Here is a 265,056-nt window from a genome sequence, read left to right on the forward strand (position 1 = left end):
GCTGATCAAGAATATATATACTTTATAGGGTCGGAAACGTCTCCTTCACTGCGTTGCAAACTTCTGACTGAAATTATAATACCCTCTGCAAGGGTATAAAAAAACACACTAGCTTCTTCTAAAACGAAGAAAAACGAAGTTTGGATAAATTTTTACAAATATAGTAATCTACTTTTCTATAATCTACTGATTTTTAAAGACAAGTTAGACAAACCAATTTTATTGCAATTTTTTCTCTTTGAATTATTGTACGGGTTTTGTACAAAGTTAAATGTGATGCCAGTGTGGCGAATTGAAGGGTACTCGGATCAATCCAGGTTGAGCCATCTTGACCCGAAAAGAAGTAAGTTTGTAAGTAACCGAGTTTTTAGAGCTTAAAATAAAGCCATGAAATCGGTACCCCACCGATTAATTTAAAAGTCGATTGGCTTTCAAATTAGGGTGGCTGATCTAGTCAACTAACTAACAGCTGCAAGACGCTAAATTGAATATGAAACAAACTAATCATGTATGAGACACTGAGGAATCATAGAGGAATAAAGAAAAGAAGAATAGAATGAATCTGCATGGGAAAAATTCTAAGCACTAGTTTTCCGACAAACAAAGAAAAACAAGTCGAATTCGAGCCAAGTACAAGCCAAGACTAAGAGTAAACAGAAAGAGAACGAGCTTCTGATATAGAAGCAGATTGCTAGATGGTATAGTAACAAATGTACTTCCTATTGGTATTGACATGTTGCCCAAAGTGGATTGCCTCTTGATTAATTAAAAGCTCTTTTGATGTTCCTCCTTTTGTGCGTGTGTTCGCCTTTTCACTGCTATCCTATTCAACTATATCTTCTTCTATATCCCGCCAATGTCCTCCACTATTCTCCCCTTCAGGTCCTTTTTAGCCATGTAAGGGTTTGCTAATGACAAAAGGTCTTGGCGCCAATACTCGAGCATGAGTATAATTGAATATATGTAACTCGAAACATTTTCACTACTGATATAAGAGAAAACAAGAAAGGAAGCAAACTTCGGCAAGCCGAAATTCATATACCCTTGGAGGTATTGCAAAAATTAAATGTTCTTAAAAGCATTAATATTATGATTTACCTGCGTATATGTTTAAAAACATTGCAGCTATGATGATTTGCAGCTCAAGTATTCAATGGTTCCTATGGCAGCTATACTGTAAAATTATTAATAGGTCAAAAATAAATTAAAAAAAAAAAAATTACAAAATAAAAAAGTTAAATTAACAAAAAAACATTTAATATTTGTATTGTTTTCATGGAAGCTTTACGATATAGTCGCCCGATTTAATTATAGTAATAATAATAATAATAATAATAACTATTTTAATACATATGTGTGTGTGTCTTTTTTATATGTAATTGTTAAACTGCAGCAATATCTACGAATGGTGAACAACATCAACTTTTGAATTAGTTAAGGGTAACGAAGAGGAGAAAGAATAAACGCATAATGCGCTAAAAATTCGTCAGACATCCGTTCTACAATGTACGTTATATGTATGTATTGTAAATGCAAGGTCAAGCAACCAAAAACTGAAGGCCGCGTATTTGCTTACATTTTCATTATTTTCGCTTTTTTTTACACACACACACACAGACCGCCTTGCGTGTACGCAAAGCAGCAAATGCCAGCCGCGCGGAATCTTCTATCCGTTTTCGTACACCAGTGGTAACAAAATTATGTACAATTGTATGTTCTGTTATTAAAGTGTTATTATATGTCCAAAATAGTATAAAGCCAGCTTACTAAAATAAAAATGTCTTAAAAATTAAACCATTTTTACTAAATAAATAATAAGAAATTCGCATATTGTTTTATATAATATATATATATATATATATATATATATATATATAGCTGACATCAAACCTTTAAATAAAATCCCATTTTATATGCTATTTTTTTTAACCTCTACTGTAACATAACGGCACATGACAAAATTGAACCTCTACTGTAACATAACGGCACATGACAAAATTGGACAGAATTTGTCAATTTTTTCACACACTCATTCGCATGTGAATATTCCTAAACGTTCTGTCGCTAGGAATATCACTTGGAATTTTGCGCTTGGCCAACACGGACGCTGTTTGGTTAAAAACAAAGTGTGATAGTGAAAGTGAAAGTTAGAGTGAAACCATGTACTGATTAAAAAGGTGAGTAAAGCCTTCACCATCTTATTTAATTAATTTGCTCAAAGACAACGTCTTTATTTATAATTTGTTTTCGACAGTTTTCGATTTATAGATAAAAAAGAATTAGAAAACACACTAAATGAGAAAATAAACGAAAAAACTTGTGAAAAGCGATTTTAAGGACGCTAACTTCAAAAACGTATTATAATTAAAAAGGAAATAGAAAGATGCTCGGAAAAACAAGCTTGTGAAACGGGAATGTAAGGAACACGAGGTGGAAGCTAAATTCAGCAGGCTAATGACTTAATACCTTTGCAGATTTTTAGCTTCTTACGTTATCTTTAACCAAATTACAATACTGTCTGCTAAAGTATATGTATTTTAATACACCAAATAATAAAAAATCAAATACAATTTTTCGTTATTTAAAATTTGCCTAAAATGTATTAGAAATGGAGCCCAACGACGAAACCAAATTAAAAAATTTGCTCTTCACATTTGAAAAATCTTCTTCACTTAAAAAATTTATAAATTTACAATACAATACAATTTTGGTGAAAGAGAACAACGCTCCAATCGCTCAAGGAAGTTTTGTATGATACAAATTTTTACATATAGTTAAATATTTTAATTTATTACTAAACAACTATTATTTTTAGAATGTTGTAGCCGTTTTAAAGTCTTACCCGAGAGGCTGAATTGTACTCGACCTATACAGCTGAAGCCAAGACTTAACATCGTCGCAAAGGTACCAGCTGATAAGCATCATTGTAAAGGACTCTTCAGCAAGAGAAATTGTCTTAAAGCCATATGAATTCGCCGAGATCGTGGACCAAATAGTATCCCTATTTCCATCTGAGGAAAACAGCAGAGTAAGCTTAAATTTCATGGTTGCAATGGGTATAATTCGAAATTTAGATTATTTTGTATATTTGCACTAGCTTCAGGGGTTATAAACTTCGGCTTGCTTCCTTTCTTGTTTTTATTATTATATTACATTTAAAATTATATTAGAATAATAAGTAAAATAAATAATGTAGGAGTAGGAATTTTCTTCATGTTAATTAACGATTGCTATAAAATTGTAAGATAAATATATAATCAAAAGCGATAGTCACTAGGAAATAAATAAAAAACATTTTGAAGAAACTTTTTTATCTTTAAATATATTTCAACACGCTTTTTAGATCCTATACTATATATTCACGGTGTTACTAACATCCGTCCTATCAAATAATGCGTGGTGCCCTATTAAGGGGACCAAAACGAGAAGGAAGTTCACCCTACTGGACACGCAGGAGAGTTTTATTTTCAGAATCGTAGCCATTGCGGACTGTCAAGAGAGAATTCAGCAAGTTATAGATAGACATTACATAAGTTCCGAAACTGTGCAACCATTTCTAATAGTTGAAGGCAGCAGCCCTGAAAATGTAACAGGATACTTTGTTTGCTTTGACAAAGCACGTTATAAGTTTGAATCGTTAATAGAGTCCTTAGACGTATGCTTTAAAATTTTTAATAGATTGAACTTGAAATATCCCGTTGCATCAAAGTTTGCGTGGCTCTTTATACAGCTTTATATCTATGAAATACAAACGCCTTTTGAAAAAAAGTCACCTAACTTAACTTGGATTAATTAAACACTTAAAACTACATAATTTGTTTAAAAAAACCGACCTTTGACGACCCCATTGTATGTAATATTACTCTTGTAACCAACTTTTTTTTTTTTAAATATAGTGTTTTCAAAAAACACATAAGTTACTCACATAATATTCCTTCAGATGTAAAGTTGTAAGATTAATTCAAAAAATGATAACTTAGCTTCTACTTTTTCCGATAGCAAGTGTAGTTGAAAATGCATTGACAAATCCAACATTTTTATCAAATTTACTTAAACCTTTTTCATAAGGTCAGAATACAAGTTTCTTAAATCTCTGAAAAATCAAAATTTTTATGAGGATCCTATGGCATATAAAATTTTAAAAAAGCAACAATTAAAAAGGGAATAACACAACTAATGCCTCAACAAATGGAAATTCAAATTATGCCTGTAAAGTTCGAAATCACAATTTTTTTTGAGCTTCCAGACGTTTTAAACTTAACAGTCAAAAATCAAAAAGAGTTAATGAAAAGAAAGTCAATCTGCAACTTCGTCAATTCTGACACTTTTGCTAAAAAGCTTTTAAATAACGATTCCAGTGATATTGTTATACCGTTTAATTTATATGCCGATGAATTTCAAACCATTAATGCCATAGGTGCTCATGTTTCAATTTTATGTGGCTGCTATTACTCTTTTCCAACGTTGCCTCAATACTTGCAATCTAAGTTAGATTTTATTTTTCCGTTTGCGTATAAACCATTTAAAGTTTTTAAGGATGTCGATAATGATGTTATATTATTTTCAAATACATCGCATTGTGGAAGAACTTGAAAATGGTATTAAGTTAAATATAGGAACCGCTTACTGTTTACTTTGTAGTTTTTTTAGGCGACAATTTAGGCCTAAACTCAATTTTAGGATTTGTAAAATCATTTAGAGCAAAACAATTTTGCAGAGCTTGCAAGCGCACCAATATCGAAATGAAAAGAGACTTTTGTGAAAAAAATTATTTTCTAAAACATAAGGAATCATATGAATGCACAGCACTTTCTTGAGACAGGAGTAAGGAGTGATTGCATTTTAATGAAAAATTTTCAAGTTATAGACAATTTGTATTTTGACCTTGTGCATGATGTCCTAGAGGGAGTTTGCGGTAATAGAATATGTCAAACCCTCACTGCTTTGAAAGGAAAATTGCTAACTATAGATATAATCAATAATGGAAAAAAATGTTTTCCGTTTGGGGAACTAAACATAAAAAATGCTTCTCGTCCGCTAGATTTAAAAAAATTATACAAAAAATGAACTAGAATGATTGTCCTAAAGAATATTGTCCTAAAGTTGATCAGAGTGATAGTTTTGGAAATACAGTCTTAAAAAGATTATCTCTTGCTTACCACTTTTATTGTATCTTAAAACTTTAAATAATTTTTTCTCGAAACTGTATTTTTAAAGTCGGTTGTCCAGATTTCTCACGAACTACTTAACCGATCTTAATGAAATATTTCACAGGTCTTCGAGAGCTAACTTCAATTAATACAATTTTAAAAATAAAATCGTCGAAAAATTTTAACCGAAATTTGCATTTTATGTAAAAAATTCAAAAATACAATTTATTCCTTCGTCCAATACTTACACCCACAGAAAAATCATTGTAAATCCAAATATTTTCACTTTGAATTATATATTTTCAATACTGATTAAAACCAAAGTGTGTAACACATTCATTTTAATTTTTATGTATGAAAAAATGTTTTTTTAAATTAAAATATAATTAAACCTACAATTATTTTATTGGATAAACCAATTAAATGTGCAAATAATTACATAATTTTGTTTTAGCTTATGCTTGTATTTGGAAAATCAAATATTTTTATGTTTAATTTTACTATGAGGTTTTTCTCTGGGTAAATATATTAATTATGAATATTTTTTTTTAATTACACATCTTTAAATAAAAAACAATATTATAACATATTTCACTTTTTATATGAAAAAAAATATTGAAATTATTCCGTTTTTTCAGAAAATTCCAAAAAAATTTAGATAACGTTTATTTTACAATTAAGGGGGATTTTGCTCTTAAATTGAGAAAATTATTTTCTTTTTATGTTTGACCAACCGTTCTCAGTTTAAGGCCAATTTGCCCGTGGATTTAATTAAGTTTCACGAAAAAAACAATGGCTTTTTAAGTGCGAAATTTTGGAAACATTTTTTAGTTGTAGAAAAAATGTAAGTCGAGTTTTTCATAAAAATTGTTTGTCTTAGCCTTAAGGCGATATTATATAGAGAAAAAAGAGTTGTTCACTGACATGTTCACAATTATTTTTTTGTTCTTTTTTGCTTACTTGTTCAGTTGCTCACTTGTTCAGTTGCTCACTTGTTCAGATGCTCACTTGTTCAGTTGCTAACTTGTTAAGTTGCTCAATTGTTCAGATCAGTTGTTCAGTTCAGTTGTTCATCTATTCAGTTAAGCAGTTGCTTAAAGATCTTTATTCCCTCAATTGTTTTATTTGCTGATTGGGCATTCCTTATATAACTTAAATAAATATGTATATCAAATAATACGCCATTTATTTTATCAACTTTGATAAGAGGGATGTTAACAATAAGATAGGCCAAAAAAAGACAATATGAAAACCAAACAAATTGTCAGCAAGTTAAACATGTGCGCAAACTTCATCAACTGAAGAACTAAATAACTGTGCAAATAAAAAACTGAACAACTGAGCAGCTGAACAACTGAACAAGTGAGGAACTGAACAACTGAACAAGTGAGCAGCTAAACAAGTGAGCAACTAACCAAGTGTGCAAAAAAGGAAGAATTGTGACCTTGTTCAGTTCAACTCACAACAACAACAACTCTTTTTCGTTCACTCATTTTACTACACAGGTATATTTATTACATAGGTAAAAATGAATTTAAACTATATAAAATCACCAAATGCGAAAATACGGAATGTGCTTGCAGTGCGGACACCAAATAGTTGTGCATTCACAACGTTGAATATTGCGCGTTTTTCCATTGTGTTGTTTTAAAAAATCTGAGCTTGCTGTATAGTCACCTGATCTGTCGGCGTTTAATTTTTACTGTCTAAGAAATATTATCAATTTATTTCTCTGTATCACAGGGGCTCCTAGGAAATTGCCTACAGTGCCTAATAGATAAAACGGCCCCGCCAAAAGATACAGAAAACTGAAGGGATTCAGAAGTATTATAGCCTGATTCCATTGGCGCACCAAAATGCCTTTAGCCTAATGCGCATGTATTTACACAGGGCATCCCATAAGGCTAAATGCCGCATTAAAAATAAATGCCATTAAAAACCATTCGCCCCGAACGTTTTTAGAAAAAAATTTTGGAAATAATATTTTGTTCGTGCCACCACTACAACAGCTGTTTTCTATATGCAAGGTTGGCGCAAAATTTGATGTCTTTTGATTATTAAATCCATTTTTTATAAAAATGACTGAAAAATGAAAAAATGACAGTACAACAAGGCATTACTGCTGGATCTTTGGCATAAAATAACTCCCACATCTACAGGGATCCTTGCCCTTTCTAGAAACTGTGGTGGTCTCCATTGCAAACTCGTCAAGCAACGCAATCAGCTTTTCTTCCTTGTCGTCCAAACTGGCAAATGCCTCGGTCGCATTATGGATGTCCTACTGAGCATTAAAGAGTGGAGTAAACTCACTCATATTCATTATTTGCCAAAACTCAAAAGTAAACAAACCCAGATCAGCTGTTCGTGCCACTCACATGTCGGAGTAGCATTAGCTAAATGCTTATGCGCCAATGGAATCAGGCACATTTAAAAAGTCCACTAATGCGGCGATGGAATCAGGTTATAAGTTAATGGTCTACAGAAAAAAAGAAAGTTTCTTTGCTTAAATTCAACAAGGTGGTATGTAAAACAGAAATGGGTTAGCCTAGACAGAACTTATTTGTGCTCTTTTTTTAAATATCCTTAAAAAAAATGCCAAACTAGACTACTTTTATTAATTAGTGATAATTAATTAAATCTCCTTTCATTATATCTTGAACTTAAACATTGTATTCATATTAAACAACCATCACAACCTTATACAAAACTCACTTAGCCAATCCACCCTAAGTACTAGCCATATGTTTTAAATGACCAACTCATTTCAGCTCCTATCAGTTCAAGACATTCCACAACCAAAACAAAAGCATCCACACAAAGTCCTCGCCATTATTAACATGAGCAAAGTCTTCGACTAGATTTAAAGACCTGTTGTCTCCTCGAAATACACAACAATAAATTCAACTTAAATTGTGCAAATACTTATAACAACAGGAAAGAAAAAATAATTTGATTTTTAATAATATATCAATTTTCCGAAGCCAGATATAGGAATTGATTTACGTAACGAGATACAGTAAAAATAAATGTATTATTGTAATATCAGGAATTTCAGGAATTTTAAATGCACATTAACCTATTTTGCAAAAGTTCTTAAGAAATGCTTTCCACTTTTTATCACAGTGTTTTTTGCAGAATTGTTGAATTGCAAAACCGGTTAACAGAACTGGATGGGAAGACAAGCAGATATAAAGGCCTAATGGCGCCAACGACGATTACTGAAAACATAGACATTAAATGCGAAGGAAGTGACATTAATTGCATTGATTTAGCAGGCCCTACAGCCCGGCTAACTGATAAATGTACGCTATATCTGGCTTCATTATTGGGATACCCCTGAAGGCCAATCGACTAAAAATTTAATTGGATTGGGTTCAGAGTGGGCTAAAAGCGAACAGACTATCGGATGGCCATTTCGCACTCATTGCGTATGCACTTCCAATTATTTGAAATTGTTACTAATGAGAAAATAATTTGCAAAATGCTAATCAAGCGGTGGCAGTTGGTCGTCGGTCGGATCTCCGTTCTAATTACAGCACATTGCAAATGAAGCATTGTAAACGGATCGATGTGATTTAATTAAGACGACCAGCCCGTGGCACAAGTTTGAAAATTCAAATCAGATTTAATTGTTTCAATTTCACTGGGAAATTTAAAATTAAATTGTCAATTGGAATATATAAGACATATTTCTCTCATATTGGTTAACATACGTAAAAACTGAAAAAGAAAACAAATATATTAGTTTGGCAATTCCCTTTCACAGAACAATAAGTTAAGTTTTTTTTTTTAATGTATATTTTTTTATTTGAAGCGATTCTTACATTTGGAAATGTTTAAAAAAGAGAAGTGTAACTTTGCCCCGGCATTCGAGTTTGTATTTGTCACGCCTCCTGCGGTATTTGCATAATCATAATAAGTTTTTATTAAAATATTTAACTAGACATAAAAATGTTTTTTCCAAGGATCTTTCCATATAAAATTAGACGAAAAATGTAGAGACCGCTTTAAAAAAGTTTAAAAAATGGGAGAACGCTCTAGTCGAATCCCCGGCTATTAGATACTTCTTACATAGCTAACAAATTTCAAATAAGTTTTCCCTAGAAAACAATCGGGAAAAGAGCGAGGAGCACCCCACCCCCGAAACAGCAGAGCACACACGAACAGAATGAATCCGCTGTCGGCACACACACATTGACAAGTTTACCCGTGCAAATTACTCACATAAACTAAGTACAAGCATTTCATAGTACGAGTGTTCTCCGCTCCTCTTTATGGACGAAGTTCGATTTTCAAATATGCAGTGACGTCATGACAAAAAAAATAATTGCTAATACCTTGTGAAATAAAATAGATAGATAGATATGACCGAAACACACACACATAGTCTAACTGAGGCCTAGCTTGTTTAAGAGTGATTTCGCAATTTGTAGGCGTTAGACTAGGCGTGGCTTCGTTTTGTAATAAACTTAACTAATAAATATAACAATAATAATTTTTTAATGGACCTAAATGGTCCCTACACTACGTTGCAAACTGCTGAACGAAATTAGAATACTATCTGCTAGGGTATACAGATTTAAAATTGTTTACTTTAGTTTTATGTTGACACAAAATAAATATATATTTTAAAATTAAGCTTTGACATTGAAATTTTTAAAAACAAACGCAAGGACAAATTGATACACAGACTTTCAATACTGAAAATACTAAAATATTCGAAAAAAGGTGCCAGGCTACCAAACTCATATTTTAGGCTCTAACACAATAGAGGAATTGACTTGCGGCATGTTAATACAATTACTATTATTAGTATCGGTAGCCAAAAAAACAACAACGTAACCGATTCAGACAATTGGGGCTTTTGCAACATTTATCATAACGTCATGTATACGTATTAAATCTCACCTGTAGCTTCCTCTTTTCTTCCGCATTAGGAACTTCAATTTTTTCACTCCACACGGTACTCCACCGGTGCTCTATAATTTAAAGTCTATATATCAACAAGCGTGTAAGGTATGGCGTTGCTGGATTCATGAATTCTGATTGATTAATGGCATATAGTGCGTGCTGGCAATCCGCTTCTATTGACCCGAAGAAATGCAGAGGTGTGATTTTATAGAACGACGAAAATAGTTTACCGATCTACAGCTTGAATTACCTAAACTAGTAGTTAATAGAATAGGTCAAAAAATAAAATGCGCTGGGTGCATATATATTTTAAAATTGAATGACTGAGTACCGGGTATCTCACTGCCGGAACAAATATAAAAACAAGAAATGAAGCAAACTCCGGCAAGCCTAAGTTAATATGCTGCAAGGGTTGCAGCTACTCCTAAAAAATTATATTCTTTAAAACAACAATATTCCGATTCCCTGTTTAACAACAGGGAAGCTATGACGTTTTTCCGCTAAAATATTAATTAAATTAATTGTAAAACAGGGAAGTAATAATTTGTAATGGGTATATTGTAATTAAAGGATAATTGTAAAGCATGTAAACATAAGAAGGAAGCGTTTTCGACTATATAAAGTTCATTTGGTATATAGGTACACCCAAACACTGGTCTTAGGATGTTCAGGGTATTTGAATACTTGAAGATGAGTTGGTTTAAAAAAGGACCTCTTGAATTGTTTTCTTGAGTCAAATATTATCTTCGTAGCTTATTTGTAGTTAAGATGTTATAATACATACAAAAATGTTTTAAGCTCTAAGTTTTCCAGGTTCCACAAAAAAATCCCAAAAAAAACGATCCGTCACATGGAATAACCCCCGTAGTTGAAGAAGCTGAACGATGCTAACGATAAAATTGGTTTGTAATCTTTTTTAAATAATTTTAAAATTATATCTTATAATTCATTATTGTGGAAGCTACAATAAACATAAATTTTACACTTAATCTTTGTTTATGACAGCAGGACTTAAATACTTTTAGCGTAATAGCGTAATTATGCCCTGTTCTCCAATGTTTAGTATTATTGTTATTTGTTAAATAACGCCTGCTAAGTGATTCCAGTATTAATGTTCCCACAGAGCACCATCCACAATCCATATTCTCTTTGCCCAAGAGTCCGAAAGGCAATAGCAATGGCAAAACTTTCGTCTTTTTCATGCTTGGCAGTCAGATTTTGGTTATAGTGTTATAACAAACCCTAATCAATTGTTATTTGAATAAGGTAACAGCTCATTGAGAAAGCGAACTTGTGTTCTAAACAATTTGACTTCGCGCTATAATTTTCTGAAAGATTGCAAGTTAGACATGTTGAAAGGAAACAACGTTGCCCGTTAATATTACTAAAAAATAGGACTTTTGCTACTTTTGTAGAAACAACTCAAACACTGATCGTAACATATTATTATTTTCAACAAGGATAATTAGTTTAAAGAATTAACTTTTGCTTAACAAAGTTTTCCGAGCAGTTGAGGTGTACGAAGAGCACTGCCGCCGCCAAACGTGATTGTAGCTCCTGCTGGCTGAGATCGTGTGCCCACTCCACGCGACCCCAGAACTTGAGTTGGTACTCCTCCTCCAGGCGGGCCAGGGCCACCGCCTTCTCCACGGTCAGCATCTGCTCGATGACGGCGCAGGCCAGGATGATCGACTTCAGGGTGTCCACGGCGAAGATGAAGCCTGACGGGGGATGGAATATGAGTAAACGTTTTGCACTCAGCAAGGACTGCAACGTTACCATGCAGCGTTTCCAGGCTGTATGACTGCAAGTGCTTGGCGATCCTCATCTTGTCCTGCTCGCTGACCTGTGGCGGCGTGATGTCCATGGTCTTCTGCAGGTTCGTCTCGAAGCGCTGGTTGAACCACGCGATCACCGGGTCCCACTCGTTGACCTGCAGATCCTGCAGGTCCGTCTCGTCCTGCAACGGATACAAATCAGTGAAATCAGTGGAGCCCCAGACAGTGGCCTTAGCTGCAGTCACCCACATCGTACTGGAAGAGCACCGTGTCGGTGGCGATGAAGTTGAGCAGGTAGTTGACCATGTCCAGCTTGCTGAGCTGGTTCGGATTGTCGATGGCCGTGAAGCAGAGGGCGGACAGGTGCATGCGGGAGCGCTCGATGTGCTCCTTCTGGGCGTCGAACTCCGTGGCCACGGCAATGGCCAGTGGCTCGCTGCGCACGACGAAGGGCGACCCCTTGGGCGTCTTCAGCTTCCGGTGGTCCAGCACCACCTCGTAGCCGCCGTCGCCGCTCAGCACGGACGTCTTCTTGTAGAACCGCTTCGGTGGAGAGGCTGCCGTGGGTAAAAATAAAAACATCACGCCGTATGCCGGCTTGTTATGACATTTTTTGCGCGGGGTGGCCGGAGAAGCTGACGCCTCTTACCGTAGTGGCGCACTGTGATCCCGGCGGCAGGAGCTTGCCACTGGCGACAGTTGCCCACCCGAAGGGCCCGGATGACACCAAGCATCAGCTTTCCATTCATCTTTTAAACTTTTGTCGGTTTCGGCCCTTTGCAGGTGCTGTCTAGCGCAATCCAGTTCGCAGTGTGCCCGTCGCTCTTTTCCCTAAAATACCGTAGCCCTTTCACACTTGTGTTTGGCGTTTTTTTTAATTTTTCCGCGGGAAAATAGATGGCGCTGTAAGTAACTGGGCGATTGCAGTGGAGGAAAACGGTCTTCACACCGCCGCTTAATTGCGTATTTCCACAGAGATCCATCCACCTTCCAAAAACTTTCCACTTAGTCCGCCGCTTAAATTTGACGGATATTTGACGGACGATAGTTAGCCGGTGTTTCAGCGGTGCAGCCCTCTTTCCAAGCAGTCCATCCCTGCAAAACCGTTGGGATTTTCGAAAAAGTGACACTCCGATTTCCACAAAGGCATCCACCATACACCTTCCGATAACAGCTGATTTTGCCTATATATATCTCATTTTGATAACATCACGAAAACGATTATAATTCGAGAACTCTCACGAACGCGATAATGTATCGATAAGCCTAAAGCAAGTTCGCTCATCCCTATCTAGGTGATGTTGCCAGATCGTCCCAAATACTTCGGCGCTCTTTTAAAACGACTGTTAAAAACCTACCTATTTTGGTCGATACCTACCTAAATATTAACTTTAATCACAATACATAAAACGTGAATTTCAATTAGACCTTAAATGTTGTTTGTAGGTGTTTGCTGTTAAAGATCATATTTGCAAAAAATTGCCAGAAGACAAAAAGAAATACGTTTTTACCGTTAATTTTCAAGAAATCTTTCTTGTCGCAAACTTTTACTTTTTTATTCGTAATCGTGACCCCGAAACACATGAAACCTACAAAATTACAGCCGAAAAAATATATTTTTGGCTTCAGAGGCTTTTGTTATAAATAATTTCAGCAACACCTAAAATCGAGTGGTGCTTCTTGACTTGTTTGTGCGACAAATTCAAAATGTCCCTAACAAAACCAAGGACAATGCAATTTAAAAGACGGTTTTGAATTGTATTTATTTATTTCGTTTTTTAAATTTTTTTTTTGAATTTTAATCAACATAACTTCAAAAAACTTAAAGAAAAAATTAAATTTTTTTTATTGTGTCCATTTTGTATTTTGCAATGTGCTTGAGTGTTAAACAAATAACGTATGCGATAACATGAAGACCAATAAAAGCTTAGATGAAATGTGTAAATCAAATTTACTTCAAACATTGAGAACCATATTCAATAAAGATTGCCCGTCAAAGCAAAATCCCATGCATCTCCTTACAATTATCTAAATGCCAAGCACTAACCGATTTCCCCGGATGTCAAGCTACAACGTTTAAACATATTGCAGAACAACAATAACGATTATTTTGATTTATGCTAAGTAGTTAGAGTAATCTCAGATCAATTCTTGCTACAAATTATTAGCAGTTATAGTAATCTGAGATCAATTCATACTACAAAATATCAGCATACCGCATAATTCATAATCACAATCCCAGATTCAGTCTCCGTCCGATCTGCACACCGACTTTTGTTTCTGCTCTCAAATTTCTAACCATTTGCCTGCTTTAGTAGACGATTATTATTTGAAAACTGTTGAGGGAGATATACTCGAGGATTCGGAAGATTCTGATCAAAGTAATTGGGAAAGCTTAGAGTCTGAGGATCGGAGATCTGTAATGCCAGATCTTGCAAATCGACAGACATCTCGGGAAAGTTTGGACATCTCTCTTTGGATAGCAGTTTCATGGGATGGGACTCACCTAGCTTGCCACCATATGTCACTTGGTGTACGTCGCCTTCGTTGGAGCCAAGATGTTTCCCTCCTGATCCCGGCTGTGCTTATCCGCCGAATTTGTGTGTGGGCAACCAGTTCCACCTCTCTGTGCCTGTATTTGGCGAAGGGTGCTGTTGCCAGAATTTGCCTTATGGAGGCGAATTTGGAGTCGTCAATAACCCTCCTTCTAGCACATCCAATCCCTGCTGCTATCTCACACCACGTGCTATGATGGATGTGGTTGCTCCAACGGACCCTACACCCATGGAATCGATTGTAGGTCTTAGGTCTGTATAATAACCGACTTCTAGAAAATCCATTAGCTAAAGAACTGTCTTCTTTAGTCCCGGATTCCGCTGTCATTTTCCATGCGGTTTTCAAAGGAAAATCTGCTGCCTGTACCCACCAACATTAGGTCTTTGAGGTAAAGTCTGAAAATGCATTTTTTATCTTCATTAAGCAATACACAAAACAAACAATAAATTACACATTTTAAAGATTTTTTATTACAAAATATTGCATTGACAATTTTCTTTTAATTGTTCATCAATTTAAGGTTGAATTTGAATTACATTTATTTAAAAGCAAAATGAACATAAATATTTACTAGGGGTTGAATTGGTATGTGGCAAAATCGAACATCACAAACGAAGAAAACTTTAGAACCTTCAACTTTTGGACTCCTTGATTTTGAGCTAACTTTAACTATTTAAGCAATGTACTTAAGTAGACAAATTCCAGCCGTTTATATGCGTTAGAAAATGTTTGGAAAACGTGTTTTCTTTGAGTTTGTGAGCGTTTGAAATGCTTGGGAAATTATAATATAATTTTGATTTGATTGGTCTTAACTATTTGTGTGGAGGTTATCATTATTTAACTATGGTAAACTGTGTACTGATATTTAGTAGGGGCGTTTTATTCATTAAATTAACATTTAACTATTTTCAATTTTACTTAAAGTTTACATTGACGGACAGCAGCGGGATAGGGCAGAAGGCCACGATCGATATGAATTGAGATCCTCATGTAACAACGAACCGATAAAAGCAAGTAACTTATAAAAAAAAAATCAGTATACAAAATATTCGGATGAAGAAATTAAAGTATGAGCTCATTATCAGATTAAATATCATGTATTTTAAAAACCGAAATAGTTAATAAAGCAAAGCCCTAAATAACAAGATTTAGATAAAAGTGACAATCTCCACAAGATCTCTTGGCCTTCTGCCATCAACTTTAAGTGTGCATAAGTGGTTATCTTTGCGTTATACAAGTTTATTATGTTTGGAATCAAATGGTTTTTTGTCGCATGTGGATTTTCTGGTGGGGCAGGAAGTTTTACAATTAGCTTACTCACATATAGACACACACTTACGCAGGAAACAACTATCTAGATATAATAAAAAATTACTTTTGATGTATTGTTTTGTGTATTTACGTGTTTTGAATCCTGTTGCAGGATTTGCTTCAGCTATTTAAGTAAGATTTACACAATAAAAATAATTATAAAGAAGAAGTTAATACAAAACTTAACTCGAATTTAAAGTGATACATTTGATTTATGTATGTAGTTGTGTTTTTTTTATGCAACAAACAGCATAACTGGAATAGTCTTAGCCAACCAGGATGGCAATTTCGAGTGGTCTTTTGTTGTGTATAGGTTTGCGAACATACATATCTGGCTGAAGATATATATTAATATATGTAGACATGGGTGAAATTGCACTAAAACTAAATGCTACAACATTTAAAAATTGGACTTCATTATCCGTCTTCTAATAATGAATATATATATATATATAGATACATTATCGAAAATTTCAGCAGCTCTCCCCCAAACCAAATTGGTTTTGGCATTTCATTAAAAATACATTGAATATTTGCCCTTAGATTGGTAGGTATAAAAAGTCGCTAGCTGATGTAACTAAATTTAATTTTATGCCTTTGTGTTTTTATGCCTTTTCGTTTTTATGCTTTCGTAATAGTATAAGTAATCTTTAATAAATTTTTAGTCTTTTCATTTTCCATGTGTGCTTTAGTGTACACTATACATAAGTCAAATATGTATATATAGCAAAATCAATATATACTTTTCTTACTGAAACTCTAGCCAACAACAACAGCAATCTGGGGCCCTGCACATGGCTTATATCAAAATATATATTGGTGTATAAATTTGGCAATCTTGCGCTTAGATTCAATCTCGACCAGTGGGCCTGATGTGGCTGCTATCGTGGCTTTGGTTTTTAGGCACATGTTTCCAGAGCTTACAACTAAGAACTTATCTCTAAAATATATGTATCTAATACTAAATATGTAAAACTTGTTTTGCCATCGGCAGCAGATTTCTATCTCTGTAATCAATTGTCAATGCTCTCCGCGCAAGAGCTCCATTAGCAAATTGAAATCGGCCCCATCGCGAGTCTTGATCGTCAGCATCTCCTTGCCCAGCTTTAAGTAAACATGAATTATGCACAGAATACAGATTTACAAATTTACACATTTCTAGCTCCACACTCACTTGACACGTTCGCTGCAGGTCAGGAATACGCAGCAGTAGTTCCCCAAACTTCGACGGCGTGTCGGGATAGTGGGCCAGGGTGTAGGCCTGCAAGCTCTGCAGCGCCTTTTCCTGGCACTCCCGCACCTTGACCGCCTCCTGCAACTCCGTCGTATCTGGTGGAACACATTTACTTGGTTAGCCACTGTGTAAATTGTGCAGCTTATTACGTTTTATACCTGACTGCAGCAGCACAATCACCTTCATGGCGACATATTCGTAGCGATCAACGCGTAATCGCCTCAGGTGATCCGTCAGATTGAGCATCCGTTCAATGCAGGTCTACAATAAATAAGTTTTCGGAACGTTATTTCTGGCTGGGGTGAAGTTACCAAGTCTTAAGAACTTTTAATTATTTTAACTTATTTGCAGATAGGTATCTATGACTTTCAAATTGAGACCATCGATTTGTAACAAGCAAGTGTCATTACCCTATATATTTAATATGAACCAAGTTTTTTTGAACAATAAAAGCATTACTTCTTTAATTTCTTTTCGTCGTACGTTGCAAGAAGCCCATCTAGACATTGCTCCATCAATTGCAACGCGATAGTTTTGGTTATACGATTCAGAAATGGTTGAGATTGTTGAGATTTTGACAGAAGTTGCATCTGCAAGTTGCAAGTTTTTGCATCTGGTTGTTACAGGTGATAAAAAATAGATTAATTAGCAACTCGAGCGTAATAATTATATATGAAGGCCGGGCAACAAGCCAAGTCAACTGCATAGCCGAATATTTATGATGTGTATTTGCTGAATTTTTGGTGGGACCAGAAGGGTGCAAACTATTCGTTCTTCGGCTCATAAGCTACCAGAAATATTAAAAAAAATCATATAATAACGATATGGCTTATAAAGTTGGTAGACAAATAATAAACGCAAGTATAAAAGCTAGTTTTTATCTGAAGATTACTGATCCGAAGTTTCAAATATTTGACTTCTAGGTAATCTTAAAGGCTTTACAATGTCAACATTTTATGTGGGCCAGAGCTGTATTTTATCATAAACCATACTTTGATCATTTGATGACAATATATTATCAGAAAATTCAATTTGGAGCCTCTGCTTAAAATTAAAATTTGAATTTTACGAAGTTCATTTTTGGTTTTTTGTTTTTGATTTGTAGTAGTTTGGTGTGTGTCTCGTCTGCAGGTTCAATTGTGCAAGATTGGTTTAATACCTAGTAGGCCTACGTAAAGCCAAGACAATCCAGACATTATATTAATAAGACTTCTACAGATAAAAAAATTGGTTTAATATCTAGTAGGCCTTCGTAAAGCCAAGGCAATCCAGACATTATATAAATAAGACTTCTACAGGTAAAAAATGAATTCGTAAAATTAATTTTTTTCATTTTGTTATTGAAATATAGCTATATTTTTTCTGAAAATTCCTGTTAAGAAGGCAAAACAAGGCAAATGTTGATTAAACACTTTTAAGGCTTAACTTACCTGCAAGCCGTTTGACTTGGCCTGCGATAGGGTTATCTTCCTGCCCTGTGACATTTTAATCTCGCCGGGAGTGTCAATCGATCGGAAACAGCAGGAGAAGAGCAACAGTTCGCACCAGGAGTTGATGAGCAAGCAGATCTGGTCATCGATCTGGAATAATTTGAGATGGACATCAAAACTTGAGGAGTGCGCTATAGTGCCTTTACGAACCGAAATGTTCTTGAAGAGCGGCAAGCTCTTGCACCATTTGACAATCTTGTAGAGGCGGTGGTCGGCCACGTTGCACAGATGGGCGATTAGATCGGGGTTGGCGTTCTCGCCATTGGACGAGAGGCCGGCGCTGGCCAGTAGTGGATTGGTCAGTTGTGGCTGTGCGTGGGCGCCCGAGGATGCGGCGGACGAGGACGACGATGAGGAGCTGCCGGAGGCGAATGCCGACAGCGGTTGGTTGATGCGTGCCAGCTCGGCATCGGTGTACTGCCAGAGATGCTCAACATCCATGATTTCCTAGATGGGTCGATAAGGATTTTGGTTAGATGATAATCTCAAATCCTCTGATTCATTACAAAACCGTAGCTATTATTGAATGAGTTAACCTAAGCAAGCAAGATTTAAAAATAAAATTTGTTCTTGTAATAAAGTATTTATATTGGTTAGTTAGCTTTTGAAAATATAAAAAACCATTCCTTAGGATCTTCTAAAATTTAGATTGTTCCTTTAAAGAAATTCTGATTACTGATTTGAGGTTTTAATCTGGAATAGTCGCTTTGAGTATATCGTTTTTAGATTTTGCTGACTTGTTTATTAAGTTTTGTATTTAACCATCATAAGAGCAACTAAAAACAATGAATTATTATCTAACGCCAAACACTACTAACTTGTTTTATTGTTATTCTTGAAGCGCCCAAGAACTAGAGCGCAGAGTTTTGCAGACAACTCAAAAAGGAGTGAAAACTCTCCCATTAAGATTAATGTTACAAAGAACATTGTAAGAACTGAAACCTTTTATTCAAGAGAAATGAGTTAGTTGAGACAAAATCGTAGCGGAATTTCGCCACTCTCCACTTTGGGTTTTGAAATCACTCTGAAAGTATGCCACTGTATATTTTCTATGCGGTTGCCCGATGAATTTCTTTCCGAATAACCATGTTCTAATATGCATTGCATACTTTTAGACAGCTTTGTAAGTGGTTTCAAAACCTTGGCGATTTGTGTAGAATTTCGCTTATAAAATCGTTGTTTCTATTCCCTAGTAGAGCTGTAAGAACCTCGATATTTTCGATAGTGATTGTTCAAACCATCGATCTAAATCGATACAATCGACCTAAAAACTTGTTTTTTTTAATATTAAATTAATTATTATTATTTTCATAGTTCTTTGTACTACAGTTAAAATTTATCTAAATATATGATATTATGAAATCCAACAAATGTTAGTAACAAAATAAATATAAATTTAGTTCAGTAGACATTGAGCCAAACAAAAAATGAGATCCCTTCTTTGGAAAGTAAAGAAACATAACATATGGTAAAACAAAAAAATATTAGTCCAGTCCAGCAGCCATAGATTTTTGTTTAACATTAATAGCTTGTTTAAATGCTTTGGCTTTAAGGAGGCCCTTCTAACTGACATTATTTAGCCGGCTCTGCTCAGCATCCTCTTAGATTCCGTCCAGGATGCTGTAATGCAGAGGTAGCGCTTGGCCACTTCCACCAGACTTGGGTATTCCACTCGATTTATCGATGGTGGCAAAAACAATCGATGGTGACAATCGATAATTTCGATAATATCGTCGATTGTTGTGCAACCCTACTCCCTACTTGTGAGACTCACCTGCAGCAAAGGTGGCACACTTCCGGTCCGCAGGCCATGCTTGCCCGTCTCCGCTGCCTCCTCCGACTTGATGGAAGCTCCCCCCAGACTTGGGCTGGCCGGCAGGGAACTCGAGCAGGGGATGGGAACGCCTCCGAAGCCATTCAGCTGATGCAGTCGCTGCTGCTGCTGTTGCTGTTGCTGCTGCTGTTGCTGTTGAGTAGCCACCGCTGCTGCGGCGGCAGCGGCGGCCGCTTGGTCCGGACTGAGCAGCGGACTGAGCAGCGAGTTGGGCAGCGTGTAGGAGCACTGGTACGTGGAGCGGCCGCCGCGCGTCCGGTCCTCGCGAATCGCCTCCAGCTTCATGCCCTTCTGCAGGCACTTCTCAAAGCGGCAGGCCGGGCACTTCTTGCGCGTCGAGATGCTCACCTGGCAGGGGCCGCCGCGCACGCACACGTAGTTCTTACGGTTCTGCACGGTGCGCTTGAAGAAGCCCTTGCAGGACTCGCAGGAGAAGATGCCGTAGTGGAAGCCGCTGATCTTGTCGCCGCAGATGGGGCAGGGCGAGTTGATCAGCTGCTGGCGCGAAATGCCCGCCGGCGAGGGCGACGGGGCGTCCAGACCGCCGGAGACGCTGGAGTCCATGCTCAGGTTCTGTGCCTCCTGCCCGCTGGACGACGACGAGGACGAGGCCTCCACCTTCAGCGGGCGGTAGAGTGCGCTGTGCTGGTGCTGGTGCTGATGCTGATGCTGGTGCTGGTGGTGCACCCCTCCGTTGCCGTACAGGCTGCCGGCGGGCGGGGCGTGCCGCGCCTGGATGGGCGAGTGGGTGGGACTGAACTCGGAGCTGTAGCTGTAGCAGCTGCTGTGCGAGGCGTCGCTGTTGTTGCGGCTCAGCGACGGCGTGTAGGGGGCGTGGCGCGACGTCAGCGGCGACTGCGAGGGCGAGCTGTGCGTGTAGACGGAATGTATGGCGGAGTCGGGACTCGGGTTCGCCGGCAGCGGCAGGTGGCCGCCGCTGCTGGACTTGCTGCGGGCCGCCAGCAGCGGCGAGTTGTCCCCCAGCAGCGGCGGCTCGAACTTGAGATTGATCGGATCGCTCTGCGTCGGCGCCAGTTTGATTTTCGACCCAGAATGCGGATGCGAGTGGGAGTGCGGGTGGGAGTGGGAGTTGGCCATGGGGTAGGACTTGCCCTGCTGCTGCAGCTCGCCGGCAATGTTCTCCAGCTCCGTTTTGATCGGCTGCAGGGCGCAGGCCGGCTGCAGCAGGGGCGTGGGCGTGACCTCGCTCTTGATCGTCGGCTCCATTTCCATCAGTTCCTCGCCGCCGTTGGCCTCGGCCTCGGCATCGCTCAGCTCGCCCTCCCAAGACATGGGTCGCGGTCCGTTCTTGTCCGCCGCCGTTCTCCGGCGCACCTTCAGGCTCTCGATGTTCGCCAGCTCCGCCTCCGAGTCGGACTCCTCCTCCAGGCTCGGCTGTCCGCTCAGCGGAATCCGCAGGCTACCGTGTCCGTGCCCGTGTCCGTGTCCGTGACCGTGTCCATAGGTGGCGATCACCGGCACCAGGTTGCCGTTCGGCGTGGGCAGCTCGTCCAGCTCGCACTTGATGTTCGTCACGGACACGTTGTGCCGGGAGCCAGTGGCTCCTCCGCTAGAGTGGACCGCGCCCAAAGTGGTCGTGGTCGTCGCTGCCACGGCGGTGGTGCACATGTTGACTGGCAGCTGATAGCCGCTGGTTCCTCCCATGGGAGCACTCTGCTGCTCCGCTTTGATGCTGGACATGTTTGGCATGTTGCTCTGTAGCAATATGGAGTCGGTGGCGGCCGCGAACTTGACTGCCTTGTGGTTTACTAGGTTATCAAAGACTCTGGACTCTCAGTTGTGCAATTTGTAAAAATTGGAGAGGTGTCGTTGATGCAGTTCCATTGTGTTGTAAAACTTGAATGAAAAAACGGGAGAAATAACGTTAGTTACATGCGGTACTGAAAGAGATTGCAAATAAAATAAATTAAATTTGTACTTATTAAGGTACTAAAAACTTAAACCAAAAGTATAAGTATAGAAAGGATGACGTGTATAAGACCAAATTAGATTTCCTAATGGTAATGGTAATAGTTTTTTTGAAAACCGAACATTGCGCCATGGCTTTACAGATTCAATAAAGATTTTTCATTGGCTAACTTTTTATCAAAAATCTTAATTTGTCCATTTCTAACCTATTCAATTTTTTGAGACTTTAATATTACAATTTTGATTATTAGGCTGACAAAATGGTGCTTCTATAGCCTTGCAGAGGGTGTTTTATTTTCAGTTAGACCCTATAAAGTATATATATTCTTGATCAGCATCACCGGGAGCCATGTCTGTCTGCCCGTCCGTCTGTCTGCCCGTTTCTCCTGTCCGTCCGTCCGTTTCTACGCATACTAGTCACTCAGTTTTAAGCTATCGGAACGAGCCGGATCAGACGACTTTAGCATAAAGCTCCCATAGTAACAGTCGGGGAAAAAAATGTAAAATTTTGTTTTTATGTTCTTCAGAATTACAGTTTATATTTCATTAAAATCGGACGGCTATATCATATAGCTTCTATGGGAGCTATGTTTCCATTATTTTTTTTTTTTTTGATATAGTAGTGGTTTAACAAATCAGAATTACGCTCTCAATTTTATTCAAATCGGAAAACGATATCATAGGAACGATCAAATAATATATCTGAAAATCAACGAGGCTTCAATGTTTTTAAACAAATACTCATATAAATTGAAATTTTGATGTTTTAAAGAATATTTAATTTTTGAAAAAGCTGCTTCCTTTCGTGTTAAGTTTTTTAAATGAACTTTAAAAAACTATAGTCTATAATTATTGGAAAGGTTTAAATATATGCAAATAAAATATACACAAAAATCTTAAATTGCAGGCTATGAATCACGGTTAATTATATAACAAAAAGAATGTATAAACTTAAGTCCATACTCCAACTTATAAAATTTTTTTATATATACATATATACATATGCATAAACAGCAATAACCCAAAAATGGTTTTCAAAGGTAAATGTTTGGTTTTTCAAGCAAAGAACTTGTAACTGAGAAATTGGTTAATGTTTCTTTCCATCCACCGGGAGAGACAAATGTGTTAATTTTGAATTTAAAACTCCTAAGAGATTTGATTCAGATACTAAGGTATAACCTTTTATATGAGCCCCTCCCACGCTATAATCTCAAGCTTTCATCAAGTTGGACCAGTTCGATTGGGAATTTGTTTCTAGTAGCGCTTCTCCTATTCTATTTATATTTAAATCGTTTCACGTGAACTTTTTGGCAGTGACTCAGTCCGCTTCGTTAGCGGATTTCTCGGACTCTCGAGCGCCTAGCAACGCGAACAAAGGCCCATTATAGGATGGAGATGGTGGGAGAGCCGACCACAATGAGGTCGATGCCACCCTACAGCCACCCACCATGGCGACCTTGTCCGACCATCAGCCGCCACTTATGCTAATTGAGTTGACTTGCGCGCCGGCTCTCAAAGAACCGCTCACATTCGGCCGGTTGTTTTGTGTTCACTCACTTCTTATCAGCCGCCCTGCTCGCCCCTGTCCGCCCTCCCCTCCCTTGCTATCCATCTCGCTCTGGGCACAAACAATAGCTGGGGCAATATACAACTTTTAGGCAATGGCCAGCAACGGAAGATGTCATCGACCCGCGGCGGCTATGGAACGCGGCAAAAGAGGCGGAAAGTCGATGGGATGGAATTATAATAAATTTAAGGTACAACAACCCAGCGCCACGCAACAGTGCTCGACTCCCGGTTTTTGGTGGGCAAATGTGATGCGGGTTGGATTTCTTAATTCGTGAGCTGTATATGTATAGAATTATTAACAGTGGCTTCAAAAGCTAGTCTGCGGATTAGATCAGGCTTTCATTGAGAGTCAAACGAAAGAATGAAAAAATTCTTTTATATAATAAATTGTTTTATAAACCTCACGAAAGTTGAAAGTTTTTTGCAAAGTCTGCGGATTAAAATGAGTGAACTTACGTTAGGACCCTGCGAAAGTAACAAGTAAAAGTCCAAAATAAGCGGGTATTTATTAATTCAATGCTTTTATTTTATTTCGTTCAAAATAAAACTTATTTGTTCGTCACGGCGGATGTGTTTGAATTTACGCCAGTATTGTTTAGTAACTTTGTAAAAAGATCGAAAAAAGCACATGTTCTAGAAAGAAGCTATTGCTGACCGAAATCGGTTAGGTATAATGGAGACAAAAAAAAATCGAATGAAAACAGGTAAAAAACGTTATTACCACTTTAAAAAAAAAGATACCATACCAAAATTTTTGAGTGTCGTATTCTGAACCAGGGGTCCAAGGTTTGATCTTTGGAGAATTATTTCGATTTAAATTTGCAAGCCAGAGAAGTTATTACTTTTAAGTTTTTTTTTTTTTTGATCAAAAATAATAATTTGTACTATATTTTTGAATGAAAATAAATATTTTTGAATAATTTAGAACAACTTAAATGTACTAGTCATTGGCACTAAAAAAAAATCTAATATAATAATACACTGTTTGAATACCATTTTCAGTATAACGGCCAAATTCAAAATTTACTTAAAATATCTCAAAACATAGAATGGTCTTGAAGGTTCCGACCGACTATTAAAGTCAAAATGAAGTCGCTTTTACTTTACAGTTTTATATATAAAACTCATCAAACGATTTGTTTTTATTTAAATTAGTATATACAAATACATGCATATATAAAAACACTTACAACTTCGGACGTCTGTTTCCCTTTCTTTATATTATAAAAAAACTATATTAAAACTGACATAATTAATCCAATAAGTAAAATTATTACGTTTGTATTTATCGACTAAAGGATTGTCTAGAATTAAGTTAGCTTAGCTTCGTTTCATGTAATCCAAGAAATGCATTGACTATCCCTTAAAATGCGCCCACATTCGTCAATGATCCCATTCGACCCCAAATCGTTATGCTTAGCGGATACTACAACCAACGCACTGCGCCAAGACAAAACCGAGGCAGCCACAAAGAGGGATAATCGAAAAGAGCCAGCCGTAAAAGAGAGAGAGAGAGAGAACGACTAAGAAGCGACGCGCAGAACGCAGAACAAGCAAAGGACGACCTTCAAATAATGTTGAATTTTGTACGCAAACGACCTTGCATAAAACAACAACAACCACGACGGCGGCGAAGCAAACCACGAAGAAGAAGACGAAGCAACGAAGGCAGCTCCACACACACACACACACCCACACTTAACAAGAGAGAGACATACACCGACAGGGTAAGACGGACACATGCGCCGCCGGTGACAGAAGAGGGGGCAGAGAAAGGGAGAACGAGAGAGCGTTGTTATTGTCTTTACTTTTGGGGTTAGAGAAAGAACAGAAATATTCTTGGGGACGTGCTGCTTGTGTGTGTGAGTGAAAAATTAGCACAAAACAAAACAAACAAAATTGGTTGTACATCTATGTATGTAAGTTCAATGTACATACATATGTATGTATGTATGTATGAGAAAAGAACGCGCTAAGTTTACGTGGGTGCGCCACAAAAGCGAAAGAGAGAAAGAGGCGGAGATTGAGTGGTCAGCATTTGGATTTTGAGGATTTTTGCTTTCAGGGAAGTACTTATTCAATGGACTTGGTCTGAGGTTTAGAGAGCACTTAGAGCCCGACAAATGCATCCAAACGAGGTTCGATGCTGGCTTCCCTTTCGGCCCCTCGGCCATCCGGTCTCTCGGTTTCCGGTTTTCTGTTTTCGCCCTGTTCGGTATAGAACTGAACCCACACAGATGGACCTCTGTTGTTGTTGTTGAGAAATTAAGGGCTTCTCAGGCGGAAGTGTTCTTACACTTGGTGTTTGGTAATTAGAGGGAGGTATCGGTATCGATTGATGGATTGCAAACTGAATTGAATGAGACTTGGCGATTACATTCATCCTTTTACTCTATATCTTACTTGGTAAGTTATTTGTATCCACTTATGTCCTTGTTAATGCCGTTTAACCCCTTTATGATGGGAACAATACTCAGTGAGCAATTTAAAAAAATCATAAATGATGAAATCCCAGAGATCAAACCTTGATTTCCCGGTGCAGATCGACTACCTGATTAAAAAATTATTTGCATGGTAAATTTATTTATTTTTTTTTTTTTTGTACTTGTTTTTGTGCCAATTTTATTTTTTATCTTCAGTTCTGCTTAACCGATTTCTATCATCGATAGCTTATATTACTAAAAATATAAGGATAGGTTTTCTAATATAAATGATTGAGCTCGTCAAAGTTTAAACCAATTGCTAAAACTGAAGTTCCGACAACATAAATTAATTTTTAAAAAAATACACGTCTGAAAACCGAAATTAATTTTAACAATAAATTTAAGAAAGTTTTGAGAAGTCTTTTAAAAGTTAAAAAAGCGTTTCCAACCCTATAAATTTATATATTGTTGATTGGGATCAATAGCCTTGTCGATCCAGTTTGGTCAGCAATATTGGAAGTAATTCTCCAAGGACCCATTCAAAAGTATTAAATTGCAGTAAAATGAACTTTTACTGCAATTTGACAAGCCCCTGCAGAATATATATAAAACTTAAATACGGCGGCAAACCAGTCCCAGAAAGTCGAGTTCAGCTTGGTTTGGCCAGATATGTGGGGGTAAACTAAAGGCACGACAGTCCACTGACCGAGAACCCACCCATCAGAGCAGCAGGGTAAGGCTCCACGCCCACTCCGCGTTGGCTGGCTGTCGTCTATCGATTTTTATCGGGCTCTGACTTTGACAGCCCATCGAAGGCAACTTCAGCCCCACAGAAAACTCCCCTCGAAGCGATGGCAAAGGGGTTGACCTTCAGGTTTTTTCCCATTTTGTTCTATTCTGTTTTCGCGGAAATGTGCTCCCTTAAAAAGAATATGGCGTTCTCGTCGGTTCTGTTGCAGGTTCGGGATTTGTGTGGGTGGAAATTCATGTCAACAATATTCATGACATTGACATGCTTTGTGGGGCACAAGCTCCGGGGGTAGGACTAGGCCTCCTCGTTCATTTGGTCCCTTGGGCCACGGGCCGTCTGCGTGGGGGTGGATAACATCGTTGTTGACGTCGGAGTTTGCCCACTGAGTAGGAAGTTGGTTTCAATTATGCGTAACATGAAAGCGGCGAGGGCACACTTTTTATTGCAGATCTGTTTACAGTTAACGACAGCAAAAGCACCCCACAAATCCGTGGCATTTGGGGTTGGTAGGGTGCTATAATTGGGGACAACGGCATCCCACATTGGGAGGGGATATTATAGTGCTGGATGGCTTTTGTGAGTGGCAAGTACTTATAGTACTGCAGATATGAAAAAGTGTTATTTCATAAAATAAAAAAAGTAGCTTAAAAATTGTAGAAAACAACTTTAAAAGCGATGTGGTTTATTTTGTAAACTATAGAAGATATATTTTACAGCAATACAATTTTTAAAAAATTAATAATGTATTTCTGAAATTTAAAAATACTACAAATTTAGTGCCTTACTTTTTGGCGTATTTAAAGTTAATGAATTTAACCAAAAGTAAATAAAATGGATTAATGTAAATGACACGTAAACTATATATCTCGCAAAGAAATTATCTATCCAATTAAGTTTTGATTACTGTTTAATATAATCCGAACTAGTCAATTTCTTTAAGCGATTCTAGCATACGGTTCTAAAAGACTCATGTTTCTTTTCAAAGTTACTGTAATAAAAACACTTTTTTAATAAATCCACTAGTTATATAAAATATTGAAACTTTGAAGTACCTAACATAAGTTAATAGTAAAAGGTATGGCAGACAAAAATACATATTCAACACGCTGCAAAGAGTGACCAAAACTATAAGCTGCAAATGCAGATACACACACCTTTTAAAACCTTTCGCCAATTGACAACAAAGAGCTTGGTAACGTCTATGCAGGTCCAACGATTGCCAATTGCATTACCAAGCAATGGAGCAACAATTTTTCTATGTGCCTATGGTCTCTACGAGTGTTGCGAGCTTTTTGATTAATCACCTCGACCCGAAGAGTCGGGCGAGGGGTTGCGAAGGGGGAAAAGAGGAAGGTAACAGCGGCAGGTCATTAGCATAATGTGCAACAGAAGTTGCCTTATGGAAAATGGCAAACAAATTGCAACACTTGTGCTGCAAAAGCCAACAGGTTAGACATGATACACAGGGGTGCAGAGAAGGCTAGGTGCCTTCGCTTTTTAGTAGGGTACACCTACTATACAACCCGGTAAAAATACTTATGTTGAATATCTAAGGTGGATTGCGACTTTACTTTAGCAAAGAAATTACAAAACAAGTTCCGCCAAAAATGTAAATTATATATTTTTCAGATACCTTCATTAAAAAATCGGTTAAATCAGTGGCGAAAATCGCAAAATATTAACATAAAATAAAATTTAAATACTATTCAAAGGTACATCTACTCTAAGTGTTTGAAGAAGTGTTTGATTTCATCCCGGAAAAACCTCTATCCCTGTGCGGTCACCCCGTGGGAGATGACTTAACTTTCCACTGTATTACCAAAAGGTCCTGGCTCACGAAGCGTTTGTGTCAGTTGGGAATTATAAGCGCCCAAACGGAAGAAAATATAATTTTTTTTTATGGGAGCGTGATGTCTATCGAAAAAAAAAGTCTTTTGCAAATAAATACATATTCACCCATTTAAATAGAAGATTTTTCAATTGTTTTCTTTTCTGCTTTATTATTGTAACTTAAAATAAATACTAAAATTTCAAAAAAATTAAAAAGGAAGTCTTTAGCTTATCCCCATGAAATCAAACACCAATTTTGCTACATAGTTTTGTAGGAATACAAAAAAACACTATTTTTCTACGAGTAACGGGTATACAAATTCAGTGGTGCAAAGTATTAACTTCTATATACATATTTATGTAAGCATATGTATGCTGACAACTGAAAGAACTTGATTTTCAACAGGTGCGTCCAGTCGCCTCTCTTGTCTGGCATCGATATGACCACGGTTGCCTTGTAATAGCAGCAGCAAAGATAAAAATGGGGAAAAAATATAAAGAAAACCGGTACTAGTGCAATAGCTCCACTGGAAATTTTTGTATTATATTCGAACTTGAAAATTTACTTGTAATTTAGTGCATTATAATATAATAAAAAAAGTGTTTTTTTTTTTAAATAAGAATTAAGAACGAACAAGAAAATATGAGTGTCAACCAAAATAACCGGTCTTCAGTTCCTAAAAATTATTACATAATTATTGGCAAGCGGTTGTGGAGAAGAAGAAACTATTTACAACATTGAATGGGAAACATATAGTTTTTCGGCCTTGCGATTTTTTGATTAGGAAACAAGTCCAGCCAGATCCCATTTTCCAGTTTTATATGTTTTCCGATATAAAAATCACTTCTTTTGATTATTTGATTCTTTAGTTCTTTAGTTAGGTGAAACCTAATGGCACAACTTTATATTATATATTTATATTTCTTATTGAACTTTATTAATTTGTTCTGTGTACCGCGAATAGAAGCGAACACGTTTGGTCACCAGAAGACAACTTAGTCAACTTTGCAGCAGGCAGCGGAACGACCAATCTAACGACCCAGACACATTCCGAGAGCTATAAGCCCCATGCTCCACCATGCAACCGCCACCTCTCTGCGGAGGAGCCCAGACATTTTCGGGGAATTGCAATGTTGCGGGCAGGTATTCGTCGTCTGCATAGCAATTACAATTTACCGTTCGACAAACAGGAAATGTTACGCTTGCGCATTTTTATTTGTATTATTTTGTGCTGTATCATTCGTATTTATTTTCGCATTGTTGGGAATGGCGCACTGTTGAGCTCTCCATATGCAGAACATTAGTGCATTTCCATTTTACGTCATCTGCGGCTTTATCAGCGAGGCCTTCAGCCCATCGCCATAATCGAGCTCCGCCGCACTATCAATATCAACAAAAGATAACTGAATACGGGAGTGTGGGGGAATCGCACTGCTCACGACAGTTTATTTATAAATCTTGTTCTTATTTTGTTTTTTATGTTAACTTGTTTGCAGCTGTCGACGCTGCTTCGCCAGACTCAAGGTCGTCGAGAATGTTGCTGTTAAATACAGGTATGTTGTTAAAAAGCAGCAACCAATATTCTGAACAAATGTTCCCGGATTAGCAGCCAGTCAATTCGAACCCAGAAGATCAACTTATGTTTATAAATCACACGGTTGTCCTACTTTTGCTCAAAATCTTAATCGAAACTACTTTTAAAACTCATGCTGCATATTATTTATAACTGGTTTGTTAATTAAATAGCGTTGTTTAACTATTTTTATAAAAACACATCTGAAAATATATCTCACAAAATATGTCTTGTTTTCTCATGCAGAAAGATCTTTTTGGCTGATCAATTGGGTCCCCAGTTAAACCAAACAACATTTTGGTCCATTACGCCTTAGAATTGCAAGCAGGTCCCTTGAACAATGACATTAAATTATAAGAATTGGCGCACGGAAAGCAGTTGGCCAACTAGATCATCGGATGGGGAGAGGGTAAAAACAAGGCGTGCACGATCGATCCAGGGACAAAACACAAGCTTGTAATGCGGAAGCCAAACGAAAACTTCTTAGCTATAAAGAGATAATAGAAGATTATATCGTAGTTGCGACTTATTGAAAGCTAATAACTGACCAACAAAATAATAATACTTTGCTAAAGAAATAGATAAATAAAGTTGCAAAATTTTTAGTTTAATCAATAAATCAATGCACATTCATTGGTCGAAACGCAATTTTTTTAAGTCTTTAAAAAACCTGAATTGTTATGTTGCAGGAATTCCGATAGAGGGCGCTTCTGTTAAAATAACTTCTGTTCAATCAGTTGTTTGAGATACCTAGTGATTTTGAAATTTGACTTACTTCTTGGCGGCTTAAGAGTGAAAAAAAAAGATTAGAAACGTTCAAAAGTTAAGCTCTCAACAAAATTTTAATATAAATTTGGAAAATAAAACAAAACAAAAAAGAAGCAAACTTAAATATTCTTGAAACAACAATCTTCCGATGTTCATGCCTATATGTTTAACATCAGGGAAGCTATGATGATTTTCCGCTAAATTAATCGTTCGTTAATATGCCATATATTTGGGAACTCGACTAAACCGATCTTTTTTGTTTTAATTGTGTAGAAACTGGTTAAATTTAATATTAATAGAAAAGAAAAGTTTTTTGCGTTAATGGTAAAAAACAACGAAGTTAAATCAATCGATCATGTGCTATAGGATGTATCCGTTTGATTACATTATTTTTAATATTAATATTATAATATTAGTTGCCTAAGAATATAAATAAACGAATGGTAAAGTTTGTTTTGATGTCTTTTAAATTGAGCAAGTTCATAATTTTGGCCAACAATATTGGTCATTGGGTTATAGTGCAATGGCACAAAATCTCTACGAGATTCACTTTGGTTTTACATTTTCTATATTCTACTTTCGATGACCATTGTTCAAGGCCTGATATTATTGGAACCTAAATTTTCCCTTGTAGAGGATACTTTATTTGTAACGCAAAGGACGAGACGATACTATAATATAAAATATTTAGATTCTTGATCAGCAACGCGCGAAAATGAAATAAAAAAAATTGGGCTATTTGGAAACCAACTTTATTAGCACCCTTTTAAGTAAACCATTTCCATTTATTTATTTTATCCGTAAGACTTTTCTTTTAGCACACATTTTATAAGCATTAAACATTAAGCTTTATGCAAAGCCTATTGATAAGGAGGTATCGAAACCAATCCTCTTAGTCTTAAAAACTATATAAGCGTACAGAGGCAAACCTTCAGCAAATGCCACCGTATATTTTTCGAGTGTTCGTGCTTGTGTAAAGCTGCAGCGACCATTCGCGACCGCCCACCAGCAACGCGACGCACAGAAAATATGAAAGCCACCATCGACTTCTTTTTCTCCTCTTATTTTGTAGCTGGTGCTGCAGCGTTGTGGAACTCGTTTAAGCATGATGCTGCTGCTGCTGGGTGGGCAGATTGCAGGTCTTGAGGTGCAGTTGCCGGCGGCGGTGGCTCTGTATGCTGTATGCGACTCCGGCCTGGTTCTGCTGCGTGCGTTTAATTAATATCAAAAGCCAGCTCGGCGACGCGAACGACCAAGCTTCGAGCGTACATGGCTTACCGACAGCGAGGCAAAAATAAAATAAAAAATCAAAAATGGTGGATACAAATTTCAGAATTGCTGGCAAGTTGTTTTGGGACAAGGTGGTTACGATCGCATTCAACCAAATGCAGCTGAGCTATTCTTGTTTGAAGTGCAATTTACGCTGCATGCGTGCTGGCATTCGGCTGTTGACCAAGTTAGATGCATCCATTGAGTTTTGGCTAAGTTGATCGGGCTTTTTTGGCAGGTTGCACTTTATAGTGTTTGTTGTGTAATAGATAAATTGGAACGGTTGTTTGTCATCAATTCAGACCAATAGGAGGCAGCAAAGCTTTTAGTTCTTTTAAATTTAATCGTTTTATGCTTATTTGAAAAAAAATGCGTAAGCTGATTTAACTCATATTAAAATAACTTAACTTTAACAAGAAGGAAAGCAAACTTCGGCAAGCCGAAGTTCATATACCCTTGCAGCTATTGCATTAATTAAATACTTTTGAAAACATTTAAATTATGATTTACTTGAGTATGTGCTAAAAAAAAACATTGAAACTATGATTATTTGCAGCTCAATTATTAGATAGTTATTTTATATATTTTTATTATTTCTATGGGAGCTATATGCTATAGACGTCCGATTTTGATAAAATTTATACCATAATTCTGAAATAATTAAACAATGCTATATGTCGAAGAACTAAACAAAAAATTAAAAAACAGAAAAGTTATAATTTTTTTCATTTATTTTTCCGATTGTTCCTATGGGAGCTATATGCTATAGTCGTCCGATTTTGATGAAATTGAAACCGTAATTCTGAAATATTAAACCATTACTATATCTCGAAGAACTAAACAAAAAATTAAAAAACAGCAAAGTTATAATTTTTTTTCATTTATTTTTTCCGATTGTTCCTATGGGAGCTATATGCTATAGTCGTCCGATTTTGATGAAATTTAAACCGTAAATCGGAAATATTTTACCATTACTATATGTCGAAGAACTAAACAAAAAATTAAAAAACAGCAAAGTTATAATTTTTTTTCATTTATTTTTCCGATTGTTCCTATGGGAGCTATATGCTATAGTCGTCCGATCCGGCTCGTTCCGACTTATATACTACCTGCAATAGAAAGACAACTTTTGGGAAAGTTTCATGCAGATAGCTTTAAAACTGAGAGACTAGTTTGCATATAAACGGACGGACAGACGGACAGACGGACAGACGGACAGACGGACAGACGGACATGGCTAGATCGACTCTCCTAGTGATGCTGATCAAGAATATATATACTTTATAGGGTCGGAAACGTCTCCTTCACTGCGTTGCAAACTTCTGACTGAAATTATAATACCCTCTGCAAGGGTATAAAAATAGTGCGTTCATACACATACTAATTCATTGATCTAATTGCCAATAAGAAAGATACGATTAATAAACTTTGAAGTATTTACTCTTACGTACCTCGTCAAAGAGATTTTAAATCCTTTTCCCATGGATGCTGGTTAATTAAAGATTTAAATATTTAATTTCTTTGACAACGAAAACGGTAAACCCACAGTGAAAATATTAAACAATTACTATATCTCAATGAATATTGAACAAAAAATAGGAAAACAGCGAAGTTATTACTTTTTTCATTAGCTTTTCCAATTGTTCATATGGGGAGTTATATGATATAGTTATCCGTCCTGTTCAAAAGTGTCTGTAAACTTGTTATCCAGTTAACTAAAGTATGCAACAACAATATGTACACATTATGTAAATGTAACTATTTTATTGGTACTCCTTTATAAAACAGTAAGCACAAGAAAAAAAATACTATTTTTGTATATGTTATTTGTAGCTATGCGCTAGGTTTATTTAAGCAGAAAAATTTAAGTGTGTGTAAAATGTTGCACAATTCTATCAAAAAGAAAAAATTTACGATATAAAAGTTTTGACGGTTGGAAGTTTCATGTACGCGATATCTACTGTAATTAAATTTATTTTGTTTATACTCGTTAGTATCGGAAAGTACCGTTGCTCCATTCGCCTTGGCCCTGTGCCCAAAAATCCCCCTCTTCCTTATCTCGCCCCTTGTTCTCTTTCTCTTTTGTCAACAGCTGCATGCCCGTAGCTCCCAATCTTCTGCTTCTCCTTCGTCTGCAGCGGTGTGTGTGCATTTGCAGCTACCCTTCTTCGTGTTTTTTTCACATTACTTTTACATTTTTCGGGCAAGGTCACCAGCGAGACAAAGTCAACGGCCGCCAATGACCCTTCTCTCTCTCTCTCTCTCTCTCCCTCGCTCTCTCATTCCTCTTCAGTTCATTCGCTGGCTCTTCTTTCAGTTGCTTTTCTACCTCATTTACAACTTGTTCTTGGCTGTTCTTAGCACAGGCGGTGGAACTCAAGGGGGAGTGGTGTGGGAAGGAATACTTGTACATACATACATACATACATATGTATATATGTACATACATAGGTAAGCAAAGGCAGTCAGCATGACGTGTTTTTTTACTGTTCTGGCTCTCTCGCTTTTCTCCGTCGAGCCTTCCTCTTCTTAGTCCCATTTGCTTTTGTTTGATTTTTTATGTCTTGGCAACAAGTCGTCGTGCTACTTCTTCTTCTGCTGCCAATGTTTGAACGTTTTTGGCCTTTCTTTTGTCCACTTCTCCACGACGTGTTCGATGCTCTTTGCCCCATCTTCTCTTCTTCCTTCTGTGTCTCATGTCTGGCTCTTGATGTCTTGTTTGTGCCGCAAATGTGAGCAATGGATCTCTTTTTCTCTCTGTTCCTCGAGCTTATTTTTATTGTTTATTTGTCTTAGTCGTTGTTTTACGGAGTTCTTCCACCCCAAGGCTCACCTTCTTCCCCTCCAAATACATACATTCACCCCCATTTCTCTGCAGAGTGTTTATAGTTAGGGTATTCTGTTGAATTGATATGTTTGTGAACTTTCAACAAAGAGGTTCAGCTAAATTCATGGTTATATTTCCAACGGCTGCTTTGAGTAAGTTCTTCATTTGACAATTTTGTGGTTATAATCCTTTTCTAAGCCGATAACACAAAATGAAGTAGGCAATTTTTAAATTGGTCCAAAATTTAGGAAATTTGACCAGAAAAATCCACATATTAAAAAGTTACCTTAGTTTATAGGTACACCATTACAGCATAACTTTAGAATTCTATTACACGATTATATAGTCGAAATATATTGATTATTATGAGCAAATGTTTAAAAACAATGAAGTTATGGCAACTTTCCGATCAGTTTTTCTATCGTGGCTGTGATGTTATTTGCGATATGTTAAAAAACGATTAAATTTATTGCATATTTTATATGTTCGCTACATTTTCCTGAAATTGTAATAAATTACTTTATCGTGGTGTTTATGCATTTTGAGAGGGATTTCAACTTTGACGGCATATTTCAAAGGCAGCGGTCAGTGGTTTAATTCGGGGGCTTTTTATAAAGGGGCGGGTGTAATAAAAGTATTTCTCAGCAAATCATAGGATTTTCGTGTTTTAAGATATGCCGCGGAAGCTCTGGCTGTAAAATTTGTGCAGGACTATTACTCAGGAGCACGCAAATATCAAATATCGGCGAAATTTTAAAAAGTAGAGCTGAAATTAAAAAAAAGGAGCTGACAACTTAATTTTCACCTTCAAGCATATACGCTTAAAGACCGAAAGTAATGTTACTTCTGAGAGATGTAACTTTAAGAAAGCCAACAAGCTATTAGGAAATGGAACCGACATGTAACATGCTTAACGCCAATCGAGTAGATTTTGTTAAAAGTAACCATACATATATCTAATTATAAAATTATACCGCCTTTTTTACGGTTCAGGTACATACTCTTTCTCAATCACAATGATTACTCCATTCCAGCCATACAAAATGAAAACCGGTGCTTTCCTTCTTATATGTCATAAATATTTTGGGAAATACGGTATTTTTTAAATTTTGTCAATTTTTTTTAATTTTATCAAGACACTTGCGATCATCATGAAATAGTCAGCGATAATCACAACGATTCCGAGAGGAAGTTCAATTAAATCGGTCAAAACGCCTATAAAATTATAAACTTGCAGTAGAATCGTTAATTTTCGAAATAAATAAGAGTGATTTTTTGTTACTTTGCTTTGTACATACTCACAATAGTGTCGAAATTTTATTTCATAGACGACTTTCCAAGGTCGTTTCTTGACTTTCTCTAGAGGGTAAATATTCGCAGAGCCCACAATACAAGCGGTCTTCGCTTTCCGCGGTTCTCAATACTTAAGTGTGTGTTTCCTGTTTGAAATGTGATAATTTCTATATGTATATAATTGTAATTTTTTTTTGCTTCAGGCCCCAAATCGAGGTTGGTAGATGAATACAACTTATAACCGTGCGGTTTTAACCTGTTCGGCTGGCTGTCTAATGATTTGATTTGACTGTTTGTCTTGTTTTTGTTCAGTAGTTAGAAGTTAAGGGTTAAAAATAAGGAACAAAAATAACTTTATTCCAAAGCACTTAGGTCCCATGTCAAAGACAACGACCTGCCAATTGTGGAAGCCCGAAATCTATACTTTGATTTGTAGGCGTCATAGTTATTTGATCTTATTTTTAGTCGAAAAACTTGTTTTACATTATTATTATTTAAGTATCTCTACTCCAAAATGTAAATCTGTATAAATACAGTGATCAACAAATGAAAAATAAATATTTCATAACATTTTGAGGCGGGCAAACTTTTCGTATTCAGATGCACATAAAGCTTGAGATCCCCTAAAATACTGATATCAAATATTTTACACTTGATCAGTTGGTCAGATTCCTAGGAGGGATGCAGTATTGCAAGGGACTCTGTTGGCCGTGATTACCCAAAACTAGTATATGTATATTTTTGTTTTTGTGCACTTTGTGTACTGGCTCAAATCACCATATTTCTTTCCTTTTTTTTCGGTTACACCTTTTACAACCAACCAATCACTCAAAGTTGTTTTTGCAGATTTTAAGCGTCAACTGCAGCTAGGAGTCGTCATGCACGCGTCGTATGTTTTGAAAAACAACACTCCAAAAGCTCGGAGCTCTGGAAAGCTTAGAGGAAAACAGGCACTGTCAAAAAGAGAACCGAAAAGAAACCTGAAGCAGGAAGAAACAAGTTTTTCTGGCGGGGGAGCACTAGTGGAAAGAAAGGAATGAGTGGAACCAATCAAGCAAAGCAACTAAGAGGACCAAACGAAAGGCAAAGCAAACGAGGGCAGAGTAAAGAATCAGCAGAAGTATATGCGAAACGATTAATACCCTGCAAATTCGGGTACCATAAATATAATACAAAATAAAGTACGTATTATAAGATACATACGTTTAGGAGCAAAAATCACAACCGATCTAAATAAAAGTTGTGCAAGTTATTCAACCGATCATCTTAGATAAGTGTGAAACACCCTTTGTCAGGGCATACACATACATACATACATGCAAATCCAAAATCCACACAAATGGAGCCAGAACCTCCGGAGTTCGGTCGACTGATGGAGGCAATATTCAGGTGATTAGTCATCAGACGAAAGTAGTTGGCCAAGCAAACAAAGCAAACAAAGCGAAGCTACCCAGCTCGGTTCAATGTTTCTTTGGCCAGCCTCCACGTCGCATTAGAATAGTTTCGAAAAACATTTTATTGACTGGTTTGGTTTCTCACTGGGGCTCACTGCAGAAAGTTTCAAGTTTTCTCCCCAATCGAGACGCCTAGGTCGAAGCTGCAGATCGAGTTGGACCAAACCAAAGGCCGTGATACAGGCGTTAGTCTGGAGCCATGCGCCAATCAATTTTTATCGTTTTGCCTTAATTTGATGAGATTTTTATCGATTTCTCGTTTCCGAGCCCAAGTCTCAAGTCGAGCCTGATCCCAGCAGCCAAGTCGAGCCGAGCCGCCAGCTTCTTCTTTTTCATCGCCAAGTTATTCTTTATTCTTAGCATAAATTAAATTGGCTAATGGTCATAAATTTTTGGCTTGCCCGGGCCCTGATTTTTTAAGCTCCTTTGGGGATTTATTAGCTGACCTTCAGTGTTATAAATATATAAACAAGAACATTAATTTATCATCGCATTCTGCAGACTCCTTAATTGAATGACTGACAACACAAGGGCAGAATCTGTTGATAGCTCCAAAATGATTTTATTAATGGTAAAGGTGTTGGTTCGGTAAATTTTCACTTTATTTTTTTTTATTGAAAATTAATAAGCACTCTTAAAAAATATTTCAACTACGGCCAAAAGCCAAAGTAGCTATGGCTGCTGTTCTCGCTGCAGCTTTAGTTTGTAACTTTAAGCTTACAGTTTGTAAGTAAATATTTCATCTACTTACATTTTATTCCAAAACTCGTACGAAAAGCTGAAACTAAACTATTACTAACGCCATCTCGGTTTTAAGTCTATAGAGCCTATAAATTTTAGCACCCCATAGATCGGGTTAACTCTTGTCTTCATTTCGAACTATCAGCTACTTTGTATAAAAAGAGCATGGCAGTGAATATGTTACAGATATAGTCATCCAATTTATCAAACTGTTTTCTATATATATTAATATATACTTTATTAATACATACCTACTTTGTAGGATCGCAAATCCCATACAAACTTCTGAACCAAATTATATATTTTTTACAATGGTAAAAAATTAAAATATTTCCTTACTTTCTCCGTAATCTGAATAATACATAATATTAATAAGTCTAAGCAAGGCAACACATACATATACTTCAGTTCGCAACAAAAGTTCAAAAGCAGTCCAAAAATGCTTCCAATTGTTGCACAACCATCGACAACAACAACAGTGGGCTGCTTGTAAATGCAACTGCAGCAGCAACAACATTTAGGCAACATGTTTTTCGTCTTTTTCAATGGCCCCGCATCACCTTCTACCACCAACCGAAAAGTGCCAAGCCAGGCCAAGAAATCGGCCAAAGTGATCATGTTTATATAGACACGTATAGACGAAACAAAAACGACAAAACAGCGTACAACGGCAACCGAACCAACGGCTGCACAGTTATGGCAATCGGTAAAGTTACCAGTTGCAAAAATCAAACAAAATGGCACAAGAACAGCGAGAGGGCGACAGCAACGACAGCCAACTGCAAATGGCCAAAAAGTGCAGACCAAAATAAGAAAGAACACACTGTCCACAAAGCTTATTGTTATAAGCAAAACCAATTCTCTTGGGATGTAAATTTTCAATTTTAAAAATTAATTAACTAAATATTTTTATAGGCAAGTCAGGATTTTTATTAAATTATTACCAAGTATTTAGCGATCTTGGGGGTTTTGCATACTCGAATATAGCTTTCATATTTATGACTAGAAAATATGCAATTGTTTACAAATATTTTTCATTTTATTTTTGTTCTGTGACTTGTAATTTGTAATAGTATTAAAGCAACTTTATCAGAGCTACCTTTCATCTCATTTTCTCGTTCTTAGACAAAGTAAAACTTGGGTAAGGTTTGGTGCTTTTTTTTTCTGGCTTTTCACCTGGAGTTCTTGGCGAGGTTACAACAAGGTAAACCTGCTGCCATGTTTTTGTATCTTTCAGTTGGATCTTTCGCCATAGACAATGGAACAAAGCAAAAAGCATTCTCGCTGTTCTCGTAGCTTGCCAACCAGAATGAGAAAAAGAATTATGGTGAGGAGGTCAATGTTGCAATTGTTAACTGCTAATTAGTAGTCAGAGTCAAAGCCAGGGAGAGGAACAGGCGTACGTCGAAGAACATGTATAAATTTATATATTGCAAGGTATTGGGTAGGTGGGATGGCAACCGCGGCAATCGGAGGCGGTTGGAACTCCCGAAGGCATTTTCGAAAACCGGTTAACGCTGGCACCCAACTGACGAACGAAAAATAGTTAAGTTGTGGCTGTTCAAGATCGACATAAGATATGGCTAGACAACTTATGATCTCCAAGCGAAATATAGAGAAACTATGTATTTTAAGTAGCTGAAGAAGACGATTAATGTACAAGTTACCATTAACTTAATAGGCATAGTACAAAATACACTTAAGCTGAACTTAGCTGAGGTGTCTTTCGAAAACCAATACTTCGAGTGTACCAAACAAAACTTCGCCAGTAGTTACGATGCCACATTCGCAGGTCAAAAGATAAGTTGCACGCCTTTTTAACTACAACTCCACCTCATGACAATGGACCAGATTCGCGACTTCTTCAGACCCATCGCCTTTTGCAGGACAGCTGCCCTCGGCCAAAGTTACGACCACAAAAGTTGTAAATTAACATTTTAGGCCGCACACATTTAAAAAGAGTTCAAGAACATAAACCGGAGCCAATCAACTCACAAACTCGCGGTTAACCTTCAGACAGGTAGAGGAGAGATGGCGGAGAGTTCAAAAACCCGGCTTACAAAACAAAAAGAGTTGAGTTGAAACTGCAACTGCAGCTAAGTAAGAACAGCCAATAAACACGAAAACCGCAAGCCGACGCAGTCAAATAATAAGCCCTACATTTAAATAGTTTATGAGACAGTCCCTCTTGCAGCTCATCGAATCACCAAATTTGGCCAACCTCAACCTCATCAGCAGCACTGGCAACCACGGAGTCGTCGAGTGTTCGATTTTTCTGGGTCAAGCCTCACGCGAAAGCAGAAAGAGCAAAGACTCAGCCTCGGCTCAAGAAATGTGTGGTAGAGTGCAAAACGTGCCTGGACCATATTGTTCGGAGTCATGCATTGCTTTATCCAGCCAACTATCCTCCTCAGATACTCCCTGATCAAGCCCAATTCTGCTCTTATTTATTCAGAGTCGTTGTCGAAACAATTTCCGGTGCCTGCACTGGGAAAAATATGTAGACTGAAAACCAGAAGATTTTTAGCTTTTGGCAACTTTTGAAAAACTGTTTTACATTTCGGTAGGCTAATAATATAGTACATATAATATAAAGACGCAGCTATATACACCAATGGCACAGTTCGGACGTCTATATCCTATAGCACTCATCGAAACAACAATGTCAAACTTGTTTAATTTCGCTTATTTTTTTTATTACAAATGTCTCGTTTTTATACTTTATGCTGTTTTTACGGTATTAAAGTTAATCAGTCCTTGAGTTTTGATTTATTCTAAACAAAGCCAATATTAATCGACAAATATTATGTTGGGACAGGTACCAAATACTAAGATTACAAAAAAAGGACACAAAAAGTAAGCAATCTTGCTGATTAATAACAAGAAAGGAAGCAAGCCGAAGTTTATATACCCTTGCAGCTATTGCAAGAATTAAATATTTTTGAAAACATTAAAATTATGATTTACTTGCGTATATGTCTAAAAACATTGAAGCAATGATGATTTGCAGCTCATTATTAGGTAGTTATTTTATATAATTTTATTATTTCTATTGGAGCTATATGCTATAGTCGTCCTATTTTGATGAAATTTTAACCGTAATTCTGAAATATTTATCCATTACTATATCTCGAAGAACTAAAAAAAAAATTAAAAAACAGAAAAGCTAATTTTTTTTCATTTATTTTTATGATTGTTCCTATGGGAGCTATATGCTATAGTCGTCCGATTTTGATGAAATTTAAACCGTAATTCTGAAATATTTAACCATTACTATATCTCGAAGAACTAAAAAAAAAATTAAACAAGAAGGAAAGCAAACTTCGGCAAGCCGAAGTTCATATACCCTTGCAGCTATTGCATTAATTAAATACTTTTGAAAACATTTAAATTATGATTTACTTGAGTATGTGCTAAAAAAAAACATTGAAACTATGATTATTTGCAGCTCAATTATTAGATAGTTATTTTATATATTTTTATTATTTCTATGGGAGCTATATGCTATAGACGTCCGATTTTGATAAAATTTATACCATAATTCTGAAATAATTAAACATTGCTATATGTCGAAGAACTAAACAAAAAATTAAAAAACAGAAAAGTTATAATTTTTTTCATTTATTTTTCCGATTGTTCCTATGGGAGCTATATGCTATAGTCGTCCGATTTTGATGAAATTGAAACCGTAATTCTGAAATATTAAACCATTACTATATCTCGAAGAACTAAACAAAAAATTAAAAAACAGCAAAGTTATAATTTTTTTTCATTTATTTTTCCGATTGTTCCTATGGGAGCTATATGCTATAGTCGTCCGATTTTGATGAAATTTAAACCGTAAATCGGAAATATTTTACCATTACTATATGTCGAAGAACTAAACAAAAAATTAAAAAACAGCAAAGTTATAATTTTTTTTCATTTATTTTTCCGATTGTTCCTATGGGAGCTATATGCTATAGTCGTCCGATCCGGCTCGTTCCGACTTATATACTACCTGCAATAGAAAGACAACTTTTGGGAAAGTTTCATGCAGATAGCTTTAAAACTGAGAGACTAGTTTGCATATAAACGGACGGACAGACGGACAGACGGACAGACGGACATGGCTAGATCGACTCTCCTAGTGATGCTGATCAAGAATATATATACTTTATAGGGTCGGAAACGTCTCCTTCACTGCGTTGCAAACTTCTGACTGAAATTATAATACCCTCTGCAAGGGTATAAAAACAGCAAAGTTATAATTTTTTTTCATTTATTTTTCCGATTGTTCCTATGGGAGCTATATGCTATAGTCGTCCGATTTTGATGAAATTGAAACCGTAATTCTGAAATATTAAACCATTACTATATCTCGAAGAACTAAACAAAAAATTAAAAAACAGCAAAGTTATAATTTTTTTTCATTTATTTTTCCGATTGTTCCTATGGGAGCTATATGCTATAGTCGTCCGATTTTGATGAAATTTAAACCGTAAATCGGAAATATTTTACCATTACTATATGTCGAAGAACTAAACAAAAAATTAAAAAACAGCAAAGTTATAATTTTTTTTCATTTATTTTTCCGATTGTTCCTATGGGAGCTATATGCTATAGTCGTCCGATCCGGCTCGTTCCGACTTATATACTACCTGCAATAGAAAGACAACTTTTGGGAAAGTTTCATGCAGATAGCTTTAAAACTGAGAGACTAGTTTGCATATAAACGGACGGACAGACGGACAGACGGACGGACAGACGGACATGGCTAGATCGACTCTACTAGTGATGCTGATCAAGAATATATATACTTTATAGGGTCGGAAACGTCTCCTTCACTGCGTTGCAAACTTCTGACTGAAATTATAATACCCTCTGCAAGGGTATAAAAATCAAAAATAAATAGCTTTAATATATTATTTGTTGAATATTGCTTTTCTAACTCGTCGTTGCTGGAACTTGCTTGGGAAAGCCGAAATAACCAAGCTGGCAACATGAAATGCAAGCGAATTCTTTTAAGGTAAGTTCAGCCAGCGGTTTGAGCTTGTTTCATCTACTAATCACATTAAATGTTTGTAGTATAAGGGCAAACGTCTGGTTCAATAGTGCGATTGGTGCTTTTGAATGGAGTTGGAGCGAAACTGAAGCTGCGATGACTTCAGTGGCACCCCTGAAAAGTGTATGTCAAAGGAGTGAGTCAGCCAAGTTCGGGTCCGGGCCAGAGCCGCCACATGAAAGTAGTTCAAGTGGCCAACGGCGCCGTTACATTTCACTGCTTGTGAAGTGAAGTGGCCCAGCAGCCAGTCACTTCTCCAGTGCCCCATTCCGTTATATTTCCGCAGATTGGGGCGTTAATTAATTTGTTTTGATTTCGGGGGATCGAAACGACTTTTTTTTCGTTATGGGGGGGGGGGGGGTTTATGGAGCAAGGGGTGAAGTGTGTGTAATGGGAAAAATAGAATATTTGTTTTGCTGCTTTTTAGTGGAGCTAATTTCTTGGACACATACACATAAAAGTTTGGAGCGTTAAATCAGCCCAAGGATTTCCTAAACATTTTTTATTTTACCGAAAAAAAATGTGAAACTATTTTTGTATTTTATATACACGCTGCCTTAGTAGTTTAAAAGGAATAATCGATATATATCTTTGGAGTTAGGATTTTTTTCCAAGACACCATATCTGTTGAAAGATTTAATTACAAATTTGATTAACATTAATTGATAAGCTGGAAACAAATTACAAACAATTATTAATTTCAAAACTTTTATTTGATTTAACATAGGTTTTGCAACTACTGATCTGGTCTGATTTATACTCAGTTTTTCTAAAAAATAATTTCGTATTTTAGGTTTGACATTTTGCAAATGCTTTACTTACCATTTCAAAGTAAATGAAATATTCCAATTGTCCCTTTTTCAGTCTATCAGTCTATCTTTTGTATTTTCGTTGATGTGTAGATAAAATTGATTATCCCAAAGCCTGTTAGATTTCACGATTTCACAATCTAGTTTTTTTCATTTTATATTATTTAGTTTTAAATTAGTTTGGTTTGCATTTGATTTCTGGGTTTTTCTTCATCAAAATACGTTTCTTGTATATTATTTGCCCAATTGGAAGCGAAGAAATTATTGCACGACAAATATCGGCCGCCAATTGGATTTTTCACCTGTGAATTATTAACAGTAAATTACACTTGTAAGGGCTAACGAGCGGGGGCCAGGGGCAAAAAGTTGGCAATAAAGCAAACAAAAAATGCAGCGAAAAAACGACGAAACTTGTTGGAGTGGCGAACGCGGAAACTGTTGCAAGCGAATCGAAACCAGAAAGACTTTTCTGCACACAGTCCAATCAGATCCAACACACACCAGTGCTTACTCTCTCTAACACACACACGCACACCCAGCACTTGCCTCTCTCTTTAAACGGCTTTCTTCGCTTGTCCGCTTGGGTTTTTTTAACACGACCGCGGCGCTCTTGTTGCGTTTTTCCTCACCTTTCGCAGAGTTTATTGACATTTTCAGCGTTCGCTTTGTGCGCTGCTTTCTTCGTGCGAGCGAGCCTGCGCTCTCTCCTCCCCGCTCTCGCGCTCTCTTTGGATCCCCCGCTCAGCACTTGCTTTTTTGTTTACAATGGCTCTCACGCCTCCTCTCCTCTCTCACGCACAAAGAATAACCTTCAATTTTATCTTATTGCGCTCGGTCACTCGTTATTCTTCTACTTTGCGAATTAACAAAATCAGCCTTTTTCGCTTATGCTTATGCAGCTTTAAACTTAATCGACGCCTTTGTGCACTTTGTTTGGTTTCGCGAGTATTTTTCACTCCCCTCCTCGACACACACACACACACAGACTCACACTCCCACAACGAACGACCTTTACGGTGCGAGCGAGAAGAAGCGCCGCTCTTCCGTACGGTTCTGGCTGTCGACGAATATGTTCAGAATTTGGATTTTATTCACCGATTTAATTCACAGAAATTGTCGGCGGCGCAAAAATGCGACCAGGAAAACACTCACTCGCAGCGCAACACAACCGTCCCGCTCGCTCTCTTTCTGCCGATTGAATTCAACGGCTCTCTTGCTCTCCCATCGTTAATTTGCTAACAGAAATGTTAAGTCCCGCTCGCTCAAAATGTTTGTTTTGCTGACCAACGCTGCCACCATACGTTCGCAAGAACGTTGCCACCTTGCAGTGGAGCTGGAAAACTATCGGAAATAGTATCGATATCACTTTGTGGTGTACATCGCGTCTTTTAGGCCAAGAAAATTGAACATGCTCTTAATATTTAACAAAAATTATTCATTTTTGTATTTTTATGTTCTTTAACATCATCTCTCCAAAAAAAAAAAAAAAAATTCATTCGCCACGAACAATTTTAGTTAAAATACCGGAAAATACCGATGCTTAACGATATTTTTTTCGTTCCACCACTACAACAGCTGTTTTCTATATGCATGGTTGGCGCAATTTTGGATTGCTTTCGAATATAAAATCTATTTTCTATAAAAATGACTGAAAACAAGAGCGCACGCTGAAAATTCTGCTCGCAGTACCACAATGCATTACTGCTGGATCTCTGTCAGGAAATAACTCCCACATATCATTGCCTATTTTAAAAGGTGGTGTCCATAGCAAACCCGTCAAAAAGCACCATCAGCTTCCCTTTCTTGTCGCCCAAATTGCCGAATGCCTCGGTAGCATTATGGATGACCTGCTGAGCACTAAAGATATCCGTAAACTTGCTCATATTCATGATTTTTAGTTCATTTCGTTTTGATTTGCGACAATTTAAAAGTTAACAAACCCAGATCAGCTGTTTGTGCCAAGGAATGAGGCACATTTAAAAAGTCCACCAATGCGGCAATGGAATCAATCTTTCTATCCTCTCTCGGTAGGCGTTGCCAATACAAAAAAAATAAGTGAAACAAAATATAGGTAATAATTTTTTTAATTAATTTTAAATTGTAATATCATATTAATTAGATAAAAAATGCGATAATTTACATTTATAATCTTTAAGCTCTAATATTGGCATTCTTATTTTACAGATACATAAACAGAAAGTAAAGCAAAAGTTTTTTTTTTTGAGAAAATTAATAAATAAAGTATGGGGCCCTCTTTAAAATGCATTAAGCTAATTTATGCCAACATTTCAAAGAAGCAAAGATGCAAAGAGGAAACAAACAAAAAATATAAAATTTTGTTGAGACGATTATTTTTACTAATATGCACAGAGAGGGCCCCAAAAGATGACATTTTTAAAAGTTGATAAAACTTAATCCACTTAAAATCTTTAAATACAATTTAAAAAAAAAAAAAAATGCATCTTGCCCAATTGTGCGGTTCACATCGTGGCGTATCATTTTCCCAAATGGGAAAATAAAATTAAATGGTTAGATAACCTCAAAATTCAATCCGCACTCTATCGTGACCAGGTGTTACTAAATCTTAAATTTGTAGAAGAAGGATTGAGTTTTCCAAACAGATTGAGCTCTTCTGGTACATCTCCCAGCACTTCCTTGAAAAGACCTTTGAGACCCATCATAAGCGTCTTAAAGAGAAATATTAAAATCTATAAAGAACAAAACATCAAATTTTTACGAGAAAATAATGTTTTGAAGAGGCATAGATTTTTATCACAAAAGGAAAAAAAGGAAAGCAGTGAAAAACACAGTTTTGCTCAGAAAAAAACAGAATTAAAGCAATATATTTCCTCTTTGGAAACCCAAATTCATGCTCTGATAAAAAAAAATTATGCCTTTAGTAATAAAAACGATACAAGGGAAATCTTCCAAGCTACACGTCAAAGTGACAGATCTGGTGTCCAAAATCTTAGAGCTTGAAAAGACATGTAGCATGATGAATTTAAATTATTGAAGAAAACGGCTTTGGAATGCTCAGATCTGCTTACCAGCAAGAGCATACTGTAGCAATTAATGAAAGTGTGGCTACATTTCAAAACATTGTTTCTAGAAAAAAGGGAACTCATTACAGAATCAGAAAAAATTAGACTAATTTTAGGTTTTAATATGCCGTCTGAGACATCTTTAAGAAGGTAGTTGCCTTTATAAAAGTTCTAAACTGGCTTGTCAGGCGAACATTTTGAAATATTGGCAGGATTTGTAAACAAAATGAGTGAGTCCGAAAAAACTGCATAATTCTTTTTGATGAAATCGTTGGGTTTGCAGACTTGGGAGACGAGTTTTCAGACGATGACAGATATTCAGGCCAGGTTAAACCCTGGAAATATGTTCTGGGCGCTTTCTTTGTTAACAAGTTGATTCGAGGTCACCACTTTGCGCTTTTGTTTAAGAGTATTCGAAATAATTTCCTGAACAGAGTTGTTTAATTACCTTTGCACCCACTTAAATTTGATGAAATTTCAAATAAGTGTCTCGTATTGGAAGGTTTTCAAGAGATTATAGCATTGACTCATGCGATGTTTCTCGTATGGCTCCAGAGCTATCAGATAAGCACGTTGATCCAAATAATTTTTAAAAAAATGAGTGTAAAATTGGCGACTCAGGTATTTTCAAACACTGTAAGCCACGGAATCAATGTATTGAGAAATGCTGAAAATTTACAAAGTTCTGTCAATGCATTGGCAACTTCAGAATTCCTGAAACAAATGAATGGTGGGTTTGACCTTTTAAATGAAGGCACTTATCGTTCAGATAATATCATGAAATATAAGTTCAAAAATTTCATGCAGTTTTTTGATAAAATAAAGTTTCTAGAGTTCCGCAATACGGGAAAACCGTCAAGTGCAACTTGAGTAGCAAAGCTAAAAGAAAGCTGCCAAAGAATTATTAACGTATGTGATCGACTTTTTCAAAACGAAAACGTTGAATTTATACGTTTAAAAAGGTTTTGTCAAAATCCATTAGAATATTTTTTTGGGTTGTTAAGATCAAAATTTGGTAATTTCACAAATCCAACAGCACAGAAATTACTGTATGCACTAAAAAATTTGTGGGCGACAAAAATAAAAAATGAGAACAAATCAAAAAAACACAAATTGTATTCCTGATAGTGACATTTCCTTAGGCTGGTTTTATGAGCCAGGAATGATCGAGGAAATTGACAAAAGCAGAATACAATTGGAAAGTTGTTTTGAAAAGTCAGAATTTCCATCTCAAATTGTTTTAAAATCAAAAGGGACTGCATGCTACTCGATGCTCGTCGGAAAGCAAGTGACTGGTCTGGGGCTGTCTCCGCTTATATAGGCGCCGGTTAGTGTGACCAGATCGGCCGATGACGCTAATCCCGCTTTGGGTAATCGGGTTATTGGGCGATGATTATCGGCGATCGATAACTCCGTCGAATAAGTGTAACCGGGTGTTGTTGGCCTTGGTCTCGCGTTTTGAATAATTATTCAAAATTAAAGACCAATATTTGGAATGTTCTTATGTTTAATTTTAATGTAAATGTTTGAATATGGTTTGTATTTAGCGGTATATATCCTCATTACAAAATATAAGTTATAATCTTCTAAGATTTTCGGGCAGCTTTTGGATGCGTTACCGCTGACTGTTTAATGTTGGCTTTACATATGGCGCCCTAAAGATCAATTTCTTCTCCTTGGCTTTTAGCTCCTTCGGTATTCTGTCGCAGAAACGAGGCCAAGAAGTCCTTGTCACATCCGATAACATCATCTGGTGGAGGACCCTTCGGATCGTGTGGATAATCGTTCAAATTTGTGGTATCCACCGCGCTTTTCATGTCCGGCTTAATGGGCCCATCAGTACCATTTGTATGGGTAAACAAAAATCAACAAATTAGATTAAATTTTATATTCCTTTAAAGGAAATCTTACTTGTGGTTCTGTATCTCGCTTTCCCTACGCTGGTAGCCCAAACGCTCGGCGGGATTATCCCTACTCAGCTTCGTAATCAGATTGCTGTCATTAAGCGTGATATTCTTGGGGAATTCAATGGCATCGATGCCCTTAAGTATGATGCTGTAGGTGCGCATGGGATCCGAGCCCGTAACTGGAATTGTTCCTATAATTATGAATATACGAGATTGTTTAAACATATATCTTGCTCTTTTATAAAAACTGTAGTGCTCTTCTTTGCAAGCCAGTCGTCAATCAACACCATCAGCTTCCTTATCTTGTCGCATTATGTATGACCTGCTTAAGCACTAAAGATATCCGTAAACTTGCTCATATTCATGATTTTTAGTTCATTTCGTTTTGATTTGCGACAATTCAAAAGTGAACAAACCCAGATCAGCTGTTCGTGCCACTCACATGTCAAAGTAGCATTAGCTAAATTCTAAATGCGCCAATAGAATCAGGCACATTTAAAAAGTTCGCTCATGCTGCAATGGAATCAGGCTATAAAACGAATCAAATTAAATAAAATAAACTGTTATTAAATAGCCTGATTCCATTGACATTTATTTACACATCGACCAACATAAGGCTATATGCGAAATTTGAAAAAAATGTGATAAGCAAATGCGATTAATATCATTCGTTTTAAGAAATATTAGCTTAAAAGAGTTGTAGCGAAAAAGTTGAAACTGATGCAAAAACAGGTGAACGGCCTACAAGAAGAAAACGAACCCAAAAAGAAGAAGAGAAGGCAAAATTCAGTTTTCCCGCAAAGAAAATGGATGTAAACTCAACACTTAATACAATTTTGACATTCGCAAGTGGAAAGTTTTTCCTCTGCTAATGATTTTTCCACTAATGTTGGCCATGGTGACCACCCGAACCGTTAATTTTTGCTGGATTTCGTCCAGCTTTTTGGCCCGCAGCTCAAATGGAAGTGAATACCTTCGCACTCGCATTTGTTGATGTAATTATATTCAAAGGCATTTCTCTTAAATCCGCTGACGTGGACAAAATGCATCTCGCGTTACCTTTGACACTACTCTGAAAATTTAGCGATTTGTAATGAGGTCGAGATATACGTTAAAGACAATAAATTGTTTTCCTCATTGCGTTGCAAACTTGATGGAAATCTTAATACCCTCTGCAATTATGCAAGGGTATAAAAACCACTTTATTTGGTTAGCAATAGTTATTACTTTTATTTTTGCTTCTCAAAATTTGTATTATATTCCATGTTGTCGTCCATTTCGATTCGTTTTTCTCGTGGATTTGAGGAAAAGCCAACTTAGCGGAAACTGAATGTCCTAAATGTCATTGCACTTTGGGGAGTTTGACAGATATTTTTTTGGCATATATTAATATCTCTCAGACTGCGCAAGATATTTCGATGGACTTTTTTTCTAGTGACTATTATTTTGAAAAAGTGGGCGAGTCCTCAGTAATGGTTTAATAGTTTATATTAACGCATTTAATTTTATTTAAATCTGAAAACGATGTACGAACGATTGAATAGCTTAAATGTTTGTAAAAATACATGCATGTGTTTAAAATGTCTTAGATTTAGATGTTTTAAAAAATATTAATTTATGCAAAAGCTGCAAGGGTAACTTCGGCGTACTCTTTCCAACATTTCTGCCGTCTTAAATTTGTAGAAGAAGGATTGAGTTTTCCACATGGATTGAGCTCTCCCAGTCAAGCCCAGGTATCGAGTTTTCCAAACAGATTGAGCTCTTCTGGTACATCTCCCAGCACTTCCTTGAAAAGACCTTTGAGACCCATCATAAGCGTCTTAAAGAGAAATATTAAAATCTATAAAGAACAAAACATCAAATTTTTACGAGAAAATAATGTTTTGAAGAGGCATAGATTTTTATCACAAAAGGAAAAAAAGGAAAGCAGTGAAAAACACAGTTTTGCTCAGAAAAAAACAGAATTAAAGCAATATATTTCCTCTTTGGAAACCCAAATTCATGCTCTGATAAAAAAAAATTATGCCTTTAGTAATAAAAACGATACAAGGGAAATCTTCCAAGCTACACGTCAAAGTGACAGATCTGGTGTCCAAAATCTTAGAGCTTGAAAAGACATGTAGCATGATGAATTTAAATTATTGAAGAAAACGGCTTTGGAATGCTCAGATCTGCTTACCAGCAAGAGCATACTGTAGCAATTAATGAAAGTGTGGCTACATTTCAAAACATTGTTTCTAGAAAAAAGGGAACTCATTACAGAATCAGAAAAAATTAGAATAATTTTAGGTTTTAATATGCCGTCTGAGACATCTTTAAGAAGGTAGTTGCCTTTATAAAAGTTCTAAACTGGCTTGTCAGGCGAACATTTTGAAATATTGGCAGGATTTGTAAACAAAATGAGTGAGTCCGAAAATAACTGCATAATTCTTTTTGATGAAATCGTTGGGTTTGCAGACTTGGGAGACGAGTTTTCAGACGATGACAGATATTCAGGCCAGGTTAAACCCTGGAAATATGTTCTGGGCGCTTTCTTTGTTAACAAGTTGATTCGAGGTCACCACTTTGCGCTTTTGTTTAAGAGTATTCGAAATAATTTCCTGAACAGAGTTGTTTAATTACCTTTGCACCCACTTAAATTTGATGAAATTTCAAATAAGTGTCTCGTATTGGAAGGTTTTCAAGAGATTATAGCATTGACTCATGCGATGTTTCTCGTATGGCTCCAGAGCTATCAGATAAGCACGTTGATCCAAATAATTTTTAAAAAAATGAGTGTAAAATTGGCGACTCAGGTATTTTCAAACACTGTAAGCCACGGAATCAATGTATTGAGAAATGCTGAAAATTTACAAAGTTCTGTCAATGCATTGGCAACTTCAGAATTCCTGAAACAAATGAATGGTGGGTTTGACCTTTTAAATGAAGGCACTTATCGTTCAGATAATATCATGAAATATAAGTTCAAAAATTTCATGCAGTTTTTTGATAAAATAAAGTTTCTAGAGTTCCGCAATACGGGAAAACCGTCAAGTGCAACTTGAGTAGCAAAGCTAAAAGAAAGCTGCCAAAGAATTATTAACGTATGTGATCGACTTTTTCAAAACGAAAACGTTGAATTTATACGTTTAAAAAGGTTTTGTCAAAATCCATTAGAATATTTTTTGGGTTGTTAAGATCAAAATTTGGTAATTTCACAAATCCAACAGCACAGAAATTACTGTATGCACTAAAAAATTTGTGGGCGACAAAAATAAAAAATGAGAACAAATCAAAAAAACACAAATTGTATTCCTGATAGTGACATTTCCTTAGGCTGGTTTTATGAGCCAGGAATGATCGAGGAAATTGACAAAAGCAGAATACAATTGGAAAGTTGTTTTGAAAAGTCAGAATTTCCATCTCAAATTGTTTTAAAATCAAAAGGGACTGCATGCTACTCGATGCTCGTCGGAAAGCAAGTGACTGGTCTGGGGCTGTCTCCGCTTATATAGGCGCCGGTTAGTGTGACCAGATCGGCCGATGACGCTAATCCCGCTTTGGGTAATCGGGTTATTGGGCGATGATTATCGGCGATCGATAACTCCGTCGAATAAGTGTAACCGGGTGTTGTTGGCCTTGGTCTCGCGTTTTGAATAATTATTCAAAATTAAAGACCAATATTTGGAATGTTCTTATGTTTAATTTTAATGTAAATGTTTGAATATGGTTTGTATTTAGCGGTATATATCCTCATTACAAAATATAAGTTATAATCTTCTAAGATTTTCGGGCAGCTTTTGGATGCGTTACCGCTGACTGTTTAATGTTGGCTTTACATATGGCGCCCTAAAGATCAATTTCTTCTCCTTGGCTTTTAGCTCCTTCGGTATTCTGTCGCAGAAACGAGGCCAAGAAGTCCTTGTCACATCCGATAACATCATCTGGTGGAGGACCCTTCGGATCGTGTGGATAATCGTTCAAATTTGTGGTATCCACCGCGCTTTTCATGTCCGGCTTAATGGGCCCATCAGTACCATTTGTATGGGTAAACAAAAATCAACAAATTAGATTAAATTTTATATTCCTTTAAAGGAAATCTTACTTGTGGTTCTGTATCTCGCTTTCCCTACGCTGGTAGCCCAAACGCTCGGCGGGATTATCCCTACTCAGCTTCGTAATCAGATTGCTGTCATTAAGCGTGATATTCTTGGGGAATTCAATGGCATCGATGCCCTTAAGTATGATGCTGTAGGTGCGCATGGGATCCGAGCCCGTAACTGGAATTGTTCCTATAATTATGAATATACGAGATTGTTTAAACATATATCTTGCTCTTTTATAAAAACTGTAGTGCTCTTCTTTGCAAGCCAGTCGTCAATCAACACCATCAGCTTCCTTATCTTGTCGCATTATGTATGACCTGCTTAAGCACTAAAGATATCCGTAAACTTGCTCATATTCATGATTTTTAGTTCATTTCGTTTTGATTTGCGACAATTCAAAAGTGAACAAACCCAGATCAGCTGTTCGTGCCACTCACATGTCAAAGTAGCATTAGCTAAATTCTAAATGCGCCAATAGAATCAGGCACATTTAAAAAGTTCGCTAATGCTGCAGTGGAATCTGGCTATAAAAGGAGTCAAATTAAATAAAATAAACTGTTATTAAATAGCCTGATTCCATTGACATTTATTTACACATCGACCAACATAAGGCTATATGCGAAATTTGAAAAAAATGTGATAAGCAAATGCGATTAATATCATTCGTTTTAAGAAATATTAGCTTAAAAGAGTTGTAGCGAAAAAGTTGAAACTGATGCAAAAACAGGTGAACGGCCTACAAGAAGAAAACGAACCCAAAAAGAAGAAGAGAAGGCAAAATTCAGTTTTCCCGCAAAGAAAATGGATGTAAACTCAACACTTAATACAATTTTGACATTCGCAAGTGGAAAGTTTTTCCTCTGCTAATGATTTTTCCACTAATGTTGGCCATGGTGACCACCCGAACCGTTAATTTTTGCTGGATTTCGTCCAGCTTTTTGGCCCGCAGCTCAAATGGAAGTGAATACCTTCGCACTCGCATTTGTTGATGTAATTATATTCAAAGGCATTTCCCTTAAATCCGCTGACGTGGCCAAAATGCATCTCGCGTTACCTTTGACACTACTCTGAAAATTTAGCGATTTGTAATGAGGTCGAGATATACGTTAAAGACAATGAATTGTTTTCCTCATTGCGTTGCAAACTTGATGGAAATCTTAATACCCTCTGCAATTATGCAAGGGTATAAAAACCACTTTATTTGGTTAGCAATAGTTATTACTTTTATTTTTGCTTCTCAAAATTTGTATTATATTCCATGATGTCGTCCATTTCGATTCGTTTTTCTCGTGGATTTGAGGAAAAGCCAACTTAGCGGAAACTGAATGTCCTAAATGTCATTGCACTTTGGGGAGTTTGACAGATATTTTTTTGGCATATATTAATATCTCTCAGACTGCGCAAGATATTTCGATGGACTTTTTTTCTAGTGACTATTATTTTGAAAAAGTGGGCGAGTCCTCAGTAATGGTTTAATAGTTTATATTAACGCATTTAATTTTATTTAAATCTGAAAACGATGTACGAACGATTGAATAGCTTAAATGTTTGTAAAAATACATGCATGTGTTTAAAATGTCTTAGATTTAGATGTTTTAAAAAATATTAATTTATGCAAAAGCTGCAAGGGTAACTTCGGCGTACTCTTTCCAACATTTCTGCCGTCTTAAATTTGTAGAAGAAGGATTGAGTTTTCCACATGGATTGAGCTCTCCCAGTCAAGCCCAGGTATCGAGTTTTCCAAACAGATTGAGCTCTTCTGGTACATCTCCCAGCAATTCCTTGAAAAGACCTTTGAGACCCATCATAAGCGTCTTAAAGAGAAATATTAAAATCTATAAAGAACAAAACATCAAATTTTTACGAGAAAATAATGTTTTGAAGAGGCATAGATTTTTATCACAAAAGGAAAAAAAGGAAAGCAGTGAAAAACACAGTTTTGCTCAGAAAAAAACAGAATTAAAGCAATATATTTCCTCTTTGGAAACCCAAATTCATGCTCTGATAAAAAAAATTATGCCTTTAGTAATAAAAACGATACAAGGGAAATCTTCCAAGCTACACGTCAAAGTGACAGATCTGGTGTCCAAAATCTTAGAGCTTGAAAAGACATGTAGCATGATGAATTTAAATTATTGAAGAAAACGGCTTTGGAATGCTCAGATCTGCTTACCAGCAAGAGCATACTGTAGCAATTAATGAAAGTGTGGCTACATTTCAAAACATTGTTTCTAGAAAAAAGGGAACTCATTACAGAATCAGAAAAAATTAGAATAATTTTAGGTTTTAATATGCCGTCTGAGACATCTTTAAGAAGGTAGTTGCCTTTATAAAAGTTCTAAACTGGCTTGTCAGGCGAACATTTTGAAATATTGGCAGGATTTGTAAACAAAATGAGTGAGTCCGAAAATAACTGCATAATTCTTTTTGATGAAATCGTTGGGTTTGCAGACTTGGGAGACGAGTTTTCAGACGATGACAGATATTCAGGCCAGGTTAAACCCTGGAAATATGTTCTGGGCGCTTTCTTTGTAAACAAGTTGATTCGAGGTCACCACTTTGCGCTTTTGTTTAAGTCTATTCGAAATAATTTCCTGAACAGAGTTGTTAAATTACCTTTGCACCCACTTAAATTTGATCAAATTTCAAATAAGTGTCTCGTATTGGAAGGTTATTCAAGAGATTATAGCATTGACTCATGCGATGTTTCTCGTATGGCTCCAGAGCTATCAGATAAGCACGTTGATCCAAATAATTTTTAAAAAAATGAGTGTAAAATTGGCGACTCAGGTATTTTCAAACACTGTAAGCCACGGAATCAATGTATTGACAAATGCTGGAAATTTACAAAGTTGGGTTTGACCTTTTAAATGAAGGCACTTATCGTTCAGATAATATCATGAAATATAAGTTCAAAAATTTCATGCAGTTTTTTGATAAAATAAAGTTTCTAGAGTTCCGCAATACGGGAAAACCGTCAAGTGCAACTTGAGTAGCAAAGCTAAAAGAAAGCTGCCAAAGAATTATTAACGTATGTGATCGACTTTTTCAAAACGAAAACGTTGAATTTATACGTTTAAAAAGGTTTTGTCAAAATCCATTAGAATATTGTTTTGGGTTGTTAAGATCAAAATTTGGTAATTTCACAAATCCAACAGCACAGAAATTACTGTATGCACTAAAAAATTTGTGGGCGACAAAATAAAAAATGAGAACAAATCAAAAAAACATAAATTGTATTCCTGATAGTGACATTTCCTTAGACTGGTTTTATGAGCCAGGAATGATCGAGTAAATTGACAAAAGCAGAATACAATTGGAAAGTTGTTTTGAAAAGTCAGAATTTCCATCTCAAATTGTTTTAAAATCAAAAGGGACTGCATGCTACTCGATGCTCGTCGGAAAGCAAGTGACTGATCTGGGGCTGTCTCCGCTTATATAGGCGCCGGTTAGTGTGACCAGATCGGCCGATGACGCTAATCCCGCTTTGGGTAATCGGGTTATTGGGCGATGATTATCGGCGATCGATAACTCCGTCGAATAAGTGTAACCGGGTGTTGTTGGCCTTGGTCTCGCGTTTTGAATAATTATTCAAAATTAAAGACCAATATTTGGAATGTTCTTATGTTTAATTTTAATGTAAATGTTTGAATATGGTTTGTATTTAGCGGTATATATCCTCATTACAAAATATAAGTTATAATCTTCTAAGATTTTCGGGCAGCTTTTGGATGCGTTACCGCTGACTGTTTAATGTTGGCTTTACATATGGCGCCCTAAAGATCAATTTCTTCTCCTTGGCTTGTAGCTCCTTCGGTATTTTGTCGCAGAAACGAGGCCAAGAAGTCCTTGTCACATCCGATAACATCATCTGGTGGAGGACCCTTCGGATCGTGTGGATAATCGTTCAAATTTGTGGTATCCACCGCGCTTTTCATGTCCGGCTTAATGGGCCCATCAGTACCATTTGTATGGGTAAACAAAAATCAACAAATTAGATTAAATTTTATATTCTTTTAAAGGAAATCTTACTTGTGGTTCTGTATCTCGCTTTCCCTACGCTGGTAGCCCAAACGCTCGGCGGGATTATCCCTACTCAGCTTCGTAATCAGATTGCTGTCATTAAGCGTGATATTCTTGGGGAATTAAATGGCATCGATGCCCTTAAGTATGATGCTGTAGGTGCGCATGGGATCCGAGCCCGTAACTGGAATTGTTCCTATAATTATGAATATACGAGATTGTTTAAACATATATCTTGCTCTTTTATAAAAACTGTAGTGCTCTTCTTTGCAAGCCAGTCGTCAATCAACACCATCAGCTTCCTTATCTTGTCGCATTATGTATGACCTGCTTAAGCACTAAAGATATCCGTAAACTTGCTCATATTCATGATTTTTAGTTCATTTCGTTTTGATTTGCGACAATTCAAAAGTTAACAAACCCAGATCAGCTGTTCGTGCCACTCACATGTCAAAGTAGCATTAGCTAAATTCTAAATGCGCCAATAGAATCAGGCACATTTAAAAAGTTCGCTAATGCTGCAATGGAATCTGGCTATAAAAAGGAATCAAATTAAATAAAATAAACTGTTATTAAATAGCCTGATTCCATTGACATTTATTTACACATCGACCAACATAAGCTATATGCGAAATTTGAAAAAAATGTGATAAGCAAATGCGATTAATATCATTCGTTTAAGAAATATTAGCTTAAAAGAGTTGTAGCGAAAAAGTTGAAACTGATGCAAAAACAGGTGAACGGCCTACAAGAAGAAAACGAACCCAAAAAGAAGAAGAGAAGGCAAAATTCAGTTTTCCCGCAAAGAAAATGGATGTAAGCTCAACACTTAATACAATTTTGACATTCGCAAGTGGAAAGTTTTTCCTCTGCTAATGATTTTTCCACTAATGTTGGCCATGGTGACCACCCGAACCGTTAATTTTTGCTGGATTTCGTCCAGCTTTTTGGCCCGCAGCTCAAATGGAAGTGAATACCTTCGCACTCGCAGTTGTTGATGTAATTATATTCAAAGGCATTTCCCTTAAATCCGCTGACTTGGCCAAAATGCATCTCGCGTTACCTTTGACACTACTCTGAAAATTTAGCGATTTGTAATGAGGTCGAGATATACGTTAAAGACAATGAATTGTTTTCCTCATTGCGTTGAAAACTTGATGGAAATCTTAATACCCTCTGCAATTATGCAAGGGTATAAAAACCACTTTATTTGGTTAGCAATAGTTATCACTTTTATTTTTGCTTCTCAAAATTTGTATTATATTCCATGATGTCGTCCATTTCGATTCGTTTTTCTCGTGGATTTGAGGAAAAGCCAACTAAGCGGAAACTGAATGTCCTAAATGTCATTGCACTTTGGGGAATTTGACAGATATTTTTTTGGCATATATTAATATCTCTCAGACTGCGCAAGATATTTCGATGGACTTTTTTTCTAGTGACTATTATTTTGAAAAAGTGGGCGAGTCCTCAGTAATGGTTTAATAGTTTATATTAACGCATTTAATTTTATTTAAATCTGAAAACGATGTACGAACGATTGAATAGCTTAAATGTTTGTAAAAATATATGCATGTGTTTAAAATGTCTTAGATTTAGATGTTTTAAAAAATATTAATTTATGCAAAAGCTGCAAGGGTAACTTCGGCGTACTCTTTCCAACATTTCTGCCGTCTTAAATTTGTAGAAGAAGGATTGAGTTTTCCACATGGATTGAGCTCTCCCAGTCAAGCCCAGGTATCGAGTTTTCCAAACAGATTGAGCTCTTCTGGTACATCTTCCAGCACTTCCTTGAAAAGACCTTTGAGACCCATTATAAGCGTCTTAAAGAGAAATATTAAAATCTATAAAGAACAAAACATCAAATTTTTACGAGAAAATAATGTTTTGAAGAGGCATAGATTTTTATCACAAAAGGAAAAAAAGGAAAGCAGTGAAAAACACAGTTTTGCTCAGAAAAAATCAGAATTAAAGCAATATATTTCCTCTTTGGAAACCCAAATTCATGCTCTGATAAAAAAAAATTATGCCTTTAGTAATAAAAACGATACAAGGGAAATCTTCCAAGCTACACGTCAAAGTGACAGATCTGCTGTCCAAAATCTTAGAGCTTGAAAAGACATGTAGCATGATGAATTTAAATTATTGAAGAAAACGTTTTTGGAATGCTCAGATCTGCTTACCAGCAAGAGCATACTGTAGCAATTAATGAAAGTGTGGCTACATTTCAAAACATTGTTTCTAGAAAAAAGGGAACTCATTACAGAATCAGAAAAAATTAGACTAATTTTAGGTTTTAATATGCCGTCTAAGACATCTTTAAGAAGGTAGTTGCCTTTATAAAGTTCTAAACTGGCTTCTCAGGCGAACATTTTGAAATATTGGCAGGATTTGTAAACAAAATGAGTGAGTCCGAAAAAAACTGCATAATTCTTTTGATGAAATCGTTGGGTTTGCAGGACTTGGGAGACGAGTTTTCAGACGATGACAGATATTCAGGCCAGGTTAAACCCTGGAAATATGTTCTGGGCGCTTTCTTTGTAAACAAGTTGATTCGAGGTCACCACTTTGCGCTTTTGTTTAAGTGTATTCGAAATAATTTCCTGAACAGAGTTGTTAAATTACCTTGCACCCACTTAAATTTGATCAAATTTCAAAATAAGTGTCTCGTATTGGAAGGTTATTTAAGTGATTATAGCATTGACTCATGCGATGTTTCTCGTATGGCTCCAGAGCTATCAGATAAGCACGTTGATCCAAATAATTTTTAAAAAAATGAGTGTAAAATTGGCGACTCAGGTATTTTCAAACACTGTAAGCCACGGAATCAATGTATTGAGAAATGCTGGAAATTTACAAAGTTCTGTCAGTGGGTTTGACCTTTTAAATGAAGGCACTTATCGTTCAGATATATCATGAAATATAAGTTCAAAAATTTCATGCAGTTTTTTGATAAAATAAAGTTTCTAGAGTTCCGCAATACGGGAAAACCGTCAAGTGCAACTTGAGTAGCAAAGCTAAAAGAAAGCTGCCAAAGAATTATTAACGTATGTGATCGACTTTTTCAAAACGAAAACGTTGGAATTTATACGTTTAAAAAGGTTTTGTCAAAATCCATTAGAATATTGTTTTGGGTTGTTAAGATCAAAATTTGGTAATTTCACAAATCCAACAGCACAGAAATTACTGTATGCACTAAAAAATTTGTGGGCGACAAAAATAAAAAATGAGAACAAATCAAAAAAACATAAATTGTATCCTGATAGTGACATTTCCTTAGACTGGTCTTATGAGCCAGGAATGATCGAGTAAATTGACAAAATCAGAATACAATTGGAAAGTTGTTTTGAAAAGTCAGAATTTCCATCTCAAATTGTTTTAAAATCAAAAGGGACTGCATGCTACTCGATGCTCGTCGGAAAGCAAGTGACTGATCTGGGGCTGTCTCCGCTTATATAGGCGCCGGTTAGTGTGACCAGATCGGCCTATGACGCTAATCCCGCTTTGGGTAATCGGGTTATTGGGCGATGATTATCGGCGATCGATAACTCCGTCGAATAAGTGTAACCGGGTGTTGTTGGCCTTGGTCTCGCGTTTTGAATAATTATTCAAAATTAAAGACCAATATTTGGAATGTTCTTATGTTTAATTTTAATGTAAATGTTTGAATATGGTTTGTATTTAGCGGTATATATCCTCATTACAAAATATAAGTTATAATCTTCTAAGATTTTCGGGCAGCTTTTGGATGCGTTACCGCTGACTGTTTAATGTTGGCTTTACATATGGCGCCCTAAAGATCAATTTCTTCTCCTTGGCTTGTAGCTCCTTCGGTATTTTGTCGCAGAAAGGAGGCCAAGAAGTCCTTGTCACATCCGATAACATCATCTGGTGGAGGACCCCTTCGGATCGTGTGGATAATCGTTCAAATTTGTGGTATCCACCGCGCTTTTCATGTCCGGCTTAATGGGGCCCATCAGTACCATTTGTATGGGTAAACAAAAATCAACAAATTAGATTAAATTTTATATTCTTTTAAAGGAAATCTTACTTGTGGTTCTGTATCTCGCTTTCCCTACGCTGGTAGCCCAAACGCTCGGCGGGATTATCCCTACTCAGCTTCGTAATCAGATTGCTGTCATTAAGCGTGATATTCTTGGGGAATTAATGGCATCGATGCCCTTAAGTATGATGCTGTAGGTGCGCATGGGATCCGAGCCCGTAACTGGAATTGTTCCTATAATTATGAATATACGAGATTGTTTAAACATATATCTTGCTCTTTTATAAAAACTGTAGTGCTCTTCTTTGCAAGCCAGTCGTCAATCAGCACCATCAGCTTCCTTATCTTGTCGCATTATGTATGACCTGCTTAAGCACTAAAGATATCCGTAAACTTGCTCATATTCATGATTTTTAGTTCATTTCGTTTTGATTTGCGACAATTCAAAAGTTAACAAACCCAGATCAGCTGTTCGTGCCACTCACATGTCAAAGTAGCATTAGCTAAATTCTAAATGCGCCAATAGAATCAGGCACATTTAAAAAGTTCGCTAATGCTGCAATGGAATCTGGCTATAAAAGGAATCAAATTAAATAAAATAAACTGTTATTAAATAGACATTTATTTACACATCGACCAACATAAGGCTATTTGCGAAATTTGAAAAAAATGTGATAAGCAAATGCGATTAATATCATTCGTTTTAAGAAATATTAGCTTAAAGGAGTTGTAGCGAAAAGTTGAAACTGATGCAAAAACAGGTGAACGGCCTACAAGAAGAAAACGAACCCAAAAAGAAGAAGAGAAGGCAAAATTCAGTTTTCCCGCAAAGAAAATGGATGTAAGCTCAACACTTAATACAATTTTGACATTCGCAAGTGGAAAGTTTTTCCTCTGCTAATGATTTTTCCACTAATGTTGGCCATGGTGACCACCCGAACCGTTAATTTTTGCTGGATTTCGTCCAGCTTTTTGGCCCGCAGCTCAAATGGAAGTGAATACCTTCGCACTCGCAGTTGTTGATGTAATTATATTCAAAGGCATTTCCCTTAAATCCGCTGACTTGGCCAAAATGCATCTCGCGTTACCTTTGACACTACTCTGAAAATTTAGCGATTTGTAATGAGGTCGAGATATACGTTAAAGACAATGAATTGTTTTCCTCATTGCGTTGAAACTTGATGGAAATCTTAATACCCTCTGCAATTATGCAAGGGTATAAAAACCACTTTATTTGGTTAGCAATAGTTATCACTTTTATTTTTGCTTCTCAAAATTTGTATTATATTCCATGATGTCGTCCATTTCGATTCGTTTTTCTCGTGGATTTGAGGAAAAGCCAACTAAGCGGAAACTGAATGTCCTAAATGTCATTGCACTTTGGGGAATTTGACAGATATTTTTTGGCATATATTAATATCTCTCAGACTGCGCAAGATATTCGATGGACTTTTTTTCTAGTGACTATTATTTTGAAAAAAGTGGGCGAAGTCCTCAGTAATGGTTTAATAGTTTATATTAACGCATTTAATTTTATTTAAATCTGAAAACGATGTACGAAACGATTGAATAGCTTAAATGTTTGTAAAAATATATGCATGTGTTTAAAATGTCTTAGATTTAAAAAATATTAATTTATGCAAAAGCTGCAAGGGTAACTTCGGCGTACTCTTTTCAACATTTCTGCCGGTATCTCGCTCATGAAAGCTTCTATGTTGGCTTCCAATACTCCAATTGTTGCGGGCTCGTCCCTATAGACATGAGCCTTGAAATGGCCCCACAAATATTAAATCTGAGGGCGTTAGATCACACGATCTAGGCGGGTCAATTGATCGGACCGAGCACTCATTTTAAAAGTAAAATTCAATAATTTGGAACCTTTGTTGTTTGTTAAAACGATTCATGGTTAAGTTATAAGCCTAGCTGAAATATAACCAGGGTTTCAATACAAAAAACTAGCGTTAACTGTAAAAACTAGGGCCTGACAAAAAGGAAGTTGGCAAAAAATAACCCATTATTTTCTACATAAAGGATGCCTTTGAAATCTGAATCAAGCTAAAGTACTTTTTAACGCTGTTTTCTAAACATATCTAGGTTAGTTGAACATTGAAATTCGAACCCTTTGGACAGTCCACTAGACGACAAAAATTCAAATTTTAGTTTTATTTTTCCGTGCTAAGCAATCACCGTGAGTTGATCCTTTTTTTGTGTTTCTATTTTGTCCTAATATTTATTTTTGTAGGACAAAGCAAATCACCATGTGCAGCTTTCCCTGCTATCCTTGCGCCGCTTTGTGTCCCTGCGGAGGAAGTGGACCAAGTGGCTTCTATGATCCTTGTTTTGGCCCCTACAACGGTCCTTTTAAACTCTTGGTGTGGGGCAAGCGGTCCTGGTTTCTGGGGGGGTGGTGCTGCTAATTTTTGTCGTGGGTTGCAAGACCAAAAAGAAGCTTTAGCAGCTTTAGTTGCTTGCACAAAATCGGAACCGTCAACAAACTCTACTCCTAATATGAATTTCCAGTCGAATCTCTTGCAATGGCTTAAAACGGAAAAATAAAAATGTCCAAGGACGTAATCTTCTTTGTATACAAACAACTAATTGCATTTTTTTTTCATTCAGAGTCTTGGCTGGCATTTCGGTCAACATAATAAAACTACCATTGTGTAGCTGTGTTCTAACATGTGAAGACTTTCACGCTTTGATCTTCCTTTTAGCTGCTACAGTTTTCAAGGAATTTATTATCGCTTAAAACGAACTTCTAAAATAATAAATTTATTTTAAAAATAGTAATAGAGTCCAATAGCTAAGGTCTAACCATGTCTGAAAATTATGTGATAGACTTTCACGATTTGTGGGCGTGGCTCCGTTTTTAAACTTGCGCTGCGTAAGCGTCTGACTCTATAGACTAGACCTTTTGGCTTGAAAAAGCTTCGTCCAAGTTCCAAGCAATTGCGCTTCTCAATTATTAATTGTAATTATTGTGGATTATAATCCTAATTCTGAAAACGAAAGTTGCGATGGAAGCTCTGATAGCGATTGATCTGTATTCCTTTTCAATTCGTAATAAATGTTTCATATTCATTTTCGTAATCAGTGACCCAAATAAACTTATAATATGAATTTCAGCACAAACGTTATATTTTTGAGACAAATGGCCGCTATTTTTTGTCCGCCATTTTGAATTTTAAATTTTTCTTTTCATTTTCGTAACCAGCGACCAAAATAATTATAAATCCAAAACGTTTGATAATAATCTATTACCTTAAAATTTAAAAAGAGGTTTTAATCATTTTTAGTCACAAAATTTGATATCAGATATTTTGTATGTTGAAGGTGCGATCATCACGACTTTTATACTTCGTAAAAAGGTTTTTTTTTTTGTATCAGAACTTTTTGTTTGAAGTATAGTCGAAGTAATCCAATATTATTACCATGACTTTAAAACTTAACCAACAAGAATGGAAGCAAACTTTAACAAGCCTTACCCTTTCATATATTTCAATCAATAAATATTTTTTAGAACAACAATATTCCGATTTTAATGGTTTTATGTCTTAAAAAAGATTAGATTTTAATAAAATTAGAACCGTAATTCTGAAATTTTTCATAACATCGTTGCTTTTAAAATATTTGCTTCCATCATTTCATAATTTACTATACGTTTTATTATTTTAGGAATTTAATTTTAAAAAAATGTATATTTTACAAATATTAAGTAAAAATGTTTTTGTTTTAACCTGAAACCATTTTTTTTATAACATTTTCCTAACTCCTCCTTTAGGAAGATATTTTTGCAAGATCAGCGTTAACTGAGAAAAGTTTCGGTTTTTATTGCTTAATAACTTTCAAAACATTCTACGCAGAAAATATGTTTATATACTTAAAGTTAAGGAATTTCAAGGGGTATAAACGTGAAAAGTAAAACAAAAATAAGTTTTTAATAGCTTGCAAATAAATTAAAAAAAAACAAAATTAAATAACTTTTTAAGTATTTTAACAAGCATAATTTTGTTAAGGTAGCATGATTAGCATTTACAGTACCTTTTTAATGACATATTTAACTGTTAGCTTTACTTTAGCAGAAAAAAATCGTCTAGAACAAATTTTTTTTGAATCGACCTGCCCAACACATGAAAATTACTCCAGAACTCTAAAACAAGTCTTTAAAATTTTTTGAAACTGACAGACACTATAAAATTTTTCATTTTGAGATTTACCAAAAAAATGAATTTTGTAATTCCTTTTTTTAACGGAGCATCGGATCCAAACAATTGAGTGTAATTTGACACTCATTTTCAACAGAATTTTAACGGACTTAAAAAAGTGGGGCTCAAGAAAAATTTTATAAATAATTAATGTGTGAGTTAACTAAATCGTTATATGTTTCAAATCGAAAATGTTCAATACTGTGAAAATTTTGTTTACAAATGATTAACAAACAAAGCAAATTATTACTTAGTAATTAAAATTAGCCGTTATCTCTAATTGCTTAAAATACTTTGTTTCGTTTGTGAAACGAAAACTCGTTATATAGACTGTAATGTTATAGATGTAAACACATTATGAAACCCTTTTCTGGCGTTTGGTTCCAACTTATATACTACCTGCAACAAGAAGACAACTTTCTTACGCTTCTTTGCGTAGAAGCGGACGGACGGACATGTCTAGATCGACACTCCTGGTGATGCTGATCAAGAATATATATACTTTATCGAAAATGTCCCCTTCTGACTAAAATTAGAATACCCTTTGCAAGAGTGTAAAAATAATGTAATGTGGTGCATATTTAAAGTAACTAAAAAGCGCAAGGGATGAAAATCAAAGCGAAAAATATTTAAATTGAGAACAAAATATTTGGATTTTTTACAAGTGTACTACTTACCTCCATTAAGTATACAATAAATATACATGAAAATATTTAAAATAAAACACAGAAAATCTTTAACCCAAAAAAAATAATATAATATAATATAATAATTTTTTAAAAATTAAATATAACTGTTATTGAATCTTATTTTGGTTTGTCATTTTTTTATCTGTTTATTATTTTTATCTGTTTAAATTTAATTAGTTTAGCTGGCTGCTGTTTAGCGTCGCAAATAAGCCCATTAGCAGCTTTGGTTGCTTTACTCCACCAAAAGCTCACCATTAAGCTCAGATTAACTTTTTGGTGGACACAACTAATTAGAGGCGAAGATATCAAAGCTTTGCTCGGCCACTGAATTTAAACTATTTATTGGCAATATTCAAAATGATCAATTGCGCATATATGCTAATTCAAGAGCCTGCAGTCCATATGGTATTTTTACATTTTTAATCGTTTTTTGATCGGCAACCATTCTTGGTATACAGCAATCGAAATTGGCGTTCGTTTGGTGTGCATAAATTGGTTATTTTACTTTGGTTTTTGTTAAATGTGGTTCGCTAATTGGTTAATTAAGTTGGACCTGGGGCAAAAAGTATCAACGAAGATATATTTTTATGCAAGCCAAGCCATTTTTTGTCAAATTGGATATTTGTTGCTGTGCGAATTTATTTTTAAATGGCATAATTAAAACGGATAACGCCTCTTTTGTTGGCCATCTGGCTCCTCTTTTTTTCGTTCAAAATTTGTTTGAAGTAGGCTAAGCAAATTCGCTATACCTCATGAATAGATTTCTTTTAAGTGAAAGATGCTTTAAGAGGCTGCATTCATGCATTAAACATTAACCAATATGCAGCTTCGATTAGTTTATACAACAATAAACAAAGCGCAGACATGGGACGTCTGAAGGTCGTACACAAAAAAAAATGATAACCATATTTGTGACACATAAAGATGTCTAACAAATTCAACATTAACTTGAAACTTGATCTTATTTTATCGGAAAATGATTCCGAAATAATAATCAAGCTTAATAAATCTATTAATATTTATAAAAATCTCGCAAAAATTATTTTGATTTATCAAATTATGTTCATCAACTTTTTTTATCAGTTTCTGCGCTAGTTAATGGCTATGATACACGACCGATCAAAAATAGATGTCGAAGATTGGGTAAAGTGCCACCTCACGATTGGGCAAAAAACTGGCAAATAACCCGGCCAAAAAATGCGAAAAGTGCGAGAAAAAGTGACTTAATTGAATGTAATATGATCTTTCGAAAACACTTAAACTCCAGCCGGGCTGCTTCACAATCGAAGCAATCGAGTAAAGCCACTGCAAACGCCCAGCAGCGGCTAAGACTGCTCGGGTATTTCGATTTCATTAGTTACAAGTTCACTGGGGCTGAGGCTTAAGCCGAGCTTAAATCCTTGAGCCGCGCTTGGTCAAGCGTGTAGTTTGGCCATTAGCACTGGCTAATAGGCAAACAAACTAATTTCCGCTAGCTGCAGCAGCGAGCGTGGATCAGTTGACCTTTGACATTAACCGTCACCGGCGGAGGCCCTTTAATCGCTGCGTGGCCCGCTGTCGCGCATGCAAATGAGTGTTGGTGGTCGGACACTCAATCAGTTGTGCCTCGCGGCCGTCCTGCCCTATTGACATTGCCAAACCCATCCAAATCTCCCGATAACGATGAGCGCTTACCGGCGACCAGCCACGGCCTTAACCCTTTTCTGGGCAGTGAGAAGTCCACCTGTGCTTTCCCACAAAATCCCATTGGTTCGAATTTTTTTTTTTTTTTATAAAATAAATAAGACATTGGAACATAAGTATGTTTTGGTTGCCAAGCAATTAATAGCGAGCATCTAATTAAGATACATTTATTTAGTTTTTGAACATTTTTTTAATTTTACGACTGGCTTAGGTTAACTTTTTATTACCCATGGTATAATACATTATTAAACTCAAAACGAAAGAACATTTCATGTCAATTATCAAATTTATTTTATGTGCTGGTTCGAAGATCTGCTTAGTGTAATTTGGATCAATCAGTGGCAAACTTTTTAACCAATTCGTACATACCCTCGCAGATTTGACAGAGTTGCATTTTATAAGGAAAAACGTAGTTTTCTAGCAATTGTAGTCGTTAGATGTCAATTTTTATATTTTAAAGTTTTTGACAAATTTACAAAATGTATATTTAAAAAATAAATTAAGTGTACTTTAAACAAGTAAAAGCACAGTCGAATAGTGTGATGCACTAAGCAAGATCTGGAAATGGTCTGATAAAGCCATAAACTAACTTCTTAAATATGGGAAATTGTCCACATTGCCCAAGCCACATTGCATAAAACTAAATAAACAAAACAAATTCACAGTTTTATTACTTGTAAATATAAGATAGAAAAACAAAGGCCTTACAAAGCTTAATGAATTCCGCTCGCCCCAACACCCAGCGCAGGGTTAACGATCTACTGCTCTACTCTCTTCATAACTTCATAACCGGCTGGCTCTTCTCTGACAAGAAGAAGCCCAGCGAAGGCACGAAGACGGGCAAACAGCTGGCCCAATCTTCTTGGGCTTTCGGTATAAAAGTGCCGGCCCATCTGGAAGTGGTCATCATTCAGCTTCAGCGTCTCACGACCAGAGCTCACCAAAGCCAATCCAACGAACTTCAAGTGCCAGCCAACAAATCAACAACAATGGTGAGTACACTGCCCACTGGTCACTGGTCACTAGTCACTGGACACTAGCCGATCACGATACCCGCCGACCTTGGTCAACTTTGTCTTACCTTGACCATCAACTCCGCTCATTCCAGAAACTCTTCGTCTTCGCTGTGTGCGCCATTGCCGTGGTCTCCGCCGATGTGTCCCATCTCAACCTGGGCGGTGGCAATGGCTACAGCTACAACAAGCCCACGCCGACCTTCAACTTCCACTCGGCTCCTGCTCCTGCTCCGGCTCCGGCTTACCTGCCCCCCGCCCATGAGGTGATCTCTGCGCCTGCCCCAGCTCCAGTCTACTCCGCTCCTGCTCCCGCACCCGCTCCAGTCTACTCCGCTCCTGCTCCAGCTCCAGCTCCCGTCTACTCCGCTCCTGCCCCGGCACCGGTCTACTCTGCCCCTGTGTCTGAGTACCTGCCCCCTGTTCAGGACATCCCTGCCCCAGCTCCAGCTCCAGTCTACTCTGCTCCTGCTCCAGTTTACTCTGCTCCTGCTCCCGCTCCAGTCTACTCTGCTCCTGCTCCAGCTCCAGTCTACTCTGCTCCAGAGCCCGAGTACCTGCCCCCTGTTCAGGACATCCCTGCCCCAGCCCCAGCTCCAGCTCCAGTCTACTCGGCTCCGGCCCCAGCTCCAGTTTACTCTGCTCCAGCTCCCGCTCCAGTCTACTCTGCTCCTGCTCCCGCTCCAGTTCAGGACTACCTGCCGCCCGTCCAGGACATCCCAGCTCCAGCACCTGTGTACTCTGCTCCTGCCCCCGCTCCGGTGTACTCCGCTCCTGCCCCCGCTCCGGTGTACTCCGCTCCTGCCCCCGCTCCTGAGTACCTGCCCCCAGTGCAGGACATCCCGGCACCGGCCCCAGTCTACTCCGCCCCAGCTCCCGCTCCGGTTTACTCCGCCCCAGCTCCCGCTCCGGTTTACTCCGCCCCTGCCCCCGCTCCAGTCTACTCCGCCCCTGCTCCAGCTCCCGTGGAGTCGGGCTACCAGTACAACGTGCCCGCCAAGCGTTTCCGCTTCTAAGGGGCAGCAGGTGGACCCAGATGGAGCCACAGCCACAGCCATTCGAGCGGTGACAACTTGTTAAATTAACAAGCGCCGTCGCCCATTGTTGTTGAATATTTGTTGTTACGCAAAGTTCCCGTTGAGATTTTAGCTAATAAATAAACATAAAAATATTAAAATGTAAACACAAGCGCTGTTAATTGCAAATGGATCGATCGGGCGAAGGGGCTCAGCCCAGAGTTGCGCGATTTCAGCGACCGCATTAAACATTTCAATAATCAGCGCCATAAAAGCCTGGTGAAAGAAGCGAGATCAGCAAGTTCGCGTAAGAGTTGGACCCATCCACAACAACAAGGCCGATTATACAAAGATGACCTCAGGTGTAGGCCATCGTTAAGACCACTCAGCACACTTAAAGCATGATTATATATGTGAGAGAAATCTCTTTAGAGTTGCAAATTTGATCGCTGATGGCCCTTGTATACGTTTAAGTCCTCGAGTGAGAAAAAGTGACGATTTTATGTTCAATTGTTTACCAACAATGCGCAAAATATCGTTTCTGTCGACAGTTCAAAGTTTTTATTAGCTAAAGTTTTTGAAGGAATTAGGGACTGTATTGCTTAAATGTTTAACGTTTATTTTAAAAGTTTTTATAACTCTTACTTTTCAATGTCTGAATAAGTCTTAAACAAGAAAGGAAGCAAACTTCGGCATGCCGAAGTTCATATTCCCCTGCAGCAATTGCAAAAATTAAATATTCTTGAAATTCTTGCGAATATGTTTAAAAACATTGAAGCTATGATGTTTTGCAGCTCAATTATTCGATATTTCCTATGGCGGCTATATAATATCGTTGTCCGATTTTAAAACAATTAAAACCCTAATTCTGAACTGTCAAATTATTAATAAGTCAATAAGAATTTAAAACAAGAAAGGAAGCAAACTTCGGCAAGCCGAATTTCATATACCCTTGCAGCTATTGCTAGAATTAAATTTTTGAAAACATTAAAATTATGATTTACTTGCGTATATGTCTAAAAACATTGAAGCTATGATGATTTTCAGCTCAATTATTAGATAGTTATTTTATATATTTTTATTATTTCTATGGGAGCTATATGATATAGTCGTCCGATTTTGATGAAATTTAAACCGTAATTCTGAAATATTTAACCATTACTATATGTCGAAGAACTAAAAAAAAATTAAAAAACAGCAAAGTTATAATTTTTTTTGTATTTTTTTTCCGATTATTCCTATGGGAGCTATATGATATAGTCGTCCGATTTTGATGAAATTTAAACCATAATTCTGAAATATTTAACCATTCTTATATGACGAAGAACAGAAAAAAATTTAAAAACAGCAAAGTTTTAATTTTGTTTAATTTATTTTTCCGATTGTTCCTATGGGAGCTATATGCTATAGTCGTCCGACCTGCAACAGAAGACAACTTTTGAGAAAGTTTTATGCAGATAGCTTTGAAACTGAGAGACTAGTTTGTGTAGAAACGGACGGACGGACAGATGGACATGGCTAGATCGACTCTCCTAGTGATGCTGATCAAGAATATATATACTGACTGAAATTATAATACCCTCTGCAAGGGTATAAAAAATTATAACTTTGGTGTTTTTTAATTTTTTTTTAGTTCTTCGACATATAGTAATGGTTGAATATTTCAGAATTTCGGTTTAAATTTGATCAAAATCGGAATACTATATCATATAGCTCCCATTAGAACAATCGGAAAAATAAATAAAAAAATGTTATAACTTAATTTTTTTATTAGTTCTTCGAGATATAGTAATGGTTAAATATTTCAGAATTATGGTTTAAATTTCATCAAAATCAGACGACTATAACCTAAAGCTCCCATGTAAACAATAAAAATATTAAAAAAAAAATTTTTAATTTACCTTTTTATTTTGTATTTTTTTTAGAAATTTTTTATGATTAATTAATAATTTGACAGTTCAGAATTACGCTTTTAATTTTATTTAAATCGGAAAACGATATCATATAGCTGCCATAGGAACTATCAAATAAGCTTTAAAAAGCTTCAATGTAAACATACGCAAGTCAATCATAATTTTAATGTTTTCGAGAATATTTAATTTTTGCAATAGCTGCAAGGGTATATGAACTTCGGCTTGCCGAAATTTGCTTCCTTTCTTGTTTTTCATTAATTTATGTATTTTTCCTTTCGTTTCTTCAAAAAATTAGTTAATTAAATTTGAACAACAGCAATGTTATAATTTGTTGTCTTCTTCCGATTGTTCGTATGGGAGCTGTATACTGTCGTCCGATCCGACTCCTTCCGATTTATATATTATCTTTTGGGAAATTTTGGTTGCTTTAAAACTTAAAACTAGGCTATCTACAAACAGACATACAGACGGACATGGCTAGATCGACTGTCCTAGCGATGTTGATCAAGAATATATATACTTTACAGGTTCAGAAATTCTAATATAAGGGTATACAAATAATGATTTATTTCGGCAACTGGTAGGAATACTAATTTGTTAAGGTTTTTTTCTGAACTGACTTAGTGAGCCAAAACTTCAGAAACTAGATCGAAAACGATCTTTATTCTCACATTAAACGGACAGAACTTGCAAAGCTGCATCGTAAAACGATAAAAAACGAATCATCTGTCGTTCATATCTTTACCGAGTGTTTAATATTTGTTTTGCTAGACTTTGTATTGGTTGAGTGACCGCAAAACAGAATTCTAATCATGGTATGTTTTGCTATTTTTTTAGAAATAGTTCTTACCATTTACGGCTCAAGACTATTTTCGATTTTCACAATAGTACAAACTTTAATTTGTGGTTTTGTTTTAATCCTTTGGCAAACATGTTGCAAACTATCGTTTGATTCCCCTTTTTGGGCTACTGGGAACTAAAAGGCTTTAAAAAAATATTTTAAGTATTTTTACCTCATGCAGCACCCCCAACTTTCTAATTTCACCTACTTAAACCAATAAATTTTCGAATTTGGATGTAGAAGGATAAGACAGTTGGTTTTTTATATTTTCAACTAATGATAAATAGTTTTATTGCGAACATTCAGTTTTTGTCCATCTTTGATTTTAATATACCATTTGCTTTATGTTATAATGGTTACGTAGGTTTAATTTATAAAGTATGCACTGCATCATCGTTTCAATTGCTTAGTTATGTATTAACTCAAACTACAATTTGTGTACATGTCAATGCAAACAAGCATTCGCAATGAACTAAATTTATATTTATTGACTATGTTTATCTATAATCATTAGTTTCTTTTATATTCGTATAGTATTAATGGTATGTATCATATATAACTCACGATTATTTTGTTAGAGCTCGAAAAATATACAGCTAAAATTAAAATACTTAGCGTAGTTTATGTTTGTTTTAGCTAAACTGAAAGAGCACAAAAAGGGAACTAAATTTAACGTTAAAAAGGCATTGGGAGTGTTTAAATGGGAGTTGTAATCAAACGAACATACAAATTCAAATTTTGTAATTAATTTATGTAATGGGAGCGCCATCGCAAAAAAAGTAACTTTGGACAACTTTTTACAGAATTTGGATCAGGTTTGAAACATCGTTTGTGGTTTTGTATTAAAGGTCCAGATTGTTTAAACACAAAGTCTTTAATAATAAATTAATGCCAAGATTGCTGCCTACTCTAAAATGTACCTTCTTTTCTAACTCTACAAATGGATTGTGGTCATCTTACACACGACAATCCCACTATATATACAAATTTTTCTTATGCGCCCGGCGGCGCTTGTTATGTGTCATAATCGTCCTGTTGCGAGCTAAAGTAGCTTACCAAGCCACTGAACTCGCCCACGGCAGCTGCTCCCGTGGATGGTGGAGCTCTGGTTTCATGAGCCGATCCCGAGTCGTCCTCGGCAATGGCAGCCGGTGAATTCGTCGATTCGGCCGGTCCTGGAACCTCGCCCACTACAAGGGGCGACTTTCGTGTGGGGTACGCCTCCAAGGTGGTCAGCTTTTTGCTGGTTATCACAGAGGCTACCGATGGCTTGTGGCTGAGCGCTTCGCTGGGGATTGCCGGTGGAGGGGCTGCGGCGGGTGGAGGACCTGAAGACTGCGTCGGTGGAATTGGAACCAGATTCTTCCCATGCGTCAGAGAAGAGACCGAGTGATTCGTTGGCGTCCCTGCTGGCGGAGCACTTACGATAACCGAACTTGGGGCAGCATGGGCAGACGGTGTGGTCAACGGCGGAGGAGGGGGATAGTAGCCATATGGGGGATAACCACCTGAAAGTTTGAAGAACATTTTTTTAATAATATGCGGTATTGCAAGCTGTATAGGCTTTCAAAATTTAATCATACGCATGGTTGAACGGATAACTAAGCCTTACAAAATTGTGGAGAACATCGAAAAATGTTTTTACTATTTTTTCGGTGATGATTAGAATTATTTAATTATTTCTTTACTGGTATTCTGGGTACACGCATGTTTAGTAACTTTCCTAAAAATGCTCAGAAGTGAGAGAAGTATTTGATATTTTTTAAGAATAAAACTTCAAAAAACTGGGTGGAACAGAATTTTAAATTTGTGGACGGCGCTAATTTTTAAACCAAACTTATATTGCGTGCGCATTAAAAGACTCTTTTTTTTTAGGGGAGCAGGATTAAATTGGAGATTTTTTTTTCTCATTTCTGAGTGAATGCCTTTATTTTTTTTTATATTTATTATTTATCACATGGCGGCGGTCTGTCGGCGACTCTTCAAATGGCGTCTTGCGGTGCGTTAATCCTGGACTCACAGTGATATTTAACGGTTTTAAAGTTGAAAATAACATTTTTACATACAAAATCAACCTTTTGTTTATTGTAAAGTTATTAAAAGAACTAATAATTATTTATAAAAACTTTCGTTCATCTGCAAGTATTTACTGTGTAAAGAATGAGTGCAAAATTTCATTCAGATCAGACCATTTCCTTTTGAGTAAGTAAGTACTTTACATACCTCATATCTGCCTTGGGCACCATTACGAGATAATTTTTATATTTTTATATACAAAATTATCAATTTTTTTTTTATTTGCAAACCTTTGTAGCTCTTGTAGACAGAAAGATATGACTAGTTCGACTCTTTGATGTTGAAATAAAATAGGCTTTGTAGGGTCGGAAACTCTTCCCTACACATGCTACATATAGTTCGTATACAAGATTTACAATTAATAGCAAATTTTAAAGTCTAAGAGTTCATAATCGAGCTTTATGTAGATACGAAATTCAATTAAAAAAAATTGTTAGATTTTGTCATTAGCTGTATTTCACTACGATGCTTACGTGGTCCGGCGGCAAAGTCAACGGCTCCCGGTCGCATACTTCCAGGTCCTGGAGGTCCTCCGACGCGAGGCGAGTAATTGGGATTGCCATACATGGGCGGAGCTCTGAAGAAAAGCCGCGGATTAAAGGCATGCAAATATAGAGTGGTGTGTGGCTCACCTGTAGGGGTTCAAATGAGGCGAGGCGTGTCTCGCTGGTGGCGGTCCGGAGCCAAAGACTCCGCCCATGGGCGGGCCAGGCGGTCCGCCGTGGTGCTCTGCTCCGTGGAGGTAGGGCGGCCTGGAGCTGGTCGCACCCCCGCTTGCCGCTGTTGTTGGTGGGCCAGATCCTCGCAGTGGCGGCGGCGGTCCATAGGTGGGTCGCAGCGATGCGTGTGGCGGTGGCAGTCCGGGCGGCAGCTGCGGTCGCAAAAGGTGTCTAGGAGGTCCTGACGACGATGACGATGACGACGACGACGACGAAGGGGAGCGGGTGCCAGGGACGGCGGGTCCAGACTGCTGGCCGGCTACTTGGCCGTAGAACCGGGCCAACTCCGCACTGCTAGGATACATGCCGCCGGGCGGCGGTCCATGACCTCGTCCGTGGGGCAGCGGCAGGTGCGCCGGGATCCGCGTGATCACAGAGGCCTGCGGAGCGGGGACGGGAGCGCTGGCGGGAGCTTCCTCGTGCGGCTTAAACAGCGGCTGCCCCTTGGCCTTCTCTGTTGGCACTGGCCCCGGAGTCGATGAGGAAGTGGCCGCCGTAACGGCCGCCGCCGTCTGCTGCTTCTGCAACTGATCTCTGAGGGGTGTTACCTTTTTCCGCCTGCCCCTTGGTTTGGAGTCGGCCGCAGGACTGCCCGCCGCTGCGTCGGGTGGGCGGGCTGCAGCCGAGGCTGCCGCGGATTGCATGAGATGCGCAGCGGCCGCCGCTGCCGAGGGCATTGGCATGACCAGCGGCAGGTGTTGGGCCGATCCGTGACCGGTCGCATAGTTTCCACAGCCCAGGGGCTGGCCAAGAGGGGCGGAGAGGGCGTTTTGCAGCAGGTGCATGGCCTGTGGCGGGGCGACCGCCTGCGACAGATGACGCTGCAGCATGGGATGCATGCCGTGAGGTGGGTGAGGAGGCAGCAGCGATGCGGGCGGGTGTGCCGAGCCAGAGGCGAGGGGAAACTGGTGGCGCAGAAGCGGCGGATGCATGGTGGGCATGGGAAGACGCTTGCGATGTGGCTCCTGCAAGCCAGACGCACTGGGACCGGCAGTCGGAGCCGGAGCTGGAGCTGAAGCTGGCGTCTCGGGCGTCACCTTGCTGGATTGCCGCGACTTAGAGGGCGTCGTGCGCAGCACCTCCTCTGCGCCAGGCAACTCACGGGCTGCCACCGCCGCGCTGAACTGCTCTTCCTCCTCCACCATACGGGCGATCGCGTCCTCCATGTCCTCGGGCAGGTCGTCGGGCAGCTCGGCGTCGTCCAGCTCCGACTCGTCCACGTCGTCCAGGTCGCCAATAGTCTCCCCCTTGCGCTGCAGGTAATCGATGTCCAGCACCTTGGCCTGCCGAATCACCGAGAGCGGCACCGTCGACAGCGAGTCGCCGCTGGCGGCCTTGCCAGGTGTGCGCTTCTCCGGCACAGTGGCCCCGGACTTGATCGGTGTAAGACGGGGCGTGGCCGCCAGCTTGGCGCCTTCGGCATTCTTCTCTGCCAGCATACGCTTGATCTCCTCCTGCCGCTGGATAAACTTCTGACGCTCCTCAGGCGGCGTGTCGGGTCGATGGACGCCTGGCTTGATGCCGCCATCAGAGCTGTCGTCATCTACAAACAAAGAAATTACAATCAGGACAATGCTGAAAGACCCAGTAACCAGGGGGCCTAGGAACCAAAAAAAAACCTTTAATCCAAGTGACCTTCTTTAATTTTCCTTCAGATTTCTAAAATAAAACGGAATATTCTTTAAATCACTTTGGGGTAGGAGTTATTTAGGAGGAATATTTGTATCAACTCGCCTCGTAAAACTAATAATCAAGAAATTGTAATACCCACTGCAAGGTATTAAATAGAATTTATAAAAATTTAAAAATTAGATTAAGTTAAAAAACTTATAAATTTTGACATTTTCTTCAAGAATGAATTTACGCGTTTTGTTGCCCTATAAATTAGCGTAAACAAGAATCATCGTTATACATTTTAGGTGGCGCCATCTGCCGAACTGCAGAGCAAACACTACAAGCTAAGAGCGAGCAGCTCCCCCGCCCCCGCTAACTGATCTTTCTCTCTCTTCCGCTCTCTCAACTTTATGAACTCAGTTTAAGAAGTATGCAGTGACGTCATAATGTAACTTAAAGCCAATAACTTCTAAAACTATTGTTTAATTTGGATAATTTGTTGTGTTTCGATAGATATTGTCAGAATAAACATATAACGCCCAACAACTGGCCTCTACCAAGTCACAGAGTGACTTGACAGAGACTCGCGATTTTAGTAAACTAAGTAAAAACTACATGTTAATTCCTAAATCTCGCTAGAGATCCTATATCGACTTGGCCCGGTCTTGATCCTGATAAAGAAAATATATCATATTTAGGGTAGGAAACGCTTCCTTCTTCCTGTTACATGCTTTTCAACGAATAACAAAAAGAATTCGCTCTTTTATAAATGATTTATGATTTACTTACCGTCCTCGATGTAGGCGTACCGCCGTCCACGGGTGCGAGTGCGATCGTCGGAAGCGGCGCCGTCCTCCTCCTCGGAGGACGCTGGCTTCTTCTTCTTGGCCTTGCCCTTTCCCTTTCCCTTGCCAGCCTGTGACACGGATCCGCTCGGTTTGAGGGGCTGAGAGCGGGGCTGCTTGCCGGAGCCCTTTCCCGACAAGGGCGCACCCTCCTGACCCTCCTCATCCTCGTCCTCCTCCTCCTCCGGATCGCTCTCGCTAATGTCGTCGTCGGAGTACTCCAGGCGCTTGACCTTCTTCGCGGGCTGGGGGGCTGGCTTCTTCAGCTTCGGGGACTTCCTGGCGATGCCACCCGCCGAGCCCGACTTCTTGGCGGCTGCAGCCTTCTTCTTCTTGGAGGAGGGATTCCAGGCGCCGTCTTCGCTCTCGGAAGTGGTGTCGTCGCACAGGTCGGCACTGTCCACGTTCTCGGACAACTCATTGTCGTCGTCTTCCGTTTCAGTTTCCGTGTAGTCAGAGTCCTCCTTCTTCTTTTTCTTGGTCTTTGCCGCTCGTCGCTTCTGGTCCTCCTCCTCACTTTCGTCGCTCTCTTCCACCACAAACTTGCGATCCTTTCGCCTTTCGCGCGCCGCCCTTCTGGCAGCCTTCCGCTGCTTCTTGCCTCGACCTGGTCGTCTGTACACCTCCAAGCTCGAGTCGGAGTCTCCGGAGCCAGACTGTGAGCTGTCCTCATCCGAGTAGCTGGACGTTTTGAAGTCCTCATCGCTGCCATGATCCTCCTCGCTGCTCACGTCCAAGGTGGTCAGTTTGCGAGGCTTCTTCTTGGCAGGCGGTTGCTTGAACTTGTTGCTGCGCTTGAGTGGTATCTCATCCTCGGACGACGACGAACTGCTGCCGCTGGACTTGACCTTTTGTTTCTCTTTCTCGACGTCCGCCTTTTCGTGCACCTCCTCCTCCGCAGGCGGATCTTCGGATCGCGTCTTCTCCTTGTCCGCCTCAATAATGGTGGATATGTCCTTGCCGCGGCCTAGGTTCCCTGCACCGGCGACCTCGTCCATCTCTTTTTTTAAGGCCGAATTGATGAGGTCGTCGTACTCGTTGAGCCGGTAGCTCACATTGATCTGGCGTCGCTTGCGCAACTTGTATATGGGCTCGTCGTCCGAGTCCGAGAAGCTGCTGCTGTTGCTGCTGCTTGAGCCGGAACTTGATCCAGAGCCGGATCTGGAGCCACTGCCCCCGGATTTGCCGTTACTGGAGTCGGACTCGTTTCCACGGCGGCGTCTGGTGCCCCGCTTGGCGGCGCGCCGGTTACTGCGTCCATCTCCGCGACGCCGCTTCACCTTGTCCGCCTTGCTGACCGTCTCATCGTCCTTCTCGTCCTCGTCATCGTCCTCCTCCTTCTCCTCCTTGAATCCATCGTTCTTCGCCGCCAAAGTGGCGGCCTCCCGCTCCTGACGCTCTCGCTCCGCCTGCTCCTCGGCCAGGATCCGTTCGTGGTGCTTCTGGGCCACCAAGGTGTCGAACTGCTGCAGCTGGAGGTCCAGGGCTGTGATCAGCTGCTCCTGCTGACAGGGAGGACAGTGCCAGTCGCCCTCGGGGATGTAGAAGAGCACTGGTGAGAGGCAGGAGCAGTGGTAGCCCTTGTTGCAGGCGGGAGTATCGCAGAGTAGGATCCACTCGGGGTGGTCAGACTTGCCGCACTTCTGACACGCCTCCTCCGCGTCCTCCTGATAAAATATAAATAATCAAGTTAGCATATCATATTATCATATAAATCTGCTCTAATCGTTGATAGATATATATTTCCTTTAATATTTTCATTAGTTTCAGAATCAACATAGAAAAGAGAAACCCTAATTATGACCTAGAATTGGTACATGCCTATACAGCTTGTATAATGAGTTTCTTAGTCATGTCCGTCTGTCTGTCTCAGCAACCATATTTAACCGAAACCTATTTTTTAATAATAATAACTACTTAAATATTAAAAAAATACTTACATATTAAAACTAAAACTTAATTGCTAGCTAAACTCAGGGCCTAGTTGTGCAAAATATTATACCACTAGTTTACAGATGTATCTTTTCTGTTGAGTTGAGCTCTAAAACGCAATTTTTTTTAATCTTATATAGAATCCAGGATCACTAGACCAGCTAATCTTACTGCTAACTTCTGACTTAAATTACAAAATGAGATTTAAATTTGATCCTTTTCCCTTGTAAGTTTTTTGTGATCCAAGTTTAAAAACCATCTAGATGAAAGCTTCTCCTTTTTAAAGTTAAATATACTCCGTACCTTCTCCTGGTCTTCGGCGTTTTCCTTGCGCACGGTGCGCGCCCGCTTCATGGGCACCACCTGGGACTCGTCCTCCAGCTCGGACTCCGGCGAGAACTCGTGGTCGGAGCGGAAGAGCGGCGAGCCGGGGTCCGTTTCATAGTGCGGTGGCTCCTCCTCCTCCTCCTCGCTCTCTGGCTGCTCTTCTGAGTCCGATGACCAGGCGCCATCCTTGCCAGGACACTTCTTTTTCTTTTTACTACGAGCCTCCTCCTCCGCCTCGCTGGCCTCCGACTCTGACTCCTCCCCCGAAGGCTCTAGCACTGTTGGGTCTGCCTCCTTCTCGGCCTTCTTCTTTTTCTTGAGCTCCTGTTTCATGGAGCGCAGGGCCACCTCCTCTTGCTTTCGGCGCTCCGCCTCCTCTTTGATCTTCTGCTGGGCGATGCGACGAGATTGGCGGACCGGAGTCTCCGAGTCGTTGGTCTCGATGATATTGGTGGTGTCCACCTCACGCTTTTTTCGCGGCCCACGTCCCCGGCCCACCTTTGCCTTCGTCTCCTCTTTTGGCTCCTCTTTTTGCTCCTCCTTGATTGCTTCCTCCTCTGGTGTTTCCTCTTTTACTGGAATACCCTCGACTGAATCCTCTTTGACCTCAGATTTAGGTTTGGCTGAAAGTTTAGGAGTCTCCTCATGGTCATCTTCGGATTCCTGTTTACCCTCCGCTTTCACTTCCGTCACGGACTTATCCCTGGCCCCACCTCGCGTCCTTTTGGGCTGAGGAAGCTCGGAGTAAACGACAGCAGCACCGCCTCGCCGACCAGAACGACGGGCAGATCCCTCCGGTGGGGAGGATTCTTTCACAGGAGGCGACGCATCCTGGGCTGGCAGGGCAAGTGGATCCTCCACCTCCTCTTCGATGTCCTGCTCGTTGTTGCGCTTTAGCTTCTCGCTGACGGCGGAGGGAGGCGGCTCACTGGGCGAGGATTCCTTGGAGAAGGACTCTTTGGCATCTTCGCTGCTGCGTCGCTTGCGATGACGTTCCTCCGGTTGGACGAGAGAAGCATTGGGAACTGGCACGGCAGGTACGATGGTCTCACTGTTCGTTCGTTTTCTGGGGATAGCTTCCTCTTCGCTCTCCTCCTGCCGTAGTTGAGTTAGAAGATTCTTCTTAAGCGGCTTCGTTACCGGCGACTTCTTTGGTGGACTGAAGGAGCTGGTGGGAGGAGTAGCTTCTCTAGCTGGCTGTGGCGGTTGCAGATCTTTTTCCGGGACCTTTTCAGAAGATTGCTCCTGCGAAGTCTTCTCGGGCAAGTCCCTGTCCATTGTTTTCTTCTTCTTTTCGATAATTTCCTCCAGAGTGGGCTTCTGCTTACTGACTGGAGCTATAATCTTGCGCCGGCTGCGCGGATCCTCCTCCCCGCTGGAGGATGTAGTTTCCTCGATCTGCGTCTTTTGAGCCTCCACCTTTCGTCTGGCCTCCACGTTGGTGGTCTTCGGTCGCATCTTGATGCGCTTGCCCCCCACATCCAGATCATCCAGGGTGGGGTCGTCATCCTGGGGCTCCTCCTCCTGCACTTCGCTTTCGGAGGTCGAGTTTCTGAGAGCGGGCTGAGATTCGTTAAGACGTCTCTTGCGGTTTAGTAGCATAGAAGGCTTAGGTACTGAAATTGTCTGGTCGACTGAAGGTGGCTCGGCATCCGCCTTGGCTTTGATATCACCCTCCTTCGACTTATCTTCCGAAATCAGGCTTTTGGAAGTACTTGCCACTTGGTTTTGTACTTTTTCCGGTATCGTGTCTTCTGCGGGGGAAGATTCATCATTTTTAATGGTCTCGTGACAGATTGTGACCGCGTCGCTACTAGATCTAATCCATTTCTTCTTCAGATCGGAGGGTTTATTGTCATTCGCAAGCGTTTCTGGCACAATTTCAAAGCTTTTTCTAACATTTTCTGGCTTAACTTTTGTTTCGTATACAGGACTTAGATCATCGATTTGGCTTACAGGATGATTAATAAAAGATTTGGATTTATTGACGTTTTTAGGCGTTTCAATTTCCACTTCCCTTGCGGATATGCGTGATACTGTTTCTTTTGCGCTCGTTTCCGTATCCGGCTCAGTTTCTGTTCTCTTATCGTTTTGGTTAGATTTAGGTGTTTTTTCTTCACTGGAAATCTTGTCATTGCATATGCTAGCCGTATCAGTATCTCTGGTAGAATTCTGCAGATCAGTTAACGACGTTTTTTCCTCTGAGGACAGTTTTTTAACTGGACCATTTTCCTCGACGCTTTCTTCTTCCAAACAGTCCTCGACTTTTTCTTTAGTATCTGCATCTAGACGCACGTCCTTATCCTCAGATGGGAAAGGTTCGCCCTTATCTAAGTGATTGTTTGCGTCTGAACTCGTCACTCTTTTATTGCTTCGTGTACTTTCGAGATTTTGTCATTCGTTTCGATCACCTTGATTTTAAATTCCAGCAAATCCGTTTCACCCACTTGCTCGGACTTTCTCCCTTTCATTTGTTCTTCTGAGATTTTGTTTTCGTTAGCTTCTTGGCTTTTGATAGTCTCTTCGCTAGGAGCAGCAGATGCTGTAGCTTCAGCGTCTGCTGGAGTCTCTCTGAGTTCGCTTCCATTTCGGGGCGGATTGTCCTCCCCGCACTTTTCACTCTCTCCATTTGTTTTCTCCTCGCCCAAGCTGTCGAAAATGCTGCGCCTCGCCTCCGGCTTTGGTGTTTGCTTCATGGGACTCAGCTTGAGGCACCCCGGCTCTCCAAAGAAGAAGGTGGCCTTCGGCTCCGATGTCTCCACGGTCGCCTCGTCCACGGCAGCTTCATTTTTGCCATTACCGACGAGGCAATCGGTTCCCCATCCTTGACCGATCACCAGGAGCACCGGGTCGGCGATAGCCTCGCTGAGCTCCAGCTCATCCCCGCAGTCAAAGTTGCCCAGAAAGGTAAGGGGAACGGCCTCACAGTCGCGGCCAGATCCTTGGCCCCGCACCTCTATCGTTGGATCCTCAATCGCCTCGCCAACTTCTTCCTCGTCGTCATCTTCTTCAATATCTGCCGCCGCGCTGTCGATGTCCTCTTCTTCCTCCCCCTCGTCCAGTTCAGAGTCCTCCTCATCCTCGTCCGCTTCTTCCTCCTCCTCGTCCTCCTCCTCCTCGCCGGACTCTCCTTCGTTCTCGTCCTTGGTGCTCTCGTAGCGACTTGGCTTCTTGATGCGCTTGGTGTCGAGCAGTGTGGGCCGGTGCTTCTTCTGCTGCTCCTCCTGGGAGGCCGTAGGGCTACTGTCCACGTCGTCGATGGAACGCTTTTTGGCTGGCGACGGTGAAGCGCTGCCCCCGAGCTTGGCCTGGCTGATGAACAGTGGCTGAAAGAGCGATAGTTGAAACCTTTCTGGAATGCCTGATGGATGCCACTGCATACGTACCTTGACCCTCTTCGACTTTTTCTCCTCCTGCTCGGGAGAGCGCAGTTTAATCTTTAGATTGGGCACCGTTTTCACGGGCTCCTCCTCATCTCCATCTCCATCGCCAACTCCATCTTCTTCCTCATCCTCTTCCTCTTTTTCCTCTGGAGGCGGTGGTTTGGCCGGACAGCTGTTGCTGCTGCTGGTGTCCTCGTCGGCCTCGCCAATGTCCTTCGAAGGCAGCACCACCTCGTTTCCGCGCAGCCTGGCAATGAGGTTGACGAACTCTTCCCGGTTCGTGGCCACCACCTGCCAGATCTCCTCGTCCAGATGCTCCTGGTAGATGCGCAGGTTGCAGTCGGCGTCCTGGGTCAGCCAGTAGGCGTGGCCCAGCCGATCCCGCCCAATCGGCTCCGAACGCAAGGTGTCCGCATTCAAGGTGAGTATGTGGGCCCGAAACTTGGCATTGCGCTCGAACTGACTTTCGAGTAGTTCCTGGACACGGGTAAACAAAACGTTAGCTCTGCCTCAGTCAATGGTGTGCATTTCGCCTCTTACCCGGAATATTCGCAGTTTGACCTTCAGGCTGGAGTTCCTGTAACCAAACCGTTCGATTTCCCAGGCGTCTTGGACCGAATAACCGAAGCAGAACTTGCTGAGGGCTGACTCCCAGCTCTTCTCGTGAACCGTCTTACGGGTCTTCCGCAGCAGCTTTATATGCAAGTCCCTGAGCTCGGGAACTGCAAAAATAGGTAATTATTAATTGTTGGGACTGAAAATATTTTAACTAATATTTTGGTTTGCTTTTATCAACATGAAATGCAGAACTAATGAGGCTATGTCGATAATTAATGACAGTGTTCATGAACTGCAAACATAACTTATTTTGTTGTATCGAAATACATTCAACCTTTTTTTATTCTAAACTTAAAATCTTATGTGATTTGATTTTTTATCGTTTTGACAGAAATAAAACCGTTGCGAAAAATAAATAATATTTAAATAATTTCACAAAATTTTCAGTCAAAAAATGATTTTCTTTTAAAAGCTAAAATAAATGTCATAATTGGTTCAGTACTTAAATGGAATTTAACTAATTAGGTGATGACAATAATTAATGCTAATTACTATTAACTAAAAAACCAGACTTGTTCCTGTGGTACATTTTCTTTCTGATGTGAAATTGTTATTAATAACAAGTTCACTCTTTGCGTGTGCAATAATTGTGAATTGTATAAATAGGTGTCAACAAATCAAAATGATACAATAAGTAAACGAAGATGGGCAAATGAAAAATTCTTCGACAACAACAAATGGCCTATGGGAAATATTTACATCTTTCACGGAATTGTTGTTGCTTGCGCTTGTGTTGGAAAGAAAACAAAAAGTTGTGCTCTTTTCGATTACTCTCTCTTACAAGCACAAATACGAACGCTCTCTCTCCCGAGTCAAACGCAGACCAATTTAAAAACGGCATTTCCGTGGTATTACCCCCAATAATTCCACCTGACATAACTCAATTTGGCAAAGCCCCGCCCCCACAAGCAGCTCACCTTCGTTGTTGCTGGTGAACCACTCCTGCAATTGCCTGAAGCTCGGCAGGCTCAGGCCCAAATCCTTGGCGAATTTCTGCAGGAAGGCGCAGATCACCGCGAAGTCCGGGTCGTTGGCGCACGTGTGGAGAGTGGAGGTCAGGGCGTCGTCGTCCTTGCACTCCTCCGATATCGCCTCCGCCGGAATGGGAATCGAACTCGGAACCGCGGCTGAGGACGCCGCCATTTTTCATGCGTCCCCGAGAACGGGTGAAAATTTTCGTGGGCTGTATCGTATACTACACTGGCAAAACCGCACAATGCGCACTAATTTCGCGAGGCATTTGTCCGAATCTCAAGCACTCTGGTCGCACGGCACTCCGAGTCGTCGAGTTTGCATATTTTTGGCCGCGAGACTGCGCTTTTACATGCGAAATTTCCTTTTTAAACCAAAAGAAAACGCTTTATTTTCTATTGCGAGATGCAGTGTGGCCGTACCGACGTTTTCTGACAATCCTGCCCCCTGCACTTGTATTTCAAGCGGGTTGGCAGTCTGAGGCGAACTAGTTTTTAGTGTACTTTAGGTGTGTGGGAACTGGAATGCAGTATGTGTTTGCGTAGGTTCAATAAATTATGTGAGATTCCACTACAACACATTTTATATGGAAGTGATGATTTCCGCCAGGACATACAGCTATGTGCAAAATAATAAGGACACCTGTATTAACGCTTTTTCGTAATAAGGTCGCTTGTTTATATGTCCAATAAAAAAATAAATATATATGCCAACACTTCGTAGGAATACTGGAAGTAAAGGACTAGCAGAAACGCCCTCCGAATTTGTACAATCGCCATCCAGGCTCGCACTTTTGTGTTTTTCTTAAGTTTTTTAAATTTCTGTCCTAAATTTATAGTTTTTTTATTTTGAAGAACTGGATTAAGAAAGCTAAATTAATTACGATTAGTAGCAATCCAAAACAAAAACAATTTTTTTATGTTAAAGTTGTTATTGTGTCGCATATCGGACGTCTTTATGCTATGGCACATGTACCAATGATTTTTATACCCTTGCAGAGGGTATTATAATTTCAGTCAGAAGTTTGCAACGCAGTGAAGGAGACATCTCCGACCCTATAAAGTATATATATTCTTTATCAGCATCACTAGGCGAGTCGATCTAGCCATGCCCGTCTGTCCGTCCGTCTGTCCGTCCGTTTCTACGCAAACTAGTCTCTCAGTTTTAAAGCTATCTGCGTGAAAGTTTCCCAAAATTTGTCTTTCTATTGCAGGTAGTATATAAGTCGGAACGAGCCGGATCGGACGACTATAGCATATAGCTCCCATAGGAACAATCGGAAAAATAAATAAAAACAAACTATAACTTTGCTGTTTTTTAATTTTTTTTTAGTTCTTCGACATATAGTAATGGTTAACTATTTCAGAATTACGGTTTAAATTTCATTAAAATCGGACGACTATATCATATAGCTCCCATAGGAACAATCAGAAAAAAATACAAAAAAAAATTATAACTTTGCTGTTTTTAAATTTTTCTATTAGTTCTTCGACATATAGTAATGGTTAAATTTTTCAGAATTATGGTTTAAATTTCATAAAAATCGGACGACTATATCATATAGCTCCCATAAAAATAATAAAAATATATAAAATAACTATCTAATAATTGAGCTGCAAATCAACATTGCTTCAATGCTTTTAGACATATACGCAAGTAAATCATAATTTTAATGTTTTCAAAAATATTTAATTCTTGCAATAGCTGCAAGGGTATATGAACTTCGACTTGCCGAAATTTGCTTCCTTTCTTGTTTTATTCTACATTAAGTAGCATCAGGATAATAAAATAAAATAAATAAATTATTTTCTTACCATGAGTAGTGATGACTCGTATACATGCAAAACCAAAATTATAAAAAGTCAAACTTCTTCATACTTGTTTTTTAATATTAATGTTGTCATCATATGGCCCATATTTATACAATTTCAGTCAATATATTTTTGATCACACTTTGATCTCTAGAGGAGTCGATCTAGCCATTTCTCTCCTTCCGATTTAATATATCAGAATTAGTTTTAGTTTTATTTAAATCGGACGACAATAACATAAAACTACATAAAAGTGGGGAAAATTAAGTTTTTATTAAAATCGGATGTCTATACGATACAGCTATCAGAGGAATGATTGTTTTTTTTTCCTTTTCCGTCAAGTTGATAGCCGGATTCCACATGCAAATTAATACCCATTTAGCCTAATGCGCATTTATTTACACAGGGAATCCCATGAGGCTAAATGCCGCATTTAAAATAAATGCGATAAGTAAATGCGATTAAAAAACACAGATTTTTAACGGTATTTTTTTCGTGCCACCACTATAACAGCTGTTTTCTATATGCAAGATTGGCGCAATTTTGATTTCATTCGAAATTAACATCTATTGAAACCTATGAAAACGAGAGTTCATGCAGCAAATCCAGGTCGCAGTACCAGAATACATTACTGTTGGATCTCTGGCTGGAAATAACTCCCACATATACGGGGACCCTTGCTCTTTTTTCGAAACTTTGGTGGTCTCCTTTGCAATCCCATCAAACAACAGCTCCCCTTTCTTGTCATCCAAGTTAGAGGTGGAAGAACATCGATGTTTGCGAGCATCGATGTTACCGATGTTTTGAAAGCATCGATGAAATCGATGTTAACATCGATGTTTCTCCACCTCTACTGTGTGTGTGTGTGTGTTGGGGGAATTTGTTGATAGATAGAACGAAAACAAAACGAATTTAATTTTTCAAATCAAACCAAATCAATTCGCATTGTTCATCTGCCTGCAAAGCTTTGTATTTTTTGTGTGCTCCAACTGTGGAACACTGCAATAAGATACAGATACAGCAAAAAAAGCCCAATAATATCTAGTGGCCAGTGAAAGTGTAAAGAGATAAATAGATACAATCAGCAGAAACGACCAGCAACAATGGCCACATATCAGATGAACTTCAACCAGGACTTTACGTAAGTAACACTAGCCATGCCAAAATCCTTGGTTTTGGTTCCAGGCCAGGAAGGTCACCAAAGCGAAAAAAGTGGCAAAACCACGGCAAAAAATTGAGATACAAAAATCGACAAATTAGACGAGTAAACAAGGCAAAAACAGCTGCTGTGGGGGAGTGTGTTTATGGGTGAGCGTGAATTGGCGTCGTTTATTCGTGTGTATGTAGTTTATTAGAACATGCAAACAAGCAGTTCCAATTACAACGACATGCACTCATCTGTTTTGAAATGCCGTTCCCGGAGTGAGCGTTACGGGGGAGGAAAGTAACCGACTACACTGTCCAACAAGACAGGGGAGGAAGGGTTGGCGGGTTTCTAAAGCGACTCAATCCAGTTCTCTCAATTTGATGGCCACTGTGCAGTTCACCCACACTCGCACGAATCGCACACAATGGGCTTTTTTATGCGCAACAGCTGATGTGCAATATTCTATGCATGTAAAGCTGCGGTCAGAGTAAGCGTATGAAAGAAAAAAAAAAATACAGTTATCACTCGAAGCAATAACAACTAAAAGTCTTCACGATAAAAAAAAAACATATTAATAAAGGAAAAAAAACATTTTTTTTTTAAACAGATGATGTGTGGGATACAGTTAAGTTGGGGTAAACCATTCAAAACGAGTAGTGTTCATAAATATCATAAGAAATAATTTCCGAAAAAAAAAACACAATTTTTTATAAACATTCGTTAGAGAGCTCTGTATCTGCAAGCACAGCCTTAATTCTAAAGCTTAATTAACCAGTTTCGCGATTGCATAGGTGCGTTTATTTTCAGTCAGCTGATGTCATTTGGCACAAAATAAGGTGAAGGGAAAAGTGCAAATCTGCAGATCTTCTACTTTTTATTTCGTTTTTTCTCGCAAAGACGGCTGGAAAAAAGCAACAAAAAAATCAATAATACTACTTATGGTGAAAATCGAAAAATAAAAACAACAAGCCAAGCGCAAATGCAATAAAAATCGGCAGCTGATAGATGCGCGTCATAGGCCAAAAGAGAACAAAGAAACTCAATTGGAGAGGCAAGTGTTCGGTGAGGGGAGAAGGGGGGCAGCGAATTTTCTAATCAGAAACAAATAAATAAGCCCGTGCGGGTGAATGGACGGAAAGACCAAAATCAATAAGTTTTAACATTATCATTTGATAATGTAATAAAAATAATATATAATTTATACATTTTTTAAAACAATAATATTTTTTTCTTATAAATCTGTTTTGTATTTGATAATTAGAGCGTAATTACAAAATAGTTAAAACAATCTAACAAATAAAGATTTTTTTAAAAATTTCGTCCGTTCGATTCTTTGTAATTCTTGTCTCTTTTAATTCTTTTAATTTATTTGGTTTAGCTTAGTTTTTATTTTGACAATAATTAAGATTTATAAATTCCTCAAAACAATTACTATAATCTAGAGAATAGAGAGGTTTAAAATTATATAACTGTTGTTTTTTAGTTTTTGTAAAAAAATTGATGTTGTTTTCTTGATAACTTGCAATTGCTCGTTAAGCTTAATTTTTGATGCCAACGACCTGAAATGCACTTTTAAAATGCTGCGAAAATGAATGATTAATTTTCGATGCGCCGTTCTTCGTAAAATTGCTGTCCTCTACGTTTATTTTTGTTAGTCACTGCGTTTGTTTACTAACAACGCGAAAACAAAAACAAAAACAAAAACAAACTCAAGTAGCAACATCAACAACAAGTGACCTCAACGCGCTATCGCATAAGCATAACAAGGGGCATAGTAACCTTGGGCCCCATTTTTTAGCGACGGTTACGCCTTTGGCGGGAACTAGTTTTGGTTTCAAGAGAGGAAAAAAGCAAAATCTCATAAAGCAACAACACGTGTTGCGCTCACAGATCAAGCTGTTGTGGAAAGCGTATCGCCAAGAGCGTGTCTTCAAGCCAATTATGTGCCAAAACTCAAATGTAATTACTCGCTGAGCCCAACCGGTTTTAAATTTGGCGCTCAAAAAATACGGTCCACCAAAATACCAATTAGCAAATGGAATTTCAAACATGTGGCATCTCTGTAAAATGCCCGATATGGCCACACTTGAAAAACGCAGCAGCAGCAACAACAACAACAAAGTTGAGAATTTAACAATAATTGATTTGCAGTTTGCAATTAAAGCGAGAGTGAGAGCGTGAGCGGGAAGAGAAAGTGCATGGGCAAAAATCGATTTGAGAAGCATCGCCGAGATGGAGCAGCGGGCCAACTTCCTGGCCCTGACCCTTTTGGACGCTTTGGAGGACGAGAACGAGTCGGACATAATGTCGATGCTGGAGCGGAATAGCATAAATGCGGGCATCGTGCCCTGCGATCGCGGCCTGGCGCCCCTGCACTACGTGTGCGGCATGCGGAACGCGGAGCTGGCCCAGCGCATCCTGGAGCGGTTCCTCGAGAGCCCCGACCTCGACGTGGACGCCCTGTGCGATGGCCAGACCACCGCGCTGCACATCGCCAGCATCTACGGGCGGGCCGAGCTGGTGAGGATGCTGCTGGAGCGCGGCGCTCGAGCGGACCTGGCCGACGAGGAGAACAAGCTGCCCGTGCACTACGCCATCGAGGAGTGCCACTTCGAGGTGCTGCAGCTGCTCCGGGACCACATCTTCCGCACGAGACAGCGCCAGAAGATGCAGATGCAGAAGCAGAAGCAGCGGGTGGACGCACTCACCCCCAATCAGCAGAGGTACAACCACGACGTGACCTCGCCCTACTACATCAACATCACCCACAGGCGGCATCGGCCGCAGCCAAAGTTCCCGGAGACTGCGGAGCCCACGGAGACCGTAGATGATCCACCTCCCCCCCTGCCCGATGAGGAGTCGGTGAACCTGTTCGCCCTGACCGAGGCCCATCTCACCCAGCTCATCCAGAGCCAGCGCGAGCAGCAGCCGGAGGATCCCTACCAGCCAAAGCGGCGCACTCTCATCGAGAGCTGGCGCGAGAAGGTGGCACGCTCGCGGGCCCGCCAGTCCCTGTTCCACCAGTACGACGAGCATGTGGAGGCCTTGGTGGACGAGGCCATGGGGCAGGAGGACTTCCGCTACGAGCAGCACCTGCAGCAGCAGCTGCGCGGCGAGTCCGATGCGAAGGATCAGCAGGCGGAGGGTGCTCCCTGCTCGGGTCGCCAGGTGTTCGAGTTGCTGGTGGAGCAGGTTGCCCAGGCGGTGGTCGTGGAGCCGGAACCGGAACCGGAGCCAGAGCACAGTTTTTTCACAGCTCAGGGTGAGGAGGAGCCCTCTGCTCGCCAGGATGAGTACTTCCTGCAGATAAAGGAGGCCTACGTCCACACGGACGACGAGAATGGCTTGGTTTTCTACGAGGCAAAGTTCCTGCAGAACAGCGAGGAGCGGCAGCCTGCCGAGCCAGCTCCCAGGGAGAAGAAACTCGATCTGGACAGCACCGTGAGCACGAATCATACCCTGCCGCTGGACTACGAAACGGACGCCCTGCGACGGGAGCTGACCCAGTTGGGAGCCCCGGTCGGCCCCATTACCAAGACAACAAAGCGGCTGTACATCAAGCAGCTGATCAAGTACAAGAGGAACACGGAGGCGCTGCTTGCCGCCCAGAAGCATGCCCAGGAGGCGCAGATCCGGTACTCGGTGGAGCTGCATCGCACGCTCCGATCGCCGGAGGACTTCGCCAGGATCAGCGACTACCTGCCCCACGAGGCAGCCTCAGCCGCGCATTTTGCCAAGTCCGGCGTGCCCAAGAAGAGTATGCGCGAGGGCCACCTCAAACAGAGCTTCATCTACATGCTCATCGATCCGCGCATCTCGCGGAATCTGCCAGGAGAGAGCGCCTTCCTGGAGAAGTTCGGGGTGTGGCAGCGGTTCCTCGACTCCATTTTCTACGTGGGCAAGGGCAAGTCCTCGCGGCCGTACGCCCACCTCTACGATGCCATGCGCCAGCACACTCGCCTCCACCAGAAGCGGGACAAGGAGAAGTCGAAGCCGAAGGCGAAGGCGGAACGCGGCGGTGGATTTCGCGCTTTGCAGCCGGAGGTTTTCCGATCGCCGCCACCCGGGGATGGCAGGATGGGGAGCCGGAAGCTCGAGCGCATCCTGGACATCTGGCAGCATGGCAGTGGAGTCGTCTGCCTGCACGTCTTCCACAACATCTTGCCCATTGATGCGTACACCCGCGAGGCGTCCATCATAGACGCGTTGGGTTTGGCGCACCTTACCAACATGAAGCGCGGCGACTACTACGGGCCCGCCCAGTCGTGGACGATGAAACAGAAGAAGCAGCTGGGCATCGCGCTGCTTCTCAAGGCCATGCACATCTACCTGGCGGAGGGAGAGTCCCAGCTGTCGCCCAGCGACCTCCTCTGAGAAGGGAACCGATGTAGGGTGGAGCAGGACCTGGCAATACGCACCAAGTACAAAGTGCAGCGGCGCAATTCGAAAATGTTCAAAGCTTGATCTCAAGATTAACTATTGTAGAAAATGGAAAAGGGGATAGTGGATAGTGGACCATCCAAAATGGGAGACAAAAATGCAGTTATAACTTTTCATTTTAAATCTCCCACTGTAAATGGTCAACTATGCCCTTTGCATAAAAATATATATTTTAAAATGTCATTTTAACACGGTAATTTTAAGCAATAAAAAGTTATCTACTAAAAAACAAAAAATTGGTTTTAATAAATATTAGTTTTACTTTTTGCTTTAAAGCTAAAATGATTTTTTTTGTATCTCTACTCGACTATGAATTATGATACATCATCAACAAAAGCATAGAGTTCTTGTGATTGTGATTGTGAAAGTGACAATAAGGTATAAAAATCTATCTCAGTTCAACAAGTGGTTGCTTTCTTGTATTCTTTTTTTGCTTTTTTAAAAAGCCAACCATTCGACCCAAAATATTAAATAGTTTTACCAATCAGTAAAGCAATTTTATTTTAAATGGGTTACCTAAAAGTAAAAATCATTGACCAAACGCCCGCAATTCGGTGGTGCAATGTCGATGTGCCCTTTTCCGAAGGTCAACCGGGGGTAGAACCACCCCTTTGAATCACAACTGCAAACAATTTTCGTGCACACATATGTACATAGCTCGATGCTGCATTAGCAGTTGAATCACAACTACAACAGCAACGGGGCCTAAAAGCATGCTGCACTTTTTGACCGGTTGCAAAATCGTTGCTTGAGACACTTTTGCGTGCGTGTGCGCATACAATTCCCAACTGGTTCTGGCAGTGCCAGCATGGAGTAGAGCTGGCATGCCCCCGAAATGTTATCTTTGCGCAGTGGCAATACCGTAACCGATGAAGTTCTACTGAGGTGCGGTTATTGCTAGTTGAAAACTTTAACCAATACCCCGCCATGGGGACGTGAAATACCGTCCACTACGGCAATTTTTGGAAGCCCGAGAGGGCTAATTCGATAATTAATATGATATCTTAGATGGTTTTAACCATTTGTGAGTGCTTCATGGAGTGATTGTTAGCCAAATTAGAAGTGTGCTTCGTGAAAACAAGCGATTTATTGAATCTGAAACAAAGTATCTCCGGTTAGCCGAAGATTAAATTATTTTAAAAGTATTGATTATTTATGTGCAGTGAAATGTTAAACTCAAAATTGATTCTAACCAAATTTTAACAATCGCTTAAACTAGAAATTCCGCTCTACTATTTTTGCCAAATTGGTTCGAGCTTGGAGCTTATGCTATTATGCATTTTTAACCTTAAACTGAATTTTGAAAACTTTTTCGTTTTTTTTTGTACTACTATATCTTGTAAACCGAGAAAATTATTTTTTTGTATCTTTAAAAAAGTTGTAAGTATCGAATGGGGAAAAAAACTTACCCGACAAATTTAATCGCAAAAATTACCATGCTTTAAACATTTTTAAAAACGTGTTAGCAATTCAAATAGACCGAAGTGATATGATAATATTAAAATATATAATACTACGCACCAGCTATATCATTGCTGAGTTTTGGAAGGATGGTTTTCAAACATTCTATTACTCAAATATCTCAAATATCTAGATTAAACATATCGCAATTCCTTGGTAAAATTAATTTGTGTTTAATTGTGTTTTGTGCTTTGAGTAGATCGAGTTCTGTAATCGGCTTATTAATTTTTGAGGTTTTTTCTAGGCTTGGGATTAATTAATGTTATTTTAAATTTGCGTTGGATGGTATTTAATATTGTTTGTTATCAACGAAAGAGGTTTTTCGGATACGAGATTGGACTTTCGGTTTGTTAGAAAGTCAATTTGGGACAACCAAAATCTACATAAAGCTTGTTATTAACGTTTTATTTTTCTCGATAGATCCCTGTCCGTGCTGAGTCCCACGGGCCTGCGCCTGTACTCGATAGCCAGCCAGGACAAGGTGGAGGAGATCTTCGCCAAGGACAACACGGAGCAGATCCGAATAGTGGAGCGCCTGTTCAACAGCTCGCTGGTGGTGCTGGTCACCGCCCAGAAGCCCAACTGCCTCAAGATGCTGCACTTCAAGAAGAAGCAGGACATCTGCAACTGCTTCTACCCGTCGGAGATCCTGTGCGTCCGCATGAACCGCCAGCGGCTGATCGTCTGCCTGGCGGAGAGCATACACATCCATGACATCCGCGACATGAAGATCCTGCACTCCATCGAGAACATCGCGCCCAACGAGCAGGGCCTGTGCGCCCTGTCCCTCAACTCGCACCTGGCCTTCCCGGTCTGCCAGAACAGCGGCGAGCTGCGCATCTTCAACGCCAGCAAGCTGCGCACGGGCATGACCATCAGGGCCCACGACACTCCCCTCTCGGCCCTGGCCTTCTCGCCCAGCGGCGCCCTGCTGGCAACCGCCTCCGAGCGCGGCACCGTCATCCGGGTCTTCTGCGTCAAGAATGGCCAGCGGGTGCAGGAGTTCCGGCGGGGCGTCAGCTGCGTGCGCATCGCCTCACTGGTCTTCTCGGCCAGCGGGGACTTCCTCTGCGCCTCCTCCAACACGGAGACCGTCCACGTCTTCAAGATCGATGCGCGGGCAGTGGAGAGCGTCGAGCTGAAGGCGATAGGTGAGTTGCTTGCCCAAGGGCGTTTTGGGATCTGTTTAACACTCGGCACAGGATGAATAATATGCGGTATTTTACAAAACTCGGGTGGGTTGTCTAAAACAATTAAAAATAAGAAGAAACGCTACAGTCGAGTGATCCGACTGATACTTACCCTTCACCTAGCTTACCAATGTCCGAAGATAATGCCCCGTTAGCGAGCTTAGTTTAAAAGCTAGAGATTTGATACTCTTGCAATCGTTTTAAATTTGAAATTTAATTTGATAAAATTTAAAGTTGCCCTGAGTAATGGTTTTTATGGTGTTTAGAACCTATACATAATATTTTATCAAAATGGGTTGACTTTATTCTATAGCCGTTCGTATATTCTTGAATCCTTCCAACCCGTATTTTTGTATATGTACTCCAGGTTGGTCCAAATTAGTATAGAAATTTAAAGGCATTCGTCTAACTAGCTTATGTGTGCGCTTTGAATAATATAAAAAAGAAATTCGTTAAAAAAATGCATTGGTCTGCTCATATCATCCAAGTGGCGTAGACTAAATTCAGATTTCCTACCAAAAAATTGATTATGTTGTTCTCTTTATTTGGACTCCTATTTTACTGATATAAAAATGTTGTCAAGATAGAAATGGTGAGAAAAATCCTATGCACAAATCAGTAAATTAGTTAAATGTAAACTTAAAAACTATTGCGCAACGCTTACAACTTAAAACAAAATTCTTGGTTTTTCGAATAAATTTGTGGTGCCCCGAACACTACTACCACCCTAATTTAAACTGACAAAATCCCGGGCGATCAGAAAATTATGTCCTATAGCTGCCATAGGAACAATCTGGCAAAATTAAATAAATTTCGTTATGTTCGATGAATTTTTCTTTCTTCTAGCTATTTTTGTCTAAGGTCGTTTTCTATCATATTCTGTTTATCATTTTGAATTCATTACTTGACTGCAAAGTGTATTAAAACATTAACTTGCCGAAGTTAGCTTCCATTTCGCTTATATATATTTATAATTATAATTATTATAAATTAAAATTTAAATAATAGCAGATACATTCTTTCAATAAGAATAAGAGTACGTGTAACTAAAGTTGAATTTTGAATTAATTTTACAGCGGATGTGGCGGCGAAGTCAGAAAATTCTGCGAACGAGTCAGGAGCGGCCACAACAGCGGAGGAAGCCAATAAAACCGCCGCGCCAGTGGCCAGCTGGGGCGGAATGTTCTCCAAGGCGGTGTCCTCGTTGCTGCTGCCCACACAAGTCAGCGAAGTGCTGGCCCAAGACCGATCCTTCGCCACGGTGCAGCTGGCCCAGGGCGGCCTGAGGCACATCTGCGCCCTGACCCGCGTCCAGAAGGAGCTGCGCCTGCTGATTGCGTGCGAGGACGGCTTCCTCTACGTGCACGAGTTCCTGGCGGATCGGGGCGGAGCCTGCAAACTGCTGTCGGTCCACGACCTGCGTGGAGCCCTGGAGGACGTCATCGAGCTGCAGCTGAGCGAAAGCGTGCTGAGGTCGCAGATCAAGTCGGCGAGTCCTGCGTCTATGACGTCTATGACGCAACCTTCGCTCACACTGCTGAAGAGCTGTGCGGCCAGTGTTCTCATCGAGAATCCGGACCCGACGCAGGATAACAGCTATGCGAGCATCCTGAAAGGTGACCAGGCGGATGCGATGTCAGGTGGGCAGAGTTAGATGGTCGTTTCCGAACAGTGATTTTACCAATTTTACCAATACCCCTTCCCCAGATTCCGCCAAGTTTCGCAAGCTCTGCGACGCCATTGACACTCCAACGAAGCTCTACGATGAGCGACAATTTCCGCCCGTGGCCATTGCCGCCAAGGATTGACCACGGCGCCACTGCCCCAAGGATATGGTCATGGTTGATAAACAGCAGATGGTTTAGCAATTTTAGAGAATTCTGCAAGGTGATTACCTTAGATAAATCTCCCCAAACGAAAGTTATGACAAATATACCCCAAGATCTACCTAAAAGCAAAAATACTCTTAAAAAAGTATTTTAATTAACATAATATAAGAAAAAATCTGTTAGTTTCTGTCTAATTCTGTATATAAGAGACAATGGCACTTCTACCAAGTAAAGCTTGATTTTCTCGTTCTGTTTATTTATTTCTGTCCTAGTATTTAAGCAGATAATTTCTTATGCACCTATTAAAAATCTGTATTTTTGTATGATATCAATTCCGTAATTTAATAAGTCTATAGGAATAGGTAACTAAAATCGATGGTTAAAAAAAATTGTGCGACAGAAGCTCTAAAAAATAAATAAAAAATAAAAAAGTAAAAAAAACGAAAGCAAGAAAGAAAAGCAACAAATAATGTACCTTAAAAGAGAAGAAAAGAAAAAACAAACGTATTTAACTAGCTTTGCAAGAAAAAGTTTACCCAAATAATGTATAACAATATCGTAAATATTATAAATATTAAAAAAAATATATTTAAAAATAAAATTTTAGTCAAAATTGTAAGTATTCGTATGAAATATTTTAAATTACTTAAGGAATTTCGAATTCAAAAACTTTACGAAAACACTTAGCAGTGTAAACAAAAAATATAATTTAAAACTAGTTTAATAAAGCAAAAAATACAAAAAAAATTAAAATAGAAAATGCAATAAAAACTGAACAACCCCAATACTTTGGTTTTAGTATTTCTAAATAGATTGAATTATGAAAGAAAACAAAGCGTGCAGTGGCTTGATTTGTGTTTCTATACTTGTAACTTGTAGAGTAAAGGGTATATTGTAGGGATGGTCGATTCGATGGCTCAATTATCGTATGGGCGGAACCTTATCTATAGTCATTTCCTATCAATATTACAAAGGTTACGGATAAACTCCCAAAAAGCCCCAAAGCTCGATCAGTTTCAAGTCTTCAGGATTCATGTATTTTGGGGTACTGTTCAAAAATACTGTTCATTAATTTTTTTGTTTTTCTCAATAAATCCTATATTATAAACTTAATCAAAAAAGTTGGAGTTCTAGTTGAAATACACATTTCATGCTTTGTGACTTTTTTGCGTAAAGCTGATAGTCATTTTAAAATGAGCTATTAAATAATTTGACCGTGTGGCATCACTAAACTCTTATCGATGTTGCTGTATGGTTAGTGGTTATATCGACTTTTTCCGCCCATTTCTAGCACATTTACCTCTTACTGCAGTTTTTTAAACACTGATCTTAATTAAAATAGAAACATTTTTTAAATAGACGAACCAAAAAGTGAAAGTTTTTCTTTCTTGTTAGCAAGCAATTTTTAAAGGACAGCAACCAAAAGGAATGCGATCTCATAATTTCTGGTGAGCTGAAAGAGATACAACAGAGATTGGGAAACATGGGAGCCAGGAATTGATCTAAACTGCGACGACTTATTTGCACAGTTCCTGTTTAAGAGCATCACGACGGAGGCAAAACCAAAAGGAAAGCCTCGAAAGGTCATCAAGAATGCTAAATCTTGAGCCAGCCGACGTGGACGACCGAAGAAGGCCGCAACCCTAGCAGATCCTGAAAAGGAGTGGGTTGTTGAGCGGATCATTGACTTTGAGGGGGGGCTTGTACCGGATCAGGTGGAAGGGATGCGGTTCCAAGGGCGACACCTGGAAGCCGGAGTCGAATCTTTCCTGCGAGGGGCTGATTGAGTAATTAAAGCGCGACCTGGTCACGCTGAAAAACGTGGACACCAAGGAACTGCGCTAATCGCCCAAGAAGACCAAGTGACTTGTCAACGAATACTACAAATACTACAAATCCACAGAATGGACTTGAAATTGGAGGCCATTTCAAATAATGGAAGACCCTGGTCTTACAACTCTCAGCGATTTTTTCATTGAATTGTGAGCCAAATTTGGATTTGGGTTAAAGGTCAAAAACGATCTTCCACACCCTGCTACTATTTCTCGAAATGTTAAAGAAATTTACATTACTGAATCGAAAAGAAGTGAAATAAGAAATTGAAACTAATCGGAAAAGAAACATGGGTTACAGCGTTACAACGGGTGCCTGGACTATTCCGAAGGAAGTTTTGTGAACAGGTTTCGCGAAATTGAGTCGATGACTGCAGACCCGTCAACTGGTATGTAACCTAGTAGCCCCTTTCCACAGAGATGCATCCATCTTGCACTATCCATAAAACCAAAAGTCTTGCGTTCAAAAACTTCCCAGTTAGTCCGCCGTTAAAATTTGACGGATTAATTTATGCGATATTTAGCCGATGTTTCTGCGGTGCAACCCTTGTTCCACGCAGTCCATCCCTGAAAAATCATTGGCATTTTTAAAATAAGTGACCTTTGACCCCATTTCAACGGTTTATACGGTTATAATGTGTAAACCTAAAACCCATTTTACTTACCTTACCTGAGTCGTTTAAGCTCAGTTCAACTTTTACCCAAGCCCAAACACCTAAATATATTTTGGTCAGTTGGGTACGCATGTTGAATATAAACACCTCACTTATTTGAACTGCTTTTTTTACAGACCTACACTTAAATTTTGATTGAGAATATCAATATTCGACATTTCGGCCTAAAAATAGAGCGACGAAAAAAAAATTCGATGTTTTGGTATTTTTTCGCCATCCCAGCTTGCTCTACTGAGTTAGAGCACATCTCTAGTAAGGTGCATTATTTCGGACAAACGCGCCCCTATATATTCTCGATCAGCATCACAATGAGAGTCGATCTAGCCATGTCCGTCCGTCCGTCCTTCTGTCCGTCTGTCCGTCCGTTTCTACGCAAACTAGTCTCACGGTTTTAAAGCTATCTGCATGAAACTTTCCCAAACGCTGTCTTTCTATTGCAGGTGGTACATAACGAGCCATATCGGACATTCGCAAAAATATATGAAAAAAAAATATAAGTTTGCTGTTATTAATTTTTGTTTTAGTTCTTCGACGTATATTAATGTTAAATTTCATCAAAATCGGATGGCTATAACTTAAATCTTCCATAGGAACAATAAAAAAAATTTTTTTAAATGTAACTTTTCTATTTTGTAATTTTTTTAAACTTTTTTTTTTACTTATTAATAATTTGACAGTTCAGAATTACGCTTTTAATTTTATTTAAATCGGAAAACGATATCGAATAATTGAGCTGCAAATCATCATAGCTTCAATGTTTTTAAACATATACGCAAGTAAATAGCTGCTATAGCTGCTATGGTTATATGAATTTCGAATTGTCGAAGTTTCCTATCGTTCTTGTTTATTTTTGTTTTGTTTACATTCTGATTTTTCTGTTTATTCTTATCGATATTTACACCATCGAAATAGGCTATTAAATATATATCATGTATCAAGAACAATATGAATTATCAGTAATGTATCAGTATCAGCAGAACTATCGTAAGAAATCCATCAGTGATCAGTGATCATGTTGTTTAGCTGAATTCGACCAATGTTTTGACAATTTTTTAATGCCGAGATTTTGTTATTTGTGCGATGCCTTCAGCTCTATCAGGCCCAACGTTTTAACGCAAATTTCATCTTGGTCAATGAATTGGAAATTTACACCGAGAATTCCGAGATTGCACCTTTTGGCCGAGTCATTTTTTAAGCAGATGATTCAGTTTTTTTAGGTGGCTACCATTTCCCGTTTGATTGAGCTATTTTTTTCCTCGACCCATTACCACCGAACACTTTTTTTAAACTTTTTTCACTTTACTTTAGTTCTTTCGCTTTTAATGCCGCTTTAAATTGCTCGTATAGTTGCCACTGAAATTTTCTTGCCAATAAAAACTGATAAGAGTACAATAACGCTTGTGGCCCAATTCGTAAGAACAAAATAATTAGTAATATTTCGTGCGGCTTAAGATAAACGATTTTAAAAGTGATAAGATAAATACATGAGCGTTTAGCGTACTCGAATCCCGGATACTCGCAACCCAGTTTCGGCTCCGATTAGGTTTCCTTATCTTTTAAATGTTATTGATGAATAAGACTAATTGCAAGTCGAAATCTTTTTGTTCATTGTGCAAATAAAAATTAAAACGCAAAAGTATTTACATATTTATTCAGTAAATACCGCAATTAGTTTTATTTTGAGAGGAATTAAATAAAAATCCTCAAGTACTCTAATTAATTGTTCAGTGGAGAAAAAAGAAAAGGTACCTTGGGGCAGATTTGTGATCCATATCCAAGGATATGAGCACCAAAGGCAGCATGAGGTTTTATTGTTAATTTTAACGCAGAAAAAAAACCAAAAAGTACTGAGCGGTAGTTTCGTGTAGTGTATAAAACGATTTTACCAAAAAATCTAACGCAAGGACTTACAATTGAGTTTTATTTTGAGAAAAAACTTTAATCTTAAAAATCTTTGATAATTTATTTTTTTGATCAAAAATAATAGTTTTTTAAATACTCGAAAATAATAATTTTTGTTGAAGAAATTTTTACAAAATCGACACTTTAAAAACCATGGCAGAAATGCAGTATTTGGATGAAAAGAATGATATTTGCGTAAACCATTATTTTTTAAGGTCAAAACATATAATTTTTTTGTTTGAGAAAACAATCATTATTTATAGTCCCTGGTGAATTAGACAAATGGTTTTTTTTTTTGTGTATGAAAAGTTCTTAAATTGGTCTTTGGGGTGGAGGTCGATAAGATGTTGTTTCATTGTTACATTTGGTACCCAAATTACATCAATCAAGTGGCGATGGATCTTTTTCATGCTCCTGATCTTGTTCATGATGGTGGTGATGATGGCGATGGTGATGGTGATGATGATGATGTCGATGTTGAGGATGTTCTATCTCTGGCTCTGGCTCAGGCTCTACCTCTGGGATCAACTCGGACTCGCGTTCTGGAGTTGGGACTTCATCCATTTGCGTTGACTTGTCCAATTTCCAGCCTATTTCTGGAGGCGGAGTGGTTGTCTTCTGTGATTTTAGTGAGAACATGGATCCGATTTTCTTCAGTTTGCTGTGTACCGATGCCTCTACGTCATGATCCCCTGAGCTCTTGAGACTTTTCATAGATACGCCCTGCGACTTTGAAGAATGCTTTGAGCGGCTTGAAGAGGAACTGGCCGAAGATGAGCTGCCAGAGCCAGAGCTTGTGTGCACAGGTTTGGTGGTTATCCAAATTTTGGCCGCAAACAAAGCCTCAGATTTAAAAGCATCTTTAAGTGATATCTGCCAAGAGAAGCAATTGGTTAAACAGGACTTATTCAAGACTTTTTGATAGGTTTGGTAAAACAATCGATAGCACTATCGATACTATCGATGGTCAAAAAATTTTAAAAGCATCGAAAGTTTGGGCTCACAATCGATACTATCGTTCTATAAAAATAGATTTTTATTATGGTATAATTAAAGAATATTTGGAGTGTAATCCGGTATATTTCTGAAAATTTTCAACTTTCAGGTCACACTGCATTTCCAAAAAGTTTGAGAAGGACCAAGTTATGCTGAGCATTTACAAAAAACGTAGTGAGAAAGTGAGCCTGCACTTGAAAATTTATGAAGTTGGTGTAAAAGTCAGCGTCAAAAAAAATAAACTAAGAACTTGGATTTGTTTTTATTTATATTTTGTACCTCTTTTTCTGAGTATGAAAAATTTTCTGTACGATCGATAGTATCTGTAGTATAGTATTGATAGTGCATCTTATCGATGTTTTACCAAAACCTTTCTTTAAAACCCGAATTTTCTAAATAATAATCATTAAAAATAATTTGTTTGTTTTCGCTTTTTCTACCTGTTGCATACAATGAAGCCTTTTACTCTTCGAGTAACGAGCATAATAAAATAGGCACAAAAACAGGTGAAAAGTTTAACTTACACTTTTTAAAATATGGTAACACTAAAAAAATGTGTTCTTTTTTAAATATGATTCTTTTCAGGATAAAATTTTCAATATAACTTTTAATACTATTGTTAAAGTTCGAAAAAATCCTAGATTTGTGTAGTGTTCAACAGGCTTTACCTTACGTTAAATTCTTATTAAGCGCAAATAAATATTACCTTTTCTTCAATAGCTACTGACTTGACGTTCCAGAGGAACTCCGTGCATCCGAGTACCATGGCCGAAAACAATCCGAGTCCCAGTACCAGAAAGACACCGCCCACGTTCTCCAAGCCCAGTTCCGGAGTGTCTCCGCCTTCCTCGTCGCTTTTCTCGCAGTTGCCTCCGCCGTGCATCTCCTTCCACCACTTTCGCTTTAGTTCCGCCAGCTGTCCAAGCTCGCCCAGCTTTAAGACTGCCCCGCTGATCTGTTTGCGGTATGGGGAATCTAAAAGAATATTTAAAATCATAACCAACTTTTATATCAAAATATTGTTTGGTTTGTTATTTTTTTTGTAGTTAAAAACACAATTTTCAGGGTAACCCTTACCTAGACATAAGTTGAGAAATTGTAACTTTTTGATTGCTAAATTTTACTAATATAATCTTATATATGTATAAAACTGAAGCTTGTCGAAGTAAACTTTATTTCTTATTTTTTAATGCATTTTATAAACCGTTTTTACACCAGTTAATAGTAGAGTAATATAGACAGTCTTGATCAGGATCCGATCTAGCCATGTCCGTCTGTCTGTCTGTCTGTATGAGCTTCGAGATCTCGGAAACTATAGAAGCTCGAGATTTGGGTCTTGGGTCTCCATAATCTAGTAGTTCCTCGGCAGCGCAAGTTTAGTTCAAAACGGAGCCACGCCCACTCTAATGCCCACAAATCGTGAAAATATGTACTGGCACTTTGAGACATGCTTGGAAGTAGGTGTTTCTATGTGTGGGTTTTGGTCATATCTATCGGTAGACACAATTTTTTTTTTAAATCGAGCTAATGTATTAGAAGCTATGAAGATTATGAAATCCTCTGCCGCCGATCTGCTTAGACAGAACCATATTTTGTCGGTTTAATTAATAAATTAATAATAAGAAAATTTACTGCAAAAATGTGTTCTTTCTATTTTGTTCTTACATTTTGTACTGTAGTGCCGGTTAAGTTAATTCCAACAAAAAAGAAGTAGCTTGAAAATATTAGATATTTCATAAAACGACTGTAATGTTAAACAAACTAAAACTTTCCGATTTTCCGATGACTTTTTCGATCGTTCCTATGACAACTTTATGATATTGTTGTACGATTTTAACAAAATTAAAACCGCAAATAAAACATTACTATGTAATTCTCGAAGTTTATTCAAATAAATTAATAAACAACGAAGTTATAATTTTAATTTCTCGTTCACTGCGTTTAAAACTTTTAATAGAAATTATTATATTTTTTTTATTTTGTTGTTGGTTAATTTTTATAGCATCATGTATGTGTTTACAGGTTGATTTGTTTACTGAAAGTTGTTACTAATTCTGTCAAGTTAAGTACTAAGTGTTAAGTCTACTTTAAATCATTCCTTTATTCACTTTTAACTTTACTGGTAAACTTCTTTAGTCGGTTAAAGTATTTTAACTGTAAATTTTGGATGAATCTACTCTAAAAATATAAACATTACGAAATGTAATACGTATCATTTGCAGTAGACTTCAAACACTTCTGATAAATTCAATGCATATTAAAAGTAGAATTGGTTTATTTTACTAAATAGCAAATAAAAATTGTCTACGCAGAGCGATTGTTGAAAAAAGGGATAAAGGGGTGAAATGATGGCAGTAAAGTCAATTTGTTTTGAAAAAATGTAAGGGCTAAATTAAACTATAATCAAACGCTTTTTCCCCTAAATCAATTGAGTTTCTAAGACCCAAAGCACTCTTTTCGATGCGGTATTATTCCTGGTAAATATTAATTACTAAATAAGGCTCTAGTCAACACTCACTGAAGGGCATGGCGATGCCATAGCTCTTATAGTCCAGCCAGCCGCCGATTTGCACCAGATCGCACTTGCGCTCCACATTGTACTCCAAAGTGGTAGACTCCATCATGAAAGCGTATAGGTTCTTGCCCTTTTGCACCCTCTCGACGCCCTCGTCATTGGTTTTTGTAAAAACTGAGGGACTGGCGCTTTCCATGGCGGTCCACATCTTCTGGTAGGTACTGAAGTTGGAGTCCCGAAAGAAAGCCATTGTGGAACCACCGGCCATCGCACCGTACTTAATCTTGTTCTGGGCCGCCAGGTCCTCTGCGTTGTTGATCGAGTTTGCCTGGCGGGAGTTGGTTAGAAAGGCGGCCAAGTTGGCCGTGTACGAATTCAGCATCATCAGAGCGAAGAACCACCACATCCCAGTTACCAATCTGGTGGACGCTGCCCTAAAAAATTCATCATAATTAAATCCAAGGATTGTGCGCTTTGGCAATCTGCTCTTACTTGGGCAGGATGTCACAGCCCTGACCCATCAAGGAGCCAATCGAGAGCCAGGTGGTGTTCATAATAGACCATATGTTCTCCACCTCTTCGGGCTCCTTGCAGGGATGCGGGTTTTCCCAGTCGTCGGGCGCCATACGAGCCAGTGCGAACAGGAGCAGTGAAATGAAGAGGTACGCTGATCCCATGTAAATCCACACGTCCAACGAGAATGGAGACAGAAAGGAGAACAGATCAGTGGGTGGGGTGGGAGGCTTTGAAAACAGGATACTGATTCCCAAGGTCATGAAAGGAGGTGTAAAGTCCACGGCCTGGCGTCGGGAAGAAGTCATCGTCAAATCACAGATGCCGAGATCGGCGTTCTAAAAGTACAAGCCAGCATTTAAAGTTTTTAATTTCGTATAATAGAAAAGCTTTCAAAATAAAAATGTTAACTTTTAGAAAGTGTGCAACTGTTGAAAAGCGTTTTGTACAGACATATTTTTCTAAATTTTCAAATCAAACAACGTCATATCTTCAAGATAAAGCAATTAAATTAATTTCGGTTTTTAGGTGTGAGATTTTGTCGGGTTTTATCATTATTAGAAATCCAATCCTAATGACATGTACAAAATCTACATAAAAATAGGTGCCGTACATTTAATTCTTTAATTTCAGTTGCTGAATCACTCAAACGAGGATTTTGTTGATTTAAATTTGTTATTGGTATTTCATTGTTATTTAACTTACCCCATCGATCAGTTGTCTCACGATGCCATCCCATGTCTGGGTCATCTTGTTAAGAGCCCCGTACTTGCCATCGGGAGACATTCGGAATTCGTACTTGAAATTCAGCATTTTTGCTATTTCGTCGATGAGGTCAATGGAGTAGCCCTCGTAGCGGGAGTTTCCCCTCAGGACTTCTCCTTCCTCCGGCTCTCGCAGCGTGAGAAACGGGGCTCCCAGGCGGGACGAGACAATGAATGTCTTATTCGACAGCTTCTGGCCAACCCTCTTCTCGCTCTCTTCGTCGTCGTTTAGGACATCCAAGCCGTTCACCGGATCCCAAGTGGCCAGATCCAAGAAGCCGCCAGCATTAAGTTCCATGAAGCGTAAGGTGAAGAAGCTTCTTTGGCCATTCTCATTGAAGTCAATCCGTCCCGTGGAAGTCTCTTCAGACCGCTACAAAGCGTGAATGGTTATAAGCAGGGATTGTAACAATTCCAATTTTAATAATAATAAGAAAAGAAGCAAACTTTGGCAAGCCGAAGTCTATAAGCCCCTGCAGCTATTGTAAAACATAAATATTCTTTAAAACATATAAATTTCGAATTATGTGCGTTTATGGCTAAAAACATTGAAGCTATGATGATTTCAACCTCAATTATTCGATCGTTTCAATGGCTCCTATATGAAATCGTTTTTCGATTTAAAAAAACGTAACTCTGATTTATTTGACAATTACTATGTCCTAAAGAATTTGAAAAAAATGCAAATTAGAGAAGTTAAAATTATTTTTTTATTTATATATTTAATATTCTGTTTGATCCCATGGGATCTATATGATATAGTCGTTCGATATTAATCAAGTTAAAACCTTACTTTTTAAATAATAAACCATTACTATAGTATATATATACATATCGAAGAACTAAAAAAGCAGTTATATATTTTTTTTGTCTTCCTTCATGATATAGTCAATCATGCAGATAGGTATGTAACTGAAAGAATAGTTTACGAAGAAACGGACAGACGGGCGGACGGCTAGATCGACTCTCTTAGAGATGCTGGTCAAGAATATATCTACTTTATAGAGTTGGAAATGTCTCCTGTACTGCAATGCTTAGACTGAAAGTATAACACCTTCTGCAAGGATACAAAAATCAAAATAATAATTGTTTGAAATTCTTAAGTCGACCTTTTTAAACAAAGGCAATTAGTGTAATTAAAAACCATCGTCTTTAATACTCGATGATGGCTCTTAAAAAAATTGAATTTAATGGCAAGCAATTGTCAAATAAATTTGAAAGCTTACAAGACACATTTTGACACGCTATTTTATTGTACTATTATACAACACACAAATTACACACTAATTTCGTCCATTAAAGGAAGAACAGAAAAAAATTTTAATTACAGCTCATATGAAAAAACCAAACTGTGAAAAAGTAATCGAAACAAAAAGCTAAATTAAATGTACAATTGGCACGAAATTATAAACAACTGTTGTGGTTTGTTCAAAAGTTAATACAGTCCAAAATTCAATAACAAAATATACGGAGCCATATGTTTACAGTGAATTTGCTGTATAAGCTTAATGCTTAATCAAAAATTTTTTAGATATATTACTATTTAAGAATCTGAAACGGAAATTTGGTTTCCAAAAAAATTGATAAAGACATGTATTTTGACTTTATCAGCTTTTTTTAAGAAAAACCGTTGGCTTCAGCTTTTTAAATTTAATATAAAACAAGAAGTTTATTTTCATTGAAGTCGGCTAGAAATTTAACAAGAAGAAGCGCTATAGACGAGTGCCTCGACTCTAAGATACGCGTCACCATCATCCGTCACTTCATCAATCTAAGAGCGAACAGCACCTCAAATTTTAATCTGCAAAAAATATCTTATATTCGAAAAGCTTTTAACAGAATTGTTAGATTTGAAAAATTTTATGATTCCATAAATATTGACCGAACTATCAGGCCACAGAGCGGTATGATAGACTCGCAATTTGTGGGCGTATGATGAACTTGCGCTGCAAACAGAGCTAATATTAACTCAACAAATAGTTGTTCTTTTTTTTAAACGTTCAAGTAAAATAAGTAAAATCACTTTTCAAACTTTAGGAGTTTTTCAAGCATTAATCTTTTGTTTATAAAAACTATTAATTTCTATATTTGGTACCTAGCTAGTTTCTGAATAACTTACAGCTTTCATGAACTCAATGATTCGTTTGCCAAATGGCCATGGTTTCTTTCGCCTGCATTCCAGTTCGGGCGCAGAAAGCTCCTCGAAAATTCCGAGCTCAGTAAGTCCCTTGGAAAATAGCCAAACGGCATCATTGAGCAGTATCATCTGGGTTTTCACTCGCTCAGGCTCGACCTTGAAGTAGCGCCCCTCTCGTTTTTCGCGCTCCTCCCAGTCGTGGACTACGTTTTTGACGTGGAAATCGGTTGGATCCATTAGGCGCACCGTTGTTATGTTGGCATCGACCCCAGAAAGGTCTCCAAACTCGATGGAATGAGTATCCAGAAGAGGTATAAACACGCTCTAAGGTTATGGAAATTAATAAACTAAATTACAGGGACATCTTTTGAATATGCACCTGATATTCGCCTAACATTTTTAGCTCATTTGCTTGTTCCAATATTTTCAACAGGTTATCTGGAGCACAGTGCAGGATCAAGCAGTTGTCAGTGGAGAGTTTAATCTCCTTTAAGAAGGGTCTGTGGTCGTCATCCGGACCCAGTTGTTTCACTGTAGTTGGGTTGCTGCTGGGCTCACCGACTTGCAAAATATCCTGAAGTTGCTGCAGCTCTAGAATGTCAAAAAAATTAAATTCTTTCTCGCGTGGTTTAAGTTGAGATTACCTCTGTCGGTCTCATAGACTACAGTAAAGCTTCGCCAGCCAAAACTCTGCACAATCTCAGCCAGTCCCTGGGATAGCAAAAGGTTATCTGGATGAACATTCAGGGTCATTGTAGAGTGCTCTCGATCTGGTATAGATTCATTTGGGATCCAGTCGTATACGATGTGCGGTATATCTAGTGTGTCACATATTGAGGCAATTGTGTCTGCGATGGAGCATCAGAATAACATTTCGTTCCATAGATTGAACAATTTTAAAAACTTGCCAGAACTGCTTCCTGTACTGGGTCCGAAGATGGCAATTACTCCTTGGGAAATCAAATTGCAAACTAAAGTAGAAATGGATCAGAATGTATTTTTAGGAAATATTTGTATTTGTAAATATTATGTCAATGCTTAGTTATTTTATGTTATTTTAAAGGAGATATTAAGTCACAAATATAAATATGTTTATCTTTTATCCAATACTTACCCATTTTTTCCATGATAAAACTATCATCCGTGTTGGCATACATCACAATTGGAACAAGTTCTATATTCCGCTCTAAAATGTTTGCTCGGTCCACAGCAGTTCGGAATGCGATTTCCGATTCATCTTTGTCCGATGTAAAGATGCTACCTAGAGAATATGCGACAATTTTACTCGAATAGCCGCCAGTCGAGACTGTGACCTAATTTGAAAGAAACTCACCCACCATAAACTGATTTCTATCTGCCAGAACCGGCAGTACAATCAGTAGGATATGCGTGAAGAATACCGAATACATTTTGCATGCTATTACCTAGAGATATCCATCAAATGAAACTTATTAAGTTGACTGGCTTTGAGGATGATGTAAAGCTGGCCAAATAACTGCTCGCACGTTCTCAACTGCAATGTTCGGAGGTCTGCACAGCAATGAGCATTGCTCGCCATAAGAAATTAGAACAGAATCAGAGCTATGCTAATTTTAAAAGACCGCGAGCGAAAAAGATCCCGAGAGAGGATCCCATGCAGTTTGTTTTGCTCTGCCCATTCTAAACAATATAAAACATTCTGAGAGCAATAAATAATTAAATGCAAAATTTGGCAGCACAGTTTTGTTTCCACTTGAAACGGTGCCAATAAAATTGTTTTTTTTCGTTATGACTTATGGCAGAGCCTTATATCGCATACCATAAACTTCTTTTAAGTCGTTCATAAAATAAAAACAATTTTTCTATTTCGTTAGTGTGCAATGCATGGGCAAGGGGGAGGGGCAAAACAATCGATTCCGATATTTAGTGCATGCAGAACTGTTAAAAATTAATGTGTTGTCAAATTGCCACAACTGATAAATTTCGGGGACCTCAAAGGAGATTAATTTTATTTTTAGTTGTTAATTAATGCTGTAAATTTTTTGTAACCTATATTTTTCTTAGAGTTAATCAGGAAAGATCGACCTGCAACATATAAAATTTCTGAAATCAAATTTTGTGACGTAAAATTAATAAACATTCGTCTAAACAATTACACTTTTAAAGTATTACCAAATTTAAAATTTTTGCCAAAACAGGCATTTTTATAGAAACGTGCCATAAATGAACTATTTTCTAAAACTAGAATATTTCGATTTTTATGTTTAATATAATGTTTAACAACATTGAATCTATAATGATTTTTCGCTAAATCTTTCGATCGTTCCAATTCCAGGTATATGATATCGTTGTCCAGTTTAAATAAAATTAAAGTCGTAATTCTACATTAATAAGCCATTACTTTGTAATGAATTGATTAAAAACAGCTAGGATATAATTTTGTCATATGTTTTTCCTATTGTTCCCATAGAAGCTATGTAATATAGTCGTCCGATTTTAATGAAACTAAAACCATAGCTCTGAAATATTTAACCATTACCACATTTTGAAGAATATTAAAAGAAAATTTAAAAACGACGATGTTTTAATGTGTGTTATTTAATTTTTTATGATTTTTTCATCTTTATCGTATATTTTAATCCGAGTCTTCATGGTGAGGCACAAATTATACTTAACCAAAAAGTTTTTCATCGTGGCAGGCGTACCACAAGGCAGCTTCCCAGTCTTTACCACGGTAAATATACCCAGGAACCAGCGAACCAGGCGTCTTACTTTGAGGAAGTAAAATAAGCAAAGCGTCAAGAAATAAAACATAAGCCTCGACAAATTACCGCTCTCCACTACGGTTAGTTTACAACACTACAAGCCAAATACATATTCAAAGTTGCAAAAACCTTGTTAAAATCAAACCAACAATCTTTGAATTATTTCGGGCAACACAGCTGATTTCTAAATAAGTAGAATTTGTTATTATTGGCTACCAATGATTTTTTGACTGATTTTAGACATTAAATGTGTGCACCAAAAATACACAAAGATTAGGAACAGCAGCGGGCCAAATGTTGATAAGAGATTTGATTGGAAAACTGCGTCAAATCATAGGCTTTTGTTAAGAGCAGCAGCGGTAGTCCGCTGTTTTATTTCCCCCCAAATAGTAATTTCCCTAGGAAATTTGCTAGCAAGCGAGGGAACTTTGATTATGTTAAGGGGTTTCCCCCGCCAATGTTAACGAATTCACTTCCGACTGAAAACTTGAAAAGGCCTGAAAATTCTGCATTAAGCCTAGTACTCAGATCGACGAACAGTTTCGCTATCGAAAAAACTTTATTCTTTCTAGTCAGACCGAAGTTTCCAGAGTTCACCCGAGTTCGTGTGCTTCGGTCACACTGTCAATCAGCTGGGCTTGTTGACAAGCAATTGAATTTGAGAAAGCAAAATCGAAGATGTTGAATAAGTTTGGTATTGGAATGTTGGTAGATACGCGACTTTTTTGTTTTTGTCGCGAAAACAATAGCAAGCGGAGCAAATCCTGCTCGCAGGTCCACAATGCATTACTGATGGATCTCTAACAGGAAATAACTCCCATATATCCTTGGATCCCTGTCCTTTTTAGAACCTGTTGTGGTCTCCATTGCAAAACCCGTCAAGCAACACCATCAGCTTCTCTTACTTTTCGTCCAAGTTGGCAAATGCCTCGATAGCATTATTGATGACCTGCACTGAGCTTGTTCATAAAGAATTCAGACCTGGCCGAACGAAGGACTTTTTTAAGTTATGATACAGCATCCTTCTTCCAGCTTTCCATGTCGATGGCATGCCTTGTCCTCATCCAGACGAGGCGGAGTGTATGACCTTTTCTGGCCAAGGCAGCAATTTCTGGCTTCGAAGCAGGGAAGGACTGTGTGGGAAGAAGGTTGCACAGAAAAAACATCGGCGGACTAACGGCGGACTAACCCGGAAATTTTTGTAACGGCGAGTCCTTATAGATCATTTGTTAAACGGATTGTGGATGAATCTCTGTGGAAAGGGGCTATTACGCGCTGCGCCACTAACAGCTTGCATTCTTAAGGCCCTATTACTTTTGATTCTTTTTGTCAACATGATTCATAAATCAAGTTAAGTAAAATTAAAATTGAGAAGGCAATTTACGTTTGACCAAAAATGCAAGGACATCTTTATGAATTTCTAAAAATATAACTCTGTGTGTAAAGCGCACATACGTGTGAAGTTTGTATTGATGTGCCTTCACAAAAAAGCAGCTGCATAGAGACAAATTTTTGTTCCTCGTTACTCATCTTAGTGTTATAGAGTCTTTGATTATACCCAAATTTTATTTTCTGTTTGTAAAAGGGTCAAATTTAGGTATTTGTAGGTTTGTAGGTTTGATACTGCTTAGGTCATCTTGGCTTTTGAGTGTTTTTTTGAAACAAGTAGTTTGCAAATATTAAATTGACCTATGAATATTGAAATGAACTGACACTATTTTTGTTCTTTATTACTTTATTGTTATTATTATTACTTTATTATTAATATTATTATTATTATTATTATTATTATTATTATTATTATTATTATTATTATTATTATTATTATTATTATTATTATTATTATTATTATTATTATTATTATTATTATTATTATTATTATTATTATTATTATTATTATTATTATTATTATTATTATTATTATTATTATTATTATTATTATTATTATTATTATTATTATTACTCATGCAAAATACATAATTTTGGTGTTGACTTTATCGACCCCGTTTCTAGACCTTCTTGCGCACAATGTGATCGTAAAAGACGACATATCCAAACTTGGGGGAGTAGACCATCGAGCGCTTTGCGTTCCGAGAGTACATGTTGGTCTGGCCGCCCACCGAGATCATTTTGTGGTCGCCTCGGTGCATGAACATCAGTCCGTAGTCGTGGTCGTGCATCACGTGGTAGTTGTCACTGTCGGTGTACTTGACAATGTTGTAGCGAGGATTCGAGTAGCTGAGATGGTGGGGCATGGGCTTCAGCCGCGAGCGACCACCGAAGACTCCCCGCCAGTCGGTGTGTTTCATGGTCTCGCGGAAGCAGTTGCGCCAACTCATCTCCAGGTCAATGTAGCCGGAGATTTCTGAACCGTCGATGTTGATGTATGAGGTAAAGACGATTGTCTGTTTGGAAAAAAGATTTTAGGTTAATTATATCTGCAGTCAACTAGTGGTGTAATCGAGTTGAGGGATAAACTCCGCTTTTTATACCCTTGCAGAGGGTATTATAATTTCAGTCATATGTTTGCAACGCAGTGACGGAGACATCTCCGACACTATAAAGTGTATATATTCTTGATCAGCATCTCTAGGAGAGTCGATCTAGCCATGTCCGTCTGTCCGTAAGTCCGTCTGTCTGTCTGTCAGTCTGTCAGTTTTAAACTATCTGCTTGAAACTTTCCCAAAAGATATATTTCTATTACAGAAGGAATATAAGTCGGATCGGACGACTATAACATATAACTCCCATAGGAACTATCGGAAAAATAAATTAAGAAAATATTAACTGTTTTTTAATTTTATTTCTAAATCGAGATCATTAACCATTACTAGTTAATGATTTCAGAATTACGATTTAAATTTCATCAATATGAGACGACTATATCAAAAAACTCCCATGGAAATAATCAAAATTTTAAAAACAAATAAATAAAAAAAAAAATGTAATTTCTTTATTTTTTAATTTTTTTTAATTCGTTTTGACATTGTTATAAATTGATAGTTTAGAATTACGCTTTACGATATCATATAGCTGCCAAAGGAACGATTAAAACGCCTTTAACGAGTTCTTTTTTCTCAAGTTCTTATAGCTTTTGAGATTGTGCAAGTTTTGATATATAACACATTTCGGTCTTGGTAATTTTTCTGCGTTTAAAAATTCAACACATTTCAGATCTTTATAATTACATGTGCAAGTAATGGAGGTCGATGAAAAATACATTGGTGCGACTATATAGGTGAAATAAATCTCGGTGTGCTGAACACGACCTCATCATTGAAATTTCTCCACCCTCTCCACTTTGACTCTATATATCGGCCGAACTGAATTTTACTGCCTTGACCTATGATCCAGGTAGTGAAACTTTTTGGCTAAATATCTTTAAACCCAAAAAATTCAACATTTTTTTTTAATTTTATGTTTGAAAAAGAATGCCAACACATTAAAAGATCTAAAAGCACTTTTTTTGGTGGTCCTAAGAGTATGCTATACCATTTTTATGGAAACACCCACAATATTGAAGTTAAATTGTAGTTATTTTTAATATTTACACTATCAACAGCTTGTTTTGATACTGCTTGCTGACAATAACAATTTTATCATTGACAAAACTGTGTGTTATGGTTTTTTCAATAGCCAAGTCATAAAGGGATGTCTCGTGGTCGTGGTTTTGAGGTTTTATTTTATTGTAACTAGGTCTTGGAGCTCTGCAGTCATAAGACTAGTTTCTAACAAAAACTTTTAATATCAAACACAAACACCTTTTGATGAGGTCAAAATAAAATGACAATCGCATCTTCAACTCCAAAAATGTTTGGCTTGTGACATAAAAATTCCAAATTAGAGTGCCAAATACAAAACTAATTACATAAAAATAAAGTTTAAGCAAACTACGTTGGTGAAAGACTTTAAAGATTAACAAACAAACTTCGATAAGCAAGTTAACTTAAATTAAGAATAGATTTAAAATTTAATTTCTAAAAATTAGTTAAAAATTTATAAATATTAAGTAAATACGTTTCTTCCTTTGACTTAAAACCATTTTTTTTAAAACAATTTTTCACACTAAATTGGCGATGCATACTTTTCAAAAGAATTAATGCCTAGCCAGCGCTAGCTGCTCTCAACTAAGAAAAGTTGCCTTTTTTTTGCTTAATATCAAAAAAGTAAAAAGAAACCGAAACCGAAAAGAAAAAAACTTTTTTTAAAATATTGTAACTATATTAAGGCAACGTAATTAGCAAATTAAGATAATATACTTGTATGTAGCTTTACTAATTTTAGTTGATTTCCCGCCAAACTAGCTAAAAAAAACGAAGAACAAATCAGTTTCTTAAAACCAGCCCAATAAATCAATTGATTTGAGGGTCCAAAAAAAAGCTTTCAAATTTTTAAACCGACAAAAAGAGGCTTAAAAAATATCATTTTGAAACATACAAAAAAAAGTATATTATAATAACTTTCCAGGCCAGCTTGGTGTCATTCGACGCTTAATTTAAACTAAAGATTTTCCAAAACCAGGCTCAGAAGCTCCATTAAAAAAAAATGTAGTAAATATGTTATTTTCACCGGTCTATCCTGAACCAATTAATTTTAGAAAAGTATTGGTATGCACACTTTATTCTATAAGCGATACCTTTCGAATGGTGTATTACATGTTACGATCGGACAATCACAGCAAGCTTTCAATTCTGCTCTTGGTGCCCATCGTCACTACATTTACCGCCGTCCAAGAAATCTTTTATAGATTGCGATTGTCTTACCGACAGAATTTTGTTCAAGTTGAGCAACTCGCGGGACTTAAACTCCAGAAGCACGGGGTCCTTGTTTGTGGGCGCCATGAGGTCGCAGAACAGGCCAATGTGGGTTGTCTTTGGCCTAATGGCCTCCAAGGCTATGTCAACCCTCTTCACATATTCATCCGAAGTATAGGGAATCTTGGTGGTGCGGTAACCCAACTGGACGATGGTCTTGATCGTGTTCTGGTTGTTCAGATATCGGTAGTCCTTAACGGTGGCAAACGAGGTGATGTAGTCATTGTAGGTGTCGAACTCCAAAACGCTGAAATCGATACTCTTGCCCTGTGCGCTCATTTTAGTGTGATTGTTGGCGTGAATGTGAACGGACTTCAGCCGAGAGCTGATTCGTGGGCTAAGAAAAAGTCCACAAAATGTTGTTTGTGATGTGAGTTTATTGTGTGTTAGTGTTCCTTATCAGAGCTATTTTTCCATTTTATGTACATTTTGTTAGGCTGTCATTTTTCGTTTCTGGCTCACACCTTACACATGACAATGTTTATTGATACAGCTACGTCTATAAAGAAGGCACTGTTTTAGTACTAGAGCGGCCGTTTCATTCGTGTTATCTTGGTGCAGTAGCAAAACTGGTTGTAATGTATGAAAAGGAACCAGATTTAAAAATATTTGGAGCCGAAAAGCAACGAAAGCAGACTAGCGATATGGAAAGAAAACACGGCACCGCCTACACCAACTATCTCAATTCGTTCATCAAGGTGGAGGACAGACGGTATCTAACCAATGATAGTGCCATGCACCGTCTAGTTCCCTTGAGAGCCACAGTGGGCACGATGGTGATGACACCTTCCCAGTTCAACGAGGTGCACCTTCCTGCCCTGGGAAAGTTCTTCTCTTTCAGCGAGAAAAGCGTCGCTAACGACCCGCTGACCATGGCTCTTGCTGAGCGCGAGAAGCTAAATGCATCTAAAACGCTGTCGGTAAGAAACTTTTCTTTCAAAATTCACTGTTCGCCAATTAAATTTTGCTAGACGAAAAATTAAATGCTCAGTCCAATTTCGGTAATTCATTTACGCACTTTTGTATACATTTTTAATATACCAAATTTTTTTCAAGTGCATGGTTTTATTTTATTTTAGTATTAGAATCAAAGTTTTTCGAGATTTATTACTCAACTATAATTTCAGATCGATTTTTGAAGATTAAGCTAAACAAAGAGATTTTCAAATTAATTTGCCTGCCGAAATAATTGTTCGTAAACTGAAAGGATGAGAAACGATTCGAAATGAACAAGTTTTTTCTCATGCACACAAGCGGAAAAAGAGGAGGAAAAGAAAAAATTTAGTAATCTCCATGATCATCTTAATATTTTACATAAAACAAGAAAGAAAGCAAACTTCGGCAAGCCGAAGTTCTTATACCCTTGCAGCTATTGCAAGAATTAAACATTTTTGAAAATATTAAAATTATGATTTACTTGCGAACATGTTTAAAAAGATTGAGGCTTTGATGATTTGCAGCTCAATTATTAGATAGTTATTTTATATATTTTTATTATTAATATGGGTGCTATATGATATAGTCGTCCGATTTTGATGATATTTAAACCGTAATTCAGAAATATTTAACCATTACTATATGTCGAAGAACTACAATAAACATTAAAAAACAGCAAAGTTTTAATTTTTTTAAATTTATTTTTCCGATTGTTCCTATGGGAGCTATATGCTATAGGCGTCCGATCCGGCTCGATCCGACTTGTATACTACCTGCAATAGAAGGACAACTTTTGGGAAAGTTTCAGGCAGATAGCTTTAAAACTGAGAGACTAGTTTGCGTAGAAACGGACGGACAGACGGACATGGCTAGATCGACTCTCCTAGTGATGCTGATCAAGAATATATATACTTTATAGGGTCGGAAATGTCTCCTTCACTGCGTTGCAAACTTCTGACTGAAATTATTATACCCTCTGCACGGGTATAAAAAGTAAACTAGTTCAATTTATTTAAGATTTAAAATTTCATAATAAAATTGTTCAAAACATTTTTTTAGTCGATGGTTAGCTAATAGTTTATCCATTACTTTTAGACCGTCATCTTTGTGAGCACACGTGACTCCAAGGGTTTTAGTGTGTCGGGCTACATTGACTTGGAGCAAAGCTTACGTAGCTTCAAGGCCGCTGGGGTCAAGGGTCACCCTTGGGCAGATATTTTTGCAGGCCGCCGCCGCCTAGAACCCAATCAACAGGATCTGAGCTTCATCACTTGGAACAATGGCAAGGTCTTTTACAACGAATCCGATAACTACAAGATCATTCCGGATGCCGTCAAGGGCCTGTGTTTCTTGTACAAGGGCGATGGCTCTCTGCTCACTATTGAAAAATATATCACCGATGAGCATCCACGATGCAAATTTATAGAGTCTCCGAAACATGGGTCGACTGTCATTTACGATCATCGAATACGACGGAAGATGTGATTGAAATGTTTAACAAACAAAGTGGACCAACAAATCGGATTTTTATTTGCCGCCATAGCACATTAAAAGTGAAATTTGAAAGACTTCTTCAATAATGTAAGTATCAACTGGCATTCTATCTCTTGATGATTTCGTTTTCGAATACATCCTAAGTAAACTGCAGTTCCGCTAGATATGGTTCAAAAAAGCACTTCAAAAGGCCAAAAAAAGTCAAAGCAATATACCGATCGTCAAAATATTTGGCACGCAATCGAGAAAAGGAAAAACAATCGAGCGGAGGATGTGGCGAACGGCCGGCCAGACTGTCTGATGCCTTCGACGTCATGGACAAGCGCCGCGAAGCATCCGGAGAGCACGTTGCGTATACGAGATGTGGGATTGGCTCGCTCCCGACGACTGGAGAGAGTTCCCCGGCTGAGATCCCATTCTTGGCCGTGCCACTCGGTCCGGCAGTCAATTCAGTAGGCGTGCGGAGCGCTCCAAGACTGGCTGCTTCCGTTGCGTGAAAATAAATTCCTAAGAATATCCCACTATGTGTTTTACTTAGTTTTCTGTGCCAGTCTGTGTGCGTCCGTAGATATTATATATACTTGTACATATGCAGCTAAGAAGTGAAAACGAAATGGCTGGTGCATTTACAAAATTCAATTAGTTTCGAGTGTCTTGGGGTAAACAATAATTTGGAGGAAAGAAAGAAAAATGCGTTTGCGTCCAGTACACATTTATGCCCTCATAATCGCCTACTTCAAAGCCAGTCTCGCCCTTGGCGGTGACGGTCGCAATGAAATCACCGTGGGTAGGTCCTCAACAATTGGTAATGGCTTTTGGCTCAAAATTTTGGTGTACATTCAGGTGCGATCTTCTATGAAAATGAAAAAGACATCGAACTCAGCTTCGATCAGGCGTTTCGCGAGGTCAACAACTTAAAGTTTGCCGAATTGCGGTTCGTTACCATCAAGCGGTTTATGCCCACCAACGACAGTTTTCTTCTGCAGCAGATTAGTAAGTAGATAATCACAGATCTCGTAGAACTAAGTTATGAGGAATTCATCTTCCGTGTACAGCGTGTGAACTGATTTCCAATGGCGTTGCGGCTATTTTCGGACCAAGTTCAAAGGCAGCCAGTGGTACGTCGAGTGTAAGGCTAGCATATGTTCGCGTTGTGACGGTCCCCTTTCTATCGCAGACATTGTTGCGCAAATCGCAAACACGACCGGCATTCCTCACATTGAGTACGATTTGAAGCTGGAGGCCACGCGCCAGGAGCACCTGAACCACCAGATGTCCGTCAGTGTGGCCCCCTCCCTGTCCGTATTGTCGCGCGCCTACTTTGAGATCATCAAGACCAACTACGAGTGGCGCACCTTCACTTTGATCTATGAGACGCCTGAGGGTGAGTGGTGGCTCAAGCTCTAAGCTTGGATGACGAACAATTAAAGCAATTAATAATCCACTTTCTTAGCAAAATAATTATTACATTAGTAACACGTTTTAAACGGGGCAAACATGGCAGTTTTAACCTTGTATGTACCTTAAACATAGTGTTTCGTAAAAAATAGTGGTTTTGAATTTCAATTTCAATATGCCTTACCGACAGATGGCGCTAAACCTTTATTATTTTCCCTACCATTAGAATTGCACATGGCGCCATCTGCTGGTAACTTTCATTTTATTAACAGTGAAACGAGGTTCTGGATTAAAGGGTTCTTCCTTGTTTTTATTTACTTATTTAGGTACCAAAATTCAACAATCGAACTTTTGGGTTTATATCTCTCTAAAACTAAGATTTAATAACATAAGTATGACATTTATTTTTCACTCATCTTAGGGCTGGCACGCCTACAGGATCTAATGAACATTCAAGCTCTCAACAGTGACTACGTGAAGCTTCGTAATTTGGCGGACTACTCAGATGACTATCGGGTACTGTGGAAGGAAGCAGATGAGACCCTACATGAACAGCGCATAATTTTGGACTGTGAGCCGAAAACTTTAAAGGAGCTGTTAAGGATTTCCATGGACTTCAAGCTGCAAGGACCATTCAGGGTATGTAGCTAGCTATGAAATTCCCGAAACACCTTAAAAACTAAAGATTATTTTAAGAACTGGTTTCTCACGCATCTGGACACGCATAGTTCTGGACTGAAGGATATCTATAATGAAGACTTTAAGGCTAACATTACCTCAGTGCGAATGAAAATAGTAGACCCTAATCCCTTTGAACGAAAGAAGACGCGTATTTCCAAGGTGGATGTAAGTTGAATCTGGAGTGCTGACAGGATTGGGTCTAATTTGGAATACTCCTCAGCAAATATTGGGAAACCAAACCATGCTGCCCATTCTTATCTTCGACGCTGTGGTCCTGTTTGCCAGCTCAGCCCGCAATGTTATTGCTGCCATGCAGCCCTTTCACCCACCCAATCGTCACTGCGGCAGCCCTTCTCCCTGGATGCTCGGACCATTTATAGTCAACGAAATGAAGACGATATCCGAGGATGATGTGGAGCCACACTTTAAGACTGAGAACATGAAGCTGGACGAAAACGGCCAGCGCACCCACTTCAATCTCGAGATCTACAAGCCCACCGTGAACGAGCCCATGATGATCTGGACGCCCGATAGTGGAATTAAGACGCGTCGCCTCAATCTGGAACTGGATAGTGCCGGCAGCCCTCAGGATTTCTCGGAACAGCGGAGGGTCTACACAGTGGTAACGCACTACGAAGAGCCCTACTTTATGATGAAGTCAGTTTTCAGCATTCAAGTGGTTTTTGGCAGATCATAGAATTTGTTTGCTTTCCTTAGAGAGGATCACGAGAACTTTAGGGGTCGCGAGAAATACGAGGGGTATGCCGTAGACCTCATCAGAAAAATTTCCGAGCTGATGGAGTTCGATTATGAGTTCGTGATAGTCAGCGGCAATGGCAAATACAACCCAGAGACAAAGCAATGGGATGGAATTATACGCAAACTGATAGACCACGTAGGTCACATCGGAAACGACTCTCTAAAGCCACATAAATATATTTAATTTTCTTATATCTTAGCATGCTCAAATAGGCGTTTGCGACCTGACAATCACCCAACTGCGACGATCTGTTGTGGACTTCACGGTGCCCTTCATGCAGTTGGGCATCAGCATTCTGCACTACAAGAGCCCCCCGGAACCGAAGAATCAGTTTGCCTTCTTAAAGCCTTTTGCTGTTGAGGTCTGGATCTATATGATCTTTGCCCAGTTGGTGATGACTTTGGCTTTTGTTTTCATCGCCAGGTGGGTATTTGTTTGATTTACCTATCCTGAACGCCTTTCCAGGCTCATAAGACTTTTCCAGGCTTTCCTATCGCGAATGGCTGCCACCTAATCCAGCTATTCAGGATCCAGATGAGCTGGAGAATATATGGAATGTGAACAACTCGACTTGGCTGATGGTGGGCTCGATAATGCAACAGGGTTGTGACATACTACCTAGGTCAGATATTGTTTGTAAAATAAACTAATTGCTTACTAGTCATTATTTATGGCACTTTCGGTTTGGCATTAGGTCTTACAAATAATAAGCCAATTCCAAAATATTCATGAAACAAATCAGTATTACAAAAATACAAAAGTGCAATGAAAATGCATACGTATCAGAAGTTTTGCGAAATAGATATTCAATTATATAATTATTTCTATACAGTATGTAATCGAGCTCATGTTTTTTAAAATATTAGAGGTCCCCACATGCGTATTCTGACTGGAATGTGGTGGTTCTTCGCCCTGATGATGCTCAGTACGTACACGGCCAACTTGGCGGCCTTTTTGACCAGCAACAAGTGGCAGAGCAGCATTAAGAGCCTCCAAGACCTAATCGAACAGGACGAGGTGCACTTCGGCAGCATGCGGGGCGGCAGCACCTCGCTGTTCTTCTCCGAGTCGAACGACACTGACTACCAGCGGGCCTGGAACCAGATGAAGGACTTCAATCCGTCCGCCTTCACCAGCACGAACAAGGAGGGCGTGGCCCGGGTGCGCAAGGAGAAGGGCGATTACGCCTTCCTGATGGAGACCACCAGCCTGACCTACAACATCGAGCGCAACTGCGACCTGACCCAGATCGGCGAGCAGATCGGGGAGAAGCACTACGGCCTGGCCGTGCCCCTGGGTGAGTCACCATGTCGCGTGCAGTGAATTATCGCGGATTATCGATAGCAGTGCTTTTCATCTCGATCAGGGGCCGACTACCGAACCAACCTCAGCGTGTCCATACTGCAGCTGAGCGAAAAGGGCGAACTGTACAAGATGAAGAACAAGTGGTGGAAGAACCACAATGTCACCTGCGACTCCTTCCACGAGGTGGACGGCGACGAGCTGTCCATCATTGAGTTGGGCGGCGTCTTCCTTGTGCTGGCCGGAGGCGTCCTCACCGGCGTGATTCTGGGCATCTTCGAGTTCCTCTGGAATGTGCAGCACGTGGCAGTGGAGGAGCGCGTGACCCCGTGGCAGGCTCTGAAGGCGGAACTCGCCTTCGCCCTCAAGTTCTGGGTCCGCAAGAAACCGATGAGGATCTCGGGCAGCAGCGACAAGTCTTCCTCCAGGCGGTCATCCGGCTCCAGGAGAAGCTCCAAGGAGAAGACCCGCAGCAAGACCGTCAGTTAGGAGCTCTCTTGAGTTGGTTGCTTATTTTACTTTGCCATTTCAAAGAAATGGTACGCTTGTCCTAATACATGCATACATATAGGAGTATATGTATGGAGCTAAATTTATAACAATATTTTAGAACACAGATGAAGCATTTGGTATATATGGTAAGGCCGTCTGGAGAACTTCGGAGGGAAAATAGATACATTTTCTGCTAAAATAACTTATATAATATTATTTTTCTTTAGACTCTAATGGTTTAAAAGTTGACAATAAACACAAATCTTTCATAAAATTTTTGTTTGTTTTTTTTTACTTTTGCTCTTGCTGATATTAAAATTGGTCAATTAGCAAAGAAAGTCCCAAAACCTATAGAGCTTAGAGTATATACCCTTTTATGTCTGTAAGCATGTCCGTTTTGCTGGTCTCTACACCTAGAAAAAAAACGATAGAGGTCAAAAACATTTTTCATGATTTATGAACAATATGTTCGCCTGTTTTTCTTTTCAATTTTTACAGGTTTGTTAACAAAAATCGAACGCCGTTCCTTAACACAAAATTTTGTTGGAATATCAAAAATTGGGTAAGCTCCCGTGCTGAAATGCCAGACTAAGGTTTTCCATTTAATATTTCTTTGTTAATATTCTGTACTTATTTTATGCAGAAGGAGAACGAAAGACATTTGATTGCAAACCTTTATCTTTGAATTCTTAAACGGGCTTAGTACAAAGTAAAATGTGATGCCAGTGTTGCACAACGTGATACAAATCCAAAGGTTCTTGGTTTAAGTCAAGGTTACATCGACTTGGTGGGGAAAAAAAAGTTTTTATATTTTTTTCCTGCACCTATCAGTTTATCGCATTTTTAAATTTTAAAGAGTCAAATGAAATCAAAAAGAAAAGTAAAAAGAAAGTAAATGAGAAAAATTTTACTTAATTAATTAATTTAATACCAAAATAGAATCCGACCCCAAAATGTTGCTCAAATTTTATAAATTGTCAACAAACGACCTTACGAACTTTTTGAGCGCATTTTGACCGGAATTTATTCTGGGTATAGGCAGTTTTTTCAGTTTTAAATTTAAATATATATTCTAGGTTGTTAAATATTATCTAATCATTTTGTTATAATATTACTAAACAACAGGCAAATATTCTTTAATTCATAACTTTGTATATTTCAAAACTAATGTGCTAGTATCTGTTCCGAAATTGTATGTAACATTCTTTAGTTGATCATCCTATCATAAAAATGAAGCTCTCTAAAAAGTTTTTAGTTCGGATCTTACAAATTTTTTTTTGGCTTTTACCCCACTTTCGCTTTAAATTGATATACTCTGCTTAGCTAGTTACGGGGCGTCCGGCTTGTCTAATTTTAGAGAACATTTAGTTTTCATTTGCTGGTCCATTTCCAGCTAATGCTCGTGCTCGTATCTGCATGGCTAGAGTCTAGAGACTAGACATGTGCTGGCTGCTCTTCTTGGCGTGTGAGGAATCCGTAGAGCGAATCAGACTCCGCTATGCTCCTTTCACCCACAATGGTTGTTGTTCTCAATGACGTAGTAAGTCCCACATAGATCGGCCAATGGAGAGGTTAAAAAATTAAATTTTTTGTGAGGCTTTCTCAGTGCTCTTCGAGCAGTGCCCCGGTCTGGATCTGACCGAGTTCTTTTGTCCGAAATATTGCGTTGCGTTTTTTGTTCACTTTAATTTGAGGTTTTTTAAGTGCTTTCGGCGGAAGGAAAATCGAGATTGTGCATATACGATCAAAATTATGCACAGCATAGATGACAATGCCGACTCTAAAGTTTTTAGTTCTTGTGACACTTATTTTGTGCAGCGGCGCCAATGAAGACCCTCTGGTAGTAAAAATTGGTTGGTTAAAAATACAAGGGTTCGATTGAAATTTGCAAAATATTCGCACTGCAATTTCGTTTAGGAGCCATTTTCTTCGACACGGAAATGAAGTTGGCCGAAGCCTTTACTGTGGCAGTGGAGGAAGTGAATGCCATAAATTCTGATCTGAGATTGGAACCAATCAAGCGCTATCTGAGTGTTGACGATAGCATTGTGCTGCAAGACCTGTGTGAGTCAACCATAATAATGGGATAAGTGTACAAGTAGACATTTCAATATCACTCCCTTTAGCTTGTGACTTGATTGGAAATGGGGTTGCCGCTATTTTCGGACCAAGTTCAAAGACGAACAGCGGTAAGTTTCTTTTTCCTTTGTATTCCCCCTAGTTAAATTATTTTTAAATCGAATCATATGCTTCAGTGTCATAAAATAATGTGTGGCTGCATATACGTACGTATACAAATTCATAAAAAAAGCAGAGAATTAGCGAGGAAGATGCAGAGTCAAACACATTTTGTCTGCGTTTCTTGAGAGAATTTCTAAAGGCTCGTCAGCCTCGTTAATGATTCTTCAAAATAGCTAAACACACTCACATATGTTGGCCGTAAAATTGGATCCAAATATTTTTGCAGTAAATAAAGGGTACGGTGGTCGGGGACACTTTGAACTGCTGCCAAGAAAAATCCCCAACACATTTGCTTCTGTTGTGCTCTTTGTGTTTTGATCGCCACTTTCGTTGTGTGATTTCGTAGTTCCCCGGATCATTCTAAACAAAAATATACAAGTCTTAATAATTCTGGCTCACTTCCCACATTGTTTCTCTTTCTCTCTCCCTCTCTCTCTCTCTTTAACCTATAGATATAGTCCAAGTTCTGTGTAATATGACGGGTATACCGCATCTGCAGTTCGATTGGCAACCCCAACTGTCGGCCAGAGAACGTGTCAACCACCAGCTTACTGTGAATGTCGCGCCAATGGAACTATTACTTTCCTCAGCCTTTTCTGATATTTTGGGTAGCAAGAGCTTCGACTGGAAGTCCTTTACCATTGCCTACGAGAAAAATGCTCGTATGTACTGAATTAAACATTTATTTTTTAATAGTCTCAATATTAATACAGGCAAAAAATGTTCGTTTGGTAAATTTGAATGCTTTTTTTTAAAGAACCTTTTTAATTAACGAACTAAATGAAAGTATTTTCTAACCTAAGCAACTCTTTTTTGATTCCAGTGTGGTTTTTTTTTAAAAAGGATTTTAAAATTAAAATTATTGATAAATTTTAAAAACTGAGAACCTTTAACAAAATTTGTTTTTTAATTTTCAAAGTAAGTTTCACAATATGTGAAACGTTACCATTAGCGCGAATATCGCGGAGGCTTACATTTTTCCATCGCAAAGCCAATATGTCACCTTTTTGTGCTTCAGTCATTTTCGATATGTTTCATTTTAAAAAAATTTTTGTTGCACCAAAAGCTTAGGTAAATCTACCAAACTAGATTTTAAAACTTCAAACTTAAGGGAGGCTTCTACCTTGTTGTATTTACAAGAACATGACATATCGGATTACATTTTAAGGATTTTCTGGAAGTCTTTATATTTACACTTGTGTAACTCAATTCTTTCAATTTCGAAGAACTTAAGCCAATAATTACTTTAAGAGTTTATGTGAAGGTTTTCGGAAGTTAACTGTGCATTTACAGAAGGAAACCATTTTGAAGGGCTCTTTGTGAAGATGATATAAGATTGAATCTGAGAGGATTTAAATTAGTCAAATTAAAACCAAATTTTTTAAGTCCTCACACTATTTTCTTAACACATTTTTAGACGAGGCAGATGTATTTCAAGGAAAATGCAAGTCTAAATATGGTGAAAATATATTCCGAAATTTTAATAAATGATAAATACAATTAATGTTAATTTTTGTAAAGAGAACAGAACATCTTTTAATTCAGCTGGAAATGAACTCTGAACAGTAGATCTCTGACCACGAACTTAAGTACATACGTTATAAAATGGTAGCATTTTAAGAGTTTTTGTTCGAATTTGTAATTGATTTGAGTTGTAATTGACCTGATAATCCGGAAAAACATTATTTTTTTATATTTTCTGTACCTTACACATCCAGGTCTTGAATCCGTAGTAGTCTGTTGCGAACCTATTTGATCACTCCCATTTTATCCTAACCCTAACCTTGCCTTTCCCAAAAGACCTCAATCGTCTGCAGCACATCCTAGCATGGAAACAACTCCATAAAACAGGAATCAAGATGCAGGAATTTGAGCGGGGAGGGGACTATCGAGTTCTCTGGAAGCGCATAAACAACGCTCGTGAGAAATTTGTTCTGCTTGACTGTCCGTCCGACATTTTAGTGGACGTAATCAACGCCTCGATTGGATTTAATATGACTGGGTCATTTAATGTGAGTATTAAAACCGTTCTCTCTAAGGCTTTTGCAATTATTCGACATTTAACCTTTTGAAAAGAGTGTTATAGCCTTTAGTCAATTGTTTGTAACTCAATGAAACATGCATCTCAGACTTAACATTTTATTTTTTATTTCGCATCCCAATTAATAATAATCCTTAAAGTTATAAAACATTCAAAAGCTAGAAAAATTAGTCCTATATAAAAATAGGTAAGCTAGAACCAAGAAAACTCTTAACAAAACTCTAAATCTAGGGAAATCTTTTTGAAAATGGTGATTGACCCATGATTTTAGGCCAATTTTTCATGAGTTTTTTTAAATTTAGTGAGCTTATCCTTAATTTAGGACGATGTTTCTAAAAATTGTTTCTTAATGAAGTGCAATGTTTATTAAATTATGGGACATTTTTTTGTTTTTTTCAAGAAAATATATAATTTATATTTTTCACTGCGTTGCAACCATCTGACTGAAATTATAATACCCTCTCCAAGGGTATAAAGACAATAGACTATTAATCTAATTAAAGAAAATATATTCATTAAAAACTATAAAATAACTGATTTTTGTTTATTAAGTTTGAATTTAAAAACAACTCGTTATTTACATTTACATTGACTGGGCTAGGGCTAAAGTTTAAGTTTATTATTTGCAATGCGCTAATAAATCGTTACTAGATGAGTATAACTAGTAATTATATAACTCTTAAAAACCACTTAAAACAAAAGAAACAAGAGAGAACGCTGTAGTCGAGTTTTCCGACTATTAGATATCCGTTACTTAGCCAACAAACTTCAAACTAAGTATTCCTCCTACAAAACGATAGAAGTTTAGGTGGCGTCATTTTTCGAACTGCATTGATAACACTAGAAGCAAAGTCCGTGCAGCAGCCCACCTCCCGCTTACAGTTCTTTCGTTTTGACTCTCTACTGAAGTGATTACCGGCAAGCAGCGGCCGAGCAGCGGCCGAGCAGCGGATGAGGGGCGGCACAGGGGCGGAGGAGGCGCGGGAGAGCGGCGGCAGGGGACTCCAAAACCTTCTAAAATATTAGCTCCATTTTGAAAATTGATTTACCGATAGGTATGACCGTAACACACACACAAAGTCCAACACATAAAAGCTAACCGCGAAGTATATGTATGTTATGTATGTATGCTTTGCGGCGGTCCCGCGGGTACGAAACTCTTCTACCTCTTCGCCTTCTACCATTTGTATTGCTCCTGTATATATTCAAGCTTTTCTTAATAATAAAAAAAAAAAACACTAAAGCTAACGTGTCCAAGAGCGACGTGACAGACGTGTTAAGTGTTTTGCGATTTGTGAGCGTGGATCCGTTTTGATATAAAATTGAGCTGTGTAGGAAAAACCAGAATATGCATGCCAAATCTTAAATCTCTAGCTTTGGTAAAAAAAGTGTATTTTTCGTATTCTTTTGATTAATTACTAGATTTAACATTACTTTAAGGAAATCTGTTTGGTTTTTATAGTGGTCACAGCAAAACGATTTTTTTGAGAGTATCACCCGGAGATCAGCTGTAGCTCCTATCCAAATAAATATTTATAATAATAAGTCTTAAAATACATTTAAAAGATACAATAATATGAGAATTATTAGATGAATAAATTGTACATTTGTTCTCCGAAAAAATTCTGCAAAATTCGCTTTTATTCGTCCGATTTTTATTCTGAGGCTAGTTACTTGGGACTTCAACGTAGATTCGAGAAACCGCCCTGTAGATGGTAAATCCGCGTTACAAAGGCATACTTTTTGTTAGCCTAGATTTGTAACCTTTAATGCATAATTAATTAATACATAGTTAAACTACTACTAACATAAATTAAGTACAAAATAATTTTATTTTTTTACGCAGCATTTATTTTTAACTGATCTGGATACCCACGTGAGCGGCATCGATCGTTTCTATTCTAGGGAATTTACTGTGTCTGTGGCGGCCGTAAGGTTACGATCCTATATTCCCCCGCCAGTTCACGATGAAATTGATGTATTTGACAACGAGGTCGATACCAGGGTATGATCGAATGACATAATTCGCCTGATTTTGTGCTCATTTTAACAACTATCTTAAAGTTTGATTCACTTGGAACTCAGCTTGTCTATGACTCGGTTGTTCTGTACTATAATGCTCTTCTGGTAATAAGTCAGCGTCCAGGGTTCTACGTTCCCCAGTTTAGCTGTGGACGTGGTTTTTGGCAGCCAGGACCGCGTTTGGTAGACCAAATGAAAAAGGTAAGTTATAGATAGAAATATAAAAATTTAATATACAATAAGAACACCATTAAATGTAAAAAATTTATTTTAATATTAAAAATATTATATTTTTAATTATTGTTTAAGCTGTTATATACATTTAATTTGTTTTGGAATAGTAATTATAATTATATGATACCTAATATGGTTGCCATGAATAGGTAAGCAAATTTACTAAACTCTATAAAAATAAATATATTAAATATTATGTAAGTATTAAAGACTTTTAAAATGATAAAGCGCATATTTTAGTTATAAAGCCATTTGAAAGAAAAATTTGTTATACATCAACCAACACAAATTTCAAAACCTGCTCTATGGCATTGCGATAGTGTTTATACCCTTGCAGAGGGTATTATAATTTCAGTCAGAAGTTTGCAACGCAGTGAAGGAGACGTTTCCGACCCTATAAAGTATATATATTCTTGATCAGCATCACTAGGAGAGTCGATCTAGCCATGTCCGTCTGTCCGTCTGTCCGTCTGTCCGTCTGTCCGTCTGTCCGTCCGTTTATATGCAAACTAGTCTCTCAGTTTTAAAGCTATCTGCATGAAACTTTCCCAAAAGTTGTCTTTCTATTGCAGGTAGTATATAAGTCGGAACGAGCCGGATCGGACGACTATAGCATATAGCTCCCATAGGAACAATCGGAAAAATAAATGAAAAAAAATTATAACTTTGCTGTTTTTTAATTTTTTGTTTAGTTCTTCGACATATAGTAATGGTAAAATATTTCCGATTTACGGTTTAAATTTCATCAAAATCGGACGACTATAGCATATAGCTCCCATAGGAACAATCGGAAAAATAAATGAAAAAAAATTATAACTTTGCTGTTTTTTAATTTTTTGTTTAGTTCTTCGAGATATAGTAATGGTTTAATATTTCAGAATTACGGTTTCAATTTCATCAAAATCGGACGACTATAGCATATAGCTCCCATAGGAACAATCGGAAAAATAAATGAAAAAAATTATAACTTTTCTGTTTTTTAATTTTTTGTTTAGTTCTTCGACATATAGCAATGTTTAATTATTTCAGAATTATGGTATAAATTTTATCAAAATCGGACGTCTATAGCATATAGCTCCCATAGAAATAATAAAAATATATAAAATAACTATCTAATAATTGAGCTGCAAATAATCATAGTTTCAATGTTTTTTTTTAGCACATACTCAAGTAAATCATAATTTAAATGTTTTCAAAAGTATTTAATTAATGCAATAGCTGCAAGGGTATATGAACTTCGGCTTGCCGAAGTTTGCTTTCCTTCTTGTTTTAGTTTACCTTTCGTTTTCTTTTTTCTAGCACTGTTGACTTAAAAAAAATGGTTTTTAACTCGTCTTCCGTAAATTTTCGGGGAACATGACATTATTTTGTTATTTTGTTTTATAATTCCATACTCAAATTTAGTAACACTTTTTTTAGATTTCTCCAAAGCAAGTCAGGCCTCCCTTCAAAACCCAAAGACTGCAAATAAATATTGATGGTCAGCGCGAAGATTTCAATCTTGAAGTTTTCAATCCCCTCATCGATCGCGTTACTCATATATGGAACAAGGAGTTTCAACTCGTGGACTATGAACAAATAAGGGAGAATTCGACTCAGGCCGTTAAACAGAGACGAATGGAAAACAAAGAAGACTTCTCCCAAAAACCAGTTCGGTATACAGTGGCAACTCGGGTGGGCAAACCCTACTTTAGTTGGCGGTTAGTTCATAATGTTACGCTGCTTTGAAAACATAAGCTCGAAATGTTTGTTCTAGTGAGGAACCCGAAGGAGTTCACTTCGAGGGAAATGAACGTTTTGAAGGCTATGCCGTGGATCTAATTTACAAGTTGGCCCAGGAATGCAAATTCGATTTTAACTTTGAACCTGTCAGGGACAATAAATATGGGAGCTACGATGCTGTCACAGATGAATGGGACGGCATTATTCGACAATTGATTGACAATGTAAGTATAACCACATAAATTACAAGCTAACTTAAAACGTGCCAAGAAATCAATACATTATATTGTTTTACTCTTCTCGATGATCGTAATAGTCGTTTTAATGCGCATTAAATGTATGGCTTTTAACACTAAATCAAGCAAGAAAGAAAGCAAAAACATCTATATCTATATTAATTTTCGGCAGAATGCACAAATTGGAATATGTGACTTGACCATTACCCAGGCGCGTCGGTCGGTGGTGGACTTCACTGTTCCCTTCATGCAGTTGGGGATAAGTATTTTGTCGTACAAGGAGCCACCGCCGAAGGCAGACATGTACGCCTTCCTTAATCCGTATGGAGTCGAAGTTTGGCTATACGTAATGATTGCCATGATGATCACCGCCCTGGCCCTGATTCTTACCGGTCGCATGGATCAATTCGAGTGGGAGCACCCGGTGGAGAATGTGGACCACGAAATGGAGCGGGAGAACATCTGGCATCTGAACAACACCATGTGGCTGGTGCTGGGCTCGATACTCAATCAAGGCTGCGATCTGTTACCAAGGCAAGTGGTTTATATTCAATTTGCTGCATTTAATTAAATGTCAATAGAGATAGAGAAGTATTTGTAAATGCACTACATGCATTTATGTGATAACATTAATCGATGTTTTGATTGAACTCGTGGTTGGCGTTGGTTATGCTATTTCTACCTATAGGACTAGCTAGTTTCGTCTGCATATCACCTCAGACTCATCAGATATAAACGGGTAGCGTCGCAAACTTCTCTATGCTAAGATGTGAAGCTTAACAATCGGTAGTTGTCACTTTACGAATTACATGACTACTAGTTTTTTAAATGTCTCCAGCTCTCTAGCTCTATTAAACGTAAACTGTTAAGATTGAACATGCAGACTTCTTTGAGTGACACTGCGAAAGTATACAAATTTTCCCGACCGTTGGGAGCTATGGTCTTGTTTTGCATGGGTTCGTTCTGTCAGTCGGGGAACTCGATTGTAGCTCAGAATCTGTGAAGTTGCCATTTGTAACTGTAGCCGCTATATGGATTTGGTCATAGGCGTAATTACAGTACGTATACCTAACTTGCTTATTCTTTTAGAGGTCTGCCCATGCGTTTGCTGACCGCCTTCTGGTGGATCTTTGCCCTGCTCATTTCCCAGACCTATATAGCCAAGTTGGCTGCATTTATCACCTCTTCGAAGATTGCTGGCAACATCGGGTCTCTTCATGATCTTGTTGACCAGAACAAGGTTCAGTTTGGCACCATCCGCGGAGGCGCCACGTCGGTGTACTTCTCCGAATCGAATGACACTGAAAACCGGATGGCGTGGAACAAGATGCTGTCCTTCAAGCCGGATGCCTTCACCAAGAACAACGAGGAGGGCGTGGACCGCGTAAAGCTAAGCAGGGGAGCTTACGCCTTTCTGATGGAGACAACCAATCTGCAATACTACGTTCAGCGAAACTGCGAGCTCACCCAGATTGGGGAGAGTTTCGGAGAGAAGCACTACGGAATAGCAGTTCCACTGAGTAAGTTATCCCGAGATATATTCATTTGAAACATATGCGATTTAATTTATATTATTTCTAAAAGAAGCTTAGGACTTTTCGAAAAGAGTGGTTGAATAAGTTTAAACGTTTAAACTCGGCTGCTGTTTTAGTTTGTTTTGGCTGCTTATGCAGCTTGAAAGAATTAAAAAACCATTTCTTTGGAATTGAAGAGTTTTCAAAATATACATTTTTACCTTAAGAAATACACAAAGGCAAAATCAAAAAATACACGATTTCAAATATAAACAAAAAACATATTTAAAACAAATTCATGGGCATTTTGAAAAATTTGGCCCTTGGTATTAGTCTTATAATGATATCTTAAAAGTAATGTTTTGTTTAAACACATTAAAAGCTAAGCGGCTTACCAATTCTGTGGTGTCAATATCACCTCTGACAAGATTGTGCATAAAAATAATTTTAAGCATGATTCTTCGATTTAAAAGAGTAGGTAAATTAAGCAATAGTTATCTACTAGATTAAGAAGGCAACCTTACCTTTTGATCCGAGTTCAAAACACGAAGGGCGAAAAGAAGAAATTTTTTTGTTGTACCGTCATAATTCGATCGATGTGTACTTGATATTGGGAACTCTAATCGGGAGCTCAATATTCTAAATTAAGACGGACAAGGGAAGTAAATAAGATATTAGTTGTATGACGATCATCAATTTCTTTCGACCATCGCTTAATAAGCCCAAGAACACTCATAGCCTTGTTAACAGTAGACTTTATGTGACAGTCGAATTTAATTTTGGGTCAAGTAGAACTCCTAAATAATTAACGGTCAGTGGCATATTATGAAGAGTATAGCTTATAAATGAAGGCGTACCTTTATAAAAAGTCATTACGATACATTTAAGGCAATTCAGGTTTATAAGGTTAGATTGACACCATCTCTAAAAACAATCAATATCATACTGAAAACCGAAACCCGGTTGGAAATTATTATAGGACCAACAAGGTTTAACATCATTGGCATATCGAGAATGTGTTATGACAGAAGGAAGATCATTGATGAATAAGGAAAATAGCAATGGGCCCAAATGAGTACCCTAAGGTACAACAAAGGTTACGTTAATCATATTGGAAACAGCGTTTTTAAAAATAACCCTCTGAGTTCTTCCATTCAAATAACTTGAAATCCAAGTTAATGATTATTCGAAAACCCGAGCTTATCTATTTTAAATAAAACAAGAGCATGATTAACAGAATCAAAAGTCTTACTAAAATCAGTATATATAACATCACTCTGAATTTTATTACTAAATCCTTTAAATACAAAAGATGTCAATTCCTGTAGGTTCTTGGCAGTTGACCCTCGCTTAACAAAACCATGTTGATAAGGTGATATTAGAGAAGAACACAAATGTTTCAGATGAGAAGTAATGCTTTAGGTATTGCAGACAATTTAAAAATACCTCTATAATTTAGAACATCCGACTTTCCTCCCTTTTAATGGAGTGGAATAATGAAAGAATCTTTCCAGATATTTGTAAAAACTGAAGTTGAGGTAGACAATTAATCACAGTTTAAAAATTGGTTAACAAATAGTTGAGGCACAAAACTTAAGCTCGCACCCAGAAAACCCGTCCGGCCCGAGAGAGAATGTTAGAGTTGTCGTCTCCGAATCCCTTTGAAGTGAACTTTCGTTTATTTTCGGGGGAAAAATACAATTTGACCTGTTTAAATTGTAAGAGTGAAGAAAATTTACATAAAAATCCCCACTTTTGGTAGTCTGGAAGAACTTGGCAAATAAATCGGAAATTTAGAGTCAGTAGACGCCTTAATTGAGTTTAATCGTATTGATGAAGGCAAGGCGGAGTTTTCTTGCTTTGCATTTACAAAGTTATAAAATTGCTTCGGATCTTTTGAAAATTCGGTTTTACACCTGTTCAAATATATAGAATATCATTGACTGTTAAGAACATTAAAATCCTATCGAACAACCACGTATATCGATTGATTGTTTTTAGGTTACAAGTCTTTGAAGCCTGAAAGGAGTTCTGTTATTTCTTGGAGGAAGACTGTCAGGAACGTTCATTAAAAAACGTGTTTAAAACGCTATAGAATAACTCAGTGGCAATTTCCATATCCAAGCAATTGTATTAGTTTGTCCAGTTGTATTCGCAAATCAAGCGGATTACTTATTAAAGTCACATTCACGTAAGCATTTCGTTTTAGTTTGAGAAACTAAATGGGAATTGGTATCAGTGCAGGGCAATAAAAATTTTCAATTCCATTGTGGGATGGCATCGGTACCAGATCTAATTGTCTATTTAAAGAGCTACGGAAAAAGCTAATTTATTTTAATGTTAGGTCTAAAAGTCCATGAACAAATCATGATTCGACAAAGGCGTGCAAGCAAGTGAGTCAGTAGGAAGATCAAAATCTCTCTAAACAATCAATTGATCCCTGTCAGAAAGAAGAGGTAAAACAATCTATGATATTCATATATCAAACTGTCAGATCCAGGGGGGATATAGCAACAGGTTACAAAAATAGATAAGGCATGTAAGAAAACTTTTACACTAACAAATTATATTCCATTGGGGTAAACAGGCTGAATTATCTCGGATGTAAGACTGGAGTAAACATCAATAAACACGCTATAACGCGATCGGTGCTATAGGTTTTTTGGAAATACTTCGAAGTTGGAATTCTCTGGTTTCAGTCAAGTTTCTGTGAAGACTAAAATAAGTTCATTAAATCAGAGGAGTGAGCGTAAAGCCTAGGTATCATCATATTAAGTCTCCTTAAGTCTCCTAGAAATATAGAAGTGTTCAGTTTTTAGAAAAAGACTATAGAATAGGAGTCCGATTATTATATATCTGTCTGTTAGGAAAAAATTCTTCTATTATTAGTTCATCATCAGGGCCAAAACATTAAAAGCTTCAGGAGAAACAAATATTTAAAATGAGGATATCTTGCAAGCGAATGAAAATGTAAGCTGTTCATTGAAAATTTAAACGGCTTTAATAGTATCGACAATATTTCTGTTATCAAATCAAAATGAACTCTGAATTAAAGTTAAGATATGTGCAAAGATTATTAATATTATAATTGCAACATTGAAAGCTTGTCCTAATGGCTTATATTTTCTGGCAGATGCTAACTTCCGTTCGAATCTCAGCGTGGGAATTCTCAAGCTCAGCGAGCAGGGTGTCCTTTACAATCTACGCAACAAATGGTTTAACAACAATGAGAGCACCTGTAATTTGGATGCCTCGGCAGTTGATAACGGCCAGTTTGATATGGAATCGGTGGGGGGACTATTTGTAGTGCTTATCGTGGGCGTGATCATTGCATTTATGATTGGCATTGCTGAGTTTTTATGGCATGTGCACCGCATCTCGGTGAAGGAGAAGGTATGTACTGTCCTGGAAAACGAAACGACTTAACAACTGCCATAATGACATTTTGGGTCATTTTCACTCGCAAATATGCAATTAAGATACAAATAAATTCAATTTCAGATTCCACCAATGCTTGCTTTGAAGGCAGAGTTTCACTTTCTCGTTAGATTCTGGTTGACCAAAAAGCCCCTTCACACCTACCGGCAGAGCCGTGATTCTACGTCGACTGGCTACTCATCGCTGGAGCGAATTTCGAGTGGCTCGAGTGCGAAGAAGAAAAAGAAGGTCAACAGGAGTGCTTACTAAAGTAGGGGCAAGGCTTACGTACATTCAGCAAATTATAATTTAACGTAGAATTAGGATAGTTTAAATCAGATGTGCAGTCCGATTCTTTATTGCCTTTTTAATTTTGTAAATTTTCTCAGTGTACGTTTGAAAAGACTACTGTGAACCAAGCTTTCCGCCGAATTCTTACGAACTTTTTGAGCACGCCGATTTTATATCTTAGCTTTAAAGAATTTTGATCATTGAATATATATATGTACATATAATATATAAACAAAAACTCCGTTTTTACTACACCAGTACCAAGAAAATAAACATCATCAGCGATAATGTGATTCATACTTAGATTTAAGAATTACTTTGAGTTTTGGTTTTATGCTTGAATTTTTGAGGTATACGTTATGTGATCGGCATGCTTTTTATACCCTTGCAGAGGGTATTATAATTTCAGTCAGAAGTTTGCAACGCAATGAAGGAGACATCTCCGACCCTATAAAGTATATATATTCTTGATCAGAATCACTAGGCGAGTCGATCTAGCCATGTCCGTCTGGCCGTCCGTTTCTACGCAAACTAGTCTCTCAGTTTTAAAGCTATCTGCATGAAACTTTCCCAAAAGTTGTCTTTCTATTGCAGGTAGTATATAAGTCGGAACGAGCCGGATCGGACGACTATAGCATATAGCTCCCATAGGAACAATCGGAAAAATAAATTTTAAAAAATTATAACTTTTCTATTTTTTAATTTCTTTTTAGTTCTTCGACATACAGTAATGGTTAATTTTTTTTAGAATTGCGGTTTAAATTTCATCAAAATCGGACGACTATATCATATAGCTCCCATGGAAATAATAAAATTATATAAAATAACTTTCTAATAATTGAACTGCAAATCATCATAGCTTCAATGTTTTTAAACATATTCGCAAGAAAATCATAATTTTAATGTTTTCAAAAATATATAATTCTTGCAATAGCTACAAGGGTATATGAATTTCGGCTTGCCAAATTTCGGTTTCTTTATTGTTTTTCCATCTTTTTTAAATTTTATAAGCTTTTCAAGTACACCCACAAAAATGTTTATATTGGCAAATACCGCCTTGCCCTCTATTTAAAAACAAATATACGCTTAAATAGCATACTGAGTTGTGATCATTTTTAGTGCGAATTTTCTTCTGATTAGAAAAATGTTCCTGATTTAAGAGTGGCTGGACCTAAATATAAGCTGCGCCTTTCCTTTTATTTCAAAACTCAGACCAAACTTTTCTCAAACTTAGGACTATTTTTCCGACTATTTTTTGTCCGATCAGGGAGCACTTCATAACCAGTTATTTCCAGTTTATGGCATAACTAATTTCACTTAATTTAAATTTATTGTTAAGTTAGCCCTCGAGGGCCTTAAAAAATTGCCTCAGCGTAGAAGATCGTTGATCCTGACGCTGGGCGAGATATTGGCATTAGTTTTCAACTAGCAATAATCGCAGCTCAGTTGGGACTTCATGGCTTGAGATATTGCCACTGCACAAGGTTGAAGATGCGTTCGGCTAAAATGTCGAATACCTCTATAAGGAGAATGCTATAACAATTTGGGAATTGTTTGGGCTCACATTATGCGAATGTTCAAGAACTTTCAACCGCCAGAAACCAGTTGACAGTCTGTCACCCCTTAAATTAAATGACCAACTTCAATCGCATCGCCTCTGGTCCTAGCTAATATCGAGAAACTCCACAAGGACTGAATCTTGTTTTCCTAGTTTTTGCATTTTTATGACCTTGGAAAGCTTCTTCCCCTATTTTCAGCCACTTCGATGACAAGCATTGCCCGCAACGAATCCGCAACTCAGTGAACCCCTCGGGACCGTAATAAAATCGAATCGAATGGAAATGGCAGTTGCAGTGAAAGGGTCAAGTGTTTGCTTGCGCCCTGGTCAGATACTAGGATTATGCGAGTAAAGCCGCTTGCCCGCGAACTGCCCAAGTTGTAAGCTGCTTTAAGGCAGACTTCTACCAATTTCGCCTTAAAGTTAAAAGCCACTCGACAGATCAACATTCCACCTCAGATAGTCCAGCATCGCTTTCGCCTGCTCTTTGGATTTTCTGGACCCAGCAACCAGGACGAAGTTAAAGGCCGCCGATTAACAAACGACTCCGTTGGCCCGCGAAATGGCCAGCCTTGCGCATTGTAATTTAAATGGCTCTTTTATGGTGGCGGCCATAAAATGTACAAATAAGGGTTAATTATGTCCCGGTAGTTGACGCCAAGCATGCCAACATAAGATGCCCAAATTTGTGGGGGGCAATTGGGTCACGGGAATGTAAATAAGTGTGAATAAAAATATGTGTTTGTCTGCCTCGTCTTAATATTAAAGAGAGGATTGTAAGAAATTTAAACAAAACTAGCGTCAAGTCTATCACCACGATTTTGTTTTTTAAATTCAGAATCACCAGAAGAGTCGATCTAGCCATGTCCGGCTTTCCCACCGTTTGTCCGTCCGTCCGACTATCCGTTTCCACGCAAATTAGTCTCTCAGTTGAAAAGATGTATGCATGATTTTTCCGAAAAAGATGTCTTCCTGTTGCAGGCATTTTATAAGTAGCACAAAAGGGAACAAAAAATGATAGCTTTGCTCTCTTTAATTTTTTTTAGTCCTTCGAGATCTAGTCGAAATTAATCGAAATTAACAACAAATTTTAACTTCTCTATTTTTTCTTATTTATATTTCTTATGGATACATTAGTGGCTTAACAATTTAGAATTACGCTTTTAATTTCATTTAATTTGGAAAACGATTTTATAAAGCTGCCATGGGAACGAACAAATAATTGAGCTGAAAATAATCATATATATTTTTAAACATATGCATATAAATCGAAACCTAGATATTTAAAATTATATTTAATTTTAGCAATAGCTGCAAGGGTATATAAACTTTCGACTTTCAATTAATTGTTCAAAAAAGTGTACTTAAGCTACACGTTTTTTCAAAACGTGGCCACATTAAAACGCTCACACTTACACTTAGTGTGTGTGTTTCGAATAATCTATCGGCAGACACAACACTTTTCAAAATTAAGCTATTATATTAAAAGTTATTGGCAATTATGTTTTATAAAGACAACATTTACTCGCACTTTCATTCCCAATTCTCCGGAACCAAATGACTTTCTAAAACTTTTAGTACGCGCAAACTCTTATAAAACCAATACCTTTCGATTGCTATATCATTTTTTAAGATCGGACTATTCTTTCCTGATTTCGAATATGGCGGCTATATAGTAGACTCCTTGCGCACGCTTTCCGGTGCTCATCGTCACTACGTGGACGGTGATTGTGACGCGTATTTGAATAACGGAGTTCGCCCATTAAAATCAGCGGAGAGCTACTCGCACTTTGTGAGTGATTTGCACGAAGAAACTTGTCAATGAGTGTGTGTCAACAGCAGTTTTATACTGTTTGTGTCGTGCTCTGCCGCTGCTCTGCATAAGATAGGGCCGCTGCTAGCGGTGTTTGCTTGTAGTGTTGTTAATGGAGCTCGACAGAGAGAAATATGAAGAAATATGCAGAGTCGCATAATTGAAAAGCTGATGTGATGTCTTTATCGAAACAAGTGATATAACGGTCGAAAAATAACTAAAGGGGATTGCATACCAAGACGTTAAGAAAATCAGTTGATTTAGGAGGTAAGTCAATTTTCCCGACAACTAGATATCCTTTACTCAGCCAACAAATTTAAAACTTCATATTTCTCCATAAAACAGTAGGGGCCTAGGTGGTGCCAACTGTCGAACTGCATTGCTAAGACCAGAAGCTAAAATCATTCAGCACCCTCACCTCTGCTACCAGTTTTTTTAATTTTGGCTCTCTACATCGGCGATCACCACGACGCAATCTAAAGAGCATAGATTCAACCCGTCATTTTAAAATGAGCGCTAAATGTATTGGTCCAGTCTGGCAATACCCAACTTTTATAAAAATTTAAAAAAAAATAATCGCTTAATTGTTCATCTTAAAGGTTTTCGGGTATCTAATGTCCTCTTTCCATATAGTCCATCCGTTGGAAACGGTTGAAATTCTCAAGAAATGTGAAACTCCGATTTCCACAGAGAACATCCACATTCCGGTTTCAGCAGGTTAACCATCTTAGTTTATGTTTTGATGAGCTACAGCTGTTAAGATCAGCTGAAATCGGAAGGTGGAAAGTGGATGTGCTCTGTGGAAACCGGAGTCTGTGGGACTAGGCCATTCATTTGATTTCACACCCCATTTGTCAGTTTTTGGTTCGAACTTGTAATTTGGTACCGCGATTAATTTGCAGCTGCTCTGCGAGATTAAATCAAAATTAAATTTTACCTCAACGGCAAATGACTCCTTTCTTGTTTAACTTTTAGTTCTTCAAAATATAGTAAGGGTTAAGTATTTCAGAAAAACGGTTTAAGTTTCATTAAAATTGGACGCCTATATCATACAGCTGCCATAGGAGCAATGGTAATATTAAAATAAATTAGTTAAAAAACAAATTAAACTTTTCTTCATTTGAAATTGTATCTAAAAATTTTTGTTGGATAACAATTTAATAGTTAAGACTAACGATTTTAATTTACTTCAAATATATATAAATTTCGGCTCGCCGAAGTTTGCTTCCTTTCTTGTTTGTTTATACTGTCGACATATTCATTACCACTGGATTCAAATCTTTTTTTTAGGTCGGTACGTACTTTTTCAGCCAAATGACTCTTCCAGAAATCCAGATATCAAAAATATCAATACGTGAAAATTCACATAAAATAATGAGCCTTTATAAATGTGAACAGGTGTAAAACAAATATGAAATTAATAATTTGTAATCAAAATCAAATTGACAACAAACATTTACAAAACAGTAAACGCAAAAACTTAATACACAATTACTTATTTACGCGTTCAATCATGCTAAAATAATGATAAACAAGACACCAATAAACACGAATAACACAGAGAGGGGCAAAAGGTGGCAGCTGAAATGTATAATATAAAGGAAGAAAACATTAATTAAAATTAAAAAAGAAAAACGCAAGCTTCGGCAAGCCGAAGTTTATAAAGCCTTGCAGCTATTGCAAACAATTTAAATTTTGAATTATATGAGTACCCGTTGAAACCCGTTGAACCTATGATGATTTTCAAGTCAATATTTTGAGCGTTCCGGTGGAAGCTATATGATTCCGTTTTCCGATTTTAATAAAATTAAAAGCGTTATTCTGAAGTATTAAACGTATAACAGAACTGCACAAAAATTGAAAATAAGAGAAGTTTTAATTTGTATTTCTTTTTTTTAATATTGTTCCCATGGGAGTTATATGCTATAGTCGTCCTACTTTGATAAAATGTCAACTTTAATTGCAAAATAATAAACCATTACTGAATATCGAATTACTATAAAAAAAATTTAAAACCGCAAAGTTGTAGTCCGGATCGTTCTGACAGGCCTGTTCCGGTTTCCCTCGGTAGTGAATTTAGTATCATTTTCGGATTTCCCTTTAACATAGGAAAATTTCCCTTCTTTTGGTCCCCTTTGTTCCTAAAGCAAATTAGCTCACTGGCAGCTGTCCCCTGTTGACAAAGGCGTTTGATTTGACAAAGTTTTGCTGTCTCAGGGCTAAATAAATTTTGGCCCTCTGATGACGCTCAGCTAATGAGATTAATGGTATACTAGTTTGGCGCATAAACTCGAAGGAACTGGAAATGACGGCCACAAACACAAATTTTCAAATTTTTGTATGCCGCATTAAGCCAGTGCTGGAAAACGCTGGCGACAGTGTTTTGAACTTTTCACCAGTAGTGTTAAGAACCAGAGTTGTCAAAGGCGTTCAAATAGAACAAAAACACTTTTAAATTTTTAAATGCCTATATAACCATATTTAAATGAACACAAAAAAGCGTGCTTAAAATAGGTCCCCAGAAATCCTTGTTTTTTTTTCGTTCGAAATCTAGCGCATAAAATCGCTCCAAGCTCCAAGCCACCTATTCGTTTCAACTCTCTCTGCAGTTGGAGGCTTTACAGCCGTCGTGCTCCGTGTCCAATGCCTCCACAAAGTATTCCACAGTGTCTGCAAAAAAAAAAATTTTATTAATTTATTATATATCATCGTTATCCACAGTGTTTTGCTGCATGTTGTGAGTGAGAAACGATCTCAGAAATAAGTTCAGCGACTGCCACACAGAAGAAGCCCTCCGCTTGGCCTCATTATATTTTTCTTTGCCTGTAAAGAATAATACCATGAAATAGATGGCTCACATATTATTGAACGCATATAATAGTTACCTGTACTTTTAGGTAAGGTTCTCAATTTTCTTCCGTACATCCATATAGGACACATCATGTCCAGCCTTAATCATGGACTGGGCCAAATCCAGTTTGAATTTTTATTGTGTCGTCGTGTGTCAGAATTAATATTAATACATAAAATCAGTTTTCCCCGAAATAAAATAATAATTATTTTTTATTTTAATGTACGTTGAAATTTTAGGAATTTCAATTTTGGTTTTATTTGTTTATGATTATTATTATTGTTTTTCATTTTGTTGTATATTATTATTATTGTTAAATTAGTTTTAATTTTATTATTACCTATTTTCAGGTTATGGTTTTTTTGCTAGCGCCGCGTTTATGTTTAAAGATCCACGAAAGCCATTCGCCGCCTATAAAAGAGAGCGAGAGGCAAATAACCCATACAGCCGCACCTAAAGAAAAAGGAATGATAGACAATTAAAAAATTTTCTGAAAAAATATAAACTACCTAAGACTTTAAATTTAGGATAAAAGAATGGTTATTGGCGACCTATAAATTTGACAAAACTCCCAGTCCGAACGTAAGTCACTTACGACCTAAAAAATAGATCAAAGACGACCATAAATTTAGGTAAAAATTTGCTAGTTACTTTAACCTCAGCCCGATTTTCAGGTCAAATATGTACTAAAACTTACTTTTGAATTTTTTTTATTTTTATTACTTTTTATTGTTTGTTTTTGTTTTAAAATAATAAAATAAAATATATTTTATTCATAAGTGTGAACTGGATCAATAATAAGGTGGACCCTAAAATTTAGAAACCAGCAGTGCACATTTGATTGCGTATAAACATATGTGTGTTTGCTTTTCACTTGCACTTGATCTGAAACGCTACGAAATGCGAGTTCTTTTTGTAAGTGATGGCATGTCACCGATTTTATAGCGATAACGATAGCTTAACATTTTCCGTAAATAGGTTTTCTCTATCGAATGTCATCCACTTCTAGCATACACCTTACAGTACAACATTTAAGCGAAATTAAACTTAAAATAGTTCCTTAATTAATTAAGTAGGAAAATAGTCCATATTTTGAGAGTTTTATGTAATGCGATACCTAAAGCTGAAACTTTAGTCCATACTGAATTTTTTAGGTCTGCATAGCCTAAAAATAAGCCTACTATTTCTCTGTTTTTTTTGTTTTGAACTTATTTTTTCATTTGTAAACTATCCCAAAATAAAAAAAATATTTCCAAAAAAATGCGCTCATAAATTTATCTGCTTTTTTGCATTCTTTCACGGACCACGGCAAATAATAATTTAATTAGCCCAAAACCCGACGGGAGGTTTTAGAAGGGAACGAAGAGCAACTCAGTCTTCTGAACAAAATGTTTTATGCATTTCAGAAATACCAATTAGTATATGGCATATTTATATTTTCTGTCCCCTGCTCCTAAAATACCTGCTCCATTTCAAATTTTCACTCCATCTTCATGCAGTGGCCATACAATTATGTGGGTCTGTGTTCTGGCGTTTTCAATGGTAGTCAGGGATTAACGTTCAAAAGTCAATTAGTGGTTTTTATAAATGTGATTAAATTAAGTGACAGTGTTGTTTACTGTTTTCCGCTTTTCGGATATAAGCCTAATTTTAATTGAGCTAACATTGCCCTGTAAATTGGCTACAAGGGTTTAGGGATAAAATGGACTTTAAATTATGCAAGGAATATTAGTGAACTTTTCTGTCACTTGATATTTTTACCTGCTTCACATTACAAATTTTTACAACAATTTTAAAGGGTAAGAGCACAAGCTTTTGTTTAGTGCAAGCTTAATTATGATGGATATAATGTAAAACAAAGTTTTATAAAACTTTGAGTCTGAAAATATATACCTTAATAAAATGGAACGCAACTGTGGAGTGTCCAGACTATTAGATATACGTTACACAGTTACACGTAGCAACCATAAGCACCGGAAAGTGTGCGCAAGGAGACTTCTATATATAGCCGCAATATTGAAAATCAGCAAAGAATATTCCGGTCTTAAAAAATGACCTAAGCCTTTTAGAAAGTCAATTGGTTCAGGAGAAATCGAAAAAATGTGTTATCTAATGTCGGCGCTGTTGGTGCCGAAGAGCAAATAGTCTAACTTCAATGGCATGGTTGTATTCTGGCTTTATTTTCATTTAATTAGTTTCGTATTCACACATTATTCTTACCTCGTCAAGAGGTGCTAGTACAGAAGCTTGCAACGCAGTTAAATAAACATTTCCGACCCTATAAAGCATACATATTCTTGATCAGTATCACTAGAAGAGGCGATCTTTCCGTGTCCGTATGTCCGTCTCTCTGTCTGTCTGCCCGTCTGTTAAAACGCAAGCAATTTTTTTTCAATAAAAAAAAATCTTTGTTGATGCGGGTCGGAGTAGAAAATTTAGTCGAAGGCTTAATCATTTTTAGTCACAATATTTAATACAGGTGCTTTCAACAACGTACTTCCGACAGCTATCACCGAATTTCTAACTGATCTCGGTGTTAAGGTCCCAACGGTGTAATTAATGCACAAATTGCTGTAAAGCAGAATGGTAACTTCCAGCTTAAAGATCTTAAGGCAGGTATACCTGATTTGAAAGTAGGGGCACTCCTCAAAGAGGAGAACTCTCCCCTCAAACATCCCGTGTAACTTAGAATGGACAGAGGCAAGGTTGTGGGTTGTGTGGACGATGAGCCATCGTCACTGCAAGTATTCCACAAACACTCTCATGACTGCGAAAATCACTGATTGTACAGCAGAGAAAGGATTAGATCTCGTACTGTTTACAAATCTATATAAGGTTCCGGAGTTTAACCTCCAATACAAAACAATTGCATTCACTCCTTTGGCGACAAAGTTAGATACTTAGGGTTAGGGTTAGGATACTTGGGGACTGAACAACCAAGAGAGAACGAGAAAACAACCATTGCTCTCTACTCCTGTTAAAAGGCCATAGAAACGAAATGGAGCATGTCCCAAAATTCGTCATCTAGATGAACGCAGCGATATTAAAGCCCATTTTACTCTACGAAGTATCTATCTGGTGGCCTGCGCTAAATAAGCGGATAGCCACAGCACGCCTAAACAAAGTTCAACGGATGGCATCCCCAAATGATGCGCTAAATGCCTTTCTAAACCTTCCTAGTCCCGACCTGGCCGGCTTGGAGCGGTCTAAAAGAGCGGCGGTTCGTTTAAGGGGCACAAGGCAACGGAAACCCCACTGGATTCTCTACCAAGACCTGTCGATCCTAGTCAAAACGGATCTCTGACCAACTTAACATCAGGAAATCAGGTCGGTCAGACTCTCCTATTGATGCTAATCAAGAATATATATACTTCATATGGCTGCAAATTCCTATTACACTGCGCTGAAAACTTCTGACTAAGAGTTAAAAGGGGGTTTTTAAATTAAATGACATAAAAACAGATGAAAAGCATGATTTACAAAGAAATTATAACAAATTTATTAAAAAAGCGATAATCGAATTTTTTTAATCAGGGAGCTCAATTGCACCAAAGTCTCGCTCGGTGAGTGGGATTTCTTTATTTTATGTATATGTATAAATTGATTAAACATTTGATTCGTTTTAATAGCTAAAAATATTTCTGGCTTTAGGACCATTAAACTTGTTCAGATTTCACGTCCAGTTTTGTTTTTAGGGAGTAGTAGGTAAATATGCAAATAAATAAATATGCCGGCCCATAAATACCAATTAATATTTTATCCATAGCACAATACATGCAGACGATAAAACAATTTGTGGTTTTTTAAAAACATTTTTTTAAAATCGTAAAAAGGTTGAATTGTGGCATAAATAACAATAACACAAATTGTACAATGCGGTTTAGACATTCGCAACACCGTTTAAAGCTCGACCAATGAATTCAAATTAAGGAGAAGGAGTCAAACGCATTTATTCAAATCAAAACACGCAGAAAAACCTGTCAAAAAAGTCCTTAGGGCGATGGGATAAAAATCTAGTGTAAAAGACTCCGGAAACTAAACAGAGCTCGACCACATTTAACCCGAGTCCCCGACCATTCCGACATCTATTCACACGCACTCTTTGCACTTTCCACAATGTTTTGTGTGGTTTTTTTTTGTGTTTTTCTGCCCTTTTTTGGTTTTATTGGTCTGTCATGTTTATGTTGGCAAGTTGTTTTTGTTTGCCGGGTAATCGAGTCAATTGTTTCCGGTTCGTCGATGAGGCAATCGAGTGAGTCTGCTTTTTATGGCGTATTTTTTTTGTTAAAAATAAGTTTTTCTTTGCCATGTTGTATGTGTTGCTTTTCCTTGTATACGTAGCCAACATCCGTTTAGTGAATTGTTGCCGGGGGCGTTGCTGACAAGGGTTAATAAGCTTGTGAGCCTGTCACTTGCGACAGAAGCTGAGAATGTTGTGTGTTAAATGATTTGTTGGCAGTCCATGTTATTAGCCCAAAATAATGAAGCTACACCTTTTGAAGGGTTGTTTCACCGAAGCTGCCTTTTTATTATTTTATTTTCAGTAGATTGTAACGGCTTTTTTTTAATGTTCTTGAAAACATTATAATTCTTACCTACTTGCGTATATGTTTAAAAACAGTCAACTTTGTACAAAACCTGTATAAGAATTCAAAGAAAAATGTAATTAGCTTTTAAAAGTCAGCCCAGGAAAAAATTAAAAGATAAACATAACATAGTAGGGTATTTGAACTCGGGTCCAAAATATCTCCTAGGCTAACAATTTTACAAAATTATTTTCAAATTATAAGGGCGTTTTTCTTCATTTTAGAAATAAATAAAACAACAAATAAATAAAATCAAATCAAAAGCCCTAGCTTAAATTATTATTAAGGCATGATTTTGACTTTTTTTAATGGGACTGCCTATGTCATAAACCGAGAACCAATTCCATATTGAAGACATTTTTAAAATGAGTAACACGGTTATGAGTGTTTTTAGTTTTTAGTTTTCTTAAGCTTCGATATTTTTTGTTTATTGAATACACAATAATTGAATGGTATCCTTTACCCTTTGCTTGACAATTCGTCAATTTATTTTAATTAGTGTCTATCCGGCTCATGGATAGCAAACAAATCGAACTTTGGTCTTTTTGCTAATTGCCACTAGTAAATTCGTATGACACAAAAAGCTTGGGTGAATGGAAATTTTGCCAAACCGTTGTTGACATATATTCGCTTTTAAAAGAGGTATTAAAGCGGCTTTCAGGATTATCTGAATATTTTTGTATTCTTTGATACTCTTCGATTTACTTTTAAGTAAATTAAAAATAAATTTTTCAACGCCATCAATAAAAAATATATATGTTTAAAGAAATATCCAAAGATATCATTTGGTTTATTTCTTGTTTGTGAAATAAATTAAAACCTTACATTTCTGAAAAACCAGGTTTTTAATGCAATTTTTAAACTAGTTAGTTTTTGACTTATTCCTGATATCTATACTCTTAAGAAGCGCATCTATCTCATGCGATATGTTCGACCAGTGACACTTAATATTTTTACCGCCTTCTCGTTTCGTTTATTTTTCACACGCTATCAGTTTTCAATGAATTTTCATTTATAAAACAAGTCCCTCTGCCTTCCAATTCACACTCCCAACTCTCCACTTCACCTTTCACCTCTTTTGTGTTTCCTTTCAGTTTTTTTTTTGCATTCAGCTGAAGACACACACTTGAAAAGCATGCGTCGCACAATGGGACGTTTCTAATTAATTTTATACCCGTTACTCATAGAGTATTTTTATTTGAAATTTTTTTGGTGTGTAACGGGCAACTAATATTTCAGAACCTCGAATTTCTTGTTTTGATTATAGGAAAACAATATTTAGTGTGTATAATCGGAATAAAGTGTTGAAAAAACTTCGTTAAACATATGCAATAAAATATATACAATCAAAATTTAAATTAATAAAATAGTTATACATTGTGCTTGTTTTTGTTTTGTTGTTGTTCCAACTGCATACACTCTTTCCATTTACTTTTTCTGCAAGCTAATTTCTTTGCAAAAAGCTGGAGCGGACATTTTGAATGTGTTGTAAATTCCATAGAATATCGATACATTATCGCGTTAGTGAATGTAATCGAAATATTATCGGAATGAATGTTATCGATTTGCCGCATATATATGCAGGCAAAATTAAAATTATTTAAAAACAAAAACCGCTTGATTTTTTATATTTGCGGAATAGGGCCAAAAACCAAAATAACAGTTCTTACCGTTATTTTCCTTTTGTCAGCACTGGAATGCAAAAATTTCTTTTGATCCCATTGTGCGTCAGCAGTTAATCATGACTCTATGGTTGAGTGTGGGCGGAATGGCTCTGTGGAAATTTACAAATATCTGGGTGTGTGTTAACATGCAGTATGCAGGAGTACCCCATCACCGCATCACCCATACACTCCTTCCCTAGCTCCTTTCACTGCGATTGCCAATCAATGTTTGCGCAAAAATATTTGCCTCTCCTTTTTTCCACACTCTTAGCTTTTATACCCACTGCATGTGTACTCTTTGTTTGTGTTTTCGATAAATCTGTCTAGGCTTGATATACATGCCATGACGCTCAATTGCAGTGGATTAAATTATTAAAAAATGGCCCGGCACGCAAACGGAAAATCGAAATACAAAAATATCTGGTGTGGCGCTCGAGAACGGAACAGGGCTTCAGGTTAATTGGAGCGGGTAGGTACCTTAATTTGATTAACATTTAAATTGGCTGCGAGTTGCTACTGCCGCTCAATGGCCACGAATAATTATATCATCACTTGCGGTGAAGTAAATAGGGTTCGCCTCAGTCGAACCGTCTGTCAATTTTCATCTCGAGTCCCATCAAACTTGCAAGTCTGAAACACAGCTGAAAGAGAACAGTAGAAACTAAATCGCTTGAGGCCAAGTAGCCCTGTGGCTAACAATAACAACAAAACTGTTCCTGCACGCCATTTTCATATTAAATAACTTTGAATTTATTTCCTGCCTGTCCAGCTCTTCCCCTATTCCTGCCTTGCGTTTTTATTGTTTTACCTAAGCGACAGGTGGAAAAGTTCTCAGAGCTTTAGCTGCTCTTAAAAATTACTAGAGGCACAGGACAACTTTGGCCATTTAATTAAACATAAATCAGATATAGGCGCCAAATCTTAGGCAACACTGATTGTTTCATAAGTTCTCCAAGAGGGGCAACAAAAAATCAATTTATAAAAATATAAATCCAATTAAACTACAAATTAAAAATAACTTGCAATTTTAAACCGTCAAAATACTCAAAAAATCAAACCTTGGTTTTCTGGTTTTCTCTGATTAAGAAAATGATGCTCACAATTTGTAGTATGGTCTTAGTTTAAATTGAAGTGTAGTTAACGTTCTTCACTTGTTTTCATGCTTAACGACGAATAATGATTAAGCAATGATCATATATTTATACACTTTTTAAAATTTTCTTATTTGAGACGCTTAAAATAAAAATGTCTGTGCTGACAAAAGTCTTAAATTCTTTGATGTAGCTAAAAAAAGCGTATTTGTTTGGGGGAATGCGGTTATATTTTTCGTTACAAAATTTAATATTAGCAGTTGTGTATGCTGAAGAGAGGTTGAGAGGTGTTTTTGTTTGATATTCTGCAAAACGACTATATTTCGATTTTTAGTCGTATATGTTTGTATTAAAAGCAGTGCCGGTTTTTGTCAATGAGCTACATAATCCTATCGTTCCTATGGCACCTTAATGATATCGTTCTACGATTTTATGATTTTGTCGTCTGATCCGTGCTGTTTCGACTTATATATTATCTAAAGCAAAAGGTTTGCAAAGAAAGTTTCATCTATATAGCTTTAAAACTAGTGGTTGCGTAGAACCGACAGACGGACATGCCTGAATCGACTCGCCTGGCAATGTTAAAACATAATATATATACTTTATAGGTTCGAAATTGTCTCATTCTCTGCGTTGCAGACGTTTAACTGAAATTATAGCATCCCATGCAAGGCTATAAAGCGATCTGCTAATAAAACGCTCTTCCTTCCAAAATTGCTTTTTTTTTAAATGTTGAAAATTTGAAATTAAATTTTGTAAGCAGTTTAATAAAAATGTTCACCATAAATATTGACGCACAGCGTAGTGAAAACAAGTCAACCGTGGTGGCTGGGGTATCTCAGAGTTATCACAGCGTTTGAAAGGAAGTCCCCAATTTCGAAACATTGTAGATTGTAAATAAAAAATTGTAAAAATCCTTTGTTATTGGTTTTAGTAAAGACTCACGATTTTTATATTATGCGTTGTCTGTGCTTGATGATTTTATTGTGTTAGTAATTTTTTTAATACGCTCCTGCAAATCGAAAATCGTGCGTTGTTTCGGGACACGGGAGTGCCGACGGTTACGGAGACAATTTGTAGCTTTTCAAATCGATACAGAGATCGCTGGCTGGATCACACGAACTGTCTGGTTAGACGGCTTGCTACACCATTGGGTCGACGACGTCTCCGCAGACGGCACCCAGCGGAACTGTGGATTATTGGCCGTGATAGACACGTTCGTTTCTTATTACAACACAAAAAAAACTGACAAGCTTTTACCTGCCCTGCGCTTAATACCCGAATATTTGGAATCTATGAACACTCTTACGCACACACGAAAACAAGGTCCATCCTTGTGTGTTTAAAGCTATCTGCATGAAACTTTCCCAAAAGTTGTCTTTCTATTGCAGGTAGTATATAAGTCGGAACGAGCCGGATCGGCCGACTATAGCACATAGCTCCCATAGGAACAATCGGAAAAAAAATTTTTGAAAAACTTTAACTTTGCTTTTTTTTTAATTTTTTTTTAACTTTTCGACATATAGTAATGGTTAAATATTTCAGCATTACGGTTAAAATTTCATCAAAATCGGACGACTATCTCATATAGCTCCCATGGAAAAAATACAAATATATTAACATTTTTTTCTTTTTAAATGTATCTTTTCTATTTTTATTTATTTATTAATTTTTTTTTGACTTATTAATAATTTGACAGTTTAGAATTACGCTTTTAATTTTATTAAAATCGGAAAACGGTATCATCAAGCTGCCATAGGAACTAGCGAATAATTGAGCTGCCAATCATCATAGCTGCAATGTTTTTTAACATAAACGCAAGTAAATCATATTTTAATGTGTTTAAGAATATTTTTGCAATAGCTGCAAGGGTATATAAATTTCGGCTTGCCGAAATTTGCTTCCTTTCTTGTTTGGTGTGGTTTCATTTTTGTTAAAAATACTCGTCAAATGACACCCAATTTGATATAAAATCGACGCTATGAGCAAAAGCTTTTGAATTAAAAAAACGTTTTTCATACAAGTATATGATAAAACCGCTATAGCTTTTCCTCAATATTTCCCGCTATAGGTAGGCGTTTTACTACAATTTCGACACAGATACGGGCTTTATATCGTTATAATTGTATATTTAATGGCAATTAACTTTTAAATTTAACCAATTTTTGATGTAAAACACATTTGTTTCTACAATTTCGCGTTCATAAGTTATTCAGCGTTAAAATTTTTAAAATCAAAAATTGAAATATTGGGTCCAAATTTTCTTTATTTTTGTAAGCATTATTTTACCAAATACGCGTCAAATGATACACAACTATAAATTCGATTTTCAGTTCAAAAGTTTTTTGAGAAAACATTGTTGTTTGTTTGTGATCATCATCAACCGTTCAGATATTTAAATTTAACATTTTACGCTTATTTTAGTGCGTAGAAAACTATGCTAAGCCAATTTGATGGTTCTTATTCAAATTTTGTAAAGTAAAAAGGAAACAGATGTCTGAACTGTATTCTTCGGCTTTTCGAATAACCAAGTCAAATGGCCACGACTGGTGGTCATGGTGTTGGTGTACTTTAACAGTATTTTAAACAATAACTTCGATATCAAACAAAAACACCTCTAAACGAGATACAAAATTCGTGACGATGTTAAATTTAACATAGAAAATTTCTAATATTAAATTTTACGACAAGCAAGAAAGGAAGCAAGCTTCGACAAGCCGAAGTTTATAAGTCGTTGCAGACATTACTAAAATTAAATATTTATTAGAACAACAATATTCTGATTTGTGATATATATTATTATCTAACAGTGAAGCTTTGATGTTTTCCGATGAAATATGGCAGCTATATGACATCGTTGCCCGGTTTTAATAAAAAAAAACGGTAGTTTTGAAATAATAAACCAGTACTGAAGTTTATTCAAATCAATTAAAAAACAGTGAAGTTTAATTTTTTTTGATTGTATTTATATATATTAGGGTTATATTTTAGGGTTAACTCTTATTGTTTAAAGTTGCCACCTGGTCTGATAACTATTTTTTTAATTTGGGTTCTTAAAAGGGAAAAACAAAATCGTTTCATCGTCAATTAATCCTTCTACATCTCATAAAAATTATACTTTGACTGACGAACATTCATTTTACATTAAATGGGTTGCTAAATTTATTTTAAATCAACTATATTTATTTTTTTTCTTGTCAAGCCAAATTCTAGTAGCACAACATTTTGTTGGGCTAAGTATTTTACATTGCATTTTCATTCTCCAAGCAGGCCTGCTTTTAAGCCTTAAAGCAAGCACAAAAAACATTTTCCACCGGCTATACATTCGTATGCCGACATACACTTACCCCCAAACAGACTAAGGCCCATGTGGGGCTTTTCAACTTGTTGTCTCTTAGCATTTTTAAAATCAAAAAGCGACACAACGTCAAAACAATTTGTCGTCATTTAGAAGTCGACATTTAAATAAGAAAATGCAAATGCGGGGACGACTGCGAAGGAAGCAGACGGTAGGAGCTGCCTAAATGTATGCAATAATATTTTTTATGCGCTCCGAGGAAGACGCATACGTTTCGTTTGTATAAAATTAAGTCTCGGCTGCGGCGGACACACCACTGACTGCGGCCTAGGCCCCCGTCCTGTTTCTGGTCGAGAGTGGCGAGCGCAGCTGTAAATATAAAGTGTCACGGAAACAGCCATCGCACCAATTCACACAAACACATACACAGCCGAAACGGCACTCACACTTGGCTTTTGCAAAAACGTGTCTATTACAATTCAATTTGACAATAGGTGCACACAAAAGCCAACCCAAGCCACCAGCCAACCATCCAACCATCCAACCGCACTAAGCCACCGTTCAGAGTCCCCATCACACAGTCACTCGCACCACAGACCCACACAGGGGCCCACAAAGGCGCGGAAAGCCGAAAAGTAAACTATAAAAAGCCAACTGACCGACTGGCTTAGTGCTCTTCTCAGGACGATTGGCCTACTAATCAACTAAAAAAATTTTGCTCCTTATTGTACATCTTAGAAAAATAATAATTGTCACATGCCACAGAAATCACAAAGATTTTTTAATAATTTAAAAATGTGCCTAAAGTAAGCAATGGAAACTGGGAAAGTCGTCTTTCCAGTGAGTCCTTCACACATTAGGGCTTAAAATATATAGTATATTGCATACTCTTAGTCATCTTATAAAGATATTCAAGACTTTTGATGGAATAACTCTCCTCAATATTTCAGAAGAATCACATATTAAAAATAATGTACTTTTTAACTAGACAAAACAGTATCCAGTCTTCGAATTAAAACCAGTTTTCGCTTCATTGCCATACATGTTTGTTTATTTGTATTTTGCCCATGTGTTTTTACTGCAACGGAAACGTCAAGTAATTTTTTTCAGCTCCACGTAGTTAGTTGATGAAAAAGCCTAGGAAAAAAACGGATGGGGTGGAAAACATAGCAGAACAAAAATCTGAGCGACGCAGGTGGCAGAGGCGGCGGCCACAACAATGCTGACAATATGGGCCACGTTGTGGAGCGTTGGGGAACTCGACTTCGCCTAGTCCCTGGGGCGATATTTGCACGTTTCCGGTATAAATACATAACGGTCGAGATTTGTTTATGCGAAATGAAGCGCGCAAAAGACAATTCGTATAAATGTTGCTGAAACGAGGCCCTCAAACTCCTCCTTTCTCCAGTGCTTGTAGTGAATGTGGGTCGGTGGGCTCAGTTCCCTGGTGCGTGACTTCAGCGGAAATAAAATTTGTCAGCTTTGTGGGAGTGCTCTGACTTTAAATCTAGTTACAAACACTGCAAATTTCGGGAGAGTTCTTCCTCGGTCCCAACAGGTTGTAAATTTGATCATTATATAATGGAATCCATTATTTAACAGTATTCCCCTGCCACTGGCCAACTGGAATCGGCCACACGACCCACCTGGCCATCAATCAATGCGTACTGATCAAATTAATAATCGCCAGGAAGCGATGGCCATCTTCATAATTTGCTGCGACCCAAGTAGGATGTTATCAAGTAAATAAATCATACGTAAAAACTTTTTTACTTAGACAATATTTTAGGGCAAAAATTTTGTGCGCTGCCATTCATGCAAGTATTATGATAGCCATAAGTCTGAGCCAACTTGCCATACTTGCCGGAACGGAAATGCACACTAGTTCAACATTGCTCTATAATTTGTAAAACAAACTATGTTCTCAGTAAGGTTGAGCAAATAGTTTTAGCCATAGATGTTATCGAAAGTACTTATGCAAAAATATAAAAAATACTAAACAAAAATTTAATTCTAAAAAAAAAAACAAATTCCTTATTTAAATTTAAACAATTCCAAGAATAACTGCAGACAAATAGATATAGATATACACTTACAAAATGGAATTGTCATGTACCGCTTTGCCATGGTCTGCAGTCCAACGGACTTAAAAAGTTTTTATACCCTTATAATTTCAGTCAGATGTTTGCAACGCTCTGTATTTTTCCATTTCTTTTAAAGTTATTTTTGACTTATTAATAATTAGATATGTAGTTTAGAATTACGCTTTTCATTTTAATCAAATCGGAAAACTATATTTTTATATATAGCTGCAATAGGGACGATCGAATCATTGAGCTGCAAATTAGCATAGCTTTAATATACGAAAATAAATCATAATTTTAATGTTTTCTAGAATATTTAATTTTTGCAAAAGTTTCAAGTTTGTTTGCTTCCTTTCTTGTTTAACTTCTTATCCTTTTGGAAATACAGTAAGAGATGAATTTTAAAAAATCCAAAGACCTTCAAGGATTTATTTAATGTTCTGATTTATTCTTTAAATGTACAGTAAATACCCAGAACGAAAGTTAAAGCGATAGTTTTGATGTTTGCCAAAATATACATTTGGCAAACGAACGAAAAAAACTTACGTTTTAATAAAAATACAAATAAAAATTAAATAATATTAAAAATATTCTCAAATTCATTTCGACCAATTTGAAAAACCTTTTGAGATACTGTGCTGCCTTTCATTTCCTTTTCACTAGCCAAAAAGTTTATCCTAGGCAAATAGCCGTAGGCTGCAACTTATAAACTTATTTTCACACAAGAACCCACACACTTATATGCATATCCACTCTCATAGATGAATGTATCTTTTATCCCATTTGCTTCTTAGCCGAAATGTGAGAGCCTTTTGGTGTGGGGCAGGGAAATCCACAAAAAAATAGAATATTCATCCCTGCCTCCGCTTCCATTGCTCCCGATGATGATGAATGGCTTGCGTGTGTTAGTTTCACGTGAACATGTGAAAAAATTCACATCAATTTGTAAGCAACACACACGGACTTACTCCCGCGATTCAGGTTTTCACTACTTTGGCTGGTTTTTTGTTTAACCAAATCGCTGACTTTAAGAAACCGAAACCAGTCAGAGCGAGAACCGAGCCAGAAACAGACAGGTCACGTATTATTATGGCCACAAAGCTTTGTCGCCTGCCAGAATTTGATTTCGCTTACTAACTTTAGGAAGTGATGGTATAGGTACTATTTTGGCTTGGCTTGCTACGAGGTACTAGATGAGGTTGGCGGTACTCAAAAGTTATAAGCAATAAGCCTGCTTTGGGAAGGTATATTTAAAGATTTTTCCAAGCACATCAGTTATATCTATCTACATTATTTGTAAAACATTTTATTAGAGAATCTATTTTAGTTGAATTCTAAAATATGTTCCAGAGTTGGCCATCCGCGAGAGTTAATTGATTTTGATTTAACTTTTACGGGTCATATATTATATTATTATTATTTTATGTTATTATTATTACTATATTCCAGTTTACGTGAGCTTTGAGTTACAATATTTACGGATACGGAATGGCAAAAAATATCGATATGATATATTTGTGGTACAGACAGACGGCCATGGCTAGTGATGCTGATCAAGTATATATGTGTATTCTTTACAGGGTCGAAAATGTCGTTGCAAACTTTTGACCTATAACAATATGAAAATAAGAATAGGCTATGCTTTTGTCATATAAATAAACCAAACATTTTAAATTTTCTGTTTTTAATTTATACAAAGATATAATGACTGCTATAGGAATTGGTTTTATGATTTTGTTTACTCATAAAAATCGAAAAAAACTTTATTTAATAAAGTCGTTATATAGGTTATTTATAAATAATAATATGTACCTGCAAGCATAACAGTTCAATATAACTTTCTCTCTTTGCTATCACAAAATTTAATGTGTTGATCACTTTGAAGGGATACAAATTAACAAATCTTTCTGGTATACAATTCTGGAACTTTGATTTAACACAATTCTGGAAATTCGATTTAACACAATTTGTTAAAAATAAACAATACGTTTTTAATTTACTGTTTTATTCTACGAGCTCTGGAAAAGAGCGCAGGATAAAAACAGTGCCAATAAGTACCGTGATCAAACTGCCGAGACACTTCGCTGCACTGCTCATAGGCGTAAGGGCATTTGACCCTTGGGCTGGCCCATTTGACTCATGGTCGGAGTCCTTGTTTGGGTGTTGACAACGTCCGTCAGGTCGGGTGATGATGGCGTCTTGTGATAACGTGAGTTCTCGCTCGCTTCCAGCCAGACCCACTAATTTTTTACGGCCCTTGCTGGGAGCTCCCTTTCTGATGGCCCTCTGCATTTGCTGGCCAAATGTCAAATTGTTTTTAGAGCTCTTGCCGAGTTCCTGTTTTTTGTGTCAACAAACAGCCAGCCACTTTTTATTGCTATCGTGTTTCCAGTTTTTCCACACAGTGCCCTGTAATCTGCCCAGGTCCCGGGCTGCCTGCTCTTGGACGCGCCTGGGATTACAACCGTGCTCCTGGAGGTCGGTGCGGCAGGAGCGCTTGTGTGTGGAGCCACAACATGCTCAAAGAAACTTGAATCGCTGCCCCTGTCTCGATTGTCATTGGGGTCGAAAGACAAGGCCCCACCGAGCTCCACTGCCGGCATTTGGCATCTCGATTGTCAGAGCTTGTGGTCGGTTCGAGCACTGGAATCTGATTGGAAGCATCTTGAGGCATTGATTAAGGGTTCGAAGAAAGGAAACTGTTGACTTGGCTGGCAATTAGAGCTCTGAGATTACTGCAGAGGTCTTAAAGCACAAGGGGAATGAAATATTTAAAGCAACTATTTCCGCCTTTGTTTTACCTTCAAATGCAAGCTCGTTATTAACTTTATGCAGTGAAAACGAATAGAAGATAATAAGTCTTATATTATTATAAGGTTTGTTGACTTGGCTGACAATTAAAGCTCTTAGCCTTAAAAAACAAAATCATAAATATTTATACCAACTGATTTTGCTTATGATTAAGCTATTCGTCAAATATTCCTTGATTTTAAACGTACTCCGATGTAATGTTATAAGTTAGTTTTTCAACATAGTTTATTGATATTACTCAATGATGTACATTGTACAATAACGTTAACAAACAATGTTTCATGGAAGCCAAACTATTGTTAAATTTTAAACTCTTTGGTTTGAAAAAATGTCTCAATAGGATGATTATTAATATAGTTTAATTTTAAGATGCGCTTATAAAAACTAGACTTTAATTTTTTTTGTGTTCAGGCAGTTTAAAAGTAAAACTTTTAAAACTTATTTATTCAATACTAAACAATATAACCTCCATGTTTTTTTTTTGGTTTAATACCGAAGAGTCTACCGTAGTCTAAGGCCTTTTTAAAACCACAAAAGTTTTTTTTGATACTTTCGTGGTATTTATTTAATAATCATCTCATTGAGAAATGTTTCATACCCAATAGTTAAAAATTCATGTAGGTTCTATGAACATTTTTTTGGTTGTAGCATAGTTTCAGTAAAATGTTTTGAATTTTATAAAAATCCAGGACGACTATATGGTCGTAAACGAAAACCGTCTTGTTTAAACACATAATAAAATATATAAAAAAATGATAAAAGTACTTTCTTGTTATATGTGTTTGTTAAACAAAACAAATAGTATTAAGTTAAACATCAGAATCTTACAAACAACTATTCTAAATGTGTTAAAGCAATAGTGCTGTGGTAGGCCACATATAAAATGCTTTTAAGCCGGTTGAAAAATATCAAAACAAATTCGAATTTGTTGAATAACTTTCAAGCATGGTGACTCACAAGTGGCAAATTTAAATTAATTTGGAAATCAATCAACTTTTTGCGACTACTGTTAAAGGATAATGATAGCCTAACCGCAAAAGGCTCAAAAGGCACAGCTCAAAAGGTTACACAAGCCAATCTGGCGACTTCAATTATGCAATAATTTGGCATTGCAACCGAAGGCCTTGACTATCAAATATTAATCAGGGCAATCGTCTTATGTCGCCACCTTATTCACCTCCCCCTTTCTTTGTTTTCAATTTTCCACCCATTCCTTTGGGTCGTAAGGTCATCAAAATATTTGCGTTTGCGCCTGATCAGCATTCAAAATGACAAATTACGAAATTGCTAATTAAGACTGCTGGTGGTTCAGTGCGGCATTCCATTCGGCCTGGAATTATGGCAAGACATTACGATATTAATAATTTCCATATCCCGGCACACAATAAATCTTACGGAGTTTGGGCTTTGAGTAAGCCGTCCCCTCCCCGTCCGTCCGAGTCAATCTCCCCGTCTCTGTCTCTGTCTCGGCCAGTAGCCGCTTAAGTTCATGTCATTTGTCATATTTGAATTTTACACTTCCTTCCGGTCGTCGTCTCTGTTGGAATTGCAATTTGCAGCATCCTCCGCCGCCCTCCCCCTGATCCAATCGGCCCTTAATCACTGCACTCCCCAAAAGCCGCACCCATTATAATTAACCAAGTTGCTAAGGCCGCCCGTCATCGTTCTCGTCCTCGGCCCGTCAGGGGCATGATAAATGTCTTCAATTGCAGATCCTGCCTATCTGCGGGATGCATCTCCTCTACAGTTGCAGTTGCAGTTGCATTGCAGCTGCAGATGCTCAGATACTCAAATGGCACGAATGTCCACCGAGTTTATGTAAATGCCGTCGTCGTTGCCTCAATGACGTCGTCCTGATTCCCGCCTGCTGCCTACTTTAGATAAATTCCTGTGATTATAGTTGCTCGATTGCACGTGTGTGGCCCCGTGCGTGTGTGTGTGCCAGTATCTGCATCTGTGTGTGGCTGGGTGTGCCTGGGTGTGCCTGGGATTTGGCAAATTGATTTGAGATTTACTATTAAGATGATTTCCATGCATTTTGCATGCTGTTGCTCCAATTATTTTCATATAAATTATAGATTTTGTAATGAATATGAAACTAATTAATGCCGCAAATTCAATGACAAGAATTCAAGCAATTTTGCGAGTGCGTTTTCTAATTTTGAGAATTAATAGGTAAAAGGCTATATATAATAGGGTAATTTAGGTTTCTTTCTCATCTAAATGCTCTTTAAGACAAACAAGGAAACTGCACTTTTGGAAAGTTTAAAAACGATGAGCGTTCCTATCTTATAACTTGTTTCTGAAATTGTATTCATTATAACGAAGTATAATTTGTTTCAAGTTGAGTTTTTTCGATTGTTCCAATAGTAGCTTTATGACACAGTCAATTCTTATGAAAAAAGTCTTTTGGGAAAGAATTATACAGATAGCTTTAAAACCGGTTTATACAGATAGCTTTAAAAACTACTCAAGAAATATGGCAATTTTCACCTTCCTGAGTTACAAACTTTTGACTAAATACCCTCTTCAAGGGAAAATTAATATGCCCTAATTTTTAAATGACTTTATAAAATTTAATTGGTTAAAACAACACAAATTTAAAAGGAACTTTATTTAAATTTGCAATGAAGGTATCCGCAACAATAAAAAATACACTGTGCAATGGAAACTTAGAATTCAATAGAAATGTTAAATTTGAATAGCAGCCGTAGACCGCCCTCGAGAATCTTTCGCTTTTATTTGCCAGTAGAAGAAACCCAATCAAGTGAAATGTGAGCCAAGTCGAGGTGAATGCAAACAATTGGCAAACACTTCTCGGCAATTCTCGAAGCTGTTTCCAGTTACAGATTGTTTAATTGCTGGGCAACTTTAATCAAAATAAATGGCAAAGTATATCTTTTGTCTCCCAGTTCAATCGAGGGTGGAGCAGATGCAAGGGTTCGAGCTTGAAAGTGTTCATGTGTGCTGCGTTAGGTTTGATTTCGAGCTCACTTTACACACTTTGATTTCAATTACAAAGTTGCTCGAGTGGAACTCTAATATGAAATTGCTCGGGGGAAATTCCAGCTGCAAGTTTTATGCAAGCTGCATGGGGAAATTGCGCTTACCCCTCGATGGCCCCTCAAAAGGCCGCGCAAGAAAACCTTGAGTCAAGGATCAAGCCACAAGTTGCATGTTAGCAGCGCGTAAATTTTTCCGTTTATTGCTCAGACAGACAACCGAATGGGAAAGTTTCATGTGCGGACAACAGTGGTTGGAATAAGGATTTTTTATTTATTTTCTGCCTTCATTGTGCGGCGGAAGTGTTTAAAATCGTAAGGCCCGGACACGCCCCACTCAATGGATATACTTAGATGCAAATGATAGGCCTGAATGGCTAGAAAGGTACACCAAAAACTCACTCTTAAAGGGTTATACATAGCTGGCAAATGGCTTTAAGCAGCAGCCACTCTGCAGAACGAAAACCAAATTAAGTCACTGGTTCATCAATATTGGCATGACCGAAGCATTCCAACTTATGCTCCTCCAGAAAGGAAGAAAACGAACTCTCAACTGCCATATCAAAGCTAAGCGCTCTCGGAGATTACGCCTTTGGTCTGAAAACTTGCCCCAGACAAGAGGCATAAAGCACATTACACAGACACCAAACAGGCAAGCTGGTTCCCTTGAATTTTGGAGGACTGGCAAGCTGGAAGCAGACCGGTAGATTCCCGCAGCTCCTAACCGCTTCAGTCTTGGCCACATAAAGTGTCATTAGCTCGAGTGCGAGTGCGGGGGGCTGCCTTGGACTTGGGGCCAACGTTCCGCTGGCACATTTAGCAGATTACAACCCAACAGCCAACCAGCAGTCTGTGAGCTAAGCAAATAAGTGCTTCAGCATAAAAATATGAAATTATTAACTCCGAAAAAACGGAGGCAACAAAAAAATTGAAGAATCAAATCTAAGCGAAAGTTTTAGACCCTTTCCAATTGGAAAAAACAATATTATCTTATAATGGCTTCCTTTAAAGTGACCTTTAAAAAAAAAAATGCCTTTCCTAGGTAAAGTTTTTTATTTGTTTTAAAAATTGCTATGTTAGGTATTAAGGTCCTAAAATGTATTTTTGTTTTGTTTTTAAACCAGCTTGATATCAATTTCATTTAATTTTGCATTTTTTTCGCCAATATGCTCATAAAAAATATATAATTTGACTGCGTGAAGAAAAGTTCATTCCACCGCATATGCAAGATGTAAGATGTTTCTTTTTAGTTGTTTCTACAACCAGACTTAATTGCCAGAGCGTATACACAATATTATAATTCATGTAAAACTTCTTTGATTGTAAAAATGTTCTTAAAAGTGAAATCCAATCAGTCGCTGGACCAAGGACGTTAGAAATTGCAATAACTGCGATCTTATGTTATTGATCAGAAAATCCTTTCAAACCGGAATGTATTTTATTTATGTGTATGGATATTTCAAAAAAAATTTGTCGATTAAAACGGCTCGTTCTTATCCAAATTTTAGAGCTACCCGTTCAGTTATTAAGTTTCGTAAGTGCAGCAATAGTTTGGGAAATCTTCCATAAACCCTGATTAACTTGCATTTTCGGCTACCGAAGCTTTTGATACTTCTCCCTGTTTTTATTTATGTTGTTGATGTTGTTTTCCCTTGCTGTTTATCTATTTGAACAGAAAGTTAGCATTGGCTTTCTGGTCGGATTTTAATATGGGCACTAAGTAGCTATCAGAACGTCGCCGGACCATTCAAAATGAAGTGGCAAACTTGTTTGTTATTGTTATTATGACTCGGCTTCTCTTTTTATCTTGGTCAGGTTTTTCCTTCGCCCAAGTTTCTGTGTTGCGAGTAGTTGAGTTTTTCGAGTGTCTGCTCTTCGACGATGTTGAGTGGTATTTTCTTTTAATTAAAAAGCAAATTTCGACAGTCTCTGTCATTAGGCTGATTGAAAACCGGAGATATAGTCTACTTTTTTGGGCAGTTGGCTTGATGGGCCAACTCCAAGTAAGCAATTTTCGCCAACAGTAAATAACAAATAACTGCATACCGTGTCGATTTTTAAGTGCTTCTTTTGAAACGGTCGAGGGTGCAAAAAAACGGAAAAGCGGAAAGCCAACTTAAACTCGAACTCGAACTGGAACTGTTACTTGAAGCTGCTCTCGGTCGTGGCTCCTGCCGGGGTTCAAATAGCCACTTGGGCCACGAGACGGGGAAAACAACCAGCCGCATAATGACCACGGTGCCGTCCGCAGGCCGGAGTCCACGTATGCATTGGGTTAGCGTCTGTTTTGCGAGTGAGCCGCCTAATGACTTTGAAACGTATGCAGCTAAGTCAAAAGCATGCACTTTGCGGGTATAACATCCAAGCTAATAATAGACGCCAGCATAATAGCGAGCTGCAACGCAATACAGCCACGGGAAGAAGTGATGGGGCATTGAATATTTTCACTTTACACCGTTTGATTTTAGTCATGTTTTTAGTTTATTGCAAGTATTAAATAGTTTAAAAAATAACAAACTATATTTCGATTTTTAAACGAATGTATATGTTTGAAAATAGTGAAGCAATTGCTTTTGTCGATTGTTTCTATTGAAGCTTTAATTTTGAATTAATGTTGAAATATTAATCCATATCTTAATCTGGAAAAATAAACTTTATAGGATTGGAAATCTATTCATCACTGCTTTGCAAACTTTTAACTGAAATTTAGCAATTATTTTTCAATTCAGATCTGTTAAGTCAAAAACAGTCTTGCAGTGTTGGCTATCAAATGAAATGGTTTTTGGAAAGCAAAAATTAATATATGCACTATTCAAACTGGCTTTTCTAAATTTATACCGGCCTGATCCAGTGTCCACTTCCATAAGATTCACACGGACTTAAATTTCCCAGACCTAGTTCAGTTTTCACTTCTGAAAAATCCTCTCGGAATAGAGTTTCCGTGTGCCAATTCTTTGTTGTTTTCTTTCTTTCAGACTTTTTAATTCGCAACGCAGTAAAAGAGAAATTTCAGACCCTATAAAGTTATTATATTCTCGATCAGCATCACTTTGATATTAGATCTAGCAATGTCCGCCCGTCTGTCCGATTCTACGCAAACTAGTCTCTCAGTTTTAAAGCTATCTGCAAAAAACTTTTCCCAAAAGTTGTCTTCCTGTGGCAGGTATATTGCATATAGCTCCCAAAGGAGCCAAGTGAAAAATAAATGACAAATTTGTTCATTTTGAATTTTTGTTTTAGTTTTTCGAGATAAAATTTTATAAAATCGGACGGCTCTATCATATAGCTCCCATGTGAACAATCGGAATAAATAAACAACAAATGTTAACTTCTCTATTTTTCCTTTTTTTCTTTTGGATTTATTAATCGAGATCGAGATCATAAAGCTGCCAAAGAACGAACAACTAATTAAGCTGAAAATCATTATAGCTTTAATGTAAATCAAAATTTTGATGTTTACAAAAATATTTAATTATTGCAATAGCCGCAAGGGTATATGACCTTCGGCTTGTAGAAGTTTGCTGTCTTGTGTATCATATTGTACTTAGTAAAGCAGCAACTGAGATAGCTTTGACTAATTCACCACACCATTTTAGTCCCCAACAAGGATATTTTTACAAAAGAAAAAGTCCCTTTTCACCAAGTTCCTAGATATGTGCACGCAAAAGGGTTTGTGCTGTTGCAATCAAATTTTGAGGATTTCTTTTTGTAGCTTTATTGTCCTAATTTACCTGTTTTAATTAGTCTCTATCATAGACCATATTCCGTGTTTGTGTCGGCAAAACATTATATTAATAAACTTTTTTATATTTTCTAGCTTGATTATACTATTTTAAAATTTAAGCATGGTGTATCTTTTAATTTGTTATGCAGAAATTTATTGGTGTTTGGCGCATTTGATGGAAATATTTACTAACTCGCTAATAACGAAATGTCTAGATTTAAATTGAAATTTACAACTCAAATGACAAAAATTACAGGTGGCACAGGACAAATGAATGTTAGTAAGGAAGTTCTAAGTAGCAGTGTCAGAAGTTCAAGAATCACAGTAAACTATTCGATAGTTCCTAAGGCAGCTATATGACATCGTTTTCCGGTTTTAATATAATTAAAACCGTAATTCTCAACTGTCAAATTATTAATACGTCAAAAAGAATTTAAAATTTAAAAACAAACAAAACAAGCAAAAATTAATTAATTAATGAGTAATGTATGATAAGCGTTTAGCAGAAAAATTTTATCACTGATTACAGATTCACCAGCGTATAGGACAGCTACAGGACATGATCATACGATTATAATTGAATATATGTACCCAAAATGTCATTAAGGCAAAATACTACGTTGGCTTAGATAAGAAATTTAAAAGCAGTTTAATTAACATCTTGAACATTAATTCCAAACTGAATTATTTATTTGATTTTCGAATATGCTACGCTTCCATCCAATTAGCGACTAATTTTTTTGCAGGTCCTATAACCATCAATTCACTCACAATGCATTCCAAACAACGTGTTGCCAGGGCACCTGCAACGATAATTATTGCTCGGAGGGGGCGGAGAAGGAGGCGACCGTCGATGGGCGGGGGGGGAGCCAATATGTTTGCTTGTATTTTTGTTTGGAACACGCGCGACGATGACGTCGAACCAGAGGCGGCCTGGGAGCTGGGAATTCGGGGAAATTCAACCAGCTATCCAGCAGAAAGCAAGCCGGCAAATAAAAACAGCACCAAAGCTCGGAGTCGAACAGCACGAGGAGCAGCGCCAAAGAGCCCGAAGCGGGGCCCCAAATCCATTGCATGATTTCCAGCGGATGTGGGCAGTTGGGGAAGATGGAGCCGAGGAGCCTGCGGAGCAGTGCTGACAGGCGTAGAGCACCCGAAAAGGCTAGATCGTTTATAAAATAGGCTAAAGTAAGTTATAAATAAAAAATAAATGCTGGAAACTGTTAAGTTTTTAAATTATCATAATCATTTTAAGAAAAACATATTTATAGCGACGCAGGGGGTATTATATTTACTGTCACAAGCTTGTCCGTCTTTCCGTTTGTACGCAATCTAGTCTCTTAGTTTTAAAGCTCTTAAGGCATACAACTTTTCAAAAGTTCTTTTTCTGTGGAGTAGTACGACTAATTTTAAAAAATGATAAAGTGGCAGTTTTTCCAATTTTTGTTATTATTTCAGAAAAATGTTTTTAATTTTATTTAAAATCGGACGACTATATCATATAATTGCTAGCTTACGGCAAATTAAATTAAACACTATTTTTTGATGTATTTAAAGAATGTATGCGAAAAAAGCAAGTTAACAAAACGCTTAGATGTGTATGCACTATGTAAATGAAACACTACCGAAACTATCGATAGTGTCGAAAATTGTTCAGGCTCGGAAAAAACGAAGTATCAATAAACACAAATCCATGATATATTTTATTTGACGCTGATCAACAAAGCAAATTATCACGAGCTCAAATTTACATCATCTTTGAAAATTGAATTGCCATAAAACGCTTCCACATAGTGTGCACACCCAGAATGAAGTAGTACGTATAATTTTAGAACTGACGTACTTGAAAATCGGCCGAATATTACTTGAAATTTTTAGGCCGAACGTGTACATAATAAGAACGGATCCTACTTGATAATAATATATTAAAATGTTTTTTTTTTACACAGAGAAAACAATATTTTTCGCTTTAACCCTGCTTATTGTGTTTGTAAATAATACCATAACTATTAAAAACAGTAAACTCTTTCAGAAACTATTTTTTTAAGAAAATAAAACAAGAACATTTCGTTCTTAAAATAAGGTAAGTGTCTTGGAACATCAAGCATTGGGTAAGCTATCAAGATCCCGGGTTAAAATCCAAGACAAAGTAATCAATTTATTATTATTTTTTTTTTAATTTTTATTTTTTTGCAAACGTTTTTCTTGTATTTGAATTTTGTTCTAATTGATCTCAAAAGTATAGCTAATAAAAGCTTTTTGTTTGCAAACAAATTGCTTTGAATACGTGTTTAGTACATAGTAAAATGTGATGCCAGTGGTGCGTCTACAAATCCAAAGTCCTCGGTTCGAATCCTGGTTGGGTCGACTTGCAGTGAAAAAAATCGTTTGCTTTTCTGTTTCCTTTACTTATCAATTTAATAATCAAAGAGAAAAGAAAAAAAGAGAAAGAGACAAAAAACAATATTTTGCACAACTTAAACTAAGTAACTGTTATACTTGCATAAAGAATTTTTTATAGTCAAACCAATATCTTTCGCACTTTTTTCAAGCACTTTTGAGTATTTAGACTGATGACGTTCATTCTCAAATGTAAAACTTCGGGATTGAATAATTCGTACTTCAATATTGCCTTTCGTACTTGAATCAAAAAAATTCGAATTGACACCGAAATTCTGGATTTTTTCTATGAGTGCCGGACCACTGTCTCACGATGTTTTTTGTAAATTCTTAGCCTGACTCGATCCCGCTCGAACTATTTGAAAATGCAGTGTGACCTGAAAGATGAAAATTTCAGAAAGTTTCCAGAAATATACCTCAATATACTGCAAATACTATTCAAATATTGTAAACGATTAAATTAAGCTGCCTCTTGGGTAGCTGTGTGCTAATCTCCAATAAAAATTTACATTTAAAATAAAAAACCAATCCGAAGTTTATATACTCTTGCAGCTCAAATTAAATATTCTTGAAATAAAATTTCAATTTATAAGCGTATATGTTTGAAAATTTTAAAGCTATGAAGATTTTCAGAACAATTATTAGATCATTTCTATAACAGTTGTGGGATATAGTTTCCCGGTTTGAATAAAATTAAAAGCGTAAGTCTGAACTTTCAAATAACAATAAAAATTTCCAATTTTTATTAATTTTTTTTAATATTCCGATTGTTTCCATGGGAGCTGAATGATATAGTTGTCCGACTTTAATGAAATTTAAACCGTAATTCTGAATTATTAAGTCATTACTATATCACGAAGATTTGAAAGAAAAACAAAAAAAGCAATGTTATAATTTTATTCCATATATTTTTCCGATTGTTCCTATGGGAGCTATATGCTATAGTCGTCTGATCCGGTCCGTTCCGACTTATGTACTATCTGCAATAGGAAGACAACATTAGGGAAAGTTTCATGCAGATAGTTTTAAAACTGAGAGACTAGTTTGCATAGAAACGGAGGGACGGACAGACGGACATGGCTAGATCGACTCGCCTAGTGATGCTGATCAAGAATATATATACTTTATACTTTATGTCTCCTTCAATGCGTTGCAAACTTCTGACTGAAATTATATAATCCTCTGCAAGGGTATAAAAAACAGTATAAGAAACATGGTATCAATGGTGAGCCCCATCGATGTTTGCAAAATTGTTCGACCATGGATAGAATCGATAGTGCTAACGATTGTTTTATTATTTCTGTGGCAAATTTTATGGACTTACAAATTTATATGTTGGTAACATTTTATATTAACTATTCCATTTTTAAAAAGGCTAGATCTAGTCTGAATAGGTAAACTGGCAACACTGCTGCAGAGGTTCAAATTCAACAGGGCGCGGCAGAGGAAGTGCCGCAGACGCAGATGGGCGCTCGGGCATGTGCATCTGTGCGTGCGAGTGGCTCGCATTGAACCAACAGCTTGTGGCGTCAATTTGCGGACATTATTGTGTCACGACTGCCAACTGCGTAACGACCAGCGAGGCCGAGCAAAGCCGCCTGAAAACTGACCGCAATCATGGGATAACAGATTCCCGGCCAACTCTGCCTATTGTTTTTCGATGCAGTTGCATTTAAAACAATAGCTGCATTAGAAGCAGGTCAGCATGTGCTATCTAATTTTTAATTATTCGCGTGATTTGTGCGATCAAATTAATTGAGGCCGCAGGTTTTGTTTTCTTTGCTCACATTTTTCAATTCACTTTCTACAAATTCCAAAAATTCAACCGAATGTGCATTCGATTTGGAGCCGAAAAATAACTTTGGCATAATGAATGTTTAGTTCGAGGCATTTTCATTATACTGAAGCGAATTGGTATTGATTTAAATTTAGCTCTTTCTCGAAACTTTATTATGAATTTAAATTACTCATTGTTCTGATAAGAAATGCAGGGATTTCCATCTAATATCCACTATGCCTAAAAAGTTGCCACGTTGAGTTAAATAGTCCCTTTAACTGTTTTACTCAAACTTACAATAATTATATGAATATTTTAATAAGAATATAATGAAGAAATTTTAAAGAAATTATGACAAAATACCAGGCCGACTTTGGTATCTAAAAATCTTTCGATAATATACACCGAGGCTTACATCCAAAGCTTAAACAGCCTATAAAATCTAAACTGAACCAAGTAGATCTCTACAACGTCTGTTTTTCAAAGAATTTTGGTTGAAAAATAATTTTCAAACGTTATTTCATGGTTCAGTGATTTCTTTTGGTATATTTGAAGTTTATATACTGTACATTTCTGGGAGCTTATGGAATTTTCAACTTTCAGGCCAAACTGCACTTCCAAAAGTTTGAAAAAGAATATTGATGTCACGGTGCAGTTGGAATCCCTGATTCAAAAAATGCACTTTTTTGTATGGTGCCATTTTTTTTAAAACGTAAAAAACTTTTTTCACCTGTTTTCATGCCAATTTTATTTTTTAGTTCTTGTACTGTTTAAACGCTCGATGGTTCAGCGTTAGAAGAAATAGAATGAAATATGAATATATATATATATATATATATATATATATATATATATAGTGCAGAGATGCACTTTAAACTGTACAAACAAGGCAACTATCGAGTTCGCGAGAAAAACACAAATAACATAATATAGAGACTTTTATAAAAAAACTTTGTACGGTGCAGATATGTTAAAATTTTAGTTTTTTGGACAGGGATAGATGTTGACATACAACATACAACATACAGATTTGAGGATGGTAGTCGCGGGTTGGTATGAAAGGCACATTAAAAGTTAAGCGACTTACCAATTCTGTGAGTCAATATCACCTCTTACAATATTATGCATTAAAATAGTTCCAAGCATGATTCTACGATCCTCAAGAGTAGATAAATTAAGCAGTACTCATCTACTAGAGTAAGAAAGCAACCTTTCGTTTTGATCCCAGTTCAAACCACGAAGGGCATTGTTTGAATGTTTCCAATGTTTTGACCAAAAAAACATCAAACATTAAGAGGATAATAATACAGACGATATACCACTTTGAATGTATGAAAATGTTTTGATTTCAAGACTTTGTTGGTGTGTAATGAAGACTGTTCTTGTGACGTAATACCTTGTAGTCCGTTACAAGTCCTTTGTGGGTTTTAGCTTATGGCGGCTTATTGATGGTTGTGCGTGCCGGAGTGCATTTGTGTGTCGTGAAGGGGCACAGTCTAAATACACTTGACCCATGTTGAGCTTTGATTGACCACTAATGAGCATGGGACTGTCAGTTGAAAGGGTGGCCTACAAGGGCCCTTAGCGGACTTCAGTGATATTCTTTTTTTAATTACTGGGCAATGAATCTTGTTTTTCCTTCCATAATGCTTTTTAAGAACATTTTTATGTAAGACGTTGAAATAAATTGAAGTCCACGGAATTTAACGTACTAAAATTCAATATGTTTGTGGACTTATTGGCTTATTTTTTCCGTATACGTTCTCACGGCTGTCATAGAAAACCGAATAGTTGTTGAAATATTTTAGTCCTTACATAATAAACTTCCTGTTTAATGTGGACATCGATCATATGCCACAGCTCCGTTGGAAGGGTCTGCCACGACTAATTAAATATCCCTATAACGGCATGAGTATATAAACTTCTTTGGATAATGTTAATTAAAGTGGATCAGTGCTTTTCTGAGACTTACGTCATCGGTATGAATAAGTTAGTTGTTCTGTATTCAAACACACAAACTCAAACACTCCATAGACTGCAAAGTTGACTGGTTTTTAAGCAGCAAGGTGTTCCATAAATCGTCTTCCTCAGACGACGTATTGAAGTTACAGTTGGGTGCACAAGAAGGTAGGTGCTGTCCAGCAAATGTAATCGTAATCAGCAGGGCTAACGGGGAGACCCATAGAAACCGGAAGCTCTGCGAAATGGCGTTTCTGGGACGAGTCAACAGTGAAGGAGCCCTAACCGACTGCGAGGTGTTCTGCTCCCGTCTGGTCAAGCTCCAGCCCCAGACCCAGCGCCAGGAGATCCCAGCCATCCAAAGCAGAGGGGCCGAGGCGAACGGGCTGCTCCCACAGGCCAAGGGCTCCAGGACCTACATCAAGACCTACGACAAGGACAGCATGCTGCGCTCCATGGGAAGCCCCAGCACGGTGCGCTACGTGGGCAGCTCCGTGTCGTCCAGCGAAGTCCACTCCTTGGACGAGACGGAGACCTCCACTCTGCGCTGCTGCTCGCTCGTGTCCTCGGGCACCCTGGCCACGATGGTGGGCGAGGATCTCGACGTGGACCTGGACAATCCCAGCAGCAGTCCCAGCAGCCCCGAAAGCAGCAGATCCACCTCCTCGCGAGGCGGCAGTTCCAGCGACAAGGACTCGACCGCCTCGATGTGCAGCTGGGAGGAGGCCATGTCCCTGCCCTCGCTGCGCCTGGGAGTGGGATCCGATGGAGCCGGCGGATCGCCGCCGCTCACCTACACCTGCCGCCTCGATCCGCTGCGCGTGGAGCGGTCCGCCGGCGAGGCCTACGAGAACTGGCTGTCCGGCAAGCGGCGCCAGTGCCAGTACAAGCTGCGGGCGGAGCAGGCCGAGCGGGAGGCGCAGCGGGAACGGATGGCGCTTCGCCAGCGAATGGCCAAGGAGAAGTACGAGCAGTGGTGCCGTCAGAAAGCCGCCAAGACCGCTCAGACCGCTCAGACCGCCCAGACCGCCCGGCCTACCCAAGTCCCGCCCCGAACGGCGTCCGCCTCTGCGGAGAGCCACCTGCAGGCATGGGAGCTGCAGAAGCTGAGGCTGGCCGAGCAGCGCAGGATGGAGCTGCGGAGCGCCGAGCGGCGGCGCCAGCAGGAGAAGCTGCTCCGCCGGCAGCAGGCCGAACAGGCCTTCCAGCGGTGGATGAGCAACGTGGCCCAGAGACCCAAGCCCGTCCCCACCAGCCAGGGAATGCAGTCCCTGCGCGGCACCGTTTCCGACATCTTCATCAACCCCAATCAGTGGGTGGATTGAGCGATGTGAGCTAGCTAGAAAGCATTGCCGATGAGCCGGAAAAGTGTATTGCCCAGACGGGTACGTCGAAAGTTCCCCAAGAATTAGCCCGCACTTTAAAGCCAGCGTTTTACCCAAGTGAATCCATATTTACCCATTTGCAACGATTAAATACCAAAAAAAGGCCCTGATGTTTGATTTAGCTAGGTCTCGAGCTGGCCACTAAACTTCAAGTCAGCGGAATAATTTGGAACGGCATTTTAATTTTTCTGAACATTCGAAAATGACCAAAGTTCTTTCTCGAAACATTTTTTATATCCGTTACTCGTAGAACAAAGGGGTAAATTGTACTCGTTTAATAGTATGCAACGGATAGAAGGAAGCGTTTCCGACCATACAAAGTATATACATATATTCTTGATTAGAATCAATAGCCGAGTCGATCTAGTCTGTCTGTCTGTCCGTCTGTATGAACGTCGAGATCTCGGAAACTATAAAAGTTAAAGATTTAGTACTTGGCATGCAGATCCTTGAAGTTCCTAAGCAGCGGACGTTTATTTTAAAACGGAGCCGCACCCACTCTAACGCCCACAAATCGTGGAAGTATGTGCTGACACTCTGAAATCTGTTAGTCCGAAAGTCTATTTTAAAAGTTATGGGGTTTTGATGTCCTCTACCAACGCTCTGCCGCTGCTCTGCCGGTAGTCGCCAAAGTAGAGAGACAAAACGAAAAAAATCTTAGCACGCAGTTCGACAGATGACGCCACCAAAACTTGTATTGTTTTGTAGGAGAAATACTTAGTTTGAAGTTTGTTGGATGAGTAACGGGTAACTTATAGTCGGGAAAATCGACTATAGCGTTCTCTCTTGTATAAATCGAAAAACCTGTTATTTAAAAGAAGAAGGATACACCGTACTCTTTTTATCGTCCGCATCATAAAGAAATTCAAAGTCGGCAACGGCAGACATATTGCCATGTTCATCTGTCCATATGTTTGTCTAATTCTTCAAAATAAGCCGTAAGATGCATACATTTAGGCATTTCCAAATAAAAGTCGAAGTCCATTTCTTACTGTTCCAATAAGTTACACGACCTTAAAACAGAAGCAATACTTATTATTTTTCTGAGCAACATTTTATTAAATTCTTCGTTTAATTGTTATGGCTTCTGTGGATGCTTTTGGATCAAACAAAATATCACGTATCTAAATTTTAGCCAAAGTCTTGCATAAATAAATAATTTAATAATAAAATTAAATAACTTAAATAATAATGTTTTTATTGCCCGTTTTCAGCTGAATTTTTTTATTTTCGTCCGATATCAAAAAACCTTTGTAAGGATATTAAAGGTTATTTAAAAATTGTTTACAAAAAATTGAATAAATGTTTTTTTTTGTTTTTATTTTTAAAGTCTGTCGCGTCCGAAATCAGTATTTTTTTAAAATAAAAATCGATGAACCTTACCATGTTCTTAGCGCCATTTGTTGTTTAAATATTGGGTTCATTAGAAAAAGCGAAGGCTTTGATTTTCATTGCCATTAAATTCATTTCTCTGATATTCACTGTGTATTTTTACCGGCGAGCTAATATTATTTCTTGTTGTTCTTGTGTTAATCTTTTTAAAATAAAAAATAACTATGATAATTGTTGTTTCGCTTAAAAAAGTGTTTCGTTTACAAAATAAATCCAATAATTAATCGAAACCGCTATTAAGTATATTTATTTATATCAATCTGTACCTTTGGAAACGTCTCATTTCGTTGTCTGCATGAGTTCTATTCCATGGATAAACAAAAACCCCTAGGTTGAATGAACATGTTCTTATAAAATTTGCAAGTCCTTTCGACTGCAGTTCAAGCACTGTATGTATTATTATGATTGGCTCACAGATTTCGGCCCCCGCACATTTGCGCTGCATAACATTTTAGATTTCATTTTCTATTAATATGCAATTTAGCTATTTTTTCCCATTATAATTTCACGTCTCTGCCACAGCCCCTCCGAGCACCGATCGGTGGGCCTCGCACAACTTGATTGCCGTTACCAATGCAGCTGAAGTTGCCGCGGACGGTTGTTGCTCCTACATTCTAATCGAAATTTTTATTGTTTATAGTCACGAAAGTGCGACGCTGGAGCGTTGACGACAACACGGCGTCGTCTGCGGTGGTGCAGCGGTTCAGGTTTCAGGGGTCAGGGGTCAGGGGTCAGGGGGCAGAGGTAATGTCAGTTATTTGACAGCGCCGACAGTCGAGTACGATGGCGGGGCGGACATGCAAACGGGCCGAACTGCCTTACTGCCACACTGCTGCAGCCCCACTCGTCTGCCACATTGGCTGTTGAGCCCAGTGGCGCAGCAGGGGGTTTTTGGATGCTCAAGCCTCCGAAACTGTTCATTTTATTACGAACGATAATTCTAAGCTCTTTGCTTTTTCACATACCTGACTCGGCCTACAGTCGTTCGTTAAAAAAAGTTGTCACAGTCCCAATATGCAGCTAGCTATTATACTGTTGTATCTGTTGTATCCTAGCGTTGTACCTTTACATAAAAGCTCTTACACAATAACATATCAGAGCACTCGTCAGTAAACAATATTGCCTCAATAATAATCGTTGTAGGTAGTCGAATCACAAAGTGGCTTGAACCCGTTGGAAATTATAGCGTCCTTGCGACCTTTCAGCAGACAAAGCTCTTTAAAGCTAACCCTAACTCTTATGAAAAAGGAAGACTATCTTAGTATTTTCGAGGACAGTCTTCCAAATTTTTTAAAAAATGTGCCTACCCCATTAAAAAAACAACATTTCAACAAGATGGAGACCCCAAGCACACGGCTAAAATCGTGAGGAATTGGCTAGGTAACCAAAATTTTAAGCTTATGCAGTGGCCAGCTCCGAGTCCGGATCTTAACCCCATTGAAAATTTATGGGCTTTGCTAAAAAAAACGACTGGCAAAGTATGATAGTGCACCAAAAGGATTTTATGAACTTTTAAATTTTGCAGAACTCAGTCGAAAATATGCCCAAATGCATTAAATTGGTTATAAAAGCTAAGGATCTGTGGACCAAATATTAACATTTTAATGAAACACATAAAAAAGCCAAAACGTGCAAAGGTTGATACATTGACTTTTTATTAAATATTAAAAAAAAAATTTAAGCAACATATTATTTAAACTTAAGTTCCTTTTATATATTGAGGATATTATTAAGAATGTTGGAAAAAAAAATTGAAGCGATAAATACATTTTTACGATTTTTGCAGCAGAAGTGGCAAACATGTATCCACATGTGCTCGCCACTATACGTCGGTGGTAGCCCTTTATAAATGTTAAATTTGAAGAAGCCCCCTTAAAACAATGTTTACCTTTGCCCATGCTAGGACTCAACGTTTTCTAGTCGCGATGTTTAAAAGCTAAGCCAAAACTATGCAACTTAGGCGAGCGGCATAAAAATTTCCGAGCAGTGCCCCACGCCTCCAAAAAAAGGCGAAAAAGTAGAAAGCGGCATCAATAGAACAAGACCAGAAGCAGTAGACGTCGTCGGCAATGCAACCGGCAATATTTTATAATTTACAAACAAGTCGCACGACTACGTCGATGTCGGCAACAAGATTTGCAAACGCAGATGGCTGTCGCCAGTCCCTACGTCCTCAAAACACGATATTCCATTTGCTGTGGCTTAATGTACGCCACAAAACTTTCATTGATAGAAATCGAAATTATTGCCCCGAGGTGAAACTGTTCCAAACGCATAATTTTACATGCATTTTTTTAGAATTGTAATGGAAAGGCTGAACAATGTCCGTGATTATATGCTACATATGGGATATGATAAAACACAAAAGCATTGAGTGTTTGCACAATGCACTATTTTGTAGTTCACATTTTAAGAGCACAAAAAAACAACTAGTGAACGAGACGCAATGATGGAAACTATCTATTTGGCTACAAAAAAAAAAAACAAACACCAATACAAAACCCTACTTGACTATGCTTCCTTTGACCGATTTTAAGACAAGACATTACCGACCCCATAAAGAATATGTATTTTTGATCGATATCAATTAAACTAAACTTTCTTATTCTTATTGCAGTTAGCAACAAGGCGAAGCGGGTCGGATCGGACGCCTGTATCGTATAGCTCCTATAGAAAAATTTTGTGTAAGTAAATGAATAACGGGAACAGAAGCTAGCTTTGGCAAGACGAAGTTTAAATACCCTTGCAGTGAAGGATGGATCGGAAATGATACAAAACCAATTATCGTAAAGCTATTAAATTTATAAATTTTGTATCCAATAGTTTCTATGATAGCTATAGAAGACAGTCGTCGGATCGGTAAGGGTTTTCAAAGGCCATAATTTTGTTAAAAACCACTTCACTCAATAGGCTTCCCTTTGGGTAACGGCTAACAATAAAATTGCAATAAATTGGACATAACAATTTAGGCCGATTTATTTTGTCAAATTCTCATTCTTAAAACAAAATGCTTGATAAAAATCAATTTGTACACCATGTGAGTTGTTTCGTTTGTAAAAACCCAAACTGAGAACATTAAACTCAAGCCGAGAATTTTTGAATTAGACTATGTGCAATATACATGAGTAATTCTCTCTGTGATGCTCTTAAATTGACCTCGCAAATAAAGAGGCTATTTCAACTCATTTAGTCATGCTGATCAAGAGTATAGATGTATTAATGTCTTGTCTTGCCGGAAAGAGTCTTCTTAGATTTTTTATGTGGGTTTCCAACTGTTCAGAATGGGATATGCTGTTAGGCCGTGAAAGTGCTTTAAATTAAGCCTTTTGCACAAAGATTGTGGAGCAGTCTTCGAGCTAACTTTTTCGCAGGGCTTTCACTTTCAGGCCAGTCGAGCAATTAATGGGAAAACCCCATTAATATCCTCACCCCTTCGCAGGCCGAGACAAGAAGTCAGTCAACGAAGTGAGCTCGAAAGGCGGCTAGAATACGACTTATTTAAGTCGGAGCCCCGTGCTAATAACTTTGCAAGCCTCGCCAGGCGTGCAAACTTCGCTCATGTGAGTGTCCTTCTTATGATTTTGCTTTCTTTGCGGCATTGCTGCGTGTGGCAGGCAGATTAAAGTGACAGACAGGGCTACGCAGGCAAAATAACAAAAGGTGGTTAAGACCTTGTAAGTGTTCAAGTCGACAAGGGGTCGACCGAGCAAGGACGAGGCTCGCTGCGTGTTTATAGCGCTGTGAAATGAACATTTTGCAAGGTGATTTAACAGTTATTAGATTTTTCAACCCAAAGTGGCTAGCCTGCTTACGGCTTTCCTACCTTCTGCCTACGATTTCCTCTGGGAATTCTTAAGTTCCTTTCCCTTTTACAATCCTGCAAAGTTTTTATTTGATTGCGACAAATATTCGCATCTCATGTCCCAACGAGCACAGAGCTAAACAGAACGTCAAAGGCATTTGAGGAAAACAATTGCAGGGCCAAAAGTTTTTGCTCACAACTTTTAAACTATGGCTGATTAAATAAAGGCCTGACAACAAGTTGAGCTTAGTTGAGCAGGCGAAGAAATGCATATTGCTTAAGTAAATATGCAAAATAGTTATATAAGAAGTATTTATTCCATCTCAGAAATTTACTTTTCTTACACTCTACGGTAAGAGCTTAGAACTACTTGGTAACTTCGTATTTATACCCTTACAGAGGGTATAGTTTTTACCCGACAATTGTAAAGTGAAATGGTATTTTGTACCCGTAAAAGTGTGTTTTACAGAAAAAAGATGCGTTTCTAATCCAATAAAGTATGTTCTTGTCCGTCTGTGTGTCAGCATCTTGGCAGCTAATGGAGCTGGATAGTTGGAAGTTTGAATGCGGATTTTAGTTATGCCTCGTAACGCAGTTGTACGTATTCAAATTTTTATTTTAATATAAACAGGGTTTTGAATACGCATTGTTGAATTTCAAACAATATAGTCCTCTTGGACCATATTTAATTTTGGGAACAGCTATACATATTTACATATAAATTGTTCCGAACAACAGTGATTTCGGCGCAAAAAACGTTTTATGTAGAGAATTCCAAGCACAATACGTTTGTGCATCCTACAACAATTTAAGCTAAGATAACTTTTAGGTCATTTATTTGTTCCGATTTGAATAAAATTAAAAGCGTATTTCTGAAATATATCCAAAAGAATTTAAGAAAAATTGTAAATAGAGGAGTTTAAATATTTTTGTTTTGTTTGTATATTTTTTTATTGCGACTGTATCCTTGGGAGCTATTTGATATTGCCGTCCGATTCTAATCGAATTTAAAACGTTATTCTGAAATAATAAAACATTACTATAAAATACAACAATTTTTTTTCATCTTTTTCCGATTTTCCTAAAGGAGTTAAACAGTCGTTCGATACGGCTCGTTCCGACTTATATACTACATACCTGCAATAGGAAGACAACTTTAGGGAAAGTTTCATGCAGATAGCTTTAAAACTGAGAGACTAAGAAGTTGGAGAAATTGATAATATTTTTTTATATTAAAAAAATTTTTTGGTTTTAAATATAATAATTTTCTTAGGGGTAAAGTGAAAGATTTTAAGATATGTATTTCTTCATTATAGAAAGCATTTAATGCCTTTAATTTTATGTTATATTTGTGGTCAGATCGGTAAACAGATGTTGGAAAAAATACACTTAAAGTAAGAATTACATTCTTCTTTTAAGAACAACATTTATTTTTAACTGCTCCTTTGAACCAAATTTTGTAAGCAGAGAGCCTGATTGTGCAGGTCAAAATACTTGATTGAATTAAAACAAACCGGAAGGTCGTATATATATAAACATTATATTTAAACTTTGTTTGCCAGCTTTTCATAATTTTACCCCATTTCCAGAGCTTTGGACTGAGTAGATTGGCCCTAAAGTAAGCCACACAAATTTGTAGACCAACTTTGGCACATTTCTTAATTAGCTTTATGAGTTTGCTGCGAAGCACCTGTCGAAATTCCCATGCGTGCGGTCAGTCAGGTGCCCGGCCTAGTCCAAAAACTTTTCGTTCCTGAGAAAATATTATGCAAAAAATTGTATTAAAACTTTTTGTATGATGCCATTGTCTAACTTTGTATCGTGAGGAAGAGCGGCATGTGAGGACTTCCGCTCGGAGCAGAAATGGCCCGGGAATGGGGACCTATCAATAGCAATGGCAACAATGGCCAATTTGCAGAATGGTTCTTGAGGCGCATAAATTATACCTTGCCCCCTAATTGGACCAGTCTTTGCATGGATACGACGACAACGTCAAACGACGATGGCGAGGGCGACTCTTGAAATCAAAATTCGCCGACGGAGGGGAGCGGAAAATGTCCGCAGCCCGTCGACATTGAGCGTAAGGCGAAAAGGCAGCAAGGCGTAACATGCGATAAAATTGAGTTGGAAACGTGTCTCAAATCTAAAATTAACAAACTGCCCGAGTCAGTCAGCGAGTCACAGAGTCATCGGGCCACCGAGTACGGCCGTGAGTTACCGGATCCGTTCCTTTCCCGGCTAAATGTCCTGCGACGCAGCCCAGCCTGCATGTAAATGAGTTTTTAATGATGTCCACGTTTGCCGGCTACGCTCAAATCCACTAGGGCCCTCGATTTTTCCCCCTCTTTCTTCGACACAGTACGTCTCTTTCGAGTGTCATAGTTTGCCTAATTGCTGACATCATTTTTCCTGTTTTTTGTCTCTGCCCTTTAATAGTTTTTCAGCGTTCTCTGGCTATTGGTTTCATGTAAATGTGGGCCTGATTAGCGCCAGTCATGAATTTCAATTTGCTCTTAATTAATTGTTGATTTAAAATTCTTTGCGTGCAAATGGAACTTCCCAGTCTAGTGGCACATCAACCTAAAAGTTGGGCTCTAAGTCTTCTTCAGAATCGAATTAACAATTGTCTGATTACAGCATTTTGAAGGTCCAGACTATTATAAATTTAACTTTGCAACACGACAGAATTTTTAGCGATGGCAAATTTTAATGCTAGATTGCAGATTTTGTTTTAACAATCATTAGATTTGGTTTAATTAAAAGCAATTGAACCCAATGAAAGTTAGACGCAATTAATAGTACCGAGTAAATATTTAGTTAAAATTTACTTACTAAATTATATGGGAAGCTTATTTTGGCGAGATAAGTTGTACATTTACAATATCCACGTGTCTGGTATTGTACTCAAAAACAACAGATCTATGAACATTTTTAATAATATTATTATAATATTCAAAGGACCAAACAAATATAATATTTGTTTATGGGTTTTTCTTTTACGGATTTGGGAAAAATTGAAATTTTGTCAAATTCGAAGGTCCTAGTTGCAAGCACTCTTAATATTTTAGACTTAATATTGTATATTAAAGCTTGTTAGAAAAAAGCCGTTTTTTCATATACTTGATAAATTAGTATACATGTGATTCAATTTTCGATAAAAATACAAATTTTATACAATTCCCTCCCGGTCATAGCTCTATATCCCCGGGTTTTTGACTTTATTTCGTTTGCACTTAATCAACCACAAAAAAAATTTAATTACAAAAATATTTTAAAGCTTATCCCTACAAATATTTTTTTTCATATTTGCTTCCTTTCTTGTTAAATTTGTTGGCAATCAACAAACGATGATTAAACGGGACGATCATCTATTTACCGATCATACTTCAGATTAACTCCTTGCTTTGACCGTTGACAAGCCCGTATACCGTTGTATTCAACTTTGTGTTGTGACCACTTTTCCCCCAAACAATTTTGCATAAGAAAAGCCCAATCTTTCATGTCCTTTCACTAAGGTATAGCTGAATAAAAAAATGCCAGTCCATAGATTAACTCGATTTTCAGTGGGTGAAAAAGATATATTGCCCCGTGTTTAGTGGTAAAAACAATGAAACCTCCTGCCTTCCTAACAACTGTGCATAGTTGGACTGCTCGCTGTGCCCATAAATAATGCAATGGAGAAAGGGGAGTCAAGTCTGTCCGACCATTGAGTGTTCGACAAAGGCAGGTGAAACATAAAGGAAGACTGGAGGAGGTCAGCGGATCCGTTGATGGCGAGGTTTTATGCTCAGACAATGGACCAGATATTTATCAAACTAATGTCTTGTGATCAATAACATGGGCAGCTGGAGAGGGCAAGCTGCAGCCTCCAAATGTGGAGGTTATGAGTGATGTTTGAGGCTGTAAACAAGCCCCAAACTTCTGAAAGTGAGATAGGACAATAAGCAAATAAACAATTGGATTAAGGTCCAAGTGTAAGAGCGAAACAAAAAAATATTGGTAGATCCGCCCTTCTGACACAAAACATTCTTAATGATTTAAAATATCTGATTTTAAATTTTGTGACAAGCAGTGCTTTCACTCAAAAGCGCCCTGCAAAAAAACAAATATATTCGAGCTAACAAATTCCACAATAAATATACTCCCAGAAAACAATATACTCCCCCCAGTACAAGCTAAGAGCAAGTAACAGCTAGCAGCGACCCTATCTCATGCAGAGCAGCGGCAGAGCACGGAACGAGTAGTATAAAAACGGCACACACACATTGAAAAGTTTCAGTGTGACCAGGTGTTGGGCTCCCGCTAAGCTTGGTTCTAGATAAAAATAGGTTTTCAGAAAGTTAAATTAGAACTACAACTTGTCTATGTAGGAAAATCTTAAAGGTAAAAATCCATTTAACAAAACGAGTAACAAACGATGGACTTTAAAATATGATAGATTTATGACGATAGGCTATTTACAAATTTAATATGCTTTCAAATATGCGAAACTCGGAACACTGGGGCAAATTTCTTACACAAAAAAATATATATATATATCACAGAGTGTGTACTGAGATTTTTAAAATGTGTTAATATTTATATAGAAGGTTTTATAAAACTGGTCCGTATGTTTATAACAGTTTGCGAGCTCAGTTTTATAGCTAGAGATTTAAAGGGTTTAATGGGGTTCCTCGTACAAAAAAAGGATATTTAAAACAAAAAATTAAGTCAAACTTTTTTTTATACTTTTGCAGAAAGTTTCTACGTTTTTACGCAAACTTGTCTCTCAGTTTTAAAGCTATCTGCATGAAACTTTCCAAAAAGTTTTTTTTCTATTGCAGGTAGTATATAAGTCGGAACGAGCCGGATCGGACGACTATAGCATATAGCTCCCTTAGGAACAACCAGAAAAATAAATAAAAAAAAAGTATAACTTTGTTTTTTATTTTTTTTTTAGTTCTTCGACATTTAGTAATGGTTAAATATATCTGAATTACGGTTTCAATTTCATCTAAATCGGACGACTATAACATAAAGCCATGGGAACAAAAAAATATTAAAATTAATTTAAATATTTTATTTTGAAATTTTTTTTTAGAAATTCTTTTGACTAATAATAATTTGAATTACGCTTTTAATTTTATTAAATTAGGAAAACGATATCATGTAGCTGCCATAGAAACTATCGAATAATTGAGCTGCAAATCATCATAGCTTCAATGCTTTTAAACATACACGGAAGTAAATCATAATTTTAATGTCTTCAAAAATATATAACTTTGGCTACAAGGGTATATGAATTCCGGCTTGCCGAATATTGCTTCCTTTCTATTTTTTGTATGCCTTAAATGCATTAAAGCGCAAAGTTAATTATCATTTAAAAACGCAACATTATACAATATATATATATATATATATATATAATATATATATGTGTTGGTACCTTGATTAGGATTCCCTAGGACAGACGGACGGAAAGACGGACGTACAGACGGATGGACAGAAGGACGGACAGATGGACATGGCTAGATCGACTCTCCTAGGTGTACTCCTAGTGATCAAGAATATATATACTTTATTGGGTCGGAAACATCTCCGTCACTGCGTTGCAAACTTCTGACTGAAATTATAATCCCCTCTGCAAGGATATACAAAAATAAAGAAAAAAGAAAGTATAAAGACACATTGTCAGCTCCATTTATCTTAATACAATAACACATAAAATAAACACAAAAAATATAATACCGTAATATTTAAGAAAACGTTTAGGTGTATTTTACAATAGACAATGATTATATTTGCCGACTACTTTATTTTCAAAAAGGTAGGGCTCAAATAAGTAACCATTTTTGTGGCTAATTTAACCGTCACAATAGTACGAATTGTACATGATAAACTATAAATAAGTAATATAATAAATTATATAATAAAAATTTATATATTTATATAATAAATTATATAATAAACTGTATAATTAATTATAATAATAAAATATAGGTGTTTGGTACAACTGAATCGAAATCCAATCTCGCGATAATCTTATTATCTTAATTCGTAAACATTGTTTCTTATATTTCTTGAAACAATATCTATGACTTCCTCCTGGCCTTTCAAAAGATACATGCCCAGGCTTGTCGTATGGCCAGTTAGGCGTTCGAGCGTGTGTATGCAGCCTGTGGGGTTGATTGTGGCCCTGGAGGCGGTTGCTCAATCTGACCATTACCCTGGTCATGTGGTCATCAAGCCGAAATGCACACTACAATAATATCAAAGCGAAAGTGCGTAAACAACGCAAACAACCTGGAAACGACTTGAATCTGAGCTCTACCCTTGATTCTCTGCCCAAGTTGCCGTGCAATAGCAGCAACAGCGTCTGTTGCAACAGCAATAACAAATACATTCGGATGATGAAAACAAACAGCAGCAGCAGCAGCGGCAGCAACGATAACAACAACAACATTAACAACAAAAGCAGCACAAGCAACACAAACTAGTTAGTGCAAACAACATTGATGACGAATAACATGCTTCAATACCTTCCAAATTTAATCCTGCCACTGCTCGATATTCCGGACTTGCCCCTTGCCCCTTGCCAACGATTCCTGTTTCCCCATCATTTCCCAGTATCTCGAACAAACAGACGAACACACATGGGTTGGCATCGACCTGGCTAAAAGTGCACCGTGTCCAAAGAGCAGAGATAAACGAGGCCGAACTAGTTGTAGAGTTTCGGGACTATAAAATACAAATAAAACAAATAAAATAAAATAAAAATAAAATTATAATAAAATAAAATAAAATAAAATAAAATAAAATAAAAAAAAATTAATAAAATTACAAATAATTTGTTGTTTAATTTCATACAGGTAAATCTTAAGAGACATAACAGCATATGTGTTCAATTCCAACTCCTTACTGTTAAACACAAATGTAACTGTCTACACTGCCTTATGTTTACTTAATTAAAGAAAAAATATTGCTTAAAAAATCTTAGTTATTACAAATAAAAGCAAACCTGAAATGAACAAACCCTTTAGTACACCATGGCTATATCAACTCGTCTAGTCATGCTGATTTAGAATTTATATAATTAAAGGGTCGTAGTTACTGCGTTACAAGCTTCTGACAATTGCATATTACCCTCTGCAAGTTTAATTTGAACAATATATGTGACAGACATATGATATCAAACAAAAAGTCTTGACGATCGTACCTACAACATGCGGAAGTTTTTGTATAACACGAAAATTGATTTAGCCTTCGACTAAATAAATACACTTTTTACAATGTTCTTCTTTTAATTAAGGATTTTTGTCTGTACAGGTATCTTTACCCGTTACTCGTAGAGTAAAAGGGTATGTTGTTTCGTTGAAAACAGTCCTGATCATGATCGTCTCTATAAACGACGAGATCTCGGAAACAATAATAGCTAGAGATTTGGGATTTGACATGCATATTCTAATAGTTTTTGAGCAGCGCAAGTCTACATCCACAAGCCGCGAATATCTGTCACGTCACTCTGAGACATGTTAGCTGTTGGTCTGTGTGGGTGTGTGTTTCGGTCATATCTATCGGTGGAGACAAAAAGGTTCAAAATCGAGCTTATATATTAAAAGATATAGAGTTATTAGGTCCTCTGCCGCTGCGCTCAGAAGAGTGAAGCTCTTGCGTTGAGATCACTTAAAACAGTTGCACCACGCTTCGGAGAATAGGCAAAGGCCAACTCGGCAGAGCAGCAACAGCGCGACGGCAGAGGCGGACACTAACAGTATAAAACCGCTGATGGCACACACACACTGACAATTTTCGAAAGAAAAACTGGGTAGAGCTGCACGCTAATAGCTGCTGGTGTTGGCAATGCAGTTCGACAGATGGCGCCTTCTAAACCCCGATTGATTTGTACCTGAGTAGCGGAAACTTATATCATAAAAAATGGATTTTACAAGATGATGACCGATTGCTCATATGACAGCTATAGGATATAGACGTCCAATGATCGCCGCTTTCAAACTTGATATTGCGGAAAGTTTCAAGACTCTAGCTTTTAAACTGAGCTCGCAGGCGGCATAAAAAACAGACGAGCAGGCGGACATGGATATATCAACTCGTCTAGACACACTGATCCTTAATATATATACTTTATACACTCCAAATTTCTATGATTTTAGTAAAAATTAAAAAGCGATTTTACAAAATTGACGGACAATTTTACGGACATCGCCAAGTCGACTGGACTCGACTCTCAACTCCCCTCTTTGCAAGAAAATATTAAGAGGAAAACACAATTTAGTTAAATAAATATTATGGCATTACTATGATGGCATACGGACAAGTAAATCAGGATTATTTAAAATGGTTCTACTAAGGGTTTTGTCATTACTTCAATCACTGTGCACCTTCCATGCGTGCGCTGGCTGGAAACCAAACCAACGTTGACCTCATCAAAAGGATTTTCAACGTCTTTTTGGTCTTTTTGTTTGCCTGGACCGGGCTGGCCTTTGACTTTGCTGCAGGGGAGCTTCGAGCAAGCCAAGCGCTGGGAAATTGTGCAAATGAACTTTAGGCCTTTGGCTTTGTTTGTTTGTATTTCGGTTTCTCACTCCTAGCTCTGCGAACCTCTGTTTTCCACTTCAAGCTTCCTAAAACATGCTTTATTTTATTTTGGAACAATATAATTTTGTAACTTTACAGACGCACAGGATCAGCCACACAACAGTGGGCCAGTCCCGAAAATCTAATGAAAACGGGCGGAGCTTTGCATCAAATTCTCAGATTCACCTGCTTCTTCCACTTATTGCCTGTCCGAAAATGTATCTTGTCCAGCAACAATTGAAATCTTATTGAGTGTCCTGTCCTCTGCAGTTTTGGTTTCGATTTTTGCTTACCTCTTTTATTTTGTGTTTTTCTTGCAAATTGTTATTTGCTATCGTAAGTGCCCCGCCGCAATTGCCCTTGCCCTCTTTTTCGTATTGGTTTACAAAATTGGTTAAACTGTGTATTGGCGCAATTGTATAAATTGACTTTTAAATTGCTTGAAAATAGTGTTTGGCTTTTATTTGGCAGTTAAAGAATATAGGAAAGCAAATTTTTGTTTTGCAAAAACTGATTTCAATTATTTAAGAAACAGGTCATAGCTTCTTACAAAGCAAATTGCTTTGTTCTCTGAGGGGATCAATTTCATTATAAGGGTGCTTTTCTATATTTCCATAATTTTTTAAAAATGATGTTGCTGTTATGTATTGAACCTAGTTTCTTACCTAAATAATTTCATTAAAATATGTCTAACGCTTGCGCAATGGTCTCAAAGATTCCATAAAAATTACTCATACGGCACGTAAGCCCGTTTGAGTTTTGTGTAAGCCACATTCAATTTTTTGATGCCGACCACAAAAGGTAACAAAAAGGAGGAAATACTTTTTATTTTTCCCATGAGCTCAAGAAACATTTTTTCTACATTTTAAATAATTTGTGGACAATTAGAATGACGAATAACGTTTGCATCGGCAAAAGAATATGACTGGAATGGCCGGTTTGACGAACTACTTGCTCGGCGGCTTTAGGGGACCCAGCCAGGGCGAAGGGTTCACGTAGAGCTTTGAGATGGTGCCTCGCAGAGAGTCCATGCCCTGATTGAGGGGCACCGGCTTGGGTTTCGCTTCCACGTTGCTCATCCACTTTCTCCAGGCAGCCTGGGCGAGTTGCTTGCGGCGTTTCTCATCCAGAGCCCTGGCCAACATGGCACGGCGTTTTTCCTCGCGATGCGCCTGCTGCTGCTGCTGCTTCTTCAACCACCACTCCTCCACGACCTGGCGGATCTCGTCCTGGGACACGTTGCGCATGGTCCTGGTGGTTGACGAAGAGCTGGGGCCGGATCCCAACGAGGTCGACGGGGACGTCAGCGGGGGCAGCGGACTCTTGCCCAGCGCAAGGCTGGCCTTCATGGCGGCGGCTTGCAGGTGGGTCTCCAGCTGCAGGTTCGCCGCCCGGCGGGCCTTGTCCTTCAGCCACTGGTCGTAGCACACCTGCGCCAGCTGCTTGCGCTCCTCCAGCATCTGCTGCTTGTACTGCCGCTCCCGTTTGAGACGCTGCTGCCGCTCCAGGCGCAGCCGCTGCTTGGCCGAGTACCAGTTCTCATAGGCCGCCTCTGGCTCGCGACCCACCTGAAGGCAGAGGAGTAAACATGGTCAACTGGCCAAGTCGAAAGGCGATTCCCCCAATCGTTGAAAAAAAACATTCAATGGACAAAATAACAAATCTGGGTGTTAATATCCTTACTCCTTTTCATTATTTAAATTATCATTTAAATCAAATAGGAATTTTAAATCTTAAATTTGTAACTTTAATCAAGCATTTAAATATGCGTTGTATTTAATATTATGATTTAACAAGATAAAATAAGGAATTAAGTCAAATATAATGGGCAGTAGGAGACTTTCATATTTTAAACACGAAATCTATAAGTTTCCCGCTAAATAGCCAAAGTAATATGAACTAACAAAATAAATTTATAATTTGATAAATTGTTTTTGGCAATCAGTGTGCGTAATTTGTTAATGACAAAGCATTTTCAGATCATTCAAAGAATTCGCGCATGCGTTTTTTACAGCATGGAACAAGAAATATCGGCAGCTCAGTAACACAAGCGTACATAAGACATTGTAAAATATGAAATGTATATATATGTCCTATTCGAATTTTCTTTCAATTAATTATCTTGTCTTATAAACATTTGATGACTTTTTGCAGTTATAAAAGCAATTCTCTGACAACTAAAATAAAAAATTGGTGCTGTTTAAGCTACTGGTGAAAACAACCCCAAAAATCTAATCGAGGATCAAATTATTTCGGTTTCTGTGGATTTAATGTATGCTCATGTGTATTCGACTTGACGACTATACTTTCAATTACCCATGGCCGATTATCAATTATCAATTAGTTTGGAAAGTCCTACCTTAATGCCTTTTATGTGCCTGAGATAGTTGAGTGGGCTCTTCTGGGAGCTGAAACATAGCGAGGGTACCACGTTGCTTTGGCTCTCGGACCTCCTCAGTCCGTCGTACAGGTCCGACCAATGGCCCCCAGACTGGACCGCCGGATTGCCGGTGTCGTCCTCGATGGAGAAGGTGCGAGAGGTGATGTTCTGTGGAAGCGAGTCCGGCGACGACATCGAGTTTGGCGAATCACTGGACGACGAGTTCCGCCTGAGCCGGGTCGTGCTGCTGAAGATCTCATCTCTGAGGACTATTTCACCAGATGCGCTTACGCGGCCACAGAACGCCATCTTTTGGGTTTGGGTTTGGATTTACGGGAATGAGTGAGCCTGTTGAACGGTTGAGCAGTGAAGACACTAGGAACGGAATAATTTTTTGGCTTTTAAAGTTTTCAACCTGGTGGCCAAGGCTCCAACGTGTAACTGAAGGCTATCTCCATGGCAAGCTTTCGGCAACAACGGGGTTTTGAGTTATTTCTCCCCCATTGCTGGGCCTCTCGCATAGCCGCTCGTCAATGCGGACCTGTGAATGGTTTGTCATCGCACATAGAGCCGCGCAATTAAACCTGCAGCCCCACCAATTGCACTTCCATATGCAGCGGAAAATTTTAATTACAATGCCCGGGCACAACAACACCACAATAACAAGGGCTGCCAACAAACTAGCGGAATATAAAGAACACACGTGCCTTGGCGATGACGGCGAGGCTGACGGTGTAAACCTCAGTTGCCGACACATCAGTAAATGGCGGCGGCCCATTGACATTTCCGCTGATTACTTTATGGCAGAGCCCGAACTCATGTACATGTTCGAAGTTCGCAGCTCGCAGTGCATAATGGTCAGACTGCTGTCGCAACATGACATGACATTTCGACGCCCCACCCCCGAGCCCCGCATCGCCCCTGGATTCTGGCCATCCGCCAGGTCAGGTCGTGGGTCTCTTTTTGCGAGGGGTATAATTACTTTGTAATGACACTCTTATTACATTCAACCTGCAAAAATTTAATACAACTGGTTCCATCAGTCCTGCTTACTTTGCCCTTTCCATCGAGTTGAAAGGGCAGCGCAGGAAGTAATGCTCACTTTATAAACAACACGGTGTTTTCCTTGTAGTCACTCGACCAAAATCAATACATTCCGATAGTTTCAGAGACTCTTTAAAACAAGAAAGAAAGCAAACTTCGGCAAGCCGAAGTTCATATACCCTTGCAGCTATTGCAAGAATTAAACATTTTTGAAAACATTAAAATTATGATTTACTTTCGTATATGTTTAAAAACATTGAAGCTATGATGATTTGCAGCTCAATTATTTGATAGTTATTTTATATATTTTTATTATTTCTAAGGGAGCTATATGATATAGACGTCCGATTTTGATAAAATTTAAACCATAATTCTGAAATATTTAACCATTGCTATATGTCGAAGAACTAAACAAAAAATTAAAAAACAGAAAAGTTATAATTTTTTTCATTTATTTTTCCGATTGTTCCTATGAGAGCTATATGATATAGTCGTCCGACTTTGATGAAATTTAATCCGTAAATCGGAAATATTTAACCATTACTAAATGTCGAAGAACTAAACAAAAAAATAAAAAACAGAAAAGTTATAATTTTTTTTCATTTATTTTTCCGATTGTTCCTATGGGAGCTATATGCTATAGTCGTCCGATCCGGCTCGTTCCGACTTATATACTACCTGCAATAGAAAGACAACTTTTGGGAAAGTTTCATGCAGATAGCTTTAAAACTGAGAGACTAGTTTGAATATAAACGGACGGACAGACGGACAGACGGACAGACGGACATGGCTAGATCGACTCTACTAGTGATGCTGATCAAGAATATATATACTTTATAGGGTCGGAAACGTCTCCTTCACTGCGTTGCAAACTTCTGACTGAAATTATAATACCCTCTGCAAGGGTATAAAAATACAAGTAATACTGGCATACAAAATTAAAGAGAACAAATCCTTCGTACACTCAATATTCTACCATGTTTTTTAAAATCGAAATTACCCGATTCATATGCACCGCAAACCAAACCTGTGTCTCTGGAGTAAATTGTATATTTATTATAGCAAAACACGCAGTCAAAATAGAAAAGAATTCAACTTTATGCCAACTAAAGCTATTTTTCATTTAAACTTTTAATTGATTCTTTATTAATTCTTATACTTGTAATATTTTTTTGATAGGACGAGAATGTTTTTATAGCGCTATAAATACTTGATCAGGATCAAGACCTAGGAAACTATAAAAGCTTCAGATTTGGGATTTAACATGCAGATTCTAGCAACATTGTTTCAAAACTTTGCTTCGTTCAAAATTTACAAAAATTCGAAAACCGAACCATTATTTTAGAAAATATTTGCAAATACGTTATATATATTTCAAAAACTGAGTTCATGCATAAAGCTAGTAGAGATGTGTGAGTAATTTGCACGGCGAAACTTGTCAATGTGTGTGTGCCGACAGCGGTTTTATAATGTTCGTGTCCTGCCCTGCCGGAACTCTGCCACTGTTCTGTATAGATAGGCCTGTTGTTAGCGGGGGGTGGGAGTGCAGCTCAATCTTCCTTGTTTTGCCGACATATACAGTTCAGCAGATCGCCTACAACCGGATTGTTGTCAGGGGGATAATTTATGTTTTAAATTTGTTAGCTGAATAACGGGTATCTTATATTAGGTGATTTCGACTACAGTACAACGTCTGAAAGTACTATATTATGAATTTTATGAATCAAAAAGAGATGTTCGGACAGGCATAAATTATTTAAGAGTGGATTCCAGTTTTCCAAAAAAGTGGCTTTTGTGGTTAAGTTTTTATAATATATATATATAGTATGTTATAGTTCAGCATGACTAAGTTAGTTGATATAGCCATGTCCGTTTGTCCGTCTTTTCCCTTTCTACGCAAACCAGTCTCTCAGTTTTAAGACTTTCACATAAAACTCTCCCAAAAGTGTTATAGCAGGTAGTATATTAATCGGAACGGACCGGATTGGAAAATTTTTCATATACTTTAAAATAAAGTATTGGCTTACTTGTTCAGAATTACTGCTTACTTATATCATACAGCTGCTGGAAATAGAAGTAGATTTATTGTTTTAAAACATGTGCTCTTTAAAATCAAAATAGAGTCGCTTCATAAATTATTCAACTTTTTTAATAGCTGTAAGGGTATACACATAAGCTTGCCGAACTTTGTTTCGTTTCTTGTTTGTATTACTATGCAGTTCTGGAAATATTCCAGACTGCCCAATCTGGGCAAACCAACTCTTTGGAAAGCCGAAGTAAAATGGCTTACATTGAAGCTTTAATTTATTTTACGAATATTTTTTGAACTCATTATGAATTAAGGTTAAAAAAAGGGAATAAAGCCACTATAAAAACGGTATTCAAATATCAAGCAAATTGAATTACTGACAAATTGTATTCTCTCACCATGATTGCTAACAAACACGAACTTAACGAGCTTCTAACAGCTGCAAAAACAAAACAATTTGATAAATCCGTCAGGATTTTTGGCACTCATCGTTGCTAAAAAAGTTAAAGTAAAATAAGTAAACATTTTTAATTGAACACTTAACTAAAAGTTATTAAATGTGTAATTGCTATCGTATGTATGCAAGAGAACGATAGAGAACCGCTCAGACACGAATTTAAGCGCACCGACACATTTGCATGCACAATTGAGCCAACTGACACACACGCCAACAAACAGACGAAACGCCGAACACCGAAAATCTCAAAATGTAATGACAGGCTAATTATGCGTGCAAATGGTTTATAAATATTTTATAATGCCCGTGTGACCCTGACTTCAAGTTGGGTGAGTCGGGACGCTGAATTTGGGGTGGGCCACTGCACGGAAATTCAACGCGGTCCAGAACGCAAATTCCAATCCCCTTTGGCAGCTTGGGCATTGTATGCAATTCGGCCTTTCGACTGTTTGTTTGGGCACGGGTGTGCAGTTGTGTGTTTTGCGCATCGCTGATTGCAATGCGGTTTTACGACTTCATTATTGTTAATTATACGCCGCGATGCCAACCTCCTCACATCTCTGAACCCCATCGAATTTAGGCAGGAGTCCCATACCTCTCCAGGCAACTGTCAAAAAAGGTAAACGACTAAATTCAAAAATATGACAATGCGGAAACCACAAACTTAATTGGGCTTATGGCCACGCGTAGACACTGAGCCAACTAATTTCTCACTGTAGTGTGCAGATTATGGATTGAGTGTGGCAACCAAAATTAATATGTGCGAGTGTGGGCATTGAATATTTTCCAATTGGACACAAAGTTCGGAATTGTTGGAAACACGAGGAAGGCCATTTAGAAAAACTGAGCAAAAATTATAACTTAACTAAAAAATTTTTAAGAATATGTGTTTAATTAGGTTTGAGCGGGGTCAGCAACCGGGGTTGGTTGGTCTATATTCAGATAGGAGGAGCTCCAGTGTCTCTGGATACCGCACTATGCAAGACTTCACTAAACAGGAGAACTCCAGAGTCTCCGGTATAACCGGGAACGAATGGGAAAGGTTAGGGAAATAATCCAAACAGGGGCTCATCACGTGTCTCTGGGTTATGCCCTGGCTCCACGACGGTAGGATCTCTAGCTACGGATTATGGTTCAAAGCACTACAAGATCAATTAAACACACATACAATTTATGTAAAAAACTATTAATGTTGTTCATTCTTTACAATTGGTCCAGCTTGTTTCCTTGCTGCTGCACCAAGTTCAAAAGGATTAGTCACGCAGACTGCACTGCTCGTTCTTTTCCCGAATTATCGATAATTTTGGATATCGATTGTGGCCACTATCGATATTATCGATAGTATTGAAATTTGTTTAGTCTCTGAAAAAATAGTACGAAATATCAAAAAAGCAAATCCAAATCTTTAATTTTTAGCTGATAAACAAAGAAAATTATAACGAATTAGTATTTAAATCAGTTTTAATACCGGAATTGTCATATATCGCTGCCACATGGTCTGCAAGCCTACCTCGAACCTTTAGGAAATGCAGAATTCCCTGAATGATGAAAACTCCAGCAACTTTCTAGAAATATACCGCAATATACTTTAAATATTTTTTCAAATATACCATAATAAACAAATATTTAAAAAAACGATACTATCGATGGCGAGCCCAAGCCAATCGAACTTTAATCGCCTCCAAACTTTTTGTGGCCTTTAATGACATGATGGCCTTAAAACTTTATTCCTCAAATTAAGCAAATTCTTTTTCGGAGATAACCATTAGTCTTTTTAAACGCCAAGATAGCCTTAATACATTCCACATTCAATCTCCGCATCTATTGCTGCTTGTCTATGCTATTATTAAGTGACGTAAGCCAAAATGTTAATGCATAAATGTTAACAAATTTCACAGCATGCCAAGCACACTTAACTGAGTGGCACCCCACCCACTGACCTCACGTGCCTTTCACCATCGAATTCATTTTACATGCATGGCAATAGACACACAATAGCAGAATGCCCCGACTCGCCCCTTTATCCTACATCTGCCAAGATTTGATTTGAAAATTGTGAATGCGGTCACGTATGTTATTATATCAAATATCTTTCATGGTTATGTTTATATGCTTACATTTCTAGCACCCATCTCTCTCTCTCGTTTTCAGCCTTCAATAAATTGACTTTTGTGTTCTCATTTTGAAATTGTCGCGCACAGAGCACTTACTATATATGTATAATAAATACATATTTTGCAACTTGTGTGCGTGGGATGGTGTAGTTGTAAAATTTGAATTTATATTGAGCTATTTGTGTTTTTTTAGGCATACTGTATAATTAAATAATTTGACGTCAGTCTTAAATCCATTTAAACAAGAAAACATTTAAGAGTTGTGACTCACAGGTTCAACATTCAATTTGAATCGCAAGTAAATTTAGTTGCATACTGATATGATGATATGGGCTTCTGATCTGGCTTGATATTGTTAGCTTTACAGACATTTTCTTCAAAACAATGGTTTTTAACGAGTAAAAAAACATTTTAAAAAGATTTACTTAAAACCGTCATATTCGTCAATATTAAGGGGTTGTATACAGTTAAAATTTTAAAAAAATGTATTTTTTTTATTTTGTTTTGAAATTTTATATCGTTCAGGTGAATATTTTTGAAGTTGCACCCAAATTTAAAAAGGCTATTCAAAGTGCTTGCAAGTACAAGTATAAACTTTTTTGTTTTGTAATTTTTTTAGAATTTCTTTTTGATTAATTAATGACAGTTCAGAATTGCGGTTTTAATTATATTAAAATCGGAAAACGATATCATATAGCTGCCATAGGAACTATCAAATAATGTAGCTGCTAATCATCATAGCTTCAATGTAAACATACACGCAAGTCAATCATAATTTTAATGTTTTCAAGAATATTTAATTTTTACAATAGCTGCAAGGGTAAATGAACTTGCCGAAGTTTGCTTCCTTTCTTGTTTTGAAAAGGCAGCTGCGTTTTAATGGGGTAATAGGGGTACCGGGCGGCTACCGTGCAGGTACAAAAATCAGGTAGCACGGCCGGTCGTTTGAAACGCAGTAGTTTTACTCGGACTTACTTGAAATTTGTACAGAATATTCTCAACATATTGTTGATTTAAAAAAAAATAAATCGAAAATTTATAAACTCTAAAACCCTACCTTTGGGAAGGAAAGTAGCACAAGTAATACAGATTAACAAAGAGTTTTACATTTGTTATTTTACACAACGAATTGTTCTCTACCAACAAAATTTTTGCTCAGTCAGTCAAATATTTACTCAGATATACGCAGGCTGTTTTAAAGTTAAATAAGACCAGTCAGAGCTCGCTGCCTCGCCCGGCGAACCTCTAGAGAGGCGAGGAAAATGTGCCTATCATTGCTGCATGTCAATGCTGGCGAAATGTATCTTTCACGCTCAATTTATTTGTAATGATGTCGACAGCAGAGCCTCTGGTGGGAAAAGCCAACGGTGGCATGAAGTTCTCTAGAAGAAGGAGGGCAAATAAGCAAAAAAAAAAGAGAAAAAACGTGAGGCAGGAATGGCACATTAGTGGCGCCACGAAAAATCCCCAATCATAAAGTGAGCGGACTCTTGGCAACTTTTCGCGAACGCATTTTTCATGTCGGAATCGTTGGGTCTAGGGCAAATGATATCCCTCAGGGCGGGAAATTGGAAGGGGACGGATGAAGTAGCCGCATGTGTAGCTCTAATGAAATAAACATGTTTATTAGATACAATTGCGAGTCAGAGGGCCATGCTTTTTTACGGTTACGGTTCTCATAGCCTTTTTTTCCAGGGTTCACAGTGCGTATGATTAATATTAAGTGTAGCTGCCTTGCACCTGTCCGCTTTGTAATTAATTGAATTATTTTTCTCAGGACGTGCCCAGTGAAAGAAGAGAAAGGCGGAGAACCAGAAGGCACATCCAGTCCGATGGAATTATAAATTCAAGAGGCATCAAAAATAGCGGAAATGCAATTAAAATTGTGCAAGGTTCACGTCACCCCTGCGAAGTGTCGGTCTGTGAGTGTGGCTTAGAAAAAATTACCAACAGCTACTTAGGCGGCAGCATAAAAAACTGCACAACTTGTCGGAATGCTCTAGGCGAAAGGAGAGCCATATTATGCTTAATTAAGCTGCTTTCACCTCCCTACTGCAACTTCGATGCTGGAAAGAAAGTTGCCTGGCATGGCCAACACCAGGTAAGGATTAGTTAAGTACCGTGCTCAAAGTGTGCTAAACTAAAGAGTCACTGTGGTACAAGTGGAGCTTTTGATAGTTTAAGGGAGTTCAGAGTGCTGCATCAACACTGGGGGCTTGCGGTCGATGAGAAGATGAGAAAATTCTGACTGAAATAAATTTGTACCCAAAAAAGCGTCACAATTGACACTATAAACGAAAAATACATTTGTTTAACATTCTGCACTTTAACGACGTTTACAAATTAGAATGCAATTAACGATGCTGCTAATTTAGGATAAGAACTAGAAGCTGTGTATTCTTCCAAAGACCACTTTACATAATGAAAATCGGAACGCGTGAAGCAGGTGTGTTCGGAACGAACACATTAAAAAATATGTATGATAGGGAGATCCTACACACATGCCCTATAAATATTTAGCTTTCATACTTTGCGAAAAAAAAAATTTTTTTGGACCAAATGAAAAAGAAGGTTTACATAAAAAAAATAAGCTAAATCGATCTTTACATACACTTTTCGATCGTTCGTATGGCAGTAATATGATATTTTAAAATTAAACGTTATTATAAAATGGTAAGCGATCACAATTCGCGAAATATATTCGTATAAATTTTAAATCATTGAAGTTATATAGTTTTGTATTGATTTGTTCGACTTTTTTTCCCATTTCGACTACCTGAATTAAAAAGGAAAATTTTGCAAAAGTTTTATCCAAATAAGAAAAAATTAGTAAATGAGGACATACGGACATGGATAGATCGCCTTTCCGAGAGGCGTTGCAATACTTTTACTGAAATTATAATACTCTGTGCAAGGTTAAAAAAATACACAAATGGTGTAAATGTATTGTAATTTATGTATATGTAGGTTTAAATGGTGTTGGTAAACTGGTTTAGATGTCATACCAGTTTAGATGGACCAATTAAAAAAATACCACAAATAGTTTTGAAAATGTTTAAAAATACGTTGCTGGCCAAATCAATCAATAAATTGTCTACCGATAGGTATGACCGTAAAACACATACACAGCCCAATAAGTAATCTTTACCATTAACTACAATCTGCAAATCCCAAATCTCTACCATTAATGCGTTCATACATACGGACGGACAGGCTGACGGACATGGTTAAATCCACTCGAATATTAATCCTTATTAAAAATGTATATACTTTAGGAGTAACGGGCATAAAAATATAGACTAAATTTTGGAGACTACTGTCATTTTAAACAAGAAGGAAAGAAAACTTCGGCAAGTTGAAGTTCATATACCCTTGCAGCTATTGCATTAATTAAATACTTTTGAAAACATTTAAATTATGATTTACTTGAGTATGTGCTGAAAAACATTGAAACTATGATGATTTGCAGCTCAATTATTATATAGTTATTTTATATATTTTTATTATTTCTATGGGAGCTATATGCTATAGACGTCCAATTTTGATAAAATTTATACCATAATTCTAAAATAATTAAACATTGTTATATGTCGAAGAACTAAACAAAAAATTAAAAAACAGAAAAGTTATAATTTTTTTTATTTATTTTTCCGATTGTTCCTATGGAAGCTATATGCTATAGTCGTCCGATTTTGATGAAATTTAATCGGAAATATTTTACCATTACTATATGTCGAAGAACTAAACAAAAAATTAAAAAACAGCAAAGTTTTAATTTTTTTCATATATTTTTCCGATTGTTCCTATGGGAGCTATATGCTATAGTCGTCCGATCCGGCTCGTTCCGACTTATATACTACCTGCAATAGAAAGACAACTTTTGGGAAAGTTTCATGCAGATAGCTTAAAAACTGAGAGACTAGTTTGCATATAAACGGACGGACAGACGGACAGACGGACGGACAGACGGACATGGCTAGATCGACTCTACTAGTGATGCTGATCAAGAATATATATACTTTATAGGGTCGGAAACGTCTCCTTCACTGCGTTGCAAACTTCTGACTAAAATTATAACACCCTCTGCAAGGGTATAAAAATGGCTTCCGTTGGAGTATTTTTAATGACATTTTCGTAGCTTAGACCCGAATATAACAGAATTTGATTTTATAATATTTTATTTTGTTCTGTATGCCTGATCTCGAGAAAGAGATTCCCAATCATTTTGAGGTACAACGACCAAATTTGTAATCTACTGAAAATCTCTGTTATTATTATTATATTAATCTAAAAAAACATTAATTTATAAGTAATACACATTTTTTTTACTTTCTGATTGCTAATGGATGTTAAGCATTTGAGCAAAGAGGAAGGACTTCGTATCACCATCATCTAATCAATTTCTTTATTAATTGATATAGAACACCAAAATATGGAACATATTCTAAAACTTAAGTCTTAAAAAATATAACTTTACTTTTAATGCACAGCTACCGAACAATATTTTTCAAATACTGCAAAATTTCTTCTCAATTGAAATAACCGTAGAAAAATATCAGATTTTTTAAATATTTAGGAAAAGGGAAAAAGTAAAGATTATTTCAATTCATCTTATTCTTGACGAGACAAATAGCACTTACAGCACAATTGAAAACAAACAAATCGGATTGAACTATTAAAATGAATCCATTAAAAATAAAAAGGAGCAATGTAAGTGAGCCTGAAGGGAAGGCTGGTCCCCTCCACCGTATCCATTCACAGTGGAATGCTAATGAGGTTAATGTTTGCATTGAACCCAAAAAATGGCGAATGCAAAGAGTTGCTGGCCAAAAGCCCAGCCTCAACATCAGGTCCTGGCTCTTCTTTCCGCCGGCTGCCATCATAAGCGAATCGTGGGATTTCAAAATGTGTGTGCGCAAAAAGTCGGGCAAACAAACGGACAAATAGCAGGGAAAGACTTGAAGAGACCAACTAATCAAGGTAATGAAATCAGTTTTATTTTAGCTTATTTTCTCTTTTTTTTCCTTCGCCTCCATCCCTGCCCAGAGTTGCGGAAAGGGGCCCACAAATAAAAAATGGAGAGGGACTGCAGTTAAATGTGTTTACCAGAGGGGCTTAGACTTTTAACCCATTCCGATGTCGTCTGGCGCAAGACACTCTACTCACCTTACTGAATTTATCGCCAGTCTGCCTGTTTGGGGCTGTTTATGTTAGAAATTAAAAATATTACAAATTGCAAAGATAGGGTAAAAGCTGATAGGTAGACTATTTAAATGATTAAAGGCTAATGGCTTATCACATAATTAACCGAAATACAACTGTGGAAAAATACGCAAAGTAAGCGAAAGTGAATATTTCATGTATTGATTAGCTAAGTACACATAAAAAGATACCTAAACCCTTAAATTTTGCCCAAGTTTTGGTAAACAACGTAATCACTACAATCGATTTGACTGAGAAATAAAATCTCAGCTTAATTTTTTATATCAACAACTAACAACTAAATTACATCAAAATGTTTCTTTAACATTATTTTTTGAAATCTTTTAGAAAATAGTAGAATAAGGAAAACATTACATTTACTTAGAGTACGCTTCGTTGTTTTTAAGATAATGAGAACATTTCTTTGGTTATACATTTTTTTACCAGCTTACTCCAGTTTTGTAGAAATTTGATTCCATTTCTCAATAGCTGTCACAATAAAAACATTCTTAAATGGGTTTGCTTACTAAATATGATTCCCAAAATATGTGGCGAGAGTAAAAACTGTGGCTGCACCTTCTTCATTTCAGGAAAGCTGATAATTTGAAGTGTTCCATCATCTCTGGCGAGTCCGCAATTGAATCTTCAGTTGTCCCACACGTGTTTTATCAACTCCTCATAAACTGTTCATAGCTAAGCAAACTTGCAACCACTGCAAACTTTAAGCCACTGACACACAGTCCTGGACTCAAATTCGCCCGACAACAATCAGATAGAGCTCGTTGAGCAAACTTGCTCCTGTTCCGATGCCTGCTGCTCCTGCTGATCCTTTTACGGTCTTCATGCTTGTTTCACATTTCCGCTTACGTGAAATTATTAATTACCAAAATTCCAGGAGACGACAACAATCTGGCCGAGTTCGCCTGGCTGTGGGTGTGTGCGGGGCAAATCTTGTCAGCAATTCAATTAGTGGTCGCCTGCATTTATCTTATTTAAATACAGCATACTTTCCGACTGGCGCATGCAGTGTGGGTGACTCTGAGTGTGACTGTGAATGTGACTGTGAATGTGAATGTGTTTGCGTGGGCGTCGTTATGGCAACGACAAGGACTCGAAGGACTAGAGACGAACTAGTGACTTACGCAGTGACGCAACCAATTACGGCTTAGGGGCAACTGTAACTGCATCGTCTCGACGCTATCTTCCTTACACCATCTCGTCCTTTATTTCCCATGGAAGAATATCCTTCCAAGTGCATGTGTGTGCGCTGCGGTTGACTGTGTCTGCTCGGTGTCTGCCTTTCAAACCGATATTCCCCTCAAAAACTATGTCAAACGAGATTTTGTGCGTCCCTCAAGTTTTCGCTGGTGTGCTTGCTAGCAGGGGAAGAGATTTTTTGGCTCAACTACCGCTGATAAGTCGTCGGCCATATTTCAACAGCGATTGTTTAAAAGTTTCTTAATTAAATATGAAAAGTTACCTGCCAGCCAATCAGCCACCGCGGCCAAAGGTAATTGAAGTTGAGAACTGCAGTCGCTGCTGTTGTTGACATCAAGAGCGCAAAGTGTCAGCCAGCGTGCAAATTTGATAGTATTAATTAAAAAATAGGAAGCCTCTAGGCCAGCGCATGTGTTTTGAAAATAATACAACCAATTAATCAAGACTACATTTTATTTTACGGTCAATACTTTCAACTTAATGGGGCTAGACATCGACAAAAATAGAAACCCTGGCGCTTTTGATCTGGAATCGAATCAAAGAAACCGCCTATGATAAAATGTAGTAGGCTCTTAGACGATCACATTTCTGAAGGAAGCTATGTTAATTAAGAGTAGTAAAGAATTAGCTGGGTGTAAAGAAGTTTGGTTCGAGTATTAAAAGTGAACATACGTATCTGGAGCAATTGCCAGGCGAATCTTATAAACGCGACTATAGAATTTTTTTTTTTAAATTAGATTGGCGAATTAAAGTGAATGAATAACAAGAAAGGAAGCAAACTTCGGCAAGCCGAAGTTTATACACCCTTGCAGCTATTGCAAAAATTAAAAGTTCTTGAAAACATTAAAATTATGATTTACATGCGTATATGTTTAAAAACATTGGAGCTATGATGATTTGCAGCTCAATTATTTGCTATTCCTATGGCAGCTATATGATTTCCTTTTCCAATTTTAATAAAATTAAAAGCGAAATTCTAAACTGTGAAGTTACTAATAAGCCAAAAAGAATTAAAAAAAAAACAAGAAAGGAAGCAAACTTCGGCAAGCCTAAGTTTATATACCCTTGCAGCTATTGCAAGAATTAAATATTTTTGAAAACATTAAAATTATGATTTACTTGCGTATATGTCTGAAAACATTGAAGCAATGATGATTTGCAGCTCAATTATTAGGTAGTTATTTTATATAATTTTATTATTTCTATGGGAGCTATATGATATAGTCGTCCTATTTTGATGAAATTTTAACCGTAATTCTGAAATATTTAACCATTACTATATATCGAAGAACTTATAGAAAAATTTAAAAACACCAAAGTTATAATTTTTTTTTATTTACTTTTATGATTGTTCCTATGGGAGCTATATGCTATAGTCGTCCGATTTTGATGAAATTTAAACCGTAATTCTGAAATATTTATCCATTACTATATCTCGAAGAACTAAAAAAAAAATTAAAAAACAGCAAAGTTATAATTTTTTTTCATTTATTTTTCCGATTGTTCCTATGGGAGCTATATGCTATAGTCGTCCGATCCGGCTCGTTCCGACTTATATACTACCTGCAATAGAAAGACAACTTTTGGGAAAGTTTCATGCAGATAGCTTTAAAACTGAGAGACTAGTTTGCATATAAACGGACGGACAGACGGACAGACGGACGGACAGACGGACATGGCTAGATCGACTCTACTAGTGATGCTGATCAGGAATATATATACTTTATAGGGTCGGAAACGTCTCCTTCACTGCGTTGCAAACTTCTGACTGAAATTATAATACCCTCTGCAAGGGTATAAAAATTACAAAATAAAAGTAACATTTACAAGAAAAAAATAATTTATATATTTTTATTGTTTCCATGCGAGCTTTATGATATAATCGTCCGATTTTGATTAAATTTAAACCGTCGAAGAACTAAAAAAAAAATTTAAAAAAAACAAAGATATAATTTTTTTTCATTTAATTTTCCGATTGTTCCAATGGGAGCTATATGCTATAGTCGTCCGATCCGGCTCGTTCCGACTTATGTACTACCTGCAATAGAAAGACAACTTTTAGGAAAGTTTCATGTAGATAGTTTTAAAACTGAGAGACTAGTTTGCGTAGAAACGGACGGACAGACGGACATGGCTAGATCGACTCTCCTAGTGATCAAGCATATATGTACTTTATAGGGTCGGAAATGTCTCCTTCACTGCGTTTCAAACTAATGACTGAAATTATAATACCCTCTGCAAGGGTATAAATATATGTATATATAGATCTACAATAAATGCATTTCTTGATGGAAGAATGAAGATTGAATCGAACAGTAATTCAATGGCTTTCATTGTAAAACTTAAAAAAAAACTGTTATTTTCTGAACATCAATTTACAAGTGTAAAAAACTTTTTATTGTATGACTTTTAATAAGAAAATAAATAAAAGTTCTTCAACTTAAAGTATTTTGTATTGGTTGAGAAGTATCTAATACAATGGGTAGAAAGCAGCACTACAGCACTAAACACAAAATATTTGCCGAGATTTTCAAACGCCCCGCCCAGTCTAACGCCCACAAACCGCGAAAGTCTTTTATGTCACTCACAGTGACTAGGTATTTGGCTGCATATGTGAGCTTCGGTCATATTTAATAGACAAAAAAATGTTCCAAGTCGGGTTTTATTTATATGTTTTTGAGTTAATAGTCCTTTGAGTCCGTTCTGCCGCCTTATTTTAAGATTTATTGGCTTATGCAATAAACTTTCCCGGAAGTTAGGCATCTTTTACAGTTTTCTCATTTTGGTAATTGCATTGCATCGTCCTGAATTAGCCAAAATAAAACCACAATCAAATTAAATTCGTATATAATTACTTAATAACAAATTGTTTTTGTAGTGGGTTAAGAGGAACGAAATTGTGAAAGCTAAAATTAGGGTTTTGGAACTTTAAAAATTGCAGACAAAAATAAATATTATAAACGAATCGCTTTTTGCGTGCGCTACTCCTGAAACTAGGCAGACTAAAATATTCAACTGTCGGAACTTGTTTGCTGGGCATTAGTCACTTAAGTAAATTGGACTTGTAACTTCGCTTGCCAATGTTGTCTTGTTTTATTTCACCACCTCACGGACTCTCTTTTCTTTTCTTGGAGTTGCTTATCTGATTTGTTTGCGGTTCGCAAGACAGTTCAGCCTTCAAATCGTGTTTTGCGTGAGCTGCCAAAGAATTGAAGACGTCAATGAAGAGACTGAGATTGGGGTGGAAAGATTGTCAATGACTTTTTAGTTCTGTCTGGCAGCTACACTCCCTTTAATTACGTAAAATCGTCACAGATCGCAGGGGCATTTGCTTTTTGGAGCTGTCGGATTTAACACATATATACTCTTACATATTCAGAAACATCAAGAAATAAGTATATTTCTTTTCACTTTAATACGCACAGCCACGAGTTAGCTGCTGGAAATACAGGTGGCTTCATAACTAGCGACTTGGGCACATTAGGAATCATCATCAGCATCTGAGTTTTTGGTAAGTCGCAATGACACGCACAATCGTGAACACGGTTTAAAAAAGGTTTCATTTGGCTAACAGCCAAATTAATCAGTTCAATTTGACGTTTCATTGATTAAAAAACAATCCCCTGTGGCCTCGTTCTCCACCGACGTCATATTCATACACTTAATTAAATTTGCGGCTGGCGAAAGTGAAATGTAACGACATTCGATGGCGAAACGTGAAATGTTTGTTATGAATGTAAACATCGTTTTATATATTTTCAAATGGCAGTAGTCTCGCTTGGCTCCAACAACGTCATTCGGGGAGTCGGTCAGTGGCTACACATGGCGTATGAAATATGCGCCGCATTGGCCACAGGTAAAATTGTCACGTTTTTAATTAAACGGACGCCCAAAGACCAACAACCAGCGAACAATCACCCAATAATCAATGGCTTGGTCCGTGACAATAACATGGTTAAAAAATACAATTATGATTAAAAACAAAAGTTTTATTGGTTGCGTGCCTAAAATATGTAACTGAAACTTTTCATAATGCATTGACCACTTGTTGAAATTTCTTTAGTCTATGCAACAGTTTATAAAAATTACAGATTTTTAAATCAAGAACATGTATTTGCCCTAAAATTCCTTGCTGGCAGCGATTTCAAAAAATGCAGACCAGACACTTGGGAGGTAGCCTAGTATATAGAGAACTTTACAAGTTATAGTTGAAGTGTTTCAGAAGCAATAAACAGTTTAATCTTAATTTATATCTCTCTTTTAGAAAAATTGGTTCTTTTTTGGGCAAATGCTTGATTTTTCTTAGGACCAACTTATACCGAGAAGTAAAGATTACTTTGGCTTTCAGAAAAACATTTGAAAACATCGAAATTAAACCATAAATTGCAAATTATAAATTGTTGCTATGATTGATCCAATTTGTTCATTGCAATGGTGCTTGTCACAGTATGTAGATTTTTATATGAAATGGTTATGTTTTATCATAATTATAGCCCTTATCCATCTGGTATAATTTGACTAAAATTTCAAATAACTATTTTGGCTTAAAACAATCCAATGTTGAGAAGCATACACAAAAGAGTTCTTAAAAAAAACAGTGTTATTGATTTAAAATTTGCTTAAGTATTATTGCTCCCAAAACATTAAAGAATATGTTAAGAATATGATTAAAATATCATTCAGTACTCAATTTGTTGTAAAATAAAGTTTCTTTTCTGGCAGTTTTTATTATGCCTTGTATAGCGTTCGTTGAGAAGTATGCAACACGATCAGAATCAGGATCAATAGCCAAGTCGATTTTGCTATATCCGCCTGTCTGTCAGTCAGTCTGTCCGTATGAAAGTCGAGATCTCAAAAACAAGCAGATTCTAGTCATTTTTAGCACAGCAAGTTTATTTTGAAAAGGGGCCACGCCCACTTTAATGCCCACAAATCGTGAAACTCTGTCATGCCACTCTGAGACCGTAGTTATTTAGCTTTGTATGTATGTTTCGGCCACACATCAGTGTGATTCCCTTCTTGTTTGTCATAATTTTTACTCATCTGCGTAAAAAGAAAGCATTTAAGAAAGAAAACTGGGATTTTTTCTTCAATGAAGAGCCCGTCTGAACCCGTTTGAACCCGTTTGAATATAACTAAAGTTTTTTGAGGCAAAATTTTTTTTCTGTTTTATTTATATCAAAACGCAGTTTACTTTAGATATATGTATTCAGCTACTTGCTTCGACTGTTCTAGTATGTCTGTCCTTCTGTCCGTCTGTCCGTCCGTCTCTACGCAAAATAGGCTCTCAGTTTTAAAGACGGACATGGCTAGATCGACTCTCCTAGTGAGACTGATCAAGAATATGTATACTTTATAGGGTCGGAAATGTCTCCTTTACTGCGTTGCAAGGGTATAATGAAATAATTGATCCACATTTATATCCAAACAAAAGCCCGCTCTGTGCTCTTTAATGTTTAACGATTTGGCTAACGGATTTTAAAACACATTGTCATTTGACCTGATTCCTGAAATAGAGCATTGGACCTATTATAGAAGGCACACGCAAACCACAAACCGGGCACGCCCACTTTTTGACAAGTCATTTGGCAGCTCGTTGAAAAAAGGACCAACTTAATTGTGTCACTCACCTTTCCGTTTTAATTTGAGAGCCAAGACGATGGTGACCGACGATACAACAATTAACGACGTACAAAATCAGTTTCTTGTGTTTGTCAAACGCTGTGACCCAAAGCGCCTAAAAGCCAGCTGCGATAAGTTTTTTATTACACCTGAGTGCCGCGTGTGAGCTGTATCTCCGTGTGTGCCGAAACTCATTAAAAACGAAAAAGCCGCTCATTACCTGGCCAAGAGCAGAAAAAGGAATACCAACCAACTTACGACCCACATAGTACAATAAACGATTTTTGAGCCGGCGACTTTACGCTCAAACACCCACCATCCACACCTCACTGTGTGTCGTGCCGATATGTGTGTGGTGTAGAGTTTTAATTACCTTTGGTTTCACCCTTCTCGCTGTCCTTCGACTCGTTGTTTAAGTAATTGTTTGTCATTAGTTAAAATGTTTTCATTTTGCGCCGGACTCGAGCTCGGTCTGGACGTCCGTGTACGTGCGTCTGGCGCCGTCAGAAAAATATCAAATTTGTAAAATGTCAGCGCAGAAATTTGAAAACAACTTCTCTCTCGATTTATTGATTCACTTTGAAAAAAAATGTTTTGAGTTTAATAAATTTATAATCCACTTTTTCATTAAATACAATTTATGAAGCAAATAAAATGTATAACGCTTAACATTATGGAATTCTCAACTTACAACATTCATAGGCTGTAACCAGTGAAATACACATACAAATTTGCGAATAAACATATTGATTACATTTTGCGACATCTTCATAAATCAATTTTAAAGAAACTGGACCATTTTAAATATTTTTAGTTTTAGACATATTACTTTGGAATATACGAAAAGAAAAAGCAAACTCTGAAAATTTTTTTTGAAAGAAAGTACGAATGTTTTTAAATTTTTGCTCATAATTAAGTAATTTTTTAACTTTATTTTAAGACTTTTTTTAATATTGAGCAATGATTCCGGTCATAATAGTGTTGGAAAACAAAAATTTCAAAGAGATTAATGTCGTACAATGTCGTACGATAAAAAAATATCAAATACTAAACTAAACTATCGATAAAGCCAAAAAAATTAATTTGTATTACAAATTATACCAGTTTAGCCCAGTTAAGTACATATGTTCAACTTTATCAGTACTTTTTTTCCTGCAAGGCACTTACTGAATCTTTTTTTATTATTTAAAGAGGCCAAACAATGTCAAAACAATATTATGTCGAAAACTCTCAACAATTTTTTAATTAAACTAAATTAAGAAAGTCGCAGTTTCCGGATTTTTTAAAATGCACTTTGAAATAAAACAATTTTCAAAGTTAAACAAAAATAGATCGTCCTCAATTAAAAAAAAAATACAGAAATTTAAGGAAAATTTTACTGATTTTCAGAAGAGTTTTTAGATGTATTTATTGCGAGTTTAAATATAAAAATCAGTAAAATCCACTCTTTTAATTAATCACTTTAAGACTTGTGACGAACATTAAACACGCTGTCCTAGAAAATGCCTGTGTAGGTAAAAACTTTAAATACCTGGCGGGAGCGGTCCGAATGGCCACATTTTAGAAGTGTATTTATTTAGTCCCATGTTTAGTAATTTTTTACCACAAAATTGAATTTCAGGAATTTTGTATGTTAAAGGGCTTAAAGACTTTTTAGTCTTGTTAAAAGGTCTTTAGTTTTCAGAGTAAGCCTTCCTGTTATTAAGAAAATAGTTCCTCAAAACAAGTAGACATATATATAAATTTGAAAAAATTTGTATGCTTATATTTATTTTTAAGCATAGATGCCAATTGTGATAAGCGTATATTACAACGGTTTTATTTGTAAAAAGAAATAGCCTGATGACACATAGACTTACTAACTTTTACATATCACTACCACACGAGCAAATAAGAGGGCGTCTTTCATTACTCTCATAAAGTTCTGCGATAAATTATTTACTTCAGGTCACAAAACCTGCAATTGGCTCGAACAGCTAAACTTCACAATTTGGTTTTAAAAGGTCGAAATATATGCCCAGTTACTGTGCGTCTTAGAGCACATAACACAATAACAAAATCAACAATTTGAAATACGCCTAAAATATACTCGAATAAATTTATAGTCTTAAATTACCAAATTAATTTTGACAAGGTGTTTGTTCCTAGGATGTGGATTACTTACCATTTTACCGCTAATTTGACATTAACATGTATATTTAATTGTTTATCTCAAGTTTTAGCACTTGGAAAAAGAAGGACTAGTCGGGCAATTTTTTTTGAATGTGATGATGTGGAAATGATCAAATAACGGAACTAATTTAAATATTTTGTGTTAAAATGTTGTGCAACGAAAAAAATATGTAAATGAAAGGATACTTCTTTCAATGAAAATCAGTATTAATTCAGTTAAAATCAAATGTTTGTAGGCCTGAACAAAAGTAGGACAACGTTTCCCTCTATATCCCTCTGCTGAGAATATCAAGTTGACAGTGTTATTTTTTCTGTTTACCTATGTCACTAAAACATTTTAAAGATTAAGATAGTTTGGATGTTTTTCGCGGAATTTATATATTTTTCACAAATTTTGTCTACTGTCTATTGTCTACGACACATGGCCCACCTATTCAGCCTGAGCAGTCTGTGCTTGAACCCTCAGCTAGGCTGTGTTTAGGTTCCATCCACAAACACTCAGTCAACACAACAAGCCTTCTCGACAACAACAACGATAGAAATCTTTCCTGAATCCATTCCCACATCCTCTCGTTCTTGTCGATCCTTCGCAGACTGCCGGAATGGCCTTTGTTGCGCGTCGGAGCAGTGATGGCTCGGTGGTGGACCGTCAGCAGGTGTCTGGGCGGCACACCCTCCGCCCACTGTCCTCATCGGACATCAGTGACGAGGAGGCCGAGTCGGTGCTGGGCTATACGAACCGCACCCACGGAGCGCCCACCGTGAGATTCGTGGGTCAGGCAGAGGGGGAAACCGATGTCCGTGGCGAAGTGGAACCCGAAAAGGAAACTACAGATGCGGATGCGGACCTACCATACGAGGACTCTTTGGAGGATCGCATCGACTTGTCGGGCAGTGAAACGGACTCGATTACGAGCTTCTGCAATCAGCTGGACGAGGAGGAGGCCAACGATGCCTTGCACAGTGACATGTTCAACTTCGCGGATGAAGATGCAGATGACCTGGATGATGTGGACCCAGAGGAGGTGGATCACAAGAGCAGGATGCGCAAGGCGGATGACGCAGCTGCCACGGACACGGAGACCGTGATGAACTTCGACCAGGACGTGCAGAGCCTCAGCTCCTTCGACAGCTGCACGCCCACGGTGACGCAGCGTGCCGAGGAGCTCGACAACTTGGACAGCCTCAGCGGCAGGACCTTCTTCAAGCCGGACACCCACAGCCTGGACAACATCAGCGGCAAGACCTTCTTCAAGCCGGACCAGTCGGATGGCCTCAGCGGCAGGACCTTCCTCAAGCAGGCTGCCGCGGCCTCCAAGGACCTCGGCGGCGAATCGGACCACAGCCAGCTGTCCAGTCGCACCTACGACCGGAGCCAGCGCCTCCACGACGGCTCCTCGCTGTCCACTTGCAGCTGGTCGTCGATGTACGGCGGGGCCCTGCAGCCCGCGGACGGACACGGCGGCAACGTGGTGCCCTCGCTGAGCCTTACCAGCGGCGCCTCGGATACGTCCACCTTCTACAAGGGCCTGGAGGAGACCAAGGGGCACCAGGGCCAGGCGGCCTTCGAGGACTGGAAGGCGCGCAAGGCGGCCCAGAAGCAGAAGAGCCTTCTCGCCGCCAAGCTGGAGCGCGAGAAGCGGGAGGCGGAGGCGGCCCAGCGCCAGCGGCTGTCGCAGGAACGCTTCCAGGAGTGGTGCCGCAGCAAGGAGCAGCAGCAGCAGCTCCTCCGGAAGAAAGCCAGCAGCCAGTCAAGCTCGGGCAGCTCCTCCTCGGGATCAGGTTCGATGTCCGGATCCGGATTCGGCTCCGCAATGGTAAAAAACGTAGTAAATGAAATAATTTCATGATTTTTATCGAAGCCAGTTATTACTTATTTTCTATCAAACAAAAACACCTTTTGACGAGGTAAAATTACCGCGACGAACGCACCCTCAACTGCTAGACCTTCTGATATCAGATTTTGAGACAATTATTATTCTATTATTATTTTTATTCAATTATTTTTGTAATCGACACGCTGCCTTGTTAAGTAACACGGCTGATTTTATTACAAAACTTATTGAAACGTAAATAGTCCTTAAAAATACGATATTAAACGATAATTAGCGATATTTAGCCAGTTTCCGTAGCCTTAGACCAGTGATGTCCAAACAAATACAACGACATGTTAACTTGCATTTGCGTGCGTTAAACCAAGGACGCTTGCCAAAGCCACACCACCGTTTACACTGTCGGTGTCGGCAGAGAACCGGCAGAGTAGCTCGCTGACTCGCAAGTGGTCCGCGTAGACAACACTGCCTTAGACGTTTGGATGTTGTGGGCTTGCCGTTTTTCCCGCTAAACTATCGGGTTTTAAAAATTTTTTTAGCTCGAGCTGCATTAAAATTGGGGTCAGGACCCTTAAACATCGCTTTGATATTTTGACAGAAGGACAAAAGAAATGAAATGATTAAGAACGCGTATTTACCCCGTTTCTTCGGAACCAAATGACTTTCTTCAGCTCTTAGAATGCATAAACTCTTATGAAAGCGATACATTTTGATTGCTATAGTGCGGCTATATAGTAGTCTCCGCACGCTTTTCGGCGATCATCGTCTCTACGTGGACGGCCGTCCAAAATGGTCTTAAAATTTACTTCGAATTTAAGACATATAACGCATTTCAAACAAATAGGAGCCATTTCAAATATTATATTTACACAGCAAATCAAATATTTTAATATTAAATCATGATACATATTTTACCAGTGCGGCTCTAGATCTAGCGCCGGACCCATGAGGAAGGTGCCGCCGGAGGTCACCAATTTGCGGATCAAGGAGTGGCAGCGCATCAAGAAGGAGCAGCAGCAGGGCGAAAGGGAGCGTCTGCGCAGACTGGAGGACAACAAGCAAAAGCTGGAGGAAGAACGCAAGAAGCGCTCCCAGGGCGCCTGGAAGAACTGGATGAAGCAGGTGGACAAGCGGGCCAAGCCGGTGCCCCTCAACCAGGGCTTCGATACACTGCGCGGAACCATTTCCAGCATTTACATCAACCCCGTGCAGTGGGTGTCGAACATTGATCCGCAGGAGTCTGGCCGCAGTCTTTAACTCCATCTCCCTTCCAAGCTGGAGCACAAGCACACAAAATGGGTCACAAAAAGGAACCGACAGGGTTGCTGGGCCAGCAAAAAAAAAGTTTAAATAATTATAAACCTTTCGTTTTTTGGATAGTGGCAGTGGATCCTATACTATTTTAGCTTCTCAAGTTGTCCAATAAACCACATGTTAAGATCAGCACCTTTAATTTCGTTGTATGACTAAGAGGTAACACTCAAAGAAGTGTAAGGAGGTGTGGATATTATAAATGTAAGTTTATGAAAAGAGGAAGGAAACTTTCAAGCCGAAGTTATTCCAGCTAGTGAAAAATAAATTAGTCTTTAAAACATCTACATTTCAATTAAAGCTAAAATGATTTTAAGCCATATGATATCGTTCTCCAATTTGAATTAAATTAAAAGCATATTCATAAGTTACTATGTCCAAAAGATATTAAAAAAAATTAATATTTAGGAAAGTTAAAATTTGTAATTTTTTGTAATATTCCGATTATTATTATCCATGGGAGCTTTATGATATAGTCAGTGTTGAGGTGTACCTAAATACTTTTACCTAGCTACGTCCCTAGGTTCAATTTCTGTATGCCTTATAACTTACCTAGTTAAAAAGATGTGAGGCTACCTTTTACCTTACCTAGGTAAATCTTTTTAATCTTAAAAACATGCTATGTTAGTTATTAAGGTACTGATATATATTTTTAAAAAGACTGATACTAAGTTTAATTTTGTAATTTTTTTTGCAAATATGCTAATTAACGTTAGCATAATTTTACTGCAACGTGCAGAAAAGGTTTTTCCACTACTTTATACATGTTTCTACAAACAGACCTTATAAATCATAATCATTTGAAAACTTCGTGAAAGACAAATTGACCTTAAAATTAAAACAAGAAAGAACGCTATAGTCGAGCTCCCGGACTATTAGATATCCGTTACTCAGCCATAAAACTTCAACCTAAATATTTCCCGTACATAACAACCGAAGTTTAGGTTGCGCCATCTGTCGAACTGGATATCCAACCTTCTAGCTCGTCTCAGAGCGATAGTACATACTTTCACGATTTGTGGACGTGGCTCCGTTTTAAATAAACTTTCACTGCTTAGGAAATACTAGAATCTGCATGCCTAGTCCCAAATCTCAAGCTTTTATAGTTTCAGAGATCTCGACGGTCATACAGACGGACAGACAGACGGACATGGCTAGATCGACTCGGATATTGATCCTCATCTAGAATATATATACTTTAAACGGGTATCAAAAGTATTTGCTTCATATATAAAACGTGTTGAAAATTAAATCATTTGCGCAAAAAAGTGGGCCTTTAATTTTCATTTACATATAGAAAATTTGATAGGCAAGATAAATATGAGCTCTGCCCCTTAATAGAAAAGTAGAAATGTGGGCAGGTTGTTATTGTGTTAGCACACCAAGCGGTAAATATGAGTTCAATTCTCTCAACAATCAATTTTTTTCAAAATTAGTTTATGTTGCTTTAATAAATTTTTGTTTAACTAATTTTTCGCAACTTCCACGTTCACAGATCTACTTACGTTGCGACCGATAAGATGAAGTAATAAAAAAAAGCAATTTTTCAATTATGAATTTATTTATTAATTCATTTTCATTTATTTTACAATTGGAAGATTTTGCAATGACTTTGGGCTCAGATTGCATCTTACTTCTATTTATCTTATTTAAGCCACGGAGCACAGTTAAACCTACAAGAACTCACTTCAATCTTGTCATAACTCCGTAGAACGCCAACAATCGGGTTTTGAGTGATATTTTTTAGGCGAAATAATATCGCTCACAAAATAATCATTATTTCTGAGCGACGTTTGTTTTCGAACATAACAATGATTAATGATTAAATAATGATTATTTTTTATGTATATGGTATAAAAAAAAACTCAAAAACCATTATTATTTCTGAGCAAAATCAATAAAACTCAAAATAACTACAATATTTTTGATTTTTTTGAATATTGCTTATAATGATAACGGTCCCTGGTTTTATTTGCTTTCCAAATATAGCATTGCCTATATAAGTCATATAAATTAAATTGAAATTAATTTCTACGAATGAACATTTATAGTTATGTTTTAATATTTCAAAACTACGGTTTTAATTTGATTCAAAACTGACAACGGTATCATATAGCTGCCATTCAGTGGATGATGGCTGATGGGATCAATGGCGTATGCAGCATTTGGTGTGCGAGTATTATTTAAAATAGTGGTAATGAAGTTTATTTGTTTAGTTTAGCTTGCTGACTCTGTTATGTATGTGTATTTTTCAAGCAACTAATTTTCTCACAAACCCAAAAACGGCAATTAAAATTTTTTGAGTGGCACACCACGAACGACTCATATAAGAGGATAGTGCCGCATGGCCCCACTTAACAAACCCAGTCCGAGAAGGTTAATAAAAGCCCTGCTCAATGCGTCCCATGGAAGAAACTTAAAACGATAACCTTTGGACTGGGTCGGTTATGGCTATAACTTCGCCCTCCCTTGTCCCAGAACCTGTGTGAGGACACTGCACTTCCGTGTGGCCCATTTTGTCCTTATATTTTGCGATCCATTGCCGTGGTTGCTTCCTCACCCATATCCCCATTCTTGTGTGCGTTTGTGTCAATTTGTGTTTTTATTATTTATTTGCCAGGTCCATGGGGAGTCGGCAGGTGGTGGAGCGGCTTAATTAAGCTTTTTTTCTGCCCACACCGGCCGACAGAGTTTTATTTATGCAATTAACCAAAGCCTCGTGTAATATAGTCCTGTTAGGTAAAAATCTTTGATTAATTGTAGTTTTGTTTACACGCTGGGAGCGAGTCAGACATGATTATGTGGGTTATCTGACAGGGTCCCAGGGAGCTTTTGTGGGTGCTAGTTGTGGGTGTGTGTGTGTGGAGGGAGGGTCTTTCAGGTGATTAGTCCTTTAGTTAGCTGGCAATTTGTTTACACGTTTTGTGAGCCCTCTTAATCGCTTTCGGGCCTCTCGTCATTAGCACTATCATTATATTGTGGGGCACTGATAATGGTTTCAACCGAAAATGTCTTGGGCTGGAATATGCGCCTTAAATGAGACTTGTTTGGCTAATTGTATGGAAATTGATCAATAAATTGCAGGCTTTTATGGCTGGTCAACTAACACAAGTATTTCTATTAGCTAAAATTGTTTTATCATTTTTTTTGGGCCGTGATAGCAATATAATGTATTCATAGTTTTAAATATTATGGTTGGGTTACTCATGTGTTTGCAACTTTGTCCAGGTCACACAAAGTTGCCATTCTTTCTCAAAAGTTTTGTTTTGGTTTTCTTTCTTTGCGAAGCTATAAACGAAATCGTAAAATCAAAGGACAACTTGTTAGCGGGGTCCTTCTCATATAGGGATGGCGTAATCACTAATGGCATAATGACAAATTTTCCCTTCGGCAGAGATTTTTACGACTGCCTATAAATTAGCGGTTCAGTTTTGACAAGAGCATTCAGAAAACGATTACTTTTTATTTGCCTGCAAATATTTAAAATTATTTGCAAAGCATTTAAATAACAATTAAGGGCACGCACACAGCCGCAAACAAAATAAAACAATTATAGCCAAACAAAATCCAGAATGTGGATTAGCGCATTTTTCCGGGCCCAAAGCATTTTAAATGCAAATTAAAGGCAACAAAAAAATCTAGGACGAAAGCGAAAGCTTGCCAATAGTTATAATAAATAACCACAGAACATTTTTCGAAATGATTTGCACCACAATTCAGAGAGAACAAAAGAAAGAATTAATAATAAATCTCAAAATGCTCATTAACTTAATTACTGTGTTTATTTTCATTGCCCTTCCTGTTCTCCAGTGGGTACCCTTGTCCCTTACTTTGTGTTTTTTCCCTTTCTTCGCTTTGTACCCAAAATGCTTTCTTTTTGTGCGTCACGCAATTTTTGGAACCCTCAGTTGATAAACAACTCAACGCTGAAAAAATAGCCGCAAAACATAAAGAAATTGCGCGTCTTTAACCTTAATGTGTATTTAAGTAATGTTAATTGTACTCGGGTCTGCCAGATGCCATTTGCTGCCGACAACTGGCGCCAGTGCTTGAATTTTTCTTGGGCTCTGCGCAAACACTTGTAATTATGCTAATATATGAGATTGCTCCAGGTAGCGTATCTAAACCTATGTAATTGCTTACTGTTAATTGAATTTCAGAGAATGGAGGTGAGCAAACCAAAATTAAGTAATGCGTTGAGACAGTGATAATGCGGAATGAACACTGAGTGAAAACTTGATTTACGATACAAATTTTATTTGTTTTTGGTAAACAAACCTTCTAAAATTGCAACAACATTTATTTTATCTGTAAAATTTATCTTTAAATAAATATTTATTGTAGCTTAAACAGTTAAACAGTTTTGAGACTGTAAGGTCTGACTTGAAAGCCATAACCAAATTCCAAGCGACGGTCAAAACAAGATGTGTCGCTTGGATTAAAGTACTCTTTACTTTGACAGACTTTGGTTTTTCCGTTGGTGGAAATAAAAGTAAACAAGAAAGAATGCATACTTCGGCAAGGCGAAGCTTAAATACCCTTGTAGCTAAGGCATAAATTAAAAATCTTTAAAGCATCAAAATTTTGAATTATATGAGAATCCATTGAAACCCATTGAGGCTTTGATGATTACTCAACTCAATTATTCGATCGTTCCTATGGCAGCTATATAATATCTAAATAGCATTAAAAGCGCAATTCTTTATTATTAAACCATTACAATTTGTATACCCTTGCAGAGGGTGTTATAAAGTCAGTCAGAAGTTTGCCACGCAGTGAAGGAGACAATTCCGACCCTAAGAAGTGTATATATTCTTGATCAGCATATCTATGAGAGCCGATCTGGCCATGTCCGCCTGCCCGTCCGTCTGTTTCTACGCAAACTAATCACTAGTTTTTAAGCTATCTGCATGAAACTTTCGAAAAAGTTGTCTTCTTGTTTGCAGGTAGTATATAAGTCGGAACGAGCTGGATCGGACGATTATATAATTAGGCTCCCATAGGAACAATAGGAAAAAAATTAAAAGAATTATAATAGCTGTTCTTACATTTTTCTGTAAGTTCTTCGATATTTAGTGATGGCTTATGTTTTTAAATTTGTGTTTTAAATTTGTGGACTATATCATATTGCTCCCGTGGGAGCAAACGGAATATCCAAAACAATAAATTTTAAAAATTTTAACTTATAATTTAATTAAATATTATTTAATATTACAGAATTTCGATTTTAATTTAATTCAAATCCGCAAAAGATGTCAAATATCTGCAATTTGAACCATCGAGTACAAAAATCGAAATTTAGATTTTATGTTTAATTTTTGCAATAGCGTCAAGGGTATATTAACTTCGGATGGCGATGTTTGGTTTTTTCTTTTTTATTATATTTTAAACTTTGTAAATATATAGCCCTTGATATTCCCCAAAATCTGAGAAACATATTTACTAAATTTGGAAACCAGAAACCTTTTAAGCATTTGTATACGTTTCACATTTGGAACCTTCTGTTAGCTTTAAATAGCTGCTATGCAAAATAAAAAAAGATTTTAATTTTTTACCATCAACCAACGTGCACCGCCACCAGAGCGCAACATTTTGACATTATTAAATCGAAAACATTTAGGTCATTTGGGCAATGGCTTTGGCTACCGTTACCCAATCTTCGGTGATTTAAATGCATATTTACAACTCTTTAACCTTGAGATATATATGGATTACATGTAAAATGTCTGTCAGCTATACTCATGGGTCATGGCACTCCGGCACTCAGCAGGAAAAACCATGCGAGAGAAAAATCCATGAAAATGCACTAAAAAGAAGCAAACAAGTAACTCACGTAAGCCGAATGGTGCTGCGGTTGCACCTGTTTTGGCATGTCTGAAAATTCCTGGAAACAAATGTAATAAAAACTAGCCGTAATACCCACGCACACACACCGACAGGGCCTTATGCCCACACTCACACCGACTGGAAAGGCTTTTATTAGCCTGAGCTTTTTGAAGAGTTTTCCGAGTTGTATTTTCTAATTTTGGCTTTGCTGTGATGGTTTGGTTTTGCGTGCTAGCCAGCACTTAAAGATTTCTTAATGAGAGCGATTTTTTGTTTTATTTCAAATTTGTAGCCGCTTTTAATTTGGTTTTTTAGTGCCCAGTTAGATGTATATTTATAATTTATGCTCTTCCAAGTACTCGTTGACGAACGAAATAACTTTAAAAATCACAAAGTTTAGCTTTGTTAATCAACAACCACCGTGACAAAAGCGATTGATCACGGAAAGAAAACGCGCAAAATACCCAAAATAAAAATAATAATCGACCCAAATACAAGGAACTATTTTTACATTTAAGTTCAGCAGCTATACCCAACCATAGCTGATGAGTTTGAGGTAACGTGCAAACGAAACTAGCTATAGTCCTATCTTAATGCTAGTGTGATAAAATTTATCTAAAACAACTACGACCTCGAGTTTTTCACTTCGATTTATGTATTCAAATACAAGGTCAAAAAAACTATACAAAAGTAAAAGTCTGTCAAGAAAATATTTATTTTATAAATATAAACCCTACTGTAAAAAAAAAAATTTTCAAAAACCATACCCTAATAAATAAATGTTTTCTAAAATCTAGATTATTTTCCAAATGAATTTTAAGAATTGGTAAAATTGGAAATGTGTTCTTAAATATAGAAATGTTTGAAATATGTATTTAATTTTTTTCCAGGATCTGGCGCAACATGCTGCCCCGGTTTTAAATACATTGCTTCGTGACTCCACCTACAAGGCAATTTATTTAAATTGTTAAAATTCACGTTTTTAACGAAATAATATCGCTCACAAAATAAACATTAATTTTCATCATGAATCTTTATCCTTACACTTTATTATTTTATGCACTTGCAGAGGGTATTATAATTTAATTTAGTGCATAGCAGTGAATAACACAATTCCGACCCGATAAAGTATATATATTCTTAATCAGCATCTCCAGGAGAGTTGATCTGGCCATGTTCGTCTTTCCGTCCGACCGTTTCTTGTTATTCTATTACAGATATATTACATATAACTCGGAACGAGCCGAGTCGAACGACAATATCATATAACTATTTTTTTCAGAAACATGGTGTGCATATAGATCATTGTTTTAAAAAAAAATGCATAAAAATCTAAACATAGTTTTTTCAAAATAAAATATTTAATGTTTGCAATAGCTGCAACAGCTTCGGCTTGCCGAAGGTGGCTTCCTTTGTTCTTTATTAATACTATGATTTATCTATTAGTACCCAGCAAGTATTAAAGTACTTTAAAACTCGCTTTTTATGATAATGGTTTTAATTTTATTTATTTTTTTCCGCTTTGATTGCACTGACTTATTGTGTTTATGTCACAGCCGATTCAGGCAATCATTTCTTGAATTCATTTCAGGTATCTGTTTGCACACAAAAGTTGACTATGAATTTATAAGTATTGCCGTCATAGCTCGACACATAAATGGCAACTCCTTACGCAAATATTATATTAGTCTTTAATTAGCCCACCATAGGCTTTTGCCTACACTTAACGACACCAGAATTGTTGCTTCAATTTTTTCTCCACTTCTTTCTTTGCGATTTCAATAATTTTATTGTATTATCTGCATGTCATTGGCTTATCGAAATGCACATGATGGCACATCCAGCAGCTCTACTTTTCATAATGTCATGAATTCGTCAGTATTGCATAAAAGCTATTAATCGATTGTACAAATGTGTTCAAACATTTTAAACATTTTAAAACGGCAAGCGTCAATAGCTTTCTTCGCTACGATCCGAAGCCCGAAGTCAAATCTTAACATTCATACTTACCAGAAGCATATTTCAAACAACATCGGATTTACGTGCCCCACATAAATAAAGTTATGTTTTTACTTAACACATTAATGTTAAACTTTATTTATTTTATAAATATTCCTGTCGATTCGGCAATTTGCTTACACTGTCATGTACATGTGATGCTTAAAAATATTAATTTATACTGGTATGCGATAAATGTATGGGTGTGTACATAATAGCGATATAAACACAACTGATATAATTTGCTCCTTCAACAATTAACTTTCGTCTGGAAATTTTACGCTCAATACATATTAAATGGAGCTGCATCCGCACTAAATAGTGTGATTAATTTGCCCGTTAAATTTACCGCATGACTTGTATTCCATATATTACCTTTAAATAACTGAAATCTGATTGTCAACATAAATGAAAAAAAAGGTATTGAATTTTTTCTAATTTTAGAGTGTTGAATAAATTATAAGTATTTTGTGAAAAGTGGTAAATATGGTTAAATATTATAACATTCTAGGAGCACCGAAGCAAGGTAAAGAACAATAAATGAGGCCTTTTTGTTGGTTAAAGTTTTTGGGAACACAGCCAGCTGCTGAGCTTATTAATGAATAATTTTTGTTTTTACATTAAAGCTATTAAGCTTTTGGCGGATATTTATTTCTCATTGCAGTTTGTGATATAGCTAGGTATATCGGATATGATAGTAGTTACTCGTATATTTATTGAAACTCCTTGTGGATAAATATTTCTTTACCGAAGACTTCTCTTAACTGTGTTGGAACTAAACTTTTTAAATTTGTATTAAATGGTAAATTAATGTTGCCCATTCAGACTATTACCACATCTGGTTCTTACAATATTTATAATACATAGCCCCTTGCCAACTCCAACTTCTTTACAAAAACTTGCCATACGTCTATATACACGTGCCGTAATTGATTTGCAATCTGCGATATCTTACAAAGGTTGCACCGAAGGCTAAGCTTGAACCTTAACTAAAATCCAACAGCTTGACAACAGCGCGATTTTGGATTAGGAAGCCTAGTTTACTTACTGGCTACAGACGCGGACCGCCGCCGCGTCATGGATGTGATATATGTAATTCGGCGTCGACAAACTTTAACTAGAGCAGCCGCAACGAGCCATAAATCAGCACCGAGCAGCGTTTGGCATTGACAAACTCAATCATCATTGCACTGCCAGTGCCGCAGACTGCAGACTTTGCTCCAGCTCCAGCTCCAAGTTCAGATTTGGCGCTGTCTGCATCTCCATGTCCATGTCAACTCGGCGTCTGTGTCAAACATGCGTCAGTGCTTGTGGCGACAGTGTCATCTGAGTTTCCCGCATCGGAGCCAGGGCCATTGCCAATGCCACTGCCACTGCCAGGAGCAGCGGTCCGCCGAGGTCCTGCCGCCAAGTTCGAGCTGCAGAGGATCCGTAAATGCTGTCGATGCTCTCCGCACTCAGGCTCAAATCGGCTGCGAATGGGGAGACACTCGTATGTTAATGGGATGGCTGGGCAGCAGCGGAAATTGGATAAGGCTTTTGAGTGGAGTGATTAGCTAGCCTGGTCGGAGGTTCTGGCTTGGTCGGAGTGGTAGCCTGCCCTTGCGGTGGATTTTAGTCCAGCATCCCAGTTATTTTCATCGATTACCGCGATTCGTATTATGTTTACTGATGGGTGAGGACGGATCAAAAAACGAATATTCTTTTACCCTTAGAACAACCAATCAACTCAAAACAATAGTCTTTTTTTAGCTTAAGCTTACATTAATCATAGTTTTAACATTTTAAGAGCTTTGTAAAAAAGATTGATAAACTTTTTTTAAAATTTTTAATTTAATTAATAGATCAGGTATTAAACAGATTTTTATTCCAATGCAGAAATGCAGATGAAAACTGAGTTTTAAAATTGTTATAAAATCATACACTGCAGTAAAATGAAAATTTTATTTTAAGGAATTATAGCAGTGTTTGTTTTTTTAAGGAAACTAAAAAAAATTCAATGATTTTTAAAATTAATTTTGTTTGTCGGTAGCATATTAATAAATTAAAAGAAGGTTTGTCCTAGGGTTAAAGTTTTGTTTATGAACACTTTACATTGCCCCTCTAATATCATTGTGACCCAAGCTGTATGTATAGTAATCAGTTTGCATTCAACTAAACTTTGATCCAAGCAAAACTCATTCAAAGTATGTTTTTTCTAGCTATGCTGAAAAGGAAATGTATCTAGGCTGCAAACAAATGCAAAAGAACCAAAACTTGTTCATCAAAATATCTTTATTTACTTTAGAATTTAATGTTTTTATTTTATATTCTATAAAGCGACGGAGAAGTATGGGACTCGACTTATACAGTTAGAGAAAAGAACTTCTCCCGCCATCCCTTGAGTCAATAAAAAAAAGGAAGGCACAAGGATTTCAACTTTCGGCCGCCAACGGCCACAAAAAAAAATTTATTTGATTGTGGCCAAGTATTTACAAATCATTAAATTGCCACAATGCCAAGCCGGGCGTGTTTATTGATATACAATTATTCCCCGGGTGAAGAGAAACTTCCACCTGCCACCTGGCCCAAATAAGTGTGCTACGACTTCGCTCTTTGCTCAGGCCTTGGTCGATCCCTTATTCCCCACCTTCCGGGGGGTTTCTGCCTTGCAAATTAGTGTGAAAATCTGTTAAACGCTGACGGGGGTCGGGGCTGGGTCCACTTTTTATGGCAGTCGTCCTGTCTCGAGTGGCCTGTTAAGCTGGACCCAAACCGCAGGGCAAATGCTTGAAATATGGCCCATAACCCTAATCGGCATGCCGCACTCGCCGCACTCGCTCCTTTTTCTTTTTCTTTTCCTCTGCTCCTGCTCACTCACCTTTTCTTTTTCCCGGATTTTCCATGTCCTCGCCGCTGTGCTCCTGGGCCCTGGCCGGATGATGCGACTCCGAGCCTTTCGTCCGCTTCTTGCCTGCGCAGGGAGAAATTATTGAATCGCGGCTAAGTTTTACTAAGGCGGCGCCACAAAAGCTGAGTATCTTTAATTTACTGCCGAAAGGACTCGTATTTACCATGCATATTCATTATAGACTTGTCGCTGTTTGTTGCCTTTCAGTCCCCCTCCCAAAGTTTCGCTCTGACCGAAGTGAGAGATTCGGCCTCAGTGTCAGCCACCCAATCCCCACCCCGCTACTCGTCTGCCAGCATCTACCTGATCCGTGGCGTTGACGATTTGAAACGGATTTGCATGGCATATGAATTATTTATGCGTTTTTTTCTTCTTTTCCTACTTTTTCGCCCAGCCATGTATTTCCCATGATTCCTGCCACGCCAGCCGGGCCAAGATGAATATTTCCAGCTCATCTTAAATTTATGCCAAGTGGCTATTAAATTTTTTCTTTTCTCGCGCTCTGTCCCGTTTTTCTACCTTTTAGGTGTTGGGTAGCGCAGATTGTACACACAGTAGGGTTGGCAAAGTAATCGATGGCACTATCGATACTATCGATGGTAGAACAATTTAGCTAACATCGGTGGTTTGGGCTCACCATCGATATTATCGCTCTATAAAACTATTTTTTATTATGGTATATTTAATGCATGTTTGGAGTATTTGCTGAAATTTTCTACTTTAAGGTCACTCTGCATTTACAGGAAGTTCAAGAAGGATCTGGTTGGGCTAAGAAGTTTAAAAAAAAACGAAGTAAGACATCATGGCGAAGCGTTATATGACAATTCCATTTTTAAAGTTAATATTAATATGAATTCGTGACAACTTGATTTGTTAATCAGCGTCAGTAGAATAAATAAAGAAATTGGATTTGTTTTTATTGATATTTCGTCCTAACTTTTCTGAGGCTAAGCAATACTCGATACCATCGATAGTGAACACCATCGATCGCCAAAACTATCGATAACACACGATTCGAGAGAAGGGTATGCTTTATATTTCCCTGTTCTTCAGTGTACTTCCGGCAGATATCTTAGGACAATGGGTATTCTTTTGTCACTCACCTTTGTGTCGCGCCTCAAAGTTCTCCACATAGTTCACAGCATTCGGGGGTATTCCTGTTAGTTAGAAGAATCCGTTCCTTACCGCGGCAAAACTTTAGTGGGTTCTTGCAATTACTTACTGTACAGCTTAATTGTGCCATCCGTGTCGCCAAGGGAATTCTTCGCCACGCAGCGATAAGCCCCAAATTCGGCCTGCGTAAGGGGATTTATGTGGAGCCGCATCGAATTGCGATAGCCACCGATTTCCGTGACGTTCGCCGAGTATTTGCCGCCTGCAAGGTGCGAGGGGTTTGATTTCACAGTTAATATTTCATTAAAATAATAAAGTAATTAATATTTAATTGAAATTTTGCGTTACTTAATAATTAAATGCATGTCACGCGCACATCGACCGTAAGTACGGGCGGGCAAAGTTTCAACAATGTTGCTGACAGGCATAAATTTATGCACGAACTCATGTCACACCGGAGGCCTGATCATGGGGTTGGTTTTTCACGGGCTGATTCGGTTTTTCTGGTGTCAATTAAAATCTGCCAGAAACAAAATTGTAAATTAATTTGATTTCCAGTTATGACAACGACTGCGAGGCCAGCAATCCAAGTCACTTCTTCAAGCCACCGCCCTGCCGCTTTTACCGACAGCCGCGAAACCGCAGGACTGCGGCCCTGACTGTCTGGCTAGTATATCCGTGCTAGTGCGCGACTAAATCAGCTAATTAACAACTTTTTCGGTGTGTCTGCGTCTGTCGCGTGGAGTTTGCACTCAGCGGTCATCAGTTTGTTAGCTGGCAGTATGTTTTCGCCCCCGGGAAACCGCGAACTTTCCTCCAAGGGACTGGTCGGGGTCTGATTTGGCTTCGGGCTTAGTGCTAATGTGCTAATGTGCTCGCCACGGCTTATGACCTTTTAAATGTTTACAAGCACTCACTGGATGTTTGGTTATAAAATGACAGAACTCAATACCAATATGCAATATTACGTGACGAGAAATAGTGTTTGCAAAACGCAGTAGGTTGAACCGACTGATTTCCGAGGTGGATCCGGAAATATACTGTAAAGTCAAAGCGTGCAAGACGACTCTTTTAATCACCTGGTGGCACAATCTCTCCACGTTCCCTGGTCCAGTAGTTGATCGACTTGGGGTAGGCCTCCGATTCGCATTCCAAAGTCACGCCTTTTCCCTCTACAGCTCCAATCAATTGGTTCTGAACGGTGATCATCGGTGCGACTGAAATTGGAATACAAAATTAAGGCTTGTTAAGTTTAAAAATCTAAAAAAAAACTTGATCTTTCAATAGTAAGTTCTGCTATGTACTTACAATGCACAACAAGCGTTATCCGTTTGCTCACCGAAGGCGGGACTCCGTTGGAAGCTATGCACAAGTAGGCGCCCATATGATGACGTCTTACGTTCGGTATTATTAGATCAGTACCCTCAATGCTCAAGACTGCAAATATTATTTATTTGGAAATTATAAAATTATTTTTCCACTGAAAGCTATTCTCGAGGGGTATAAAAGTAAGTTAAATCTACAAAGAGTTGGGAAAGCTTGATACGGTTTAACCAAAGACTATATAATTCGCTATACACAATACAGTATTATAGAGACTCTACACCTTATGTGTTAGAGGGTCTTTGGTTTAACTATTCAAGTTTTCCAGAGCTATTCCAGATTTTTGGTTCAAGTTAATGGTAGTTGATTTACATGTAAACTTTCAATTGATTTGTACTAGTATGGAGTCATTGATTTGTACTAGTATGGAGTCACAGAATTGTCAATGATGTATATTTAAAAATTCAATAGAAATTTCTGAGGTGGTGATTTCAATTTTATTGCAAAAGAAATTATAAGTTTAGCCAAAATTAAGCTTCAATAGTGTATATATATTCTTGGTCAGACAAGTAAGTCTGCCAGACTTTTTTTTAGTCGAACTAACCTCTCAGTTTAAAAGCTATCTGGCAGACCTTTACCAGATAGTTTTTTTTAGTATTTTCGTTTACGAGTTGCATATCATATCATAACAGCCACTGGTAATTGGTAAACTGAGTTTATTGACTATTTCCTTGTTTTTGATGCACTTTAGTAGTTTTAATAACTTAAAGTAATTTATTTATCTCAAAACTAAATGTCAAACGATTCGGATTGCATTTCCTTAACTGCATGGGTAAACGGAAATAAACGGATATGATTACCACCTAACAACAAAAGTATGAACGAAACTTTGCAATTATTACAGTAGTAATAACATTTTTCTAAGCTCGAGACTGAATGTGCGCAGTTTCAGTGCTTTGCATTCAACAAAAGTTGAGTGCAGCACAATACATTTTTGTGTACCAGATACTGGTGACTTTTTATGGCAGTACTCGACGTTTTCGGGTTCCGAGCAAACATCCTGTTATCATGGTCGAAGTGGGGCTGGCATTATATAAGCGGCATTGAGGCTGGTTTAAGCCGGCAACACCACAGACGACGATGCGGATGAGTGTGGTCCTGTTTGGGTGCGCCGGAACCGGAAGTTCTGGCTAGTTTGCGCTTGATGTTGTTGGGCAAAGTTGTGGGACATAATAATACGCTGATTTTTCGTTTATTGATTTGCCTTTTTGGCCAGGGTCCATTCTAGCCCCACCGAGTCGCTTATTAGCCGAACTCTCCACCTGTTTTTTTTGCGGTGCGGTTCCGAGGGTTCACAGTGCGGTCATTAAACGTAATAGCCACGAAAAGTGTGTAATTTTGTTGGAGCCCTGCCATGGCATAAAACTTTACTTCTGTTCAGCCGATTTCATTTCATTTCAGAGCGGCAACGAACACGAACCGAAATAATCAAATTTCAAATGAAACAAACTTTGGTCGAAAAAACAAAAGGGTGCTTAAAACAATAGAGAACAAGTAAGGGAAATGGAAAACACTCTTTTTCATTTAAAAATGTTTATATTATGTTTTATAATAATTAAAAAACTGTGATCAAGTCCTGTATGATCGAGATTTAAAAACAAATATATAATATGAAGATCCATTTTAAATGTAACACCATGTAATTACTTATTAAATATCATTCATAATAAAATCAAATTACAAAAAAAGGTCTAACGTATACAACGCATTTAAGTAAAATAATTTTTTTATTGCATATAATAGGCGTATAAGCATAGCTATTGGCATCTTAGTACAACACATGAACCATGCAAAACCGATAGGTGGTTAAAGGATTATCTTGATCAAAGCTGCAGACATGAAAAACAAATAAATATTTAAAGCTGGCAGGATTTTAATGGTAAAGCTTCATATTATACACTCTCCGGGCGCACTCCATCACCGACAAACTTTTTAACGCCCCCTGACTTGCAATCTAGTCTAGCCCTCTGACTTGAAAACACAAGCACACACGAGTGAAATCGGGAAAATGGAAAAGGGCCTTGCAGTGGCCGGACAGTAAGCGGACTCGTTTGGCAGAGAAGGGGCTGAGTTGGGTGGCAGTCATTTAAGCCCCGGCGAAAAGGTCATTTTGCCAGCTTTTTGTTCTCTTTATGCTGATTTTTTGCATCCTCTCATTTAGCCGTATGAGTTTTTTTCTGTTTCACGTTTGTCGTTTTGGGGTTTCCAGGGGATCTTTTCTGCATCACCTTTGATTTAAGCTCATTTATTATTTGGCTCTTTGTGCTGTGTTTAGACTACGGTCGAATTTTGTATACCCTTGCAGAGGTTATTATCGTTTAAAAACAAAAGTTGGCAACGCAGTGAAGGACGGAAATGTTTCCTCTAAAGTATATGTGTTCTTGATCACCATCACTAGGTAGTTCGACCTAGCCATGTCCGTTTGTTCGTCCGTCTGTCCGAAACCGAATATAATGTTATCAATTTATCTTGATTTAATCAAATATAATCATATCAAGCCCAAAACCCAATGCATTGCCAACGAATCTGGTCGTTGGTTACAAAATGCGGCGTTCCTACTTATTTTTGCATACTCTGAGGCCTCTTTATAAATTATTTCAAAACGCTAGTGGCTCCGTTCTAAAAAAAACTTGCTCTGCAAATTTACTAGAATCTGCATTTTAGGTCTCGACGTTTATACGGACAGACAGACAGAGAGACAGACTGACGGAACGACACTGCTATTGATCCTGATCAAGATAATATATACTTTTTATGGTCAGAAACGCTTCCTTCTATTTGTAACATACTTTTCAAGAATTACAATATACCCTTTTATTCTACGATTTACGGGTATAAAAATACACGACAAAAAACCGAAAATAATTTGATCGATTTATAATCATTTCGCTGACATCAATGCATTGGGTTTTGGGTTTTGGACAACGAATGTGGTTGTTGGCCCTATAGTGCAATGGATTGGTTGCAAAATGCGACGTTCCATCTTTTCATTGCATACTTTAAGGCGCCTTTATAATTATTTCAAAACCCTTGTGATTTCTGTAGCACCTCATTTTGAGTCTCGAATTCTGTTGTCAAACTTCGTAGTTTAACGAGAACTATATATATGTAGCATATGTTGCTGTGGATTAAATAACGCCGTCATCAATACATAATTTTAGATAAGGACATTTGGTCTTACAACAAAACAGTTACCCTTCAAACATTTATATTTTTTAAACAAAGAACTTGCATATTAATACGTAAACTCGTTTAAGGCTAGCTAACTTTCCAAATTAAGAACTCGAAATTGCAACTCCTCTCATCTGACGAACACTTCAAGGCCAATTAGTAAATCTGGCCTGTTCCAACCGCCAGCTCGCCACCACCAACAATCGGCCCCTAACCATTTGCTAATTCTGTCAGTCAGACGTCATCATCATCAACAGCCAAACAGGACTGGGCGAAGCTCTCGCATGCTGGCCCCACTGCAGTCTGCAGGTACAGGTGCCATGGCCACGAATTGGGACTGCCGCCCAACCACCCAACCACCCAGTTCCACTACCACTACCACTACCACTACCACTCGATAGCCTTGGGCAGGACTCGGCCCAGAGCCAGCCTGTAGCTATAACGGCTGATGGCCAACTCTGTTGCCGCTGCCTTTTTGTGTAAAAGTACTCCAAAATGTTGGATGGAAAGCCTCATACAGGCGGTGGAGTCGGCAACAACAGCAAAGGTACTTACAAATCAGAAGGGTGGGCGCATAAGAGGGGGTGCCCTCACTGTACTGTGAGAAAATGAAAAAAAGCTATCAACAATTTTAACCAGCATGGAAAAGCAGTCGAAAAAGGTTGAGCTGTTTAAGATTAAACTTTTGCGAAGCATAGAAAAATTTGTATAGAATTTGTCAGAAATCTTCCCAAACCGTTTGCTGGTCAATAAAACTTAAACGTTATATAATATTATATATATATGTATATATTTCATATAAGTGTCTTAAAAAATAATTAAAATAATATTATGTTAACATTTTGTTTTTTAATTATTATAAAGAATATGGTTTAGATTTATAAGACTGATAGAATAACTATGACCAATGTATTTAGATCTTGGCGATGTGTTTTCGAAATTTCAGTAGACAGTGCTTATCGAACTGACGAAATGGCAGGCTGGTATAGCTGAATACTGCCACTAAACAAGAATATGTACTATAAATATTTGAAATATTTATTCTAAGAGAATTGTGAATAATATTATTTTTAAGTTTTTATACCCTTGCAGAGGGTATTATAATTTCAGTCAGAAGTTTGCAACGCAGTGAAGGAGACGTTTCCGACCCTATAAAGTATATATATTCTTGATCAGCATCACTAGTAGAGTCGATCTAGCCATGTCCGTCTGTCCGTCTGTCCGTCTGTCCGTCCGTTTATATGCAAACTAGTCTCTCAGTTTTAAAGCTATCTGCATGAAACTTTCCCAAAAGTTGTCTTTCTATTGCAGGTAGTATATAAGTCGGAACGAGCCGGATCGGACGACTATAGCATATAGCTCCCATAGGAACAATCGGAAAAATAAATGAAAAAAAATTATAACTTTTCTGTTTTTTATTTTTTTGTTTAGTTCTTCGACATTTAGTAATGGTTAAATATTTCCGATTTACGGATTAAATTTCATCAAAGTCGGACGACTATATCATATAGCTCTCATAGGAACAATCGGAAAAATAAATGAAAAAAATTATAACTTTTCTGTTTTTTAATTTTTTGTTTAGTTCTTCGACATATAGCAATGGTTAAATATTTCAGAATTATGGTTTAAATTTTATCAAAATCGGACGTCTATATCATATAGCTCCCTTAGAAATAATAAAATATATAAAATAACTATCAAATAATTGAGCTGCAAATCATCATAGCTTCAATGTTTTTAAACATATACGAAAGTAAATCATAATTTTAATGTTTTCAAAAATGTTTAATTCTTGCAATAGCTGCAAGGGTATATGAACTTCGGCTTGCCGAAGTTTGCTTTCTTTCTTGTTGTACTTAAAAAAAAGAGCTTTGAACATAGTTTTCTGTGAAATTTTGAGATTTTTTAGCGGGGCTACTAGAAAAAAGTTAGAGTACCTCATCTCGTATTCATTTGCCAGCAACTACGTGAAAATAAGTATGATTATTTTTCGAGCTTTAAAAATGATTATAATGGTATTTGAGTTTGAGCTTAATTTCATGGCCAGTTTTGGAAACTGCGAACCAAAATGAGCTAAATATTTTTCTTTAATGCAAAAATATGTTTTTAATGTTTATGTTTAATTTTAAAAAATATATTTTGTTCATGTTATGGAATACCATCAGATGAGCGCATGTAAATAGTTTGCAGTGCGCGAACTCGCGATACCAAAATGTGAGTCCCGACTTACCCTCCTCTCCGCTGGCCAGCTCGATAGGCACTCCACTTTCACGTCGCCATGTAATTGTCGGCTCTGGCGAACCGGTAGCGGCGCATTTGAGCGTCACGTTACTGCCCTCGCGAACGACCATGTCCGTGCTCGTAGGATAATCTAGGATATCCGGCGGTACTGCAGCCAGCAACAGCAGTCGGCCATCGAGTTGCCATCGGGTTGCAATCGGGGTCGCCAGAGGTTGGTCGTGGTTAGATAATATTTATAACAAACATCGCAGAAATAATGCATTGCACATGTAAAGAGACAGAGGGAGAAGAGAAAGAGCGGGAAAATGAGAATGAACTGCAATCGTTTTAAATAATTTAAATTTGTAATTCTTCATTTAAATAATTAGCTCGGACTGTTCAGATGGCGCCCGCGGGTGGACCGAGGCAGAGGCAGAGGCAGAGGCAGAGGCAGTGATTCATTCTCGTCCGCCACCACCAAAAGACATTCCCGCCTGCATTCAACCCCCTGGCGAAATGGGGAGTCCTCGCATTTGCCTTTGTTTTAAGGACAAACTTTCCACATGTCCCGAAACACACAAATTATTACAACCGTCGCTGCGGTAAGGACAGCGGACAGAAAGGCGGACGGACACCCACAGCGGAAAACCTATGAGCCGTGAAAACGTAATAATACCAGGTCGAGGCGAGGGCTGGTCCCTGGACTGTGTGCATATAATATCCCGCAATTATGTGGTCGGTAAATGACCAAAAAATGTGCTGGTGTTGACAAACAGCTTGTTAAGCCTGGAAGCGGGTGAGTCAGTCTGTGTGCTGGCCACTGACCACTGGATGGTCATTAAGTGGCCAAGGTTAGCCTGGGAGCGGGAAAATTGCAGCCCTAAAGTTGGTTGGGTTGGTGGTGTGTCTCGTATCTCGAAATCCCTTTTAAACTGCTGAAAAGCAAGGTGGGGCAAAGTATAGAAGTGATGGCCTGGACTAAGATTTCCTTTTCGATTGTCATTCGCGTGTCATTTGCTTCCGTTATTACCACAAATCCAAATATCCAATCATTCCCAAATATCTGTGTAACATCACTGAGTTTTGTGCGAGAAGCCACATGGTTGGACATTTTAATATGAATATTTCATTTGCTTAAATGTCACAAATGCCATTGAGGCATGGGAGTTTAAGTTGGGTCATCGTGCACATCCTGCATGCGAGTACGTGTATGTATGAATTGAAAAAGTAGACAAGTGGAGACGCATTGGAAATACAAAAAGGTGAGAGCTGTGCCGCTTCCGCTACGGTTTGTCGTCGACTATTTAACTGCACTCGGTCACGAAAATCATCAGGAGCGACCACCTCTCAAAGTCCACCCTCCACTTGTTCCAAACGCGAACGTTTCCCGTGGCCGATTTTCCGACCTTCCTTCGTTTTCCCGCGAACCCATTTGAAGTGGGTTACAGTGGTCTTATCTAGCTCAGGTTGATGAAATCATCAAAAAATTAATTCATGATCTTGAAGTAAAACTTTGAGTTAACAAGCTATAAAATAACTAAAACTTATTTAATGTCATTTACAATTCGGTTGCCTATGCAAACATGACCAAAAATAAAAGAAATTAAGTTTTTATTTTCAAAAATGCTATAATTAATAAAATTAATTAAATAGTATCTAATAACGTTTGACTTTACTATATTTATTATAACTTTTAAGTAATGAAATTTTATTGAGAATGTTGTTGTGCTTGTATTTATGTAAATATTTTCATTAAAAATGGGTTTGACTTCTGAATTTTTGTAATAAACAGATATAAACATAAATACCATGAAATGTCATCTTTGAGGCGATTCCATTAAGATTCCATTAATATGTTTTCCATTATATCTTCCTATTTCGTATTTTCGTATTTTGTATTGTATTGTGTATTTTTCATTATTTTGCGAAAGACAATTACTAATTTTCAATTAAACCAATTTATCTTGGGGCACTGTGCGCTGCCCGCTGATTATCCAGTGCAAATACACACAGTTGATTATACTTTTTCGTGTTTGTCGGTGAATGCCGCGCCGACTGCAATGGTGGCTAAAATATTTAGCGCTTTGATTTAGATTTGGCAGCGAGAGGTATTTAGGCACTGTGGGCACCAGGGAAGCGTAGGGGGGAATGGGAATGGGAATGGGGGCAGACACGGGCAAGCGGACCGCAAATGGACAGTCCAAATGTGCCCGGCGAACACTTCATAGGCCGGGGTACTTCTTACGATGCCTCTCTGAGTTGCGTTGCCGTTTTAATTCAAAATCAACAATTTCTGCGGTTCAGTGGACGGTTAAACATGTTTAAGCACTCGCAATGGAAAGTCGCCCCCGGCGAGCTCCGTTTGCAGAGTTTTGCCCTGAGACCTCGCGTATTAGCCGGTTGAATTTAATAAGCCACGGACTCCCACATTCGTGGCAGTGTTATTCTCTTTTTGCGCCCGGCAGCTCATTTCCTTTTTTTCACTTAATTTTTTAATATTTTTGTTTTGTGGAATACGGATCGAACAATGGGAGAGCAAGTCCGGGCAACGAGGCGTATGATTGTTTGACAACCGAAACGTAATAAGCAAAAAAAAAACCTCTCGCCATTCCGCCATTCCGGCATTCCACCATCCACTTACCCACAACATCTAGGTAACCCATTTGGCTTTTCATCGGATCCGTGTTGATTTGGCACATGTACCTGAAACATTACAAATTATTAAGTCGAATCGGGAATTTAACCTGATGTGCATACCAGCCTTTGTCCGACTCTTTAATGTCCTTAATGCGCATTGTCCAGGTTTTGTGCTCAGAGTTCGCAATGCCAATGCGTTGGTTTTTTGTTATAACATGATTTTGAATGGTTAGAATTGTTTGTGTGTCGACTCGAAGCCACGCTACCTGTAATGTAGAATATTAAATAACAATTAAATCAATTACGGAGGCCGAGAAAACCACAACAAAAATATAAAAGGGGAGAAAGGTAAATTGACAAGGTTCTGTCTTAGGTCAAGACAAATAAAATATATATGAGTGTTTTATAATAAATTGACCGCAGTTCACGGATGAAGTGTTGGGGAGAAGACTACATATTGTAGCCAATATATTGAAAATCTGCCAATAATAGTTTTAAGCCATGTTTAAATTGAGACTTTTTGTTTAAAAAGCAGCGCCAACTTCAAATTCTTCAAAGTTTAAAACTCGAGTCCGTTGACAAGCACGTTATTTTGAACGCGATGAACTAACTATAATCTGGTAACATTTTGCCTAACTGAAGGAGAAAATAATACTGTAATTGTAATCTTTTAAATAGCACAAAAAGTTATTTTTCGTTAATTCAGGCTACAATTTATTAATAAGATATAATCTGTTATTAAAATAAGTATAGATATATTTCATTATACGCAATTATTTTCTAAAACAATCATCTTTTAAGTAATAGTTTAAATACAAAAATAATGAAGCCATGTCCTTTAACAACGACATAATTTTAAAAAATCCATTTTAAAAACAAGAAAAGAAGCAAACTTCGGCAAGCCGAAGTTTATTACCCCTGGAACCTATTGCAAAAATTAAATATTCCTGAAAACATTAAAATTATCAATTACTTGCTTATATGTTTAAAAACATTGGTTATCAATTATTCGATAGTTCGTATGGAATCTATATGATATCGTTCTCCGATTTTAATTAAATTAAAAGCGTAATTCTGAACTGTCAAATTATTAATAATAAAAAAGAATAACAAAAAAATTAAAAATAGATAAGTTACATTCTTTTAACATTTTTATTTTTAATATTTTTAATGATCTCATGGGGGTTATATGTTATAGTCGTCCGATTTTGATGAAATTTAAACCGTAATTCTAAAATATTTAACTATTACTATATGTCGAAGAACTAAAGAAAAAAATTAAAAAACAGCAAAGTTCAGTTTCATTAATTTTTTCCGATTGATCCTATGAGAGCTATATGCTATAGTCGTCCGATTTTGATGAAATGTAAACCGTATTTCTGAAATATTTAACCGTTAGTATATGTCGAAGAACTAAAAAAATAAATTCAAAAACAGCGAAGCTATAGTTTTTTTTATTTTTCCGATTGTTCCTATGGGAGCTATATGCTATAGTCGTCCGATCCGGCTCGTTGCGACTTATGTACTACCTGCAATAGACAGACAACTTTTGGGAAAGTTTCATGCAGATAGCTTTAAAAGTGAGAGACTAGTTTGCGTAGAAACGGACGGACAGACGGGCGGACAGACGGACATGGCTAGATCGACTCGCCTAGTGATGCAGATCAAGAATATATATACTTTATAGGGTCGGAAATGTCTCCTTCACTGCGTTGCAAACTTCTGACTGAAATTATAATACCCTCTGCAAGGGTATAAAAATGAGTAAAAAATATATTATAAAAGTAAAAAGTTACAAAATATTTTAGAAATGGCAGAAGTTAAAAATAAAAATTATTAAAATTATTATTATTTGGCTAAGCTCGCATTCAAATGTTACTATATCAAAGTCTTTGATAGTAGTTGGATGGCCTATATTGTCCTATATATCAAAATAGTAAAGAACGTAATAAATGTACTATCTAGCGAATTAAACAACAAAGGCGATTTGGAGAAAGATGAGGTCGAGATAATCTTTTCGAAAGTTCACGGGACATTCAGTTGGAAATCGAGGATCATGAAAAATAGACGTGTACAACATAAGCATTTTAATAAGACGAAATTCAAAACTTTTATATTACAGATTTTTTTAAAACTTTTTTATACACTGTTCCTTCATTTGTTTAAATAGACTTAAGAAAAGTGAAGTGACTTGAGAGAAGTGAAGTGAAGTGAAGTGAAAGTGAAGTGAAGAAAAGTGAAGGTAGAACCACTCAAGTTTTTTTAAGTGTATTATTTTACCATTATCTTTACAATAAAAAACAAAAAATAATGTTTTTTAACTAACCAAAAAATAATAAAAAACCCTACAAATAGGAGGAACCACGCCCATTTTTCTTAAAACGTCTTTAACTTAATTTAAAAAACCTAGCCTCATCTACATAAATTGAACAGGCACACAATTATATCAAATTCAAGAGCTATGACACGTTGAATGTGATTAATTATGTTAAATGGAAAATATGTTTTCCAATTCAATTTTATTTCTTTCGTTGCTTTAATATTTATCGTTTTTAATACAAGACATATATATTTTCGTGGCATATTCTATGGACCTAAAAATAGGCTACATTTAGCTTTTTCATTATAAAAATGCTATGTATATCTGCCCAGAAACACGCTAAAGTTATAATTTAGTTACCGGTAACACTGGAAGGGATGTTGTTAGCGGGGGTAGTGTGCTGCTTGCTCTTTGATTTTAGATTTGTCAATGTCGTTGACAGACGGCGCCACCTAAAACCCGATTTATTTCTAAGGGGAATTTTTGTTTTGAAATTTGTTAGCTGAGTAACGGGTATCTATTGGTTCTGAAACTTGACTGAAGTGCTATCTTTTGTTTATTAAAATTTCATGGAAATCCGACATTTTCGTTTTTTTTTTACGCCAAGCGTAAGAGTACATTACAATACATTATTACATATGGTATTGCCGAAGTTAGCTTCGTTCCCGATTTATTTGATTTAATATCGTTAATATCTTTCTATAACTTTTTACAAGCAAGTTGTTTTGCAGTATGTTCACTGTTCCTCAATGTTGCTTATTAATGTATAAAATCGACTCGGCTATTGAACCTGAACAAGAATATATATTAGCGGGTAGTCTCTTCTACATGGGTAAAACCTTGGCATTGCTGGTGTTTTAAAATTCCGGTACTTAAAATTTAAGCTAAATTTTATCAATCTAAAACTTTGAAAATTGGGCCATGTCTAAATGGGCCTAAGTGTAATTCCGAGAATATCCAGCAGCTTGTCAGTCATGAATCACACTCCCTAATTAAACATAACTGGCATGCAACGCTGTTCAATTATACACAAAAAATCTATTCCCAGAACTATTCAAGAAATTTTAACTCACACGCACACACTGCCACACAGTCCTATGGAGAAGCTCGTAATTGTACAATTACCCAGGTAAATTATTATGCGATAAAGCACGCAGCTTGTAAGCTAAAAAGCTGAAATACTTTGTATATGGGAGTAGAAGGAGTCCAACCCTTTATTTCGACCTTTGCATGGGAAAAGGCGGCACCGGAGCTTCCGAGGGACTGGGCCCATTTTCATTCAGACGACAAGTCAACACGTGAAGCTATTTGACTTATTTGTGAAACCGCATACTTAAGTATGCACATAAATAAATTAAATACTGGCTAATATCCAGTCGTTTCTATCGATGGCTAATGAATTATTTTCGTTTAAATTGAATTCGGGTTTGTTTTGGGTCCCAGAGCGCTGTCAGCATAAAGTAAGTAATTACACCCAAGTGCCTGCTCAATTATCTTTGAGCGGAACATTGCTTAATTGTGCACGGCACTGTTTGAGGGTGGCTCTTTCTGGCTTCCCCCCCCCCGTCATCATGATACACAGGACGAGGAACAGGAGGAGGAACAGGACCAGTTCCAGGACCCGGCTGCCAACCCCGGCGAAGTGAGAGCACAAAGCTTTTCACTTCAATGGAGATCTACATTCGCTGCTACCTGCCTGAAGAGCTGCGGACACGGATACACTTGCTCCCCCAACGGGACAAACGAATGCAAATGCAAACACAAATAAAACACAGACACTGGGGGAGGAACGGGAGGAAGGGGAGGACAACGCCGCTCTGGACTCGCTTAACACGTCCTCATTCATATTTCAATTACTTTTTATGTGATTTTCGCTTTTGTCATCCGGTAAGCCCGGCATATCCCTATTTATGTTTTTATTTTCACTTTCATTCCGACTGCCATTCAACTCTTGTTGCCCGCTTTTGGGTGTCGAGATTTGGTCTTTGAGATTACACGCTCGTGTCCGGGGATGGTGAAATGTTAATGAATATTAATGCGGCCGGTTTCGGTTTTGTGGCTGCTTATTGAGTGTGTAATTGAGCCCCCAGCTCGAAGCAAAGAGGATGCGGACAGCCGGATCAGCCGAAACAGCCGAAACAGCTTCCCGGATGATTTGCCAATTTAAGTACAGTTATTAACGGATTGGCTGCCCCGTACTCACCTTGTAAGGACCCAGGTCCTGAACGACGCACGTGAGGAAGGCGTCACGTCCCACGGGCGCTGTCATATTCACAATTGGAGAACTAAATTTGGGATCAACTGGAATAAAGTCAAGGGATATTTGTGTTGTGAGCGCAGTCATGCTTGATTGGAAAATAATTGGAATATTATGGTAAATGTGATAGCTTAAATAATGAGCATTCTGAAGAATCTTGCAAGCTGTTAGATACACCAAAAAAAATTGTCATAGAAACTAGACTACTTTTACATGAATTTTAAATTATTGGGTATAAAAAGTACAAAAGTATCAAAATAAAACTTATGTGGTTTACAAATAAAGATTTTGAGTACAGTTTTATTTTCTTTGGTGTGGAAATTAAACTAAAAATTAAAGGTGCTATATTGTTCAGTATCGAATGAAAACTTATTCTTAAAACTGCCTATAGTTTATTTTCTAGACACACTTATTAAAGCTAAACTTTCAATTACTTTTTGGGTATACAAATTAAATATTAAATTTAAATCGTTAAAATTCAATCCACACATTGTTCCAAAGATTATTGGTTTCCGCATCAGAATTAAACTTAAAAATTTCTAATAGTAGCATTTCTTTTCATGTCCATTTTATTTTTATACCCTTGCAGAGTATATTATAATTTAAGTCGTTTACCACCCCAAAAAGTTTAAAAATTCTTGATCAGCATCACTAGGAGAGTCGATCTAACCATGTCCGTCTGTCCGTCCGTCTGATTCCAGGTGAATGCCACCGTCTGAGAACTTTTGGACTCGGAACTTGTTGAGTTTGCAGGCAACATATATGGATAGCTGGCCTCAAGATTACTCCTCAATCCACGGGTCACGAACGACTTCCTTAGTGACAGAAAAATTCCTGTTTTAAAATGGCCAGAGTTGAGTCCCAACCTGAACCCGATTGAGGATCTCTGGGGGATCCGCTCTGCTTCTGTTTTTAATAGCGGAAGGCAGTTTGAGACAGTGCTATTGGCTACACACAAATTAGATTTAGAGGGAAAAAATAAAAAATGCATTTATAATTACTTACTATAAATATAATTTGTAATTTCGTTATATATCTTTAAAAGAAATTGGATTATTTTTAATTTAAATTTTTTATATCTTACATTATTATTATAATAAACCTGCATACCCGAAAATATTTTGAAAAACCTTTGGCTTGTTTTGTTTTGCAAAATTGTGATGCAATATAATTATTTCAATGAGGTATTACCTCGAGATTTATTACCGGATGTTTACAAATTTTATCCACTAAGGCACCCTAAGTTAGAACCTGACACTCAAAAACTTTTTTTTAAGTGTAATTAACAACTTTCATGTTTATTTTAATATTTTGTATTTTTAAGAGTGAATGACTAAAAAAGGCACTATAAATTTTATCATGCAGGACTCTAGCAAATATAGCAAATAATTGTTCCACAATCTTAAAGTAATGTAAACAGTGAAATGAAAATACTCCTTTGGTTTTTTTAAGTTTTACAAAATAAATTGTATAAATAACAAAAATGTATAAAATGAGGGCATTACATGCCCAAAAAAAACCATGGCAAGCTTAAAGATTTTGTTTGAAAATGGAATAGGACAATTTTACTTAGATTAAAGAAAGTAAAAAATATTTAATATATACTAAACTAGTTTCCAGTTGTCGCCACGTCGGCTACTCTGAGAGGCTCTTTTCTAGAAATTGTTTGTATTCCATCTTCAAGAAATTGACTTACCGATAACTTCCGCTGGCACTTCCACTCTCTGAGGATTACATTGTTGACTCATCAGGATTAAGAGCAGTGTAACATTTATCGCACAGTTTTGGGCACGGAACTGAGTAAAGTTTGTTTTCATTTTGTATGTATTTAGTTTGATTAAGTTTGTTAATGACTGGAAACCATCGAGTTGTCTTGTCAGATAATCACTTGTAATCCTATTATGAAATATACATTGAAAAGATGGCATAAGCCAAATTAGCACTTGCCATATAAGTTTTTAAATTGTTTTCTTTTTTTTGTTTAAGGTGCGCGCTCTCAGTTATATAAACTTTTACACAATATAATTGCCAATATCTTCAAAAAGAATGGTTTGATTAGAAACATTTTTTTGTGTCGACAATAAATTACACTATCGATGTCATCGCTCTATAAAAATAGATTTGTATTGTGGTATATTTTAAGAATATTTGGAGTATACTGCGGTATATATGAAAATTCCAATTTTAAAGATGAATTTGTTGGATTTGTTTTTTCTATATTTCGTTCTTTTTTTCTGAGGCTGAACAATTTTCGATAGCCAACACTATCGATAGATATTGACCGAATAGACTTTTAACATCTCTAAATCGACTCGTCTAGTGATCTGGACCAAGAATACATATACTTTGTTCGCTCGGAAGCGCTTCCTTCTATTTGTTACGTACTTTTCAACGACTACAACTTACCCTTTTACGCTGCGAGTAACGGGTATAAAAACTCAGCTAAAAACTAAGGCCGTTCAAATAGAGTGTAAAAAGACAAACAAGATTGGCAAACTTGCACTTCCAGATAATCCCCCGCACCTGAAACCGCTCGAGGGTTGAGTGGGCAATTTCCGCGCGCCTCGTAATTGGCAGTCATTAGCGCGCCTCTAATGGCATCAACTTCTGGCCATTGTTGTTGCTATTTATGCGTGTAAACAGGCAACAGGGCAAAGTTCAACAGAAAGTACTTGAAAACAGAATCAAAACTACGAAACAATGGCAAACAATAATCGCGATGCCGGTCGAAAATACGCCAAATTAAAAAGTTTCAAGTTTAAAGCAGAGCAGAGCCGGTGGCGGTAACGGACCCGAAGGATCTGGAGGCCAACGGCCTTCCTCTCCGGACGTATCCTGTGCCGTCGAGGCGGGTTAAACATATTTCTTTCTCCAGGTATGGCCCTCGCTCTTGGCTTATTTTGCGTGTTCTGGCTGTGTAAATTCTGCAGGCGAACAGCTGCCAGAAATTAACTACCAACCTGCAACTATCTCCTTGAAAAGGTGTTGCATGCTTTTCTCTCTGCTCATTTCATTTTGGCTCGCTTCGGTTTGTTTCACGGCTTTTAAACGTGTCCGGAGGGCAAAACTGTTTACGGAACGGAAATGAAATGTTTCGTTGGCAGCCGCATCGCAGTGAACTCGTAAATAAAGCATCAACCATGCATCCTGACGGACCTCTGATAGTTGTGAAATAGTTGTGCCCCATGCCGAAGCTAAGACAAGTTCGCCTTCGCTTTTTTAAGACCTGTCCGAGTGACATGGACGACACAACTTATGTGGGACTTTTGGGCAATGCAGTTGTAATCAAACTTTCGCTTTTGCTGCCACTAATCCTAATTAATGTCGGTGATAAGCGCTTGCCCCAAAACGTTTAAGCAGTTAAAAAACCCTATTTAGTTTTCATGGATTGGTCTGTAAAACTCAGAATACTCATACCGACTCAAAACTAATTCGATTCGCAAAGCTGTGTTATACTTAAAAACATCATCAGCAGTGAGTATTTAACCAAACTGGATGCTTTTGGTCATCTGAGCAGCTAAGCAAAGGTTTAGTTTTAGATAAGGCGTTTATTTAATGCGTTAAAACAATATATAAACATTAATGTTAATACTTAAGGGAGCTTTAAGAATAAATTTATATATAAACAAAAAAAGAGCTAAAGTTTATATACCATTGCAGCTCTCGAAAAATTTAAATATTCCTTTAAGCTACTTTATCGATTTTTGTGCGGCTGTCTTTTAAAACAGTAAAGCTATAATGATTTTCCGCTGCATTATTTGATTGTTCCTATCGCAGCTATATGGTATCCGTAATTGTGTTATATTAAACCCTTACTTTATCTCATCAAACAGCGAAAATTTAATTTTATTTCATTTATTTTCGTCATATTTTGTTTGTTTTAATGAGAGCTATGATACAGTTGTTTGATTTTAATAAAATTAAAACCGGAATTCTGAAATATAACACCATTAATATATTTATTTAACAAGAAATTAAAAACAGTAAAGCTATAATTTGATCCGTCCTTTTTTTTTTGATCCTCCTTTACTCCTGCCATAAAAAGACCACAAAGAAGCACAGACGGATATGGCAATTTTTATCATACATGAAATTTCAAGCAATTAGGTTTGCATTAATATAAAAAACAAGAACAGGAGCTAGCTTCGGCAAGACAAAGTTTATATACCCTTGCAGCTATTGCAAAAATGAAACATCTAAATTTCGAATTATATGAGTAACCATTAGAGTCCATTGAAGCTATGATGACTTACACTTTAATTATTCGATGGAAACTACATACCTATATGATATCGTTTGCCGATTTTAATAAAATTAAATGCGTAATTCTGAATTATTAAACCATTCAAATGTCAAATATAATTAAAAAAAAAATTAAAAATTGGAGAAGTTACAATTTTTTTTTCATTTGTTTTTTAATATTTTCCATGGGAGCGAGCTTATATATAGAGGTCCGATTTTGATCAAATTTTTACCGTAACTCTACCCTCTGCCAGGGTATAAAAATAAAAATAAATAGGAAAGTTAATATATTGTTCTCACTTTTTTGGTGTTTTATTCATACTGTATGATATAGTCGTCCGGTCTTAATCAAATTTAAGAAGTAGCTCTGAAGTAGTCCCTGCAAAAGTAAAAAAGGGGCAAAACCAAAACATTGTTTTTTTGTTTAAAAGTTAATACCGGTCCAACATTAAGGAAATGTGTTGTCCAACACAGGTATATTCAAATATCCACCCTTATGATTGGGGAACCTTGATTAACTTTCCAGCTGACTCGGCCATGAGACTCAACATGCAAACGATTTTTGGTTCAAAATAAGCAAAGCCTACTTTCTGGCGCCCGCAAACTGACAGGAACCATTTTAAACTGACATTTCATTAAAATTCCTTCTCCCCTCCCGTTGAGTCCATATTGATTTTTTCATAATTTAGCGGAATTGAAAGCAAAGTTGCCGGCATGTGTGGTATGTGTCCTTTGTCATACACATAACACACACATTTAAATCCGCATTGCATGCCCAGAAAAGTAGACTACAAAAGACAACAGGCAAGCGACAGCACTGCAAATGGCTAGGGGAGGGGGTGGGGGTGATGGTGGGACAAGACTGGCGGTAGGCACTAAAAATGTCTAGCAAATGGGCATGGCAATATTATTAATAATTTAGAGCATGCGGGCCACGTCAGGAGCTGGAGTCGGGGACAGGTGATGGCTTCGGCTTCAGACCCATAGCCTGACCACAATCCGAAGCCATATCGAAGTGAATGTGTCGAAAGTCCCTCTTTGCATAGTCAGTTTAAGCGGTTTTCTTTGGGCATTTTCTGTGTGCGGATGACAATCGACAAGCAAGATCCATATTTGATGATCATTGATGTTTCTCAACAATGCTAAGTTAACAATTTTTATCCTCATACTAGCTTAATTTTTCTGTTTGTCAGCTTTACCTCTAAAACTAAATACAATTTCCCATTTTTAAACTTTAGTGTCGGCTTTGAAAAAAATCACAAGCATTTTATAACCTGCAAAACAAATTTTTCCATAAACCACTTCAGAATATTTTATTTATATTTTTTGGTTGAGTAGTTGTTACTTTATAGCAGCACAAGAAATAAAGCAGAAAATGCCCCAAATTTTTAAAAATTTTAAATATAATAACGTAATATTTTTGTAAACTTTTTGTTTATTAAAAATACTATTTCTATTGTTTTAATTCTTTTTTATTGAATTATTATTTATCACTTTTTCTTAGTTGTTTTTTTTTACCATACCTATAAAAAGCACGTGCAACAAAATTTTTTTTTCGAACATATTCTTGGTTTTTCAATTTTATTTTACTAAGTTTTTCTTGATCTCAACTATCCTCGCACAATCAAAGCGTTCTTAACTCAATGTTTTTAAAGCAGTAAAACCCAAATATTTATGAAAAATAATAAAAGCTACTCATGGCTGCTTTCTGTCGTCTAAGTCATATATTATTTTTATGGTTTCGGACATGCACAGTCCCTTTTTTCCTCAACCTCCAATGTAGGTAATCAGCAAAATATTCTGCCTCTGCTACTTGTTTCGTGTGCCATAGGGGATTCTTTTTGTGAGAAAAAAGTCGGCCGATGAAGAAGTGATACACATTTTAAATTTTAATTCTACACAATGAGCCAAAATTCAATTTGTAGCGCAAACATCAATTAACACGTGATAAATTTCGCCCTTTATCACGTTGTTCCTTCGGCATTTTTCAAAATTATTTGCCCTCTTGCTTTTTATTTTTCAATCCAACCTAGAAAAGGGGAAGCCCAGTTGGCGGACTCATACTGCTCAGCTGACGGTGACTTCAAGCAAAGTTCCACTCGGATTTTCAGAATTTTCTTCCCCGCTCACTTTCCAGCACGGAAGTTGATTATTATCGCTTGTTATTAACAACAGCAACAACAATGGTTGGTAAGACCAGACCCCACATGTTGGCCATTATGTCAAACTGACGAGAGGGTTCACAAGCCAGTTCGATATCGCTCAGAAGGCAAATGGAATTTTTTGTATGCCCCACAGAAATAGAAGCCGGGCAATTTGCAATTGAAAGTGTGGGCGTGTTTTTGTGTTCGAGCGGATTACGGATTACTTAACCCCAGGAGCGTACTGCAGCATGACAGAGCTCCCAACTTGAGTCAACATGTTTTAATTTCCATAATAAGTTTTCAGGCCTCACGTGCCCCGACTATAGACTGCACATTCGGTTTAGGACCAGCTGAAATCACAATCAAGCAGATAACAACTGATCAGAAATTATATGTAAAATGCAAATGATAGAGAAATGCCATAAATCGAAAACAGGCGCCAGTCGTCCCCCGGGAAACAGGGGGTGTGGGTGTGGCATGTATTATATCCGGGGCACCCCAAAAGCCCTGCAACATATTTGCAACAAATGGGCAACAAACGGGCAACAGACAGCGGATTTACATGGGCCCTGCGCTTTATGGATATCAATGAACTTTAAATTACAGTCGGCAGCCGTGATACATAAAATATGCAATTGTCGGCGGCCTAAAACCGAGCACTCCTGGTGGACACTCGCACTAGCAATAAACAGCGTCGAGTGCCGGCCCAGACACATTTGTAGGCAAATTTCAGGATACACATCAGCAGCACGCATTGCAGCTGGAAAAGCAAATCATGTGACGACCATTGACCGCCGAGGGTGGCTCGACTGTTGTTGCTTCATAAATAACCTGACTTTTGTTTTTATTTTAAATATAATTACAGTGAACACGCAGCTGACGGCAAATGTCGCCAAAGTCGCGGCTAAATTGCCAACAAGCGGCTAAAAAGGCGCGCGACTTGGCACGCGAGCGAGTTCTACTTGTTGTTGATGTATCCTCAAAATCAGCTAAATTACTATTGAATTTTCAGTGGCCGAAATCAAAGCGAGCGATTGAAAAACGATTCAAGAAAGTTTTTGCAACTTTCATGTTTGGAACACAAGGTTTTGTTTGTGACCCTACAAATGTTTATCATTCCGTTGTTGAACACCGTTGTAATGGTGTAGTATTTAGCTATAGTCTAGCATATATATGTCCAGTTCTAAATGTTAACTAAGAGTGTGTTTCAGTTTATTATTTAGTTAGTTAGTTTATCTCCTGTTTCAGTGAAACTCACTATATAACTGTTTCACAATTGGGCCAGCAATAACCACTATTATCGAGAAATCTTGACAGTGCAAGTCACCCGTGGCCTTTTAGCATCATTTCAATTCACTTGCAACACGAATGCAAGCAACACTTGGCGGCAAAACACTCGCGATTCCGTTCTGGATTAGTTGCGTTTAGCTTTCCGTTTCGATTTCCGGCAGGATCACAGGAGTCAACCGCACGTGCCGAACGACGTCGAAGCACTGAAGCCGCCGAAGCCTGCGAAGCCAGCGAAGCCGATGGCGACCAAAGGCGAGCGAGGCGACTGCCGAGCGGTCCCGAAGATGCTCCTTGGGCGAATCGTCGTCGCTTTGGGGGCGGGTGGGCGTGTGTGGGGGAGGGTGGCGCTGTTCAGTGGGCGACGGGAGGGTGTGCAGCGGCGTCGCGAGCGAATCAGACAACTGTGATTTTTGTTGTTGCCGGGCCACATTTTATTTTGCTTTTTGTTGGCGGGCGCTTTTCAGTTCGTTGTGCTTCTTTTTTTCTAACTGGCGCTGTGTGTGTGTGTGTGCGTGTGTGTGTGCTGCCCAATGGGGGGTGTGCTCGGGAAACTCACCACGGCTGAGGCGCTCTCAACTCAGTTGAAAGCCGATTGAACCGCATTGAAGGCCTGGGAAATTCTCTCCGCATACTTTTCGGCGCGTGAAAACTTTTATGAATGAATTTTATAACGTAGTGAAAAGTTAACGCCATCGGAAGGGAGACGGGGACGGGGAGGGGGAGGGGTTGATAGTAAGCAAGTGCGTGCGGCGGAAAAATGAACTGTCATTGGTCGTGGCAATCAATTGTGGAATGAGGGTATTAGCAGTAAAGATGTTAAGCCATTTAGATTTCAATTTATTCAAAGAATTATGACGATTTTTTAACGTGGGAGGGCCATGGCCTTAATCCTCTTTCAGTACCATCAAATTAAACAATATCTAAATGATCTGCTGCCATCATACATACAAGTTATCAATTCTTATAAAATGTGAGCACATTTCTTTTTAGACTTGATTTTTTGATGGTCGACAACGAACCGAATTTAAATATTTTAATATAAAGTCATGCAATTTACAATGCATTATATTTTATATTATAATTTTATATTCATTTAAGATATGAAAAATGAAATTTTGGATTCAATAGACACATATTAATTTTTACTATTTCATTATTGTATCAGTGTACTTGCTGTAGTCTTTTGATTTCTGGAACCTGATATTCTTAAGTTAGGTATAAAAGGTATTTAATTTAAGAATTTTAATCTTACTTTAAAAGTTTAGCCTTTAATCAAGTCTTCTTTAATATGTTTTGTGTTTCAAGAAAAGAGAATATAACAGAACACAAGAAATATTAGAAATATACATATCCAAAATGTATTTAGTTTTGTATACAACAAAATATGAACAAATGTTAAAAACATTTAAAATAAAATTTATATTTAAAAAATAGAATGCAAATAAGTTTTTAATTAAATGTTCTTTATTAAAATAAATGCAAACGGTACTAGCACAATCTTTTTGATCGAAAAATGTCGTAATTGGAATGTTTTCGTTAAAATTAAGGAGTTTCGGAAACAAGCAAACTTAAGAGTTCGGTCGGTTGACGTTAGTGTTTTTGCCCAGTACCATTGTCCCCAAACTGTTTATGATTTATTACGGTTTCTTTCGATCCCTCACGGACCTCCAATTCCGTCACGTTTATTTTAGAACAAACACAGTAGTTAAAATATGTGTAAAAGAGTACAAATCAACATTTATTTTGTGGCTTCTATTTAAGAACAGATCTTTAAAAAAGCCAACAAGCTGTTCGTCTTGAGAATCATCAGCTTGATGATTTTTATAAAACTTTTCTAAATAGTTTGAAAACAGACAGACATATGCCAATAAAGAAATGAAAATGGAACGTTAAAGTAAGAACTTTTGGTGTGGGATTGCAGATTGCATTGAAATTCATTTAAAAAATGCAATTTATGATTGGACTTCTTAGAATGGGTCAATCAATATTCAAAGTTTTAAATCATCATTTCAGAACTCATTTACAAATAGCAGGGGTGTTTCAGAAATTTAATTTTTAATTTGCAGCTTCAAAAACAGGTAGTTCAACTCACGTAAATGAACTTTCAATTCTGATTGAAATGATTGAAATCCAAGGAAAATGTTATAAATAAATATTAAATTGAATCAAATGAAATCAATTCAAGTGTGCTACAAACTTGTTCCTCAAGATTAATCATTTAATTAAACTTTATTGCTTCGGAAAACTTTTCTTGCGAGATTTCCATTTAGTGTGGCAAGTGCAACGAGCTAGACCGGAAAATCAACCTCTCTCAAAATGATCCAACATACGCACACTCTCAAAGTCGGTTTTCAATAACCGTGCCATATTGTGTCAGGTACTGATTTGAACTGGCCACCCCTACACCTCTAAGTTACTCATATAGAGTGTATCAGTTGCCTTTCGGGAGCTAATCAAACCTCTCACTTCCCGCCATGACTTTATGGTACCACAGGCATATAGTTTCGCACAACACACGCACATGCCCAATAAATAATGGCGGAGGGCGAAGGCTTTCCATGCCAATAACAGGTTTTATGCAGTATAAAAAGGTTTTTATAAAGCGTCCGGACGAAGTCCTGAGCTCTATCTATCCCCTTCCTTTTCTTCACGAGAAACTTTTCATTGCGTGCCAATGCACTGGAGCCACAAATCATTTTTACTGAAAGGGTTAGAAATACACTTGAAACAAATATTTTTAATGATTTGGGGGTTTAAAATATCGACCCCAGCATAAACAATATAACAAAATTTATTGCAACTTAAAATCGCTTAACTAAAAAGGTATTTTCTTTTAACAAGAACAAATACCCGCAATGTTAGTTCTAAGGCAAAATTATTATTGAAATATACATAGAGTAGATACACATTTTGAGAATTTCAATTTCTAAACGTAGGAATTTTCTGTGTGTAACGAATCTTATTTGAAACATTCACAAAGAAAAAGCTTTTCGCTGTCTTTCATCAACTAGTTGATGCTAGATTTCTAAACATCAGTCTATTAATTAACAAACATTAAACAGCATAAAAAAAAATTATGGGAATGCTTAAAATAATTTTGTACCATTACCTGTATCGATGGCCCATTCTGGCGACTATCTGCTTTCTGCATAAAAGTAGTCATAAAATCAAGGTACAAATTTAGTATTTAAAAGGCATTTTGAACTTAAATCTTTTCGTAGTGTTTTTCTGTCTGTCTATCAGGACTAGCAGGACTCGCAAGTTATTTTCAAGTTTATTTTTTGTTTCTTTTACTTGCTTCCTTGTTGTTATCCTTTTTAGAGCTTGGGACTCCCTAATATAAATTTTGACACCTGATAATTGCTTTTCACTCGCTTCCGCGTTTTGTGCTGGATGCGACGACGACAGCTGCAGTTCTTTCACCTGCCACCCCGACCACCGAATCACCTTCCCCTCCGCAGGGCCACCGCTACGGGACTTCCCCTCCTGCTGATGGGGGAAGAACATGCAAAGCTCCTGGAGTAACTGAAGGTAGGGGAGTATCTGCAGGATAGTTTGTTAGCTGCTTAACTGCCATAAATTATGACTATATTTTCGCTTTAACGGCGCCGTTTAATAGACAGAAGTTCGGGGTGAGTTATAGACGAAGCGTCAAGGTTGCCAACCAGCTTAGGAAATTGCCAATTAAAAGTCCATAAAAGTATATGATAATATGGAAATAGTAGCAACTTTTTGCTCTGATCGGGGGCATAAAATTAAGACCCTAACCAGGATTGAGCTTAACGGTTTCAGTTAGACAATTGCACATTATCAACATTTCTTTTATGAGCTACAGTGGGATGTTCGCAAATCCAAATTTCATTACTTACTCCCTATTATGGCGTCTCACAAATAAAAAATTCCAGAACGAAGGCCATGCAAATTATGGTAAGCAATGACTTTTAATAACTTGCTGGATACATTTAGAAGTGACAAGAACAAATATGTTTACACAAATTTTTAAAATATTTAAGCAACTATGATCAGGGACAGGGCTGCAAATTCCGTTTTTACCCGTCAAATCAGGTTGTTTTTAAAGGTCAGCTGCGGAAAAAATGAGTAAATTGTGAGAATTTTTTTTTTTTTTTTAATTTGTTGTCAAAAACAAAAGTGTCTAGATGTGTGGAAAAAAAATACATTAAATACAAATTTTATGAATTCATTTCGCCTTACCACAACCAACATCGTTCTATAAATAAAGTTTTAATATCAGTACTAATTTGTATTTAAATATACATATTAATATTAATTAATATAATATATAAGATATACTGATTCAACTTTGAAGTGCCTTAAAATTATTTGCGCATAATCGGAAAGATTTTGGGTAACGAAAATGAAGAAAATCCAGGAAATCTTGATAAAATAAAGAAAGCCTTTAAAATAATAAGCAATTTCATATAATAAAATTCCAAAAATTAAAGATTCCTTTTTTTTTTTGTTTTTTTTTTTTAAATTGTTTCCTTTTTCTTAACTCGTTTTAGCAGTAGCTTCTTATATATTATTTAATGATGTTTTCCCCCTCTACAAATTTTGTGTGATCTATGTAGATAGCGTAGAGTTTAAAGTTGCACCCCAAAACACCGCCTAATTATCGGCTAGATTCGTGCGGTTAGGATCGTAAATTCCACCGTCAAAGAATAACCGGCAAATTTTTGGCACGGCACAACCTTACGGACCATCTTTGAAAGGGATAGTGAATAGTGTTTTATGGGACTAAGCTATTAGCACTTTAATGATTAGGTGTCACAGAAAAAAGCATGACAAGCACTTTAAGTCAGCTTTAAATTAAATATTTTCGTATAATGCACACTTTCAACACAGTCCATCCGTTGGAAACGGCTGGGATTTTTGACAAATGTGAAACTCCGATTTTCACCATCCGATAACAGCTGATCTGAACAGCTGTGGCTCGTAAAAACATAAACAAAGTCAACAGGTTAGCCATAGCTTCATCCTGTCCCCTAGTGATGCTGATCAAGAATATATATATTTAATGGGGTCAGAAATATTCCTTCCGTTTTAGTTTTTAAATCAACAAATAATCGTTATTGCCAAGAGTCATAGAGGTACATACAAATATGAATTTGCTGGGTGCAACCGGATTTTTTTAAAAGAATTTTTTTGTTTATGATTTGTTGCATTACATTTTTTCCCTAACCTTAAAATATAAATAAAATATAAAAATTGTTTGGACTAATTGTTAGAAACATATAAGATAGGAAATAAAAGGTTGCTTACAGGCCTAATGGCATTTGATTATGATAAATTTGATATGATACAATTCCAAAAAAAAATATAACAATTAAGTTTTTAACTTGAAATCGGTATTTTATTTAAGAAAACCAATTTAAAAAAAAAAACAAGAAAGAACGCTATAGTCGAGTTTTAGTCTATTAGATACCCGTTACTCAGCCAACAAACTTCAAATTAAGTATTCCTCCTACAAAACAATCGAAGTATAGGTGGCTTTGGCTTGACATCCTTTGGGGTTTCTCCTGCAGTTAGGAAATTAAAAATGTTCTTCTTTTTTCCGGATTGGAGTTACATTGCTTTGAATTTAAACTTAAAATAAATTTGAATTAAAATACAAAATTTGTTGTATTTCACACAAATAAATTTGTACTTTAGTTTTCAACAATGATGTTAAGGCATTTTAAAATATCTTTATAGAATATATATTCATATCTAGTAAGCATTATAAAAATTATACTTTCATCTAGGAAGAAACTCAAAATATAAATAACAATTGGCTTTGATCGGAGAAACCTAGCAGAGTTTATATTCTGCGGTGCGATTCGTCACCACGAAAACTGATGTCCACGGTGATTATTGAGTGGCTTTCCAAAAATGCTCCTAAAGAGATTGTTGGATTGCTATTGTAGCTCTCCCCACAGTGCTGCCTTTTCTCCAAATCTCTTCCTCACTTTAAGCCGAAATCGCACTCTTTTATAATTGTTTACATATCTGGACTTCTGAATCAGCTCATGAAAGCCGGTGATTGGATCAGTTGAATTTGTCGCCTGTGATTGTGAGGTCGGTAATTGCGAGCTTCGGAAGTTTGTGAGTTTGTGAAAGAGACTGATGATTTTGATAAGTGAAATAAATATGAAATACCTACGCAAATAAATGAAACTTCATCGATACGTATGTACTAATTGGCGCATGATTTACCTTATACATTTTGTTGCACTCGTTGTCTTAGTTTGTTGTTTCCAGACTAATGTGATTTTTCATAGCAGCCACCTCAACACGACCATAATTTTAAAAATTTATATACTTTTGTGTCTTTCCCATTTATTGATTAATTGCCACGTGTTATTCCTATAAATTATGTTGTTAAAAAACTCTGCACTAGTTTATTGTTTCCAAACTAATGTGATTATCCGCCTCAACCCGACCAAAATTTTAGTTATTCATGTATACTTTTGTGAGCCGAATTTTGATCCTTTTCCATTTATTGATTAATGCCGCTCATTATGCCAGCAATGGAGCTTTTGCTTGCCCACAACTAATCACCAAAATGGCCAAAATGTTGAGACTGTCCACTGTTGGCACTTGTCACAGTTTCTCCGCCTACATGAGTGTCTCCTGATTGTGTGGGCAGCTCTAGTCATAAATTTAATATGACACCTGCAGGAAGCTCCAGTCCACTGCTCCAGCCCACTGCTCCCGCCCCTTGCCAAATGCATTATTCACACATATTTTGCTAATTAGCAAAATATTGTAAATGTTTGGATTTGTGCAGGCAGCTCGCACACACTCGACGAAGGTGGTTCTAGGGTGAGATGATTGTGAGGGTGAGGGTGGGGCCTTGGCCATCCGAGAAGTGCATCAAACTGAACCGCAATGGCTTTTGGTCGGCTCACATGGCTGCCCAGGTCCCCTCCACACTCCACACTCCACCCGCAACCCGCCACTCCCCACACACCGCCACCTGCATCGCCTGTGTTGATTTAATGCCCATGGTGTCGGCTTCTGGGATAACTGAGCCGTAGCCTTGGGTGGCACATCGGTGGCACGGGGAGCTTGCGGCTGCTATAAATTTTGGTTTCGACCGTCGAATGGGTGAATTTAATTGAATATTCTGCTGACGGAACGCCCGGCTGCGTTGTTTATTCCCGTTTCGATTGGTGTTTACATTAGGCGCGACTCCACTGGATCGCCTTGCAACCGAACACCCTCGCTGCTCAGGAGTATTATGTTCGTTTTGGTGGCCGCTAAACAACGCGATCAGGCCCGCCATCCCCTACATTTCCCCGAATCGCATACCTCGTTGAGCTCCCGGGTCTAAGGTGTTGGAACGCAGCTTAAGATGCATGCTACAATGGTGCCCTTCTCCGGGAGGAATGCGAGTGAGCGAGCTTAAAGCCGGGTCTTGGGGAGAATAGGAGGCAATCTTCGGTGGAAAAACTTCAAAAATCTGAATTTCTGATTTGGTATACTCTTGCTTACAGTTCCCACCCCCAAAAACCCGCGTAATTATCATCATGAATGGTCCGCAAGATCTCTTGTAACCGAATTTGCGAGTTTTGGTAAAAAATTTTAAAAAATAAAGAAGCCTTTTCAACTAGCTGCTGTTAAAATACTCATAGACTTTTTTCTCTTTGGACTATGGATTACCAACATAAAACCAAAAAAAAAAACTTTTATGGAAATTTTAAGAATCGGAGAAGATTTTGTGTGTTCCTTTAGGGTAAATAATGTTTTCGTCATTTTCACTGCGATTACCGATTTACAATATTCGAAGAAAACAAATTATGTCCCTGTTAAAAAAAGGCAAACTTTTTTTAAGTACCATTTCCAATTTCATATCCTTGCAGTGGGCATCAAAATTTTAACTAAAAGTTTTTTAACGCAGTCAAGGAGACTTTTTTCCTTGTAAATCACATAGCGATCTAGCCATGACCGTCTGACTGTCCTTTTCTACGCAAATTAGTCTCTCAGCTTATAACCCACTGAGTGAAAATTTTCCAAAAATCGTCTTTCTATTGCATGCGTTTTTAGGTGACCACAATATCTTAAGACTGGTTCCTTTGAATTAAAAAAACAATCAGATTTCGTTACTGTATTGGCAAAAAGGATTAGGCAAAACAAATTTGGCAAAAAAAAAAGTTTATTTGACAAAATTGCGGTTTCTCAAACAAATAAATTGAATTTTGAGAAAAATTTCGGTCTTATAGCCGGACTCCATTGGCGTATTGAAACGCATTTAGCCTAATGCGCATTTATTAACACATAAGGCTAAATGCCGCATTTAAAATAAAAGCGATTAAAAATCATTCGCCCCGAACGTTTTTAGAAAAAATACCGGAAAATACCAATACTTAACGATATTTTGTTCGTGCCACCACTACAATAGCTTTTTTCTATATGCAAGGTTGGCGCAGTTTTTATTTCTTTCGAATATAAAATCTATTTTTTATAATAATGACTGAAAACAAGAGCGCACTCTGCAAATTTTGCTCGTTGTACCACAATTCATTACTGCTGGATCTCTGTCAGGAAGAAACTCCCACATATACGGGGATCCTTGCCCTTATATGAAAATGTGGTGGTCGCCATTGCAAGCCCGTCAAACAACACCATCAGCTTCACTTCCTCGTCGTCCAAGTTAAAAAATGAGTAAGCTCACTCATATTCATTATTTTTAATTAATATATTTTAGATTTGCCAAAATTCAAAAGTAAACAAACCCAGATCAGCTATTTGTGCCACTCACATGTCGGAGTAGCATTAGCTGAATGCTCATGCGCCAGTGGAATTAGGCACATTAATCTACAAATTTTTCTATTGGATAAGCCAACGAATAATGTTAACTTTTACAATTCCATGTCTTTAGTTTAATTTAAGAACGATTATATTTTGAAAAACAATGTTAAAATTTTTAAAATTTGAATGTATAATTTTATTCTGCCATTTTTCTATGTGTGTTCGGTTTTGATTTTATTATCGATATCACACAGCTGCCATAGTACCGATCGAATAATAATATAGAGGGCTTAGTGCATACTCAGAAAACGCTTTAATACATTTGACACCCTATAAAGTATATATTAGGGTGGGCTGATTTGTGTGGACGCATAAAAAGTGTTAAATCGTAGGGGCGGAACATAATCTGTGTCCAATTCTTAGCATTACTGTCTAAGAAACAATATGTCTGAAATGACGTTTGAACCTTCTCATTTCCAAAGAAAACATGAAAGAACGCTAAAGTCGAGTTCCCCGACTATTAGAAACCCTTTACTCAGCTTACAAATTTCAGTCTAAAAATTCCTTCACAAAACAATCAACACTAGAAGGTAAGAGCTCTTTCATTCTGTCTCTCTACATCAGCGATTATCGGCAGAGCAGCGGCCGAACAGTGGCCGAGCAGTGGCAGAGGGGCGGCAGAGCAGCCCGATTTCTCGATTTTAAACATTTTTGTTTCTACCGATAGATTTGACCAAATTACACACACAGAGTACATTAGCAAAGGATTAACATATAAGACTCGATCTAGCCATGTGCGACTCTCCGTCTATCCATCTGTTCGTCCTTTCGATCATACTCAAAATTGTCTCTTTATCTACACTAAACTTTACCAATAAGTTGTCTTTCTCACATAGGCTCCCATAGGAACAACAAATTACAATTTCGCTGTTTTACCATTTAAAGATACAGCTTCCATTGGATCCACAAAAAAATAAGAAAATAAATGAAACAAAAAAAGGTATAACTTCGATGGTTTCCAAATATTTTTGATATTCAATAAAATATAGAAATGGTTAATTTTTTTAGAATTACGGTTTTAATTTCGCTAAAATCGGAAGACTTTATCATATAGCTCCCATGGCAACAATCAGATAAATATAGAAAACAAATTCCGACCTATTTACTACCTGCAATAACAAGACATTTTTTGGGAAAGTTTCGTGCAGATAGCTTTAAAACTTAGACACTAGTTTGCCTAACGGGCGGACAGGCGGACAGAAGGTCAGACGGCTAGATCGACTCTTCTAGTGATGCTGATCAAGAATATGTATACTTTATAGGGTCGGAAGTGTCTCCTTCACTGCGTTGCAAACTTCTGGCTAAAATCCTGCTCAGCAGGATATCCATAATGCTATCGAGGCATGGTGCGTTTGATGGGTTTGCAAAGGAGACAACCACAAAGTCAAGAATTCCCGTATATGTGGGAGTTTTTTCATGCCAGCAGTAGTGCATTGTGTACTGCGAGCATAATTTGCAACGTGCGCTCCTGTTTGCAGTAGTTTTTATACAAAATAGATTTTATATTCGATAGAAATCAAATTTTTCGCTATCCTTGCATATAGAAAACAGCTATTGTAGTGCTGGCATGAACAAAATATCGGAATTTTCCTGTGTTTTTTCTTAAAACGTCGGGGCGAATGATTTTTTTTCCTCATTTATTTTAAATGCGGCATTTAGCCTTATGGGATTCCCTGTGTAAATAAATCCGTATTAGGCTAAATGCGTTTTAATGCGTCAACGGAATCCGGCTATAAGACTGTTCGGTATAGAATTATACGTTAAACGTATAGGTGCTATCTTATTAGGTATTGAATTAGTACATATTCTTTTATACTTCTCTAGTTTATTTATAAGACTTACATTTTTGTAGTGTTTGGTTTTGGTTTGGTTTGGTTTCTGGGTGTTCTCTGAGTGTAATAATTAACCTTCTTTGAAAAATAATTCAAGATAATTACTAAAGTAAAATTAATTTATTTACATTTTTCCACTTTGCGCAATTCTAGTGTTTGGGTAAAATTACATTTACTTTACTTTACCCGAATGCTGTTCGAAAAAGCTCTACCGAAAACAAACTTCACTAATCAAAAGCTTTCACTGGTTCCGGTCTCAGCTACGGAAAAGTGTCTTTCTTTTTCAAACAAAATGTTATATCGAAACTAAATCCTCTTTATATCCCGCATTCAATTTCAAAAAAAGATACGAATTAGTTGATCTACCAATATTTGTCAGGTCCAGCGGTCCCCCATAATTATGGACAGCTGCAGCAAAACAGTGTCCTGGGCAAAGAAAGGCAGATGGATAGAAAAGGCAAAGAAAAACCCCAATGCATGCGAAAGAGTACAGGACAAAAAGCATGCCAAATCAAAGAGGTAAAAGGGAACTCAGGACTCACAATGGAAGCAGTTTGCTAAAGTGAAACAAAAACTGGCTCAATGCTCTTTGTTTAAGGTCAGAATTGGCTTTAACCTGGGGACGAAAGTTCGTCTAGAAATGTGATTGCACTGGTCTTATTTAATATGCTGTTAAATATTAATGTTGAAAATTTATTGCGGCTCCACGTCATTAAACCGATCAATGTCACGCGTGCAAAAAAAGTGCCTCTGACAATAGAAGTTATTTCGTCCTCAACAACAGCAATAACGTCTAGTTTTCCTGGCCATAATTGAGAATGGTGCATATTTTTATTATCAATTATATTGATAACATTATATTAATTTGTAATATACCATTGAATATTAAAACGTGTTTAACACGCACTAGGAATAAAACATTTCGGTTTCTCTTTGAAGTTAACAGAAAATGAGTTTATAAGCCGCTCGAAATGCATGTTTGAAAGTGCATATTATACAATTGAAAAAGGGGCACTAACATTTTGTTGAGATAATTGTAGAGCCTACCCTTGGATGAAACGACGTTCTTCATATATATTAATTTTTCTGTTTCCCCGTAAGTCAAACACATATCAATCCCAAAACCGTAAACATCTTTAACTACAAGAAAAAAACAACGTTTTTTCCAATTTTTATGCCTATTAAACTATAACTTTAAATATTTTCCGATACATTATTCGATCTTTCCTATACGGCCACAATATATCGTTAATGAAACATGAAATTCTGAAATAATAAACCAATACGATAGGCCCTGCTTTAATTCTTCTTAATGACTCACACGGATTCGAATTTCTCAGACCTGTTTCAGTTTTCACTTTCGCAAAATCCTCTTGGAATCGAAGTTCCCTGTTTTAAACCTCTGTTAACTTCCGAAAAAACCTCACGGAAACTTTCCGCCATGCAATTGGCAGTTTAAAGTATTTTGCGATAAGTTAAAGACCAAATGACGTTTTTACCCTATTTCTTAATGTTGGAAGAACATAACATCTTAAAACAATTGATTAATAATAACAAATGTGAATTTTTAAAAATTATATTGTGGTTGCGCCAATCCGCTCTAGTTTCCGAACGAATTAAGGGGAGGCTGAAAAGGCTGTCATGGAACGAAAAAAAGTATTTTCTTGTGACTTATTTTTAGCAAGTTCTGTGGGCAACTCTGGTGCTCAACCTCACCTGTGATTCGTTAACAGCACTGCCACAAAAAGTTTCCAGCACTGGCTAAAAAGCGGCTGATTACAATAACAGACATTTGAAATTTTTTATTTATGGCCGCCAATGCCTATTCTTTCGATTTCAATGTTTTTAAACATATATGTACGCAAGTAAATCATAATTTTAATGTTTTCAAGAATATATCATTTTTGAAAAAGTTGCAAGGGTATGTAGACTTCGGCTTGCCTTTCTTGTTATGTATACTTTTCCTTAAGGAAAAATATTTATTTTATTTTAATAAAACGAAACTGTATAAGAATTATAACCAAACGGTATTATTTTATTCACAAACCAAAAGAGGAAAACAAATTATTTTGCTTTTTATATTTGTTTTTGAATTTTGAATTTTTTTAAGGACCGCACCCTACCTATTTGCTGCATTAGACATCTGAAGGGAAAAAGTTGCGCCCAGATTAATGACAATTATAACGCAACTTTTAAAGTAATTTTCTATAAAGAATGGTCCGTTTGATATGAAATTTGGGAGTGCGATTTAGATATATTAATTAATTAAAATAATAAAAGATTTATATTCCAAACGGATATTTTAGTCACTACAATTATGGGCATCAAACTGCATATACTTTAAATTAGGGCCAGTCCTTAAAAACTAATTCTCAAAAACTAAACAATCAAACTGATAATTCACTACCCTGTCCGAGGATATCCCAAAGTACTCGTTAAGCTAAGTATCCGTTTGCCAAAAAAGCCTAGTTCTTTAAAAGACCTTTCCGTTTTTTAGGAAACACCTAAGCATGCATGCTAAATTATATTTGCTAAAATATTAAATTTTGTATTCCTTAGGCCTGAGCCTTTCACCAAGAAAAATGCCTCGCAATTTTCTGGTATTTTTTCGTCGATCTGAGTACCGGGGTTATGTGTACTGGCGGGCGGATTTCGTCGATCTGAGCACTAGGATAAACCATTGAACGGAGCATCGGATCCAAGAAAATGCATGTCACTCGACGCGTATTTTGAGCAATGAGCACATTTTTTTTTGTAATTACACACAGTATAGGAAGGTGTGAGAGTCAGCACAATAGGTAAGCTTGCTGAGCACAATTCGCAGTACACTAACAATTTTTCGTTTCTTCCTAAATAACCATTTCATTACTATTAAGGAATGGCCACAACAATTTTACAGGCTACGTAAACTTGAAATTAACAATGAGCTTCGCATGTTATTAAGGAAAAATTTACTTAAAATTACCAAAGGTCATATGGTCTGTTTCATGGCATTAATTTTAATATACATTGAATGTACAACGATGGTTTTGCCAATATTTAAATTAAGTCGCTTCCGATTTAATCTGACAAAGTTACAGGGGCTGAAGCGATTCGATTTTTGTGTAAGAACTTCTCACATGGAATTTCTAGAGTCGTAAAACATCCTAGCAAACCGTTTTTTCTGAAATTTTTTGTAAACATTTTGTAAACATAAATCAACAGGTAATCAATTGACTTTATATTGACTTTATTTTTATTTTTAGATCAGATTTGTCATTTCCAAGTGTTATTATTTTTGAATGAAATATTTTTTTAAGATACAAAAAAACTGTGTACAGTCTATAAAAAATAAAAAAAAAATACAAATTGTCCATCCAGAAAATTATATAATCTCAAAAGCAGCTCTTTTCTAGGCCTTTAAAATTCTATCTAAGTCTACTATACATTGCAGTATTTATTGTAGGTTATAATTAGAAAACTGAGTATGAAGCCGCAAATAGCAATCACCATTATCGAGCGCATCCCTAATTTTTAATTCTGTGTGCACATTTTTGATTGCCTTGCCATGCCTTGAGTTTCGTTGCCTTTCTTTTTACCAACATATATTTTTATAGGTTTTTTTGACATACAGCACATGCTCTGTTAGCTTTATTAACTGGATCCTTTATTGTGGCAATGGTCAGGAGGCCGAACTGCAGGGATAGGAGACCCTCACTCTACAAACGTTTCACATGCCAATTTTTTGCCATTTACCATGGCGTTGTGTGAAACTCGAGTCAAAATGCCATGGCGGCAGCAATTTGATTTTTTTGGTTTGTGTGTGCTTTTTTTTTGTGACTGCGCTTAACTCTTCAACTTCTGAGAAAAAACTAGCCACGTTCCATTCTGCCCCCATGTCTCACACTCTGGTTCCTTTAATTGCCCACTCGACGAAGTTTATGGGGGCAGCAGCAGACATTTAATTTATTTTAATAATTATTTTTTATGTTTTTGCGCTTGCAGTTGCTCCGTTCTATTCAGCTCCGCTTTCGCCTGCCCTCCGCTTTTTAAATTAAATTATAAAGTCGCGAGAGTTTTTGTTGTGCTCACTTTTTTAATGAAAATGAAAAATGTTTTCATGTGGGTCGATGGTGCACAAATTCACTGGCAAAGTAAACAATGGCAACGGGTGGCGGGGCTTCACTTGTTTGGGTAAAGTACATTTTGCGGTTCAGTAAACATTCGCTTTGGGGCAATTGCATAATAAGAGTTGCTTCGGAAACCAATCCGTTGGCTATGCATTTGTACTTGTTCGTTTTATTGGATTGAACAGCACCGTGAAGGAAAATTCAGCCGATCTATAGATATATATAAAGTCGAGAGCATCTTATATGTAAAAGCCACAAAAGGGAGTTAATGATGTGGGCTCCACAGAATTATTTGTCAACGGGGTGAATTTTTACTCCATTCCAAATTGTTAAATAAAGCCCTTTTTTATCAAACCAATCTCAATTAAAACTACAAATTATAAGTGAACAACCCTGATGTAGTTACACATGCATTCAGCTGTTACTATTGCCCTTAACATCTTGATAGCTTCTGATCGGCCGAGACGATCGAGTCACGAAATTGAAAACTTATTTCAAGATGTTTACTTTTAAGAAAGTTTCTCGTATACCTATGTTTTAACTTACTATTAAATTACTATTTAAAAACTCATATTTTTAACTTCGGCCAATAAATTTTTAAATTATTTAATCCTTTCACGAATATGTAACTTTAATGAAGTTGTTTTGTTGGGTTTTTATTTTTTTTAAAGATAATTTTGAACGTATTACACTGGCTTACAAATTTAAATCGATAAAATCTTACAGAGACCAACCTTGATTTTTCGGTGCAGATGAACTCCCTGATTCAAAAAATTATACTCCAAATTTTTATGTATGGTACCATTTTGTTTTTAAGTGTAAATTATTATTCTTATTAATTTTATTTTTATCTCCAGTTCTGCTTAGTCGATCTTGGTAATCGAAAGCTTATTATTCTAAAAATAGATCATATTTCAAAATTTTTTATACAAGTTATAAGGATAGGTTTCTATTGTAGGACCGGCTTACCGGCAGATTGTTAAAGTAAATTGCTTGTTAGATTCGTGAAAATTCTATTTTCAAGATAAAGTGATAAAATTATTTTCGGTTTTCAGGCGTGTATTTTTTAGGAATTAATTTATGTTCTCGGATCTTCAGTTTTTGCAATGTATTCTAATTTTTTCGAGCTCTACCATCTATAATCGGAAACTGATACGGTTAAGCAAAACTAGAGATTAAAAATTAAATTGGCATGTAAAAAGGTGAAAAACGTTACTTGCACTTTAAATAAAAATGGTACCATAAAAAAAATTTGAATTGTGATTTCTTAAATCAGGAAGTCCATCTGCACCAGTAAATCAAGGTTTAATCTCTGGAGCATTTCATCGATTTAAATTTGTAAACCAGTGCTATAAATAGTGGTGTGTCACTTGACGCGTATTTTTGACAAGAGTGCAACTTGCTTAGGAAGCTGGAGTATTTGGCTCTAGTTATAAAAATTGGTATTATTTGGGTAGTATTTTTTAATTCTGAAGAACTTTCAAAGCGATTTTTAAGTCAGGTAATTCTAAAAATGTATAAGAACTAACACTGAAAGTAAATATTGGTTATTTACTAAATTAATTGTTTTACTAGTTGCTCGCACAACTTCCAAACGACTAAAGCTATTGATACGTGCTGTAAATCGTAAAAAGGTATTTTTAAGGGCTACGTATCTTGACATAATTTCTTTAAGTAAGAAGATTACGCAAAATTAAGTTTTTGTGCTCACATTTCAGCAAGTTGTTTGAATACGCCAGTATGGATTTCTTTTTAATATACCCTTGCAGAGGGTATAATAACTTCAGTCAGAATCCTATAAAGTATAAATATTCTGGATCAGCATCACTAGGAGAGTCGATCTAGCCATGTTCGTCTGTCCGTCCGTTTCTACGCAAACAAATACCTCAGTTTTAAAGCTATCTGCTTAAAACTTTCCCAAAAGTTGTCTTTCTATTACAGGTAGTATATAGGTCGGAACGAGCCGTATCGGACGACTAAAGCATATAGCTCCCATAGGAACAATCGGAAAAATTGAATTGAAAAAAATTATAACTGTGCTGTTTTTTAATTGTTTTGTAGTTCTTAGACATATAGTAATGGTTAAATATTTTAAAATTACGGTTTAAATTTCATCAAATTCGGACGACTATATTATGTAGCTCCCATAGAAATAATAAAAATATATAAAATTACTATCTAATAATTGAGCTGCAAATCATCCTAGCTTCAATGTTTTTAAACATATACGCAAGTAAATCATAATTTTTATGTTTTCAAAAATATTTAATTCTTACTATAGCTGCAAGGGTATATGAACTTCGGTTTGCCGAAGATTGCTTTCTTTCTTGTTTATTTTGTTTTGTTTGTTTGCGTGGTAACGGACGGACAGAAGGTCACAGCTGTCACTTTATTATTGCATATTTGATATAAAAAAAAACACAAATTGATATTATTGTATATTTGATATTTTATTAAAAAACAAATGTAGAAGAAGAAGCAAGATTGTTTATTTGTTCTGTTAGCACTTGCAAAAGTATGTAAATTTGTTTTAGAACTATTTAATATATATATATTTACATTTATTTATAAATACAATTTTTTTTTATAAAAATGAATTTTCCAAAATTTTGTTATTGTTGAATCGTACATATATCCGGTTCCTGCTGATACTTAAGCTTCTGGTTTACTTCTGGAAAGACAATATAGAGTAAAATGACATTGGGGCCTCTTTTCTCGTCTTGATGATTAACTAAATGTCGATTTTAAACTTCAAACCTTAAACATTTATAGTGTGTGAGTGTCTATGCCGGCCGGAAAAAATAATGCATAAATGACCATATATGGGTGTGTGTCGATGCCAAAAGCCCCACTGCGTTCCAGAAATTTGAGAAACGTGTGTTTCTGGGATAGACACACACACATACAGTCACATTTTTTCCGGCCAGCATAAACACTCACAGACACAACACAAAAGAATTGTTAAAATTTTAAATACTAAAACGAGGACGGAAGCTAACTTGACAAGCCGAAGTTTTAATACCTTTGCAGACTTTGCCGAAGTTGCTAAAATTGCAAAACTAGCGAGAAGAATAACAAAAGTGAAGCAATTATTACTACGGCAGCTATAGGATATAGACGTTCAATCGGCAGGCGCATTTACCCTGCTCAAGTTATGCGTAAATAAATAAGACTTGAAAAAATTAACCCCGATTGAGGTATGCATAAAAAAATACGATTTGGAAAACTGCATGTCAATAGCTTTTACACTGCGCGCAATATCTTCCATTCTTGGAAGTTATATCCGATTGTTCCTATGGGCTCAATAAGATATACCCGTCCGATCGGGGCGCTTTTCAGACTTGATCTGGTACACATGTTTAGGACGACTGCTAAATTTTAGATCGCTTCCTTCAAAACTGAGCTCGCAAACGCTATTGAAACAGACAGACAGACGGACATGGTTGTATCGACTCCCCTATGATCCTGATCAAGAACATTTATACTTTATGAGGTCGGAAACGTCTCCATCACTGCGCTACAAACTTCTGACCAAAATTATAATACCCCCACTTATTTATTTATAGTTTAAAAAACACTTCTCACCTTTTCTTGCACTTCTTGCCAGCGGGACAACACGTGTCGAATTCGGGAGTTCGAATTTTGTAACTGTCCTTCCTTTATTGGATTTTTGTCGCCATCCTGCATGATTCTCTCTTTTTCGACTTGAGAGAACTTTCAAAGAAAGAAAAATTTAAAGTCTACCGTTTTTCAACATCAATGGTTAAAATGGAAATCTCTTGTAAATATCAAATGGACCAGTCGTTACCGAATTGAACTTTACGATTATTTTTTTGTGTGTTCCTGTTACATTTGTAATTTTACAGATTTTCAGAAATAATTTCTTGACCACATTTTTATACCCTTGCAGAGGGTATTATAATTTTAGTCAGAAGTTTGCAACGCAGTGAAGGAGACATCTCTGACCCTATAAAGTATATATATTCTTGATCAGCATCACTAGGCGAGTCGATCTAGCCATGTCCGTCTGTCCGTCTGTCCGTCCGTTTCTACGCAAACTAGTCTCTCAGTTTAAAAGCTATCTGCATGAAACTTTCCCAAAAGTTGTCTTTCTATTGCAGGTAGTATATAAGTCGGAACGAGCCGGATCGGACGACTATAGCATATAGCTCCCATAGGAACAATCGGAAAAATAAATGAAAAAAAAAATTATAACTTTTCTGTTTTTTAATTTTTTTTTAGTTCTTCGAGATATAGTAATGGTTAAATATTTCAGAGTTACGGTTTATATATCATCAAAATCGGACGACTATAGCATATAGCTCTCATAGGAACAATCATAAATATAAATAAAAAAAATTATAACTTTGCTGTTTTTAAATTTTTCTATAAGTTCTTCGACGTATAGTAATGGTTAAATATTTCAGAACTACGGTTTAAATTTCATCAAAATCAGACGACTATATTATATAGCTCCCATAGAAATAATAAAATTATATAAAATAACTATCTAATAATTGAGCTGCAAATCATCATTGCTTCAATGTTTTTAGACATATACGCAAGTAAATCATAATTTTAATGTTTTCAAAAATATTTAATTCTTGCAATAGCTGCTTCCTTTCTTGTTGAAACATACTCTACACGATTAGGCAAAACCA

At 37.5% G+C, this 265,056-nt stretch overlaps 15 protein-coding genes, 2 long non-coding RNA genes, 2 other non-coding genes and 1 pseudogene across 34 annotated transcripts; 12 read left to right on the top strand and 8 right to left on the bottom strand.

The window, feature by feature from the left end:
• The first annotated feature begins 2,052 nt into the window (after nucleotides 1-2,052).
• Nucleotides 2,053-10,956, top strand: LOC128253319 (uncharacterized). Of its 3 annotated transcripts, XR_008267426.1 has the most exons (5): nucleotides 2,056-2,177; nucleotides 2,255-2,416; nucleotides 2,475-2,749; nucleotides 2,816-3,028; nucleotides 10,875-10,956. It is a non-coding gene; the product is annotated as an uncharacterized LOC128253319 (long non-coding RNA). The 3 variants fall into 3 exon arrangements; XR_008267425.1 differs by having other exon boundaries at nucleotides 2,255-2,749; XR_008267427.1 differs by lacking the exons at nucleotides 2,255-2,416; nucleotides 2,475-2,749 and having other exon boundaries at nucleotides 2,053-2,177.
• Nucleotides 10,957-11,488: 532 nt separating this feature from the next.
• LOC128253314 (ATP synthase mitochondrial F1 complex assembly factor 2) lies at nucleotides 11,489-12,676 on the bottom strand. Its single transcript, XM_052981618.1, has 4 exons — nucleotides 12,489-12,676; nucleotides 12,089-12,396; nucleotides 11,841-12,021; nucleotides 11,489-11,782 (listed from the first exon to the last, which is right to left on the bottom strand). Exons 1-4 carry the CDS (start codon nucleotides 12,586-12,588, stop codon nucleotides 11,532-11,534), a joined length of 840 nt encoding a protein of 279 aa, XP_052837578.1. The 5' UTR covers nucleotides 12,589-12,676; the 3' UTR covers nucleotides 11,489-11,531.
• A 2,166-nt stretch (nucleotides 12,677-14,842) lies between these two features.
• LOC128253300 (nuclear hormone receptor FTZ-F1 beta) lies at nucleotides 14,843-45,824 on the bottom strand. 6 transcript variants are annotated; one of them, XM_052981595.1, is made up of 8 exons: nucleotides 45,698-45,824; nucleotides 44,559-44,847; nucleotides 20,205-22,121; nucleotides 18,581-18,877; nucleotides 18,371-18,520; nucleotides 17,099-17,201; nucleotides 16,881-17,035; nucleotides 14,843-16,810 (listed from the first exon to the last, which is right to left on the bottom strand). In XM_052981595.1, exons 3-8 carry the CDS (start codon nucleotides 21,972-21,974, stop codon nucleotides 16,727-16,729), a joined length of 2,559 nt encoding a protein of 852 aa, XP_052837555.1. In that variant the 5' UTR covers nucleotides 21,975-22,121; nucleotides 44,559-44,847; nucleotides 45,698-45,824; the 3' UTR covers nucleotides 14,843-16,726. The 6 variants fall into 6 exon arrangements, with proteins under 6 accessions (XP_052837555.1, XP_052837554.1, XP_052837553.1 ...); XM_052981594.1 differs by having other exon boundaries at nucleotides 45,555-45,730; XM_052981593.1 differs by having other exon boundaries at nucleotides 45,537-45,730.
• Nucleotides 29,196-31,030, top strand: LOC128253320 (uncharacterized). 2 transcript variants are annotated; one of them, XR_008267428.1, is made up of 3 exons: nucleotides 29,196-29,273; nucleotides 30,264-30,320; nucleotides 30,587-31,030. It is a non-coding gene; the product is annotated as an uncharacterized LOC128253320 (long non-coding RNA). The 2 variants fall into 2 exon arrangements; XR_008267429.1 differs by lacking the exon at nucleotides 29,196-29,273 and adding an exon at nucleotides 29,842-29,910.
• Nucleotides 45,825-63,852: 18,028 nt separating the features above from the next.
• Nucleotides 63,853-64,194, top strand: LOC128253317 (male-specific sperm protein Mst84Dd-like; annotated as a pseudogene).
• A 4,688-nt stretch (nucleotides 64,195-68,882) lies between these two features.
• On the top strand, nucleotides 68,883-70,382 carry LOC128253309 (uncharacterized). The gene is made up of 2 exons (XM_052981614.1): nucleotides 68,883-69,173; nucleotides 69,290-70,382. The coding sequence occupies exons 1-2, from the start codon at nucleotides 68,898-68,900 to the stop codon at nucleotides 70,208-70,210; spliced, it is 1,197 nt and encodes a 398-aa protein (XP_052837574.1). The 5' UTR covers nucleotides 68,883-68,897; the 3' UTR covers nucleotides 70,211-70,382.
• A 2,822-nt stretch (nucleotides 70,383-73,204) lies between these two features.
• Nucleotides 73,205-85,961, bottom strand: LOC128253295 (uncharacterized). Its single transcript, XM_052981581.1, is given in 9 exon segments — nucleotides 73,205-74,472; nucleotides 75,514-75,617; nucleotides 75,673-77,302; nucleotides 78,163-79,885; nucleotides 80,454-82,787; nucleotides 82,790-83,803; nucleotides 83,864-84,337; nucleotides 84,401-84,582; nucleotides 85,396-85,961. Coding segments are annotated over 9 exon segments (8,181 nt in total). The 5' UTR covers nucleotides 85,622-85,961; the 3' UTR covers nucleotides 73,205-73,978.
• Nucleotides 85,962-88,110: 2,149 nt separating this feature from the next.
• Nucleotides 88,111-98,106, top strand: LOC128253307 (WD repeat domain phosphoinositide-interacting protein 2). The gene is made up of 4 exons (XM_052981612.1): nucleotides 88,111-88,402; nucleotides 94,730-95,460; nucleotides 96,576-97,139; nucleotides 97,207-98,106. Exons 1-4 carry the CDS (start codon nucleotides 88,365-88,367, stop codon nucleotides 97,305-97,307), a joined length of 1,434 nt encoding a protein of 477 aa, XP_052837572.1. The 5' UTR covers nucleotides 88,111-88,364; the 3' UTR covers nucleotides 97,308-98,106.
• Nucleotides 89,870-135,520, top strand: LOC128253302 (ankyrin repeat and LEM domain-containing protein 1). Its single transcript, XM_052981599.1, has 2 exons — nucleotides 89,870-92,918; nucleotides 135,508-135,520. Exon 1 carries the CDS (start codon nucleotides 90,641-90,643, stop codon nucleotides 92,780-92,782), a length of 2,142 nt encoding a protein of 713 aa, XP_052837559.1. The 5' UTR covers nucleotides 89,870-90,640; the 3' UTR covers nucleotides 92,783-92,918; nucleotides 135,508-135,520.
• LOC128253464 (U4 spliceosomal RNA) lies at nucleotides 93,689-93,828 on the top strand. The gene has a single exon (XR_008267453.1). It is a non-coding gene; the product is annotated as a U4 spliceosomal RNA (small nuclear RNA).
• Nucleotides 101,332-110,181, bottom strand: LOC128253297 (glutamate receptor ionotropic, kainate 2). Its single transcript, XM_052981583.1, has 11 exons — nucleotides 109,995-110,181; nucleotides 109,776-109,922; nucleotides 109,570-109,632; nucleotides 109,306-109,509; nucleotides 109,041-109,252; nucleotides 108,644-108,985; nucleotides 106,466-106,897; nucleotides 105,740-106,098; nucleotides 105,251-105,681; nucleotides 103,439-103,707; nucleotides 101,332-102,609 (listed from the first exon to the last, which is right to left on the bottom strand). The coding sequence occupies exons 1-11, from the start codon at nucleotides 110,068-110,070 to the stop codon at nucleotides 102,118-102,120; spliced, it is 3,027 nt and encodes a 1,008-aa protein (XP_052837543.1). The 5' UTR covers nucleotides 110,071-110,181; the 3' UTR covers nucleotides 101,332-102,117.
• LOC128253316 (cilia- and flagella-associated protein 299) lies at nucleotides 113,373-116,534 on the bottom strand. The gene is made up of 2 exons (XM_052981621.1): nucleotides 116,169-116,534; nucleotides 113,373-113,810 (listed from the first exon to the last, which is right to left on the bottom strand). Exons 1-2 carry the CDS (start codon nucleotides 116,496-116,498, stop codon nucleotides 113,415-113,417), a joined length of 726 nt encoding a protein of 241 aa, XP_052837581.1. The 5' UTR covers nucleotides 116,499-116,534; the 3' UTR covers nucleotides 113,373-113,414.
• LOC128253315 (cilia- and flagella-associated protein 299) lies at nucleotides 116,798-119,170 on the top strand. Of its 2 annotated transcripts, none has more exons than XM_052981620.1 (3): nucleotides 116,798-117,139; nucleotides 118,251-118,736; nucleotides 118,794-119,170. In XM_052981620.1, exons 1-2 carry the CDS (start codon nucleotides 116,798-116,800, stop codon nucleotides 118,638-118,640), a joined length of 732 nt encoding a protein of 243 aa, XP_052837580.1. In that variant the 3' UTR covers nucleotides 118,641-118,736; nucleotides 118,794-119,170. The 2 variants fall into 2 exon arrangements, with proteins under 2 accessions (XP_052837580.1, XP_052837579.1); XM_052981619.1 differs by having other exon boundaries at nucleotides 118,804-119,170.
• On the top strand, nucleotides 118,885-123,514 carry LOC128253299 (glutamate receptor ionotropic, kainate 2). 2 transcript variants are annotated; one of them, XM_052981589.1, is made up of 12 exons: nucleotides 119,306-119,436; nucleotides 119,493-119,642; nucleotides 119,705-119,767; nucleotides 119,827-120,033; nucleotides 120,469-120,686; nucleotides 120,744-120,893; nucleotides 120,949-121,385; nucleotides 121,446-121,623; nucleotides 121,688-121,911; nucleotides 121,973-122,110; nucleotides 122,355-122,785; nucleotides 122,855-123,514. In XM_052981589.1, the coding sequence occupies exons 1-12, from the start codon at nucleotides 119,340-119,342 to the stop codon at nucleotides 123,277-123,279; spliced, it is 2,718 nt and encodes a 905-aa protein (XP_052837549.1). In that variant the 5' UTR covers nucleotides 119,306-119,339; the 3' UTR covers nucleotides 123,280-123,514. The 2 variants fall into 2 exon arrangements, with proteins under 2 accessions (XP_052837550.1, XP_052837549.1); XM_052981590.1 differs by lacking the exon at nucleotides 122,855-123,514 and having other exon boundaries at nucleotides 118,885-119,436; nucleotides 122,357-122,609.
• LOC128253298 (probable glutamate receptor) lies at nucleotides 124,899-137,257 on the top strand. Of its 4 annotated transcripts, none has more exons than XM_052981584.1 (13): nucleotides 124,899-125,135; nucleotides 125,200-125,346; nucleotides 125,409-125,471; nucleotides 125,976-126,185; nucleotides 127,324-127,535; nucleotides 129,411-129,569; nucleotides 129,629-129,787; nucleotides 131,240-131,520; nucleotides 131,577-131,766; nucleotides 131,951-132,312; nucleotides 132,868-133,298; nucleotides 136,426-136,685; nucleotides 136,794-137,257. In XM_052981584.1, exons 1-13 carry the CDS (start codon nucleotides 125,048-125,050, stop codon nucleotides 136,977-136,979), a joined length of 2,748 nt encoding a protein of 915 aa, XP_052837544.1. In that variant the 5' UTR covers nucleotides 124,899-125,047; the 3' UTR covers nucleotides 136,980-137,257. The 4 variants fall into 4 exon arrangements, with proteins under 4 accessions (XP_052837544.1, XP_052837545.1, XP_052837548.1 ...); XM_052981585.1 differs by having other exon boundaries at nucleotides 124,899-125,122; XM_052981588.1 differs by lacking the exons at nucleotides 131,951-132,312; nucleotides 136,426-136,685; nucleotides 136,794-137,257 and having other exon boundaries at nucleotides 132,868-133,133.
• Nucleotides 137,258-138,342: 1,085 nt separating this feature from the next.
• On the bottom strand, nucleotides 138,343-138,487 carry LOC128253465 (U4 spliceosomal RNA). The gene has a single exon (XR_008267454.1). It is a non-coding gene; the product is annotated as a U4 spliceosomal RNA (small nuclear RNA).
• A 33,153-nt stretch (nucleotides 138,488-171,640) lies between these two features.
• LOC128253311 (uncharacterized) lies at nucleotides 171,641-173,108 on the top strand. The gene is made up of 2 exons (XM_052981616.1): nucleotides 171,641-171,786; nucleotides 171,845-173,108. The coding sequence occupies exon 2, from the start codon at nucleotides 171,864-171,866 to the stop codon at nucleotides 172,941-172,943; it is 1,080 nt and encodes a 359-aa protein (XP_052837576.1). The 5' UTR covers nucleotides 171,641-171,786; nucleotides 171,845-171,863; the 3' UTR covers nucleotides 172,944-173,108.
• Nucleotides 173,109-187,583: 14,475 nt separating this feature from the next.
• On the bottom strand, nucleotides 187,584-189,609 carry LOC128253312 (coiled-coil domain-containing protein 34). The gene is made up of 2 exons (XM_052981617.1): nucleotides 189,131-189,609; nucleotides 187,584-188,339 (listed from the first exon to the last, which is right to left on the bottom strand). The coding sequence occupies exons 1-2, from the start codon at nucleotides 189,458-189,460 to the stop codon at nucleotides 187,719-187,721; spliced, it is 951 nt and encodes a 316-aa protein (XP_052837577.1). The 5' UTR covers nucleotides 189,461-189,609; the 3' UTR covers nucleotides 187,584-187,718.
• Nucleotides 189,610-204,522: 14,913 nt separating this feature from the next.
• On the top strand, nucleotides 204,523-212,281 carry LOC128253414 (uncharacterized). 2 transcript variants are annotated; one of them, XM_052981783.1, is made up of 3 exons: nucleotides 204,523-204,726; nucleotides 209,603-210,826; nucleotides 211,760-212,281. In XM_052981783.1, the coding sequence occupies exons 2-3, from the start codon at nucleotides 209,612-209,614 to the stop codon at nucleotides 212,096-212,098; spliced, it is 1,554 nt and encodes a 517-aa protein (XP_052837743.1). In that variant the 5' UTR covers nucleotides 204,523-204,726; nucleotides 209,603-209,611; the 3' UTR covers nucleotides 212,099-212,281. The 2 variants fall into 2 exon arrangements, with proteins under 2 accessions (XP_052837743.1, XP_052837742.1); XM_052981782.1 differs by lacking the exon at nucleotides 204,523-204,726 and having other exon boundaries at nucleotides 209,438-210,826.
• A 7,815-nt stretch (nucleotides 212,282-220,096) lies between these two features.
• Nucleotides 220,097-245,832, bottom strand: LOC128253462 (limbic system-associated membrane protein). Of its 2 annotated transcripts, none has more exons than XM_052981869.1 (12): nucleotides 245,612-245,832; nucleotides 239,664-239,863; nucleotides 237,914-238,011; nucleotides 233,511-233,656; nucleotides 233,395-233,456; nucleotides 230,764-230,922; nucleotides 225,288-225,416; nucleotides 225,059-225,196; nucleotides 224,089-224,241; nucleotides 223,970-224,023; nucleotides 222,837-222,929; nucleotides 220,097-221,448 (listed from the first exon to the last, which is right to left on the bottom strand). In XM_052981869.1, the coding sequence occupies exons 2-12, from the start codon at nucleotides 239,782-239,784 to the stop codon at nucleotides 221,267-221,269; spliced, it is 1,335 nt and encodes a 444-aa protein (XP_052837829.1). In that variant the 5' UTR covers nucleotides 239,785-239,863; nucleotides 245,612-245,832; the 3' UTR covers nucleotides 220,097-221,266. The 2 variants fall into 2 exon arrangements, with proteins under 2 accessions (XP_052837829.1, XP_052837830.1); XM_052981870.1 differs by lacking the exon at nucleotides 245,612-245,832 and adding an exon at nucleotides 245,217-245,364.
• Between the last annotated feature and the right edge of the window lie 19,224 nt (nucleotides 245,833-265,056).

The sequence above is a fragment of the Drosophila gunungcola genome (assembly GCF_025200985.1).
Source record: "Drosophila gunungcola strain Sukarami chromosome 2L unlocalized genomic scaffold, Dgunungcola_SK_2 000008F, whole genome shotgun sequence".
Taxonomy (NCBI): Eukaryota; Metazoa; Arthropoda; class Insecta; order Diptera; family Drosophilidae; genus Drosophila; species Drosophila gunungcola.

What these genes read in the sequence shown, in the direction of transcription:
- LOC128253314 (XM_052981618.1), bottom strand. Translation starts at nt 12,588, where the DNA reads ATGAATGGAAAGCTGATGCTTGGTGTCATCCGGGCCCTTCGGGTGGGC. An exon ending in CGGTGCTCTTCCAGTACGAT is followed by an intron (nt 12,022 to 12,088) that starts GTGGGTGACTGC and finishes TATCCGTTGCAG; the next exon opens with GACGAGACGGACCTGCAGGA. An exon ending in CAGCCTGGAAACGCTGCATG is followed by an intron (nt 11,783 to 11,840) that starts GTAACGTTGCAG and finishes ATCCCCCGTCAG; the next exon opens with GCTTCATCTTCGCCGTGGAC.
- LOC128253300 (XM_052981595.1), bottom strand. Translation starts at nt 21,974, where the DNA reads ATGCCAAACATGTCCAGCATCAAAGCGGAGCAGCAGAGTGCTCCCATG. An exon ending in CGCTCTTCAAGAACATTTCG is followed by an intron (nt 18,521 to 18,580) that starts GTTCGTAAAGGC and finishes AAATTATTCCAG; the next exon opens with ATCGATGACCAGATCTGCTT. An exon ending in ACCTGCAGCGAACGTGTCAA is followed by an intron (nt 16,811 to 16,880) that starts GTGAGTGTGGAG and finishes GTTTACTTAAAG; the next exon opens with CTGGGCAAGGAGATGCTGAC.
- LOC128253309 (XM_052981614.1), top strand. Translation starts at nt 68,898, where the DNA reads ATGAATTCCGCTCGCCCCAACACCCAGCGCAGGGTTAACGATCTACTG. An exon ending in CCAACAAATCAACAACAATG is followed by an intron (nt 69,174 to 69,289) that starts GTGAGTACACTG and finishes CGCTCATTCCAG; the next exon opens with AAACTCTTCGTCTTCGCTGT.
- LOC128253307 (XM_052981612.1), top strand. Translation starts at nt 88,365, where the DNA reads ATGGCCACATATCAGATGAACTTCAACCAGGACTTTAC. An exon ending in CGTCGAGCTGAAGGCGATAG is followed by an intron (nt 95,461 to 96,575) that starts GTGAGTTGCTTG and finishes TTAATTTTACAG; the next exon opens with CGGATGTGGCGGCGAAGTCA. An exon ending in CCAGGCGGATGCGATGTCAG is followed by an intron (nt 97,140 to 97,206) that starts GTGGGCAGAGTT and finishes CCCCTTCCCCAG; the next exon opens with ATTCCGCCAAGTTTCGCAAG.
- LOC128253302 (XM_052981599.1), top strand. Translation starts at nt 90,641, where the DNA reads ATGGAGCAGCGGGCCAACTTCCTGGCCCTGACCCTTTTGGACGCTTTG.
- LOC128253297 (XM_052981583.1), bottom strand. Translation starts at nt 110,070, where the DNA reads ATGTATTCGGTATTCTTCACGCATATCCTACTGATTGTACTGCCGGTT. An exon ending in GGCTGTGACATCCTGCCCAA is followed by an intron (nt 105,682 to 105,739) that starts GTAAGAGCAGAT and finishes TGAATTTTTTAG; the next exon opens with GGCAGCGTCCACCAGATTGG. An exon ending in TGGCATCGCCATGCCCTTCA is followed by an intron (nt 103,708 to 105,250) that starts GTGAGTGTTGAC and finishes ATATTCTTTTAG; the next exon opens with ATTCCCCATACCGCAAACAG.
- LOC128253316 (XM_052981621.1), bottom strand. Translation starts at nt 116,498, where the DNA reads ATGAGCGCACAGGGCAAGAGTATCGATTTCAGCGTTTTGGAGTTCGAC. An exon ending in ACTTGAACAAAATTCTGTCG is followed by an intron (nt 113,811 to 116,168) that starts GTAAGACAATCG and finishes TTTTCCAAACAG; the next exon opens with ACAATCGTCTTTACCTCATA.
- LOC128253315 (XM_052981620.1), top strand. Translation starts at nt 116,798, where the DNA reads ATGTATGAAAAGGAACCAGATTTAAAAATATTTGGAGCCGAAAAGCAA. An exon ending in ATGCATCTAAAACGCTGTCG is followed by an intron (nt 117,140 to 118,250) that starts GTAAGAAACTTT and finishes CATTACTTTTAG; the next exon opens with ACCGTCATCTTTGTGAGCAC.
- LOC128253299 (XM_052981589.1), top strand. Translation starts at nt 119,340, where the DNA reads ATGCGTTTGCGTCCAGTACACATTTATGCCCTCATAATCGCCTACTTC. An exon ending in TACGCAAACTGATAGACCAC is followed by an intron (nt 121,624 to 121,687) that starts GTAGGTCACATC and finishes CTTATATCTTAG; the next exon opens with CATGCTCAAATAGGCGTTTG. An exon ending in GCTTTTGTTTTCATCGCCAG is followed by an intron (nt 121,912 to 121,972) that starts GTGGGTATTTGT and finishes AGACTTTTCCAG; the next exon opens with GCTTTCCTATCGCGAATGGC.
- LOC128253298 (XM_052981584.1), top strand. Translation starts at nt 125,048, where the DNA reads ATGACAATGCCGACTCTAAAGTTTTTAGTTCTTGTGACACTTATTTTG. An exon ending in CCCTCTGGTAGTAAAAATTG is followed by an intron (nt 125,136 to 125,199) that starts GTTGGTTAAAAA and finishes AATTTCGTTTAG; the next exon opens with GAGCCATTTTCTTCGACACG. An exon ending in GGCTGCGATCTGTTACCAAG is followed by an intron (nt 132,313 to 132,867) that starts GCAAGTGGTTTA and finishes TTATTCTTTTAG; the next exon opens with AGGTCTGCCCATGCGTTTGC.
- LOC128253311 (XM_052981616.1), top strand. Translation starts at nt 171,864, where the DNA reads ATGGCGTTTCTGGGACGAGTCAACAGTGAAGGAGCCCTAACCGACTGC.
- LOC128253312 (XM_052981617.1), bottom strand. Translation starts at nt 189,460, where the DNA reads ATGGCGTTCTGTGGCCGCGTAAGCGCATCTGGTGAAATAGTCCTCAGA. An exon ending in GGCACATAAAAGGCATTAAG is followed by an intron (nt 188,340 to 189,130) that starts GTAGGACTTTCC and finishes CTCTGCCTTCAG; the next exon opens with GTGGGTCGCGAGCCAGAGGC.
- LOC128253414 (XM_052981783.1), top strand. Translation starts at nt 209,612, where the DNA reads ATGGCCTTTGTTGCGCGTCGGAGCAGTGATGGCTCGGTGGTGGACCGT. An exon ending in CCGGATTCGGCTCCGCAATG is followed by an intron (nt 210,827 to 211,759) that starts GTAAAAAACGTA and finishes ATATTTTACCAG; the next exon opens with TGCGGCTCTAGATCTAGCGC.
- LOC128253462 (XM_052981869.1), bottom strand. Translation starts at nt 239,784, where the DNA reads ATGAAAACAAACTTTACTCAGTTCCGTGCCCAAAACTGTGCGATAAAT. An exon ending in TGGCACAATTAAGCTGTACA is followed by an intron (nt 224,024 to 224,088) that starts GTAAGTAATTGC and finishes TCTAACTAACAG; the next exon opens with GAATACCCCCGAATGCTGTG. An exon ending in AAATCCGGGAAAAAGAAAAG is followed by an intron (nt 221,449 to 222,836) that starts GTGAGTGAGCAG and finishes CCCCATTCGCAG; the next exon opens with CCGATTTGAGCCTGAGTGCG.